Here is a 288,358-nt window from a genome sequence, read left to right on the forward strand (position 1 = left end):
GTGGAGGAAGAGGAGGTGGTTGTAGGAGGTGTAACTTTAGGTGATTTGGGTGCAGATGCAGGTACTGGAGGCTGTCGTGAGGTGGATGGATGTTCGGTGTGTGGGTGCCCGCATTTGTGTACTTTGGAAGGGGGCGTCACAGACACACTGGGAGTGGACACAGGGGACATGTAAATGGTAGTGGGGGTGGTGAGTGCAGGTGAGTGGGGTGTGGTGCTGGGTGTTCTGGTGCGAGTCCTAGTGCCTGTTGTGTCTGTATGTGGGTGATGCTTGTTTGAGTGCCTGTGGGTTGTGTGGTGCTTATGTTTGCCTGAGCTACTTTTGTGTGTTGAGGTGTATGCATGCTTGTCTGATGGTGTGCTTGGGATAGGCTGGGGTACAGGGGACTGGGTCTGGGTGGAGGAAGTTGGAGGGGGGAGGCTAGACACAGGGACAATGGCTGCCATCAGTGCTGAGGCCAGAGATTGCAGGGTTCGATGAAGGGCAGCCTGACCATAATGAATGCCCTCCAGGAATGCATTACCGTGTTGCAACTCTCGTTCTACACCCTGGATGGCATTCACAATGGTAGACTGCCCAACAGTGAGTGACCTGAGGAGGTCAATGGCCTCCTCACTGAGGGCAGCAGGGGTGACTGGGGCAGGGGCTGAGGTGCCTGGGGCGAAGGTGATGCCAACCCTCCTGGGTGAGCGGGCACGGGGCGAAGGCTGAGGGGCTGCTGGGAGGGTGGTGCTGGTAGGGGATGTGGCGTCTGTACCTGTAGAAGTGGGGGGCACAGATGGTGCCGCCACCACAAGGGAGCTCCCATCGGCGGACGAGTCCGTGTCGCTGTTTGGTGATCCGGTGGCTGACGTGAAGCTCCCCTCGCCCTCCGTCCCACTGGTGTACTCAGAGTCTGTGGTGTGGCCCTCCATGGCCATGTGGGATGCAGCTCCCTTGTGCTCCGGTGCCACTGTACCTCCGCCTGATGATGCTGATGCACACAAGAACAGGAAGAGCACAAAAAAGGGGGGGGAGACAGAAGAAAGACAGGTTGAGTGCATGGCTTACCGCTACCGTTGGCGGACAATACAGACACAGCAGCCCCATGCACTACGCCATGCTCTTGGCCTCTACAGATGCAATTCCTGGGATGTGGCCTACATGGCTATGGTGGTCATCTGCACACATAGATGACACAGGGGCATGTATACCTGTACTAGGCACTCTACAGAGGTGGGGTGGAGTGGCACATGTCCTGCATTACGGAGGGGCCTAGCCTACGGAAGTCGCCCTGGCCTAGGGAAACCCACAGCCCTCCTCCCCCACCCAGACCCCTCCACTGCGCAAAGTCCGCAGAATGAGAGTGTACTCACCCCCTTGTGTCTGCTGTGATGTCCTCAAGCGCCCATCCAACTCAGGGTAGGCCACCGCCAGGATCCTGAACATCAGGGGGGTCATGGTGCGACGGGCACCCCTCCCACGTTGGGAGGCCATCCCCAGCTGAGCCTCCGCCATCTTCTTGCTCCAGCGGCGAATGTCCTCCCATCTTTTCCGGCAGTGGGTGCCCCCAGGGTCCGGACGTCCTTGGCGATGGCACGCCAAATGTCCTTCTTCTGGTGGGTGCTGATCTACATGACTTGTACAGGGGAAGAAGAGAAGTCTTTAACAACAGCACCATCGAAATGGGTGGCCCCCATCCCTACCCTTGCCATGTGGCACATGCATTCACACTCCTTCATGTTCCCTAAACTCTGCCCCCTTCCTACTGACATCCAGCCATCTCCACCCAGGCATAGGCCATACAACGTCCTCCCTGTGTACTTACCTGTTGGTCTGGAGGACCGTAGAGTAGCGTGTACTGGGGGAGGACCCCGTCGACTAGCTTCTCCAACTCCTGAGCAGTGAAGGCAGGGGCCCTTTCCCCAGACGCAGCAGCCATTGTCTTTTCCAGACCGAGGTCACAGCAGCACTTGCAGTGTAGGTCCTCTCCTGTCGAAGATCAGGTATCGAGTGATTGAACAGATAGAAAATGGCGGTCACGTCCGCGGTGGTGACGTCCGCGGCGGTGCGTATCATCACCGCCGGCGCACTTCATCATTCGCTCCTGGGACCCATAGGGTCCAATGTTAACCAATGCAGCATTGCGCCGCGGTCTACGACCGACTACCGCGACGGTGTACAACGCCAGCGCAGACACCTCACATCCCATTGTCCCACTTTAGAGGTCAGGCAGCCGCCATTTCAGGGGCCCACATGGCTTCATTTACTACTGCGTCACACATACCTAGGCCTACACTCAACACACATACAGGAAGAGTTTTGTATTTGGTGTCGTGTTCTGTGTAGCTGTGGGTACATACCTGGGAATTTGTTGACTCTGTGGTCGCTGTTGTCCTTCCTAGGCACCGTCAGCTGGGACATGTGAGGAGATGGCGGAATCCTCTGGTGTACCGACCGCTGGTGGACCTGTTGACAATGGAGGAGCGACATTTAATCATCACCTACAGGTTTGACCGTGCCACAATCCAGGAACTGTGTACCCAGTTGGAGCCAGACCTGATGTCACCAATCCGCCATCCCACAGGAATCCCCCCTGAAGTGCAGGTGCTAGCAGTGCTCCATTTCCTTGCAAGTGGGTCATTTCAAACAACAGTGGCCATAGCATCAGGGATGTCCCACCCTATGTTTTTCAACGTGTTGTCCAGAGTGTTGTCTGCCCTGCTGAAACACGTAAGGAGCTACATCGTTTTCCCACATGTGGAGGATTTGGCTACAGTGAAAGGTGACTTCTATGCCCTTGGACATATCCCCAACATCATAGGTGCTATTGATGGGACCCATGTAGCTCTGGTCTCCCCCCCCCCACACAGGAGTGAACAGGTGTACAGGAACCGGAAGAGTTATCATTCCATGAATGTACAGATGGTATGTTTGGCAGACCAGTTCATCTCCCAGGTTAATGCTATGTTCCCTGGCTCAGTGCATGATGCCTACATACTGCGGAATAGCAGCATCCCGTATGTGATGGGTCAACTCTAGAGGCACCGTGTGTGGCTATTAGGGGACTCTGGTTACCCCAACCTGTCCTGGCTATTGACCCCAGTGAAGAATCCCAGGACCAGGGCAGAGGAATGCTACAATGAGGCCCATGGGTGGACTAGGAGGGTTATCGAACGCACCTTCGGCCTCCTGAAGGCCAGGTTCAGGTGCCTCCATATGACAGGTGGTTCCCTATTCTACTCACCAAAGAAGGTGTGCCAGATCATCATCGCCTGCTCGATGCTTCATAATCTTGCTTTGCGATGCCAGGTGCCTTTTCTGCAGCAGGATGGTCCAGATGGCGGTGTTGTGGCAGCTGTGGAGCCTGTGGACAGTGAAGAGGAGGAAGCTGAGGAAGAAACATAGACAACAGGGAGTCAGTCATACAGCAATATTTCCAGTGACACACAGGTGAGAATATTTTGTTTTACTATTACATTCACTTTCACACTTCTACCTCTATCCTGTCTGTCATTTAGTAGCAGTATATGGTAACTGAGTTGTACCTTTCCATTACGGTTTCACAGGTGTGGTTACCAACGTGTGTCATCTGCTTGCATCCTTCATGGACTTGTGATGTGTGACATAGGTATGTTGACATTACAATTGAAAATGCATTTTGACACTGTCATTGATAATACAAATTTACCAAATCACAGACTGACTCCAGATTGTTTTGGGCTTCAAGGGTGTTTATTTAAGTGCTCAAAAATGGAGGGGGGTTGTAAAATGGTGATGGTGGAGGAATGTCCATGGCAGAGTCCAGTCTATTCGTCTCACAGGTGCTTTGCCCATTTGGGCATAGGAAGTGGAGCTGGGGCAGTTCCAATATGGACAGGGTTACAAAGTGGGACAGTGGGAGGACAATCAGGGTGGTCTCATTTCCTGGTGGGGGTCTTGCCATCTTGCTCTGTCCTGTTCCTGGATCTCAGGGACCGCTTGCAGGGTGGTTGTCCGTCTGCAGGGGGTGGGGTGCTGGTGTGGTGGTCCTGGGGCGAGGCGTCCTGTCCACTAGCGCTGGCGGAGGTGGTGGGCAGTTCATCGTCCATGCTTGTGTCAGGGGCCCCTTGGAGTGCCACGGTGTCCCTCATGGTCTTTTGTATGTCCTTCAGCACCCCTACGATGGTGCCCAGGGCGGAGCTGATGGTTCTGAGCTCCTCCCTGAACCCCAAATACTGCTCCTCCTGCAGGCGCTGGGTGTCCTGAAACTTGGCCAGGACCGTCGCCATCGTCTCCTGGGAGTGGTGGTATGCTCCCATGATGGAGGAGAGGGCCTCGTGGAGAGTGGGTTCCCTTGGCCTGTCCGCCCCCTGTCGCACAGCAACCCTCCCAGTTCCCCTGGACCGTGTGCCCACTACCACTGCCCCCAGGTCCCTGTTGTTGTTGGGGTGGTGGGTTATCCTGGTTCCCTGTAGTAGTGGACACACCGCTGATTCGCGTGTCCTAGGTACGGAGGTATGGGCCCGCTGGTTGGGTGCTGTGCTGGTGTTACCAGAGGGTGGAAGGTCAGTGTTGGGCTGTGCCTGTGCAAGGGGAACCGACTGTCCCGAGGCCCACAATGGTCCGGGCTGGTCATCTGGATCCAGTTGGCCAGAACTGCTGTCGTCACTGTGGGCCTCTTCTGTGGGTGGAGTGGAGATGTCTGGACCCTCCTGTGTGGTGACGATCCGTAGTGGTCCTGCAGGGGTATAAGAGTATGATTATTGCATGTGTGTGTGTCATGGTGTGCAATGGGTGGGTGTGCGTGTACCCCAGTGCAAGCATTCCTGTGTGGGGGTTTTTGTGATGATGGTTTAGGGGGTTGTTATGGGTATGTGCAGTGAGCATGCTTTAGTGAGGGGTGATCATGCTTAGTTGTGTCATGCAGGGCTTGGTGTTGGGATGGGTGGTTTGTGTTATTAGTACATTAGTGAGGAGTTGGAGTGGTAGGGGAAGGGGGGAGGGTGGGGGTGTGTGTTGGCATGCAGGTAGGGTGGGGGATATGATAGTTAAGATTTGACTTACCAGTGTCCATTCCTCCACCGACTCTTCCGAGGCCCTCTGGATGCATGATGGTCAAGACCTTCTCCTCCCATGTTGTTAGTTGTGGGGGACGAGGTGGGGTTCCGCCGCCAGTCCACTGTACTGCGATGTTGTGCCTGGAGACCACTGAACGCACCTTCCCCCGTAGGTCGTTCCATCTCTTCCTGATGTCCTCCCAATTTCTTGGATGCTGTCCCACAGCGTTGACCCTGTCCACGATTCTGCGCCATAGCTCCATCTTCCTGGCTATGGAGGTGTGCTGCACCTGTGAGCCAAATAGCTGTGGCTCTACCGTAGGATTTCCTCCACCATGACCCTGAGCTCCTCCTCGGAAAACCTGGGGTGTCTTTGGCGTGACATGGTGTGGTGTGGGTGATGTGTGGGGTGGTGTATGTGGTGATAAGTGTGGTGATATGTAGTGGTGTGTGGTGTTTTGTGCATGGATGTTGTGTGGGTGATGGTGTTGTGTGCCTCTGTGTGGTGAGGTTGTCTATGCTGTGCTCTCTCTCTGTCGCCTTCGTCTCTAATTTTTGGTTGTAGGGGTTTGTGGGTGTGTGTTTTATTTTGTGTTGGGTGTGTGGGAGTGGTGTTTGTATGTGTATCAGGTGTGTGTATTTGGAATTGTCCAATGTGGTGGTGTTTTGGAGATGTGTGTGTATTTTGAGCGCGGCGGTGTGTACCGCCAAAGGAATACCGCGGTTGAAAGACCGCCGCGTGGATTCGTGGGTCGTGATAGCATGGGCGTGTTTCTGTTGGCGTGACGGTGGAGGAATTGTTTTCGCCAGTTTAACACTGACCTTTGGTGTGGCGGACTTGTGTGGGTGTCTGAATTTCGGCGGATTCCGAGATGTGTGTCATAATAGCTGTGGCTGCGGTGGTGTATTGGCGGTCTTCTGCACGGCGGTAAGCGCCTTTTACCGCCAATGTTGTAATGACCCCCTTAGTCTTACACAATCCTATGGGGAGAACACCTGAAGGCATACACTGACATACAGTGGGTGGGGGATCTGGCTCACCTATTAGCCACACCCTGTGCCTCTGTAGTTGGGTCATCACATTTGGTATGTTGCCATTCCTCAGGATGAAGGCGTCATGCACCAACCCAGGACACTTGGCAGTGACTTGGGAGATGTGATAATCCGCCAGGCACACCATTTGCACATTCAGTGAGTGGAAACTCGTTACCATTTCTGAACACCTGTTCATTCTGCCGGGAGGGGGGGGGAACTAATGCAATATGTGTACCATCAATCGCCCCAATTATATTGGGGATATGACCCATTATATGGAATCCGGCCTTTACAGTGGCCAAATCTTCCACCTGGGGAAAAGCAATGTAGCTGCACTTGTGTTTCAGCAGGGCAGGCAAGACCCTAGCCAGCACAATAGAAAACATAGGCTGTGACATTCCCACTGCCAAGCCCACTGTCACTTGGAAAGAACCAGTTGCCAGGAAATGAAGCACTGACAGCACTTGCACAAGAGGGGGGATACCAGTGGGGTGACGGATAGCTGATATCAGGTCAGGCTCCAATTGGGCACACAGCTCTGTGATTGTGGCCCTGTCCAGTTTATAAGTCAATATAATGTGCCTGTCCTACAGTGTAGCCAAGTCCACAAGGGGTCTGAACATGGGGGTTCGCCTTCTCCTCCCATTCATCCGCAGCGGTAGGTATGTAAGGGTCACAAGAGTGAGTAGGCTGTCACAATTTGAACAATGGAACCATAACCTCAGGGTACATGTTGCATTTATGTGATGGGACAGTGGGAATGGCAAGGTATGTGCAAATCTAAGCAGTGACGCAGTAAAAGGTTAATCTGATGGTTGTCCATCACCATGACAAGGCGGCTGCCTGTCCTGCATTTAGGGACAGGTGGAAGTGAGGTAACTCCGCTGATGTTGTGCATCATGGCGGAAGGCGGTCTTGCACCACCGTGTAATTCCTCATTGGATAATATGGGGCTCTATGGAGTACAGTCGCCAATGGGGATCTGCGCCGGGGGTGACGGTGTAGACCGCCGCGCACGTGACCGCCATTTTCTATCTGATTCCTCACTTGTTTCCTGGCCTATCTGATTCCTCACTTGTTTCCTGACAATCAACTTGTGTCAGGAACCTACCATGGCCTGTGTGACCTGGGAAAGGGCCCCTATCTTCACTTCGGAGGAGTTGGAGCGATTGGTGGATCGGGTCCTACCCCAGTACGGACTGCTGTATGAGCCTCCAGACCAACAGGTGAGTACACCTTGGGCACAATGCATGTGGGAAGGATGCATGGAGATGTGTGTGCAAGCATCGTGTCATTGGGGGGGTGATGTCATGTGGTGGTGTACATGGTGTGCGCAGGCCGATGTGTGTGCTAATGGTGAAGGAAACGGGATTGGTGGGCCATATCTGTGACGGGCTGGATTGTATGTGTAATGGTGTCCTCCCATATATATCACCTCCGCAGGTAAGTGCCCATCAAAAGAAGGGATTATGACGTGCCATCTCCAAGGACGTGCGGACCCTGGGGGTCTATGGCAGGCAGAGCACCCACTGTCGGAAACGGTGGGAGGAGCAGAGAAGCTGGATACGGAGGAACGCAGAGGCCCAGCTGGGGATGGCCTACCAACGAGGAAGGGGTGCCCGTCGGAACCTGACCCCCTGATGGCCTGCATACTGGCGGTGGCCTACCCAGAGCTGGATGGGCACTTGAGGGCATCAAAGCGGCCACAAGGGGTGAGTACAGTGGCAGTTACAACAATATTTTGTAGGTGGCATGGGATCCGGGTGGTGTGTGTCAATTAGTGGGTGCCCCTAATGCCAGGCCAGACATTGCAGCATGATTCAGCTCCAGGGTAATGTTTGAAAGGGAAAACAAGGTAACCTAGCGAGGTTGCATTCCATGTCAGACAGGGTTAGTGGGTCCCAGGAGGTGTGCAGTTGGCGGTGTTTGGCCCTCATATTGCTGTAGCATCTTGCCAAATCAATGGCAGTGCAATGCATAGTGCTCAATCTTGATGCCTGTGTGTGACAGTCCTGTGTATGCCAACTGTGGTGTTGGTGCATTAATAGACCAAGTGTTCTCTTTCTCTCTCTAACCCCCTTTATCTTCTGTCAACCTGTCCATGTGTGCATTAGCATCATCTGGCAGAGGAGCATGGGCCCCGGTGTATGAGGGAGCTGCATCCCACAGGACCCAGGAGGCAGAGTCCACCGACTCCGAGGGAACCAGTGGGACAGAGGGCGAGGGGAGCACCACGGCAGAGACCGGGGGTGACAACACAGACACCCCCTCCGATGAAAGCTCCCCGGTGGTGGTGGACACCTCTGTGACCACCCCAGCTGGAGGTACAGCCACCACCACCGTACCAGCACCGCCCTCCCAGTAGCCCCTCAGCGAGTTGCCTGTGCCCGCTCACCCAAGAGGGTGGGCATCCCCTTTGGCCCAGGCACCTCAGGCCCTGCCCCGGTGAGCCCTACTGCCCTGAGCGAGGAGGCTATTGACCTCCTGGGGTCCATCTCTGTAGGGCAGTCAACCATTGTGAATGCCATTCAGGGGCTGGCATCCCAGATGCAGCAATGCAATGCATTCCTAGAGGGCATCCACGCGGATTGGTGGCCCAACATAGATCAATTCAGGCTCTGGCCTCCTCTCTGATGGCAGCCATTGTCCCTGTCCCTACCGCCCCCCCTCCAACTACCACTTCCAAGTCCCAGTCTCCTCAACCCCAACCCATCCCATGCACACATACAGATGAGCATGCACACAAGACAACACACGAGTGGCACAGTCAAACACAGGCACCACACTTCAACCCACAAGCACTCACGCAAACACCAGACAGTTGCACACACACAACCACATCCACTGCCTCCACTGCCTCCCCTTCCTCCTCCTCCTCCACCTCCCACACAGTCACGTCCACACTCACACCTGCATGCATTGCTTCAACAGGCGCCACCAGCATCACTACACCAAACAGCACGCACACCTCACTAGCAGACACCTCCACAACATCCATGCATGCGTCCCCTTTGTCCTTTCCATCCCTGTCTGCCACCCCCAAGGGTCACAAACACAAGCACTCAGACACCCAACAGCCATCCACCTCACATCAGCACACTCTCCATGCACCTGCACCCAAGTCCAGCAGACATACTCTTACAACAACCACTCCCTCAACCTCCACTCCCATCCCTCATCCCCCATCCCGCCCCACCGTACCTAAAAAGCTTTTCCTTGCCCAACTTGACCTCTTCCCTCCCCGTCCTTCCCATAGGAGCAGGGTGCCGGCACAGCCTAGCACCTCAGCCAAACAGTCCACACGGACAGTGGAGGTACCTCCTAGTTGTGGAGGCAAGACAGTGATGGTTCCCCTCCACCAGCCAGGAAGGGTAAGGATCCCACAGCCACTGCCATGAAGGGGAAGGAGGCCGCACCTCCTGCCATGAAGGGGAAGAAGCCCTTGACTCCTGCCATGAAGGGGAAGAAGCCCTCGACTAATGCCATGAAGGGGAAGGAGGCCGCACCTCCTGCCATAAAGGGGAAGAAGTCCTCGACTTCTGCCATGAAGGGGAAGGAGGCCGCACCTCCTGCCATGAAGGGGAAGCAGCCCCCGACTTCTGCCATGAAGGGGAAGCAGCCCCCGACTACTGCCATGAAGGAGAAGATGCCCTCGACTCCAGCAGAGACTGGCAGGATGACACCACCAGTGGTCACGGAGCCCTTCCAGCTGAGGCAGTGCAGCCCACTCCTCCTGCAGAGGCTGCACCTTCACCTGCTGAGACAGAGCAGCCCTCACCTCCAGAAGAGGCTGCCCATGAGGCACCTTCACCTGCTGACACAGTGCACTCCTCACCTCCAGCAGAGGATGGCAGGGTGACACCACCACAAGTGGTCACGGAGCCGTCAACTCCAGCAGACGGCATGTAGGCTATCCTCCTGGGGCTGCTGTACAAGGAGCCCCCTCCAGAACCAGTGGGCAAGTCACCCACCTGAGAGACTGTGGCCTTGCACTCCCCAACACAGAGAAATGGGCATGGAGCCCCCCAGAACCAGTCGGAATGTCACCCACCTGAGAGACTGTGGCCTTCGACTCCCCAGCATAGAGAAATGGCCATGGAGCCCCCTCCAGAACCAGTGGGAAAGTCACCCACCTGAGAGACTGTGTCCTTGCACTCCCCAACACAGAGAAATGGGCATGGAGCCCCGTCCAGAACCAGTGGAAAAGCTTCTGAATTCGGCTGAGGTGCCCCCCACCCCTCAACCCCCTGAGATGCCTGCCCTCTTGCAAAATTATGCCTCTGCAGAGTTCTGTGCAGTTGCTGTCAGGAGACAAGTTGGGCCTTAAACTGTGCCCTGTGGCCATATGGGCCCTTTGTACTTTGGACTGGGCATTGGCCCTTTGTGGACACTTGTACATATCTGGTTCATGTGGTGGCTTTTCCCTTGCTAATACATTTTCAGTCCTTCCGAAATCTGGTGGTCCTTGTTTTATTGTGCCACGTGTTGTGTGCCATTGGTTTACGTCAGCAGCTGGTTGTGTGTTTGGTGTGTGTGTGAATGGTGTGTGTTGTGCGTGTGTGTGTGTCACTCTCCTTTAACTCCCTCCCTCCCTTGTGTGCTAGGCGGCTGTACTCACCGTCGTCATCTTCGTCGGCGTTGGTGTTCCAGGTGGAGCATGGCGTAGAAAAGCATCAGGAAGACTTGAAGTTTTGGTTCCATGGTGGCGGCAGAGTCCTCTGTATACTTGTTAGTGAGTCTTTCATTTTCTGTGTTCTGTTTCTGCCAGGCTTTTGATGGCGTTGGCACCACCCCGGAAATCCTGGTGGTTTTCTGTGTCATAATATGGTGGGCAGTACTTTGTCTTCCGCCTGGCTGTTGATGGCGACTGCCGGCGTATGTGGTGTTAACTCCCTGGCGGATGGTGTGGTACATTGGCTGTCTATGGGAGTTCTCACTGCCATGGTCATAGTTTGGCGGTAATTGCCGCCGGCCTGTTGGCGGTATTTCCACCACTTTATCACTTACCGCCAATGGCATGATGAGGGCCAAAGTATGCAAGATAAATGATGCATTAATGGAGATGCAGGCTTAAAAGAAATTGTTGCTATGGCTCTCAAGGCTGAACTTTCTGAAAGATGTGCTAAAGATGCTCTTCATTCAGCTTTTTTTCTGACAGAACTTATATTGGACTGTGGAGCTCTTTTCCTTTGTTTATTTGTAGGTGTTCTATTTGAGATTCTGTAAAGGCTACTTGGCACCAGTCTGTGGCTCCCACTGGCAACCATTTGTTCAAAATTAAGAACTGGTTGAGGATGTGTCAAAACCACACAACAGTCCCTCATACAAAAAAGGGGGTTCCTAAGATTGGAATCCTAAAATCACAAATAAACAAATGCCTCAATCCTCAGAGAGCCAAATACAATGAAATATGACAAAAAAATCACATTTTATTAATTTCATGATAAACATATTCATAAACCAAATTATAACATAGAAAACTCAGTTTCTTGATGAAGAATTATTGTTGTATCTTTTGGGAAAAATCAAAAAATATAAAAACAGTGTAGCACAATCACACCAAATCACTCATATAGAAATATAAAAAGTCTAGCAAGGACAGACCTAATCATAAATAACAAAGGAAATAGCAACACAGGAAATACAACCCCAGATCGACTGTCCGATCTCACCAGTATTACTTCAACCAGATAGTAATTGACCAGTATATCCAACTTAATAGTCCTCAGACTATCATGATTTAAAGAAGTCCTTTTGTTTCTATTTTGTTATTTATTCAATCAACATTCCTTGTATGTCCATCTCTTTCTCTTGTATGAGTCCTTCTTTGCATCCTTATGTGCAGGGGTAAAAAATAGATCCAATGCAATATCGTTATCCTGTATAGCAAGTATCAAATTATATCCAAGGTAATGTCCTTGTTTTACATAGTAGTTCTGACGTACGTTTCGGTGAGTAGTGGCCCCTCTGGATCACTCACCTTCTTCAGGGCACACAATGTTGATATAAATAAAATAATCCCAGGGACAGATATATTATTCATAAAGTATATATTTCTGAAATACAAAAAACAAATGTAATATATCTCTGGGCTTGAGACAAAAAGTAATACTATGATTAAACCAGAAAAAGAACAAGACAAAAGAAAAAAGAGAAAAAATGCCAAGAACAAAGAAAAAAGTAAAGAGAAAGAAAATGAAGCTTTCCGATGTCACCAAAAATGTGGTCCTCCTGCAGGAAAAGATAAAAGTGTATCCTAAAACACCCAAGGAGTACAGCTCAGTATCCCCAATCATGCATAGTTCCTTATTAAAAGTATTTTCTAGACACAACCCTTGTGATTTTAAAGAATAGGTTATCCAAGCGGTAATCTAGGGTGCTTTAAAGGATAGTCATTAATCACATGGATGTCTCTAAAATGAAAAATCCTGCTGAAAAATATTCCTATAATCATGCTCTATTGGAGGTGTCCCTCAATTAAAAAACACACTGTGGTAGAATTACTCCCTTACTTCAAAACTAGAAGAGCTGTTTGAATTCCTGCCACTTGCTTACAACGAGGGAGAATCCCCTCAAGCCTCTTCTTTCAATCGAGGTACCTAGATACAATAAAAGGTCATGTTTAGGTATGATGAGACTTGCACAACCGCTCGTTTTAAACTATCAGATGTACAGACCAAATCTCCGGTCTCTTAACTAAGCGTTTCTTCAAAACACTGCGGTAGTATTCAGAAATGTCTTCTACCTTACCTAATGGGTATTGATGTGCCAGCATCTGGGATGATGAATCGCTATCAAGCGTTCACTTTCTTTTTTATTTGTCCTCCAGTTGATCTCTCCACGTCTAGTGGGCCCCACACCTGGGGTGGCAGCAAAACGTCAGCACCAAAGTTGCTTGCGGTGCCTATTGTATCGGCAAAGCTAATTGGCTCTCACCCTGTGATCTCTCTTTATACTGCCGGGATGGCAATCTTCGCACATTAATAAATGTTATGGAAATATAATAACAGTGGAAATGCCAACAGCAATGCCGTGCGCGAATTCGCTCTGACTAAATAAACCATGGTTGAAGGGTAATAGAAATAGACAACAGACAACAGTAAGGGAGAAGAAAGGATATACAGAAGGCCTTTATGGTCACTATCTTAAAATGAATCCGGTCAGATTATGTGTACTGAGTAGTTGCTGGTAAATTGTAAGCTACCCTTAATATGTTAAAGAAAAATTAATGTAAAGATATCAAATATTCCTATTTAGTCAACAAAAACATGTTTTATGTAGACAACGTTTAAATAGAACTCTATAGGTTCAAACGAAGATGTAAACATTAAGAAAAGACTATTGATATAGTCTATAAAAATAATATTGATAATTTCCCCTAAGCAACGTTAGGGGAATCATAAAGCTGGACAGTGACTACTAGAGGAGTGGTATTATAAATTTGAAAAGGAAGTAGGCCCATAGTCTAACCTCATATACTCCATTATGTTATATTGGAAAGAATATTGATATGAAACAAATCCATGGGGTATAAATCTCACTACAGATGAAATGATTGATGGACAGTAATAAAGGAGAACTATAAAATTCTAAGTAAAATAGGTGTAGCCATGGACCGCTTCTAGATAAAGATTTGATTTTAAATTCCAATATCTGGGGTCACCTTTCTTCTGATAAATATGCAGTGCGAACTTCCACCCCTCACAGAAAGGAGTTTTCCCACTGTATTCTGTCATTCAATCCTTGACCTACCATATTAAAAAAATAGATCTAAAAGACTTCTCTCTTCTTCCTATATTTGTTATAATCCACATAGGATGTTACAATCTTTTCTAAAATAATCCATTGTAATTCTCCCTCATGATGTTGCTTTTCTTCGCAATGATCAACTAAAAGAGCTTGAAGGCGCTTATTTCTAATCTCTGACTTATGCTCACTGAATAGAATTCTAAACTGTTGTCCCGTTTCTCCTATATATCCCAGATGACATGGACATATGATGCAATAAATCACTTTGCCGCTTTGGCAATTGGTCATAGTCTTCAGGTGTATTGTTTTGTTGTTATAGTGGAAAGTGTCAGATACCATCGCTTGAACACAGGCATGGCAAGTTCCACATCGATGATTACCTAACACGGGCTGCGTCCCTGTAATGCTTTTCTGAATGGATGTATTCTCACTCCTGAGACGTGCTTGAACCAATTTATCTCTTAGGTTAGAGTTTCTTTTAAATGCAAACCTCGTTCTCGGGAGAGGGGTATGGTCATCATCGGTATTTAAAATATTCCAATAGATATTGATAATTCCCTGTATTTTGTTATTGATATTGGAATGTCTGATGGCACATACCATTCTAGACTGTTCCTTTTTCTTGTATGGTTCCGATAGGGTACCACAATCATAGTATTTTGCCCTTTTATAGGCATCTCTTATTATCCTGTAGGGGTATCCTCTCTGGAGAAAGTCCTCTTTCATTTTAATGGCATTCTTATCATATTCCATTATACTACTGCAGTTCCTTCGTATCCTAAGGAACTGACTAAACGGAATACTCTGTCGCTGACTGCTAGGATGATAACTCTTAAAGTGTAATAATGTGTTTTTAGCTGTGGGTTTCGATATATATAGTCACTTGAAGATATCCCCTTTCCTCAAAAATCAGGATGTCCAAAAACTCAATCCTATGATTACTAAAATTAAAAGTAAATTTGAGATTGTTATCACGTAGATTGAGCCAATCTTTAAATTCATGTAGATATTCCTGGTTGCGGATGTGTACCATGGAAGAGGGTAGTCCAAGGACAAGGATGTGTTCCAAGAGTAATTTATGTAATGCCGGATAAGTGCTTAAATATTGAGAATTCCCTGATAATTGTGGCAAGGTTTTGTACTGGGTCACATAAATACTTTGTAATATTGTCGGAGTATAATGAAATGACAAGGTTGCAGGAGGTGATATTAAGGTCTCTAGCTCCACAGTACTGCCTATGAATACAGGTTAAGTACTCAAGTGTTAGCAAAAATAAGACAGATGATGGGGGAGCCCCTGGCAGGTGCCTCTCTTTACTAAAATCAGGGGAGACAGGAGGCTGTTTAGGCTAATTCTGGTCGAGGGGCCTACATAAGGACGGTCTGAGGACAGGCTGGAATCCAGGCACTTTCTTGCCAGAAGGACTCCTTCTCCCCGAGGCTTGCAGCCAAAGACCAAGCGAGGAGGCAGGGCTGATCACACAGGCGGTCACTGATCCTCTGAATACCTGAGCGTGCTGCTGGTGGTGCTGGCTGTAGGTGTTTGGCCTGGGCCCGGTTGAATGAAATGTGCTCGCCCTAGGAGCGGATCCCCGCTTGCTGCCTGGCCTGGTTGTGTGACCTCACAGTGTCATACACTCATGATGATGTCTTGGGTCCAGTCAGACAAATTTTTTAAACCTTAGCTCAGCCCTGGGTAACTGTGGCTTCAAGCTGACTCACGTAAACAAAGGAACATTTGCAAAGCATTAAGTACAAAAACAACTGAATAAGCAAGTCATACAACATAAAAGAAATACAACACCAATGTCTGAAAATAGATCTTATTTTTAAACACCAAAATTAATGAAAGTGACTGAAGGTTTCTGGAGATATAGATTCTTAAGTTAACAGTAAATCACAGTTTTTCATTAAAAATGTAAACAAGAATTGGTAACTACAGCGGTTAGTGGGGACTTTGGAAACTTTGTCAATTTGTTATAAAATTGTGTTCTGGTACTCCAGCCCTCTTTGGGAGATGGACTTTGGCAGGGAGCAGGGGCCTAGTTAGGATTTGTAGAACAGTTACCTTGTTGTCAAAGCAGTCTCAAATCCAGTTCCAGGCTCGATGGGAAACCACCATAGGCATAAATGGAGAGGTCCTGATGCAAGGGATACAGGATGCTGAAGATGCTGTAAGATTCTGAGAATGCTATGCTGTCAATGCAGGGCTTCTAGGGGGTACTTCTCATCCACGGTCAAGGTGGGGCGACTTTGGCCACAGGGGCTGTGTACTGCGAAGTCCTGGTGGGTCCAGCAAAAGTCCAGTTGTCACTGGATTGCTGGTCTCCGGTCATAATGAAACCAGTGGTTCCATTTGGTGAAGGCTAGTGCCCTTCTTGGGTGACCAAAGTACACTTCGACAACTGACTCTTGGAGTTCACTACTTCTGTCTGGGGCGAAGTGGTTGATGTTTCCCAGAGCAGAGAACAACAGACAATCCTTTCTCTTTACTAGACCAGTAGCAGCAGGTGCAGTCCTTCTTTGGTGCAGCGTCTCTTTGCCAGGTACAAAGAACAGCAGGGTAGTCATTATTCAGTCCTCTCTCCAGTACAGTCGTGGTGCCAGGGGTTCCATATTTAAGTCCAGAAAGTGCCCTTGAGGGTATCAGCAGTTACTTGTCAATGGGTTACAAGGTCCCCTCCCTCCTGATGATGACTTCCTGTGATGTGTGGCATCTAGCTATCACAGAATGCAATATTTTGCCACCAAGATGGCAGACCTCCTCCCTCACTGTGTGAAGGTTGGTAGCCCACCCTAGAAGTGTGGCTAGCTGAGGGCTACATACCCATGGGAAAATCAGTTTGGCAACTGTCTTCCCCTTCCTGTCACCTACACCAACCTGTCTACCAGGATAAAAGAGCAGCCCCTCTCGTGCGTATCTGCCATTTGCCTTTCAAACGCAGCTTCCCCATTGAAGCTCACGTTTTAGGCTCACACCCTGTGTGGCTTCCTGCCAAGGAGAGGTAACAACTCTTCCAATGGCAGACCTCTATTGTGTCCTTACCTGGGAGTCATTCACACTTTTCCCCAGGAGGGTAGAAGGCTGTCTTGTGGCCAGTATCTGCAAATGGCCACTGGAAAACATGGGCAACACACCAGCAACTTTCTAAAACTTCCTGTTTTTTACAAAAGTTACATTAAATTCGACTTGGGCATCAAGTTTGGTTTAATGTAACAATTATTTTGATACCTTGAAGTACCAACTCTAGAGGTCCCATTCAGGAGATACAAGCCTTTGCCCAGTAAAAATGACCATTTGTGGTATTTACTGTCAAGACATTTTAAATACACCTCCTACTTTTTAATAGATAGCCCTCTGCCATAAGACTCAATAGGCCTGCTGTAGGGGAGACATATATATTATAAAGGAAGGTTTGGGCTTTGCCATTACTTTAAATGGCAACGTCACATTATCAGTTTAAAACTGCCCTATTAGTCTGCAGTGGCAGGCTGGGAGACATGTTTTACTTTGTCACACTCAGGGTGGCACAGTGAGTGCTGCAGCCACGGAGGGACACTTTAACTTACAAGACTCTGGTAGATCTGGTACAATACACTAGGGACATAACTAAGTTACATTATGTCATTTGGGTATAAGCCAGTCAAATATACATTTATAAGGGTCACAGCACTGGTACTGAGGTCTGGTTAGCAAGGTACAGTACATTCTCAGAGTAAAAAAACAACAGCATCATTCCAAACTGTTGATGATGACCATGCAAAAAGAGATATTTCCTTTTAATCTGGAAATAGTGTCTTTGGATACATGTTTGCCTACACCTATACTGCCACCAAATGTGTCAAGCAGTGGATTCTGGAACATAGAATACATGTTCTATCCAGATAAAATCTTAGAGTGAGTCTGCCATCAGCGTAATTCAACACCTCAGTTGAGGACTACATAGATTGGAAGAAAACTGTGATGAAAATCTCATTTAGGTGATATGAAGTCAGTACTTTTGGAGAAAATGATGGCTACGTTTTTAGCACCATCTTATCACTGCATAATGATTAATAGCAAATTAGGTTTAGTATCCATCAGTGGCGGCTACCGTCAATCGAAAGTGGTGGGGCGGGGGTGGTGGGTGTCGGATAGTTGATGTCAGGAGGAGGGGCATGAGGGTAAAAATAAAAATAAATTACCTGCTGCTTCTCCCAGTCCCGCCGCTGCCTGCTCCCTCTTTTCCTGGCAGTCACAAGTCACCACTAAAGCATAGGCTCCCAATCCCAGGGCTGCTCTCATGATATACCAAGCATGAGAGAAGAACCAGGATTTATCTGAGCGGGCTGGTTTGACACTCGCTCAGGCACAGGGAGCCTTGCCATTTCTCCAACCCGGCTGTGTAACACAGCCAGGTTGGAGAAATGTAAGTGTGCTTGTCAGTTTAGCCGGCCTAAGACAGCCGGCCAAACCAACATGCACATTTTACTGTGCCCACCACCCCTCCTCCCTAGGGCCCAGCCCATCCCTAGATTCACTGGCTGTCAGAGAGACAGCGACAAATAAAATTATAATAAAATAGTTTTTGTATCATTTTATGTCACTGTCTACCTGACTCTGACAGGGAGGGGGGTGATGCTCCTCCGCTATTGCGGAGGAGCTACCCCTGCTTTCCATGATATCAGTTCAAATTTATGGTTAGTCATTGTTTTGTGATAATGTGATGTGCGATTTAGAGACCCCAGTCTCATGGAAGGTCTTGATGTAAGAGGTCAGTCAGATGATGTTTGACGACAACAGTTGTCATGGAAAAGGACTCCACATGCCTCCTTCTCTAAACCCCGACGGCTGCAAAGAGGTCTTTCACATGTCTGTCTAAACACCTTACTTTGACACGTCCTACCAAACTGGTGAGAATATTGTCTACCTAGCAGGTGAGTTAATTGAGACCTTCGGTCAAGATGCAATAACAAAACTGCAACCAATTGGTCTTATATTGGGGCTTGACTGCTAAAATAATGTTAAGATAAGAGGCCTACATAAGCAATGTTAGGTCCTCTCAAACCAGGGGTTACATCTGAGCTACTGTAGGGAGAGATGAGTAACTATCTCCCTTACCCCTGGTGGAAATGTTTTTCTTTGGTGATAGATGGGTGGTCTGCTGGTGTGGAAGGTGCAGATGTCCCAGAGCCAAATATTGCAGGGCCAACCTGAGGCCACCAGAATGGCTGAGCATAGGTTGCCCATTGTATTTCTAGGAATCTCTCAAGCAGAGAGGTTGCTGGGAATTAACAGATGAACTTCTCACATTAGTCCAGCATCAGCATCCTTCTATCTTTTCTGTACTTTTGCCCATCTAAGAAACAACTTTGTTGCACTTTTTCCTCACACATGCTGGAAACATGTAAATATATGGGCAACCGCAGGCCATGAGCAAGCCACGGAGGACGGTCAGTTAATTTCCCAATCATAGTTTGAGTGGTATTGCCTTCCTAGGCTGTTTGCTGAGACTCAGAACTATTGCAGTTTAGAAGACCAAAAGGGGCATGTGCTACGAGATAGCTCATTCTCACACACGCTTGCAAGCCAACAGAGTTGGGGACAATGGGTTTCCTTTTTTCTGAAATACAAGGCTGTGGTATTTCTGTCACTGCCTTGCCAGAGCACAGGGACAAAAGCTAACAAGGCCAGGAATAAAACCATGACTTTAACATGTTTATGTGGAGGGATACATTTGATTTGTCCCATAAAACACTGATGCAGTATGCCTCATCCAGCTTCGGTTGGATGACTGAGAAAAACCGTGACGTTTAGTTACTCCTAGTAGAAAGAAAACACAAACAGCAGTTTGGGCCCTTGACAAACCATACCAAAGTGTGAAGACACAGGTGGATTATAATCAGGTTGGGTTGGCTCTTCAGAAACTGGTATCCTTGATTTGCCAGGCAAATCGCCAGGGAATTGCCTTTATAACTTGGTGAAGGTGACAACTGCTAAGTCCAACACCTGCAATCCCAGAAGTTTGGGAACCATAAAGCAACAAGCACATCCACTTCAAGGGGAGAAGACCCTCCTTCTGTCCCATCTGCGGGAAGAAGATTCTTTTCTACACCATGTGAGGGTAGAAGAGCCCCGTCTGTTCTTTAAGTGGGGACAAGAGCCAGTTCTACATTGTACCTGGGAAGAGAATAATCACTTCCCCATCAGGTGTGAAAGAAAGTCCCTTCTACTACAGGGAGTGCAGAATTATTAGGCAAATGAGTATTTTGACCACATCATCCTCTTTATGCATGTTGTCTTACTCCAAGCTGTATAGGCTCGAAAGCCTACTACCAATTAAGCATATTAGGTGATGTGCATCTCTGTAATGAGAAGGGGTGTGGTCTAATGATATCAACACCCTATATCAGGTGTGCATAATTATTAGGCAACTTCCTTTCCTTTGGCAAAATGGGTCAAAAGAAGGACTTGACAGGCTCAGAAAAGTCAAAAATAGTGAGATATCTTGCAGAGGGATGCAGCACTCTTAAAATTGCAAAGCTTCTGAAGCGTGATCATCGAACAATCAAGCGTTTCATTCAAAATAGTCAACAGGGTCGCAAGAAGCGTGTGGAAAAACCAAGGCGCAAAATAACTGCCCATGAACTGAGAAAAGTCAAGCGTGCAGCTGCCACGATGCCACTTGCCACCAGTTTGGCCATATTTCAGAGCTGCAACATCACTGGAGTGCCCAAAAGCACAAGGTGTGCAATACTCAGAGACATGGCCAAGGTAAGAAAGGCTGAAAGACGACCACCACTGAACAAGACACACAAGCTGAAACGTCAAGACTGGGCCAAGAAATATCTCAAGACTGATTTTTCTAAGGTTTTATGGACTGATGAAATGAGAGTGAGTCTTGATGGGCCAGATGGATGGGCCCGTGGCTGGATTGGTAAAGGGCAGAGAGCTCCAGTCCGACTCAGACGCCAGCAAGGTGGAGGTGGAGTACTGGTTTGGGCTGGTATCATCAAAGATGAGCTTGTGGGGCCTTTTCGGGTTGAGGATGGAGTCAAGCTCAACTCCCAGTCCTACTGCCAGTTCCTGGAAGACACCTTCTTCAAGCAGTGGTACAGGAAGAAGTCTGCATCCTTCAAGAAAAACATGATTTTCATGCAGGACAATGCTCCATCACACGCGTCCAAGTACTCCACAGCGTGGCTGGCAAGAAAGGGTATAAAAGAAGGAAATCTAATGACATGGCCTCCTTGTTCACCTGATCTGAACCCCATTGAGAACCTGTGGTCCATCATCAAATGTGAGATTTACAAGGAGGGAAAACAGTACACATCTCTGAACAGTGTCTGGGAGACTGTGGTTGCTGCTGCACGCAATGTTGATGGTGAACAGATCAAAACACTGACAGAATCCATGGATGGCAGGCTTTTGAGTGTCCTTGCAAAGAAAGGTGGCTATATTGGTCACTGATTTGTTTTTGTTTTGTTTTTGAATGTCAGAAATGTATATTTGTGAATGTTGAGATGTTATATTGGTTTCACTGGTAATGATAAATAATTGAAATGGGTATATATTTTTTTTTGTTAAGTTGCCTAATAATTATGCACAGTGATAGTCACCTGCACACACAGATATCCCCCTAACATAGCTAAAACTAAAAACAAACTAAAAACTACTTCCAAAAACATTCAGTTTTGATATTAATGAGTTTTTTGGGTTCATTGAGAACATGGTTTTTGTTCAATAATAAAATTAATCCTCAAAAATACAACTTGCCTAATAATTCTGCACTCCCTGTATATATGCGGTGAGAGTACTACGCGTGGGGAAAGAAGACCCTTTTGTACTCTATGTAGTGGAGACCAGTCCTAGGGAACTATGTATTAAGGAAAACGACAATTCTGAATTCAATAAGGGTTGAGAGTCCCTTTTCCACTAGGTGTAGGGGAATAGTGCCCCTTCTGTTTCTGGTATCAGTAAAAGAGCTGTTTCTGCTACAAGTGTAGGTAGAAGAGTATCTTATGTACTGCCCATGACAAGACAATTCCCCTCCACACCATGTGGAGCCCCCGTCTGCACCACATGGGAAAAATACTTCTGTACCGTGTGAGGGGAGCAAGACTGTTTTCTGTCGTATCTCGGTAAAAGAGTCCCCAGGCATGTGGGCAAAGTGCCGGGAAGTGGAGTTCCTTCTACTTTCTGGGTGGTGGCAGCCAATCTCCCTGAACTATGTATGGGGTGACAAGATCATTCTGTACCAGGTAAGGGGAGAAGAGTCCCTTTTCCACTGTGTACGGACGGGGTAGCTGTCCCTCCTGTTTTGTGTATGGCAGAGAAGAGCGCCTTCTGTGCAACGTTTCAGGAAAAGAGCCCCAAGTATGGGTAAAATAGTCTATTTTGCACTGTCTGTGAGGAGTTGTGGGGAGACAATCCCTCTTTGCACCATGTGAGGGAAGAAGAACCCATCAGCGTCACTAAGAAAGAACCCCTTCTGCACCAGATGAGGGGAGTAAAGTGCTTTCTGCACTTTTTGGGAAGAAGACCCCTCCCCCCCAAACATAGACAAAGTGTCCCCTCTGCACCATGTTTGGGGAGTGGAGGTCCTTTCCATGTTCTGTGTAGAATTCATTCTGCACCATGTGAGTGTAGAAGAGAGCCTTCTGCACCTGTGAGAGAAGATACTCTAAGCATGTGTGCAAAAAAGTCCCCCCCTTTTCTCCAAGTATGGGTAGAAGAGGCCCCTGATCTAAGTGAGTGCAGAACAGTACCTTCTGTACAATGTGAAAGGGGAACAGCCCCCTGTGCTACTCCTGTCAAAGAAAAATCCCTTTTGCACACTGTTAGGGGAGAAAGGTTCATTCGGATCTACATTGATAGTCATAAACACTTAAATAATTCATAGCTGCCTGCATGCGCCCCAACATCTTTCTGTATAGTTTTTCTTCTATGAAAATAACATTGCAGAATGTTTTTATCCATGAGTTCATGTACAGTCAGACACAAGAGAAGTCTATCAGAGTTATAATTTTTTTCCTGGATAGCCATAGTCTTGCTTTAGAATGTCCACATAGAGTGGAGTTGCAGCATCTCACACGCAACACCCCTTTAAAACATTGCATGTATTACAGTAAACAAATGACCTCTGGTAGGCTTGCAATACAAATAATGAAAAGGAGGCCTGTCTCTTTAGGAACTGGGAGGCTCACCTTCACAAAGTGCATAGTACTGACATTTGTCTCCCATAGGAGGTTCTTTTTTCCAACTTGTTAGAGCAACACCTCAGGACACCTCTGAAAATTGTAAACTATTCGAACGAGGAAATCATTTTAAACCTTTTGACTCAATGAATTTTAAAATCTCCGGTTGAGTGCTGTGATTTATTCCTGACTCTGACTAGTATTTCCAATCAGAATGCCATTCCTTGTGTCCAACTGCCCTTTATGTGGGAAGACAAAAGCAGTTATAGATGCCCTCAAAGCCTGTGTGGTTTGCCCCCCCCTCCTTCACTGTGTCAAAGAGTGTGACATTTGTTGGAAAACTGTAAAAGGTCTAAATGCTCAAAAACAACAGCATCCTCAGGTGCATGATGCAAGGTGTAAGGGCATAGGAAGAGAATATGCAGAAGCTAAAAGGATCAGCATCTCAGCTAGCCTCATTTGGTGCGTTACTTTATGAAAAAGACTCCCATAGAGGGAGATCTAAAGAAAGAAGGTCCAGTAGCACCACTTTCAACATCACATAACTTCAACTCCTCCAATATCTTTGCTGAGAGACTCTGCTCCACAATATTTTCGGTAAAAAGATGGCTCAGTATCTTCTTGAACTCGATAGTGACATCATTCTAGATTATTAATGATGAAATACTCAAGATCGATGGTGAGAAGAACACCTTCGCTGTTGACAGCAACACATCGTGGATGATCGACGTTAACCTCCACATACCCATGATTTAAGTTGACACATCCATTGTTGACGTTCAAGAAGCTTAAATCGACGTCCGCACACACTCCATCAACATAAAAAATGTCAGGGATTTCTTTGTCACATTCTCCAGCAACTTCAAAGGTCTGGTCACTGTCTCCATCCATCCAATCTGGTCAGTCTTTGTCACCCAACAAGGTTTCTCCTGTGGTCCAGTCACATTCTTCTCCAAATAAAATACTAAGTGAAGAGAGTACTGTTACTAACTAGTTTTGGACGCCTTACAAAGGTTGCTGATCCAGATCTGGCCTCTCCTCCACGTCGTCCAATGAGGCTTATCACACTATTTCAGGATGCGGTCCAGACACTGCCAATACCTGTGGATTTCACATCACCCAGACAGACGTCCAGATCAACATCCATGCCTCCACTGAGGAAGTGGAAGACCCACTTCTCCGACCACAGAATCTCCCCCGAAGCACGCCCGTCAGTAGAAGAAATAGATAGAACTTCTGATGGAGAGTCTTCCTACCCTGAATCATCATGTTCTTCTTACAATCCAACATCACCAGCTCATTTTTCATCTAGATTCACTCAAGTAGATGACAGTTTGATGTTCCAGGAGGTAGTTGCTAAAGTAGTGGGGAAAATCAACAAACCTTTAGGGACACCTCAGCAAGCAGTTTCAGTCATACTGGACAGCCTCCAGCCAAGGGCAGCACCCAACCCCTTTTTGCCTCTCATAACAAGTCTACAAGATATTGCAGAGGAGAAGTAAATGACTTGAGCAACCGTAAAAGCAGTAACACCTCACCTTCTAAAGAAATATACACCACCCCTGCAAGATCCAGAATTCCTCAAGTTGATCCTAAGCCAGATTCATAGCAGTCATACAAATGCATGACTATGTGCCAGAGTAATTTGTGCCACCAGAGATGGAGAGCAACCGATTAGATGTAACAGGACAGAAGATGTGTGTGGTATGACTTGCACAAACTTTAAGAATACCAGTGACTCAGCTCTCAAGGGCAGAAACCATAGAAATGTTGTCTCCAATATGCCAAAACATTGCAACAAGACATTATGGGAATGCTTAAGGAGGGATCCTTGAGATGGTTGTATCAACCTCAAAAATAACACGGGAAACCACAAAGATAACAAGACCATACATGGTATCTAAACAGAAAAACACTCTCCCTAAAACATCCCATTTAAGAGGTAGGAATTTATCTGGCAACAGACAAGGATGGCCTAACACCCCTATACAGTCACCCACTCCTGTGGGGGGAGCGGTGACATCTTATCTGGAAGAGTGGAAACTAATAACCATGAACAGATGGGCTCTGAATATCATACAAAGAGGATATCCAATTAGTTTCAGGGCACTTTCACTGCATGTGGAACCAAAACTGACATCAAAATGTCAGCTGTATTTACTGTAACACAGAATTTGTCTTCTATTACAAAAAAACAGCAACAGAAATAGTGCCAACAAACCAGAAGAGCAAAGAATTTTACTCCATGTATTTTCTGGTCCTAAAGAAAAGCTACCACCAAAAGTACTGACACATATTAGATCTTTGGCTTGTCAACAAGTTTATCACCGAAGAAGCATTCAAAATACTGGCTTTTCATCAAATCTACCTGCATATAAAGAATGACTGGCTATATGCCAAAGACCTTTAAGATGCTCATTTTCAAAGTCCTATGTCACAACATTGCAGGACATTTCAGAGAGTTCTTGAACATTATCAATATGTTGTGCTACCATTCGGCCTCAAATCGGCACCACAAACATTCACAAAACGCATGGCTGTAGTTGTAGTCCATCTAAGAAGTAAGGGGATATCTGTTTATCACTATCTTCACGGCTGCCTAATGAAAGCATACTCAGTCAAAAGCAGCACAAGACTTCCAAACCACAGCTAAGCTTCTTTCAAATAAGGGCCTTCAACATCAACAAATCAATGCTGAAGCCACTGCAATATCTCGCAAACCTAGGGTCAAATATAGACACTTTAAACAAAAGTGTGTATCCTTCAAAGGAGAGCGTATTACCCATTCACAAAATAACTCACAGAAGTGAGACACGCCAACTCTCTGAAGGCATACCAAGTTGTCTTGCTCCTAGGATCCGTGGCATCCTGCACAGGCATAGTGCTAAATGCAAAACTGTTCATCAGACCTGTACAGGAAGGCCTCAAAGACCAATGGTCTTAAAAACGAGACAATTGGGATGATACTCTTCATCTCATAACATCTGCACTAAAGTCACTGGCATGGTGGTACAAAAGTTCTAAATTTGTTAGTAAATTTTCTATTTCGAAAGAAAACTCTGACGCAATACATAGTTACAGATGTGTCTTTATGAGGGTGTGGGTGCACATATGAGACAACTCCGGTACTCTAGACAGAGAAAAGACTTATCACATCAATCTCCAAGAATGAAAGATGTGCACTTGGCACTCAAAGCTTTTATTCCCTCTCTGTCTTTAAAGGACATAATGATTCAGGCAGTACAACCACCATGCACAAGATCAAGACTGTTATCTGTGCAAGCACATACAATGAGGTATTCAGCCCTCATCACATTATTATCTCTGATGGCAACAAATATGTCAGGCATAAAAAAACAATAAAAAAACAAGAAATGGATTTCCTTAGCCTTATTCCCGATGAAAACCTCAAATGGGTTATGAATGAGAAAGTCGTAGAAGACATTTTCATAGACCTATCTGCAATAGCCCAAAGGAAAAAATACAAAAACATTGCTTCCAGGGTTCCAGAGCTGAACCCAATTCGCAATGCCCTTTTGTTCTAATGGTCAACATTTTCCTCAGTTTCCACTCTTGTGAACCGTGATTGTGAAACTATGGACATCGAACATAAAGAGGATCTTAATAGCACCATATTGTCCGAGACCATGGTGGTACCTGTGATTTCTACAACTTCCTCTCCTACATGGCAGACTATGATCATGCTGAGCTCATCTCTAGACCAGACTTCAAGGCCAGATCCACCACCAGAGCCATTTAATTTGGCTTTGTGGATCCGGAGGTCAGACAGTATGATCATTTGAATCTACCTCCTGATTTGATTGAAATACTGAAAAAGGTGAAATGCCCATTCACAAAGTCCTGTTGTGCATTAAAATGGAAGCAGTTCAGCATTTGGTGCTAAAGGAATGGTCATTACCCCATTTCGTGCCAAGAGAGTGTAATACTTCCATGTTTGCTACATCTAGCCAAATCAAAATTACAAATGTGATTAATAAGCACACTAAGTTGCCATAGCAGCATACAGAAAATCTCCATAGCAGTTGTACTTCTCTAAAATATGAGTGATTAAAGACTTTCTGGAAAGTCTGAAGAAGGTTTTCATTCCACTGAAAAGACCATCTCCTTCATGGGAGCTCAACTTCATCCAAACAATCTACTGCCATATGGAAAGTAGCGTGGATCACTTTAAGTTATCAACTATTCCACAAACTTCTCCCTGGTAGTCCTAAGGCCCATTCCATAAGAGGAAAAGCTGCAACTACATACTGCGTTAATCATGTCCCTATTGCTGACATCTGTTATGCGGCAACATGGAAATCAATGCATATCTTTATTAGACGCTACCCTCTAGAGCAAATTGGGGGGCCTTAGGTGATCGGGGGAGGAGGGCACCAGACTCTTGCCAAAAGAAGCATTATGCTGCTCACAGTGCTTTGTTTTAAGCTGTAAAAAACGAGCAGCAGTAACCCGCTCTGTAATTGGCCATCAATAAAATGTTTTGGCATTTATATCCAAGCTGGGAGTATGTATCTAAAGGGAAGGGACTCCAAATGCTCTTCAAAACTCCCACCCTCACTTCTAATATTGACACTGAGGATAATTTTACACATTAGTAAGGCCTGCTGTCCAGAATAGTATGTTTGACATCATTTTTTTGATTGCATTTTTAAAACAGTATCAGAATTTAAATGCAATGTTTAAATAAGTCTAAGCATGTTCAAACATTGGCAATTTAATATAATAATTATAAAATATTCGGAGGGGGGGCAGTGCTATTTTTTTCACTATGGGAGGCGCGAAATAAAAAGGTTTGAAGACCACTGCTCTAGAGTCAGATACTCGAACAGAAGCTAAAGTTGGACAAGAAGCACTCAAAAATCCTTGCGAATAAAGTTCTTGTCTATACTACAGATTTCTAAAGGGTTCCTTTCCTCTTACTGCCCAACAGCCTCATTCAATACTGTTAGATTTGTACTCTCTTCACGTGTTTATGCCTAGTTACAAAGATCCTATGATGCAGAAGAAAAGGGTTACATTCCTGTAGTCCTGGTTCTGCATCATAGGAATATTCATTGAAGTAATAAACAACCAGACCACCTCCCTGCTGCTTTCTTTTGAGTGGTAATTTGTATTTATGGATTTATGCACTCTGTAAAAAACAGAACTGGCTCTTGCAGGCAACTGCCGATACGATGTATGAAGGAAAACGAGAGTGTCATGGGTTCCTAAAGAGGAAGACCTTGTCTTCTCTATTCTTAATGTAAGTTTGTTAGACTACATTTTAACCTTCACGTACACAATGTTTTAAAGGGTTTTGCATAGCAGATGCTGCAACTCAACTATAAGTAGACATTCTGATGCAATATTATATACATGTATGAGAAAATGACAACTCTCATAGGCTTCCACTGTATATAATCATACATGAACTCCTAACAAGAAAACCTATAATGAAAGGTGTTATGGGGTACATGCACACAGCAGAGAATTATTCAGGCATTTCTGACTTCAGTGAAAATTCCTATTATTTAGAGCCAGGAATGCAGGTACATGACCCTTTCTTCTGCACAGTGTGATGAATGAACAGCCCCTGTTGTGTGTCTGAAAAGAGGAACTGAGATTCTTACAGGTTTACTGAACAAAGAATCAGATTTTTGTTAAAGACAAGGAGGCTAGCATCATGCATAACCTTTTATTCAGAAGTTAGTGAATAAAAGGTTATGTATAATGCTGGCCTCCTGTCTTGACATAAAATCCACTTTGCACCATGTACCAGCAGGAAAGCCTTCCGCTCCATGCATGAAGTTAAGGATCTCTCTTACTCCATGTGAGGTAAGAGCCCCTCCTGCATCAGGTGAGGAGACAAGAAATCCATCTGCACAACGTGCCTGGAGAAGTGTACCTCCTGCTCTGTGGTGGTTAAGTACCCCTTTTACACTATATGTGGGCAGAAGAGTCTCTTCTGCATAATGTAATTGTGAGAACATGTGTGGGGAGCAACTGTATGTACCATGTGAGGGGATAAGAACTCCATTAGCACAATGTAAAGGGAGCAGGATGTCTACTGCAAAATAAAATGGGAAAAGGCTTCGCTGTACAAGTGGAGAAGAGTCCCTTCTCAAATGTGTGGAGAGAATAGTTTGTTCTGCTACATGCCTCATGTCAGGATAATGGTTCCTTTGCACCATGTTTCAGAAAAACCCACCTGCTGCTCTACGTGTGGGGAAGGGCAGTCTCTTTGGACAGTCCTTGAGGAGAGAATATTCTGTTCTGTATTATGGGAGGGGAAAATTGCCCCACCTCAATCATTTATTGAGATAAGCGCCCCTTATGGACCAGAAGAGGGGAGAAGGATCTGTTCTGTACAATGTGACATGAGGACTGCTCCCTGCTGTATGTGTGGAGGGATAAGACTACCTTTGTCGCGTAGGCTCTCATTATTGCAATGAGACTACTGGATTTGAGTGGCAGAATCGCCTGCGGTGTGGGAGACTTGAGTCTTAACCCACCTCAGGTGACATGTGTCGCCCCAATCCGGATTTTGCTTCAGCTAACTAGCAGTGCCTCATATCTACCAAAGACCAGGGATGATTGGCCAGCCGAGCGCATGACACAATTTAATCCTCAGGGAAATCGTGGTCACTCAGATCCCATCCGTTTCTCTCAGTTACATTAGTCTCACATGTACAAGGACAAGCAGAGGCAGTATATATTTCAATAAGGTTTTAATGAAACAACTGCATCTTAGGCAATAAAGCATGTACTGCAATAACCAGGACGATAAAGCTTGACAGGATTAAAATTGTGACAAGGAGAGTAAAGTAGAGAAATAACGCTACCTTATTGTCACTAGAGTCAATAGACTAATTCATACCTAGGCTATATTAGAGCACAGCTTGTTAAGCTCTAGTTCATCCCTTCAGGTTCCCTGGGAAGACATCATCCCCCATACCTGAACAAAGGCCTGAAGTATGCATAAGAAGCTGTAGCAAAGCGTTCAGGAATCAGCATACAGTTGTGGTCATCTGGCCGGAATCTCCCTCTAACGTGTATGGGACAGGGAAGTGTTTTTATAATAAAACAGCTGATGTTCTGAGAAAATGTCCCTACGTAAGGATGTGTGAGTTTCTATGAATACCATCAACCTATCTTACTGCAGCCTTGAGAGAAGCACAGAGTGAAAGAAATGTCTTGTTCAAGAACACAGTGCTGGCCTAGTGTGCTAAAATAACGTGCATGGAGCTATAACTAAAATGACTACACAACACCCTCCCATTGCCGGTTCAAAGGTGGTTCAAAAGCCTAATTATATACATAAAAAATAATGACAAGTCAAAAGACACTTCATCATATATAAAAGGACAATTTAAAATGTTAACTTGTGGAGTAAAAAGGCTGAATTTCAAGAGTCATATTCATTTTGGAAGTTGCCAATCGAATCCGGGACACTTGAAGACAGGAAATCTTGCACTTCAGCAGGTGTTAAAGTAGGAAATGCATCGCCAAGAAGGACCAAGGAGCATTTGTGTTTCATAGCCTGAGCTTCAGCCAAGGCAGCAGCATTCCGTGGTGTACCCAATAATGAATTCAGAGCCGCATCCTCCAGGAAGGGCAACTCATAAGTAGCTTCCCGTAGCAAACGCACCCTCAACGCACGTGTCTGGTAATGAGCCCTCAGCGAGAACATCAACAGATCAGCATCCAATGAAAGCAAGCGCTGTGTAGAAAGACAAACCTTCAGTGCATGTTCGAATGACCCCCAGAGGCACCAAAACATGGGCTGCACACAATGCAAAACCGGTCTGAATAACAAGGACCAGTCACACTCCAATTGCTCAAGGAGTGTTGCTCCGAAGTACTGCATCATGAGTTCACAACACAGCTGCCCTGGTGGGAGGGATTTCATTCCTCCTTGTTGCGGCGGGGCAGCCATTGCACAGAAAAAGTAGCAATAGCAAAATGCCACCTATTATAGCCAAAGTTATTGGAAATCCCCCGAAAATAGTGGAGAATATTGAATGGATGGCTGATGGTATTGAACCGAATATAGAGGAGAAGGTGTGAACTAACCCAGAACCAACAGCCTTAAAGAAATTTGCAATTCCAGTAGTACTGGATGCATTAAATATTCATCCCACGAGCTCACCAAAGTGTCTCGGAAAGTTGGTACTTAAAAGGGTCTGTATCTCTGCTGATGACCTTGCCACCTGAAGTGCATAGGTCTCGGGTGCAGATGTGAGCGCCACATGTTTTTGGAACAATAAAGCCTTGAGTCGGCTCAACTTGTCTAAATTCACATTAGAAGTAGCAATATGAGGTCAAATGTCAGCTACCTCTCTTTGTCTAATGGGAGGAAAGAGTACGTTCCCGCAGCATGTAACAATCTTAGAGACCGAAACAGCATAAACTACTCCGGCTTGCATCCTACAACAGTCTTCACTATTGAGGAGAGCATAGCTGCCATTTGAAAACACCTGAAACGGGGGTCTAATCAAGGGGACTGGAACTCCCTTCAGATAAAAAGCCAAGTTTGCTGCCGTAGCGTTAGACGCCCCGTGCAAGGACAGCTGTTTACAAACCATTGAATGGCTTACAGAAGTCTCGCATTCACTAACTCTAAGAAAGACTTCTCTGATGCCACTGAGACATTTGTACGAGAAGGGCAGCTCCCACACCTCATGGATGTAACTATCTCCCAGCCTTTCATATCTGCCTACTGGATTGTGTTTTAAACAGGACGTAAATTGAAGTGTTGAAATAGGCAGATTAATGACACAGTGTGTTAACCATTCAGAAGATAGTATTTCAGCAACATTAAAAGGCAACTTTTCTAACTTTTTGATGTTTAACATGACATAAGTCGCTTCTTTCTTAGCCATTAGTTGTTGTTGTCGCGTTAAGTTAAATGTAGAAAATATGTCCCTTGCGCTAAAGTATTGCCAGGGAACGCAACCTGCCTTCAGTGTTTGAAGTGTCCAACCCAACTGCATTTTGGACCTTAGTTGACTTTGTTCATGGTGTAAAAAAGACATATCACTTTGTATTATGTCTATTGCAGAAGAAACAATGTTGTTTAAGGTGTATATCCGGTCAGACAGGGAATTAACCCCATTATCTACAGCAGCTAATGCCTTCTGTAAATGTTCTTGGTCTATTTGCCTTAACCGGGCAGCAGCTTCTTGTTGGGAAAGCTTCCAAATTTCATTATATACTGCATATAAGAAGCACTTTCTGCATTGTTTTCTGGGGCCTAACAGGAAGTCCTGTAAGTCAGTGTAATTAGACAGGAGACTGAGGTGTTTTCAAACAGCATCTAGTGAGGAACTCTTCAACCATTGCTGGCATAGTTTCCCTACACTGTATGTTGTTACTATACCCGCATGTTTGGATGATACACAGCGAGGATCCGGCCTATTAGTTCTAAAAAAAAAAACATGTAGTTTATAAAACGTTTATGACACCCATTGGTATCTATTGGCCACCATAACCACCTGCCAGGATGTGACAGTGAAGCATTAAATGTGCCATTCTGGACCCATTCATTGAGCTGATCTTCAGTTGCATTTATATATTTTTGCCATTTATGAAATTTTGCAGGGGCAGGAATACTGGCGCATTCAATTCCTTAATTTTTGTTATGCCTAAACAACTTGTTTGTTGTACAGTTTAATTTAAAAAATATCATTTGAACAGGTATCAGGCATGCTCTAAACAAAGCTTCCTTCACCCTTATTTGCCAATTTCTAGTTCCCCACACACTTTTCAAGTCAATCGACTTCAGCCAATATTCGTCACCTTCTACAGCCAACCGGCAAACAAAAGAATCCGAATAAAAGAATTTCGTATCTTTTAATAATATATGTACATTTTCCATTGCTGGCAATTTAAAATAATATGACTCAGCATTTTTAACGTTGTGCCCAATAAAATATGCAAGCTTTTCGGAATATGTTTTAGAACTCCTTTGTGGTGGAGTTGGACAATGTTCCCATTGTGTGTAATTAAAAATAGTCTTTGGGTTACTTACTCTGAGAATGAAATGGTGCCAATAATAATTATAGCAAAACATATCACCATAATTCTCTTTAGATTGATAAACATCTGCACTTTCAAATACAGAATAATACTGCCAATCCGTCATCATAGAATCAACTCTTTTCACGTCCCTGTCATCAGAAACAACTCTGGGTATTATTACATTGTTCATTGAAAGTTTAAACACATATGGTATTTGAATGACCTCTGTCAGGCCGTATATATCAAATTTTACTTTATCCCAAACAATCCCATCAGGAATTAGTATAGCTGAAATATTCACAAAAGACAAGTCTCTGCGGACCTTGTGAGAAGAAAAATGGCATTTTAGGACCTCATCCACCAGTTCAATTGTTGATTTTTCAGGAATAAAATGACCATGTATTAATAAAGATAATGTTATGACAAAACCAATCTAAAGGAGGAAAGCTAGTACAGTCAAAGAAAGCCACAGATAGTTCCATGGGAGAATAAAGAAATTTGTTTTAAGCCAGTTTTTCAGCTTACGTGTTTTTGACAGTTCAGTTGTAGAAGAGGCGAATGAGTCTGAGAAGGTGTTGTTGACGTCACCGAAGTATCCAGAAACAGTTCATGCAAAAGCTGGAGCTGTATGTGTAAGTGGAGAACCGGTGGGGGTCTCCCGCCGTGGTTCAGAATAAATGACCCCATCCGTCTGTGTTGAAGTTGTGTCAAATCGATCAGTACTTTCATTATTATTTGTTGAAACAGATGTTAGTGGAACCAATGCAAGATCATTTTCCACCCTCCCCAAGCTCGGAGAGGTGTCAGCGTTGCTGCTCACAACTTGTAGAGGGACTTCTTGACCAGTAGTGAGAGGGATTCGGGAACTACTGGCTGCTCTTCTTGGTCTGCTGTGCAGGATCGGCCACATGTTGTAACTTGGCATTGTCAATAGATACAAATTGGTTTTCTTAAGCACCAGCCAACGGTGGTAGAATGACAGTTCTGGTACTGTGTATTCCCAAGACTGAGACCAGTGCACGATAAGAAGGACCAAACTCCTTTTTCACAGCAACCTTTTCACGTACTAGATCCCCAACTTTAGGAATCCAGCTGGTGGGTGTTATTGGTACATCCTTAATTCCTGTGGAGGCAGCACTGGCAGAAGTGTTGTCGTCACTGAACTGTAGTAATTCCTGCAAGACAGTGACATGTTCATTTATGTCAAAAGGTGTTTCTGCCACCTCCACGCCAGGGCCAACAAGATCTGGAACATACATTCGAGTTCCGAACAGGCACTCAAATGACTCCCCCAGGGACCTTCTAGGCAGATTGTTAAGTGCTCTCTGGACTCCATATAGGTGATTAAGCCAACTACGACCCATACCTAAGACTCTGGCTGTTAAGGGCTGCTTTAAATCATGGTTTCGTCATTCCACGACACTATTTCCCTTGGAATGAAATGGAGATGAGTAATGAAATTGGACCCCTAACAAAGCCATGGCGTCCCTGAATGCCCTTGAGGTGAAAGCAAGGCCCTGGGCCGAGTGGAAAGCCACAACTGCATAAATACTGATAAAGACTTGCAAATCTTTAATAACAGTCCGAGCGTCAGCTGAGCATTGTGGCCACACTCATAGAAATCTGGAGCAGGAGTCAACAGCCACTAAAATTTATTTGTATGCACTATCCGGTGTTGGGGGACCACAATGGTCCAAGTACAGACATTGCAATGGTTTGTTGGAAATTAGGAGGCGTGTCTGCTGTGGGCGTTTGGCGGTGGAACCCTTAATCTGTTGGCAGATGTCACAACAAAGGACATACTACTTGGCCTGTTTGTATAGATCTGGCCACCAATAACGTGCTTGCAACAATGATATTGTAGCTGCCACACCAGCATGGGCAGATGCTACCCCCTCATGCACTGCTTTAATCAACTCTGATCTTATGTCTTTGTTGGGAATTGCTCGAACCCCCACGCCTCGTATTCTTCTACGGCGTCTAGGAAGCCTCCCATTCGGTAGGAATATTTAACGGGAAATGCTTTTGGATAGGGCATGCCTTCAGCTGTAGATTTCACTGCAGCCCATGTGTCATCGTCCGGTTTCGCTCCTGAGCGGGTCACTGCAGCAACAGTAGCCGTAGCTACAGCTAATTTTGCAGCTTCATCAGCCAGTGTATTTCCAGTAACGTGAACTCCAACGCACTGGTGTCCAAGTGTATGTACAACATGGACATTTGGTAGCTTTTCCTTCAGATCCGCTATTTTCCCCCACAGAAGTCTTTGTTAATGGTGTTGCCTTTAGAATCTCTGAACTCATTCTGGTGCCAGTAATGCAGGTATTCATTGAAGGACTGGACACAGTAGTACGAATCACAGACAATCAGTGTTAGCTGTGTCGGATCCGTGTGTTCCAGTGCCATCACCAGAGCCTCTAGCTCTGCTAATTGTGCTGTGCAATCCCCTAGGGTTTGCGTGTATGTATGCTGGGGACAAAATTTAATATCCTCCATGTAGCCACTTACTACTGCGCAAGCAGCAGAGTGCTGATGTTTTGTGCCAATTGCAGATTGTGCTGAGCCATCGGTAAACATGACTCTTTGATATTGATCAATAGGCAGTGTATTTGCTGGAACATATTGCAAAAATTCCTGAGTTTGCAATTTTGGGTCAGAAATGTAGTCTACATCAATGGCTGCCAAAGATGTTGCCCATTGAATCCAATGTGGAGGTAATGCTTTAGCGTTTGGAACGCTGGCTTTGGTAACAGCATCAAAGGTTTGGATCGGGGAGACGACAATAATGCGTTTGCCTTGGGCTAGAGGTCTTTCTTTAATGACGGCCATCTGAACAGCAGTGAGAGTTTTCTCAGTGGGAGCAGAACGTTGTTCTGCTGCTGAATATAAATGTGATTTGTATGCAATCGGGACTGTCTCACCGTCATTGAAAGTTATATAGGTGAAACCAATGGCACCAGCAATTACTCTGATGACTAGATGTGTTTTGTTGTCCCTTCTGTGTAAGTGTTGTGCTGCAAGCATGTCCGTTTGCAAAGCTCTGAGAATGTGGGTGTGTTCAACTGTCCAAAATTTACTTAAAAAGTCAGGACGTATTAAGATATATACTGGTTTTATGTGTGATGCATAATCAGGAATGTAAGTTCTGCCAAAATTTAGAAAACCCAATAGGGATTGGAGTTTTTTAATGGTATTTGGAGGTTGTAACTGCGCCTTTTTCCAAGAATTATGGCGCTATATTTTGGCAGAAGAAACCATTGGAAATGTCCAGTTTTGTTTTATATTTTTTGCGCACTATGTTGTTCATGAGTACTGTGCTATGTGAATTTTGTATAGCATATGTGCGGGTATGATTGTTTAAATGTCTGTAGTTTAAGACTATGCTGTATGAATGGTCTGGTTTAGCTACTGGGAATAATGGATTATTCATTGGTGAGACACAGGGTTAGCTTACGCCCTGGTACTCTAGTTGTGTGAGGATTTCCCTCACGAGTGCTTTTGCATTGTGTTTTATTGGGTACTGGGGTTGTGGTTGGGGTTTATTTTTAATAGGGATTACATGGTAGGGGGAATCTTTATCCCATCCTACGTGGTTGCGATATAACGCAGGTGCCGGCGCCAATGCCAAATCAATGGCATAGGATTCTGTGAGCTCTTCGGGAACAAGGGGCGAGAAAGAAGGTTTCACAACATCTTCCCCATACGGGCAAGTACGGACAAATTCAGGTGGCCAATGCTTTTCGGCCAGCAAAATATCATATATGTTTACGACGCGGTCCCAAAAGATTGCATCTATTGTTCGTTCAATGTCTCCTTCTAACTGTAACGTTACTTTGTGCACCCTATCAGGCATGGAGACACGCATGTCCGCTATTTCTACTTGTAGGAAGTCATCAGTTGCTTTCACCTCCAGATGCTCTAGAAGATTCCGGCTAACTATTGTGACCTCTGCTGCACTGTCTAATAGCGCTAGTGCCCACTTCTTGTTCTTCAAAAGAGCCCTCTTCTTGAGTGGCATGTCAAACTGCAACTGCTGCCACCTTTTTCTTTTTGAATTGTGCTTTTTTTGTTGGGGAAGTTTCTCTTCTTTTTTAACAGAAACTTCTTTTGAGCGCTGTGATTCCTGTCTCGGTTTCACGTACTCAGTTCTTCGCTCTGCCTGCCCACCTCTCTCACTGCGATTTTCCGATGAGTCCTGAAAGGAACGAGATTGGCGTGTATCCGTATATTGATATCTGTCAGGCGTTTTTATATTATCTCTATTTCTGAGAATATATCTATTTTGTGGGGTCTCCGGATGTGGAGATTCTCCCCTTTCTTTTTTGGGTGTTTATTACTTTTTATCCCAGCGTTTCTTATTACCCGCAGGAGCTTGCTTGGTAGAATCTTTATTAGATTTACCCTGAAATTGTTGCTTTGTTGTTCTGGCCCCCAGACCATCTCGACCAATACTAGAATAGGTCTCCGCGATGATCTCTGGCAGCTCACGTTCTTGATCCTGTGGAGGAACGTCCTGGAGCTGCATGCACACTGCTAGTGCGAACGCTTCCCCCTTAAGGTTACTTAATAAAATTGAGGATACTGTGGCAAAGTTGCCCATTAATTGCATCCCCAAGTCCAGGGCTGGGGCAGCCCGGTATTCATCTTGAATTTGTTTCAACACTTCCAATAAATTGGCACGTGTCGGTGTACCATGCGCAGTAGTATAGAGCGTGGAAAATACTGTGCCCCATGTATTACAATTATCTACAGTGGGAACCATCCCAAATGGCAAGCACATAGTTAGTATTCTATGTTTATCCTGTGGTCCCGTATGGGGAAATACTGCTTCCAGCGTATTTATTTTTTGAGCTACCCAAAATAGAATTTCTTCTTGTTTGGCGGGTACTTTACCCATGATCAAATGTACAGTTGCAGGATTAATACTTGGAATTACTACACGTGGTTGCGCTGGTGCAGCACGTGCTGGGTTTGTGTTTAATGTTTGCATTACAAACTGTACTAATCGTCTATATATTGCGGTCAGATCAACATATAAGTGACGGACCTCAGCTACCATTAGGTTTGCTGCAGCAGGGTGAGGTGTATAATTGGCCAATAAAGGCCAAGTAGGACCATCATTACTTAGAGGACCTAACCTAGCGTGTAAAATTGTGTGGGGGAGGGTGCCATTAGGCCAATTATTATGCTCTTGATAAGATAGAGGTATTTCTAAATATGCATATGCTCTGTATTGTGCAGGTACGTTTGCAGGTGTATAATGGTGAAATGTATTTGTGTTCCCATCAACTGCTGAAAATGTGACCCAAGAATAAAAAAATTCTGTTCTATATGCTGGATGCGCATCAACAACAAATGTGACTGGACCCCCCCCCCCCGGCTGTTAGGCTATGTGCCAGTAAATGTGCAGTAAGGGGTGGTCGCATATTGACTGCAATTGCTACCTGTTGTGGATTTGCCATAATGGATGGTAAATTTGTTCAGAGATAAGCACACCAAGTGGGAATTATCCTTTTAATGGTTCAAGCTTGAACAACCTACAGCGTTAGTTAGGTACTGCCTACTTAGCTGAGGAGGAAAATCCTCAATTCCACGGGCGTCTCCGTATATAGTACTGAGGTGTCTTTGTATATAGTGAGACGGAGATACTCAGGAGAATCTGAAAATTAGAGCCTGACCAAACGTTGGCGGCGCCATGTCGCGTAGGCTCTCATTATTCTAATGAGACTACTGGATTTGAGCGGCACAATCGCCTGCAGTGTGGGAGACTGAGTCTTAATCTACTACAGGTGACACCTGTCGCCAAAATCCGGATTGTGCTCTGGCTAACTAGCAGTGCCTCATCTCTACCCAAGAGCAGGGGTGATTGGGCAGCCGAGCGCATGACACAATTGACTCCTCAGGGAAATAGTGGTCACTCAGATCCCATCCGTTTCTCTCAGTTACATTAGTCTCACATATACAAGGACAAGCAGAGGCAGTATATGTTTCAATAATAAGGTTTTAATGAAGCAACTGCATCTTAGATAGACAATAAAGCATGTACTGCAATAACCAGGACGATAAAGCTTGACAGGATTATAATTGTGACAAGGAGAGTAAAGCACAGAAATAACACTACCATATTGTCACTAGAGTCAGTAGACTAATTCCTACCTAGGCTATATTAGAGCACAGCGTGTTTAAATTCTAGTTCATCCCTTCAGGTTCCCCTGGGAAGACATCATCACCCATACCTGAGCAAAGGCCTGAAGTCCGCATAAGCAGCTGTAGCGAAGCATTCAGCAGTCAGCATACAGTCGTGGTCATCTGACTGGAATCTCCCTCTAACGTGTATGGGACAGGGAAGTGTTTTTATAATAAAACAGCTGATGTTCTGAGAAAATGTCCCTACGTAAGGATGTGTATGTTTCTATGAATACCAGCAACTTATCTTACTGCAGCCTTGAGAGAAGCACAGAGTGAAAGAAATGTCTTGTTTAAGAACACAGTGCTGGCCTAGTGTACTAAAATAATCTGCATGGAGCTATAGCTAAAATAGCTACGCAACACCTTCAGGAGAAAAGGCCCTGGCTCTACCTGCTGACAGAGAGGATAACTGTTCCTTCTGCACCACAAGAGCCAAGAAGAGCTCCTTCTGTGCCATGCAAAGGGTGAGGAGTCCTTTCTGCGCTATTTGTAAGGAGCAGATTCCTTACTGTGCTATATGTGGGGAGGAGGGGTGAATATCCCCTTCTGAACTACATTCGGGAGAAAAGTTAATGACCCTAAATGTGTGACAAAGAGCCCCCTCTGCACCACAAGGGAAGAAGGGTCCCTTCTGCACTACGTTTGGGGGAGCAGAACAGCCCATTGCCCTATATGCGGGGAGAATCTCTTCTGCTCTGTGTGTATAGAAGACTATGGTGGTCATTATGACCCTGGTGGTCAAGTGACTGCCACACCAGTGATGGCAATAGTACCATCATCAGGCAGGCGGTAATGACCGCCAAATAATGACCATGGTGGTGATCCCTCCCATAGACAGCCAATGTACCACACCAACCGCCAGTGAGGTATGAACACTGAACACGGCAGTAGCAATCTCCCTGCAGGTGGAAGACAAGGATCTGCCCACCATATTATGACATAGCACACCGTCAGGATTTCCGGGGTGGTGGCAACGTCACCGAAAGCCTGGCGGAAACACATCATATAAAAGGAGACACTCACCTCCAGGGACACAGAGGAGTCAGCGGCCACCATGGAACCAGAACTGCAAGTCTTCCCCATGCTGTACCATGCCATGGCCGTAATGGAGCACCAACGCCGATGAAGACGACGATGGTGAGTACAGCTGCCTAGCACAGAAGGGAGGGAGGGGAGATTGACACACACATGCACAACACACACACCATACAACCAGAACAATCTGCAGAGTTAAACAACAGTAACAGAACCCAGGAGCAAAGAAAGACAGGACACATACCTATGTTCCAACCACTGTAATCCTGTTGGATGAAGAGCCCAAATCCAAAATATATACATCAATGCATATTCACATCCAGGGCCAGTGGCAAGTCCAAAGTCCGAATAAGCCCACAGTGCAAAGTCCAAGCCCCAACTTGACTCCTGACAACATCGGGACTCCACTGTGAAGGGGCATCACGTTGGAAATAGGAAGGCACTTCAGGGGGCAGGGTGGGGTGGGGAGGCTTCTTTTTGGGAGGGGGGGTCCTTGAATTTGGGAGGGGGTGGCACTTTACCCTTCCGCATTGGGACAGAGGAGTGGGCTTGGGGTGGGGGGCTGGAGTTGCACTCATGTAATTGCCCTCATTACCCTTAGTGGCAGCTGAAGTCTTTAGGGGTGGAAAAGGGTTAGACTTGGTGCTGGAGGTACTGGGCTGGGGGAGTGGGACCTTTCTCTTACGGGCAGGACGGGGGTGAGGGAAGAGGTCAAGGCCAATGGGGCAGGTTGTAGGAGGAGGGATGGCAGTGGAGGTAGAGGGAGTGGTTGTAGGAGGAGGAGGTGTGCTGGAATTGGGTGCAGGTGCATGGGCAGTGTACGTGTGTGAAGTGGATGGCTGTTGGGGGTCTGAGTGCGAGTGTCTATGTGTTTTTGGAGGGGGAGGTCAAACAGGATGTATGGATGGATGATGCGGTGGTGTCTGAAAGTGAGGTGGATGTGCCGCATGAGGTGGTGATGGTGGTGACTCCGCATGTGGTGTGTGAGGTGCATGTCTGTGGGTCTGCTGTTGTTGTAAGTGTGGGAAAGGCTGTGCAGGTGGCAGGTTCAGGGACTGTTGATGCCGTGCATGCAGGTGTGACTGCTGATGTGACGTGAGGAGGGGCGACTGTGGAGGCGGTGGATGATGTTGTGTGTGCATCTGTGTGTTTGCTCTGTGTGTGCTGAAGCGCGCTGCTTGTGTTTTTCTGTGCGAGTCTTGTCTGTTGTTTTGTAGGCATGCGTTTCAGATTGTGTGCGTGGGATGGGATTGGGGTGAGGAGACTGGGACTTCGACGATGCTAATGCACACATGGACAGGATGACAAAAGGAGAGATGGGGGGAAGAAAAGTGAGCACAAGGTCAATCACAACAACAGCACAGATGGCATACACATTCCCATCACACACAGGGACTAAGAATGGCATACCACTGACTAGGTACCACAGCAGGTAGGAGACAGACACTGCCATTTGCACATCAATTGGAACCATCTAAGCCCTGTCTGACATGGAAAGCATGCTACCTAGCCATCTAAAATATGCATTACACCCCAAATACCTAAGCTGGACCATGCTGCAATGTTTAAGCTGGCATATTGGGGCACCCACTGACTGGAACCCTGCACCAACATCCTATGCCAGGTAACATAGATAGTTGTCAAACACACTGTACTCACCCCCTTCTGGCTGCTGTGATGCCCTCAAGCGCCCATCCAGCTCGGGGCAGGCCACTGCAAGTATGCGGGCCATCAAGTGGGTCAGGTTCCGATGGGCACCCCTCCCTTGTTGGGAGGCCGTCCCCAGCTGGGTCTCCCCGGTCTTCCGTACCCAGCATCTCAGGTCCTCCCACCGTTTCACGCAGTGGGTGCTTCACCGGCTATGGATCCCCAGGGTCTGCATGTCCTTCGCAGTGGCACACCACAACCTCTTCTTCTGATGGGTGCTGAGCTGCAGAGGAAACACAGACAGAAGGACACCATTAACCATACAATCCAGCCTGTCAAAAAAATGGCTCACATACTGCATTTGCCCCTTATCAAGCACACACATGACCTGTACTACTGCACAAACACTGCCACCAGCCATACCCCTCCAAATGACACACTGCCAGCACACACACATCCCCATGCAGCCATGTCGCATGCAACGTACCCATGGTGTACTCACCTATTAGTCTGGAGGACAATACAACTGCCCATACAGGGGGAGGACCCCACCCACAAGCCTCTCCAACTCCTCCGATGTGAAGGCTGGGGCCCTTTCCTCTGTTGCACTGGCCATGGCAGGTTCCAGACACAGTAGCACACGCAGTGGAGATGTGGTCCTGTGAAAAGTCAGGAATCAAGTGTTGTGGTAGAAAGAAATGGCAGTCACTGCATTGAACATCATTGGTTCCTATACTCCATAGAGGCCCATGTTAGCCAATAAGGAATTGCACGGCGGTGCAGACCGCCTCCAGCCATGACGCCTAACGCTGGCGGACTGAGGTCACTTCCACCTGTCCCTGTATACAGGACAGGCGGTTGCCATTTTCTACTGCTAGTACATATGTACTGATTTAAAAGTGTGTTATTGTTGTCGAATGTACACACCTGGACAATTCCAGTGTCCAACAAACAAACATGCTCTGTGTACACTGATGTAGTGTCCATAGTTCCTCTTGTCACTCCCTTCTCACTTTTGGGTCCCTTAGGTACCAAACAATGTTGAGGAATAGGAGGAGGAGGCAAGCACCAGTGTACAGACCCCTAGTGGACTTGGCTACACTGGAGGACAGGCACATCATACTCACCTATCGTCTGGACAGGGCCACAATCACAGAGCTGTGTGCACAATTGGAGCCTGATCTGCTATTGGTTACACCAAAGTAATCCCCCTTCTTGTGCAGGTACTATCAGAGCTCCATTTCCTGGCAACAGGCTCTTTCCAGGTGACAGTGGACTTGGCTGCAAGAATGTCACAGCCAATGTTCTCGATTGTACTTGCAAGGGTTTTGGCAGCCTTGCTCAAACACATGTGCAGCTACATCACATTCCCCCAGGTAGATGAATTGCCCACTGTGAAGGCTGTATTCTATGCAATGGGACAAATACCACAAGTTATTGAGGCCATTGATGGGACCCATATTGCCTTAGTCCCCCCCCCCCACAGCCAATGAACAGGTATACCGGAATAGGAAGAGTTTCCACTCACTCAATGGCCAGATGGTGTGCCTTGCTTTCCAGTACATCTCCCACGTCACTGCCAAGTATCCTGGGTCGGTGCATGATGGCTTTCTTTAGAGGAATAGCAGCATCCCACAGCTGATGGCACAACTACAGAGGCACAGAGTGTGGCTTGTAGGTGAACCTGAGTCCCCACCCAATGTATGTCAGTGTATGCCTTCAGGAGTCATATACCCTGTCATGGTGCAAGGCTATTGTGTGTCCCTCACTTCTTCCAGGTGATTCCGGTTACCAAACCTGTCCTGGCTCCTGACCCCTGTGAGGAATCCGAGAACAGGTGCTGAGAATAGGTACAATGATGCTTATGGGCATGCCAAAATTGTTAAAAGGACCTTCGGTCTCCTGAAGGCCAGGTTCAGGTACCTCCATCTGACAGGTGGATCCATATGCTACTCCCCTGAGAAGGTCTGCAGTATTGTTGTTGTGTGCTGCATGTTGCACAACTTGGCCCTCAGACGCCATGTGCCCTATCTGAAGGAAGAGGGTGTAACAATGCTCCTGTGGCAGCAGTGGACACTGAGGAGGAGGAAGAGGAGGAGGATGTGGACAACAAGACACATATGATACAGCAGTACTTCCAATGGCACTCAGATAAGCCTGTTGAACTAAACATTTCTCAATTTAAATGTTGTGCTGTGTGGCTGTAGCATTATGCCAGTCACTGCCTTTGCATCCCAACGGACGGTCACCTATGGCTTCAGATGTTGGTGTGGTTACAAAAGTGTGATGCTGTGATGTGCACAGACTGCTGGGATACATATGTAGGATGGATCAACATATTACTGTACATTTACACAGGGCCATGCAGTTCTAAACAGTTAAATACGTTGTAAATTTACTTCAGATAAAGTACTATTACTCAGATTGTGTCCAAGGGTGTTTATTAAATAGTCTGGTATACAATACAAAGTGCAATAAAGTGGGGTGATGGTTGGAAAAATCCAGTGTAGTGGGCCAGTCTGTTTGTTGCACAGGTCCAGTGTCCAAGGGGCCTTAGGTAGGGGAGCAATAGCAGTTCATAGTGGACAAGGTGACACAGTGGAACACAAGGGGGACATTCAGGAGGGGCTCATTTCCTGGCAGTAGCTGTTCTTGGCAACTGTCTCTGGTGTCTGTCTGGGTCGCAGACAACGTTTGTGGAGTGGTTCACCTTCTGCAGGGGGAGGGGTGCTGGTGGCCTGTGGGTCTTGAGGCAGGGCCTCCTGTCCACTAACTGCAACAGATGTGGAGGGCAGTACAGTAGACTGGCTAGTGGAAGGGGCCCACTAGTGTGCTGAGTACTCCCTCATGATGTTGGCCATGTCACGCAGCACCCATGCAATGGAGACCATGATGGTATTCAAGGCAATTCTTGCTTGATCTCCTGGTGGTGAAGCCGCTGGTTCTCCTGCATTATGTTTAACAGCTGGCCCATCTTGTCCTGTGATTGTTGGTATGCCCTCAGGACATTAGGGAGTGCCTCCTTGGCAGTTGGTTCCCTGGGCCTGTCCTCCCCCAGGTGCACAGCAGTCCTCTGACCATCCCTGTGCCTGTGTCTCCTGAACGGTGTGCCCACTCCCACTGACCCCAGGACCCTCATTGTATTGCCTGTGAGGTGTGAACTCGGGTCCCTGTACAGGTGGGCACACTACTGATTGACGTGTCCTGGGGTCAGAGGTCTGAGGACGTTGAGTGGCTGATGTGGGTGTTGGATTCTGAGTGGGGCCCTGTGGTGGACTGGCTGTGGGATGGGGTAGCCGACTGACCAGTGGTCCCAGATGGGCCAGGGAGTTCATCCAGATCCAGAGCTCCTGAGTTGCTGTCATCACTGGGGACATCTTCTGGTGGGGGACTGGGTAGCCGTTGCACCTCCTCGCCGCTGACATTGGCTGGGGAATCTGTGGGGATGTAAGTGTGTATTATGCTACATGTCATATTCCACATGACTAGCGTCCCCAGTGTTATTGCTGTTGCCCTGCCACCTTTGGTTGTGTATGGCGATGGATTGTGGGGTTATTAGTTCTCCATGCTGTGCATGCATTGGTGGTGGGTGTACATGCAGGGCTGGAAGGTATGGCATGCAGGGAAATTGTGGTGGTGCACTGTGTGGGATGGAGTGGGGTGATGGGTGTCAGGGTAAGGGGTTGTGGTGGCATGCATGTATTGGGGGGTGATAGGTAGTAAATGTTGACTCACCACTGTCCATTCCTCCAGCTACTCCAGTGAGTCTTACAGGATGCAGGATTGCCAAGACGTGCTTCTCCCATGGTGTGAGGTGTCAGGGAGGAGGTGGGGTCCACTGCCAGTCCTCCAGATGGCAGGCTTGTGCCTTGCTGCAATGGAACGCAAGGTCGTTCCACCTCTTCCTTATGTCGTCCATTGTGCATGGATGTAGCCCCACACCGTTCACCCTGTCCACGATCCTCCTCCATAGCTCCATCTTCCTGGCAATGGAAATCTGCTGGACCTGTGCTCCAAACAGCTGTGGCTCTACCCTGACTATTTCCTCAACCATGATCCGCAACTCCTCACTGGTGGAATGGGGATGCCTTTGTGGGGACATGGGTGTTGTGTGTGTGTGTTGTGCAGAGGGTGGTGTGTGCAGTGGTGGGGTGTGTGGTGCGTGACGGATGAATAGGTAGTTGTGATATGTGTGTGCAGTTCTCTAAGATCGGCCTAGCAAAGTGTAGCCATCTTCTCATGTTTGCAAAGGATTGTGGGTGATGTGGGTGGGTGTGTGGGGTGTGTGTATTTGTGTCAGGTGTGGGTTTTTTGTTCTGGCGAATGTTGTCTTGTTAATATAATGTCTGCTATGGTGATTCGTGGGTCATTATTTGGAGGGCGTTGTATTGGTGCCGTAACGGTATGGATGGTAGTACCAACAGTTTATCACGTTCAGTGGGTCTGGCGGATTTGTGGTTGTGGCTGTTTTCTGTTGGTTTTGTGTGTATGTGTCATAATCTGGTGGACGGATGTCCACCTCCACGGCGGTATGCTGGCGGCAGTCAGCGGGGCGGCATTTGGTATTTACCGCCAATGTCATAATGAGGGCCTAATTTCTTCGTCATGTGAGGCAAGAAGGTTACTTTCAGCAGTGTTTCAAGGGCAGAAGTGCCTCTCCTCCAAGTATGGGAGTCAGATTTCTTCTGTGCCCTGCTCCAAATATCAAACTGCAGTAAATCTAAGGCTGGTCTAGTAGAACGTATGACAACTCTACTAAACCCTAAAGCAACTTTGACCTATTGGCAGAGTCCCCAAATTCTCTCAGATCACAGATTACCAAAACATGCTGGGCCCCTTTTAGTCTGGAGTGGGAGTGGCATAGTTAATCAAACCTAGATGCTACTATTTTTTCTGATAAAAAACTTAGGGGCCATTAACTTGGGTTTCATACTGACCTCCTTGTGGCAACTGCCAGTACAATGTATTGAGGAAAAGGAGAGCCACCTGGGTTCTTAAAGAGGAATACCTTGTCTTCTCTACACATTTCTACCTTCATGTACACAATGTTTTGAAGGATTTTGCATGGCAGATGCTACAATTCAACTATAAGTAGACATTCTGATGCAATATTATAGACATTCAGGAGAAAATGACAACCCTACTACTACAGAAGGAAGGAAGTGCTCATAGCAAGTTTCATAAACTAATATTCATATCCATCTTACAGACTGAAGATCCATATTGTAATCAGTCACACGCACAAGGAGGTAAAAGCACTACAGGGCATCCACTCAGCTTCTACTCAAAATCGTCTATTGTCATCCACTAAGCGGCACATACATGCTTGTCTGTATTCCTCTCTTGTCTAAGGGACCACTGCTCTCCCTTTGTCTGCCGTCTCTATCACAATCTCGTTATCTTCCTTAAATCTCAGTGCTTTGTTCTCCTAGTAGGACCTATTTTGAAAAATGTTTGTGTTTTGATCAAAGAAGATACTTCCTTAATCCCTGCCTGTTTGAAGGCCAGCATTGCACCAGGCTTGCTGATATCAGGGTTGGGGACGAAGGAGGATTTTTTCCTGAGCCCTGTGACACCCATATCAGTAATGTCATTCTTTGCACGGAAGAATGCACCTAGTCTAAACCTTCTGAAGAATTTCACAAGTTCACAGTGTAGCTTGAACTAATCCGATGTATGGGGTAGGTACAAACACAAGGCCCTTGTTCAGGACCTGTAGGTAAACCTCACTCAACTGTTTGTTTGGTAAGTAAATTATTTGACTTCACTTGTGCTGATCCATGGTATTGCCTCCTTGCTCATGTTGCTTGTCCATGCATTCTGTTGTTCACCTTCTCATGGGACTTGTGAGTCTCTTTTTCTCCCCTCTCTGTGGTTCCTGGTCTTTTCCTAAAAAAAAGGGAATTTGTTGCCTTGTTGAAAATGTGGTTGCAAGACTTGGTCATCTGGGTTACCCCAATCTGGGTTATGTGGGGGTGGAAGTGTTGGGGGTGGGGGGCGTACAGCTGAGATGAATGCAGTGAAATGGCACTGTAATTTTGCCATTGGCGTCTCCAGGGTCTTCCTCTTGATCTATCCCATCGTTTGCCTGGTATCTCTTCTCCCCCATTCCAAGTGTCTGTGTCTGAGGAGTTCCCCTCTGTGGACCTTGACTCTGAACTACCTCTTGTCTTTATTTAGGGGGGCCACATAATCTTTTCCTGAGTATGGGTTGCACTTTCATGTATAAATGTGTACCACGTGACCGTGTAATGTGACGCTGGACTGACTGTGTTACGAGGCGCTTTGATGTCCTTCCCCGGCAAGATGCAGGCAACCGAGTGAAGACTGTAGGTGAACATGCCTTTGACTAAGTAAGTGGGTCTCTTCTGCCTCTAAGAGAACAGGCAGCTGCTGCCGCCGCAAATGTCAAGAAGGGGTGGGAGACGAAGGAGGAAACAAGTTTTAAAAAAAAACACTTGCCTTTCTCAGTTGCGCAGCTTGCCGCCTCCTGCCACCTCACGCTCTTCTTTGGTGTCCCAGCATTCACTGGGACACCAGGACAGACTCCCCAGCAATTCTGGCGCTGCTTTCATGCAAAACCTAGCATGAAAGCAGCGCCAGAATTGGTCTGAGTGGCTTGGATTGCCGCTTAGACACAACCCTGGGAGCTGTGCAGTTTCTCCAGCCCGGCTGTGTACACAGCAAGACTAGAGAAACCTAAGTGCGCATTTGTACTCTCCCCTCCTCCCATGATCCAGCCCGCCACTCCCTGAACTGCTGGCTGAGCCAGAAGATGAAAAATAAAACAATAATAAACTACTGTTTTATTTTTCATCTCCAGGCCTTTGGCAGAGGGGTAAATGTACAGAAAATATAGTTGACTTAAGGTTCAATTGTCTTTCATTTTACCAATGTTTTACAGAATATCACAATAAGGCTGACCACCCCCACCCCGTATGGAGCAAATAGCAGCATAAAAATGAGTGTGTCACAATATGTGTGAAGAAACGTTACAGCAGGAAACATCACAATAAAGATACAAGCAGTGCTTGAAATTGAAAAATACATTTACCTTCTTGTTTCTGTTGAAGTGCCGGTACTCTGATTAAAAGTATTACGTTTTTCCAAAGTGCAGGTACCCTCCCTCTCAAAATAAAAAAGTGCCGGTACTAAGTACCGGCCCATATAAAGCACTGGATACTAGATAATATCACCAGAAGAATAAACAAAAAATGGCAGTAGTTTTTACCCACCATAGCACTTTCGTCACCTTACATGCACAGATTTAAAAAATGAAATTAATCTAATTAACAACAATGCAACGAACAAAGAATAGGCGTTACAATGAATGAGTATGACTAAATTTCTTGTGATATATTCTTCTCATCCACAAGTATCACACTGGGGAAATACCTCAGGAGGTTATTAGTAATGTGTGGCAAGATTGTTGTGCTAAGTGAGTCCGCAAGGTAAATGTACCATGGTTCTTTTCCCACGGTAATGGTGCCATCTATGTCTTTCGATTCTCTTCTTATTGTCTCTCTACGTGCGCACAAGTGGAGCATAAATACGATGCACTTTACTGCCTGTGTACACTCACCCCATCGACATTACGCAAGATTCTATACCTCGGCTTTACCGTCACATGCACGGTATAGATCTTTCCTTAGACCAAATTTGTATATATCTTTCTATTGATACTCGGACAAAAATATAAATTCATCGGACGGATTGTTACGGACTTTTGACAGAGCGAGAACGTGGATGGGACCTGCACCTATCTGAATGCGATTGGCTGACTTTTGAATACCTGGTCTACTACTAACGTCCGTTTATGAAATAATGGCGTGTTGCAGGGCCGTGTAGATGTGTAGCCAACACAGAGGTATAGACGACTCCCCTCAGACTTACAATTGTCTCTCTCTGCAGCAATAGTGGCACCTCCCTGTAATAAGAGAGAGATAGGGTCACTGCTTTTGTTGTCAGAGCCATGGCTGCTCCCCATGGATTTATCACAATATTAAAACTCACTAGTGGGTGCGGTGATATTATCTGAGCCCCTGTCCACAAGAATTCCCTGGCTGTTTTAGTGGAAAACTCAAGTAGATGCGATATTGTAAATAGTCTGTTCGTAAATGTAGGTCTAACTCCTGCAAAATGAATGCATACTCTTCTTGTAAGTAAACTGATTGACGCTATCAATTGTCGGACAAAAAATATGTTCACGTTCTTAATGTTTCCACTGATGATTTCAACTGTGTTTATTCAGGATCTAAGATTATGATGTTAACTTCATGGCTAGTAGTAAGGTATGGGGGCATTGACTCCTTTGTGTTTCACGACAACAAAAGCAATCCTATGAGTCAATGGCTCCTTTCTGAGCTCACATGTCTACACTTAAGATCTCAGAACAGCAGACTTTCACTGGATCAACATGCCCATTTCAGTTGTTTACTCTTACGGTTTTTGTGCTGTCCTACCCCATGGCTGGCTCACTGAACAACCACTTTTCCCGGCGACTACTTTTCTTGAAGGAAAAAGGCTGCAATAGGAAGACATGAATGTAGCACACTGCGAGTTATCAGCAACAATACTGTTAAGTGGACTTGGACAAACAGGGAAAAAATTCTGCGCTGGTCCATCAATTTTGAGGAGACCTTCACACCTGCCAACAAGCTTCTAGCTTGGGATCGACTGCGCAACTCGGTTTGCTTGCTTCTTTGTGAGAGCAACAGAATCACTTCCAATAACCATCTACTAGGAGTTATTACTAATAAACCCTATTTCAATAGCGACAGTGTTAAAACCAAGATGTTTTTTTTACCACACTTTGACCCATAGTTATACTTTTTTTTAGCACCGTCATTTTTTGACACAAACTTACAAAATACATTATATTTTGTTAGTTTGCTCCGCTTTTGCATAAAAAAATGACGCAAATGCGGCACTAAAAAAGTATAAAAATGGGCCTTTGGCTTTCCCTGACTCGACATTACAAAGCAACCACTTATTGCTGCTAGAAAGACCTATAAAGGCACTCAAACCTTTTAGAATAGCCTACAAGGAAATAAAAAACACACAAGCACTTATATATATAAGTATAAAATGTATTAAAGCTAACCGGAAATTTGGTCTCCGAGACCGAGCCAGTAAAAAAAATATATATATACCTATATTACCTACTGCCGGTTGCCAGAACGTAGTTATAGTTAGGACTTAGTTTCCCTAGAAAGTGCGTTTTTGACTTGCCTATATCTTAGGCACCATTTGATGAAACTTCATGTCATTTTCCCAAAAAAAGTGTGCAGAAGAATCCTGTTGTACAAAGTAAGTTTCAGGGTGATCCGTCAAGCGGGGACTGAGAAAAGGGGGATGCGGGGTCCAAAAATAGTGGATTTCCCATGTAAGTTCCCATAGGAGTTTTGAACACGAATATTGGACGTAATTATATCAAATTTGAAACAAAGGTAGCTTTCGGTATGCAGATTATGCTTTTTGTTATTTGGTGTAAATCCGTTCAGTAGTTTAAGGGTAATTAAAGGAAAACTAAGGGCCATATTTATACTTTTTGACGCAAAACTGCGCTAACGCAGTTTTGCGCCAAAATATTTTGCGCCGTCTAACGCCATTCTGAAGCGCCATGCGGGCGCCGTATTTATTGAATGGCGTTAGCCGGCCGGCGCTGCCTGGTGTGCGTGAAAAAAAACCACGTACACCAGGCAGCGCCGGCGTAGGGAAAAATGGCGTTTGGCCGTCCAAAAATGGAGCAAGTCAGGCTGTGGCAAAAAAATCGCCTTAACCCGATTTGCGCCATTTTTTTACGACGCCCAACCCCCATTAACATGACTCCTGTCTAAGCAAAGACAGGAGTCATGCCCCCTTGCCCAATGGCCATGCCCAGGGGACTTCTGTCCCCTGGGCATGGTCATTGGGCATAGGGGGGGCACAATTCAGGCCCCCCTATGCCACAAAAAAAAAAAAAAAATACTTACCTGAACTTACCTTAATGTCCCTGGGGTGGGTCCCTCCATCCTTGGGTGTCCTCCTGGGGTGGGCAAGGGTGGCAGGGGGTGTCCCTGGGGGCTGGGGGGAGCACCTCTGGGCTCATTCTGATCCCACAGGTCCCTTAACGCCTGCCCTGACCCAGGCGTTAAAAAGAGGCGCAAATGCGGGGTTTTTTGCCCCGCCCACTCCCGGGCGTCATTTTTGCCCGGGAGTATAAATACCACGCACATGCCTGGGAGTCATTTTTTTAGACGGGAACGCCTACCTTGCATCTCATTAACGCAAGGAAGGTGTTCACGCAAAAAAATGACGCTAACTCCATGAACTTTGGCGCTAGACGCGTCTAACGCCAAAGTATAAATATGGAGTTAGTTTTGCGTCGAAAAAAACGACGCTAATTCGGCGCAAACTGAGTATAAATATGCCCCTAAATTTGTATATCCAGAGGCGCGAAGGCTTTGAGAATACTCTTGATCTCATATTCATATCTCCATCCATCCACCCACCCACCACCAGGATCTTGCAGCAAGAAGTGAAAATGCCTGTATGCTACTATCAATAAGCTTTGTGTTGGTAGTACCCTGATAGTGGTTAATCTATTCCCTTATGACTTGTCTGAACAAATGGCTTTCAGAGATTCCTCTTCTTGTTTGGTCCCTTAAATTCTTAGCCTACTTGTCCCAATCTTCAGTTCTCATGTCTACCATTCCATTCTGGCCTCAACAGTAGAAGATTTTATTTACATAATTACATCTGTTTACAAGAAGATGCCTAGGAATGGTGCTAAAAATTGCGTTCTTTTGGTTAAAGATGATATGTTGGATATCGAAAGCAAAGTTTTTGCTAAATTTCTACTGTAGGCCATTGAGAAATGGCTTCAAAGGGAACAGATCCTGAATTGGGCCCATGTTGGCTATAAAGCCTAAAATAGCACTGGTCATTGCATCACAGCACTGAGACCCATATTTATACTTTTTTAGCCCCACAATTGCGACCTTTTTTGACTCAAAAGCGGAGCAAACTTGCAAAATACCATTGTATTTTGTAAGTTTGCGCCGTTTGTGCGTCAAAAAGCGGCGCTAAAAAAGTATAAATATGGGCCTAAATGTGGACACAGATAGAGAACTCTGAATGAATGAGGGCTAGGTTTATTGCTTTATTGACTTTAGCAATGATTCTGACTGGGTCAAAAGGAAAAAATGACTAGGATGGAGGCTCTCAACATCGACTCCAATCAATTGTATTTCATACAAAAGCAACATGAATCAACTTGGATCCAAACACGAATGGGTAACTGTTAGAAATGGGGTCTCTAGTTGGCAGTCAGTTTTTGCACCCTGTCCAAGTAGGGACCCTCACTCTAGTCAGGATAAGGGAGATACCCACTCAGATAACCCCTTCTCACCCCCTTGGTAGCTTGGCACGAGCAGCCAGGCTTATCTCAGAAGCAATGTGTAAAGCATTTGCACATAAAACACAGTAATAAGTAAAAACACTACAAAAGGACAACACACCGGTTTTAGAAAAATATCCAATATTTATCTATATAAAACAAGACCAAATACAATAAAAATCCAACATACAGTAAGAAATATATTCATTCTGAAAAATTTACTTAAGAAGACAGTTCCTTGAAGTCAATAGCTCCACCTGGGGCTATCACAGCGTTGTGATCAGCAAAACCAACAGTTCAGGCCGGCTGCGGTATCGCGGGCCAGTTATGGTGTCAGGAAGACCCGCAAACAGTACCTTTGGAATTGCAGGGCGTCGTGATCCTTACGATGAGATCCGGAGAGTGATGTCACGGTGTCAGTTCCGTAGATCGATGCAGGGGTCGTCAGGCCCTTGAAGTCATACGTGTTAGGGATCGAACTCCGGACTGATGAAGTCAGGAGCGCTGGCATAGATGGCGTCGGGGCTGCGCTGCGAAGCAGGACACTGTGACTTGCGGTGCCCACAGGTCATGGTGCAGGCAGTGGCTCGATGATGCCATCCAGCAGCGTCAGTGAGACCAGGGCTACGGTGTGAAGCTGGGCGGTGCAACGTGCAGTGTCACGAGGTCACAGTGTAGGCAGCGGCATGGTTGCTACTGAAGCGATGTCGTCGGTAGGCACAAGACGGGGTTGCAACGCAGTATGGACTCTGTGCGGCGTCCACGGGTCATGTTGCAGGAAAGGACAACTGTTGAAGTCTCCGGAGTCGATGGTGCTGGCATTGGAGGACAGGGGCTCTGGTGCGGAACGGTGCTTCGTTTACCTCACGAGTGGTGTCCACATGCCACGGTGCAGGCAGCGGCACGGGTGTCCGCAGGAGCAGCGTTTTTGGGGATGCCCAGGTTGTGGTGTGAGCAGGGCGATGCCGGAGTGCGGGGCCCAGAGGTCACGGTGCAAGCTGTGGTTCGGTGGCAGCATCAGATGGCGGCATTGGAGAGACCACGGTTGCAGTGTGAAGTGGGGCAGTGCGGCTCTGTGCGGCGTCAGCAGGTCATGGTGCAGGCCAGTGGCATTGTTGCAGATTTGCAGTAGTTTATCTTCCTGAAGAGCACAAAACACAAAGATCCCAGTGCAGATGAAACAGAAGTCTTTGGTGTCCCTGAGACTTCCAACAGGAGGCAAGCTCTACTCCAAACCCTTGGAGAACTTTCTCAAGCAGGATACACAGCAAAGTTCACCCTTTGCTCTCTTTTAAGGCATGAGCAGCAACTGCAGGCCAACCCAGCAAAGCACACACAGCAAAGGGGCAGTACTCCTCCTCCAGCTCTTCTGCTTAGCAGAGGTTCCTCTTGATCCAGAAAGAATCTAAAAGTCTGGGGTTTTGGGTCCACTACTTATACCCCTTTCTGCCTTTGAAGTAGGCAAGCATCAAGGGAAAGTCACTGTTGTTGACAAGATCCTGCCTTGCCCAGGTCTGGCCCCAGACACACATTACGGGGTCGGAGACTGCATTGTGTGACGGCAGGCACAGCCCTTTCAGGTGTATAAGTGAACACTCCTCCCTCCACTCTAGTCCAGATGGCCCATCAGGATATGCAGGCTACACCCCAGCTCCCTTTGTGTCACTGTCTAGAGGGAATGCACAACAGCCCAACTGTCAGTCTGACCCAGACATGGAATACACAAGCAGGGAGAGGCACAGAATGGTTTAAGCAAGAAAATGCCCACTTTCTAAAAGTGTCATTTTCAAACAAACAATTTAAAATCCACCTTTACCAAAAGATGTATTTTTAAATTGTGAGTTCTCTCTCGAAGAGAAACTGCACTTTAAAGATAATTAAAGGCAGCCCCCAGGTTAACCTAAGAGAGAGATAGGCCTTGCAACAGTGAAAAACAAATTTGGCAGTATTTCACTGTTAGGACATGTAAAACACATCAGGACTCGCACCCCCCTTCCCCCCCCAACAGACACTGTACCCTACCTTTGGGGCTATCTAGAGCCTACCTTAGGGGTGCCTTACATGTGGTAAAAGGGATGGTTGGGACCTGGCAAGTAGGTACACTTGCCAGGTCGAATTGGCAGAGTAAGACTGCACACACAGACACTGCAGTGGCAGGGCTGAGACACGTTTACAGAGCTACTTATGTGGGTGCACAATCAGTGCTGCAGGCCCACTAGTAAAATTTGATTTACAGGCCCTGGTCAGCGCTAGTGACCTTTACTAGGGACTTACCAGTAAATCAAATATGCCCATCATGGATAAACCAATCAACAGAACAATTTATATAGGAAGCACTTGCACTTTAGCATTGATTAGCTGTGGTAAAGTGTGCAGAGACAATAAACCATCAAAAACAGAGACCAGTATATCATAAAAATAAGAGCTCAGAAGGCAGAAAGACAGGGGAGACACGCCAAAAAGCTGCCATGTCGAACATATGTCTTCTCCGGCTGAGAATAGGGGGGGGAACTACCGAACCTCTGGGGAGTTCACCTCACTAAGGAAGAAGAACCTGGACAGACCATCAGCGTTGGCATGTTCTGGGCCAGGACGGTGTTCTACCGTAAAGTCCATCCCCTGTAGGGAAATGGACCACCTCAACACTTTTGGGTTCTCACCCCTTATCTGCATTAAACATCGAAGGGGCCTGTGGTCGGTATGAGCCTGGAAGTGAGACCCAAGCAAGTAGGGTCTTAACTTCTTCAGCACCCAGACCACAGCAAATGCTTCCCTTTCAATTGCACTCCACCTCTGTTCCCTGGGGAGTAGTCTCCTACTAAGGAAGACTACAGATTGGTCTAGGCCCTCTTCGTTCAGCTGTGAAAGTACTGCTCCCACACCATGCTCTGAAGCATCTGTCTGTACCACAAACTCCTTGGAGAAGTCAGTGACCAGCAGCACGGGTGCCGTGCACATGGCCTCCTTCAGCGTGTCAAACGCAGTTTGGCACGCCTCAGTCCAGATCACCTTTCTAGGCTGCTTCTTAGAAGTCAGCTCTGTCAAGGGGGCAACAATGGTGCCATACCACTTGACAAATTTCCTGTAGTACCCGGCCTAGCCTAAGAAGACTCTCACCTCTGGCTGGGTTTTGGGGGGGTGCCCAAGTCCGAATAGCATCCATTTTTCAGTTGTAGGGGTGCCACCCAGCCGCTTCCTACCTGGTGTCCCAAGTACACCACTGATCCCTGTCCTATCTGACACTTACTGGCCTTGCTAGTGAGGCCTGCGACTGGCAGCGCCTTCAACACTTCCCAGAGGTGGTACAAGTGGTCCTCCCAACTGGAGCTGACAACAGAAATGTTGTCAAGGTAGGTGGCACTGAAGTTTTTCAAGCTCAGCCAGGACCTGATTGACCAACCTCTGGAAGGTGGCAGGCGCGTTCTTTAACCCGAAGGGTATGACCCAGAACTGAAAAGGCCCCTCTGGCTTTGAGAACGCCGACCTCTCTTTGGCCCCGTCAGTAAGGGCAATCTGCCAGTATCAAGACATTAATTCAAATGTACTGAAAAACATCCCCCAAGCGATCAATGAGCTCATCTGCTCTGGGGATGGGGTGGGCGTCAGTCTTGGTGACGGCACTGGGCCCCCAGTAGTCCACACAGAGCCGGAGTTCGGCTATGGCACATCGTGCAGCAGCTTTGGGTACCAAAGCCAAAGGGCTGGACCAAATGGCTGCTTAAGCGCTCAATCACCCCATACGCCATCTTGGACACTTTGGGCCTGATTCTAACTTTGGAGGACGGTGTTAAACCGTCCCAAAAGTGGCGGATATACCACCTACCGTATTACGAGTTCCATAGGATATAATGGACTCGTAATACGGTAGGTGGTATATCCGCCACTTTTGGGACGGTTTAACACCGTCCTCCAAAGTTAGAATCAGGCCCTTTGTCTTTGATGCTGGCCTTCACTCTGTCAGCTAAGCTGTAAACCTTGTGTTTCACAGGCAGGCTGTCCCTGGTGTCCACATCATGCATGCATAGATGGGTGACACGTGGAGTGAGTGAACAGAGGCGCTGGCGACAGTCACTCTGCTGCTCTAGAGTCAGAGAAGGAGAGAGGACCACACCTACTACTGACCCATCCTGCTCCGTGGCAGACAGGAGATCAGAGAGAGGTTCACGCTCCTCTTCCACCCAATCATCTGTAGCCAGAAGCATGGTTTACTCAGATCACTCGAAGGGGTGTTTGAGGCGGTTCCCATGTAGGACCCTCAAAAGGTTCCTTGGAGTTTGCAAGTCCACTAAGTAAGTGATGTCACTCTTGCGCTCCTTCTCCTCCAATGGCCCTGTCCACCGGTCCTGTAGAGCACACGTCTCTTCTGTGGCCATGACCCACACTTTCTGGCCAGGTTGAAACTCAGCCAGAGTGGTATTCTGGTCATACCAGTGTTTCATGTTCTTCTGGCTTACCTCTAGGTTCTCTTTGAGCGAGCTTCCTGAAGCGGGCGGTCTGGTTTCTGAAGGCCAGCATGTAGCTAAATACATCCTGGTGTGGCTTCCTGGGAGCTTGCTCCCATCCCTCTTTCACCAGACTCAGAGGTCGTCTGACAGGGTGCCCATACAACAGCTCACAGGGGCTAAAGCCAACCCTCTTCTGTGGTACTTCCCGGTAGGCAAACCGAGGGCATGGTAAGAGGATGTCCCACTTACACCTCATGGAGTCTGACAGACACCCAATCATGCCTTTCAGGGTTCGGTTAAATCTCTCAACCAACCCATTACTTTGGGGGTGGTAAGGAGTGGTGAACTTTTGTTGATACCACACTCCTTCCACATGGCCTTTATGTACATGGAAAGAAAGTTGGTACCCCGGTCAGACACCACTTCCTTGGGGAAACCGACCCACGTAAAGATCCCCATCAGTGCCCAAGCCACAACGGACACTGTCACTGTCCTCAGAGGGATAGCTTTCGGGTACCCGGTGGCATGGTCCACCAAGACCAGGATGAACCTGTTGCCCACGGCTGTCTTGGGGTTCAGAGGCCCTACTATATTAATGCCCACCCGCTCGAAAGGGGTGCTCACGGCAGGAAAGGGTTGGAGGGAGGCTTTACATTTCCCTCAACTTTTGCCAGGAAGTTCCTACAGAACGCATCTGAAATTCTCATTTGGGGCCAGTAGAAATGAGTGACAAGCCTGTCAAATGTCTTGCCTGGCCCCAAATGACCTGCCAGAGGCACATCATGAGCCAAACCCAGAAGGAAGGCTTTGAAGCACTGAGGTACCACCAGCACTCGGGGCGCCCCAGGCTCAGCAGCCTTAGGCTGGCTATACAGCAGACCATCCTCCCAATATATCAGGTGATCCTTGGGCTCAGCGCCAGCTGCCTGGTCCTCGGCTTGCTGCCTAAGACCGACAAGAGTAGGGTTCACTTTCTACTCTGCGCAGAACTCCTCTCTGGTGGGAACGCCCCCTCCCCCCTTTTGCTGCCAATGGGTCAGCTCAGGTAGGTCTCCCAGTTCAGCCACTTCTTCCCCTGTAGGTGCCAGGGCGTCCCCCTCAAGGTAAGCCTCCTTCCGGACCGTGGAAACTTTTGGGGCGGGTTTCTTGCACCCCTCGCCCTTTCTCTTGGCAATCACCTGGGCCACTGTTTCAGGCTCCAGGTCTGTCTGATCACCCTGACTGGCTTCCATGGACCGAGTGGTCGCACATGCCCAGTCTGGCAACCCCTACATCCCCAAGTGTGACCTGAGCTCCACCTCCTTCCAGGCGGAAGTCTCTAGGTCGTTGCCCAGCAGACAGTCGACAGGCATAGTAGGACTCACAGCTACTCTCAGGAACCTGAGACCCCCCCCCCCATCCCACTCAAAGGGAACCTGCACCACCCTACACTGGCACTCTGAGTTGTCCACTGCAACTACTTGGTTGAATGCACCGGGGGGGGGACTATCTGCTCTTCAGACACCAGGTGACACCGGACCGTGGTCACACTGGCTACAGTATCTCCGAGATCCTCCACCCTCTGCCCATTGATGCCCACCCACTGCCTGTATTTCTTAGTGTTATCAGGCATTAGGTTTCGCTGGACCATCTCTCTGTTCCTTAGTGAGAAAAGGGGCATCTCGGTTGGTTCCCCACACCCACCTGGGACCAACTCCTCCCCAAGCGCTATACTGGCCAAGCCCTTGGTCTGCCCACTGATGGGTAGCTGTGTCCACTTGGGACATTTGGGTTCCCCCTTCATGTAACCCACCTGGTCACAAGCAAAGCACTTACAGGTTCCTGCCTCTGCAGGCTTTCCTGAAGAGGCCCATGGTTTCTTATCTCCTGGGGAGTAGGAATTCTTACCCGGGTTACTAGATTGGGGCCCTTTGGAGAACTCATTTTTTTTACCCTTGCCTCCCTCCCATATCCCTGAAACCACCTCTGGATGTCATCTCCGTCCTTGTACTCTCTTCCTATATTCTTGGGAATGTGAACTATTATCTGAATGCACTGAGGTATTGTTGCCACCATTGCTGCTGGATCTACTCTTTTGATCCAGCTCCTTTACTATGAGCTCATGATCCAAGAACATTTTATTTGCCTCCATTTTTAGCCCCGCCAACTATATCTGGTTGGTGCCTCCTGGCTGCTCCTCTGGAGTCAGGCCCTTAGAACCGCCACTGCTGCCTGACCCAGGGGGGTACTCCCCTCACACACCCCCCCTTCCAGCAGGTCCTGCACCTTCAGCACATCTTCCCTAGGATTTGGCTCTACGGACTCTCTAATTGGATCCTCAGAGTGCCCATTGGCAGTTCTGGCTGCTACCCAGGCCCTCACCCCCTTTGTAGCTCCACCTTCTTGGTGAGGCCTCTGACCTGGACTTTGAGGTTTTTGCAAACTGCCTTCAGTTCCTTCATAGTGTAGGTTTCCAACCTATCCTTCTAAACAAAAATAAAACAAATCCTGGGATGCTACTGATGATGCTCTTGACTGAGACATGTTATTGTTGGAGTTCACTTGAACTCAAGACCAAAAATAGACCAAAGGAGAAAAAAAAAGAAAAAAAAAAAAAAAAATCGAATCTGTATGTGGCACTAATTTGTCTGCGATACGGTAGTGGTGTACATCAATCACTGTGGGTCAAGTGCAAATGCAAGTCCTATCCTCACTGCTGACAACCAATGTTAGAAATGGGGTCTCTAGGTGGCAGTTAGTTTGCACCCTATCCAAGTAGGGACACTCACTCTAGTCAGGATAAGGGACCCCCGCTCAGATAACCCATGCTCACCCCTTTGGTAGCATGGCACGAGCAGTCAGGCTTATCTCAGAAGCAATGTATAAAGCATTTGCACATAACACACAGTAGTAAGTAAAAAAAAACCTACAAAAGGACACCCCACTGGTTTTAGAAAAATAGCCAATGTTGATCTATATAAAACAAGACCAAATACGATAAAAATCTAACATACACTAATAAATATATGAAATCTGCAAAGGTTACTTAAAAAGACAGTTCCTTGAAGTCGATAGCTCCACCTGGGGCTATCACAGCATTGTGATCAACAATACCAACAGGCCATTCCAGCAGTTGGGTCGTGGGCCAGCTACTGTGTCGGGAAGTAGCTGAAACAGCACATTTGGAATTGCAGGGCGTTGTGATCCTCACAATGAGATCCAGAGTGCAGCATCGCTGGTGTCGTCGTTGCTGAAGCGCCGTAGTTGGTAGGCCCAAGTTGGCCGTGCGGCGTCCACAGGTCACAGTGCAGACAGGGAAGCCTAGGGGCGACACTGAAGTCAATGGTGTTGGCATTGGTGGACGGGGGCGGCTGTGTGGGATGGGACGGTGCTTTGTGTACCTCACGAGCGGTGTCCACAGGCAGCAGTACTCGTGTCAGCTGGAGCGTCGTCGTCAGGGGTGCCAAGGCTGCGGTGTGAGCAAGATGATGCCGGAGCTCTGTGCCCACAGGTCAAGGTGCAAGCAGCAGCTCAGTGGAAGAGTGAGTTGGCAGCATCGGTGAGACCAGGGTTGCAGTGTGAAGCGAGGCAGTGCAGGCCAGTGTCACCGCTGCAGTGGTTTTTCTTCCTGAGCAGTACAAAACACACAGTTCCCAGTGCTGTAGGCAGATGATAATGAAGTCTTGGGTGTCCCCGAGATTTCCAACAGGAGGCAAACTCTACTCCAAGCCCTTGGGGAACTTGCTCAAGCAGGATACACAGAAAAGTTCACGCTTTGCTCTCTTAACCCAGAAGCAGCAACTGCAGGCCAACCCAGCAAAGCGCACACACAGCAAAAGGGCAGTACTCCTCCTCCAGCTCTTCTCTTTGGCAGAGGTTCCTTTTGATACAGAAAGATTATAAAGTCTGGGGTTTTGGGTCCACTACTTATACCCCTTTCTGCCTTTTAAGTAGGCAAATTTAAAAGGAAAGTCTCTGTTGTTGGCCCAGGCCTAGCCCCAGATACACATCAGGGGGTCGGAGACTGCATTGTTCTGGCAGGCACAGCCCTTTCAGGTGTAAGTGACCACTCCTCCCTCCACTCTAGCCTAGATAGCCCATCAGGATATTCAGGCTACACCCCAGCTTCCTTTGTGTCACTGTCTAGAGGGAATTCACAACAGCCCAACTGTCAGTCTGACCCAGACATGGAATACGCAAGCAGGCAGAGGCACAGAATGATTTAAGCAAGAAAATGCGAACTTTCTAAAAGTGGCATTTTCAAACAAACAATTTAAAAACCACCTGTACCAAAAGATGTATTTTTAAATTGTGAGTTCAGAGACCCCAAACTCCATATCTTTAGCTGCTCTCAAACAGAAACTCGACACTTAAAGATAATTAAAGGCAGCCCCCAGGTTAACCTAAGAGAGAGATAGGCCTTGCAACAGTGAAAAACAAATTTGGCAGTATTTCACTGTTAGGACATGTAAAACAAATCAGGACATGCTGCCCCCCACTTTTAACATACACTGCACCCTGACCTTGGGGCTACCTAGGGCCTACCTTAGGGGTGCCTTACATGTAGTAAATGGGAAGGTTGGGGCCTGGCAAGTGGATACACTTGCCAGGTCGAACTGGCAGTGCAAGACTGCACACAGACACTGCAGTGGTCAGTCTGAGACATGTTTACAGGGCTACTTTCGTGGGTGGCACAATCAGTGCTGCAGGCCCACTAGTAGCATTTGATTTACAGGCCCTGGGCACCTCTAATGCACTTTACTAAGGACTTACCGTTAAATCAAATATGCCTATCATGGATAAAGCAATCAACAGTACAATTTATATAGGGAGCACTTGCACTTTAGCACTGATTAGCAGTGGTAAAGTGCACAGAGACAAACCACCAAAAACAGAGACCAGTATATCATAAAAATAAGAGGTCAGAAAGCAAAAAGACAGGAGAGACATGCCAAAAAGCTGCCAGGTCTAACAGTAACTATTCCAAATATACAAACTGGACTGGAGCTAAACAGTGTTGCACCTTAGCCCCTAATATTCCTACCTATATCTGACTAATGGTCTTTAGTTGATGAGGTCAGCTGCTACTCTCCAAAACTGAGCCATGAAAAAGTACTACTGTGGCATATGCTGATGATGTATTAATGGAGAATACCCTATTTGGGTGCAGATGTCCTTGGACTTTATTTTACAGAAAATGGCATTAGAATGAACTGGACTAAAACCAAATGAATTACTTTTGATGTGTTGATTCAAGGGTTCACTTGGAATGCCATAGATAGATGTTTGGCGACCTACCAAACTTGTAACTATTGAGGCATTATTATTATCACTATGCCCTCTCATTTAGGGCCACCATAAGTGGGTTCACAAAAAGAAAAGCTTTATTCAGGGTCAAACGTTTCTTCTTGAAACAGAATGTATTTCTTTCCACAATAGTCCTGAAGGCTTTTAATGCCAAGATCATTTCCGTAGTTTGTTATTGCTCTGTTATATACAACAATAAAAGTAATTCCAAACTTCAAGATACTGAGGTAACCTATTTCGGGAGCATTTTTAGGATCAGAGAGTACACCATGTGAAATCACACAATTTGATTTGGGTTAACTGTCATTGATAAACTATGTGACAAGTCAGCTCTTTTTTGTTCTCTTTTAAATATATGCAGTGCTGGTCACAGCCGTTCTCTATCAGTCCGTTAACTACTTAGAGCAGAGTGTGAAAGTAATCATAAATGTAGTTTAAGGGGTTTACTTCTTACGTTTGAGCTGCATGAGTCACGGTCATGTCATGATATCTCCTTAAAATAATTTAAACTCAAGAACAAGAAAAAGATAGTAAGGGCCATAATTTTAAACAAAATTTAAAGCTCCTATCGCAACTAAATGAGGAAATTAAATTGACACCTATTTTTCTCTCCCTGACCCGCTCAAAGTTACTTAATGGTACCAAAGTTTCAGAATATTTTATGCCAGTATCTATGGTATTGCTTCCATTACTCAGAACCACATCTGAACAAAGCTTGGAGCATGGAAACATTAAAGAACAACTGCCATATCTGCGGTTGGGGACCACACTTTTTACCTCACTTTTTGAATATCTGTCCCATATATCGCGTGAACGTAGAAAATATGGTAAACTATGTTTAACCTTTATTCAATATGAACAATAGTCTGCTCACCTCTTATGGTTCCAATGTTATACTAACCAGGATTATACTTGTATTGTGAGATTCATTAGCTGGCTGCTTCGTACTCTTCAACTGTGGAACAAAGACGTTATTTGGTTAAATAAATTCTATATGATTTCAGCTATAGCAAACTTATTTTATCAATTATGTAACGAGATCTGGCACCAGGCATAATAGGCTAGGAAATGCCCATTGTGCATTATAAGGGGAGAACTATCCTTACCGATGTGATGTGAAAGGGTAATGGGCTCCTTGGCACCATGCATTATGTGGAGAGACCAGCCCCGAAACGTAAGAGTGCATTGAAGAGCCCCTTCTGTACAATTTATGGGAGAAGAGTACATTCTGCTCTGTGTGTAGTTTAAAACAGCTCCTCCGATTAATTCGTGGGGAGGAGCATCTCGTCTGCACAAAGTGATGGGAGCAGAATCCTTCTTCACCATGTGTGGGGTAGAAGAGCCTGCCTCTGCACTAAATGTGGAAAGAACCGTTTTTGCTTCCCGTTATGGAAGAACAGGCCCCGGTTTTTGGTGTGGGGAGAAGAGTCCCCTTTTCACTAGTATCAGTGAAGAGATCCCTTCCGTGCTGTGTGGAGAATGGAAAAGAGACCACACTGAGCAATGCACCTCGCATGGAGAGCATGTACTACTCTCCCACCATCTCAACAGAAAGAAAAGCAAGATACATCTAACACTTATTACTGGAGACCTTAAGATGGACCTGGAAACCATTCTTACTCAAGTAGGAAGGACATCAAAGTGCCATCCGCCAGAAATTAAAGACTGTGTCACAAAAACAAGTCCTCTTTATCGAAACCACTGTACTAACCCATTGTGCTTATAACACAATACCAATTTAACATGGATTCCAGAGATGCCAAAAGTTTAATATTTGGAAGCCCATTTTGTCAAATGAATGTGCCACAGTGTGGTCCTAGAGTTTAGGAATAGAGAGGGGACTAACTAAAGGATCTTTATTTCTGTGCACTGCCAAAACAGCAATACCCAATACCTGTTCTACCTCTAGCCTGTTTATCTTAACCAGTTCCCAGTAACCACCTACGCTCCAGGTCTGGTCGTACAAAGCAAACATCCCATCGGCAGCTAAGGCCCCTTTATCCCACCAGACCTGTTTAAATCAAATTACCACTGCACCTCCTACATCTCAGGAAATCTTATATTTATATATATATATATATATATATATATATATATCAAATAACTCCGCAAAAATCACTTACACCTTGGACATTTTTCTCTTAAAAGTCTCTAAAAATTAAAACTTCCTAACAACATTTCAATATGTTAACTCAAAGGATTCCCTATAAAATGCCATAACGCGCTTGTCCAGATTACGGATAGTGAGACCACTGAATACACTACACGAGCGAGGGATTAAAGTAAACCAACTGGTACGCGCAAGCAGCAAGTTGAGATAGCGGTTAAAAGTACATGTAAGAGTACCTTCCAGAGTGATTATTTGTTTTTTTATATTTGGGATTTCCTCCACATTTTTTTCGGTAAGCTGTAGGTCCATGGTCTGTTCATGTGCTGGGGATTTCTGTACCCAACTCCCCGCTGTTATGCTTGTCAGCATGTGTGTTTGTAAGGCAAGGGGTTATTGCTGTGGCCTGCATCAGTGTTTCTATGGAGAGGTGGCATTAGAGAACGTTTGTTTAGCTCATTAGCTGATGCAATATAGATTTCAGTAAAATGGGTTTTTGTATTTTACCATTTCAGTGGCTCAGATGGTGGCGCCATCTTGCAGCAGATGCTGGTTTTATGGAGCAGTTACTGAATAAACAATGTTTACCAACACACTCTTTTTTTGGATGCAAAGGTGCGCCTAAAACAAACCTTCATCACACAGCTCAAACCAGTTAATTTAAATCAAAGCAACCCCACCAACTTCCACCACCGATCAAAAATTACAAATACCCACCCAATACCTCTGCCAGGCCTGTTTACCCAATCTAAGCAGCTGTCAAAACCATTTATGTAAAATCAAAATTTTTCTCGGCAAACCAGGGGGCACGCCTGGATAAAATCAAAGCCTTCTTCCACCATTACCATAGAAGTGGCCGGTTTATTACACATTCCCCAATGAAATATGCCAGCATATCCGGGCGCCTAAATGAAAGGATTTACCAATAAAACCAGACATTATGCCACCACCAAAAACAATCTGTGCTAAATCCTGACAACTAAATCCAAGCACTCCCTAATCACACCCTACAATTCAGGCACTTGAGTCTGAAACGTAGTTTTCCAAAGCTACGTCATGCATAATGCATCCCATGCTCTGTCATATCATTTAAACATTTCTCCAAAAGTAGTAAAACACCAAAATGTATGAGCAACAAAATAACGTACTACAACTCGGGGCATATCCTGTATCGAATCGCATCATAAACTACAGCTCAGACCCAGACATTGCGTGACCAGGAAACTAAACTAATCACACCATCACTATAAAGCCCAGGCAACTAAACCAAAGTATTGCTAATTATCCCCAAAACCGCCGCTACAGAATACTAGGCACCTTGAACCCCGGCCTGGTCCATTCCCATCAGGAACACCAATTCAAAACTCATCTTTGTAACGTCTGTCGTCGCCCAGTATATATTGCAGGCATTGTGGTCATGGCACCGTATAGAGTGGTTTTGTTGTTGTAATTTACAGTGGGTAAACGTCTGCTACATTGTGGGTAGAACCAACAAACGGCCACTAGAGCAGATATAGTCGAACATTCTCAAGACCCAGATGCCGCCACACAAGAATCTTCGCCAGACACAATAGAGAACAAGTGGTTTAATGTCTTCTCTGAAAGCAACACAGGCAACAGATCAGTATTTATCTAAAGTACACTGACTGGCAGATGAAGTACCCTCGATTGATAGCACTTTGAAACATGTATTGCACCCGGGAACATACGTCAAAAAGCACTTTAGCTATTTCACCTTCACCCTCCTTCCCCCGGGCAGTCTTTAATTTCTAAATTACCTTGCTGATTAATAATGGGGACCCTGTATTGCGCCATCACTGCAATAGTGCCGACTGTAGTGCTTTCACTGTTATGTTTTAATAGAACCACTGTTGTTGTTTTCCTGCAATAAGGGAACCCAACGCAAGTGTTCCAGTTACTAAAAGAATCATAGAACATACAAATGCTTAAGAAAAAGGAGCCAGTCACTTTAAATAATTTGACGTGTTCTGTATACAACAAAAATTACCTTTATTTCAGAAACATTGTACGCTAGTTAGTGTTATTCAGTGCTGTTTTTTTCACGAGTAATTACTCAAGACTTGGCGAGAAATTTGAAATTTGAAACTATAGCCTCAAGGCCAACTTTTTTTCATCCAGGATGCCTTTCAAAGCGCTGAATTCTCGGGTTTGTTTAAAGGGCATTTAGAAAGGGCCCCATTCCATTCACCTTTGATTTTTAAGAGAAGATGTAATCGGACAAACACGCTACATTCAAATCATTTGCGAAACAATCCGCAGAATTATGTTTGCCTACATTCTATTTTGCCAAATACAAAAAAAACACATTGCAGTATTCAAAATTTGGCTTAATATCCAACCTTAAAAAAATATATTCACTTCAAAAAAATACAAACTAAAGAAATCACTATAAACTGTAAGCAACCTCGCAAATCAACTAGTGTGTGTTTGAAACTGGAGGCACGTTTGGGCCTTTCTTCAATTACTATATTCTAGACGTACCACTCCTTTCGAGAAATGACAGAACCGTCTAAATGTGAAACAAAGTCATCGTCTTCGTAAGGGTCTTCGTGGTAGGGGTCAGTGGTCATGGGCGTTTTCGAGCCATCGTAGTAGTCCAGCGGCCGTTCAAATCGTTCTTGGTACCTGTTGTAAGCGTCCACACTGTTCCAGTTGGGTTTCTGAATGTTTCCCATGTGTTCGCTCAAAACGATATTGTTCATCGGATGCTGGTCTTTAGTGGAGGTGGCCGTGTAGGGATCTAAATTACCAGACTGCATGCCCTCCATCCGTGACTCCTTCTGCATACCAGACGGCGGGATGTAGTTTTTAGTGAAGTAGTCGCCGCGGAATGTCTGTCTTCTGCGATAGAAGGTAACTCCAGCCACAACGATAACAAGGATCACCAAGAGAGCCCCACCCACTGCACATCCAATGATGGTGCCCAGATTGTCCCCGGAACTCATGTCCAAGGTCGAATCAGGGACAAGTCCTATCTTGGATAAAGTCGTAGCCCTGGTGCCAGTAGTTGCATGAAGATAGGGCACTGTGGGCTCCAGGGTGGGTGTTGTAGGGGGGTCTAGTATGCGGATGCTCTTCAGACCGCTTCGCTCACCAAGTGCATTGGCCACCCTACAGACATATATCCCAGAATGATTGTGAGTCAGAGAACTACTGAAGAGTAACGTATTGTTCAGGGATATTAGCCCTTCAGGCCATTCCCCATCTAACCTACTCCAGGTAAACTCACTCGGCGGAGGGTTAGAATCTGCGTTACATCTGAGATGTACATTTTCACTGCCAACAAACCACTTTCCATCATGCCCAGTCACTGAAACCTCAGGGGCGTACAGAATGTCCAAAACGTACGGCAGGCGAACAGTTTTCTCCAAAGCTGGGTGAGTGATCACGCAAGTAATGGTCCGACCTTGAGCAAATCTAGTTGGGATCACCAGGTACTCGCTCACAACAGTAACTGTATGGTTGGAAGAGGCGGCAGATTTTTCGTCAGCTTGACCCAGATCACCTTCCCAACGAACAGTGGCAGCAGGTTTCCCGTGTGCGGCCGTACAAGTGGCTGCTACAGTCATGTTCCCTTCATCTATCAGAGGATAAGGCCCTTTGGTTAAACTTATATTGGGTTCCACTATCACAGTAACTTTTGTTGTCGACTGCGCGTTCCCGAGTGGGAAAGTGGCTGCTTTGCAGACGTACTGTCCTGAATCAGAAAACTGAACATTGTAAAGTATAAGTGACGCGTCGTGAAGAGACTGGCTCTTAAAAGCAGCTCTCCCACCGGGGATATTGCTCCCGTACTCCGGGTGGTTAACAGCCACAGTCACTGGGCCTGTGGCATTCGTCTTTTCCCAAGTGATCTGGGTGATGTTCTCGTTGGCTTCGAAGATGCACCTCAGAGTGACGTTCTTTCCCCACACGGCGGTTACGTGGGGGTCACCCACGATACGCCCTGCTACAGCACCACATGCCTTGCACAGCAGCAGCGTCAATGCCAGCAGAGACGCAGAGAGCGGCCGCTTGGGCCGCACCAGATGGGCAGAAGGATGCTTTGCTAGGCTTGCCTTGGCAGACATCGGAATGCCGCTCCCTGTGAATGTCCTGGAGTCCTCCAGTAGGCGCCGTTGGGGAGTGTGGAGTTCTTGTCTGGTGGCCACTGCTGCCCCTCGGCCACTGGACTCGACCAGGGCATGCCGCGGCTGTAAGACAGGCCCTGTGCTTTGTGTTACGTGAGCCGGCAGCGTGCAGTCCGCAGCCAGGGCCGGGCCCCTCGGTCTGTATGTTGGGTGGGTAGACAGGTGGTCGCTGTTCGCCATGTCAGCTCTTTCCAAGCTTCCCTCTAGTGGGACCACTCCGACCAGACCCGATCCCGTGTGTACGCGCTGAAAGGAGGTAGAAAGTTCCTCTCCAAACACCACTGATTCCCTTGGAACATGCTGGGGATGGTCGACAGTGCCTTCATTATATCTCATATCGTAGGTCTGGATTTTAAGCAAGAACCTGCAGGTCCTGGAGTCATTGGACTCAGGCTGAGGGGACACGGCGGGCGCCTCGCCTTGTTCGAGGGTGACCGTCGGCTGTTTTTTCATCATGAGGGTTCTTTCAAGTACCCCTGGCTCCGCCCGTGCGGGGCCCAGATGGGAGACTGGTTCTTTTGTGTTGCCATGGGCCGCCTCGGTAGCCACCTGTCAAGATTTTCCTTGAACAGTCCGCTAAGACTGCGACCCGTTCTCCGATCTGGCTGCTGTAACGGACGTCTTGTGTCCCATAATTACTGCGAGCAGCACCGGGGCTTGAGGCATCAAGTACTCATAACCAATCAGGTACCTGGAAACATTATCTTATTTTCCGTGGAAAAAAATGTGATGGTCTTTGATTGGATATGATAATCTTTGTCTTGTGATTGGCTACAGGAATTCTTGGCAGTAGTTTATTTGCTGTGCGGCGTCGGAATTCGGTTGGTGGTTTCAGATTGGCTGTGCAAACTCTCGTCTGCCGGCAGTTGGCTGTAGAAGTGAATGAGCCGCTGGCGCTGCATTTAGCTGCTGCACGATCGCCCACCCATTAGCGGACTAGGTTGCAGTCCTCATAGAAACGGCGCCCGGGCCAGCGGTAGCTCGAATGCACTGGCGATCCACGTGAGTAGGATCGGTGCGGGTGAGTAGATTGTCCCAATGCATTTCAGCCAGCGTCAACCTCGGCTTCACTTAAGCATGGACTATTAGGACACAACAGGCTGCCGAGAGTCATCCGGCCCGTTCCTAACTCGTGAATACGTCATCTCCTGCAAGCCCCCCTCAAGTCCTCTTTCCCGTTGCTCTTGAGCGCCGCTGCTTCCCAACCGTGTCCAGGCCCCACCCTTCGCCACGGCAGCAAAAAGTCCCCTAGGTTTCAGGCCGACCTCTGGTGCAAGCCTGGATAGACGGTTTCCTGCTCCAAGAAACTCCGCCTCTTACTGTTGAGGGTCAGCTGAGCGTCCGGTGAGTGACGTGTAGAACTTGCTTCTCTTTTCTGCACCCACCCGCCCGGCTTTGGCATGGCATATAGTGCTTGTGGTGTGAGCCCGCGTAGAGGCAAAGGAGAGGCGCGTAAGCGTTAACTGCCGAGTTTCTGTACAGCCCAGGAAATGTATTGCAAGTGAGGGGACGTTTACACACTGGGATCCAAGTGGTTTGGTTCCTGTTGCAGAAGTGTTCGCGTATCTTCTCCAGCCCTGATCATTCTTGGAAGCAAAACATCACTAGGTAGTTTTTCCTATTTTCTGTCCAATGGACCTTGTGTTGTGCGCTCTCTCAATGCAGTCCTGTCGATCTAATCAATTATTTCTTTGGAGAGTAGCAGATAAGGAAACGGGTGGATGTCAAGAATGCACATCTCGGTGCTGGAGAAGAGTGTAGAGTTGAAAGAGAAGTTATGAGGAAAACGCGTTGCTGACATTCTGGATGAGTATCTGGCGTATAAGCAGTTGGAGATTTTGGAAAGTGAAACTTGAATAAGGGCCCAGTCAGGCTGGACCTGCCCTTCGCGAATATTCAAATCCGCAGTTTTCTTTAAAGCTTGGTAAGCATTTGAAGGGGAGAAGGTTAACATATTGGGCACCAGGTGGAGATTTAATACACGAATGCCAGAGGTAAAAGTACCTGCGTCAAAAAGTGACGCAGTTGTATTTGAACTTGATATATGAAAGACAGTGCTTCACGTTGGACCGAACAAGTTGATTTTTAAAGTAAAGAAGAAGGACAATCTGAAAAGTATTATTCAGAATTCCTGAGTGTGTTTAAGGAAATTCTTAATTTCTAGAATTTATTTTAAGGTCAAGGACCAATTACGTGGTCGGATTAACCACTGTTAAGACACCTTTGAATATGAAGTCAGAATTTAAGACGCTGTTTCTCCACTGGTTGTAGGGATGTCGCTTTAATACTGTGCTTTGACATGCGTGGCGGGTTCGGTAACAGTGTCCTTGTGTATATATATGCCTTGCCAAACATTAGTGACATTGTTGAGATGTTGGTGCTCTCGACGTATCTACTTTGTTTGTAACATCCGATAGAGCTGCATCCAGAGTGGAAGCGGGTTTGTACCAATTTTGCAATAACTCAGTTGAGTTTGTTTTAGCTACTCCAGTTGTTCAAAATACCTGGTTAGCTTAATCAAATATATTGTGGATACAGTTATGTGCTTCCAGTATGCCATTTCGATCCACTCATAGGACATTGGGTCGAATGGAAAAGTTCTGTTTGAGGTGTAACAACGGCTGCAGGATAATGTACTTATTCTAAAACTGGAAAATGTCGAATTCTTTAAGAAAAAAAAGTGCAACACAATGGCCATGGTCTTTTATGGGCAGGAAACTGGAAGTTTCAAAAGGATGTGTAGTACTTTGGCATCAGACTTAATTACAACAGACCCCTTTTTATTTTGGGTTAATGGAAAGGCATCTTTAGCCATGAACAGGAACAGTTTATCTTTCACTATGCAAAAGCTTAACATTTACATTACTTTTTTACAAACAAAATTGAACCCTTTGTGAGAAATGCTGAAGAAAGGAGCTTTTGTTTGGACTAACAAAATGTATGTGAGAACAATAAACTGAAATTTGACAGGCTCTTGCGTCGCAACACAATAATGTGACTAAGAAATGTCTTTTGGCTAAAGAACCAAGAGCATATGTGGTGGTATTGGTGGGTGCCAGCTCAGTATTGTTAGAGTAACTTGTTATTGTTTTGGTTGTCACATTTTATGCATTGTCTCGGGGGCTAAACCATTAGTGCACTAGGTGTAGTGAGTATAATATATGTAGACAGTGACAGGGAGGAGGGCTTGTTTGACTCTTTTGTCATGTTTGCCAGCTGAAAGTGGGGATAATTTTGAAGTTGAAAATGGGACGGCATGGTGTCTGATAATGGATTACTGCTTTTTGAGTGCACTTCGGAGGCAGAATGAAGAGCTGCAGAATAGTATGACCAGAACCATTGAAGTAAGTTATAGAGGAGGTTTATGTTAATTGATCTTTAATGAAGGACGTTGAGGTAGGACATTTTTCCCTCCGATTTCTGAAGTGTTGGGTGTGTGTGGTAAATTATTGACGAGCAATTATGAATGGTATCAGAGGCTTCTGCTTTTAGTGTCACATGCTTGTTAGGGATACATGAGTATATGAATGAGGCTTCTGAGAGACTATTTTTGGTGACTGACTATGGACATGCAGCTGAACAGAATTACCAGAGAGGTAGGTGCATATGCTGGGAATGATAAGATGTTGAAGACTTCAATGTTACACAGGGGTGTTGCCTACTACAGCATGAAGGAAAGTGGAGTTTGACTTTGTTGGCCCAATTAGATGTTTGTCACCAGGTTTCTGATTTGCGTTATTAGTAGTTCACTATTATAATTGGGTATGTGTGTTCAACTATCATTTCAACCTGGCAAAATAAACCTCATTTGCTAGGCCTCAACCTCCCACTCCTAGTGTAGGTCCTAAACAGCCCATGGGGCAGGGTTCATTGTATTTATAAGGTAGGGCCTATGGTTTTAAGTCTTCCATGCCCTGGTAGTGAAAAATTAATACATTCATTTTTCACTTTGCCTCAGGATAACATTGGGTTACCTTATTACACTTAATAAGCACTAACCTTTGATTGGTAAAGTCTGATTTTTAAATCACATGTCTGGAAATGTGACTTTTAGCAAGTTGGCATTTTCTTGTCCTAACCATTTAGTGCCTGGATCATATGACTGTGAATAGTTAGCAGTTGGCCATCTTTCATTCCTCCCAGCCAGTGAGACAAAGGTGGGGTAGATGTTGGCAGGATGGGCCGACCTGCAAAGATGGGTGGGGTGGAGCTGTTTTCTTCCCCAGTTAAATTTCAAATGGCTACCTCTGGCACAACTCACAGAGAACTTGACACCTGTCCTTTGACACCCTAGCTGTCCTGTATCCTGGGCAGGGGAAGGGATTTATTTCCAGAACCAGAGGTAGAAAGGCCTACTTTAAAGGCTGGCACCAGGTATAAATATTGAACCCTAGGACCAATTCTTTACTTCACTCCTGGACCTGCGGGAAAACTCTGAGAGCTGCTTGAGGCCTGCCCTGCATTCCAGAGTATTGCCCTACTGCATGAGGCCTGCCTTGTACCCCAGAGGAATGGCCTAGTTCTACCAGAGGGCTATCTGGCTTCTTGAGACCTGTCTTGCTGCTCGGAGGACTGCCCTGCTGCTTTAGGACTGGTTTTCTGCTTGAAGGAGAGAGAGGACCTTCTCCTTCATCCTCTGCTACCTGAGTGACTCCAAGGATCAGGTGGATGACCTTCGGTACTGAGCAACATGGACACCGCAAGCTACAGATCGGCGGCTCCATCATACCTCATGGTGTGCAATGCATTTTGTTGCAGGCTTCTTCTCACAGCTCCTGATCGGTGGCTTCGCTATCGTCAACCCAGCGTGGTGCACCTGGATGCAAGTCTTCGCAGCACAGCCCCAAATCGGTGACTTCATTAGGCAGATGATGCATGTCTCATCTTGACCCCAGATCTTGCAGCACAGCTCCTGATCGGTGCCTTCTGTCTTGATGCAGGGTCTTGCATCACAGCTCCTGCTCAACTGCTACACCAGTACAGCACAGGCTGAAGCGGACATCTCATCTCAACTGCAAGAGCAAAGGGTACCATCCCCTGTGGACTGAACTCTGTCTCAGTATCCATCCTGTGCTGCTTTGTGGTCGGTCTAAACTTGGTGTAAAGTTTATCAACTTTTGCTCTATTTTTAAGTCGAGGCCAGGCAGCACATGCACTGTCTCTGCGGGAAGTGCTGTGTTGAGTATATGGCCAACCACTCCCACTCTTGCCATTCGTTCTTTGTTGTGCTTGTCCTAAATGCTTCACTTTTATTGGTGCATTGTGCTAAATGTCCCTCCTTTGCGTGCTAAGTTCCTCCTCATTGAGCTTTCTCTAAGAGAACATTTTTGTTGGCCATCGCACTACATCATGCTTCCTCCTGTTTCAGCGAGTGATGGCCCCACCTCCCTCCTCCTGTCTGGTTTCGGTTTTGCCTTTCATCCCAGCCATGATCCTTTCATCTTGCGGCTGTTTTTTCTTTTTCAGCCAGCTCTGGCTCCATTAAAGCTATTCCTCTTCCACTCCCTCACTTAAACCGTACAGTGTCTAAGAAAGGGTACAGGGGCAGTGGATTTATCCCCCCCACCCCCATTCAACACACATGCACAGACACCCACCCGCTCACGCCCTCTCTCGCCTCCTGCCCCTCATGCACAAGTTGTTGAGATTCTGTGTCACCAGAGCCCTTTGGCTGTCAGACTGTCTGAATTCCCCCATGGCAAAAAAAAATAACATTGACACCGAAAGGCTAGATTGATCCCACAAGTCTGGCAGTGAGTTGCAGTCACTGCTGTGGGAGAGTCAGTGCATTGGCATAGCTAGTAAGTCTCACCTTTGGGACCTTACAGGTGTTTAACACTGCACCTTGTGCTGCATGGTTAAACACTTATAAGTTCCCAAAGGCGAGACCTATTGTCTATACCAGTGCTTGTTCTAGATTGATGTGGGCTTTTTGTTGTGTTGTTCACACTTTATTACTGCTTGTGTGCAACATGAATAACTTACACATTGCATCTAAGTTAAGCTTGACTGTTTTGTATGTTAAGCTACGATAAGGTTAAGCTCCGGTTGCATTAGGGACTTTTTGTGGCTCACCATGACTGGGATTGTGGTTGTTGCTCAAAAAGGCTCTTCACACCCCTCTACCAAAAACTCAATTTCCTACATTTACTTTATCTGGTTGTGCAGATATTCAATAATGGAATTGGATTGATTTCTCTTTAAGAAGTTGATAACAGAATATAGTGTGAAATAGATTTGTTTGACACCTGTCTCTGCTCCCAAAAAATTGGTCTGGTAGAAAGATTATCATATTTTAAAGCAAATTCCTATGCCGTTCCAAACTATAGAGGTGTGGACTAATTTGACACATTGTGTACAGAAATATACAATATCTCCACATGTGATGGGTGTGAGGCAATGTAAGCATTAGAACAGATGTAAAGCCTTATCTGGGTCATGGCCTTTGAGGATGTATAAAAGGGTTGTAAGATTAACTGGCTTGGCCAACGTTCCGGCAGCTGCAGAGGGTAAGTAGGGAGCGGTATGGTAGATGCAGAATGGGATAGAAGTGAAAGCTTGGGTTTGGTCACAGGGCTTGGATACCTGTGTTGGAATTTCTCACAGTGCAACACATTTATTTAAATTACCATTGACAGTACATGGTTCTAGTAGGTACAGTGAGATTACACAAGATGTTAGAACATGAGTGTTATAGTGTCTGCTTCTGAAATAGCAATGGAAAGAAAGTAAAATTTTTGGCTTATGATGAAAGGGATTTGCATCCATGCATGGGCACTATGTGAATTGTTTGGCACTGTGGAAGAAAGAGTTTGTAATATATTGGCTGGTAGTGAACTAGTTTGCCAATGTATTGTGGTGGTGTAGCTGAGCAAGTTGGGAGGCTGGTTCTAGCATTCTCTCGACCCTCTAAACCACCCCTCTGCTTGGTTCTCGTGGCCTTGTATTTTCAGGCCTGCCACTGATACTGTTTGCCATTTGGGTCAGCAGTCCGAGTTTAAGAAATTGGGCATCACATGCCTGGCCAGCCACTTTAACGTCAAATCGGTGTGCTTGAAAGGTTGCCTTTTTCAGCTTAAAACCAGGCCAAATAATTGCTGATTTCAAGTGATCCATTGTTTTTATCACAAATAATGACAACTTTCTGACAACAGCCACTAGGACATTGCTAAGATGAATGAAACATTTGAGCTCAACCAACTTTGCATTATCGAAGGACTTAACATGTTTTGGTAGTTTGAAAGCTTATTCGTTCAACACCTCTGGCATTCAGTGGGTATAATTTAAGGCATTTCTTGCATGCCACACAACCATTTCAATGTAGGCAGACCTTCACTATTTGTTTCTGAGCTCTCATTGATATGTTAATAATTAGGCGTTCAGGAATTTTGTTTACGTAGAGTGGGCTTACACCCCACCTATAGTTGAACATTGGTTAGCTTCAGTGTTGCTCTCATTCTCTTTGTTCCCGTTTGTCATGGCATGTGTGCATTATATCCTCTTCTTGTATTTGGCCCTATCCTGGAGCATGGACCAAGAACTTGTGTGCTTCCAATGCTCCCATTATTGGAGCTAGTTTTTGTCTGGTCCAAGCACTCCATATGAGTGCTTGTGTTTCCAATCCGCGGGGCTCTGTTTTAAAACTTGATGGGCTATTTATTTATTTTTGTATGTCCTTTTTGTTTGGTCTTATCGAAGTCCAGTGGAATTCATGGTCACACTCACAACTCTTGTTTTTCCGAAATGTACTCTTGTAATCCCTTTTATTTAACCCCAAAAACCTAATTTTACTTGATTTAATGTATTTCTTATTGAACAATGGTATTCTGCATTAAAGTGCATGCATTTATCTATCAGTTTTTTTTTTTGTATTACGTTGTTGCCCTTTTGTGTAGATGCATATCTCATAATTCTATCCTTTCGCACAGTAGAGCATAGTTTCTTATTGAGTCAGTTTGAGTTGTTTTGAGTCTGTTTTACTTCTGTTTCAGAAGCTGACAATGTGTGAGACTAGATGATTTCGTTAACGCACTGCTTTATATGATACTCTAGAGTCCCCCCCCCTCCCCTCCCCCCACACGTTCCCACGTTTTTTTTTTTTTTTTGGAAGCTGGACATAAAAATCAAGCCCTGGCATCACGAGAACAATTCCACCGAGGTAAGTTGGTCTTCTGGCCATGTGGCCAATCACATTTTATTGGCCGAGTATACTGACAATTTTTCTTATTTGCACCTTAATATAATTTATACGTTAGACATAGCCTGGACACCTGACTTTCTCTTTTCTTTTTTCTCTTCTCTTCTCTATCCATACAACTTTGAAAGTGTTCACTCCATCGCCCAGACTCTGTTTTGTTGTATTTTTTTCTAAAGAAAGGATTTTTATTTTATGGAGGAAACTCCTTTTGTTCTCCTTAGTAACTCAAAAAGACACACCCAGTGTGCTTAACTCAGGTCTGGAAGACGGTCCTCCCGATTGTTTGTTGAATTTAGTTATTTCTGATATCGTGTGGCGCAGGCATGACTACCTTTTGGTCCAAAAAAAAAAAATACTTGATTTGGCTCGCCAGATCACATCTGTACATCATGCTGTTCACATTGCTTCCCTTATCCTGACATGTGGAAGCCTGCTCATGCAGCATCGATTGTTCTATACCTTCTGTGGATTATTTAGAATCTGTACTCCTTCCTGGAGAAAACTGAGTGAAATTATGTTGTGGTATTTGTATACAGGCATCTAACTTTTGTACAGCAAACTGTTGTGGGAAATATTTACGCTTACTTCTAGGCTTCTGTACAACCTGAACCAACATTTGCTGTGAGTTTCCACCATTTCTAGAGCCAGGTTGGCAGAACCATCCTGTGCAACACCATTGTATTGTATTGCAACATTTATATAGTACTTGGTGTCTTACCTGGGCACTAAAGCGCTCGCCTACATGGATAGTACGCTGCACTGTGTACAACTTTCAGCCTGCTATTACTGTGCAAAAGTTTAACAAGAGGCCACAGCACCTTTTGGTCTTGATCTGATCTGACCTAATGAAGAAGATCATAACCGATCAGGCTGCAATGTTGAGTGTTAGTGGAGACCGAGTTGTGTAAGATTTGCTTTGAAACAGGTTCTGCATTCTTGGTTGCCAGTTTTGTAAGTTGGCACTTGCACTCTGATGACGAGGTTGTTGAAGTCTATACAGAATTCTTTGAACAGCCTGTAGTTCATAAACATATTTTTTTGTGGCCCAGTTAACACACAGGATTTCTTTAGTTGATAATGCTTCAAGTTGGGCTCCTTTACATACGGCATGACAGCTTCCTTTTGATTAGGGGGATCTTCTGTTTTTTTTATTTTTTTTTTGGTGGGGGGGGGAAGAATACCTATGTTTAGGGTATCATTAAGATTTGGATGATCCCAACTCTCATACCAAAGTCTCAATCGTTGTTAGTGGCATGTGCTACTTAAGTGGCCCATTTTGGGGCGAGAATACACTTATTAATAAGTACATCCTTTCCTCGTGCACCAAGGCGCACAACTTTTTGTATTAATTTGACACTGATGCATGACGTGTTGCATGGAGCATTTATTTGTGCCTTGTCTGTATGTGGGCACTTAGATGCCAGTGTTTTTTCTTTTGTTAGTTCTGGATTTGGAACAACCACTGATCTGTGCCTTTGTTTCTATGTGACTTCATTACAAACCTCTTCAGTACTGACTACTCATTGTGTGCCTAAGTGGATCCTGCTAGATCAGAACATCCCTCCTGTTAATAGCACTTCGGCCCTATTTGTTCTTTCTACATTGGCCACTTGGCATGCACATCGAATGATTGCTGGAATATTTGTGAACGCTTCCGGATCCTGCCTCCAACTATGTTCAGGACTATTTGGCTTATCACTGAACCACACACCAGAACCTAGGGTTAGCAGAGTGGCCTTTTATTTTAGGCCTATTACATACATATCTTCAGCCTCATAAGATTTGCATTTGCTCCTTTCAGAGTATTGCCAGACTTGTCCTTTTAACATATTTGCAGTACTTTTTTATTTTTTCATGAGCAACAGAAAACAATGTATTTTTTGTTTGTTTTTTCAGTCATTAGTTGGTGTTGATCAACTGCATCTAGATGAAGAATCAAGAGATGGAAATGACGGCAGACCTGTCATCAAGTGAAATCAGCCTTGCAGGCACCGCATGTCTGCCAGATGGGGATGAGACTTTGCACCGGTCTGGTGGTGGCCCTGCACAGAGGCCTGGGAGCCCAAGGATAGAGTCGTCTCTTGATTGCACAGGTGGTCCATTATTGATTTTAACTGGTGGGGGATTTATTAAGATATGGCATTGAAAGGAGTAGTAATTTTAGCACTGTGGGCAAATGACCAGATCAAACTAGTTAATGGTAAAATAATTTGTATTGTATGCCTTTTTAAAGGCAGGACTTTTCGAGCCATAACTAAAACTGACAGAGAGGGCCTCCGATGGTTTGATTAGGGAAGGCGGTTAGAGCATACATTTGTTTGCATGACCTAATTAGACTGAAAAGAAATCTCGATGTTGTGACCATTAGGCAAGTTCTATTTGGTAAATCTGACAAACATTATTTTAAGTCCAAAAAACGTGAACTTAATCCACCTGGCTTTGTGTATTGTCTGATGATGATAATAACCACGAATATCTCTACTTTGCATTGCAGCAGTGATTTTTAATAAAACCTGGTTTAAACACGTAGCAGTTTCAATAATTGGCTATTACCGGTAATGAGCAAAACATGGTTTCTTATTCACCACCACAGATTTAAATGAATCCACTGTGGTGCAGATGTAATGGAGTCAAATTATCTGAAGGCTACACGATCAGTGGGTGGGGTAAATTTATGATATTAACTCTGACTAGTAGTTGCTGTTGATATTGGCCGTTCTTTAGTGTTAAAACAAGTAAAGTTCATAATGTATTGAAAGAAAGAAGCATTGTTATCGCTATGCATATGAATGTTCATTTTAAAAATTATTACCAGGGATCTGAAACCTCATCTGCTGGAATAGATGAACAGCTGCAGTAGAATTCCTATGGTGGAAGTAGGTTTCTATTTGGGGATGGTCACAATGTACCATAGTGTGGCTCTATATCTTGTGGTTGAGAAGAACATTTATCGTAATGCGCCATGGTGCTCGAAGGGGAGGGACTCACTTAAAAAAAAAAAAAAAAAAAAAAAAATCTCAAAATATCTTTGTTGGTTTTTCAGTTATAAACAGCGGAAATTGCACACAGTTATCCATATTTTTCAGATTAACCAAGTGGATCAACCTAACATTTAAACTATTCCATCCTCTGTTCTGGTGGCTCTTGGATAAACATCACGTTCACCTTGTGTTACCGAATAAAAGAAGCAGGCAATCTTTTCTACAAGACACAGTTAGTTATTTTACAGTTCAAGCAGTGATTGCCTCAGAAATCTATATCGCTCCATCTTGAGATGGGGTTGTTGTTAAAACTAAAAGCATTGCTGCCCAGCCTCTCAGATCCTCTTCCAGTTTTTCATCTGTTTTTTGTTTGTTTCATACAGGTCTCTTCAGCTGTCGCCCATTCCATAATACTGGATTGACACTTAGCAATAAGATGGTTATCTGCCTTTTCGCTAGCATTAGGCTTCAGCAAGACAAACCTCCTACTAATTTTATTTCTGGGGGGAGCAGGAATGAGACCCAAAAGTATCTGTTTGGGTTCCAATGAGAGCGCCCAACTTGATTCCCTATTCAGGTTAGGACCTGTTGCCAGAAGGAGGAAATCTTTGTACACGTCCACCCTATATGCGCAAAGTCTGCTTTGGGGGCCATGCATCTCAGGCACCTACCTAAGAGTGTGAGGGTAAATCCTGCTTAAAATGACTTGGGAGAAACATGCTTGGTGTATGAAATTATAATTTGTTAGTTTAAATCATGCATTGGAAGTGCTCAAATGTACCCTTTTGTGAATGTGTTCCAGTTTCCCGTGGAGTCAACTGGCCCGGAAGCACCTCTCCCCACCTACCCTGGATGGTGAGAGTTTGTTGGGGAAAGACTCTATGTAATGCTCTATGGAGATGGGATATCAAACAACGGCCGGCGGCCATGTCTAATAGAGTGGCAAGGACGGAAGAATGTGGCGGGGCATCCGGTTAGGTCCCACTTTTTGCCTGATATTTGATGTGGTCTCAAAGCTGTTAATGCCCAGGGCCCCTGCTAACCAGGTTCACTGAGCCAGATCTCTTTCCCGAACCCGTTGTAAACCATTGGCAACACCTTTAGCTACCACTATTAGTCCCTAGTAAATTGTACTTGGGTACCCAGGCCATGGGGCACGAAGCTAGCCCCCTGAGGACAGCACCACAGATTATGCCAACCCTCTAGGACCATGCATCCAGATGCACCCAGCGCTAACATTGCAGGCTTAGTGTCCTGGGGCAATCTTAAAATTTAAACTTGACTTGGCGCACAACCTGTGTGTCCTGTCTAATATACACTGCATGCAATATAGGTGTCACCTCTCTGGCAAGCCTTCCCACCGCAAGGCAGGGTGCACTATACTGTGTGTGGGCATAGATGCATGAGCAATATGCCCCTACTGTGTCCTCGCCAAACCTAGGACATAGTAAGTGAACAGAGCAGCCATTTTAAGTGCATGTGCTGGACACTGGTCAGTATGAGTTTCACAGCTACACGATGGCCACTCTGAACCCCGGGTTGTTTGGTACTGGTACCAGTATTGGATTTATACCAAAATGTACCCAGAGGTCACCTTAGAGGTGCCCCTTGCAAACGCTAACTACCCTGGCATGGTTGCTGGCCGGTCACAGCCAGCCTGCCACCAACAGCCAAGATTCTGGAACCCGGAGGTGAGAACTCCTAGTCTCTGGGTCCCAGAACAAAGACCTCCCTCCTCAAGAATGCGCCCTGCTAGCGAGCTTGAAAGGGCCTACTGCCCTTGAAACTTGACCCCATTTCCACCCCCCCCCCCCCAAAAAAAAAAGAAACCTGATAGGAGCAGGTGACTGCCCCCATTGCAAACCCCCACTTTTGGTGGGCGCAGCGGTGGGAAAACACAAAGAACAAGAGGAGTGGTGAGCTCCATCTTGCACCCTAAGGTGTTGCATACAAGTTGATTCCTCCATTTCAATTTCCTGCATGTTGCATGGAAGGAAAATAGCCAATCAGATGTAGGAAAGTGACCTCTGCTCACAGGAAGTGGTCACTGAGTGGGTGTAGCCACTTTAAGGTAGATGACCCAATGGTCACTACTAGGTATTTAGTGGGCACCCCTAGACCAAAGATTCAGATTTCAAGGACACAAGAAGACCAGCAACAAAGAAGACCCAAGACTTGTGAAATGAAGTCCTGCTGCACCAAGAAAAAGGTGCCAAAACCTGTCTGTTGTCCCCAGGACTCGCAGTTGCCACTGAGGGGTTGGTCAGACATCGGATGGACTCTACAAACCCCCAGAGGACCTCCAGTCTTCTTAAAATCGCCAAAGATCTCCCTTCAGAGTGAAGGCATCACTCTCTTGTAACAAGGACCAAAAGACCAGTGAAGTCCAGTTCACTGACCGGCTGCTGACCAAGGAACCGAATGCCGCATCCAGAACAAAGTTCACCAGACGGACCGTGAGGACAAAACCTACCAGTGTGCCAAGTTTGGTGGCCCTGTGACTTCCAGTGGCCAAACTGTGCAATAGCCCCAGATACTGGTCTCTCAATATCAGACACCCAGAAGGACAATCCAAGGAAGTCCAATTCGAGGGACTTGAGAAAACACCAGGACCTCCCTCCAGAGTGCCCCTGCTGTCCTCCTGTTTCCAAGGGCACCTTTGCGCACAGCTCCTGGCTCAGCAATTCACTCTACACCTGGCTTCCTTGTGCCCTGCACCGAAGATCCAGCTGTGTTCTAAGCGTCCCCCACCCCTTGCGACCTCAACACTCCAAGGGACCCGCCGGACTCAACTTGAAGACCACCTGTGCACTGCTTTTCCAAGTGGTTCCCTGCAGTGGCCTTTCACCAGATCTGACTTTCTGCAGCTGGTCCCACCGAAACCTGGAGCCGCCCGGACTTCTCCAACTGGTCCACAGGGCCCACCAACGACCTCTACCTATCTGCAAAAGGAGACAATGGGAAACAAATTGCCTGATTTATAAGCATTTTTAAGGTATTTCTACATTGATTCCTATGATGCGTAATTACGCACAGAACTGAGACACTTTCTAAACTTTCCCCATTCATAACTTAAAAAGTACTTGCCCGATTTTGATGATCTTGGTCTTAAAAGTTTTTTATAAAAATCTGAATCATTTTTGTAAATTGGTCTTGAGGTATTCTTTAGAGTGTGTGGTCTGCTTTATTGATACTGGGAGTACAACAAATGCTTTACGCTTATCCAAGATTAGCCTAACTGCTTGACCAAGCTACCATAACAATTATAGCAGTAGGTGGTCTAGTTTTTACCTCTCTAAATCAATGTGTGGTTGCCCTGACACTCTACACAGTGTGTCTGGTTTTGTACACTACATAGAGGGCAAGCCTCCTACACCAATGACAGCAAGGGATTTTTGAAAGGCAGGCCTGGGAACGAATTGAATGAAAGTGATGGGTGTGGTTAAAAAAACAAAGAATAGATTACAACAGATTGAGCATAGCTGCAGGCAATTGCCGCTTTTCAACCTAAAAATACGGCTCAGCAGTTGTGCGAAGTTTTCTATAAGAGTCATGCAGCGTGCCATAGAAGAAAAAAAAAGAAAGAGATGACCTGATCTTCGATCGAGGATCAAAGAAAAAGTGGCGAGGCAATTAAGTGTGGCACATAAGATAGGCAGTGGACTCTCTGTTCATCTGCCACCCACTCTGTTTGAAGAGTTGAGTCCACCATTCAGTTCATTTGATTTTATAGCGCATAATGGGACTTGTAGTGCTACTGATATGATCTTAAATGCATAGAGGAATACATAAACATTTGATACCACTATCATTTTTTTAAAGATTTTATTTTAAATGATTTACTAATTAGGCCTAAATATAAATCAAAAATTGAGTCCATATTTCAACAGACAAATCTACCATCACAGGGTGGGCAAGAGAGAGAAGGAAGGTAAGATTCTGTCAGAATATTTCTTTCTCGCTCGTGGTCTGCTGAAGAACCCGAGGAGCATGCTACTCCAGAAATGTCCAAAAACCAGCTGCGAGGCACAGGCATGTTTATAGATTGATTATCCAGGGGCATCATGCTCAAATTAGGGCATGTTCTGCAATTGTTCCTTCCGATGCTAGTCTACCAAGTGCTTTGGTTTTTGGTGGCATTGAGGCTTCTATGTTAATCCTAAAACCGTGAAAGGAGTTTGTAAATCATTAGATGGCATTGAACAAACCATTCAATTTGGCTACCAAAAATGATGGTTATTGAAGAGGGCCAAAAATCACTGGGTGGCAAACTGGACCTTATAACAGAGGTTGTCTGTAATCTGTGTGGTGTGATTCAGCATATAACTGGACCTCATAACATAGGTGGTCTCTAATCTGTGATGTGATTTAGAATGAAAGCGCCAGTTTATATCACCTAGATGGGGTTGGAAGGTCAGTGAACTGCGTTGCCCCAAGCCACTGCATCATTTTCTAGGTGCACTATGACCGTACAAGTTATGACTGGGCATTTTAGTGGGGATGTTGCCTTTGGCCTTTTGCAGGCCACTGAATCCTTAGAAAACTTGCAGACAAGGCAAAGAGTGGGTTCGAACTGGGGATGAGGAGATAAAGGAGGCTTCAAGCACTAGTAGTTTATCAGTTGTTTTGCCATGTACTCACTGCTTTGGTCATAATTGTAGTGCAGGTGGGTATGGGTCAGGAGCTGCTGGCTGAGCATCTACTGAAACGGCCAGTGTCAGTCAAGGAAAAAGTAAACACTGAATACGTTTTTTGTTTTCCTTGTACTATTGTTTATATTATTAACATTTACAGTGTGTAAGCAACATTTTTAAAACAAAAAAAGTTTGTCATAATGTACGGTTTTTAGTGATATGAATTTCTGACATTATAGCTTATTTTTTGTGATCATCAGTTGTGTTGGAAATGGCCGTTTTTTGCAGGGTTATCCCCAAACTTTTTGCCTTCTTCCCCCTATTTTTTTTCAGGTCTGTTTTTGCTGGGGTATTGTCTCTGCACACTTTAACACTGCTATTCAGTGGTAAAGTGCAAGTGCTCCCTAGGTACATTGTACGGTTGATTGGTTTATCCATGATTGGCATATTTGATTTACTGGTAAGTCCCTAATAAAGTGCACCAGAGGTGCCAAGGGCCTGTAAATCAAATGCTACTAGTGGGCATGCAGCACTGATTGTGCCACTCACATGAGTAGCCCTGTAAACATGCCTCCAGACCTGCCACTGCAGTGCCTCTGTGTGCAGTTTTAAACTGCCAACTCTACCTGGCAAGTATACCCACTTAAGCAGCACAAAAGGATGATGGGCGGAGTGCTGACAATGCAAACACTCACCCCCAGTCACAGATCTGGGTTTAATCCATCGTTCTTTTGCTCACCATGCCACCCCAGTTTGGATCCAGCCATAAGCAAATCAGTCTTGACCCTGTTCCTCATGGGAACAGTCCAGCCCGAACTACCAGGCCAGGTCCAGGGGGAAACAAACATCCTGGGACCGGTTTCAGAGTATTACCCTTCTTCAGCCAGGCTAGCTTGATTCCAGTGGCACAGTGAGCAAGGGACTCACATCTGGGCATACCCTTCTCACTTGGGGCAACTTGAGCAACACAAAAGGATGATGGACGGAGTGCTGACAATTCAAACACTCACCCCCAGTCACAGATCTGGGTTTAATCCATCGTTCTTTTGCTCACCATGCCACCCCAGTTTGGACCCAGCCACATGCAAATCAGTCTTGACCCTGTTCCTCATGGGAACAGTCCAGCCAGAACAGCCAGGCCAGGTCCTCCCTGGACCGGAAACAAGCATCCTGGGACCAGTTTCAGGGTATTACCCTTCTTCAACCAGGCTAGCTTGATTCCAGTGGCACAGTGAGCAAGGGACCCACGCCTGGGCTGGACATTTTTGAAGAATGGGCTTTTGCACATTGGGGAAAAAAGCCCATTTTAGTGGTCCCTAACGAGTTTGCTATTAATTACTGATTCACTATTCTTTCTTACATCTGGCCCTAAATTCTTATCTTTATGGACCAGGAAGTCCAGGAACTGTTGTCCTCTGGGCAGAAGCAAATTTGGAACAGCTACAAACTGTAGGTATCTAAGTCACCAAGCATGTTTGGTTTTGGAGACATATCTTCTAAGAAGCTTGCTGAGGCTGGTAGCCTTTTCCATATACTAATTGTGAGCATGTTGATTCTTCCATGTTGTATGGCATTCGAGAAAGGTTGTAAAGCTGAAACGCTGCCAGTTCTAATTTGAGACTATCTGACTGGAACTGAAAGTCAGACTGGGGCCTTTCTCTAGCTGTTTTCTTAATTGGCCATACTTAGCTTCTTTATAAACACCAGACAACTTATTTTTTCCATAATACAGCTCTCTAAGGAGAAGCATGTAAAGTGACAACTAGATTTAGGATTACTACATAATGAACTAAATTGCATATATTGGATTTACTGTGTTCCACTGCTAAACCCGACAGCCTCTTTATTATTTGGCATGTAAATGTTGTCACTGTATGCCTATCGCTTTAAAGCTCTGTATACACAGCAATGTCTTCAGTAAGGGCTATCCTTGATTATTTGACTATTTATGATATTCACCATGGATGTATTTCATATTTGGATATGTCGGAAACACGATGTAAAATATCAAGGGGAAGCTAGGTTTTTCCACAACGTGGGGCTGTAATATAGACTGCACAGCATATTACTTAATGTCTGTACCTTGATAAAATGCACTGTGTGTATATGTAGCCTCCCCACTAGCTTCATTTGCTACTGAAATTTAGGGGTACATGACGTGTTATATTTAAGGCATTGTCTAGTTTGGTAATTAACCAAGAGTGCTGTACAGTTGGTAAGTATTTGATCCATACTTACTGGTTTTGTCATTCAAGCTACCATTAATCGAGTAGTGAAGAGGGACAAATGAAGTTGTACCTTTTGGAATCTGCCGTTATTATGGAACGTGTCATGACTTGTTTAATATGTGTTTATTAGAGTGCTTTGTAAACTAATTACACCATGTCTTGTGGCCCATTTGCAGCACTTGGTTCACCAAACTTAAGACTTTTTCTTTTTTGAGTTTGTTGTGACAGAACAATAATAAATGATTGACCATTCAGGTGGCAATTTCAGTGACATTACTTAAACCTGAGGGACGGCTAGTTTGTTACTTCAGGGACCTGGGCTCTGGGGTGAGGAATTCCTATAGCTAGTCGCCAGGACATACTGTTAGGGGTCAAGGACAACCCGTTTTTAATGTTTATGTTGTGCTTGGGACAAGTAGGCCTAAATCCCCCGCAGCACAAACTCTTAGGCTGCCAGTTTACAAGGACGGGAACTGTCTGCAGCTGAGGTAATGTTTGTGTCCACATGTTAATGCTGTTTTAACTTTTTTATTTTTGGTTCATGAACGCACAGCCTGTATTATTAGGGTGAATGCTGTAAATAAATGTTGTAAGCTCACACTGCACTACTGATAGTGGTTCCATTAAAAAAATTTGTACACACTTTTAAAAAGTTGAACAATATGAGTTTACGTTTAATGCTGCCAGAATGCTCTGGTTAGATTCAGATGTTTGCAGTAGCCTGTAAGCAAGGTTGATGATTCTTTGCCTTCAAAATAACATGTTCAGGAAAAAAATGCTAGTAGAAAAATGTTTTGGTACATCACTGTGAAATTGTAGGTATTATTTCTTGGTAGCATCATTTAGTAAAATTTGTTGATGTAGTCTACTATTTCCCCCAAAAATATTGATAATGGAAAATCAGTGTAACCAGTTTCAACAAGATTATGGGAAACATGACAATAAACAAGCATTAGCAAAGCCAACCGGTCAGACATTGGTGGACAATCTTTTGGATTTGTCAACTTGTGTCTTGTTTTGACATGGATTTTGTAAAACTTTATTGTTGTGGGAGCTGCCAGGCCCTCACCACTGAAACAAACCTTGTCAAAAAGCACAAAAAAAAAAAATGGTGTCAAAAAAGCAAACCTTGCCACAGTAGTTCCTGGCACTGAACAATACTACTTTGTGTGCCAATATGCTCCTTGAGGAAGAGCAGAATGCTGTTGCTCACAGTAAAGCCAACCGATAGATGGGTAGAGAGAAAAATAGAATTATACTAATAACCAAAGGTCTTGCTTAACACCAGACCTAATTAGTGGTCCAATTCTTAAAAGTTTTTTTTACATAAATATATAATATATATATTTGCTAATGACCTACCTTGAGGGAGGTGGCACAGCTACAGGTCAAAGCGGCGTTCTTCTCACTGTTTGGCTAGGCATGACGACTTGTGTTTATAGAAGAGGAGAGCAGGACATGTGTGAATGAGATATAAGGTCTTCCTTTATTCCCTTATACAGTACCGCAATCATCAGAGGAGAGACCTTGTGACATCCAGCCCCTTCCTTGTGATGTTTCTGAAGAGCTCAGCAGGCAGCTAGAAGATATATTAAACACATATTGCATTGATGATGGCCAGGAAGCCCCTCCAGAGCCTGACGAGGTAGAAAAGGGTCTCGCAGAACCTGTGAGAAATGGAGAGCCAGGCATCCCGGAGATCAATGGCGAGAAGGAGGCGATAAAGATTGAGACTGAAGAGATTCGGGTGAATGATGAGTTTGCAGACCGTGATCAGAAACGCACCCAGGAGAAGAAGAAAGCCAGAGGTCTTGGTACGTCTTCAGAGAATTCTCTGGCACTCGGAGCTCTGGAGCCGTAATATGAAAGGATCTTTTCTTTGTTTTTAGTGTCTGCTCCAGTGCTTCATTTGTTAATAAAAATGTGCTGGTGCCCAAAGTGGTCCTCTGAAACACACGGCTACTGCAATTAAATGTGTGAGCACAGAATAGTGAGGCAGCGTAAACCTAAAGCCATCTCAGGCCTCTTTAATCCATTTACAGCCACTCCCCGCCTCTTCAGCTCACTTTTGCAGCTTTCTGCTTTCTCCCTTTGTGGCGCTTTTCATTTTTCTCTTCCTTAGTCTTCCTCATATGTGCCTTTTGCATGCAGTAAATGCCTGATGCAGAACAATAAGTGCCAGCCCTAAAAAAAAAAAAAAGTGCTGGTGCCCTGCACCAGTGGATTGGGGATTGGTACAGTCACTTGTGGCATACACTACGTTCAGTGTGAAGTAGTTCATGTTTTCAGTGTGTTCACTCTGGGTGCCTTCCTGATCCTGTTCATTTATTCCATTATAATTCTCCTTTTAAGAGTTTAGGCATTCCTGCAGGTTTTATCCATGCCTAAATTTCTGTTTGTGGTGTGTGTTCTTAGGTATGCCCTTCAGCAGACCTTAAGTCTATTCTTATATTACACATTTGCTCTGTGCTTTTGTGGTCTGCTGTGCTTTTTATTTATTTATTTACTTCTGTTTTTCCAGGAAAGGAGATCACATTGTTAATGCAGACACTCAACACACTGAGCACTTCTGAGGAGAAACTTGCTGCGCTGTGCAAGAAATATGCTGAACTGGTAAGCTTCCCTGCCTATTGTGTGTGTGTGGTGGATTTTTTTAATTCAAATTTTTATTAATATTTTCACCTAAAGCAACACACGCAACTACCCTTATGTCAGTTATATACTTTTAGTGCTTCCATCACATCAGTGACGTCAAGTGTGACATAAGTATAATAGCGGTAGAGGTTTGGGATTAATTAGTGCAATTGGGAGTGTAACACGTGAAAAATAAAATACCCCCGAAACCGCTTATTACAGTTAAATGTGGTGACCGTGCTCAGTCACTAAGAATGTGAACTTTTTTTTTTTTTTTTTTTTTTTTTAATTATTATTATTTTTTTGCTGTTCATCCTTGTCATGGCAGATCAGTTTATACCCAGGGAATCTTTATAGAAGACCAATACAGGTTTCACTAGGTTCTACAATACATGTAGAATGGTATTTGGAGATAAAACAGTGTTGGTATAACAAATTTGCATACATTGACAATAGTAGAGTGGCTGTAAGGAAATGCCTCCTTGGCATGGTTACCCCCTGACTTTTTGCCTTTGCTGATGCTATGTTTTGAATTGAAAGTGTGCTGAGGCCTGCTAACCAGGCCCCAGCACCAGTGTTCTTTCCCTAACCTGTACTTTTGATTCCACAATTGGCACACCCTGGCATCCAGGTAAGTCCCTTGTAACTGGTACCCCTGGTACCAAGGGCCCTGATGCCAGGGAAGGTCTCTAAGGGCTGCAGCATATCTTATGCCACCCTGGGGACCCCTCACTCAGCACAGACACACTGCTTGCCAGCTTGTGTGTGCTGGTGAGAACAAAACGAGTAAGTCGACATGGTACTCCCCTCAGGGTGCCATGCCAACCTCACACTGCCTATGCAGTATAGAAAAGTCACCCCTCTAGTAGGCCTTACAGCCCTAAGGCAGGGTGCACTATACCATAGGTGAGGGCACCAGTGCATGAGCACTGTGCCCCTACAGTGTCTAAGCCAAACATAAGTGCAGGGTAGCCATAAGAGTATATGGTCTGGGAGTCTGTCAAACACGGACTCCACAGCACCATAATGGCTACACTGAAAACTGGGAAGTTTGGTATCAAACTTCTCAGCACAATAAATGCACACTGATGCCAGTGTACATTTTATTGTGAAATACACCCCAGAGGGCACCTTAGAGGTGCCCCCTGAAACCTTAACCGACTATCTGTGTAGGCTGATTGGTTCCAGCAGCCTGCCACAACCGAGACATGTTGCTGGCCCCATGGGGAGAGTGCCTTTGTCACTCTGAGGCCAGTAACAAAGCCTGCACTGGGTGGAGATGCTAACACCTCCCCCAGGCAGGAGCTGTAACACCTGGCGGTGAGCCTCAAATGCTCACCCCTTTGTGCCAGCACCGCAGGACACTCCAGCTAGTGGAGTTGCCCGCCCCCTCCGGTCACGGCCCCCACTTTTGGCGGCAAGGCCGTAGGAAATAATGAGAATAACAAGGAGTCGTCACTGGCCAGTCAGGACAGCCCCTAAGGTGTCCTGAACTGAAGTGACTCTAACTTTTAGTAATCCTCCATCTTGCAGATGGAGGATTCCCCAATAGGATTAGGGATGTGACCCCCTCCCTCTGGGAGGAGGCACAAAGAGGGTGTACCCACCCTCAGGGCTAGTAGCCATTGGCTACTAACCCCCCAGACCTAAACACGCCCTTAAATTTAGTATTTAAGGGCTCCCCTGAACCTAAAGATTTAGATTCCTGCAACTTACAAGAAGAAGAGGACTGCTGAGCTGAAAGACCCCTGCAGAGGAAGAAAAGAAGACACCAACTGCTTTGGCCCCAGACCTACTGGCCTGTCTCCTGCCTTCCAAAGAAACCTGCTCCAGCGACGCTTTCCCAAGGACCAGTGACCTCTGAATCCTCAGAGGACTGCCCTGCTTCAAGAAAGACTAGAAACTCCCGAGGACAGCGGCACTGCTCCAAAAGAACTGCAACTTTGTTACAGAGGAGCAGATTTAAAGACCCCTGCAAATCCCCGCAAGAAGCGGAGACTTGCAACACTGCACCCGGCGACCCCGACTCGACTGGTGGAGAACCAACACCTCAGGGAGGACCCTCCGGCGACTCTGAGACCGTGAGTAACCAAAGTTGTCCCCCCTGAGCCCCCACAGCGACACCTGCAGAGGGAATCCCGAGGCTCCCCCTAACCGCGACTGCCTGAACCTAAAGTCCCGACGGCTGGAAAAGACCCTGCACCCGCAGCCCCCAGCACCTGAAGGAACGGAACTTCTCTGCAGGAGTGACCCCCAGGAGGCCCTCTCCCTTGCCCAGGTGGTGGCTACCCCGAGGAGCCCCCCCCCCTTACCTGCCTGCACCGCTGAAGAGACCCCTTGGTCTCCCATTGAAACCTACAGAGAACCCGACGCTTGTTTACACACTGCACCCGGCCGCCCCGCGCTGCTGAGGGTGTACTTTTTGTGCTGACTTGTGTCCCCCCCCCGGAGCCCTACAAAACCCCCCTGGTCTGCCCTCCGAAGACGCGGGTACTTACCTGCTGGCAGACCGGAACCGGGGCACCCCCTTCTCTCCATTGAAGCCTATGTGTTTTGGGCACCTCTTTGACCTCTGCACCTGACCGGCCCTGAGCTGCTGGTGTGGTAACTTTGGGGTTGCTCTGAACCCCCAACGGTGGGCTACCTTGGACCCAAACCTGAGACTTGTAAGTGATTTACTTACCTGCTAAAACTAACAATAACTTACCTCCCCCAGGAACTGTGAAAATTGCACTGTGTCCACTTTTAAAACAGCTATTTGTGTTTTATGTGAAAAGTATATATGCTACTGTAATTATTCAAAGTTCCTAAAGTACTTACCTGCAATACCTTTCAAATGAGATATTACATGTAGAATTTGAACCTGTGGTTCTTAAAATAAACTAAGAAAATATATTTTTCTATAACAAAACCTATTGGCTGGATTTGTCTCTGAGTGTGTGTTCCTCATTTATTGCCTGTGTGTATGTACAACAAATGCTTAACACTACTCCTTGGATAAGCCTACTGCTCGACCACACTACCACAAAATAGAGCATTAGTATTATCTCTTTTTGCCACTATCTTACCTCTAAGGGGAACCCTTGGACTCTGTGCATACTATTCCTTACTTTGAAATAGTGCATACAGAGCCAACTTCCTACAGTGGCACATATCGGCATAAGAGATAAGAGTTCAGTGTGAATGGGAGCACAGCCTCCAGCATGGTAGATCCGATAATGCGCACAACAACTAATGGGTAGTGGAACTCTAGGCAACTAGACATTCGCTGTATGCATGTAAATCAGACTGTAGCATTTCCCAGTCAGCTGCAACCAGGTATTTACGCATGCTGTGAATTTCTTTGCGCCTGAGTGACGCCACTTCTTCTTTACCCCATTTGAGCCTTGCCCTAAACCAGTGTCATAGCGCCCGTAGAACCTCTTCCTGCCAATGTATGGCAATAAGTCGACAATAGACGGTGCCAAATCAATGAACTGGGTACTCTCTTTTCGCTGTTGAGGTAATTTGAATAGGCCTATCGTCCCATGGTCTGAACGGCCTGTCGCTACTCTCAAGGATTCCAAAACCACCTCCCATAGGTATGCTACTGCCGGACAAGTCCAGAACGTAAATGTGGTCTGTTAACTGTTGGGGACATCTGGGACACTTCGAGGAGGAACCAAACATCCAATGCAGATCCGGTGGGTGTTTGGTGGGTCCTGTGAAGTAAATTATTTTGGATGGATTGAAACTTTGCGTTCAATGATACTTTCCTAGGGTATTGTAACGTTTTCTCCCGTTCTAAGTGAACACCCTGTCCACGTCTGCCTCCCAACAATACCTGGTCGCTTCCAATGTGTCTTGCGTGGTGTAGGCCAATGCACTGTAAGCCATGTGACAAGCTTAGGTCCACATCCCATAATGTATAGAGTGTGTATTAATGGATGTGGGAAAGCTTCAGTGTCTGCAATACCCTAGTGTCATTACAGTATTGCCATGAGACCATATGCCAGAAAGTGTCCCGCCGGGAGATCACTTCGCTCTTTAAGCTGCTTGTCGTGTACAAGAGCGCCATCATTGAACAAGTGACTTAAAGTGTGCTCTTCTGCTGCCTCACAGGTTTCCATCCCCACCCTACCTGGCATGCTCACAAAGGGTTCCAAGGAGCTTATTAGGATCTTGGGAATATCTGCGAGTGCGCGGCATAAGTCATACTCTCTAGAAGAAAAAGATCTAGAACAAATTGTTCACCCTGTGTGGAAGGTGCGCGATGCACCAGATTCCGGGCGGGAGAGTCATCCGGAAGACCCAGCTCCTCCATTAGACGACCCGCCAGCCAACGAGTGGGCTACTGTATCTGGGCCACAAGGTAATACAACTCAAAGTCAGGGACGCCCATTCCCTGGTCAATTGTGGTTTGCGGAGCTCCACACGTCTCATCTCCTTATTCCAGGTAAACTGCTTATGTCTGCAATCAACATCCGAAAGGTAGATTTAGGGATATGAACCAGAAGGTTATGGAAAAAAAATGAGTCTTGGCACTTTACCATTTTAGGTAATGCAACGTGACCTTGTACGGTCAGGAATTGGCCTCTGAAAGATTGCCATCAATGTCACCTTGTGTCTCATGATACATGTGTATCCCTAGGTAACGGAATGAACAAGCTTCCCAGCAGACTGGGCAGCCTTTGACTATTTAGAGCTGTTGTGGGCAGTCAGGGTGAAGGGGAAATAGGTTTTAGCCCAATTCACTGCCAAACCTGAATCTCTGAATTCACACAACACTGTCTGTATGCCGGTGATACCCTCCCATATGTCCCATTATGTACATTAAGACGTCCTCTGCGTTTAGCAAGGCGATGCAAGAAACCATGAAGCGGGATACCCGAATCTTGACCCTGTTGCCTTAGTCGCTGATCTAGGGGCTCCATAGTCAAGGCAAAAAGGAGAGGCGACAGAACGCATCCTTGTCTTGCCCTTCTACTCATTAAAAAGGAATGTCAAATTTATTTGCCAATTTTTACTCTGGTGGCAGCCCCGGTGTAAAGAAGGCTTATGAGGCCCAGTAATTGTCCTGTAATGTCAAATGCAGTCAGGGTTGAGAATAAATATTCCCAATTCACTGTGTCGAAAGCCTTTTCCAGATCCATTACCAAGCAGGCTGCATAAAGCCAGTAGACCCGGGATAGTTTCAACATGTGATGTAAATGACGGATATTAATGGTTATGGAGTGTTGAGGCACAAACCCATTCTGGTCTGGGTACACCAGATGTGGTAGACGCTCATATAAACAGCAGGCTATGATCTTGGTCAGCACCATAAAATCAGGTCCCAGCATGGATAGGGGGCGATATGAGGCAAGCTCCAACGGGTCCTTTCCTGGCTTTGGTAAAGAGATAAAAAGTGACTCTGTCATCATAGATGAGAGGCACCCATCTTCATGGACAATCTGAAACACCTCTGTAGGAAGTTGACTCTGTATATAATATCTCAAAGTGAGAGATAGTGTGCACAGAGTCCAAGGGTTCCCCATAGAGGCTGATGGTGACAAAATTAGATAATACTAATGCTCTATTTTGTGGTAGTGTGGTTGAGCAGTAGGCTTATCAGATGGTAGTGTTAAGCATTTGTTGTACACACAGGCAATAGATGAGGGACACACACTCAGAGACTTAACTCCAGACCAATGGGTTTCATATAGAAAAATATATTTTCCTAATTTAGTTTAGAACCACAAGATTCAAGATTTGAGGTAAGTACATAAAATGCAAGGTACTTCACACAGGTAAGGCCATAAGCTATTTTAAAAGTGGACACTTAGTGCAAAAATCAACAGTTCCTGGGGGAGATAAGTTTGGTTAGGTTTCTCAGGTAAGTAAAGCACTTACACAGTCAGTCTCCTGGGCATAGGCAGTCCACCGTTGGGGGTACAAGGCAACCCCATAGCCACAGCACCAGCAACACAGGGCTGGTCAGGCGCAGAGGCCCAAAACACATAGGCGCCTATGAAGAACAGGGGTGCTCTGGTCCTAGTCTGCTTACCGGTAAGTACCCGTGTCCTCGCGGAGCAGACCGGGGTGGGGGGGGCAGGTGACAGGTGGCTGTAGAGCACAAGCCCACAAAACACACCCTCTGCGGCACAGGGGTGGCTGGGTGCTGTAGGCAAAGTAGGTGGCGGGTTTACTATAGAAAGCAATGAAGGGTCCCAGGTGTCACTTAGGTGATGCAGACAGGGCAGCTTCTTGGGCCAGCCACCGATTGGGCTAGGATGAGGGCCGCCTGCTGGCCACTTCTGCACTGGTAGGTGGTTCCTCTCGGTCCTGGGGGTTGCAGGTGCAGTGCTTGGTCCAGGAGTTGGGTTCCTTTGTTACCAGGCAGTCACGGTCAAGGGGAGCCTCTGGATCCTTTCTGCAGGCGTCGCTTTGGGGTGCGGGGGGTTGACTCCGGGTGTCCACATCGTTGGAGTCGCCTGGGAGTTCTCTCTGCGGTGTTTGTTGTCCTGAACTCGAGCTGGGGATGTCTGGTGAAGAGTGTGAAGATTCACACTTGTGGCGGGAAGTGAGAGTCTTTTTAAAGTTGTTGCAGTTTCTGAACAGTGCCGCTGTTCTCAGGAGTTTCTTGGTCCTTTAGGTGCAGGGCAGTCCTCGGAGTCCTCCGAGGTCGATGGTTCCGCTAGATGCGTCGCTGTGCAGGTTCTTTGAGTCTAGAGACCGGCGGGTAGGGCTGGGGCCAAGTCAGTTGACTGTTCCGTCATCTCTGCGGGGCTTTCAGGTCAGCAGTCCTTCTTATTTCTTCAAGTTACAGGAATCTGATTTCCTGGATTCAGGGTCGCCCCTAAATACTACATTTAGGGGCGTGTTTAGGTCAGGGCGGCAGTAGCCTATTGCTACATTCCTTGAGGGTGGCTACACCCTCTCTGTGCCCCCTCCCTGAGGGGAGGGGGCACATCCCTATTCCTATTGGGGGAATCCTCCAAACTCAAGATGGAGGATTTCTAAAGGCCGGGGTCACCTCAGCTCAGGGCACCTTAGGGGCTGTCCTGACTGGTAGGTGACCCCCTCGTTTTTCTCATTATCTCCTCCAGACTTGCCACCAAAAGTGGGGGCTGTGTCCGGAGGGGCGGGCATCTCCACTGAGATGTCCTTGGGTGCTGTAACAACAGGAAGGAGCCATTGAGGCTCACCACCAGGTGTTACAGTTCCTGCAGGGGGAGGTGAGAAGCACCTCCACCCAGTGCAGGCTTTGTTCCTGGCCACAGAGTGACAAAGGCACTCGCCCCATGTGGCCAGAAACTTGTCTGGTTGTGTCAGGCTGGCTGAAACTGGTCAGCCTAGCACTAGGAGTTGGACTTGTATTTAGGGGGTATCTCTAAGAAGCCCTCTGGGTGTATTTTACAATAAATTACACACTGACATCAGTGTGCATTTATTGTGCTGAGAAGTTTGATATCAGACTTCCCAGATTTCAGTGTAGCCATTATGGGACTGTGGAGTTCGTAAGGACAAACTTCCAGACCATATACTCTTTATGGCTACCCTACACTTACAATGTCTAAGGGTTGGCTTGGACACTGTAGGCGATGGTGCTCATGCACATATGCCCTCACCTGTGGTATAGTGCACTCTGCCTTAGGGTCTGTAATGCCTGCTAGAGGGGTGACTTACCTATGCCACAGGCAGTGGGTTGGGGGCATGGCACTCTGAGGGGAGTGCCATGTCGACTTTGTCATTTTCTCTCCACCAGCACACACAAGCTGTGAGGCAGTGTGCATGTGCTGAGTGAGGGGTCCCCAGGGTGGCATAATACTTGCTACAGCCCTTAGAGACCTTCCCTGGCCACAGGGCCCTTGGTACCAGGGGTACCATTTACAAGGGACTTATCTGTGTGCCAGGGCTGTGCCAATTGTGGGAACGAAGTTACATTTTAGGGAAAGAACACTGGTGCTGGGGCCTGGTTAGCAGGGTCCCAGCACACTTCATAACTGGCATCAACAAAAGGCAAAAAGTTAGGGGGTAACCATGCTAAGGAAGGCATTTCCTTCCAACCTCATTTCTCTCCCAGTCATTTGGGAGCGAGTTGGGCCATGTATGTCTTGTAAATTTCTATAGGAAATCCGTTGAGAGCTGGGGTCTTACATGTTGCCGCCCGTGAATAGCTCCCTGCAGCTCCTGCAGGGTAAGAGCAGCATTCATATTGTTTCTTTCCAGGGGATCATTTGTAGGGAGAATCCCTGTTGCCACAGCCTGTAGCCTCCAGTTGGTTTACTTGAGGGGTGGTCATACAATGTGTGGAGAACGCGTCATGTATTCCCACTTGATGTACTCCGACCAGACCTTCTCGGTTTCTAGCCCTTGTGATTGGTGTAATTGGGGTGGTGCAATGCTGTAGTCATGTTACTAGCCATATTTATTCCCTTCGGAGTGCATCTTCGCCTGATAACGTGGGAAAATCTACGCAACACAACTGCTTGAAGAGTTGAGCATGAAGTTCTAAGGCTTCAGTAAGTGCCCGTATGTTCGCTCGGTCAGCACAGGCCATAACCTCCAAACCACTAGGGGACTCCTCGATCTGTGTCAGGTCCTTCTATTTCCCTGCCCAGTGTTGCCTTAAGATCTTGCAGCTAACACCTTTTACATATACACATTGAGCAGGCTATAAAACTGTGTTATCACTTCTGTTTCTACACTGCAAGATGCGTAAAGATCAAATGTGACCCCTCTGCTGCTTAGGGAAAATACCACACTTTTAAACTTGTAGCATGTTTGGGTTATAAGACCTGTAAGACATGTATTCTTTCTTTATGTTGTATGCGAATAATGTACTCTCATGAGAAAACCGTATTTCTGCACTTTACTAGATATCCAGGGAAAACATAATCAAATAGGAGGAAGCATCCTTCAATCTTGTGTGATGGGCAAGTTTCCTAATGCATCCCACTTACCCCAAGCCAGGGGATTCATCCAAAATTAGAAATTGAAACCTTGTTCGCTAGGTAATTGTTTGGGGTTTGCACTTGTGTGGATTATTTAAAAAGATAATCTTTCAGTGTGTGTTATCCTTCGGCATATTTAGTGTGCTTACTTGTGTAATTCAAACAAGTTGAGAGAACGGTAATTATTCTACTGTGCAAGTTATACATAAAATTACAGACGCCAGTTCAGTTTTTGCTTAAGTAATCTTAAATATTGTACATGAGTTTCAGAATGCATGTTTGTGTTATTACCACTGTATAAATGGTCAGTTAGCAAAGGTATGTTGTCTCAGTTATTTATACTAGTGTTGCCTGCCTGACATGTAAGGGTAATTGAGGGGAAATTAATAATTCATTGTTTTAGGTATTGTTGAGTAGAGAGAGAGCTTGAGAGAGATTTTTTTTATTATTATTATTATTTTTTTTTTTATTCAGGCAACACCGAGGGAGAGAGGGATTGTGGGCAGGCAAACCACACCAGTGGAGCGGGAGGTGGGCAGGCAACACTGCAGGAGAGGGAGGGAGGTGGGCAAGCAAGACTGCAGGAGAGGGCGGGAGCTGGGCAGACTACGCAGGAGAGGGCGCTAGCTGGGCAGGCAACAACGCGGGAGAGGGCAGGAGCTGGGCAGGCAACAAAGCGGGAGGAAGGCAAGCAGCAACGAGGAACTGGGTGCGTGGCGGGAAAACAGCAATGAGGGATGGGGCAGGAGAATGCAAGCAACAGGACGGAGCAAGATGGGAGGGGAAAAGCAACAACATGGAGTGGGGCTTAATGGGGGCAGGCAACAAAGCGAGCGAAAGCAGCAACATCTAGAGGGATGGAAGTTGGAAGGAGTCATGCAACAGCAAGCAACAACAGAGTTGAGGGATGGGCAGTGAAACTTGCAAAGTCCTTGGCAAAATAATTCAGATTTGAAAAGGAACCTCAAGTTCTGCAAGGCTGTGAACAGGTGACTATATTCTGTTTGGAGTTGTGGCCTGCTTTCGGCCCTTAGAAGGCCTGGTGTGAATACTGCACTTAATAATTGATGTTTGATATAACCTCAAAATAAGATTTTACTCTTTTTCACTTCATTTTTGGAAAGGTTGATTCAGTTATGTGATCTGTCTGATTTTTATTTATTTTATTTTAATTTTTTTATTGACGTTTGTTTGCTGCGTGTTTGACCCCTAAAATACCCAGGTGTCGGTAGCTTGCATGATATTTTTAGATATAGCTTAATAGACAACTTTCTGGTTGTAAAAGACCAAGTTGCGACTTACTAAGAATTTAGTCAACTTAAAACCCGTCCATTGCTTACTATTGGTTGGTTCTGTTGTTAGTGTCATTATCTTGCTTTTTATTCAGTGGATTGTCTGTGTCGTCTTTCTCTACCATGGGTCATACGGTCTTTACTTGCTAACTTTTAGGGAACTAATTTTGTTTTTCGCTTAGACATTCCATTAGAGTGCAAGTGTTGCAGCAATTTGCCTGATGTGCCTTTCTCCCATGCACTCTGTGCTGCACTTTCATCCATGTGCTTCTCTCTCCCTCCCTTAATTTATCAGTCATTGTAATTAATTTAACATTACAATTTGAATATTCATCAATAATATTCAGTAGCTGTCCCAGTTAAGTCATTAAAATGATTAGATTTCGCCTTCGAAGCACATATAAACATACATTTTTTTCAAAGTGAATATAGCAAGGCATTATAGTTAGCCTCACATTTTTAAAGTACAAAACCATAGAAATGTAACCTGTTATAGTTAGTTATTTCAAGTAACTATAAGTTGTTCCCTAAGGTAACTAACTCGTTCCTCTGCCATGTACAGTTTTCTCCTCAATAACTTTATTTCAAATATTACATTGATATTATCACTAATGGTATCAAAGATGTTCTGAGTGTTGCAATATGTGAAATAATTAGCAGTGCTCGGCGGGAGCACGAGTTGTTGTTGTTACCTTAAGTCACAAGTTACAGTGTAAAATGTGACCCTAACTATAACGTCCCTGTGTGTTTTTTTTTTTTTTTTTTAATTCTGTTTCCAAACTATAACGTCCCTGTAATCTTTGTGTTTTTTTTCCCCAGTGAATTACTATGTTTTTTTTTGTTTTTAAGTAATTTTAATTACTCTATGTTAATTTGCCCAACACCGTGTGCGGCGGGGTGTGGCCAGCAGCCAATCCCCTATAACCATCCAACCCCTCTCCATGCATGGCCTTCGGCTGTGCGTGGTAGGGATTGACCGCTGGGCCTGGCCCAGCGGCCAAGCCCTTGTAATTGCATAAACCTCTCGCCATGCATGGCCTGCTGCCTACCCCACAGCACTCATGAAGTGCTTCTTTGTTTGGCGGGGATGTGATCACATTCCTGTTCATCAAGAATGGATCTCCAAAATCGATGGGGGGTTTGGTGGAGGGATGAGTCATTTTAGTAAGCTGTTTATCTTCCTTGGAAAAGTGATAACGCCATATCTGGTCTCACCAGCAGATGACAAGAAAGAACCCACTCATCGCAGTCAGTACATGAGATATTGCACTCAGGAAAAGCAAGGATGCAAACCCTTCCTTTCAAAATTTACCAATAACTTTTCATGGTGGAAATGCAGAAAAACACACTTGCTTTACCTTGGCTATGCGTACTAAGTTAGGGTGATTAGTTCTTTACAGAAGTGGAGCTTCAACTTGGGCGTCTGCTTTGTTTATATCTGTAAATGGTTCCTGTTGAGGTTTACTTTCTGTGAAACGAGCATAGTGCCACAAGGAATCCTGCCATGCATATTTATCCAAGAAGAGGCCAGCATTTTCTACATAATGTCTAGCCAACTGGAGTACTTTCTACTGACTAATTAGTAAGTGATATCTCGTTGGGTAAATGTATAGTGCGTCTCCTACACTACAGCTGTGTAAAGGATGCCGAGATAATGTCTACAGTTTCCTTGTGTGTCTACAACATTGTCAATGTGACTGTTCCTCAAGCGTCTCCATCAGATAACTAATCAAGGTGAAAATACTTGGATGATTTGTAATTTACAGATGTAAGTGCTTCTTTCTGTGGTGATAATGGAAGGGACCACTGGTGAAGCCTCAAGGCCCACACAGTCCCTGTGAGGAGCTGTGATTGGAGTTGGGTCTGCGGGGGCCACTCTGTTTATTTTTAAAATGTGTCCCCTTGTTTATTTATGTGGTGCAAATGCCCCCAGGACCTGGCCCACTTGGGGGCAAAATGAATGAAAGTGAGGATGACTGCGTTTTTTTTTTTTTTGTGTAATTTTTGGCAAAATCCACGAATCCACCTGCGATTTTTGCAGAAAATGTAAAAAAAAAAAACAACATACTTTTTAGTCCTGGTGGGGTCCCAGAGGGAACCGGGACCCAGGCAAGGGTTTAGAGTATTCCTAACCTGCCCCCTTTTTGTTTTGTTTTTTGGGTGTTCATGCAGAGCTGGAATGCAACTTTTCCCAATCATAATATTCTGGTTACGATATTCAGTATAACAAAAATTCATCAAGCCGCTGCTTATACAGTCTGTGTTTTGGATATGCATATATTTATTTAATACTGTATTCAATTCATTTCCTGGTCTCGTACTATCATACATCATTTTACACTACCTCAGTGAATAATTTTTACATCCAATCACGATGTGCAAACTCAGAGCTCCATGTCAAACTAAAACGCAACCTTGCGTATACACAATATCCTTGTTGCGATATTTACCATTGCAAGCATTCATAAAGCCTCCACTTACATATTCTAAAGGTTGTGCTTGCAATAATACAACACTATTAAATTCATTACCATGTTTCTTTAAAACATCCTACTCTCCGTCATTATACACTACTACAGAGAATAATCTCTACGACCTTTTGCTTGATACAGCCCACGTAGGCAAACAATCACTCTCCTTAGAACACATGATAAAAATCCAAGAATAAAACCGTAATCCCCAAACATACTCTCTGAAGTTATATATCATGTTATTTCTAATATCTTTATTTTATTCAGCCTCAGTGGGCAATATACTTTTCTGTGCTGTACGCATATACAACTGAAAACTGAAAAATCTGCAAAAAAAGGAAGAAGTGTGTGTATGTATATATATATTTTGTGTGTGTCTGTGTGTGTGTTTGTATATATCTCCACAAAAGCACTTTTGCACACTAACACTTCGGTTTTATTTTTTTGTGATGTATCTAATTGTTGCCCACTTCATTTTGTAGGCATGCATATGCTTGTGCACAATTACAGAATGACTCCACCAACAGCTGCCGCAGCATTATGTTTTTTTTTTTTTTTTTTTTTTTTTAAACTATATCAAACAGCACCGAGAAAACGATGGCTTTTTACCATTGCTATCCAGCATTGCCAAAAAGCATTAGCAAAGTCAGTAGGTCCCAAAAGTGAGACCTGTTGGCTCTGGCATTGCTCTTTTTTATGCTGGTTACATGCTGAACTTCTATTCTTTCAAATCAGATCAAACTTGCCTTATTTTCCTATATTTTAACTCCTAAGAAATTATTAATTTGATATGAATTGTAGTCATCTGTTTTCTCTATTGTATAATAAACCATTGTTTTAGCCTATGTGGCCTCCCTGTTTATATCATGTTCCCTTAGAGCTTTGTTGTTGGTTAGAAGTTGGTAAATGGGGAGCGCTGGTCTTGTTTGGAAAGTTGTAACATTAGTTTGTTAGGTTATAGGTTGTACATTTTAAATAATGTCATCTACCCTAAACACACACACTGCATAAATAGTGACATGATTGCACCTAAAAAAATGCTGTAAATGCAGACCCATTTTAGTTTGATACTTAATTGGATTCATGTAATGAAATCCTGAGTCTTGGTCTACCTATTTAAGATACTTAGTAATGTTTAATATACATCCAGTGGGTTCAATGACACAAAAAAAAGTTTTTGACAGAACAGGATGAAGCAGTAAGTATTTATGAATTTGTATTTAATAGTCTGGTTTTTACTCTTTCTAAAATGCAGATCATTTGATTCTGCTTTTAAGGCTTCAGACAAGAAGTTCCACATTTTCCTTCTATGCACCCTGCAAACTCTGCTCACCATCTGTCTAATCTAACCTGCAGACTTTGCTTGATGGTTAATACATAGTTTGAATGAAAGTTAGGCTTAGAAGTATAATATATAACAAATAGATTAGTTGCCGATGATTTGGAAACAAAAATCAAATTATGTTGGCTAAGCCCCATCTGTCATTTGGATATGCTGTAACCTGTGTTAAAGTCCAGACATGCACAAACACATACAGTGCTAACATTTTGTGTGAAAAACTGGAACAGGGAAGTGTTCTGCATGAAGAGCACAGATCAAACAAACCACCAATTCAAAACAGCTGCAGTGTTGGCTTGACAAGGGATAATTAGCCTCACTTTTTTTTTTCTTTTTTTTTTTTGCAGATTCCTCCCTGCCATAGCTGGTGGTTAAGGACATGTTCAAATGCAGCTTTGTTAGAGACATCATACCAGTTGTTTAGGGCATTTTGAGTAATCTAGATTTCTAATTTGGTGTTTGGCTTCAGACAATTGATCTTACGCTGCTTTTCACTGTGGTTGATATTTAATCCGTTTCACTATAATTTTGCATTTCCCACTTCAGCTGGAGGAACACCGAACCTCACAAAAGCAGATGAAGATCATGCAGAAAAAGCAGTCTCAGCTAATCCAAGAGAAGGATCACCTCCGAAGTGAGCATAGCAAGGCCATCCTGGCCCGCAGCAAATTAGAGAGTTTGTGCCGTGAACTGCAGAGACACAATCGAATGCTCAAGGTGAGAGAGTGTTTGTGTGTGGGGGGGGGGGCAGGGAGAGTTGTGGGAGGATGATGAAGGTAAAGTTCACCTTTGTCTTTGTTGAAGACCTCATCCAGACTTTTTCCATCATCCACTGAGTGCTGGGACAGCCACTTCTATGCTCCAAAAGGTACTTCTGCCTACCTCTTTTCTCCTGTCCTGATTCTCCTGTAACCATTCCTATATGTGTTCAGTGCATCTTGGCTGGGATATGCACTTTTATTTCCTTTAGGTATGGGCGGACACTTTTCTTTCTTGATGTGTCCTTGAGAACTGGCTTTCTACTCCTCAGGTATGTTCTTGTGTTGAGGGTGACTAGATCTAGTGAGGCATGATTGGATCAAGAAATATGCCTCGTGTCTTTCTGAAGAGGATGAGGGCAATCAGGAGCACTGTAATATGAATGAGTTTTCAATGACAAGCTCAAAAATTGCGAATGCAAAACCTCCATAGTCCTTGATCCTTGGTGTAGGAAGCTGGCTCTTGTATATACTATCTCAAAGTGAGAGATAGTGTGCACAGAGTCCAGGGGTTCCCCAAGAGGCTTGACAGAGGCAAAAAGTGATAATTCTAATGCTCTATTTGTGGTAGTGTGGTCGAGTAGTTAGGCTTATCAGAGGGTAGTGTTAAGCATTTGTTGTACACACACAGGCAATAAATGGGAACACACACTCAGGGGGGTCCTCAGGATTCCCTCTGCAGGCGTCGTCGTGGGGATGCAGAGAGGTTGGCTCAGGGTGGACACGTTGTTGGAGTCGCCTGGAGGGTCCTCTCTGCGGTGTCGGTTTCTCTGGACCAGGGCCAGGGGCATCAGGTGCAGAGTGGTGGGGATCCGCGCTTCTGGAGTGAGGTGAGAGTCCCTTTGAAGATGGTTTCTTCTTGTTGCTTTAGACAGGGCCACTGTCCGCTGGAGTTTCTTGGTCCTTTGTAGTTGCAGGGCAGTCCTCTGAGTCGGCAGAGGTCGCTGGGCCCGCAGGATGTGCCGCTGGTTCAGGTTCTTTAAATCCGGAGACAGGCCGGTAGGGCTGGGGCCAAAGCAGTTGTCTTCCTTCTTCTCGGCTGGGTTTTCAGGTCAGCAGTCCTTCTTTGTAGGTCGTCTGGAATCTGATTTCCTGGGTTCAGGGTCACCCCTAATTACTAAATTTAGGGGTGTGTTTAGGGCTGGAGGGCAGTGACCAATGGCTACTGTCCTTGAGGGTGGCTACACCCTCCCTGTGCCTCTTCCCCTTTGGGGAGGGGGCACATCCCTAATCCTATTGGCCTAAATTCTCCAAAGCAAGATGGAGTATTTTCTATGGAGGGGGTCACATCAGATCTGGTCACCTTAGGGGTGGACCTGGCTGAGCGGGTGGTGACTCCTTGTTTTTCTCATTATCGCCGCAGGCTTGCTGCCAAAAGTGGGGGCTGTGTCTGGGGGGAGGTGGGGTACGAGGGGGGGGGGGGGTGCATCTCCACTAGCTGGAGTGCCCTGGGCCGTTGCAACACCAGGCTTGAGCCTTTAAGGCTCACTGCCAGGTGTTAGTTCCTGCAGGGGGAGGTGTGAAGCACCTCCACCCTGGACAGGCTTTGTTCCTGGCCACAGAGTGCACAAAGGCACTCACCCCATGTGGCCAGAAACTAGTCTGGAAGTGGTTAGGCTGGCAGAGACTGGTCAGCCTAGCAGTTGGGCTGGCATGCAGGGGCTATCTCTAAGATGCCCTCTGAGTGCATTTCTCAATAAATCTCACACTGGCACCAGTGTGGATTTATTGTGCTGAGAAGTTTGATACCAAACTTCCCAGTATTCAGTGTAGCCATTATGGAACTTTGGAGTTTCTGTTTGAGAAACTCCCAGGCCATATACTCTTTGTGGCTACCCTGCACTTACAATGTCTAAGAATTGGCTTAGACACTGTACGGGCATGGTGCTCATGCAACTATGCCCTCACCTATGGTATAGTGCACCCTGCCTTCGGGCTGTAAGGGCTGCTAGAGGGGTGACTTACCTATGCCACAGGCAGTGGGTTGTGGACATGGCATCCTGAGGGGGATACCATGTTGACTTTGCCTTTTTCTACCCACCAGCACAACAAGCTGCGAGGCAGTGTGCATGTGCTGAGTGAGGGGTCCCAAGGGTGGCATAATACATGCTGCAGCCCTTGGAGACCTTCCCTGGCCACATGGCCTTTAGTACCAGGGGTCAGTTTTACAAGGGACTTATCTGTGTGCCAGGGATGTGCCAAATTTGGAGACCAGGGTACAGTTTTAGGGAAAGAACACTGGTGCTGGGGCCTGGTTAGCAGGGTCCCAGCACATTTTCAATAAAAGCTGGCATCAACAAAAGGCAAACAGTTAGGGGGAAACCATGCCAACAGTGGCATTTTCCTACACTTGGGGTGTTATACTTTACATTTGCGTATAGCGGTCCAGAAAATCAGGGTATTTTCCCCTAGGTCAGTCCAAGTCAGCCAATGACTTTGTAAACACTATCTAGGTTTAATATTGTGTGTTCCCTTTGGGTGGGTTGAAAGGAAGTGTGATTTCTCAACTTCTGTTCCCCTTGCTCAGAGTGCGACTTTATTTTTTGTTTTTTTGTTTTTAAATCAAAGCTTTTCCTGTCATTTTGAAGTACATGCAGCCGTCCATGGTGATCTTTTAAGAGTTGTTGATTGAATGTAAATCATTTAGTGTGCTGATGTCCAAATGAGAGCCAGTGGTGAGCATCTGCTCCACCAGTCAGGGGCTTGAAGTCTGCATGGAAATTTATTGTTTTTACTCTTCGCTGTCAGTGTGCATGCTTACATTGTAATAAGATGTTATAGATTCCTCCCGGTCCTTAGTCTCCATACCTTTTAGGTAGAATAATAGGATGAACAATTTTGTCTCATTTTGTACACTTTATTCTCTGTGATTCAGGATGAGGGGGTGCAAAGGGCCCGGGAGGAAGAGGAAAAACGCAAAGAGGTGACATCTCACTTCCAGGTCACTCTAAACGACATCCAAGTGCAGATGGAACAACACAACGAGCGCAACTCCAAACTACGGCAGGAGAATGTGGAGCTGGCTGAACGCCTGAAAAAACTGATTGAGCAGTATGAGCTTCGAGAGGAGGTAAGAAAGTGAGTGCTTTCTCGAAGGGTAGAGGGAAGAGACTCTAAAGGCAAACAGAGGTCTGCAGGTGTGGTTATTAGGATAAAATGACCAGTAGTAGAGTTTCAAAAGGAAGGGCAGGGGAGCATGTGCTTATGGCAGTGGAAATGAAGTGACTACATAGGAGGTTCTGGAAACCTATTGAGCCACGAGGTCTTCAAAATGTTGTTACAGGGAAAACAGGAAGCACAATAAAAAATGCTGTGGCTGTGGTGAGGAGGGAGTGGATCTCAGGAGAGTGACTTAAGAAGACTCAATGACAAAGGTTATTGGGCATTGTGGGTTCAGAGAGATGTGAGGTCCTTGCCTAGAGTGGAAACTCCTACAGGATAAAAAGGAGATTAGAGAGAAGAATCTGAAAGACTGGAATGGATTAGGGGAGGCTGCGAAATGAAGATTTTTTTTATTTTTATTTTTTTTGTTTACATGAAACAAACGACTTACACATTAGTACAATAGATAACAGTAGTTTCTGTTCTCCGCATGAAGTGGGTCCTCTGCCAGCATTTGAGGGTCATTGTCACCCTTACATCCTCCCCACCCTCTCTTTACAACAGCTTCAGGGATCACGATCTTTGGCAGGTTTAAGAGTCTCCTTGCTCCTCCTTGTTTATAAATCCTTCCGTATATCCAGGGTAATGCACAGTGATAGCTACCTCTCCCATATAAACCCATAGTAAGCTTTCCATTGTATCAGATTTTTGTCAAACGTCTGTGGGCACCACTTCCCAACATAGGTCACTCTTCCCACTTTCATGTATACGTTCATAGAGGTAATCCGTAGCTGTTTATTTCTTTACACTAGCATACAAGGCTCCCTTCAACCTAGGGCTATCCTCCATCAACCATCGACTGAGCATCTGTGTACTAGGAAGACAACGACACTCTGTCTCGCCGAACCTTGCACATACAGTGGAGGCCGCTCCTTCTCCTACACAGAAGCCAAGTCCTGGAACAGACTGCCCCTCCACCTCCGAACAACTCCGTCTCTGGCGAATTTCAGAAAAAGACTCCAGACATGGCTTTTTGATTGAGACACAGCAGCCAGATACTCTTAGGGGTGATAGTGCTCTGATTTACAAATGCAATGATTGATTGATTGATTGATTTGGGGCCTGGTGCCTTCACCCACAGCTTGGGAATATTCCTTTTGGCTACCATAAAACACAGATGACAAAATAGCAGTTGAGTCTGCATAAGACAGCCTCAACTTGGTATACCTAGAATAAGGTATTTAGATGTGAGAGCAAGATGTGCTTCTAATATTGCTTTTAGCTCCCTGGTAATAGTGGTCTGGTACCTTCCAATAACAGAGCATTGCCAGAGAACGTGTAGGAAAATGCATTCAACTGTATTACGTGTAAGACCAGTGATTCTGGGGCCCTACCCATCCAAGAGAGCCTAGTACTATTATAATAAATTCTAAGCAGGATTTTTAATTGGATTAATTTCAGTCTGAACTTGATTGCTACATCTCTAGGGTGTATTGGTGCAGCCTCCTAATCTAAATAATGTCTTTTTCTCAAGTTTGTCAAAGTTTTTTTAAGTGTATCTGGCTTGTTTCTAAATATGGTGCAGCATATTTGTGAAACTACCTTACTCCAGTATTGGAACTTTCATAGATTCACATGCTTGAATCATTCCCCGTCGTCGTGATGGGAGTCCCCAGTACCTTAGAAAAGACAAAGTCCCCAAAGACATAACAGCAATAATTTACTGCTCTGCTTTTAAGTAATTTTATCCAAGTCCTTATGTAAAAAAGGACCAAACTGCAGCATTAACCAGTCAGACGACCCCACCCTCTAGAACCCTCCTGAGAGAAGCTCCAGCAACTCAGATTTTCTACCACACCTCGTGCTAGGGAGTCCCCACTGAGCTCTGCTATTTTTTTTCTTCCTGCTGATGTAGATTTTACCACTACGTCTGGGATTATTCTCTATTATAGAGTGTTTCTTGTTCACACTCCGAATATCTGGAGCCAACATTATCAGCATAATGTCTAACAGAGAGAGGAAAAGTCTCTTCAGAGCCTGCAGTACATGTGGAAAGAAAAGGCTACACTGAGGATCCACACAGAGACTGTATATATTGCCTCGATGCTGAACGTTCTGCTGCTGAATGCAAGGTATGTCGTACCTTTTCCTCAAAAACTCTAAGGGATAGAGAGGGAAGCCTGCTCATATGGAAGAACCCTGTCTCTGATTCGGACAGTGAGGAATCTTCCTGGTCTTCTAAAAAGTCCCAAAAGAGACAACGATCGCCTCACTCCTAAAAGTGTTCAGGGCAACCCTGAAAAGCTTTTAAAAAGACCTCACGGGGGTCTGGTGAAGGCTGCAGTCTATCGACATCACCTCACGAGAGAAAATCTTCATCAAAGTCTAAACACTGACCTTCAACTTCAAAGGAGGTGTCTAAACCTTCTTCAAAGATTTCCACACCTCCACCGAAAATTATCACTGCCTTTAAAAAGCCTTCTTTAGCCCCGGATCACAGACCATCGTCGACGACCCTACCATCGACAAAGTCATCGTCCGTGTCGACGACAATAGCATATACGGTGGCTGTATCAGTGACTACAACGTCTACGGTTACCAGCCTATTGACTATTGCTTCCTGCTCGTCTACATCGACGGTAACTAAGTCCAGACCGTCGACAATGAAGTTAAGTATGTCATTGATGCCGCCATCGATGATTCCGGTGACGACGTCATAGTTGACAATACCTTCGACGGAAACCAGAGGCGGACCTCTGTCGTTGATGAGGAGAAAAATTCAGGCCTTGACTGGAAAAGGGGGATGAAGCGCCGCATGCCACATCTCCAAGTAAGTTCACACCTTTACTTCCGGCCCATCTACTGGAGGTTGATTCGGATGATGATGGGACATTGGGTGCAGCTCATAGTCCTTCCCAGCTCCATGTTAAGAGTCAAGATGATGAAGAGGAATATTATTCCTCAGAGAGACTAACAAGGTGTGCCAGGGGATATGGTCTGTATCCCAAGTTACCTTATCTCTGATCTCCAGCTTATGTTGTCAGGCTACAAAAAAAGGTTTCCTTCAGCCCCACGGTCAGAGGAAATCCCAACGGAACCCTCACTGTCGATACCTTTTATTCCAGTACCACAACCTATGTTGTCCCCTAGATCGGTGAGGAGTACCCCACAGAGAACCTTTATGCAAGTTACAGACTCCTCGGATGAGGAGAGAGAGGAAGGGGAGCTCCAAGACAGGATCTGATTGGGGCAGCTATATATTACCAACCCCATCATCTCAATTGCCTACTCCTGTGGACTCGGGAGACATTGGGGGTTTCCATAATCTGTTCGGAAGAGCAGCTAAGACATTTGCGCTGCCCATGCCATCTAAGCAAATGGACTGCTTCCTATACGATTTTAAGGAGCCCTTTCAAAAGAATATACGCTCCATACCCAAAGTAAGTTATATCTGGGAGGAAGGTCTGAAAGTAATGAAAAACCCAGCTACTGTGACGGTGGTCTTACCAAGGTTAGACAAAAAGTATAATTCTTCAGATGACGCTCCAACTTGTCTCATTGATCACCTGAAGCCAGACTTTGTCATAACCCAGTCAGCGCAGAGGCGCTCAAAGAATCCATCAACACCAATTTCAGCACCCCAGACAAGGAAGGTAGAAGGCTTGACAACATTGGGAAGCGGTTTTCCTCTACGTCAAGACTTAGTGAGAGGAGCGAACTCTTTGGCAATTAAGGGCAGATACGGCAGGCAATTAAGGGCGGATATTGCTCCATATCTGGACCGCCTTCTGGAGGATTTAAATGTGGAAGTAAAGAAGATCCTATTGGAGGGGGAGCTCACCTCAGCTGAGGTTATTGATTGCACAATGGATATTGCTACCACTGCTTTTAGCCAGCTAGCAGGTGGGGCGGTGCGCCGATGGCAAGGCTGGCTTAAGGCAACTTCCTTTCGACCAGATGTACAAAATAAAGTATTGGATCTCCTGTTTGATGGGGAGGCTCTTTTTAGGGAAACATGTGGATGACGCTTTGCAAGCGATAGACAGATCATTGGGTACCCTACAGTTCAAGAAGTTGCCCTTTTGAGCCTTCAGAGGTCGAGGAATCCCATCATATAGATGGAGTTTTCAAAACTTTTGTTATCCCTCCTATACGACTCAGCAGTTTCAACCACAATATTCACAGACCACCACCGCAGGTGTCCTGTGCCAGACCTCTTCCTAGGGGTAGAGCGTGTCAGAGCAAAGACTCAGTTCGACGCCAGTGACAGCTTTCAGGCTCCGGCTACATCCCCACCACCAATTCACAGAATAGGGGGAAGAGTATCCCACTTTTTTCCAAAAATGGCAAGAAATAATGTTGGACCAGTGGTTATTAAAGAGAGTTCAATTTGGCCACACTTTGGAGTTCATCGAAATCCCACCATCACACCCTCCACATACTTTCATTCAAATGCATGTAAAGCAACTCTGGCAGGAGGTTGTGGCCATGCTAAGGAAGGGAGCTATAGAGAGAGTCCCTTCTTCAGAGAGGGCAGAGGTTTTTACTCCCATTTCTTTCTAGTACGCAAGAACTGCGAGGGGCGATGTCCCATTCTCAACCTCTGGGACTTAAACAAATTAGTCAAACCTTTCACATGGTCACGTTGCAGAACATTCTCCTCCGCATGAATCACGGAGACTTTGTGACAACCCTGGATCTACAGGATGCATACTTTAATATCCCGATTTCACCTGCCAAAAGAAAATTTCTTCATTTCACAGTACCAGCAGACAATTCCAGTTCAGAGTTCTTCTATTTGGCCTGAAATCTGCCCCCAGAATCTTCAGAGTGTCTGGCTCCGGTAGCAGCTTTGCTGAGAAGGAAAAAACATCAGATTTTTCCATATTTGGACGATTGGCTAATAAAAGTGTGGTCGTATCGAGTGGCTCACGACTCAACAAGGGCTTGCATAGAATTATTCGATGAACTGGGTCTCACCCTGAATTGGAACAAATCACAAGATCTTGCCAACAAGAGTAACAACCTTTTTAGGGGCAACAATTGACCCAATCAGGGACAAGCCCTTCCCTACATTGGAGAGACAAACCAAGCTTATATCTCTAACAAACAGAGTTAAAAGAAAAGTCTCTTTCAGTACGCAGTTACAAATCACTACTGGGAATGATGTCATCTTGCATTCAACTAATTCCATTTTGTCGCCTGAGAATGTGCTCCCTACAAGAGGAATTGGATCTCCAATGGATTAAAAAAAAGAGGGCTCATTCAATGACTCCATCACAGTGACTCCTTGCATGATCGAGGCACTCCACTGGTCGTCAGAACAATTGAACATCGCAGTAGGTCTTTCCTTTCTGCCCCATCGACCCCTGTTGGTCATTTCCATGGATGCCTCTCTGGAGGGATGGGCGGACATACCTTCAAGATCTGCAGGTCAGCAGAAGGTGGAACAGCTCCTTTTGAAAATATCACATCAATTCCCTAGAGTTGAGAGCGGTTTTTCTGGCTCTGCAGGCTCTCCTCCACAGAATAAAACAATATGAGGTTCTCATAAGAACGGACAATACAACAAAAATGCATTGCCTGAACAAGCAGAGAGGAACTAAGTCTCTTCTCCTATCTCTAGAATCTCAAAATATTTGGAATTGGGCTATTCATAATGGGGTCCGTTTACGAGCCGAACACCTGCCAGGCCGACAGAACGAGACAGCAGACTAACATCCTCCTGTCACGAATGGGAGCTGAACCAAGAGGTGCTCGACCAGGTCTTCAAGAAATGGGGAAAGCCCAACCTAGATCTCTTTGCAACAAGGCAGAACACCAAATGCCGCTTTTATGCAAGCTGGGATCACCATCCGGGCTTATAGGGGTATTCTTTTTCGATGGCCTGGTACGGAATATTTGCCTACACTTTTCCACCCATTCCCCTGATTTAAGGAGTGCTCACAAAAATCGAGAGAGAACGTTGCAGACTAATCCTGATAGCTCCGTGTTGGTCTCGCCAACATTGGTTTTCGGAACTGGTCCTGTTCTCAGAGAAAAGACCACATTCCACTGAAAGTCTCACCACAGCTCCTGACAAGGAACGAGGGTCAAGTCTTGCATCCGGACTCCAAATCACTAAAGTTATCAGCTTGGCTCCTGAACACAATGAGTTTGCCCATTTAAACATTCAGTAGGAGAATGCTTTTCAAAGGTCTGAGCGGATAGCAGAAACAAATCATACTCTCTAAAATGGAAAAGGTTTTGTTTATGGTGTCAGAAAGAACAGATTAATCCACTATTGTTGCCTCCAGAGGAGATATTGCCCTATCTCCTCCATCTGGCATCAACGGGATTAGCTCATGCATCTATCGGAGTGCACTAAGCAGCCATATCTTGTTTCAGACGTCACCCGACATCTCCGTCTTTATGGTTCTCCAGGTTGATAAAACAGTTTCTACAAGGACTTCTTTAGAGTATTTTTCTGCTAGTAAGACCTCCTCCACACTCCTGGCAACTCAACAGGGTTCTATCTCCGCTTATGAGACATCCATTTGAACCCATTCACAAAGCGGAATTCAAGTACTTATTGTGAAAAGTAGCTCTTCTGGTGGCCCTTACTTCTACTAGACGCATCAGCGAAATCCAGGCTCTAACCATTCAAGAGCCTTTCCTTCAATTTAAGCATTATAGTGATACTTCGCACAAACCCAAAATTTGTTCCAAAAGTTCCATCAGACTTTCACATTAACGAGACTTCGATCTTGAAGTCTTTCTTCCTAAATCCGTCATCTCCTGCAGAAAGGGCTCTTCATCCGTTAGACATCAAAAGGAATATTACGTTTTTTATTTGGAGAAAACCAAACATTTTCGCAAGTCAAAACAGTTATTTGTCGCTTATAGCGCCCGGCGAAAGGGCCGAGCCCTTTCGAAACAAGGAATAGCAAGATGAATAGTAGCTGCTATAAAGTGTGTTTTTTTTTTTTTTTTTTTTTTTTTTTTTTTGGGGGGTCACCAAGCAGCTGGTAAGCTTTTACAATCCTCAGTAAGGGCACATTCTACGAGATCTGTCTCAACATCGATGGCACTGTTCGCAGCTGTGCCCCTATAAGACCTTTGCAGAGCAGCCACCTGGAAAAGTACACACAGGTTTACAAGACACTACCTACTGTCTGAATGCCATACCTCAAGGAGATGTAGCGGTAGGTAGGTTAAAATAGCTATCTGTCAGTAATTCTAACGATTTATTGTGAATTCAATGTGCTGTAAATAATGCTTTATAGTCTGATTCAAACGTGAATCTATGAAAGATTCCAATACTGGAGAACTATAGTTACAGGTAAGTAACTTATTTCTTTATCCTTACTATCTTCCTCAAGTAATGAGATTTTCTCTGGTTGCTGAAATCCATAACATCTTCCCTCAGCCTGATCCAGCCGCTAAGGGCTCTACGCATAATGTGAAGTGAATGGGAGAAAGCGGGCATTTCCACCTAGTTTCCCTTCCCACTGGGAATGACATCAACACACTCCCCCTGCCCCCCCCCCCCCCCAATATACCTTCAAGGTGGCTGTTTGGTGCCCTGTACAGTAGCAATGGCCTTTTACAAAAGTGTGGACCAAAACTAAATGCTTTCAGCAGTTTTTAGTAGATACACCCAGTCTATGGAGTCAAACACTTTTTCTCAGACTAGTGACAGTGTAGTCAGTGGCTCCCGTGTTTGCCTCATCTGTGCTAGTCAGTTATGCAGTCTTTTGACGTTTAATCTAGTTGCCCTCCCTGGCATACACCCCCTTTGGTCTCTGAGCACCAGGATGCCAATTACCCTGCAAGGTGGATTGCCAAGATTTTGGCCAGGAAACTTTTGTTTGTTGAAGTGAGATGGGTCTATAAGCAGTACAGATACTTCTGGGTTTGCCTGGTTTAAGTATGACTACTGTTCTTGCTTGTCAAAGGTTATTTTTGGGGGGTATGTGGGAAGTGAGGGGGTTGGTCCCATCTTCCCCAGCATCCTGGGACATACTTAACATATGTGTCCCTAAGACAGGAGACCGTTTCTCATATTTTCACTGAAAAACCCTGGTGTCCTAGTGTTTTGCCATTAGGCCTACACTTAAGGGCTTCCGTAAGCTCCCCCTGAGAGACACCCCCCTCCAGTGTTGCTCTATCCTTCCTAGACAGCTGTAAGAACTCCAGTAGTATACCTCTAGTCATATATAGCAATTGGTAGTAGCATGCAAATTATCACACTGTGGCTCAGTCAGTGTGAACTACACCTTGGCCCTCACAATTGGAGTTTTCCTGCCCACTTGGAAGCTTTCTCTCTTTTCCCCAACGAAGCCAACAGCCAGCCTGATTTATCACCTACTTCATATACTCCTTTTTTTTTTTTTTCTGTGTCCCAGATAATACTGAGTTTGATGGGATGTGTGGCTGTAGATACACATGCTTTGCAAAAGTCCGCCATCTAGTGTTGGGCTCGAGTGTTCCAAGTTGTTTTTCTTCAAGGATTCTTTTCAAGTCACAAGATCAAGTGACTTCTCCTTTCGGTGATAGTGCACATGGGCATCGACTCCCTTGTTAGATTGTTTTCTCTTCGCCGTCTGGTTCGGAGGTGTTACTTCTTGCTCTGGTGGATCTCGGTTAGGTATCTTTCGAACTTTTATTTTCCATCTTTCTATCAACGTTGGTATAGTTTTCAATTGCGTATTTCACACTTTTATGATTTGAGCCGATCTTTATCGTCTGGGTCGACCTAATGCCCTTAGGGGTGTCTACGCCCTTCTTGGGCCTACTTCGACAACTGTGGCCGGATAGGCTGATGGAATGTACTCCGTTTAGATTCTGCCCTAGATGTCACTCTTAAGTTTTTGTGTATGGATGAACACTTAGTGTGTAATTTGTCTCTCTCCCCGTAACACAAAGTGGAGACCTGCGACACCTGTAGGTCTTCATCTTTTCAATCCAAAAAGACCCTTCGGGATGAAGAGTGTGTTGATTAGAAATGGCGTCGAAGAAAACAGACTATACCCCCACCATCTTCAAGGATCACTCACAGGAACAAGTCGGACACCAGGCAGCCCTTTTGATTAAAAATTCCGATTTGTACCAAGATTCAAACGAGAGTCAATCCATTCCAGCAGTGCAGTACTTGAGTACACCAGCACCATCTCACCAAGTAAAGACATTCAGAAAGACTTCCAAATTGGTTATTGGCCCTCCACTGCCCTTGGGCCATGGTAGGATCCGAAAAATACATTTGAATGCCCCACCCTCCGGTTCGGCACTGTAATTTACAAAGACCAAAATGCCTTCAGCACCGATCAAAGAGACAATCACATCCCTATCTGTTTCGGCATTGAATCGAACAGTCGAATCGACCACTTCGGTGCCGAAGAAACAGACATTGCCATCTACTTCGGAGCCAACACTTTCAGCTTGAAAAAAGCAATCCGGGCAGAAGATTTTGAAACCGAAAAGTATGGTAGGCAAAGACTCTATTGTTTACCCTGAGGACACTTATTATGTAGAGCCTATTTTGGAAGTGATGGATGCTAGACAGCGAAACATTCACATACAAAAGGGAACAGGATGAATCATGGCTTCTCTTTTTCCAATCAAAAGGAGACTGACATTTCAAGAGACAGTGGTCACTGCGCCTCCCCCTAAAAAAAAGTCTCCAAAGAAAAAGACAAGGCTCTCAAACAACCTCCACCACCTCACTTTCCAGTGCTTCCATCTACACCACCACCACAATCACCTTCACCCTTTGTTCACCCACAATTTACTCCACAAGCATCATTGTCATCAACTCATAGAGATGTGATAGGTGATGTACCACAAGATCTGGATCCATGGATCTAATCAATCCAAATCCTATTCTCCTTAATGACCCTGACCTTTATCCAGCAATGCCTTCTCCCCCTGAGGGTGCAACTGCGTACAACCAAGTTATTGCAAGGGCAGCAGCGTTTCATGATGTGCAGATGCATACACACCCAATCGAAGAGGATTTCCTCTGTCAGTCTCAGTTTCTACCCATGCTACCAGACATGCCACTGACATATTCAACGAACCTGTTAAGGTAAGAATAATTACACCAAGGGTAGATGAGAAATATAAAGCTGCACCCTCAGATCCAACTGCCCTAAAAACACAACTACAGGGCTTGAAAAATCCACTCGGCCACTCGCATTGGTGAAATGTAATTGATCAGGTCGAGCTTTTTTTACTTGTCCTTTCTGCCGAGTTGACACTGAACAGGTGTTCTGTTCAGTTGAAAAGTGAAGGGGCAATAAAAGATGCCTTTAACCTTGTTCATATGTCACATTTGCTCTGTGTTCAGAGGTCAAATCAAAAGTCATTTTTTCATACAATAAATTTTCCTTCTAACTGCAGAGTTCCAGGCCTTTGTAAGGTGAACTGTGCGACCTGCTGCTTTGAATGTAAAATAAAAGGATATAGGGTGTCAGGTTTTTCCTAACACACAACATTTAAATGACTAAGTCAACTGTGCAAACATTTCAAAACATATTTCAGTAGTTGTGAAAGCCCTTTTTTTTAATATTCGTGTGATGAAAAAATATTTGAATAGGATGAAAACAAATCTGAATACTTTACATGTTAATGTGCAAAGGATATGTTTTCTGAATCAGTTTTTACTGATTGTTAATACACTATATAGTTTTATCAGTAAAGCTGCAAGTTAGTGGAGAGGTTTTTGGACATTTCTTGGAAAGTTACTATGTGTAGATGACAATGTGTTACCACATCATGGTTTAGTAATATATATTTTTTTAATTGAGTGTTTAAATAAACTGAGAAACACTCCTGCACTGATGGCAAACTTATTAGTAAACTAAGGAGTCTTAGGTTATATGCTTTAGATTCTTGTGATGCATGCAGCAAACTTTAGTCTACTTAATCAAACAAAAGAGGTTTTTTTTGTACTGCAGAAATGCTGAGCTCACATATTTGAAGGTGCGATCAAACGTGTCAATTAAGAAAAAGGCGACTCTGTAAACTATTTGCCTAGGATCACAGAATTTGAGATCCGTTTACAGGTCAAGTACATTACAGTTAGGTCGAGTAGATTATTTAAGTTACTCGACCTGCAGGTTGTAGGAAGTTGGATCTGTATATACTATCTCAAAGTGAGAGATAGCGTGCACAGAGTCCAAGGGCCCCCCTTAGAGGGGAGATAGTGGCAAAATTAGATAATTCTGATGCTCTATTTTGTGGTAGTGTGGTCGAGCAGTTGGTTTATCAGAGGGTAGTGTTAAGCATTTGTTCTACACACAAAGGCAATAAATGAGGAGCACACACTCAAAGACTTAACTGTAGGCCAATAGGTTTTATATAGAAAAATATATTTTCTTAATTTATTTTAGAACCACAAGATTCAAGATTTGAGGTAAGTACATGAAATGCAAGGTACTTCACACAGGTAAGTATAGAACTTTTAAACAGTAGTACACACAGTTTTGGTTAAAATGGCAATAAGCTATTTTAAAAGTGGACACCGTGCAGAAATCAACAGTTTCCTGGGGGAGGTAAGTTTCGTTAAGTTTCTCAGGTAAGTAAAGTACTTACACAGTCAGTCTACTGGGCATAGGCAGCCCACCGTTGGGGGTTCAAGGCACCCCCAAAGCCACAACAGGGCTGGTCAGGTGCAGAGGTCAAAGGAGGGCCCAAAACACATAGGCACCTATGAAGAACAGGGGTGCTCCGGTCCTAGTCTGCTTACAGGTAAGTAGTTGCGTCCTCGGGGAGCAGACCAGGGGGGTTTTGTAGAGCACTGGACACACAGACTTTCCCCCCCCCCCCCCCCCCCCCCCCCCCCCCCCCGGTGCAGTAGACAAAGTAGGTGTCTGGTTTGCTATTGAAAGCAATGGAGGGACCCGGGGATCACTTAGGCGATGCAGGCAGGGCACTGGGGGGGGCTTCTCAGGCCAGCCACTGACTGGGCTAGGATGAGGGCCGCCTGCTGGTCACTCCTGCACTGGTAGGTGGTTCCTCTCGGTCCTGGGGGCTGCGGGTGCAGTGCTTGGTCCAGGCGTCGGGTTTCTTTGTTACCCTGCAGTCACGGTCAGGGGGAGCCTCTGGATCCTCAATGCAGGTGTCGCTTTGGGGGTGCAGGGAGGTCGACTCAGGGTGTCCACGTCATTGGAGTCGCCTGGGAGTCCTCTCTACAGTGTTGGTTCTCCTGAACTTGAACCGGGGGCGTCTGGTGCAGTGTGTGGAGTCTCACGCTACCGGCAGGAAGGGAGAGTGTCTTTAAAAGTTGCTTCTTTGTTGCAAAGTTGTTGCAGGTTCTGAACAGTGCCGCTGTTCTAGAGAGTTTCTTGGTCCTTTAGGTTCAGGGCAGTCATAGGAGTCCTCCAAGGTCACTGGTCCCCGTCGGATGCGTCGCTGTGCAGGTTCTTTGAGACTGGAGATAGGCCAGTAGGACTACGACCAAGTCAGTTGGTGTCTCTGCGGGGCTTTCAGGTCAGCAGTCCTTCTTCTTTCTTCAGGTTGCAGGAATCTGATTTCCTGGGTTCAGGGTCTCCCCTAAATACTGAATTTAGGGGTGTGTTTAGGTCTGGGGGGCAGTAGCCAATAGCTACTGTCCTTAAGGGGGACTACACCCTTGTGCCTCCTCCCCGAGGGGAGGGGGGCATATCCCTATTCCTATTGGGGGGGAATCCTCCAAAACCAAGATGGAGGATTTCTAAAGGCAGGGGTTACCTCAGCTCAGGGCACCTTAGGGGATGTCCTGACTGGTAGTTGACTCCTCCTTGTTTTTCTCATGATCTCCTCTGGACTTGCCTCCAAAAGTGGGGGCTGTGTCTAGGGGGCGGGCATCTCCACTAGCTGGAGTGCCCTGGGGCATTGTAACACGAAGCCTGAGCCTTTGAGGCACACTGCTAGGTGTTACAGTTCCTGCAGGGGGGAGGTGTTAAGCACCTCCACCCAGTGCAGGCTTTGTTTCTAGCCTCAGAGAGCACAATGGCTCCAGGGGTCAGAAACTCGTCTCCGTGGCAGGCTGGCACAGACCAGTCAGTCCAGCACTGAAGGATTGGGTAAAATACAGGGGGCATCTCTAAGATGCCCTCTTTGTGCATTTTTTAATAAATCCGGCACTGGGATCAGTGTGGGTTTATTATTCTGAGAAGTGTGATACCAAACTTCCCAGTATTCAGTGTAGCCATTATGGAGCTGTGGAGTTCATTTTGACAAACTCCCTGCCCATATACTTAATATTGCCACACTGTACTTATAATGTCTAAGAATGGACTTAGACACTGTAGGGGCATGTTGCTCATGTAGCTCTGCCCTCCCCTGTGGTATTGTGCACCCTGCCTTAGGGCTGTAAGGCCTGCTAGAGGGGTGACTTACCTATGCCACAGGCAGTGTTTTGTTTGCATGGCATCCTGAGTGGGATGCTATGTCGACTTTGTGTGTGTTGGTGGGGAGAAAAAGGCAATCTGCAATGGCAGTGTGCATGTGTTAGGTGAGGCACAACACATGCTGCAGCCCTTGGGTTCTTCCCTGGTCACAGGGCCTTTGGTACCACTGGTACCTTTTACAAGGGACTTACCTGTGTGCCAGGGGTGTGCCAATTGTGGAAACAATGGTACATTTTGAGTGAAAGAAAACTGGTGCTGGGGCCTGATTAGCAGGGTCTCAGCACACTTCTCAGTCAAGTCAGCCTCAATATCGGGCAAAAAGTGGTGGGTAACTGCAACAGGGAGCCCTTTTCCTACACAGGTATAGTAACATTTTTATGATTTTTCGAGCCCTGAACTACCACCGGACTCTACTGTGGTAAGTGTGGCATGAAAATGTGCTGTCAGTCCACAGGGGACGCTCCTCCTCCAGACAAGGAGAGCAAAAAACTGGGTGCAGCAGGTGAAAGAGTGGCTGTTCAGGCTGCAAATCATTGGAGGAATGCAAATTCTCAAGCACTTCTGGGAGGTGTGACAGCGCCCACTAAGACAAAATGGAAGTTATTACAGTATCTTCCACAGGAACACCCCCAAAAAAAGCGGACAGGAGATAGTTGCAGAAGGGCAGGCCATCTCCAATATCTCAATCAGATGGGCCATTGATGCGGCTGACACAGCTGAACGTGGTGTGCACGCTAGTGTCCTCATAAGAAGGCATACCTGGTTGAGGTGTTAATGATTTAAGCCACAAATACAACAGACAGTCCTGAACATGCCTTTTGACAAGGAACTTTTACTTGGCCCATAGGTAGATACCACTATAGACAAATTAAAAAAAGGACACTGAAACAGCTAAAGCCATGGTGGCATTATTAACTACACCCACCAGGGGTAATTGTCGTAGGCACAATTTTGGGGTGGCTTCAAAACCTTCCACCTCACAAAATAAACGAGAAACACATTTTTACGACATGAGTTCCTTCAGTGGATCTTACAGAGGTGCAAATAATAGAGGGATAGGTAAAACATCCACCTATAGAGGATCTCCCTCTAATACAAAACTGTGACTTTAGTAAAAAAATAATTTCCACAGCACATCTATCCCCAGTGGTCCAATATCACTACAGACCAATGGTTCTATCAATTATCCAACGTGGTTATTGTCTAGAACTCATTTCCACTCCTCATTCTCTTTAAACGTAGTAGTAAAGTCCCTTCTCAAATGGGCTATAGAACCATTTCCCCATTCAAACCAAGGAAAAATCAATTCTCGATCTCTGGCCTCTCAACCTATACATACTTTCAGAGTATTTCCATATGGTCACTCTTATTCCGCTACTACAGCAAGGAGATTACATGACAGCATTAGATCTAAAGGATGCTTATTACCACATTCCCATAAACCGGCACATTGCAAATATCTACGATTTGTCATTGCAGGAAAACATTATCAATTCGAAGTTCTACCGCTCGAGGTAACAACTGTCCTGAGGTAACAACTGTAGTAGCTGCATTTCTCAGAAAGCAACACATCCACGTTTTCCCATACTTGGACGATTGGCACATAAAAGCCAATACCATCCAAAAATGCCAGCAGCACACTTTGGGATTTACAATAAACGATCTCAAATCCCATCTTCAACCATCACGGGTGCAGCCTTATCGGGGAGCAATTCTGAATACTCATTCAGCATTAGCATATCCAGACCCAGTAAGGAGTCAAGCTTTTCAAAATCTCCTGGCTCAATTACAGGAGAATCATACTTACACAGTAAAACTAGTGAATCACTATTGGGGATGATGGCCTCTTGTATTGCCATCGTTCCCCATGCAAGACTACACATACGTCCACTACAACAGTACCTCTCTCGTCAATGGTTTCAGTCACAGGGTCATCTTCATCATTGTAGGAAGTTGGCTCTGTATGTGCTATTTCAAAGTAAGGACTAGCATGCACAGAGTCCAAGGGTTCCCCTTAGAGGTAAAATAGTGGTAAAAAGAGATAATACTAATGCTCTATTTTGTGGTAGTGTGGTCGAGCAGTAGGCTTATCCAAGGAGTAGTGTTAAGCATTTGTTGTACATACACATAGACAATAAATGAGGTACACACACTCGGAGACAAATCCAGCCAATAGGTTTTGTTATAGAAAAATATCTTTTCTTAGTTTATTTTAAGAACCACAGGTTCAAATTTAACATGTAATATCTTGTTTGAAAGGTATTGCAGGTAAGGAACTTTGAATCATTTCAATTGCATGTATACTTTTCAAGTTATTCACAAATAGCTACTTTAAAAGTGGACACAGTGCAATTTTCACAGTTCCTGGGGGAGGTAAGTTTTTGTTAGTTTTACCAGGTAAGTAAGACACTTACAGGGTTCAGTTCTTGGTCCAAGGTAGCCCACCGTTGGGGGTTCAGAGCAACCCCAAAGTCACCACACCAGCAGCTCAGGGCCGGTCAGGTGCAGAGTTCAAAGTGGTGCCCAAAACGCATAGGCTATAATGGAGAGAAGGGGGTGCCCCGGTTCCGGTCTGCTTGCAGGTAAGTACCCGCGTCTTCGGAGGGCAGACCAGGGGGGTTTTGTAGGGCACCGGGGGGGACACAAGCCCACACAGAAATTTCACCCTCAGCGGCGCGGGGGCGGCCGGGTGCAGTGTTAGAACAAGCGTCGGGTTCGCAATGGAAGTCAATGAGAGATCAAGGGATCTCTTCAGCGCTGCAGGCAGGCAAGGGGGGGGCTTCCTCGGGGAAACCTCCACTTGGGCAAGGGAGAGGGACTCCTGGGGGTCACTTCTGCAGTGAAAGTCCGGTCCTTCAGGTCCTGGGGGCTGCGGGTGCAGGGTCTTTTCCAGGCGTCGGGACTTAGGTTTCAGAGAGTCGCGGTCAGGGGAAGCCTCGGGATTCCCTCTGCAGGCGGCGCTGTGGGGGCTCAGGGGGGACAGGTTTTGGTACTCACAGTCGTAGAGTAGTCCGGGGGTCCTCCCTGAGGTGTTGGTTCTCCACCAGCCGAGTCGGGGTCGCCGGGTGTAGTGTTGCAAGTCTCCCGCTTCTTGCGGGGAGTTGCAGGGTTCTTTAAAGCTGCTTCTTGAAACAAAGTTGCAGTCTTTTTGGAGCAGGTCCGCTGTCCTCGGGAGTTTCTTGTCGTCGTCGAAGCAGGGCAGTCCTCAGAGGATGCAGAGGTCGCTGGTCCCTTTGGAAGGCGTCGCTGGAGCAGAGTTCTTTGGAAGGCAGGAGACAGGCCGGTGAGTTTCTGGAGCCAAGGCAGTTGTTGTCTTCTGGTCTTCCTCTGCAGGGGTTTTCAGCTAGGCAGTCCTTCTTCTTGTTGTTGCAGGAATCTAATTTTCTAGGGTTCAGGGTAGCCCTTAAATACTAAATTTAAGGGCGTGTTTAGGTCTGGGGGGTTAGTAGCCAATGGCTACTAGCCCTGAGGGTGGGTACACCCTCTTTGTGCCTCCTCCCAAGGGGAGGGGGTCACAATCCTAACCCTATTGGGGGAATCCTCCATCTGCAAGATGGAGGATTTCTAGAAGTTAGTCACCTCAGCTCAGGACACCTTAGGGGCTGTCCTGACTGGCCAGTGACTCCTCCTTGTTGCTTTCTTTGTTCCCTCCAGCCTTGCCGCCAAAAGTGGGGGCCGTGGCCGGAGGGGGCGGGCAACTCCACTAAGCTGGAGTGCCCTGCTGGGCTGTGACAAAGGGGTGAGCCTTTGAGGCTCACCGCCAGGTGTCACAGCTCCTGCCTGGGGGAGGTGTTAGCATCTCCACCCAGTGCAGGCTTTGTTACTGGCCTCAGAGTGACAAAGGCACTCTCCCCATGGGGCCAGCAACATGTCTCTAGTGTGGCAGGCTGCTGGAACTAGTCAGCCTACACAGACAGTCGGTTAAGTTTCAGGGGGCACCTCTAAGGTGCCCTCTGGGGTGTATTTTGCAATAAAATGTACACTGGCATCAGTGTGCATTTATTGTGCTGAGAAGTTTGATACCAAACTTCCCAGTTTTCAGTGTAGCCATTATGGTGCTGTGGAGTTCGTGTTTGACAAACTCCCAGACCATATACTCTTATGGCTACCCTGCACTTACAATGTCTAAGGTTTTGTTTAGACACTGTAGGGGCACCATGCTCATGCACTGGTACCCTCACCTATGGTATAGTGCACCCTGCCTTAGGGCTGTAAGGCCTGCTAGAGGGGTGACTGACCTATACTTGCATAGGCAGTGAGAGGCTGGCATGGCACCCTGAGGGGAGTGCCATGTCGACTTACTCGTTTTGTTCTCACTAGCACACACAAGCTGGCAAGCAGTGTGTCTGTGCTGAGTGAGAGGTCTCCAGGGTGGCATAAGACATGCTGCAGCCCTTAGAGACCTTCCTTGGCATCAGGGCCCTTGGTACTAGAAGTACCAGTTACAAGGGACTTATCTGGATGCCAGGGTCTGCCAATTGTGGATACAAAAGTACAGGTTAGGGAAAGAACACTGGTGCTGGGGCCTGGTTAGCAGGCCTCAGCACACTTTCAATTGTAAACATAGCATCAGCAAAGGCAAAAAGTCAGGGGGCAACCACGCCAAGGAGGCATTTCCTTACAATCATCAAGTGTTGTGGACCGCCAGACTCGCTGCTCTCTGCAATGGTGGTATCCGACCAACCTTTCAAAAGGGTGGCCCTTTCAGAACCCTGTGTTTCAGATCATTCACACAACCGATGCATCACAGATGGGTTGGGGTGCTCACCTCAACAACCTTACAATACAAGGGAAATGGGATTCCATTCAACAGACTTATCACAACAACTAGTGTTCTTAGCGCTGAAAGCATTTCTGACACACATCTCACAAAGTGGTATTGGTCCGTACAGACAAGATGACAACTATGTATTATGGCAAGGGACAAAGTCATCTCAATTATCCATTGTAGCTCAGACAATTTGGAAGTGGGTGATTCACAATCCCATTCAACTACTGGCAGAATATCTCCCAGGAATGGACAGTCAGTTTGAGGACCTATTAAGCAGGATGCAGCAACAAGTCCCTGAATGGGAAATTCAGCCACAAGTACTTGACCAATACTTTCGCCTTTGGGGAACACCAGCAATAGATCTCTTTGCAACCGTAGAAAACTCAAAATGCAAAAACTTTGCGTCTAGGTACCCACACCCTCAGTCCAAAGGCAATGCTCTGTTGATCAATTGGTCAGGGATATTTGCTTACGCTTTTCTGCCTCTCCACTCATCCATTTCTGGTACACAAATTGAAACAAACGTCACTCACCATGATCCTTGTAGCCCCCACATGGGCACGTCAACCTTAGTACGCAACACTATTGGATCTGTCTGTGGTTTCACATCACAAACGTCCCAACAGGCAATGCTTTTTGACTCAAAAGAAAGGTCAAACCAGACATCCAGACCCCAAAACACTCAATCTTGCGATATGGCTCCTGAAGTCATAGTTTGCATATTTACAATTTCCTTTTGAATATATGGACATTCTTAAAGCGGCATGCAGACCTTCAACTAGACAGTGTTATGCTGCAAAATGGAAAAGTTTTATACATTACTGTCAACCTAAACGTATTGATCCACTCAAATCGTCCGTACAAGACACTGTTATTTGCTACATTTACAAAAGGCAAATTTAGCCTACTCCCCTGTTAGACTTCATTAAGCGGCTGTAGCTGCTTGCCTTCAGAACAGACATCATGTTTTTTTGTTCAGAATTCCTATTAAGGCATTTATGGAAGGATTTAAGAATTTTTTAGTAGCTATGACTTCACCAAGGCGTTTAAATGAAATACAAGCATGTACTTTAGAGTAACCTTTTTTCCAAGTACATGAAGATGAAGTAGTTCTTACGACAAACCCTACATTTCTACCTAAAGTAGTTTCATGATTTCACATTAATCAACCAGTTGTTACTTTAAAAAAAAAAAAAAATCCATCGCCAGACTCCGTCGCTGAAAGAGTTCTACATACACTAGATTATAAAAGAGCTGGTATTTATTACATTGACAGGACAAAACGTTTTAGAAAAACAGAACAACTTTTTGTAGCTTTTTCAGTGCCTCACAGAGGTAATCCAGTTTCAAAGAATGGATTATCTAGATGGATAGTTAAGTGTATTCAAACTTGTTATCTCAAAGCTAATATCAATTACCAACAACTCCTAAAGCACACACTACTAGGTAAAAATGTCTCTGTGACCTTTTTAGGAAACATTCCAATAGCAGATGCCTGAAAATCTGCTACGTGGTCTACATCACACACATTTGCTAAACCTTATTGTGTAGATGTTTTAACTCGCCAACAGGCAAATGTTGGTCAGGCAGTCCTCAGGACACTTTTTCAAGCTACTCCTACTGGCTGGTTAGCCACTGCTTGTTGCAGGGGACTGCTCTACAGTCTATGCAAAGCATGTGTATCTACAGCCACACATGCCATTGAACGGAAAATGTTACTTACCCAGTAGACATCTGTTCGTGGCATGTGCTGTAAATTCACATGCGTCCTCCCTGGAAGCCTGTAGTTGTCGTAGTATGAGATATTGTAAATATGTGTTTGATTGAATGTGTAGCTGCCGATACACACGCTATGCATATCTCTTCTGACATCTAGTGTTGGGCTCAGAGTCTTACAAGTTGTTTTTGTTCGAAGAAGTATTTTCGGAGTCACTGGATCGAGTGACTCCTTTCGGTTACAGTGCGCATGGTCATAGACTCCATTGTTAGATTATTTTCTTTCCGCTGTCGGGTTCGAACATGTTTCCTCTCGCTCCCAGATTTAGAATCTGAAAACCATAGAAAAGCTAGTTAATCGTCTGTATTGTTTCGATGGCGTTTTCCATCTAGCAGCGAACCGGTAGTACCGTCTGAATCTTCATTTCACCCTTCGGGGCGCGTGCGCCCAACTCAAGCCTGTTCGGGCCTACCGCTTGAAACCCTGATGGATCGGACTCCATTTCAATTTTGCCCTCAGTGCCCGCAAAGTTCCCATATACAGATCAACATCTGGTTTGTAATTTGTGCCTTCTCCAGACCATCGAGAAGAAGATTGCAAAGCCTGTAGATCGTTTCGATCGAAGATCGCAGGGCACGAAGACTAGAAATTGTGTCAAAAAGCACTAAACATCTGAACGTCATGGAGGAAGAGCAGGGGCAGACAGCAGTCTCCATCCGAGAAACCAACTCCGAGCAAGAATCTGAAGATGATAGACCCATCACTGCTGGCCAGCACGTGAGTACGCCTGCCCATACGCCCATATATAAAAAAACAACAATTAAAGGCCTTGGGTACACCACTGCCGGAAGGCCATGGTTCGGACCGAAAAAACACTGTCGGCGACTGACATTTGTGATCGGTGCCGAAAAAGGCCACTTCCCCCGTCCACTTCGGAGTTGAGCAAGTTGGTTAAAACTTCCACCTTGGACTCCGGTGAGCATCCTCACTCTTTGAATTTGAAAATTCGACGTCCTGCTTCAGAGCCGAAGCAGCCAATTTCATTTTCGGGACGGAAAAAGATTAAAACGTCGGAACCGAAAAATCCTCATACCCAGAGGAACAAAGACTTTTGAGTAAACTTAAGTAAATCTCGAAACCCATGCAAGAACATCACAAACCTTCTGAAGAAGAGACTGAGACTGAACTAATATGAGAGGTTATGGATGAAAGACAATCAAGAATCCATATACATATGGAGACTGGCAGAATTCTAACAGCACCTCCTTTAAAGATTAAAAGAAAGCTGGCCTTTCAAGAGGAATTAGACACTGTCCAACCACCAGCAAAGGTTCAGAGACTAAAGGAGAAACCACCACCTCTCCCGGTCTTTCCTCCTCACTCTCTCCACAGCTTTCTTTTTCACCTCCTCAAAATAGTCCACCATCACTGCCTCCTCCAACACACTCACTATACTCGCATGGGGCTACAGTGGACCCTTGGGATCTGTATGATCCTTATTCCCATTACAGACAATGATCCTGATCTATACCCATCCAAGCCTTCTCCACCAGAAGACACTACTGCCTACTCTCAAGTAGTTTCTAGAACAGCTGCTTATCATGGGGTGCTTATGCACTCTGAGCCCCTGGAAGAAGATTTTCTTATTCAACACTGTCTTCCACTCATTCTAGATACCAGTGTCTCCCAATGTTGCCTGGAATGGTCAAACATGCGGACCACATTTTTAATGAGCCTGTCAAAGCTAGAGTGATTACCCCTAGAACTGACAAAAAATACAAGCCTGCCCATAACGAACCAGACTACATCACACATCAGGTCCCTCTGGATTCAATAGTAGTCAGTGCGGCTAGAAAAAGAGCTAACAGCCGGTCATCAGGAGATGCTCCTCCTTTTGATAAAGAAAGTAGAAAGTTTGATGCTGCTGGCAAGAGAGTAGCTATACAGTCGGCCACCAATGGCGAATTGCGAATTCGCAAGCACTTCTTGCCAGGTATGATAGAGCCTATTGGGGTGAGATGCAAGAATTCATACAGCACCTCCCAAAAGAGCATAAAAAAAGGGCACAACAGGTTGTAGAAGAGGGACAGGCTATAAGTAATAATCAAGTAAGTTCTGCCCTCGATGCTGCTGATACAGCTGCAAGGAGTGTTAATACTACCATTACAGTTAGTTGGCATGCATGGCCACGCTCCTCTGGTTTTAAACCAGAAATTCAACAGGCAGTACTTAACATGCCTTTTGATTAAAAAAAAAATAATAATAATTTATTTGGGCCTGTAGTGGACACTACTATAGAAAAAAAGAGAAAAGACTCAGATACTGCAAAGGCAATGGGGGCACTATATACCACACCATATAGAGGCTCCTTTCACAGGCCACAGTTTAGAGGAGGATTTAAGCCACAATCCTCTGAAGCTTCTACCTCCCAGGCAAATCGGGAACAACGAACACAATATCAAAGAGGGGGATTTAAAGGGTCCTACAGAGGAAATCTTTTTAGAAACTGAGGCAAGTTCCAAGCCTCAAAGCAAGCCACAACACCCTCCAAGCGGTGACTTCCTCCCCAAGGTTCACCACCACCACCGCCGCCGCCGCCTGGCACTCTCGGACCCATCCTAGACCTTAGATCCCTAAATCTATATATCCTGTCAGAACACTTTCACATGGTAGCTCTGCAGGATGTCATTCCACTACTATAAAAACAAGATTACATGACTGCATTAGATCTCAAGGATGCGTAGTTCCATATACCCATCCATCCAGCTCACAGAAGCTCTCTCAGATTTGTAATAGCAGGGAAGCATTACCAATTCAAAGTTCTGCCATTCAGCAAAACAGCTCCAAGAGTATTTACAAAATGTCTAGCGGTAGTAGCAGCTTACCTAAGAAGACAACACATACAGGTCTTCCCTTATCTAGACGATTGTCTAATAAAATCAAGCAATTTTATACAAGTTCAACAACACACTCAATACACAATAGAAACCCTACATACATTCGGGTTCACTCAACTACCAAAAATTCCGTCTTCAGCCAGCACAGGTACAACCTTACCTAGGTGCTATTCTCAATACACAAAAAGCTTTGGCCTATCTAAATACACAAAGGATACAAGCTTTCCAAAATCTCATAACACAAATGCAGCCAAATCAACAATACACTTTAAGATTTATCATGAAACTATTGGGAATGATGGCATCCTGCATAGCAATAGTACTGCATGCAAGACTAAACATGAGGACACTACAACAGTGCCTCTCACAGCAATGGTCTCGAGCACAGGGTCAGTTGCAAGATCTAGTGTTGTTAGACTGCCAAACACACAGGTCCCTTCAATGGTGGAGTCTTAGCAATTAAATGAAGGGGTGGTCATTTTAAGACCCTGTGCCTCAGACCACATTAAAAACAGATGCATCTATGATAGGTTGGGGAGCTCATCTCAACACCCTTACCATTCAAGGGTAATGGGATTAAAAGCAGCTAAATTATCACATAAACCATTTAGAATTATTAGCTTTGTTCCTTGCCCTAAAAGCGTTTCAACCACTTCTCAAACACAAGACTGTCTTGATAAAGACAGACAATATGATGACCATGTATTACCTAAAGAAACAAGGCGGGACACATTCATCTCAACTGTTCCTTCTGGCCCAAACAATATGGAAATGGGCAGTTCGGTCCCATTTACCTACTAGCAGAATACATCCCAGGAATACAGCTAGCGGATCTCCTAAGCAGAACCCACCAACTGATAGACGAATGGGAGATTCATTCTCTGGTACGTCATCCGGATTTTCAAAAGTGGGGAACACCACAAATAGACCTATTCGCAACAAACGAAAATGCAAAATGCCAAAGCTTTGCATCCAGACACCCACACCCTCTCTCTAAGGGCAATGCTCTATGGATCAACTGGTCAGGGATATTTGCTTATGCTCCCACCTGCCCAAACCACCCCCACCTCCCCACTACTTCCATTTCTGGTCAACAAACTACGTCAGACCTCTCTCACCATGATACTCATAGCCCACACGTGGGCACAACAACATTGGTACACAACACTCCTAGATCTGTCAGTAGTACCTCACTACAAACTTCCAAACAGACTGGATTTGTTAACACAAAACAATAGGGCGGCTGGGTTTACCAAGTAATCCCATACTAAATTTGCACGTGCATGACTGTGTAGTGCATGTAGAAGTTGTGGCAAGTAAGAGTCAACATTTCCCAACATTACCCACTCCCTCTCCAACATTTCCTTTTTGTGAGTTTCGAATTACCCACTTCGCAAACTTCGTAAAGGTCTGTGTCCTACATGTCTCCCACCCCCTTTATTTTTGCCTTCTGATAGTCACAAAGCCATAAAAAATTAGGACCAGATATACTAACCTTAGGAATACTGATTACCTAATAGCAATTCTCTTCTAATCGCAATTAGGAGATTGGTGTTCTTAATGTATGAAACGCTTGAGTTTCATTAGTGATTCCTAGCGGGTTACTGTAGGCTCTGTATACTATCTCAAAGTGAGAGATAGTGTGCACAGAGTCCAGGGGTTCCCCTTAGAGGTTGATAGTGGCAATAATCGATAATACTAATGCTCCATATATGGTAGTGTGGTCGGGCAGTTAGGCTTATCAGAGGGTAGTGTTAAGCATTTGTTGTACACACATAGGCAATAAATGAGAACACACACTAAATGACTTCACTCCAAGCCAATAGGTTTTTATATAGAAAAATATTATTTTCTTAATTTATCTTAGAACCACAAGATTCAGATTTCAAGTAAGTACATAAATTGTAAGGTACTTGGCATAGGTAAAGATAGAACTTTGAATGAAAATAGTAATGTATACAGTTTGGCATACAATGGCAAGCTATTTTAAAAGTAGACACTGCAAAGTTCAGCAGTTCCTGGGGGAGGTAAGTATTGGTTAGTTTGTCAGGTAAATAAAGCACTTACAAGTTCAGTCTCCGGGGCATAAGCAGCCCACCGTTTGTGGTTCAAGTCAACCCCAAATACCCAGCACCAGCAACACAGGCCACTTAGGTGCAGAGGTCAAAGAGGGGCCCAAAGAACATAGATGGCTATGGAGACTAGGGGTGCTCCGGTTCCTGTCTGCTAGCAGGTAAGTACCTGCGTCCTCTGGGGGCAGACCAGGAGAGTTTTGTAAAGCACTGGGGAGCTGTACGGGGTTCCAAACAGGTACACAAAATAAACCCTCAGCGGCACAGGGGCGGTTGGGTGCAGTGTGCTAACAATGTGTCGGGTTTTGTATTGGAATCATTGGAGGGACCGGGGGGGTCACTCTGGCAATGCAGGCAGGGCACGGGGGGGGCTTCTCAGGCCAGTCACCTACTGGGCAAAGATGAGGGCCACCTGCTGGTCACTCCTGCACCAGTAGTTGGTTCCTCTCAGGCGTGGGGGCTGCGGGTGCAGTGCTTCTTCCAGGCGATGGGTTCTTTGTTACCGGGCAGCCGCGGTCAGGGGGATCCACTGGATTCTCTCTGCAGGCGTCGTCGTGGGGGTGCAGGGAGGTCACCTCAGGGTGGACACTTCGTGGGAGTCACCTGGGGGTCCTCTCTCGACGGGTTGTTTTCTCTGGACACAGGCCGGGGGCGTCTGGTGCAGTGTGGTGGGGACTCACGCTTCAGGAGTGAGGTGAGAGTCCATTTAAAGATGGTTTCTTCTTTGTTGCTTTGGATAGAGCCACTGTCTACGGGAGTTCCTTGGTCCTTTGGGTTTGCAGGGGAGTCCTCGGAGTCGGCCGAGGTCGCTGGGCCCGCTGGATGTGGCTCTGTTGCAGGTTTTTTTAATCTGGAGACAGGCCAGTAGGGCTAGGGCCAAAGCAGTTTTCGTATCCCCCTCTGCAGGGTTTTCAGGTCAGCAGTCCTTATTCTTGTTAGGTCATCAGGAATCTGATTTCCTGGGGTCAGGGTCGCCCCTAAATACCAGAATTTAGGGTGTGTTTAGGGCTGGAGGGCAGTAGCCAATGGCTACTGTCCCAGAGGGTGGCTACACCCCCCTTGTGCCTCCTCCCTTTGGGGAGGGGGGCACATCCCCAATCCTATTGGGCTAAATCAGGCTGGCAGAGACTGGTCAGCCTAGCAGTAGGGCTGGCATGCAGGGGCTATATACTAAGATGCCCTCTGAGAGCATTTCTCAATAAATATCACATTGGCACCAGTGTGGATTTATTATGCTTAGACGTTTGATACCAAACTTCCCAGTATTTAGTGTAGCCATTATGGAAATGTGGAGTTTGTGTTTGACAAACTTGCAGACCATATACTCTTTATAGCTACTGTGCACTTACAATGTCCAAGAATTGGCTTACACTGTAGGGGCATAGTGCTCATTCAGCTGTGCCCTCACCTATGGTATAGTGCACCATGTCCTAGGGCTGAAAAGCCTGCCAGAGGGGTGACTTACCTATGCTACAGGTAATGGGTTGTGGGCATGGCACTCTGAGGGGAGTGCCGTGTCGACTTAGTCTTTTTCTCCCCACCAGCACAAGAAGCTGTGAGGCAGTGTGCATGTGCCGAGTGAGGGGTCCCCAAGGTGGTATAATACATACTGCAGCCCTTAGAGACCTTCCCTGGCCACAGGGCGCTTGGTACCAAGGGTACCATTTACAAGGGACTTATCTGTGTGCCAGAGCTTTGCCAATTGTGGAGACAAAGGTAGAGTTTTAGGGAAAGAAAACTGGTGCTGTGACCTGGTTAGCAGGGTCTTAGCACACTTTCAATCAAAGCTGGCATCAACAAAAGGCAAAAAGTTAGGGGTTAACCATGACAACAGTGGCTGTAAAGAAATGGCTCCCTGTTGCAGTTACCCCCCACTTTTTGCCTGATACTGATGCTGACTTGACTGAGAAGTGTGCTGGGACCCTGCTAACCAGGCCCCAGCACCAGTGTTCTTTCACCTAAAATGTACCATTGTTTCCACAATTGGCACACCCTGGCATCCAGATAAGTCCCTTGTAACTGGTACCTCTGGTACCAAGGGCCCTGATGCCAGGGAAGGTCTCTAAGGGCTGCAGCATGTATTATGCCACCCTAGAGACCCCTCACTCAGCACAGACACACTGCTTACAAGCCTGTGTGTGCTAGTGAGAACAAAATGAGTAAGTCGACATGGCACTCCCCTCAGGGTGCCATGCCAGCCTCTCACTGCCTATGCAAGTATAGGTCAGTCACCCCTCTAGCAGGCCTTACAGCCCTAAGGCAGGGTGCACTATACCATAGGTGAGGGTACCAGTGCATGAGCATGGTACCCCTACAGTGTCTAAACAAAACCTTAGACATTGTAAGTGCAGGGTAGCCATAAGAGTATATGGTCTGGGAGTTTGTCAAACACGAACTCCACAGCACCATAATGGCTACACTGAAAACTGGGAAGTTTGGTATCAAACTTCTCAGCACAATAAATGCACACTGATGCCAGTGTACATTTTATTGCAAAATACACCCCAGAGGGCACCTTAGAGGTGCCCCCTGAAACTTAACCGACTGTCTGTGTAGGCTGACTAGTTCCAGCAGCCTGCCACACTAGAGACATGTTGCTGGCCCCATGGGGAGAGTGCCTTTGTCACTCTGAGGCCAGTAACAAAGCCTGCACTGGGTGGAGATGCTAACACCTCCCCCAGGCAGGAGCTGTAACACCTGGCGGTGAGCCTCAAAGGCTCACCCCTTTGTCACAGCCCAGCAGGGCACTCCAGCTTAGTGGAGTTGCCCGCCCCCTCCGGCCACGGCCCCCACTTTTGGCGGCAAGGCTGGAGGGAACAAAGAAAGCAACGAGGAGGAGTCACTGGCCAGTCAGGACAGCCCCTAAGGTGTCCTGAGCTGAGGTGACTCTAACTTTTAGAAATCCTCCATCTTGCAGATGGAGGATTCCCCCAATAGGGTTAGGATTGTGACCCCCTCCCCTTGGGAGGAGGCACAAAGAGGGTGTACCCACCCTCAGGGCTAGTAGCCATTGGCTACTAACCCCCCAGACCTAAACACGCCCTTAAATTTAGTATTTAAGGGCTACCCTGAACCCTAGAAAATGAGATTCCTGCAAACTACAAGAAGAAGGACTGCCTAGCTGAAAACCCCTGCAGAGGAAGACCAGAAGACGACAACTGCCTTGGCTCCAGAAACTCACCGGCCTGTCTCCTGCCTTCCAAAGAACTCTGCTCCAGCGACGCCTTCCAAGGGACCAGCGACCTCTGAATCCTCTGAGGACTGCCCTGCTTCGAAAAAGACAAGAAACTCCTGAGGACAGCGGACCTGCTCCAAAAAGACTGCAACTTTGTTTCAAGGAGCAGCTTTAAAGACCCTGCAATCTCCCCGCAAGAAGCGTGAGACTTGCAACACTGCACCCGGCGACCCCGACTCGGCTGGTGGAGAACCAACACCTCAGGGAGGACCCCCGGACTACTCTACGACTGTGAGTACCAAAACCTGTCCCCCCTGAGCCCCCACAGCGCCGCCTGCAGAGGGAATCCCGAGGCTTCCCCTGACCGCGACTCTCTGAAACCTAAGTCCCGACGCCTGGAAAAGACCCTGCACCCGCAGCCCCCAGGACCTGAAGGACCGGACTTTCACTGCAGAAGTGACCCCCAGGAGTCCCTCTCCCTTGCCCAAGTGGAGGTTTCCCCGAGGAAGCCCCCCCCCTTGCCTGCCTGCAGCGCTGAAGAGATCCCTTGATCTCTCATTGACTTCCATTGCGAACCCGACGCTTGTTCTAACACTGCACCCGGCCGCCCCCGCGCCGCTGAGGGTGAAATTTCTGTGTGGGCTTGTGTCCCCCCCGGTGCCCTACAAAACCCCCGTGGTCTGCCCTCCGAAGACGCGGGTACTTACCTGCTGGCAGACTGGAACCGGGGCACCCCCTTCTCTCCATTGAAGCCTATGCGTTTTGGGCACCACTTTGAACTCTGCACCTGACCGGCCCTGAGCTGCTGGTGTGGTAACTTTGGGGTTGATCTGAACCCCCAACGGTGGGCTACCTTGGACCAAGAACTGAACCCTGTAAGTGCCTTACTTACCTGGTAAAACTAACAAAAACTTACCTCCCCCAGGAACTGTGAAAATTGCACTGTGTCCACTTTTAAAATAGCTATTTGTGAATAACTTGAAAAGTATACATGCAATTGAAATGATTCAAAGTTCCTAATGTACTTACCTGCAATACCTTTCAAACAAGATATTACATGTTAAATTTGAACCTGTGGTTCTTAAAATAAACTAAGAAAAGATATTTTTCTATACAAAACCTATTGGCTGGATTTGTCTCTGAGTGTGTGTACCTCATTTATTGTCTATGTGTATGTACAACAAATGCTTAACACTACTCCTTGGATAAGCCTACTGCTCGACCACACTACCACAAAATAGAGCATTAGTATTATCTCTTTTTACCACTATTTTACCTCTAAGGGGAACCCTTGGACTCTGTGCATGCTATTCCTTACTTTGAAATAGCACATACAGAGCCAACTTCCTACAGTGGCATTTTCCTACAGTCACAAAAAGACCTACCTCATGCATGTTAATGAGGAAGGTCACAGTTTGCAACCGGTCAACAGATCACCACATCTGTGATTGCTTCTTAATAAAAAATCTTTTTTTTTTTTTTTTTTTTTTTTTTTTTATAACAGCAACCAGTTTTCGGGATACATTCAAACAATAAAAATGAACCTTTGCGATTTCAATTCTTTTTTTCAAGAGTAGGCAGTGGTCCTTGGGATCATTGCCTGCGCTAAAAAAAATATTATTTACATTTCTCTATGGGGAAGGGGTTCATTGGGGACCTCTCCCCCTTTGCATATTGTTTACTACCAGTTTTAAACTGGTGGTAAAGTATTACTGTTTTGCGACAAGAATTCAGTTGCAAAACAGTAATACATACCATACTGATTTGATATTTGGAAGGGATGCCTTAAACACAACCCTTCCAAATACCGAATCGCAAATGGAAAATGCAATTCAGTACCAAGTTAACAAATCACGTTTTGCCTTTTGTACATTAGAAAAAGCATTTTGCCGATTGAGACTGGAAAAATGCTTTGTGCATCTGGCCCTAAGTGTCATATAACCAATTGCCACAGCGCCCAGTTCTCAATTCCTTGGACCATGGCATCACCTGTTGTTTTAAGGCTCTCCCGTTCATGTTTGCCCTTTTCTCTTTCTATCTGCTGCAGATTTGTGTCTTGCATCCCTATGTACACTCTTCCTTCATCACCCAGCCTGGCTCCCACCCGCTGCCCCATAACCTATCCCTTGTCCCTGGTCTCGTTTAGACATTGAGTGAACTGAAGCGCAGTCCCCATTATTGTTATTAAGAAGAGTGGTTTTCCACTGACCCATTTCCACGTCTCTTGTATAATATGTTCACCACTCTGTTTTATGTTTTACATCCTCATAGGAACGCATTTTCTGATTCACTCTCCTTGGATTGTTAGGAATTAACACTATTTTCAGACATTCAGAAGCAACTTTCTTCTGTTCCTGCCATTTTAAAGACAACATCTCTGTCCCAGTAATTAAAGAACCTAGCTGTGGACAGTCTTACCTGGGCCGAAGGTGGAGGTCTTGGAGTCGATGACTTGTGTGCTCTCTCTATTACAAAAAAAAAAAAAAAAAGAAATGTAAATCTTAAGTAATTTCTGTTGATTACTCTCTAATCCCTGTGGCAGGCCAGCAGTGTGTAGGTGGTTCCTTTTTGCATGTCCTTCTGCATCTTCTACTCTCCCTTCCATTACTAATGAGTATCATAGTCATGCTAGGGAAGCCCATATCTATGGCGCTTTGTCCTCTAGATCTAACACCTTCTGTTGACCTTCTGCCACTCTATCCACCATTTTACAGGCCACATCACCTCCAACCTAATATATGGGATTCGCTAATCAAGCTTGCAAAATACGGATGGGGGGTTGGGGGTGGATAATGTGCTCATCAGCCGATTTTCCCCCTCCAGTCCTCTCCAGGCCTGGCATAGGCACCCCTTGAGTGAGCGGCTCCCTCGTATGCCGACCAATGGAGGAGCTGGGGGCCAGTCTCAGGGGCTACGTGGACACACTGCTTTTTTTTTTCTTTTTTTTTCTTTTTTACCAGGGCACACTGCTCGTCCCTTTTCAATGTTTTTCCTGTGGCTGAGTTCCAGTAAATCTCCAAGATGGGGAGCTGCCTATCTAAAGGCCCCCGTACACCACTAACAAGCCTCACGTCTCACTCAACCTGCCTGGCCCCACTCTTCCCCCACATATTGCAGATCCGCCATTGGTTTCAAATGGGGGCCTGGGGCACTGGGACCTTTAGTGAATTACAATTCATAGTAAGCATTATGTAGGATTTTTCTGGATTCTTGGGGTTGTACACAGAGAGCTAAGGTACTCTGACCAACCCCTCATTCATTTAAAACATCCCTCCTTAGTACTTTAATCCCCAGCCTCTGTGGCAGTGCTTTTGGCCATGTCGGGAGCTTCATGGTTGTAAGCATCGAACACATCACCATATGTATCAACGAAATCAAAATATTCAGCAAGGCTTCCGAGGTTAATACTTAGGTGGGCAGCCTTATCAAGACTAAAATATGCAAAATTTGAGAGATGTGGGTACAAAGATAGACATTACAACCTAAACGCTTGAAATAATACAGATGTGCGAACAATAATCATCTGACCCATAACCCAAAATGCCCTGCAAGGTAAGTAATATGTGGGAATTGCAATAAAAGGGACCATTTCACTAAAGCTTAAAGAGAACCTGATAATAAAAACATACGTTATAAGGCCTAAAGAAGAAATGAAAGGGAAGGATATGGTCGAACTGATTTTCTAAGTGGACTCTGTTGACCATGCAACCAAGTGCCCTACTCTGCATGTGATATCACCAGGGATGGAGTCACTAAGTGTATATGGTGACTACTGCTCCACATTAATTATTAACAAAACATCTAACAGGAAGTTGGCAGAGAAAGCATGCGATCTAGGGCCTCCTGACATTAGCCTAGGAGGGTACAATAAGGACCTTGGAAGGAATGTTGAAGATGTGCATCACCTTTAAGGATGGGTCCACAGTGGGAAAGGTTTATGTGACCAAACCAGCGTCGTTCGAAACATCAAAAAGATCTGGGTATCAAACTAAACCCTAACAATGAAGAACGGGTATTATTAATTGATAAATCCATTATGGGTGTTCTGTTTTGCATCAAACTAAGAGGGGAAAATGATGCAAAGGAATGCAGCACTCCTAGTTTGAGTAATGAATTTATTAAGGCACTTCCCAGATACCAAATGAAGCACAAGAAAATATTAACATGAGCATTAAATTTGAATGCAGTAAAACACATTTAACATGCTAAAATACTCACAGCAGTTAAACAATGTCAGGCATAAAAAGTACAATCCATCAAGAATGAATATGTATGTAATGAATATATATATGAATATATATATATATATATATATATATATATATATATATTCCAAACAAAATTGGCAAAGTTTCAGAAACATCCGAGCATTTATTCTCAGTTGAAATGTCAGCAAGCTTAAAATCCTGACGTGTTTCGGCTGAATGCCTTGATCACAGGTGAGTGGTTCAAAGTGCACACAACACAGGTGTTTATCAATCAAATGTCACGTGACCCTGTAGTAGTAAAATACATCTCCCATAATGCACTGATAATGTTTCAGTAATGATGCAATGCACTGTGGCTTAGTATATAATCCTGCTTCATAGCGTCCAAAAGCCACAGTCATATTTCACAGTTGTAACAGTGCATACAGTTTGTAAACAGTAAATGAAATGGCCACAAGCTTAATAGTTTTCATTTGTTCATGTGAATCACTTAAAAATATCACTCGTTGCTGCTGCCAAAAATTATATTTGTAATGCAAGGAAGTCTATAAACTGCTGAAAGAGGTAAAACCTCTCCCTCATCCCTTTCTCACCTCTGTGTTAAAATTATTCCGGTAAAATACCTTGTGTTGAACGGAGACAAGCAGGTCATGCCCCCCCATTATGATTCCAACAACGACCTCCAGACAGGGAGTGCACTTTGAACCACTCACCTGTGATCAAGGCATTCAGCCGAAACGTGTCAGGATTTTAAGCTTGCTGCCATTTCAACTGAGAATAAATGCTCTGATGTTTGTGAAACTGAGGCTTTGGCAATTTTGTTTGGACTTTAAATATGGGTTTCTCCGCCCTTGAAAGCTGAAGCTGCCCTGCAGGGTTGGGAGATGGATATCACACACACGGATATCACACACACGGATATCACACACACGGATATCACACACACACACACAGACGCACACACACACGCACACACACACACACGCACACACGCACACGCACACGCACACACACACACACACAGACGCACACACACACACACACAGACGCACACACACACACACAGACGCACACACACACACACAGACGCACACACACACACACAGACGCACACACACACACACAGACGCACACACACACACACAGACGCACACACACACACACAGACGCACACACACACACAGACGCACACACACGCACACACACACACACAGACGCACACACACAGACACACAGACACACACACAGACACACACACACAGACACACACACACAGACACACACACACAGACACACACACAGACACACACACAGACACACACACAGACACACACAGACACACACAGACACACACAGACACACACAGACACACACAGACACACACAGACACACACAGACACACACAGACACACACAGACACACAGACACACACAGACACACACACACAGACAGACACACACACACAGACAGACACACAGACAGACACACACACACAGACAGACACACACACACAGACAGACACACACACACAGACAGACACACACACACAGACAGACACACACACACAGACAGACACACACACACAGACAGACACACACACACAGACAGACACACACACACAGACAGACACACACACTCAGACACACACACTCAGACACACACACTCAGACACACACACTCAGACACACACACTCAGACACACACACACAGACACACACACACAGACACACACACAGACACACACAGACACACACAGACACACACAGACACACACAGACACACACAGACACACACAGACACACACAGACACACACAGACACACACACACACACACACACACAGACACACACACACACAGACACACACACACACAGACACACACACACACAGACACACACACACACAGACACACACACAGACACACACACAGACACACACACAGAGAGACACACACACACCTCTTCAACAATGGGATTTTGTTCTGGGCAGTACGTCCACCCCCAAAATGAGTTCCTTCTACCTCAGCACCAAGCTTGACCACCTTGTATACCTTAAACAAACCCAAGCGGAAGGTTCTGGCAACCTCCCCCCTCCCTTTGCGTAAGTTATGAAATCCAAGCCCTGGCTGTACTCTGTCTGCGTCAAACACTCAAAGGAACAGACCCTGCTACAATGATCATTCCAGAGGCAGAGGAGTGGTACTTTTCCATACTGAAAACGCTGAAACCATTCCCAAGCTGAGGCTCTCATGTCTATGTCCACATCCCCCATGTAATGTTCCTGCACAGTGCAACCCGGTGCTTGTGAGAAGAAGCGAAAACCCGTTCAGTGGAAAAATGCCTGCACTACTGATGTGACGGCATCTGAAGCTAAGTTAAGCACAACATGGAGTCAGTGGTCAAGATGGAGCCGGTGGTTAAATACAGATAGCATTACAACAGGTATGAATGTCTGCGATGAATTCCCTTAAGTGTTTACTGAAAAATTGAGGTTGCTTACATTTTTTGTACATGGGATTTAATTGAAATCCCTTGCTATACCAGTAGTGCACAAAACCCACCTGCTGTCCCCCTACTAATTGTAGGTATGATATCGGACAGAGATAGTTTTAGTCTGATGCCTACCACTCTAGGATTTCTGAGGTAACTTGTGCGCAATTCAAAATCAATAAGATTGGTCACTAACAACTTGTCAGTAATAAAAATAGAGATAAAATCATAGTTTGACCCTTGCTGGCTGTCTTTCAGCTTCTACAATATCTGCTCTAATGACAGCAAGGCATTTACGCTGAACTCTCAGCCAGTAGATAACCTTACGTATTAGGGGATCATGGGTTTCCATAGACCCTAGTGGTGCCCTAACCATAATGATAGTGCCTCCTGACCTCCACACACCCTGTGCCTGCTTCTTAGATGTTAGTGATCTTACATCAGACAGTTGTGAAGTGCAGCTTAAAGACCTGGTCTTTTGTACTCTAGAAGTAACTTCTCCAGCAGACACATGAATACCAACCTCCCCACTAGGGCCCCCTATGTAAGCAGCAGGTTGGACTTAGACAGAGCAGCCTAATTCAGCAAAATTACTCCCCTTAACATCGATACTGGGCTTAAGCCTGCTGGCCTCGAGAGGCCTGTATTCCCTTACCATGAGAAGTGAGTTGATTAATAGGAGGCACATTAGTGGCAAGCCTTGAGGGCTGATCACTTAATAATAACCTAGGTTCTGAACAAACAGTACCGATGAACCCTTCCCCCTGAAATAGGCATAGTTCCACCTGTACTTGACCTAGGGCACCTGCACCTACAAAACTGTCCAGATTTCCCTGTTACTTTGCCCAACAACAGCAGCGCCAAGCTCTTAACTTGTCCAGTTTCTGGTGCACGGATACCAAATCGGGGTTACTACCCAACCTCGGCGGGCTTCCCAGGCCCAAAGATATATTGGCCAAGGGATTGTCTCCAGCAGGCACCCTAGTGCATGCTTGGGTAGCAGTATCACAAGGCCCCCCTGTTCTCCGCCCAGAGGCCCATACCGGCTGCAGCACAAGATATTCAAAACCAAATCGACCTCAGGACTTAGGGGAGGGCAGGAGGGGGCCTCTTGTGCCACTGCGGAACAACAATTATCACACTGCGACGCAGCCGAGCCAGTGCGCTGAATAGTAGTCACCACAGAGGATGAAACTCACCCGGCCTCTTCCAGGCAATGACGGGCCACTTTTGGCCCTGGCACACGGGAACAAGTTGCGCTTTTATAGCTGGTCAGCAGGCACAAGTAGTCAACACAGAGGATAGTTGGATCGCGTTCTTCTGTCCAATCTCTCTTAGGGTTTTAGATGGCTGCAGCCTTTTCTTGAACATATCAGTCATTTTGTTGGCTTGGCTGCCACAGTTTGCGGGGTATATAGTTACATTGCTTCTCAGAATGGCCTCCACTTCCTCTATTGGGGTTTCCATACGCTCTAGAGTGTTATTCTCCTTATTACCCAAAGAGCTGGTTCTATTATTGGGGCGCTTCTTAGGACCACACATACGTTCAGGAGCATCCACAGCTTTACGCTTTCCCAAGACCCTGATATAATTCTGAAAGGGTGACTATCAAAAAACTGATGGCGTGGCCCAGGTTCTGTAATGACCAACTTCCAATCAAAAATTTACTTCTAAACAAACGAAGGAGATGCATCACCCGGCCTCTTCCAGGCAATGACGGGCCACTTTTGGCCCTGGCACACGGGAACAAGTTGCGCTTTTATAGCTGGTCAGCAGGCACAAGTGTACAGTCCTGAGAGCAGTGCAGGCTGGGGGATGGAGTCCCACCCCAGTCGATACCGTGGCCAAAGAATTCCCCTAATAACAAGCTCGTGAAAATGTTTATTTTTGGGTGATATCTATGTGGCATATAAAATATACCATGTGTTTATGAAATGTGTGGTTCTTGTGATAGGCATAGGATTTCAAACAAGGAACACACGTGGCTGTTGCTGAACTGGAAATCTCCGTAGACTCAGAGGTTGGTTTGCCAAGGCTCCTTCATTCTGGCATCAGTTTGTGAGGTGGTCTCTGCTCTGGTGGGGTTAACAAGGGCTCTTGAGCCGTTCTCCTACATCTGGACATCTGCTCCAGTGCCGCACGGGTTGTCTGCAGTGTCTGTTCTCAAGCTGTCCAACAAAAACAACCCTTTGCAGCCTTGCTCTGACTAACTGTTTCAGCTGCGAGGTCTTGTCTTCAGTCTTAGCTGCCAATTAAATGTTGAAGCTCACTGCTATGATCCCGTATCTCCTACTATTTTTATGCTTGGACCAGCACACAGCTTTAGTTTGTTTCTCCCCAGTCTTTTGGTCACCTCATAGAAGTTACTTGAAAGCAGTACATTGTTACACTTAGCCTAAAAGAGCTAAAAAACATTCACACCAGTATCTTATCTACATGTTTAAAAAAACAGCCAAACTCCAGCCAGTCAGGCACACTGCAGAGCACTTCCCTCAGAGGCTTCCTTCTGTCAAATTTTCTAACACGTGATGGGAGTCTCCCTCAGCTCTGCTAATTTTTAGATTTCACTCCTTCACTATGTCTTCTTCTAATAAATATATATATATATATATATGTTCAATGGCATGTGTAGCTGCAGATACACATGCTGTGCACATCCCGCCATCTAGTGTTGGGCTCGGAGTGTTACAAGTTGTTTTTCTTCGAAGAAGTCTTTTTGAGTCACGAGATCGAGGGACTCCTCCCATTTGGGCTCCATTGCGCGCGGGCGTCGACTCAGTCTTAGATATTTTTTTTTTTTCCGCCATCGGGTTCGGACGTGTTCCTTTTCGCTCCGGGTCGGAAAGTTAGTTAGAATCTCGGAAAAATCATCGGTATTGTTTGCGTTCGGTATCGGGTTAGTTATAACAGATCGACACAGCGACTAATGCCACGAACAGATGTACACTGGGTAAGTGACATTTTCTCTCTCGTTATATATATATATATATATATATATATATATATATATATATATATATATATATATGTATGTATATGTTCGACGGCATGTGTAGCTGCAGATACACATGCTGTGCACATCCCGCCATCTGGTGTTGGGCTCTGAGTGTTACAAGTTGTTTTTCTTCGAAGAAGTCTTTTTGAGTCACGAGATCGAGGGACTCCTCCCATTTCAGCTCCATTGCGCATGGGCGTCGACTCCATCTTAGATTGTTTTTTTTACGCCATCGGGTTCGGATGTGTTCCTTTTTCGCTCGGTGTTTCGGGTCGGAAAGTTAGTTAGAAGCTCGGAAAAATCGTCGGTGTTGTTTGCACTCGGTATCTGGTTAGTTACAACAGATCGACACCGACTTTTGAAGAGCTCTGGTGGCCCTTTGTTTTTTGTTTTTTTGATTTCTCCGTCGGGGCCTGGTCGGCCTGGCCACGTGTCTCTTCAAGGCTGATGGAACGGACCCCATTCCGCTTCTGCCCAAAATGTCATAACAAGTATCCGTATACAGATCAGCATCTGGTATGTAACTTGTCTGTCTCCAGAGCACAAGGAGGATACCTGTGAAGCCTGTCGAGCGTTTCGGTCGAGGAAGACATTAAGAGACCGAAGAGCGAGAAGACTGCAGATGGTGTCGGCGCCGACAGGACAAGGGCGTTTCGAGGAGGAAGAAGAAACCTTCTCCTACCAGGAATTGGACTTGGACGAGCTCGATCCCGAAGAAACGCCGAAAACCGTGAGTAAGACGTCGAAACATAAAACTCACGAGAAGACAACAAAAGCCCAGGGGACGCCACCGCCAACAGGCCATGGCTTAACCCAAAAAATAGGTGACCGATCACCGGCACCGCAAAAGGGCACGCTTGTGGCGAAGTCATCCGACTCCGGTCGAGATACCGCCACACAGCAATCTCGGGCCCGAGACAGCAGCTCCGAGCAGATTCGCCACCGAAATGGTTCGGCACCGAGACACCACGACGCCGAAAATAAAAAAGGTTTCCTCTGAGCCCAGAAAGGCGACCGGAAAGGTTTCGATTCCGAAACATCCAGCCTCGTAACTGAAAACGGGTTCCTACACAGAGGAACAGGGATTGTCCTCCCAGATGCAAGGACATAAGTTCGGAGAAGAACTTGAATCAGTAGAGCCAGATTACACTCAAAGAAGGCTCCACATTCAAAAAGACACAGGGAAGATAAGCACTCTTCCCCCAATTAAGATGAAAAGAAGACTTGCCTTTCAAGAAAAGGACCAGCAGCCACAGGCAAAGGTGGCAAGACAAACAACTCACCACCATCTCCACCACCATCAATGCACACATCACCGGTAGCCACTCCACCACTGATGCAATCCCCGACTCATACTGCAATGAGTCAAGATGATCCCGACGCATGGGACCTTTATGATGCTCCGGTATCAGATAACAGCCCAGACTGTTACCCTGCGAGGCCGTTGCCACCTGAAGACAGTACATCCTACACGCAGGTGGTCTCAAGGGCAGCTGCTTTTCATAACGTCACCTTGCATGCAGAACCAATTGAGGATGACTTTTTGTTTAATACACTATCCTCCACTCATAGCCAATACCAAAGCTTACCTATGCTCCCGGGAATGCTAAAACATTCCAAACAAATATTTCAGGATCCTGTAAAAGGCAGAGCCATAACTCCAAGGGTGGAGAAGAAGTACAAGCCACCGCCAACAGACCCTGTTTATATTACGCAGCAATTAACACCAGACTCTGTGGTTGTCGGGGCAGCTCGCAAGAGAGTAAACTCTCATACCTCGGGAGACGCACCACCTCCAGACAAGGAGAGTCGCAAATTTGATGCTGCGGGTAAAAGGGTTGCAGCACAAGCAGCAAACCAATGGCGCATTGCCAACTCACAAGCACTTTTGGCAAGATACGATAGAGCTCATTGGGACGAAATGCAGCATTTCATAGAACATTTACCAAAAGAGTTCCAGAAAAGGGCACAACAAGTGGTGGAAGAAGGACAAAGTATCTCCAACAATCAGATACGGTCAGCAATGGATGCAGCAGATACGGCTGCAAGGACAGTAAATACTGCAATAACGATAAGGAGACACGCATGGTTGCGTACGTCAGGATTCAAGCCGGAAATACAACAAGCTGTGCTGAATATGGCCTTTAATGAACAGCAGTTGTTTGGGCCGGAAGTCTACACTGTTATTGAGAAACTCAAAAAAGATACTGATAACGGCAAAAGCCATGGGCGCACTCTACTCCCCACAGAGCAGAGGCACATTTCGCAAAACACAATTTAGGGCAGGGTTTTGAGGTCAACCTACAGAGGCCACAACCTCACAAGCAAGGCCCACTTATCAAAGCCAATATCAGCGGGGAAGTTTTCGGGGGCAATATAGAGGGGGACCATTCCAAAAGAATAGAGGGAAGTTCCAAAGCCCCTAAACTCCTAAAAACAAACCGTGACTTCCAAGTCACACATCCCCAACACATAACACCTGTGGGGGGGAGACTAAGCAAATTTTACAAACATTGGGAGGAGATAACAACAGACACTTGGGTACTGGCAATTATCCAGCATGGTTATTGCATAGAATTTCTCAAATTCCCTCCAAACGTCCCACCGAAAACACACAATATGTCAAAACAACATATAGATCTTCTAGGACTAGAAGTTCAGGCATTGCTACAGAAAGAAGCAATAGAATTAGTACCAAACCAACAGAAAGGAACAGGAGTGTACTTTCTCATACCCAAAAAAGACAAGAGTCTGAGACCTATATTAGATCTCAGAACATTAAAAACCTACATCAAATCAGATCACTTTCACATGGTGACATTACAGGACGTAATCCCACAACTCAAACAACAAGAATACATGACAACACTAGAGCTAAAGGATGCATATTTCCATATACCGATACATCCTTCACACAGAAAGTACTTAAGGTTTGTATTCCAAGGGATCCATTACCAATTCAAGGTGTTGCCATTCGGAATAACAACTGCGCCAAGAGTTTTTACAAAATGCCTGGCAGTCGTACCTGCACATATCAGAAGGCAACAAATACATGTGTTCCCGTACCTAGACGATTGGTTAATCAAAACCAACACGCTAGAACGGTGTTCACAACACACAAAGTACGTCATAGAAACCCTCCACAAACTAGGTTTCTCAATCAACTACACAAAGTCACACCTTCTGCCGTGTCAAACACAGCAATACTTAGGGGCGACAATCAACACAGCAAAAGGGATTGCCACTCCAAGCCCACAAAGGGTTCAGGCATTTCACAATGTAATACAGGCCATGTATCCAAAACAAAAAATACAAGTCAAAATGGTGATGAAACTCCTAGGCATGATGTCCTCATGCATAGCCATTGTCCCAAACGCAAGGTTGCACATGCGTCCCTTACAACAGTGCCTAGCATCACAATGGTTACAGCCACAGGGTCAACTTCTAGATCTGGTGTTGGTAGACCACCGAACATACACCTCGCTTCAATGGTGGAACAGTATAAATTTAAACCAAGGGCGGTCTTTCCAAGACCCAGTGCCACAATATGTAATAACAACAGATGCCTCCTTGATAGGGTGGGGAGCACACCTCAATCAACACAGCATCCAAGGACAATGGGACACTCAGCAAAAACAGTTTCACATAAATCACTTAGAACTATTGGCAGTATTTCTAGCGCTGAAAGCATTTCAACCCATAATAAGCCACAAGCACATTCTTGTCAAAACAGACAACATGACGATGTATTACCTAAACAAACAAGGAGGGACACACTCGACACAGTTGTGTCTCCTGGCACAGAGAATATGGCATTGGGCGATTCACAACCCCATTCGCCTAATAGCACAATTTATTCCAGGAATTCAGAATCAGTTAGCAGACAATCTCTCTCGGGATCACCAACAGATCCACGAATGGGAGATTCACCCCCAAATACTGAACACTTACTTCCAGAGTTGGGGAACACCACAAATAGATCTATTTGCAACAAAGGAAACTTCGCATCCAGGTACCCACAAGATCAGTCTCAGGGCAATGCGTTATGGATGAGTTGGTCAGGGATATTTGCTTACGCTTTTCCCCCTCTCCCACTCCTTCCATATCTGGTAAACAAGTTGAGTCAAAACAAACTCAGACTCATACTAATAGCGCCAACATGGGCAAGACAACCTTGGTACACAACACTACTAGACCTCTCAGTAGTGCCTCATGTCAAACTACCAAACAGACCAGATCTGTTAACGCAACACAAACAACAGATCAGACACCCAAATCCAGCATCGCTGAATCTAGCAATTTGGCTCCTGAAGTCCTAGAGTTCGGACACTTGGACCTTACACAGGAATGTATGGAGGTCATAAAACAAGCTAGAAAACCTACCACTAGACATTGCTATGCAAATAAGTGGAAAAGATTTGTTTATTACTGCCATAATAATCAAATTCAACCTTTACACGAATCTGCCAAAGACATCGTAAGATACTTACTACATTTGCAAAAGTCAAAGCTAGCTTTTTCTTCCATTAAGATACATCTTACCGCAATTTCAGGTTACCTGCAAATTACGCACTCTACTTCACTATTTAGGATACCAGTCATAAAAGTGTTTATGGAAGGCCTAAAGAGAATTATTCCACCAAGAACACCACCAGTTCCTTCATGGAACCTCAACATTGTCTTAACACGACTCATGGGTCCACCTTTTGAGCCCATGCACTCTTGTGAAATGCAATACTTAACATGGAAAGTTGCATTTTTAATTGCCATCACATCTCTAAGAAGAGTAAGTGAGATTCAAGCATTTACCATACAAGAACCATTTATTCAAATACACAAGCATAAAGTAGTTCTACGGACAAATCCTAAATTTTTACCAAAAGTCATATCACCGTTCCACTTGAATCAAACAGTAGAATTACCAGTGTTCTTCCCACAGCCAGATTCTGTAGCTGAAAGAGCTCTGCATACATTAGACATCAAAAGAGCGTTCATGTACTACATTGACAGAATAAAACTAATTCAAAAAACAAAACAATTATTTATTGCTTTCCAAAAACCTCATACAGGAAATCCTATTTCTAAACAAGGCATTGCTAGATGGATAGTTAAGTGTATTCAAACCTGCTATCTTAAAGCAAAAAGAGAACTGCCTATTGCACCAAAGGCACACTCCACTAGAAAGAAGGGTGCTACCATGGCCTTTCTAGGAGATATTCCAATGACCGAAATATGTAAGGCAGATATATGGTCTACGCCTCATACATTTACCAAACACTACTGTGTAGATGTGTTAACGGCACAACAAACCACAGTAGGTCAAGCAGTACTACGGACATTGTTTCAGACTACTTCCACTCCTACAGGCTGAACCACCGCTTTTTGGGAGATAACTGCTTACTAGTCTATGCACAGCATGTGTATCTGCAGCTACACATGCCATCGAACGGAAAATGTCACTTACCCAGTGTACATCTGTTCGTGGCATTAGTCGCTTCAGATTCACATGCGCCCACCCGCCTCCCCGGGAGCCTGTTGCTGTTTCGAAGTTGATCTTGAAAATTTGTAAATATATTACTTTAAACTACATTATGTACATACTTATTCACTCCATTGCATGAGCACTATTACTAGCATACACACAACTCCTACCTCACCCTCTGCGGGGAAAACAATCTAAGATGGAGTCGACGCCCATGCGCAATGGAGCCGAAATGGGAGGAGTCCCTCGATCTTGTGACTCGAAAAGACTTCTTAGAAGAAAAACAACTCGTAACACTCCGAGCCCAACACCAGATGGCGGGATGTGCACAGCATGTGAATCTGCAGCGACTAATGCCACGAACAGATGCACACTGGGTAAGTGACATTTTCCATATATATATGTTAGTCTGCAGGAAAGGGACTATTCAGACCTTGTGTAATATGTGGTAAGAAGAGGCTTCATTAATAAGATCCTCTCAAGAAACGTATCTACTGCCTTCACTCCTCCCATAATGTAAATGCATGCAAAATCTATTCTACCTTTTCTTCTAATGCCTTGAAAGATAGAGGAGGCTTACCACTATGACCTCAGAAGCTTAAAGCCAAAGATAACCCAGTGTTCGATGGCATCTGTCGCTGTAGATACGCATGTTCTGCAATAGCTCGCCATCTGGTGTTGGGCCGGAGTGTTACAAGTTGTTTTTCTTCGAAGAAGTCTTTCGAGTCACGGGACCGAGTGACTCCTCCTTTTGTCTCCATTGCGCATGGGCGTCGACTCCATCTTCGATTGTTTTTTTTCCGCCATCGGGTTCGGACGTGTTCCTGTCGCTCCGAGTTTCGGAACGGAAAAAATAGTTAATTTCGGAAGATTTTCATCGGTATTGTTGCATTCGGGATCGGCGTACTTAGATTCCACACCGCATCGAAGATCGAAGAGCTCCGGTGCCCTTCGGGGTAGTTTTTCGATCCTCCGTCGGGGCCTGGTCGGCCCGACCGCGTGCTGAAGAACGCCGATGGAACGGACCCCGTTCCGTTTCTGCCCCAAATGCCACAATAAATACCCCTACACAGACCAACACTTGGTCTGCAACCTGTGCCTGTCACCTGAGCACAGCGAAGACACCTGCGAAGCCTGTCGTGCGTTCCGGTCCCGAAAAACACTCCGAGACCGTCGAGCCAGAAGACTTCAAATGGCGTCCGCACCGACAGCCCAACGGGAGTTCGAGGAACAAGAAGAGGAAGGTACCTTCTCGATCCAAGACTCAGACTCCGAAGGATTCGACGATACACAAACCGTGAGTAAGATGTCGAAAACCACACAAAGAAACATTTACAAGGCCCAGGGGACGCCACTGCCACCAGGCCATGGCTCGACCCATAAATTCGGTGACCGACCGTCGGCACCGAAAAAGGCCCAAACAGTGCTGAGATCGTCCGACTCCGGTCGAGACACCGGCACGCAGCCTTCTCGGGACCGAGAAAGTGCTGGAGACAAGCCTCGACACCGAGATGCCGGTGTGGACACGGCTCGACGCCGAGACAGCGGCACCGAAACAGATCGACGCCGAGAGGTTTCGGCCCCGAAAAGGAAAAAAGTCACCTCGGAGACGAAAAAACACGCAGACAAAGTTTCGATGCCGAAACAAACTGCAAGCGACCCGGCTTCAGGCTCTTATACAGAAGAGCACTCGCTAACCTCCCAAATGCAAAAGCATAGGTTTGAGGAAGAGCTACAAGCAACTGATGTGGACCATACGCAAAAGCGTATCTTCATTCAGCAGGGGACAGGAAAAATAAGCACCCTTCCCCCCATTAGGAGAAAGAGAAGGTTGGAGTTCCAGACGGAACAAGCACCACAACCAAAAGTGGTGAAAAGAGTTACACCACCACCCTCTCCTCCGCCCGTGATTAACGTTTCACCAGCACAAACGCCATCACACTCCCCAGCTCACACCACCATGAGCCAGGGTGACCAAGATCAGGACGCATGGGACCTATACGACGCCCCAGTGTCAGATAACAGCCCGGAGGCATACCCTACAAAACCATCTCCACCAGAAGACAGCACCGCGTACTCTCAGGTGGTGGCTAGAGCAGCACAATTTCACAACGTAAGCCTCCACTCAGAACAGGTCGAGGATGATTTCTTGTTCAACACACTCTCCTCCACCCACAGCTCCTACCAAAGCCTGCCTATGCTCCCTGGTATGCTCCGGCACGCAAAAGACATATTTAAGGACCCGGTCAAAAGTAGGGCAATCACACCAAGGGTGGAAAAAAAGTATAAACTGCCTCCTACGGACCCGGTTTTCATCACAACACAGCTGCCACCAGACTCTGTTGTTGTAGGAGCAGCTAGGAAAAGGGCCAACTCTCACACATCTGGAGATGCACCACCCCCAGATAAAGAAAGCCGCAAGTTCGATGCAGCTGGTAAGAGAGTCGCAGCACAAGCTGCAAACCAGTGGCGCATCGCGAACTCCCAGGCACTACTTGCGCGCTATGACAGAGCCCACTGGGACGAGATGCAACATCTCATTGAACATCTGCCCAAAGACTTCCAAAATAGGGCAAAACAAGTGGTTGAGGAGGGACAGACCATCTCCAACAACCAGATACGTTCCTCCATGGACGCTGCAGATACAGCTGCACGGACAATTAATACATCTGTAACTATCAGAAGGCATGCATGGCTCCGAACGTCTGGATTTAAACCAGAGATTCAACAAGCAGTTCTCAATATGCCTTTTAATGAAAAAGAACTGTTCGGTCCAGAAGTGGACACAGCGATTGAGAAACTCAAAAAAGATACGGACACTGCCAAAGCCATGGGCGCACTCTACTCCCCGCAGAGCAGAGGGAATTACAGCACATTCCGTAAAACGCCCTTTCGAGGGGGGTTTCGGGGTCAAAGCACACAAGCCAGCACCTCACAAGCAACACCGTCCACTTACCAGGGACAGTATAGAGGAGGTTTTCGGGGACAATATAGAGGAGGGCAATTCCCTAGAAATAGAGGGAGATTTCAAAGCCCCAAAACCCCTACTACTAAACAATGACTCACATGTCACTCACCCCCTCCACACAACACCAGTGGGGGGAAGAATAGGTAATTATTACAAAGCATGGGAGGAAATCACTACAGACACTTGGGTTCTAGCAATTATCCAACATGGTTATTGCATAGAATTTCTACAATTCCCTCCAAACATACCACCAAAAGCACAAAATTTAACAACACACCATTCCAATCTCCTGGAGATAGAAGTGCAGGCACTATTGCAAAAGAATGCAATCGAATTAGTGCCAAACACACAAATAAACACAGGAGTTTACTCACTGTACTTTCTGATACCAAAGAAGGACAAAACGCTGAGACCAATCCTAGACCTCAGAGTAGTGAACACTTTCATCAAATCAGACCACTTCCACATGGTCACACTACAAGAAGTATTGCCATTGCTAAAACTGCACGACTACATGGCAACTTTAGACCTCAAGGATGCTTATTTCCATATACCAATACACCCATCGCACAGGAAATACCTAAGGTTTGTATTCAAAGGAATACATTACCAATTCAAGGTACTGCCTTTCGGATTAACAACCGCACGAAGAGTCTTTACCAAATGTCTAGCAGTAGTCGCAGCACACATAAGAAGGCAGCAAATACATGTGTTCCCATATCTAGACGACTGGCTAATCAAAGCCCATTCGTTAATAGAGTGCTCAAATCACACAAATCATATCATACAAACCCTCTTCAAACTAGGGTTCACCGTCAATTTCACAAAATCCAAAATTCTGCCACGCAAGGTACAACAATACCTGGGAGCCATAATAGACACATCAAAAGGAGTAGCCACTCCAAGTCCACAAAGAATTCAAAATTTCAACACCATCATACAACGCATGTATCCAACACAAAAGATACAGGCAAAGATGGTATTACAACTCCTAGGCATGATGTCATCATGCATAGCCATTGTCCCAAACGCAAGACTGCACATGAGGCCCTTACAACAATGCCTAGCATCACAGTGGTCTCAAGCACAGGGTCACCTCCTAGATCTGGTGTTAATAGACCGCCAAACTTACCTCTCGCTTCTGTGGTGGAACAACATAAATTTAAACAAGGGGCGGCCTTTCCAAGACCCAGTGCCACAATACGTAATAACAACAGATGCTTCCATGACAGGGTGGGGAGCACACCTCAATCAACACAGCATACAAGGACAATGGAACGTACATCAAACAAAACTGCATATCAATCACCTAGAACTTCTAGCAGTTTTTCAAGCACTAAAAGCTTTCCAACCAATAATAGTTCACAAATACATTCTCGTCAAAACAGACAACATGACAACAATGTATTATCTAAACAAGCAGGGAGGGACGCACTCCACGCAGTTAAGCCTGCTAGCACAAAAAATTTGGCATTGGGCAATTCACAACCAAATTCGCCTAATTGCACAGTTTATACCAGGGATACAAAATCAACTCGCAGACAATCTCTCTCGAGATCACCAACAGGTCCACGAATGGGAAATTCACCCCCAAATACTGAACACTTATTTCAAACTCTGGGGAACACCTCAGATAGACTTGTTTGCAACAAGGGAGAACGCAAAATGCCAAAACTTCGCATCCAGATACCCACACAAACAATCCCAAGGCAATGCCCTATGGATGAACTGGTCAGGGATATTTGCTTACGCTTTTCCTCCTCTCCCTCTCCTTCCTTACCTGGTAAACAAACTCAGTCAAAGCAAACTCAAACTCATATTGATAGCACCAACTTGGGCAAGGCAACCCTGGTACACAACGCTGCTAGACCTATCCGTGGTACCCTGCATCAAATTGCCCAACAGGCCAGATCTGTTGACACAGCACAACCAAAAGATCAGACACCCAGATCCAGCATCGCTGAATCTAGCAATCTGGCTCCTGAAATCCTAGAATTCGGGCACTTACAACTTACCCAAGAATGTATGGAAGTCATAAAACAAGCAAGAAGGCCATCCACCAGGCACTGCTATGCAAGTAAATGGAAGAGGTTTGTTTGCTACTGCCATATTAATCAAATACAACCATTACACACAACTCCAGAACATGTAGTGGGTTACTTGTTTCACTTACAAAAATCTAACCTAGCTTTCTCTTCCATTAAGATTCACCTTGCAGCAATATCTGCATACCTGCAAACTACCTATTCAACTTCCCTATATAAAATACCAGTCATTAAAGCATTCATGGAGGGCCTTAGGAGAATTATACCACCAAGAACACTACCTGTTCCTTCATGGAACCTAAATGTTGTCCTAACTAGACTTATGGGTCCACCTTTTGAACCCATGCACTCCTGCGACATACAGTTCCTAACCTGGAAGGTGGCATTTCTCATCGCCATTACTTCCCTGAGAAGAGTAAGCGAGATTCAGGCGTTTACTATACAGGAACCTTTTATACAACTACACAAAAATAAAGTCGTCCTAAGGACCAATCCTAAATTTTTGCCGAAGGTTATTTCACCGTTCCATCTAAATCAAACAGTGGAACTTCCAGTGTTCTTTCCACAGCCAGATACCGTAGCTGAAAGGGCACTACATACATTAGATGTCAAAAGAGCATTAATGTATTACATTGACAGAACAAAGAACATCAGAAAGACTAAACAACTCTTTATTGCATTTCAAAAACCTCATGCAGGAAACCCAATTTCAAAACAAGGTATAGCCAGATGGATAGTTAAATGCATCCAAATCTGCTACCTTAAACCTAAACGACAGCTGCCCATTACACCAAGGGCACACTCAACCAGAAAGAAAGGTGCTACCATGGCCTTTCTAGGAAACATCCCAATGCAAGAAATATGTAAGGCAGCCACATGGTCTACGCCTCACACATTCACCAAGCACTACTGTGTAGACGTGTTATCCGCACAACAAGCCACAGTAGGTCAAGCTGTATTAAGGACATTATTTCAGACTACTTCCACTCCTACAGGCTGATCCACCGCTTTTGGGGAAATAACTGCTTACTAGTCTATTGCAGAACATGCGTATCTACAGCGACAGATGCCATCGAACTGAAAATGTCACTTACCCAGTGTACATCTGTTCGTGGCATCAGTCGCAGTAGATTCGCATGTGCCCACCCGCCTCCCCGGGAGCCTGTAGCAGTTTGGAAGTTACCTTCAATTATTTATATATGTATCATCTCAACCTTAAATAGGTGCATACTTAGTCACTCCATTGCATGGGCACTATTACTACAATTCAACTCCTACCTCACCCTCTGCGGGGAAAAACAATCGAAGATGGAGTCGACGCCCATGCGCAATGGAGACAAAAGGAGGAGTCACTCGGTCCCGTGACTCGAAAGACTTCTTCGAAGAAAAACAACTTGTAACACTCCGGCCCAACACCAGATGGCGAGCTATTGCAGAACATGCGAATCTACTGCGACTGATGCCACGAACAGATGTACACTGGGTAAGTGACATTTTCATTCTGATGATTCTTAAAAAGCCTCATAATAGGAACAGGTCATAAAGTCAGTTAACTTAGGAACCAGCTAAAAAGTGTTTTTTCAAAAGCGTAATTTACCAAGGGAGCATAGCCCATCAGCTGTACACTCTCATGAACATAAAAAGAGTATGCATTCTCAAAAAAGCCAAAATCTCAGTCTGCAGCACCTTCTACCTAGTTGATTTTACAATTCAGAAGCCCAACCCCCCGCCCCCCCCCCCCCCCCCCCCCCCCTTCTGTGCCATTGATGGAGAAATCCATCATTAATACAGACTATGAAGAGTCCATATACTAAAACATCATCAACTTGGTCATTGACATTAACTTTAGTGACAACCTCGACTCAAACAATATAATTGACTGCAAGTTTGAAGATGACACTGCTGAAGAGGAAACCTTGATGACCTTCTAGCTGACGAGAGCTATACAGTTGATGGTGAAACTGCAGATAATGTGATAATGTAATTGTAGGAAGTTGGCTCTGTATGTGCTATTTCAAAGTAAGGAATAGCATGCACAGAGTCCAAGGGTTCCCCTTCGAGGTAAAATAGTGGTAAAAAGAGATAATACTAATGCTCTATTTTGTGGTAGTGTGGTCGAGCAGTAGGCTTATCCAAGGAGTAGTGTTAAGCATTTGTTGTACATACACATAGACAATAAATGAGGTACACACACTCAGAGACAAATCCAGCCAATAGGTTTTGTATAGAAAAATATCTTTTCTTAGTTTATTTTAAGAACCACAGGTTAAAATTTAACATGTAATATATTGTTTGAAAGGTATTGCAGGTAAGTACATTAGGAACTTTGAATCATTTCAATTGCATGTATACTTTTCAAGTTATTCACAAATAGCTATTTTAAAAGTGGACACAGTGCAATTTTCACAGTTCCTGGGGGAGGTAAGTTTTTGTTAGTTTTACCAGGTAAGTAAGACACTTACAGGGTTCAGTTCTTGGTCCAAGGTAGCCCACCGTTGGGGGTTCAGAGCAACCCCAAAGTTACCACACCAGCAGCTCGGGGCCGGTCAGGTGCAGAGTTCAAAGTGGTGCCCAAAACGCATAGGCTTCAATGGAGAGAAGGGGGTGCCCCGGTTCCGGTCTGCTTGCAGGTAAGTACTCGCGTCTTCGGAGGGCAGACCAGGGGGGGTTTTGTAGGGCACCGGGGGGGACACAAGCCCACACAGAAATTTCACCCTCAGCAGCGCGGGGGCGGCCGGGTGCAGTGTTAGAACAAGCGTCGGGTTCGCAATGTAAGTCAATGAGAGATCAAGGGATCTCTTCAGCGCTGCAGGCAGGCAAGGGGGGGCTTCCTCGGGGAAACCTCCACTTGGGCAAGGGAGAGGGACTCCTGGGGGTCACTTCTGCAGTGAAAGTCCGGTCCTTCAGGTCCTGGGGGCTGCGGGTGCAGGGTCTTTTCCAGGCGTCGGGACTTAGGTTTCAGAGAGTCGCGGTCAGGGGAAGCCTCGGGATTCCCTCTGCAGGCGGCGCTGTGGGGGCTCAGGGGGGACAGGTTTTGGTACTCACAGTCGTAGAGTAGTCCGGGGGTCCTCCCTGAGGTGTTGGTTCTCCACCAGCCGAGTCGGGGTCGCCGGGTGTAGTGTTGCAAGTCTCCCGCTTCTTGCAGGGAGTTGCAGGGTTCTTTAAAGCTGCTTCTTGAAACAAAGTTGCAGTCTTTTTGGAGCAGGTCCGCTGTCCTCGGGAGTTTCTTGTCGTCGTCGAAGCAGGGCAGTCCTCAGAGGATGCAGAGGTCGCTGGTCCCTTTGGAAGGCGTCGCTGGAGCAGAGTTCTTTGGAAGGCAGGAGACAGGCCGGTGAGTTTCTGGAGCCAAGGCAGTTGTTGTCTTCTGGTCTTCCTCTGCAGGGGTTTTCAGCTAGGCAGTCCTTCTTCTTGTTGTTGCAGGAATCTAATTTTCTAGGGTTCAGGGTAGCCCTTAAATACTAAATTTAAGGGCGTGTTTAGGTCTGGGGGGTTAGTAGCCAATGGCTACTAGCCCTGAGGGTGGGTACACCCTCTTTGTGCCTCCTCCCAAGGGGAGGGGGGTCACAATCCTAACCCTATTGGGGGAATCCTCCATCTGCAAGATGGAGGATTTCTAAAAGTTAGAGTCACCTCAGCTCAGGACACCTTAGGGGCTGTCCTGACTGGCCAGTGACTCCTCCTTGTTATTCTCATTATTTTCTCCGGCCTTGCCGCCAAAAGTGGGGGCCGGGGCCGGAGGGGGCGGGCAACTCCACTAGCTGGAGTGTCCTGCGGTGCTGTGACAAAGGGGTGAGCCTTTGAGGCTCACCGCCAGGTGTTACAGCTCCTGCCTGGGGGAGGTGTTAGCATCTCCACCCAGTGCAGGCTTTGTTACTGGCCTCAGAGTGACAAAGGCACTCTCCCCATGGGGCCAGCAACATGTCTCGGTTGTGGCAGGCTGCTGGAACCAATCAGCCTACACAGATAGTCGGTTAAGTTTCAGGGGGCACCTCTAAGGTGCCCTCTGGGGTGTATTTTGCAATAAAATGTACACTGGCATCAGTGTGCATTTATTGTGCTGAGAAGTTTGATACCAAACTTCCCAGTTTTCAGTGTAGCCATTATGGTGCTGTGGAGTTCGTGTTTGACAAACTCCCAGACCATATACTCTTATGGCTACCCTGCACTTACAATGTCTAAGGTTTTGTTTAGACACTGTAGGGGTACCATGCTCATGCACTGGTACCCTCACCTATGGTATAGTGCACCCTGCCTTAGGGCTGTAAGGCCTGCTAGAGGGGTGACTGACCTATACTTGCATAGGCAGTGAGAGGCTGGCATAGCACCCTGAGGGGAGTGCCATGTCGACTTACTCGTTTTGTTCTCACTAGCACACACAAGCTGGCAAGCAGTGTGTCTGTGCCGAGTGAGAGGTCTCCAGGGTGGCATAAGACATGCTGCAGCCCTTAGAGACCTTCCTTGGCATCAGGGCCCTTGGTACTAGAAGTACCAGTTACAAGGGACTTATCTGGATGCCAGGGTCTGCCAATTGTGGATACAAAAGTACAGGTTAGGGAAAGAACACTGGTGCTGGGGCCTGGTTAGCAGGCCCCAGCACACTTTCAATTGTAAACATAGGATCAGCAAAGGCAAAAAGTCAGGGGGCAACCATGCCAAGGAGGCATTTCCTTACAGTAATCAATTACATTATCGACTGCTTTGTCAACGAGGAATAAAATACATTCAGAAACACTCTTATACCTGAACATACCTTCCCTACTAAGGTGTCACTGCTTTCATAAATAGAAAGCAAATAAAAAGCCTCATAAAAGGGGGATGTCAGATGGTCAGCTAACTTAGGAACCAACTAAAAATGCTTTAAAAAAGATCCATCATAGGTCGCCATAGGAGCATAGCCCATCTGCTGAGCGCTCTTACAAACATTTTAAAAGAGGATGTTGTCTCAAGAAAGCCAAAATCTGAGCCTGCAGCACCTTCTCTCAATTTGTTTTTACAATTCAGAAAGTTCTCCTCAGTCCTATTGATGGACAAATCCATCACTAACACACCAAAGTAAGTATTAGAAAGAAAGTAAGATTCTGGATACACCATATGACAGAGAAGCATTAGTTGGCAAACATGTTGATGAATCTCTACAGTGGATCAAGACATGCAGTGCAAGATTGCTAGGTAATGCAAGTGAAGTGAATGCCCTTTCGTGGAGCAAGGGTTAGAGGTCTACTCTCTTACAGAGGAGGATATCAACCCTGTCTGTCACCAATATCAACCCATTTATCAGCAATTCCGACCACTACCGGCAGCCTATACTAAAAACACTGAAGAGGAAGCAAGGTACCCAAGGAAGGAACACTGGTTTAAGGCAGTCACAAATTTAAAGTGCTGGTAATCCCTTCATATTCCCCAGTTTCTTAAAACAGTAGAGATCAGTAACAACAGATGGGTGGGTTTTGGACCTAGTCATCTACAGTCATACTTTGGAATTCAACCAAAAATACCCCCTATTCCTTCTTGAAAAACATCCCTACCTCATTTCCATCTCTTTCAATTGCAAATACAAACCATGCTCAGCAAAGGAGACATAGTGAAAGTACCTCACAGCCAGAAAAGAATGGGGTTTTTATACTTGTTTCTTCCTAATAAAGAAGACGATTGGAGAATGGAGACCTATTTTGGATCTGCAAAAGTTAAACAAGTACCTAAGAAACAATCATTTTGTATGGTTATTCTTCAAGACATCCTCCAGCTTCTAAACCACAGAGACTATATGACATTAGAGCTCTACCTACTTTCATATTCCAGTTCACCCAGTGCACTACAAATTCTTAAGATTTGAGGTGGCTTACACTCGCTGTCATTTCTAAGTTCTCCCATTTTTGGCTGAAATTGGTCTCCAGGATTTAAAAACAAATGTTTGTCTCCTGTGGCTGCCCATTTAGGACATAGAGGTTGTCCGGTATTCTCCTGCCTCGACGACTGGTTGATAAAGGGACCTTCTCATTAGGCAGCAACATCCGTGCTAATCTGCACACACAATACCACCACAATGCACTACATCAGCACACTCGGTTGTACAAGGTTTTAAACCTTGTCTCAAGAAGCCCAACAAATTTAGAAATTGCCACTTTAATGTGGGATAAAGCTCCGAGCGTAACATGTTCCTGGAATGCGCAGTGTTTCAGTGGATACATTCAGCAGAATGAAAAGCTGTTGCCACAAGTGAGAGCTCAACCAGGAAACACTAGACAGCATCTTTGCTTAATGGGGCAAGTCGAATCCAGACCTATTTGCAACTCCACAAAAACGAAAATGCCAGTTCCATGCAAGTAGGCATCCACAACCTGGGTCATGGATAATGCATTTTCAGTAGCATGATCAGGAGTCTTTGCTTACTTTTTTTTCCCCCTGATTCCTTCAGTCCTTAAACTTCACAACAAACTGAAGAGAGAACAATGCCAGATAAATATAATAGTCCTGAAATGGCCAGTTCAGCATTGGTTCACCGAACTCCTTCTCCTGTTGGGGAAACGGTTTCAGTTTCAACTGAAACCATCTTCCAACTTGTTGGAAATGAGCCACAACCAGATACTTCATCTGGGTCCAAATTCCTACACTGGTCAGTCTGGCTCCCAAACACACTGAGTTTGAGCACTTGCCGATTCTTAGAATGTAAATAAATTATTGTCCAGGCCAGAGCTGAATCTGCCAACAAAACTTATCAACTTAAATGGAAGTGGTTTTTCCTTATGGTGCAAGATGTTGAAGGTCCACCCTATAACAGCACCACTGGAACAGATATTACCTTATCTGTTATATTAAGCTAAAACATGTTTTGTTCATATTTCTTTAAAAATACACTTGGCAGTGCTATCACGCTTTAGGAGATCTAATTCACCAGCTTTATGGTAGACGTAGGTTCTCAGAATTTCTTAAAGGACGCTTTTAGAGTTAGTTTCCTCCTTGACAACTTATTACAGTACTCTCAATTGTTGAAGTCTCCATCTGAACCCATTCCCAAGGCTGAAATGAAATTTCTGTCATGGAAAGTGGCCCTATTATTAGTCTTGGCATCAGCAAGGAGAGTTAGTGAAATACAGGCTTTTACTTTTAATGAGACATTTATGCAGTTCAGGAGTGATAGAGTAATTTTGAGAACGAGCCCCCGATTCAATCCAAATGTTCCACCAGAATGTCATCTAAATCAGCCAGTTGTCTTAAAAACAGTCTTTCTGAACCCAAAAGATATAGCAGAGAGGTCATTTTACACATGAGATGTTAAAAGATGTCTAAAACTTTACTTAGACAAAACAGTTTAGAAAACCAGGTCAGTTGTTGGTCGCATATGGTAGTCCTTGGAAAGGCTTTCAATTTTCCAAGCAAATTATAGCATGCTGGATTTCATCAGCCTTCAAATTCTGTCATCAGAGAGCCAAAAGGCCTTTACTGACCAAAATATCAGTGCGTTCCACAAGAAGTGTCTGTACTTCCACTGCTGTATTTGCTGGTGTGTCTATTCAGGGCATTTATAGAGCAGCAACATGGAAAAACAGAGACTAATTCATGTAGCACTACTACTTCAGTCAACAGTGCAGAGTGATGCAGCAGTGGGACAAGCAGCGTCACACCAAATAATCAAATAAAGCGAGTTCTTGCTTCATTTATTATCCTAGTTTCCACCATTATGTAAATATCATGTTGTTTTCATATTTACCTTGTAGCTATGCTAAATTTGGTTCTTTTTGGATGATGTGGATAAGATAATGAAATTAAAGTGTTTTTTTTTTTTTTTTTTTAAGCTATTCTAGCCTATGTGTAACACCGTACTACTTTCTAATTATCCTGGAGGACTCCCAGTTTGATGACAGGGAATGATTCAAGCATGTGAATCTATGAAAGATGCCAATAGTGGTGAACTATAGTTACAGGTACATGGTACAAATTAGCACTTCACATTACGTTTTAGCAGCTTACGTGAAATCCACAACAAGTATATCTTTGTGTTAATAGATTATAATTCTCAGATGGTTACAATCTAGTTTATGTACCACATCTACACTGTCCCTTATAGACGTCCTTTCACCTTTTCCAGTGAAGGGATTTGCTGTATTCCTTTCAGAGACAATAGTGTCCAGTTTATATCAGAGGAGATAAAAAAAATGTTATAAGGAATCTATCCATTCATCATATCAAGACGCCCCTCTATTTCCCCAAGGCCAACGATCTTGTAGGAAGGACAAATAGAATGATAGAGAAGTTTTTTACAACTAGCTGATGCTGCCAGATATTCTGTTGTCCACACTTTCATACCATTCAACGCCTACTTCTGTCGTGGGTAGGTCACCATTTGTATTGCTTAAAGCAGTGGTTCCCAACCTATGGTCAGTCACTGCTTAGAAAATGTAATAATAATAACAGATTAGGTCACCGGCTTTCGGTAATGACTCATTGAGGGGATCCCGGATTCTAATAATTATTCAGTGGGTGTCCCCAAGTTCCAATACTGATAAAGTTGGGTTCCACAAAAGTCAAAAGGTTGGGAACCATGGGCTTAAAGGGAAGAAATCAGGTTCCAAACTCATGTCTCGCTGGTTAAATAGTGGATGACAGAGAAGCAGTGAGTGAGAAAGTATGCTCCAACTAGAGAAGAATAAGACTTGGTATGACAGTGTGGTGCAATAAACAGAAAATGGAATATAGGTCAGTGGGTGTTAGTAAGAAAACTCACCACTATTAGGAATATTCAGTGTATTTTCCAAACCGATTAAAATCAAAAAAGTAAAGTGCCAATCCTTGAGGGTGGGTGAACCTGAAGCATTGGCTCTGTGCCGGGACAGTCACTCCCCAACAATAGGTCCCCATCCTAAGGAAGTGCACATAGTAGAAAAACTACTGTTGGAAGAAAGGGCAAAAGGATGTTTTCCCCCTATTAATGGCATACAAATTTTAAAATGTATTGACTCTGCATTGTATACTATTGTATTGAACCTGTATTTTCCCCTTGCTTCTTTTATGTTTTATTCACTATGCCTTGGCTTTTCCTTGCTTCCCCGAACAAGCTGTTTTGTGGTATTCTGCCAGACTGGTATTCCTACCTTCCATTCCTTTTCCTGTGGCAGGGAGATGTTATATTTAATATCCATTGGTTCCCCACCCTTCCCTCTTACCTCATCCACCCCTCCTCTCTTGATAGTATTGGAACATTCCATGTGATCCTTGTTTAGAATGTTGTGCCTCACCTGTCCCTCAGGCGCGACTGAAGACACCTCTGTATTATTTAAAACAGAACTTACCCCATCTCTTAGTGAACTACTTCACTGTTTTCTTGCTGTCGGCCCCTTCTTCACCAATGCCTAGCTGCTAATGGTAAAACCAGTCCTAGGCCACAGAAGAAAGGATTTCCAGGTTCTGTAGCACCCTTAAAATATCTGTACAGCATTCTTATCCATACAAACTATCTTAAGAGACCTAGACAATTCTCAGCCTTTCTGTGAGCATCTACTAAATGGAAGATCATTCCGCAGTCAGCAGGACCCGAACAATGAACTTCTGCACACCCCACGATCTGCAACAGCAAGCATCCAGACACACTGTTCCTGCATAAGCTACCAAAAAGCCTCCTTTCATCTGGTTTGAGCTCACAAGTGATCCATGTTACCGCTCGCAGCAGTTGCAGAATTCGGTTTCTCTTTCCCTTTTACCATTATCTGAATTAATATTTGTCTTTAGTGTTTCCATTCGGCATTTGTGGCTCAACACTGTCAGCTGGAAGCAAAGCAATTCCTCCCTGTCCTGTACGTTGACATGCACATATAATGCGCCAATTAACAGGGGCTTATGAGTATATGAAGCACTACTCTTGTAATCCTTTATGTAAACTTGTTTGCCTTTATACATTTGCTTCAAAAAAATCCAAAATAGTAATAATCATTTACAGTTAACACTGATAAAAAGGACCGTGACTTTGTACTTTTGGGGCCAATCTGAATAGATATTTTAAATAACATGAAGTAGTACCCCTGTAGTGCATGAGCACCTTTGGATGTTGGTACCTTGATGTTCATGGATCTTGTTGACTCCCGATCCTCCTATAGGACAACGTCTGTGAAACACTGCTTGTGGAAGTGGATACTAAGCAGAAGCAAAGCTTCCGCATAGTACAAACAAAGTATTGTTATACTGTCAACCATTTTTTTTTAAAAAATCCTATAGTGCTTATGCTGCTTGTCGATCAGTTGTGAGAGCTGGGGAATAAGGGGAGTAAATTGTATGGGTGAGAGGGATAGAATAAGCAAGATTATAAAAACTGTTACTTGTGGCCTAGAGCGTATGTGGGAGGGGCATGTAATTTATGAAGGCCAGAATCCAAGCCAGATTTTCAAAATATCCTATCCACAACTAAGTAACATGTATTAAACCTAAGTGAAACCTGTAAACATTGTCAGTGGTAATACAGAGAATGTGTCATTGCTTATCCTGGATCCATACTATAGACTTGCTGGAAATGGGGTTGTTTCAGGCCTATCTGATACTTTCCCATGTTTTCCTGAAAACGGAGAATTTTTTTATAAAAACAGCCTTTCATGTGACGTAACCTTCCTCCAAAATGTTTGTATTGCACTGTGCATGGAGAAAGCCTGCTCTGGGAAGCCGACCTTTGGTATGTACTGAAGCTCAGCTTCAATGGACAGTTGACTGGTTTGTAGCGTTGTGTATGAGACATGGTGTTTTAAATTCGACCCTCTGCTGACAGGAAGCCAGTTGAATGACTGCAAAGCAGACCGGTTATGATCCGTTACGTTCAAGTCCACTTTGTGCCCTTGACCTAATGTGGTGGGATAAGTTGAACATATAAGAGAAGATTAGTATAAAGCCAACATATTCCATTGGGGGCGCAGGAGTAAGATCGAATGGAAATGGTGAAAATGAAAGAATGCAGTTTTTGCTATCCAGTCACATGTTCGATAAATGGAATTTCATCTGTAAAGGGAAATCCAAGGCTACAACGCAGGTATGCGAGTAAGATTTACATTTACTCTGGCCTTTACCGGCCTCCATAAGACTACATCTCTAGGTAACCTTAATTTAAAACTATCATATGCTTCCCCTACCTTTCCTACTTTTGAATGATCCCTCTTCTTATCGAGCATCCTTTGCATGCCCTTCTCTTCCTGTTCATAGCTTGCTCAGTTAAATGTCTGTTTGCTTTACTTGTATTCAGTTCTTCTGCAGTTGCTCACAATTTTATTCATAGATCTTTACTGTCTTCTGAAACAGTATAGCTATATCCCTGCAACCTGATGGCACCTAATCTTTTGTACGCCATCTGTTCATTTCAACCATGATTTGCCAGAACTCAGCCCATATTAAAGATTATATAAAACTGCTGTTAATTTACCACTAAGCAACTAAACTAAATACATGGAATGGCTACTGGAGAAAGATTAAACCCAATAACCACTGGACCAACTAGTAACAGTGGGTTCTAAAATAGCGTTCTACTCCCAGTAAAGTGCTTAAACGCCTCTTCAGGAGTAGTAAGCGTTCTATAAATATCATTACAGAGGAATACAATACATGTAAGAAAAATAGTAAAACAATTATGAATCACAGGCATCAGATTGATACAATGGAAATGAGTATGTACAGCCCAAAGGCAGTCATGAGGTTTTTCATTAAGAACATCCTGGCAAAAACTAGCTTCAAAACATGGTCCTGATTTGATTTCAAGGGCTGACATACTACTGCTGCTCCACTCCAATGTACTTCCTCCTCAGCTGCAGCTATGTGTTCCTTTATTTTATCATTCTCGCTACAAAGCAGAGAAAATAATTTAACTATGTACATTATGATGTAGAAGATACAAATGCAACCTCTTGCGTTTGACTAAGAGTGATTTCAAAATAAATCATTTGCAATTTTTTTTAAATGAAAAGATGCAAAACGGCCAAATTGAAAGGTGATATTAAACCATGTACTTGTCTAATCTTGTGCACGTTTCCTCTGTGCAACTTTGGTGCTCTATTTGGCTTATAATTCCACGAGAAGCCCAGAGATCCCTGTGAAGTGAAATCAGATACTTTCAGTTGTGTTTACAACATCTACAGAAGAACATAATTACTGCTGCTTACCAAAAGGGCCTCAAAGATGTCTTGTTGGGCTGTACGAGTATCAGTGCTTGTAAGGAAATGCCTCCGTGGCATGGTTACCCCCTGACTTTTTGCCTTTGCTGATGCTATGTTTTGAATTGAAAGTGTGCTGAGGCCTGCTAACCAGGCCCCAGCACCAGTGTTCTTTCCCTAACCTGTACTTTTGATTCCACAATTGGCACACCCTGGCATCCAGGTAAGTCCCTTGTAACTGGTACCCCTGGTACCAAGGGCCCTGATGCCAGGGAAGGTCTCTAAGGGCTGCAGCATATCTTATGCCACCCTGGGGACCCCTCGCTCAGCACAGACACACTGCTTACCAGCTTGTGTGTGCTGGTGAGAACAAAACGAGTAAGTCGACATGGCACTCCCCGCAGGGTGCCATGCCAACCTCACACTGCCTATGCAGTATAGATAAGTCACCCCTCTAGTAGGCCTTACAGCCCTAAGGCAGGGTGCACTATACCATAGGTGAGGGCACCAGTACATGAGTACTGTGCCCCTACAGTGTCTAAGCCAAACCTTAGACATTGTAAGTGCAGGGTAGCCATAAGCGTATATGGTCTGGGAGTCTGTCAAACACGGACTCCACAGCACCATAATGGCTACACTGAAAACTGGGAAGTTTGGTATCAAACTTCTCAGCACAATAAATGCACACTGATGCCAGTGTACATTTTATTGTAAAATACACCCCAGAGGGCACCTTAGAGGTGCCCCCTGAAACCTTAACCGACTATCTGTGTAGGCTGACTAGTTCCAGCAGCCTGCCACAACCGAGACATGTTGCTGGCCCCATGGGGAGAGTGCCTTTGTCACTCTGAGGCCAGTAACAAAGCCTGCACTGGGTGGAGATGCTAACACCTCCCCCAGGCAGGAGCTGTCACACCTGGCGGTGAGCCTCAAAGGCTCACCCCTTTGTGCCAGCACCGCAGGACACTCCAGCTAGTGGAGTTGCCCGCCCCCTCCGGCCACGGCCCCCACTTTTGGCGGCAAGGCCGGAGAAAATAATGAGAATAACAAGGAGGAGTTACTGGCCAGTCAGGACAGCCCCTAAGGTGTCCTGAGCTGAAGTGACTCTAACTTTTAGAAATCCTCCATCTTGCAGATGGAGGATTCCCCAATAGGATTAGGGATGTGACCCCCTCCCCTTGGGAGGAGGCACAAAGAGGGTGTACCCACCCTCAGGGCTAGTAGCCATTGGCTACTAACCCCCCAGACCTAAACACGCCCTTAAATTTAGACTTAAAGACCCCTGCAACTCCCCGCAAGAAGCGTGAGACTTGCAACACTGCACCCGGCGACCCCGACTCGACTGGTGGAGAACCAACACCTCAGGGAGGACCCTCCGGCGACTCCGAGACCGTGAGTAACCAAAGTTGTCCCCCCTGAGCCCCCACAGCGTCGCCTGCAGAGGGAATCCCGAGGCTCCCCCTGACCGCGACTGCCTGAACTCCATTTCCCGACGGCTAGAAAAGACTCTACACCCCCAGCACCGAAAGGAACGGAACTCCTGTGCAGGAGTGACCCCCAGGAGGCCCTCTCCCTTGCCCAGGTGGTGTCTACCCCGAGGAGCCCCCCCTTGCCTGCCTGCACCGCTGAAGAGATCCCTTGGTCTCTCATTGAAAACCATTGAAAACCCGACGCTTGTTTGCACACTGCACCCGGCCGCCCCCGCGCTGCTGAGGGTGTACTTTTTGTGTGGACTTGTGTCCCCCCCGGTGCCCTACAAAACCCCCCTGGTCTGCCCTCCGAAGACGCGGGTACTTACCTGCTGGCAGACCGGAACCGGGGCACCCCCTTCTCTCCATTGAAGCCTATGCGTTTTGGGCACCTCTTTGACCTCTGCACCTGACCGGCCCTGAGCTGCTGGTGTGGTAACTTTGGGGTTGCTCTGAACCCCCAACGGTGGGCTACCTTGGACCCAAACCTGAGACTTGTAAGTGATTTACTTACCTGACAAAACTAACAAAAACTTACCTCCCCCAGGAACTGTGAAAATTGCACTGTGTCCACTTTTAAAACAGCTTACTGTGTTTTATGTGAAAAGTATACATGCTAATGTAATGATTCAAAGTTCCTAAAGTACTTACCTGCAATACCTTTCAAATGAGATATTACATGTAGAATTTGAACCTGTGGTTCTTAAAATAAACTAAGAAAATATATTTTTCTATAACAAAACCTATTGGCTGGATTTGTCTCTGAGTGTGTGTTCCTCATTTATTGCCTGTGTGTATGTACAACAAATGCTTAACACTACTCCTTTGATAAGCCTACTGCTCGACCACACTACCACAAAATAGAGCATTAGTATTATCTCTTTTTGCCACTATCTTACCTCTAAGGGGAACCCTTGGACTCTGTGCACACTATTCCTTACTTTGAAATAGTGCATACAGAGCCAACTTCCTACATTGGTGGATCAGCGGTGGGGTACAAGACTTTGCATTTGCTGGACTACTCAGCCAATACCTGATCCCACGACAAATTCCAAAAATTGTCATTAGAACTTGATTTTTTGCAATTTGAAATTTTTCTAAATTCTTAAAAGACCTGCTAGGGCCTTGTGTTAGATCCTGTTTAGCATTTCTTTTAGAGTTTAAAAGTTTGAATTAGATCCTAGAACTAGTTTTAGTTTCTTAAAAAGTATTCCAACTTTTAGAAGCATAATGTCTAATACAGATGTGAATGTGGTGGAACTCGACACCACACCTTACCTCCATCTACAGATGAGAGAGCTAAGGTCACTCTGTAAACTAAAGAAAATAGCAATGGGCTCCAGACCTTCCAAACTACAGCTCCAGGAGCTGTTGGCAGAGTTTGAAAGAGCCAACCCCTCTGAGGATGGCAACACAGAGGATGATGATAGTGACTTGGAGGGTGATTCCCCCCCACCAGTCCTATCTAGGGAGGACAGGGCCTCTCAAGCCCTGACTCCACAAATCATAGTCAGAGATGCTGGTTCCCTCACAGGAGGGACCAACCTCTCTGAAATCACTGAGGATAACTCCAGTGAAGAGGACATCCAGTTAGCCAGGATGGCCAAAAGATTGGCTTTGGAAAGACAGATCCTAGCCCTAGAAAGGGAAAGACAAGAGATGGGCCTAGGACCCACCAATGGTGGCAGCAACATAAATAGGGTCAGAGATTCTCCTGACATGTTGAAAATCCCTAAAGGGATTGTAACTACATATGAAGATGGTGATGACATCACCAAATGGTTCACAGCTTTTGAGAGGGCTTGTTTAACCAGAAAAGTGAACAAATCTCACTGGGGTGCTCTCCTTTGGGAAATGTTCACAGGAAAGTGTAGGGATAGACTCCTCACACTCTCTGGAAAAGATGCAGAATCTTATGACCTCATGAAGGGTACCCTGATTGAGGGCTTTGGATTCTCCACTGAGGAGTATAGGATTAGATTCAGGGGGGCTCAAAAATCCTCGAACCAGACCTGGGTTGACTTTGTAGACTACTCAGTAAAAACACTAGATGGTTGGATTCAAGGCAGTGGTGTAGGTAATTATGATGGGCTGTACAATTTATTTGTGAAAGAACACCTATTAAGTAATTGTTTCAATGATAAACTGCATCAGCATCTGGTAGACCTAGGACCAATTTCTCCCCAAGAATTGGGAAAGAAGGCGGACCATTGGGTCAAGACTAGGGTGTCCAAAACTTCCACAGGGGGTGACCAAAAGAAAGGGGTCACAAAACCTCCCCAGGGGAAAGGTGGTGAGACAGCCAAAAACAAAAATAGTAAAGAGTCTTCTACAGGCCCCCAAAAACCTGCACAGGAGGGTGGGCCCAGAGCCTCTTCACAAAACAATTCTGGGTACAAGGGTAAAAACTTTGATCCCAAAAAGGCCTGGTGTCGTAGCTGTAGTCAGCCTGGACACCAAACTGGAGACAAGGCCTGTCCCAAGAAAGATACCACTTCTAACTCCACTCCAGCTAAAACTGGAATGGCCAGTCTCCAAGTGGGATCAACAGTATGCCCAGAGCAAATCAGGTGTCACACTGAAGCTACATTAGTCTCTGAGGGTGGGGTGGATTTAGCCACACTGGCTGCCTGCCCCCCTAACATGCAAAAATACAGGCAGCAGCTCTTAATTAATGGGACAAGTGTAGAGGGCCTGAGGGATACAGGTGCCAGTGTCACTATGGTGACAGAGAAACTGGTTTCCCCTGGCCAATACCTGACTGGACAAACCTATCCAGTCACCAATGCTGACAATCAAACTAAGGTACATCCCATGGCTATGGTAACTTTAGAGTGGGGAGGGGTCAATGGCCTGAAACAGGTGGTGGTCTCCTCAAATATCCCAGTAGACTGTTTGCTCGGAAATGACCTGGAGTCCTCAGCATGGGCTGAGGTAGAACTGAAAAGCCATGCTGGGTATCCCTGAACTGGTGTGTGTCAAAAGAAGGGCACAGTGCAAGGCACAGGGTGAAAAAGTAGAGCTGGAGTCTGGAAGAAAGGCCCAGCCTACCAAGAGAAAAGGAAAGTCAGCTGGGAAACCAGCTGCAACACAACAAGAAAAAGAGAGCCTCTCTTCTCAGGAAGAAGTTCTGCCCTCTGAGGGAACTGAGCCTATGGAGCTGGAACCTTATCAGGTTGAGCTCTTGGGCCCAAGGGGACCCTCAAGGGAAGAGTTGTGTAAGGGACAAGAAACCTGTCCCTCTCTTGAAGGCCTTAGGCAGCAAGCTGCTGAAGAGTCCAAAGGCAAGAAAAATGGAACACATAGGGTCTATTGGGAAGATGGACTCCTCTACACTGAGGCGAGAGATCCCAAACCTGGTGCCACTAGGAGAGTGGTAGTGCCTCAGGGGTTCAGAGAGTTTATTCTGACCTTAGCCCATGATATTCCCCTTGCTGGGCATTTGAGACAAACCAAGACGTGGGAGAGGTTAGTCAACCACTTCTACTGGCCCAACATGTCCCAGAAGGTTAAGGAGTTTTGCACCTCCTGTCCCACCTGTCAAGCCAGTGGTAAGACAGGTGGACATCCAAAGGCCCCCCTCATTCCACTTCCAGTGGTGGGGGTCCCATTTGAAAGAGTGGGTGTGGACATAGTGGGTCCACTGGAACCTCCCACAGCCTCAGGAAATATGTACATCCTAGTAGTAGTGGATCATGCTACTAGGTATCCTGAAGCTATTCCCCTTAGGTCGACTACTGCCCCTGCAGTAGCCAAGGCCCTCATTGGTATTTTTACCAGAGTGGGCTTCCCTAAGGAGGTGGTGTCTGACAGAGGTACCAACTTCATGTCAGCATACCTAAAACACATGTGGAATGAATGTGGAGTGACTTATAAATTAACTACACCATATCATCCACAAACTAATGGCCTTGTTGAGAGATTCAACAAGACATTAAAGGGCATGATCATGGGGCTCCCAGAAAAACTCAAAAGGAGATGGGATGTCCTCCTGCCATGTCTGCTTTTCGCTTACAGAGAGGTGCCTCAGAAGGGAGTAGGGTTCTCACCCTTTGAACTTCTGTTTGGCCACCCTGTAAGGGGACCACTAGCTCTTGTGAAAGAAGGCTGGGAGAGACCTCTCCATGAGCCTAAACAAGACATAGTGGACTATGTACTTGGCCTTCGCTCAAGGATGGCAGAGTACATGGAAAAGGCAAACAAAAACCTTGAGGCCAGCCAACAGCTCCAGAAGTGTTGGTATGACCAAAAGGCTGCACTGGTTGAATTTCAACCAGGGCAGAAAGTCTGGGTTTTGGAGCCTGTGGCTCCCAGGGCACTTCAGGACAAATGGAGTGGCCCTTACCCAGTGCTAGAGAGGAAGAGTCAGGTCACCTATCTGGTAGACCTGGGCACAAGCAGGAGCCCCAAGAGGGTGATCCATGTGAACCGCCTTAAGCTCTTCCATGACAGGGCTGATGTAAATCTGTTAATGGTAACAGATGAGGATCAGGAAGCTGAGAGTGAGCCTCTCCCTGATCTTCTGTCATCAGACCCTAAAGATGGCTCAGTAGATGGAGTGATCTATTCAGACACCCTCTCTGGTCAACAGCAAGCTGACTGTAGGAAGGTCCTGCAACAGTTTGCTGAGCTCTTTTCCCTAACCCCTGGTCAGACACACCTGTGTACCCATGATGTGGACACAGGAGACAGCATGCCTGTCAAAAACAAAATCTTCCGACAGTCTGATCAAGTTAAGGAAAGCATCCAGGTGGAAGTCCACAAGATGCTGGAATTGGGAGTAATTGAGTACTCTGACAGCCCCTGGGCTAGCCCAATGGTCTTAGTCCCCAAACCTCACACCAAAGAAGGAAAGAGAGAGATGAGGTTTTGTGTGGACTACAGAGGACTTAATTCTGTCACCAAGACAGATGCCCATCCCATTCCTAGAGCTGATGAGCTGATTGATAAATTAGGGGCTGCCAAATTCTTAAGTACCTTTGACTTAACAGCAGGGTACTGGCAAATCAAAATGGCCCCTGGAGCAAAAGAAAAGACAGCATTCTCCACACCTGATGGGCATTATCAGTTCACTGTTATGCCCTTTGGTTTAAAGAATGCCCCTGCCACCTTCCAAAGGTTGGTGAATCAAGTCCTTGCTGGCTTGGAGTCCTTCAGTGCAGCTTATCTTGACGATATTGCTGTCTTTAGCTCCAACTGGCAGGATCACCTGGTCCACCTGAAGAAGGTTTTGAAGGCTCTGCAATCTGCAGGCCTCTCTATCAAGGCATCCAAATGCCAGATAGGGCAGGGAACTGTGGTTTACTTGGGACACCTTGTAGGTGGAGGCCAAGTTCAGCCACTCCAGCCTAAGATCCAGACTATTCTGGACTGGGCAGCTCCAAAAACCCAGACCCAAGTCAGGGCATTCCTTGGCTTGACTGGGTACTATAGGAGGTTTGTGAAGGGATATGGATCCATTGTGACAGCCCTCACAGAACTCACCTCCAAGAAAATGCCCAAGAAAGTAAACTGGACGGTAGAATGCCAACAGGCCTTTGACACCCTGAAACAAGCTATGTGCACAGCACCAGTTCTAAAAGCTCCAGATTACTCCAAGCAGTTCATTGTGCAAACAGATGCCTCTGAACATGGGATAGGGGCAGTTTTGTCTCAAACAAATGATGATGGCCTTGACCAGCCTGTTGCTTTCATTAGCAGAAGGTTACTCCCCAGGGAGCAGCGTTGGAGTGCCATTGAGAGGGAGGCCTTTGCTGTGGTTTGGTCCCTGAAGAAGCTGAGACCATACCTCTTTGGTACTCACTTCCTAGTTCAGACTGACCACAGACCTCTCAGATGGCTGATGCAAATGAAAGGTGAAAATCCAAAACTGTTGAGGTGGTCCATCTCCCTACAGGGAATGGACTTTATAGTGGAACACAGACCTGGGACTGCCCATGCCAATGCAGATGGCCTTTCCAGGTTCTTTCACTTAGAAAATGAAGACTCTCTTGGGAAAGGTTAGTCTCATCCTCTTTCGTTTGGGGGGGGGGGGAGGATTGTGTAAGGAAATGCCTCCTTGGCATGGTTACCCCCTGACTTTTTGCCTTTGCTGATGCTATGTTTTGAATTGAAAGTGTGCTGAGGCCTGCTAACCAGGCCCCAGCACCAGTGTTCTTTTCCTAAACTGTACTTTTGATTCCACAATTGGCACACTCTGGCATCCAGGTAAGTCCCTTGTAACTGGTACCCCTGGTACCAAGGGCCCTGATGCCAGGGAAGGTCTCTAAGGGCTGCAGCATATCTTATGCCACCCTGGGGACCCCTCACTCAGCACAGACACACTGCTTACCAGCTTGTGTGTGCTGGTGAGAACAAAACGAGTAAGTCGACATGGCACTCCCCTCAGGGTGCCATGCTAACCTCGCACTGCCTATGCAGTATAGATAAGTCACCCCTCTAGTAGGCCTTACAGCCCTAAGGCAGGGTGCACTATACCATAGGTGAGGGCACCAGTACATGAGTACTGTGCCCCTACAGTGTCTAAGCCAAACCTTAGACATTGTAAGTGCAGGGTAGCCATAAGAGTATATGGTCTGGGAGTCTGTCAAACACGGACTCCACAGCACCATAATGGCTACACTGAAAACTGGGAAGTTTGGTATCAAACTTCTCAGCACAATAAATGCACACTGATGCCAGTGTACATTTTATTGTAAAATACACCCCAGAGGGCACCTTAGAGGTGCCCCCTGAAACCTTAACCGACTATCTGTGTAGGCTGACTAGTTCCAGCTGCCTGCCACAACCGAGACATGTTGCTGGCCCCATGGGGAGAGTGCCTTTGTCACTCTGAGGCCAGTAACAAAGCCTGCACTGGGTGGAGATGCTAACACCTCCCCCAGGCAGGAGCTGTCACACCTGGCGGTGAGCCTCAAAGGCTCACCCCTTTGTGCCAGCACCGCAGGACACTCCAGCTAGTGGAGTTGCCCGCCCCCTCCGGCCATGGCCCCCACTTTTGGCGGCAAGGCCGGAGAAAATAATGAGAATAACAAGGAGGAGTCACTGGCCAGTCAGGACAGCCCCTAAGGTGTCCTGAGCTGAAGTGACTCTAACTTTTAGAAATCCTCCATCTTGCAGATGGAGGATTCCCCAATAGGATTAGGGATGTGACCCCCTCCCCTTGGGAGGAGGCACAAAGAGGGTGTACCCACCCTCAGGGCTAGTAGCCATTGGCTACTAACCCCCCAGACCTAAACACGCCCTTAAATTTAGACTTAAAGACCCCTGCAACTCCCCGCAAGAAGCGTGAGACTTGCAACACTGCACCCGGCGACCCCGACTCGACTGGTGGAGAACCAACACCTCAGGGAGGACCCTCCGGCGACTCCGAGACCGTGAGTAACCAAAGTTGTCCCCCCTGATCCCCCACAGCGACGCCTGCAGAGGGAATCCCGAGGCTCCCCCTGACCGCGACTGCCTGAACTCCATTTCCCGACGGCTGGAAAAGACTCTGCACCCGCAGCCCCCAGCACCGAAAGGAACGGAACTCCTGTGCAGGAGTGACCCCCAGGAGGCCCTCTCCCTTGCCCAGGTGGTGGCTACCCCGAGGAGCCCCCCCTTGCCTGCCTGCACCGCTGAAGAGATCCCTTGGTCTCTCATTGAAAACCATTGAAAACCCGACGCTTGTTTGCACACTGCACCCGGCCGCCCCCGCGCTGCTGAGGGTGTACTTTTTGTGTGGACTCGTGTCCCCCCCGGTGCCCTACAAAACCCCCCTGGTCTGCCCTCCGAAGACGCGGGTACTTACCTGCTGGCAGACCGGAACCGGGGCACCCCCTTCTCTCCATTGAAGCCTATGCGTTTTGGGCACCTCTTTGACCTCTGCACCTGACCGGCCCTGAGCTGCTGGTGTGGTAACTTTGGGGTTGCTCTGAACCCCCCCAACGGTGGGCTACCTTGGACCCAAACCTGAGACTTGTAAGTGATTTACTTACCTGACAAAACTAACAAAAACTTACCTCCCCCAGGAACTGTGAAAATTGCACTGTGTCCACTTTTAAAACAGCTTATTGTGTTTTATGTGAAAAGTATACATGCTAATGTAATGATTCAAAGTTCCTAAAGTACTTACCTGCAATACCTTTCAAATGAGATATTACATGTAGAATTTGAACCTGTGGTTCTTAAAATAAACTAAGAAAATATATTTTTCTATAACAAAACCTATTGGCTGGATTTGTCTCTGAGTGTGTGTTCCTCATTTATTGCCTGTGTGTATGTACAACAAATGCTTAACACTACTCCTTTGATAAGCCTACTGCTCGACCACACTACCACAAAATAGAGCATTAGAATTATCTCTTTTTGCCACTATCTTACCTCTAAGGGGAACCCTTGGACTCTGTGCATACTATTCCTTACTTTGAAATAGTGCATACAGAGGCAACTTCCTACAGTGCTTTTTTTTTTTTCTTTTTTTTTTTTTACCCAGGAGGATCTCTGCAGTGCTAATGTGCATTTTATGTGTGCTTCCCAGAGATGCTTGGTTCATAAGGATGTATTTGCCTCTAAAGCTCCCACTGGTGGACTCCTGTTTCAACATTTATTTTGTTCTCTTCCAGCACATTGAAAAGGTCTTTAAGCATAAGGACCTTCAGCAGCAGCTGGTGGATACCAAGCTGCAGCAGACACAGGAAATGCTGAAGGAGGCAGAAGAGAGGCATCAGCGGGAGAAGGACTTTGTAAGTCTCAAAAAGTACCACCTTGTTTTCTCCATTTTTTTTATTTATTTTTATTCCATTGTCAGTCAAGCTTATCTATGCACTGTGTAGACCTGAAAGCTGCATAATTTGTATATTGTTTCTAACAAAACCCGCTTGTATATTGTAGACACACTCTAGAGGGATTTCTGATGGTGTTGAAGGGAATATATTTTTTCATAAAGGATATGATGGAGGAAATTGCAAACTGTTTCATATGAAGTTTTCCATTTTTCAGACATGTTACCCGTGTGGTAGTGATATCTTGTCCATATTATTTGATTCCAAGTTTTCTGTTCCTTTACTTTTTAAATCTTCTCACTTCTTCTTGACTTCCATTTCTACACCACTCTGTCAAGTATTTCTGTTTTTCCTTCCATCCTTGTCACATGTTATATCATCCTCCTTTCCTCATTAGCTATCTGTTGTTACCCTCTGTTTGCCCACTCACACTTTTACTTTTGGTTGCACTAGTGCCTGCAAATATTTTTCTGGTTGTGTGTAATGTGATGTTACATCACTGTTTGAGATAATGTGTGCCGATACCCCTGGGTTAGGTGCGCACAAGAACAGAATTGATAAATAAAATAACTCTAAATAGTTATGACAGGCTTGGATCAAGTGACTACACTATACCCATCTTGCTTGTGTATTTACAAAATGTTATTCTCTCCTTAAAATACAGATGAGTGAAGTGAGGGTGCTTTTTAGGGTCGAGCGCACAAGTGCTCCGTCCCTGTTGTAATCTCTTTAGGCTTTGAACCACGCCCATGCTACGTCTGTCAGTTTCATTGGTCCGTGGGCTTCCCTTTTTAAAAACCGCTTGATTTCATTAGTGAAAGGCATGCATACGTCATGCCTTTTCCGGTGTTTACCCCTCCTCGAGCGCACCTGCCAACTACTGAAAACATACGAGGCTCCATGTTTTCGACCTAATGTCTGCACTTCTTTTTATTTTCCACGCAACATGATCACGCTTGTTTTTTTTTGTTTTCAATTTCAGCCCAACCGCTCTGGGTTTTATATAGCGCAATTGCGTTGTTTTTTTTTCTTTCAGTTTATGTGGCAAGAAAAGTCCAGTTAGGAGTTTACAACGCTAATAGCTCTAACTTGAGCAAATGCAAGACCTGTTGCATGGCAAATACTTGTTAATGTTTTGGAGGCAATAGGTATTTGTTGCTTAGATAGTTGATCTGAAACGCAGCTCTTAAAGTAATAATTATTTGTGCATTATGTTTGTATTGTGTGTGTGTGTCCCTGTCCCTGCCCCCCGCCCCAAAAAGACTGAGGATCTACCTATTGGTGACTCCCAATAGATGGCCAGGTTCCATAGGAAATGTGTTTTGCTAATAACTTTGGTGTCATTTGACGAGTATTCACTAAAATTTCAAAATTAGTTTGCTACTCAGTTCAGCTGCTGTCTTAAACATTTGGGGGTGGTTCGTCCAGTGGGGGGGGGGGGGGTCAAGAAAAGGAGGGGGTACTATAACGTGTTTTCCCCAGGAAATTTCCAGTGGGGATTTTGAACATGACTACTGCCTGAACCAATGAACGGAATTACACCAAATGTTTCAGGGTATTAAATCTGGGTCCAGAAAGAGTTTCTTTTTAGGTATTAAAGGAAAATGAAATATAGATCTCTAGCAATGGGGATCTGCTGATCCAAGCGCCAAAGCAAGGCACAGTTTGGCTGGCCCCATTCTAAGAGGAGAGCCAAATGGAAAAAAAAAAAACTACACTTAATCTAACTCACTCACCAACCCCACTAAGGGTTGGACGCAGGCCGGGCCCTGCGGAGATCCGCCCACTGCTCATGTGCTGCTTTGGGTTGGCTGCATGCAGGGTGTTGACTTCATGTCCTCTGACCAAACCCTCGCTGTGTATAAAAAAAAAAAAAAAAAACATAGAAATTCACTGAAAAACCTAAAGGTTACAGGGACATTATAGTTAAGAAATATCATTTTTTTTTTTTTTTTTTTTAATGTAGAAATTTACAAAACAAACTAAGTTTACACTGACGTTCTGGTTAGGATCAGAATTATCACACAAAACCATAGTAATTCAGTAGTTCTAGTTATCTCAAGTAACTATAAATCGTACTCTAGGGTAACTATAACTCACGCCATTGCCATGCAATGCTAATTACATCACATGTCACAGAAGATGTTTTGAGTGATGTAATATCACTGTAACATTGCCAGTGAAATTATTGAGCAGGAAACTGCATGGTGGGGGTGCGGGTTCGGGTTATAGTTACTTGAGATAACTGTAACTGCTGACGTTTTATGGTTTTGTGTGTGTAAATTCTGTTTCTAACTATAATGTCCCTGTAGCCTTTAGTTTTTTTTGTGTGATAATACACAAGCTTGGCCATCAAAGTCGTTTCACTGAAATCTGGTGTTGGTGCACTTACTATGAAATGACTGGACCTCACTTGCTCTGTCTCAGTCCTCCACTGAAACTAGGAACAGAAAGTGTGGTGTTCAGCCTCCTCAGTGAAGGGGGTTGGGATTGCTTTACATAAGCAAGATGGGTGATGAATATCCTACAGGAATTGGGCAGGGGGGTATGATCGTCCTCCAGCGATTCCAGCCAAGATCACACATGCACTGGCTCTGTTGTTGATGAGTGAATACATGCTTGTACTCCATGACCGAAGGCGCTATTTGTGCTTAATACATGGCACTTTACTGATAGCTTTTGATGACCTTTATGTGTTGCTTTTCAAACTACAGTTAAGGTTTTTGTTCCATAAGACATGGTATGGTCTTTGTGGCGTTCAAGAAAGGTGGTTTGCTTGCATTTTGGGAGAACTAATAACAGTTTAGATGTGATATAATCCAGACACAGGCTTGTGTTAGTATTATGAGGCTGAGCATTCTGTATCTTGTGTGAAGATTGCTTGGACTTGTGGATTCAGCATTATAATTCAAGTTGTTTTTTATTGGCTGACTTAGAAGACATTAGAAAAGAGATCTGTTGTGTGCAGTTGTCTTGGAATTTGAAGGTCATGTAGGAGCAAGCTTAGGTTTATGATGGGATCCCAGCACAGTGTTTTGCAGTGAATCTGTCTTATCCCGGCAGGAGCTTTTTGATTATTTTAATTCAAGGCACTTACATGATACAAATACCCGTGGCAGCCGGTGATCTCCAAAAGGGGTGGGGCGTAATGCTTGTCAGTAATTCCAGTACATAAGTAAACAAAGCAAGCCAAACTTCATTTTGAAGGGCATCAAGGGGTTTTCACCCTGAGAAACGTTTGAGAAAATGTGGTCAAATAGTGCATTTCAAACCCTAATTTTCGCATAAAAAAGCCATGGCCGCTAAAAGGACACTTATCATTGGTGGCTTGTCGGGCAGAGGCCTCCCGCTTTTGTGCTGCCACATAATGCCGCTAGCGTCTGTTCACATTCAGTCAAATCAATAAAGAGGCATTTGTAAAGCGCACGGCTGCTTCAGCCAGACATCCCAATGCTCAAAGCGAAAAGACTGATACCAAGCCAAGCGACCCTAAATGTTGATCAGTTAAACAGCAAGGTTTTTAGGTCTCTTTTAAAAAATAGCAACTGAAAGTGCCCTGTGGAGATTAAGCGGCAGAGCGTTCCTTACCTTGGCTGTAAGTACCATAAAGAGCTACCTCCACGCAAGCCTTAGAGTTTTGGGTCCTGCATGAAGCAGAGATTATTCGGCCTAAGTGCTCTGTTGTTTGGACAGACCCAGTCTATTTCTCAGATACAGAGTGCCTTTCCCTGTGAGCCAACGCAAGGGCTTTGAATTTAAAGCGTTTCACAACTGGGATCTTGTGTAAATGGTTCAGATGGGGGAAGATGTCCTTTCAGACAGAGACTAGGCGGATAAGTCTAGCCACAGCATTTTGAATAATCTGAATTCTAGGAGTCAGAAAAGCAGGAAGACTCAGGTAAAGGCTGTTTGTATAGTCCAAGCAAGATGTTATCAGTGTATGAACAACTATTTTACGGATATCCTCCGGGACCAAGTGTTGCAACTTCCTTAAGGCTTTAAGTCTGAGGAAGCAAGCTGAGGAACATTGGCTGATTGGGCAAAAAAGGCAAAGGCAGAAACAAAAATAAAATCCAAATTCCTGGCAGAAGTTGTAGGAATCGGGGGAGACTTGAGATCTTTAGGCCACCAAAGATTCAAAAGGGGTGGGAGGTGGCTGGTGCTGGGGCCAAAAAAAATGAATCAGTTTTGTCAGAGTTCAGCTTAAGAAAGCTAGCTTTCATCCAGACAGCTACTCCTTTAAGGCACTTTCTTAAATTTATAGAGTTCAACCTCCGAATATTCCCGGTGTCATCCACATAAGAGACCACCTTCACACCCTAAAGATTGAATCAGGCCCGCTAAGGGAGCAAGATACAAATTAAACAGCAACAAGGCTCAAGGCTGATCCCTGGGTCACCCCATATAGGAGTGGTTTGGGGGAGGATGAAAAGGGATGCATTCATTGGGATCTGCCTTCCAAGAAAGATTTAAGCCAATTGAAAACCTTGCCAATAAAAGCCATTCTGACCTAATCTGTTCAGAAGAGTGGTGTGACCTGGAGAGCCAGACTCTTATTTCACAAGTTCAAATAAAGATTCCTCCTCAGAGATAGTACAAAAATTGGCAAGGCTCTAACTTGCAGTTAGTTGGAGGAATTACCAGTGTACCTACAGTAGGTGAGGTCAAAGTTGATAATCCATTACAGAGTTCCGGAGAAGGACTGAAAGTACTTTTAATGGCATCAGGGGAAAGAAAAGATTTAACAATATTTGAGACTTCGCAAGAGGTATTTGAGGCAGCCTTCATACAAGACAAAAAGTGCGCTCTCACTGTTTTGTGGGAAAGCTTGCAGAACTTGCTGAGTGCCGCTTTATATAAAATCTTGGCCTCAAGATCGTAGAACCTTCTCCACTTGCTTTCCAATTTTGAACACAGGCTTTTCTCTGTTCTCAAAGTGAGGGAAAACCAAGGAGCCGAGGGATTAGTTCTTTTTGCCATATGGACTTTCAAAAGTGCCACATTACGATTTATTTATATTTAGCAGTTTTCGTGAAAACACAACATTCGTGTTGCCATCAACATTTAGTGTGGGCACACTTCTGATAACAGGATGAGGACGCTTGCCACAAGTTCACACCATGTTTTTTCAAATTTACTTTGGGTGCTCGCTATATGCTAAGAATTACTTTCAGTGTGGCAATGCCAGCTTTTGTAATGGGTACTTGTGCCAAGGATGGCATACAATATGCCACTACCAGAGATTTCCCATCCCAGAGGTGAACCATATGTCAAAAATAACCTCGGTCACAGCCAGCATTTTCTCATGGTTTGCTTCCCTCAACCTGACCCTCGCATCCCCAATATGCCATGGGTGCCCTCTCTTAGGTCAAGAGTTACCTCCAGTATTTCAACGACGATGCATGATTACCTTGGGTGCCCCCATAAGCCAAGAATTACCTCAAGCATGTCAACACCAGATTCACAAGCAAAATGCATACTAACGAAACCCGCTCATTTGCGAGCACTGTCTCCCACGCACTCACTGTAGGAAGCTGGCTCTTTATATAGAATACCAAAAAGAGATATGCTGTGTAGAGTGTCCAGGTTATTTGTGATAGGGTGGACAAGCAGCTTAGGGTAATCAAAGGGGAGTGTTAGACCTCCATACACCCAATCAATAAATGACAGGCGCACACTCAATAAGGAGATCCACACCAATTTAGAAAAAATAACACATTTTATATATATATTTTTTTGAAGGAGACAACAAATACACTTGCATTGACTTTATTACAGAAATGTTATCCTATGTGAAAAGTCATTTACTACATTCGGGTACTTTGCAACGACTTAAAGGACTGTTCTTCTGGAGTTAATGGAAGTATGGGGCAAGGTCCAAGGCAGCATCATTAAGTCACCTCAGTTGGCTTTGGGGCATCCGGATGCAGAGGGGCTTCACAGCATTAGGTGTCCCATTCACTTTAATGGGAAATGGTCCTGAGGAATTGAGGATGCATGTAGGAACTTGGTGACTGGTCTGGCTGACCCCAGTGGGAGGCTCAGCTCTCAAGGGTTGTGGGACCTTGTTGGCACAGTTGGCCCACTTTGACTGGGGCTGGGAGGCTCGGGTGCAGTGGTGCTTTCAGATATCTAGTATTCACGGGCCAGTGCTCTTGTGGATTTGATTTCCTGCACAGAGGCTGCAGGCAGGGGCTGGGAGGTCCGGTCTGAGGGGGGCTCAGCCCACTAGGGTCTCTGGCTCTCTTGGGCACCACTGGTTCCCTCCTCCTCAGCTGTGGGGTTCGGGTAAAGTGTTGCTTGGTCCAGCGGTGTCACTTTGGCAGAGACTCATGTGTCCGCTTTGGTGCCTGCAAACGTGCAAGGAAGCAGTTCCTGTGCTCCAGAAGAGATGCTGATTGGCTCTTGAAGTGTTGGCAGCCTTCTAAGGCTTTCGGAGGCTGATCAGCTGCAGGATGATTAGTCGTTGGCGCAGTTGTCAAGGACAGCAAGCAGTCCGGCAGGGTTGGAGCGAAGTCGGTTCGTACTCCTCAGTTCTTGCTTCTTGCAGCTCTTCGGTGCTCTTCTTTTGTCCAGCAAATCTGAGTTCTTGGTGTCAGAGAACAACTTAAAAATACAGAATTTAGGGGCGTGAAGGGCAGTAGCCTGCTTACCCTTGGAGTCACGAAACCCCCTATCTGACCACTTCCCGTGGGAAGTGGGCATAACCATGTCCTAGAGTGCCCAATTCTACCACACACAAGATGGTGGAATTCCTATTTTCGTGTTCACTACAGGTAGCCCACGCTAGGGGTGTGACTAGCCTGGGAGTGAAACACGTCTTCTGGCCAGTTAATTTTCTGCCTGTCCTGGTGCCAAATGGGCCGTAAGGCAGGGGGTGGCATCTCCCAAAGACTGGTGGAAGCTAGGGTCGCATACCAAAGGCAGCAAGAACTTTGAAGTCCCTGGCCTTGGTATGCTAAATCACTGGCCATCTTGCTGGAGGAGGTGTGAACACCTTGCTCCGGAGCAGACGTTGTTTGTGGCCTCCAAAGAGTGTGGGCTTTCACCTGCAAGTGGGGTCACAAAACTGTCTGTGGTGGCAGACTGGACTGTACCAGTCAGCCAGCATACTAGAGGACTAGTAGGTTTCAGAGAGGGTACCTCCAAAGTACCCTCTGTGCGCAAGTTTTAAACCCATCACTGGAATCAGTGTTTATTAATATGAGGTGTTTGCTACCAAACACCATAGGTTTCAGTGAATCTGTTATGTAGCTGGGAAACTTATTATGACCAGTACATACCTTAAGATGGCTTTCTTGTTTATTTGTAATGTCTAAGAATTGACTTGAACATCACAAGGACATACCTGCTTGTAGGAAGTTGGCTCTGTATGTGCTATTTCAAAGTAAGGAATAGCATGCACAGAGTCCAAGGGTTCCCCTTAGAGGTAAAATAGTGGTAAAAATAGATAATACTAATGCTCTATTTTGTGGTAGTGTGGTCGAGCAGTAGGCTTATCCAGGGAGTAGTGTTAAGCATTTGTTGTACATACACATAGACAATAAATGAGGTACACACACTCAGAGACAAATCCAGCCAATAGGTTTTGTTATAGAAAAAATATATTTTCTTAGTTTATTTTAAGAACCACAGGTTCAAATTTAACATGTAATATCTTGTTTGAAAGGTATTGCAGGTAAGTACATTAGGAACTTTGAATCATTTCAATTGCATGTATACTTTTCAAGTTATTGGCAAATAGCTACTTTAAAAGTGGACACTTAGTGCAATTTTCACAGTTCCTGGGGGAGGTAAGTTTTTGTTAGTTTTACCAGGTAAGTAAGACACTTACAGGGTTCAGTTCTTGGTCCAAGGTAGCCCACCGTTGGGGGTTCAGAGCAACCCCAAAGTCACCACACCAGCAGCTCAGGGCCGGTCAGGTGCAGAGTTCAAAGTGGTGCCCAGAACACATAGGCTAGAATGGAGAGAAGGGGGTGCCCCGGTTCCGGTCTGCTTGCAGGTAAGTACCCGCGTCTTCGGAGGGCAGACCAGGGGGGGTTTTGTAGGGCACCGGGGGGGACACAAGCCCACACAGAAATTTCACCCTCAGCAGCGCGGGGGCGGCCGGGTGCAGTGTAGAAACAAGCGTCGGGTTTTCAATGTTAGTCTATGAGAGATCTCGGGATCTCTTCAGCGCTGCAGGCAGGCAAGGGGGGGGTTCCTCGGGGAAACCTCCACTTGGGCAAGGGAGAGGGACTCCTGGGGATCACTTCTCCAGTGAAAGTTCGGTCCTTCCGGTCCTGGGGGCTGCGGGTGCAGGGTCTCTCCCAGGTGTCGGGACTTAGGATTCAAAGAGTCGCGGTCAGGGGAAGCCTCGGGATTCCCTCTGCAGGCGGCGCTGTGGGGGCTCAGGGGGGACAGGTTTTTGTACTCACAGTCTTAGAGTAGTCCTGGGGTCCCTCCTGAGGTGTTGGATCTCCACCAGCCGAGTCGGGGTCGCCGGGTGCAGTGTTGCAAGTCTCACGCTTCTTGCGGGGAGCTTGCAGGGTTCTTTAAAGCTGCTGGAAACAAAGTTGCAGCTTTTCTTGGAGCAGGTCCGCTGTCCTCGGGAGTTTCTTGTCTTTTCGAAGCAGGGGCAGTCCTCCGAGGATGTCGAGGTCGCTGGTCCCTTTGGAAGGCGTCGCTGGAGCAGGATCTTTGGAAGGCAGGAGACAGGCCGGTGAGTTTCTGGAGCCAAGGCAGTTGTCGTCTTCTGGTCTTCCTCTGCAGGGGTTTTCAGCTAGGCAGTCCTTCTTCTTGTAGTTGCAGGAATCTAATTTTCTAGGGTTCAGGGTAGCCCTTAAATACTAAATTTAAGGGCGTGTTTAGGTCTGGGGGGTTAGTAGCCAATGGCTACTAGCCCTGAGGGTGGGTACACCCTCTTTGTGCCTCCTCCCAAGGGGAGGGGGTCACAATCCTAACCCTATTGGGGGAATCCTCCATCTGCAAGATGGAGGATTTCTAAAAGTCAGAGTCACCTCAGCTCAGGACACCTTAGGGGCTGTCCTGACTGGCCAGTGACTCCTCCTTGTTGCTTTCTTTGTTCCCTCCAGCCTTGCCGCCAAAAGTGGGGGCCGTGGCCGGAGGGGGCGGGCAACTCCACTAAGCTGGAGTGCCCTGCTGGGCTGTGACAAAGGGGTGAGCCTTTGAGGCTCACCGCCAGGTGTCACAGCTCCTGCCTGGGGGAGGTGTTAGCATCTCCACCCAGTGCAGGCTTTGTTACTGGCCTCAGAGTGACAAAGGCACTCTCCCCATGGGGCCAGCAACATGTCTCTGGTGTGGCAGGCTGCTGGAACTAGTCAGCCTACACAGACAGTCGGTTAAGTTTCAGGGGGCACCTCTAAGGTGCCCTCTGGGGTGTGTTTTGCAATAAAATGTACACTGGCATCAGTGTGCATTTATTGTGCTGAGAAGTTTGATACCAAACTTCCCAGTTTTCAGTGTAGCCATTATGGTGCTGTGGAGTTCGTGTAAAACAGACTCCCAGACCATATACTCTTATGGCTACCCTGCACTTACAATGTCTAAGGTTTTGTTTAGACACTGTAGGGGCACAGTGCTCATGCACTGGTACCCTCACCTATGGTATAGTGCACCCTGCCTTAGGGCTGTAAGGCCTGCTAGAGGGGTGTCTTACCTATACTGCATAGGCAGTGAGAGGCTGGCATGGCACCCTGAGGGGAGTGCCATGTCGACTTACTCATTTTGTTCTCACTAGCACACACAGGCTTGTAAGCAGTGTGTCTGTGCTGAGTGAGGGGTCTCTAGGGTGGCATAAGACATGCTGCAGCCCTTAGAGACCTTTCTTGGCATCAGGGCCCTTGGTACTAGAAGTACCAGTTACAAGGGACTTATCTGAATGCCAGGGTGTGCCAATTGTGGATACAATGGTACATTTTAGGTGAAGGAACACTGGTGCTGGGGCCTGGTTAGCAGGGTCCCAGCACACTTCTCAGTCAAGTCAGCATCAGTATCAGGCAAAAAGTGGGGGGTATCTGCAACAGGGAGCCATTTCTTTACACTGCTCATGAAGATATTTCCACACATGTAGCACAATACGCCCTGCCTTATGACTCCAAGCCCTGCTGTAGGGGTGACTTACATATAGCCCATGCAGTGTTTTTGGCATGGCACACTGGAGTGTGCCATCTCATGTTCAAATATAGTTGGCACCAAGTCACATAGCCTGCGATGGCAGTCTGTGTGTAATTTTGTGTGAGTCCCTTCAGGTGGCTTAAGACATGCCTCAGTCCTTAAGGACCCTCTTTAGTACCCACACCTTAAGTACCAGAGGTACCATTTACTAGGACCTTAGAGAGATGCTAAAGTCCATGCCAGTTGGTTAACACTTAGACTTTACTTGTTTTAGGGGGAAGAGCACTGTTCGAAATTGTGTCTCTAGTTGGCAATCAATCAGCAGATTGGTAAAACACGAGTAGTCACCCGCTAGGGTCTCAAGGCGCTGATGGGGGGGGGGGTGCAGTAAAGGAACACTTGTCGAGGATCAGTTAGGGATCGATTGAAGAGCCATGTTTTGAGGTCTTTTCTGAATTGCAATAGGGCGGGATATCTTCTGAGGTGGATGGGGAGGGAGTTCCAGGTCTTGGCGGCAAGGTGTGAGAAGGATCTTCCTCCGGCTGTGGTCTTCCGGATGCGTGGGATGAGGGCGAGGTCAGCGGAGCGGTCTGGTGGGCATGTAGAAGTGGAGTCTGCAGTTGAGGTATTCAGGTCCGACGTTGTGAAGGGCTTTGTAAGTGTGCATGAGAAGCTTGAATGTTATTCTCTTGTGTATTGGGAGCCAGTGCAGGTCTCTCAGTAGGGTGGAAGTGTGGCTGTGTCTGGGGGCGTTCTCCATGAGCCGGGAAGATGCGTTGCAGTCTTTTCTGTACCTTGGCGGTGGTTCTGGTGTAGAGTGCGTTGCCGTAGTCTACGCCGGCTGCTGAAGAGGGCCTGGGTGACTGTTCTTCCGGATTCAATTGGGATTCATTTGAAGATTTTCCAGAGCATGCACATGGTGTGGAAGCAGGCAAAGGTGACTGCACTGACTTGATGGTTCATTGAGAGTGCTGTGTCCAGGATGAAGCCAAGGTTGCGGGCGTGGGCGGTAGGGGCTGGAGTGCTTCCTAGGGCAGTGGGCCACTGTTGGAGTGTTTGCTGATGGGGGCTAAGGTGTTGGTGCAGTCTGAGATCCAGTTGTTGAGGTCTAGGGCAGCAGCGTTCACATCAAGGTCGTCTTGGGTGGTGGGGGGTGAATTATTGAGGCTGGAGGATAGCTGGTCTGTGGTGATCTTGTTCCAGTTCCTGCCGGGGGGTGTGGGGGGGCGGGGAGCAGTGAGCAAGGTGTTGGTCGACAGAAATGGGGTTGCTGGTGGTGAAGATGGGGGTCGAGTGTGTGTTCGGCGGAGTGGGTGGGTGAAGTGATGAGTTGCTTGAGTCCAAGGTTGGCAAGGTTTTCGAGCAGCGTGGTGGAGTTGTCGTTGGGGTTCTCCAGGTGGAAGTTGAGGTCCCCGAGGAGGATGTAGTTCTTGGAAGCGAGCACGTGTGTGGTGGCAAGGTCGGCGATTGGTGTTGCAGAACGGGGGCAGAGGCCAGGCGGCCTGTAGATGAGGGTGTCTCGCAGTGTGGTGTTTGGGTTAGTTCCAGTCTGGAAGTGGAGGAGTTCCATGTTGGTCGTGGTGTCTTCGGTGTTGTTGTAGAGGCGCAGGGACTCTTTATGGACGATGGCGATGCCTCCCCCAGGTCGGTTCATGCAGTCTTTGCGGATGATCTTGTAGCCGTCAGGGATGGTGATGTCCGGTGCCGAGGAGGGTTTAGCCAGGTTTCCATGAGGAAGGGGACGTCCGGGAATGTTGTATCGATTGTGTGAGAAGTTCCAGGGCTCGATGGCATGCCTGTGGATGGAGCGTGTGTTGATCAGGATGCAGCTGAGGTTGTGTTCTGCTTCGTGGGTCCTCAGGGGTGGATTAGAGTTGCTGAGGCTGGTGAATCTGCAGTGGTGACGGGTGAAGGGTCCCTTGATGTCTTTTGGTGATGCGTGGTGGCAGGCGGGGGATCGTCCGATGTTGAGTGCGTGGAGGGTGTTGTGGTTGTAGCAGTGAATGGTGCGGGGGCCAGGGTTCTTGGCGCTGGGCGCGGTCTAGGCGCAGATGGGCTTGCCTTTGGTGCGCCAGCAGCATGGCCTCGCAGCGTGCTCCATTTAAGAACAGGGAGGGGGCTGGGCTGAGGGCGGCAGCAGGAGAAATGGCAGGAAGGGCCTCGCTGGGCTGGAGAGGTCCTGATTGGCTTCTGTGCTGGTGCTGCTGTGGCTGGTCCTGGCTTGGCAGAGGCATACACTGTTGCCCAAGTAGGGACCACAATCCTTGTCAGGGTAAGTTACAACCTAAATTATTATCCTGTGCTGACCCTCTGGTAATTTGTCATAGAGCAGGCAGGCTTAATTTAGAAGGCAATGTATAAAGTATTTGTGCAATAACTCGCACAGTAACACAGTAAAAACACCACAAAAATACACCACACCGGTTGAGAGAAATAGATTATATTTATCCTAATAAAATAAGATCAAAAGGATGAAAATCCAATGTACATTAGCAAAGTTATGAATTTATAAAGATTAAGTCCCAGTTAAGCCCTTAGAAACACAATAGCTCCTACTGGGGCTATCACAGCGTCATTGATGGAGTTGTTCCCAGTAATCCTGATGCCACAGGCACCTGTCAGAGTCGCACGGACCCCCAGATACAGTAACTTTTGCGAACAAAGGCAAAGACGTTGCACGGAGTCATAGAGATGAGGTATCGCTGGGGCCGGTAGGGCATCAGTCCCTTACAGCGTCCAGAAATGAGGTGACTGTTTCGCACTGCGAGGCATCGGTTCTCTCCGTTTGCAGGGGGAACTGGTGCTGCGTCGGTGGCAATGCATCAGTCACTTGTGACCCGGCAGGGTTGATGGGTCCAGTTGGCCAAGACATGATGTGTCGACTTCGCACTGTCGTGATGTTGCACTATCGCGATGACCCAGCGTGACATCCGCAGTGTCGCGGCAACATCGGGCTTGCGTGCAGTGATGTCTGGACCGGCGTTGCTAAACTCATTCCTGGCGTTGCTGGTCAGAAAACCAGCTAAAAGCTAGTTGGTGAAGTGAGACTTCAAACCAGGAGACCAGCTCAATCCAAGACCTTGGAGAGCACTTCTGGGGAGGAGTCCTTCCAGCAGTCAGAGGCCAGCAGAGCAGTAGTCCTTCTAAGCAAAGCAGTCCAGATCACTTCTTAGGGGCAGCCAGCAGCTCCTCTGACAGAGTTCAGATGTAGATCCAGAATTGTCTGATCTGATGGGGTCAGAGACCCAGTTTATTTACCCAAAAATGCCTTTGAAGTGGGGGAAACATAAATGAGTGGTTTTAAAGTGCACATGTTCCCCTTTCAACCCAGTCCTGTCTGCCAGGATCCATTTGGGCGGTTATCAGTCCTTTGTGTGAGGGCCGGCCACCGGCCTTTAAAATGTTAGAGAACCCCCTCCACCCTTCCTGCCCAGGTAGACCCATTCAGTATGCAGATGAGACTGAGTGCCCTGTCTTTATGGTTGTCTAGGTGGAATACACAAGATGGACTGTCAACCAGCACAGACCAGACATGGATTGGAGACAGGGCTGTAAGGCATAGATGGCAGTAAGTGCTGAGAAATGCCCACTCTCTAAAAGTGGCCGTGGCATTTCTAAAATAGTAATATTAAATCCAACTTCACGAGTAAGAAGGATTTTCTATTTTCATCTGATAATACTAAGTATGACATGGCTAGCCCTTACAGATCAGAATCTACCCCTGAAAAGTATATGAGGGCAGTTCTAATGCTAGTCTGAGAGGAGCAGGCCACACAGTAGTGGAAAACGAATTTGTGAGTTTTTCACTACCAGAACATGTAAAACACATAAGTACATGTCCTGCCTTTTCTTTACACAGCTGCCTGCCTTATGGGTTACCTAGGGCCTGCCTTAGGTGTGACTTACATGTAGACAAAAGGGAGTTCAAGTCTTGGCAAGTAGTTTTAAATGCCAAGTCGAGGTGGCAGTGGAACTGCACCCACAGGCCTTGCAATGGCAGGCCTGAGACATGGTTAAGGGCTACTTATGTAGTGGCACAATTAGTGCTGCAGGCCCAGTAGTAGCGTTTAATTTACAGGCCCTGGGCACATGTAGTACAACTTACTAGGGACTTACTAGTAAATTAACTATGCCAATTGGGTAGGAACCAATGTTACCATGTTTAGGGGAGAGAGCACATGCACTTTAGCACTGGTTAGAGTGGTAAAGTGCGCAGAGCCCTACAACTAGCAAAAATAGGGTCGGAAAAATGGAGGGAGGCAGACAAAAATTTGCGGGTTGACCACCCTAAGGCTGTCAGGTCTAACCAGCACTGTCTCTGAGGTCTAATTAGCAGACCCTGGTGCACTGTCAGTGTCGAAAACCAGCATCTATTAGTTCTAAAGAGGACAAAAGTTGGGGGGGGGGAATTGCAAAGAAGTCCAGTTTCCTAAGCTCACTCTCTCCCACTCACTCTAACTCATTCATACAGTCACTCATATTCAGTCCCGTTAACTGTCACATTCAAATGCAGAAGCTCTAGCACTATGCGGCGGCTCATTAGTGGCACGTTTGCTCCCGGACGCCCCTGTTGAAGAGCTACAACAAATGCAAACCTTTAGTAAAAGATAATTGCATTTTATAGTGGTGTCATAAAAGAACAGGAGTGTACTTAACAAGTGTACAAAGGTGATGGTACGTTTTCTTTACAGATAAGAGTAAGGAGAATGTGGAGGAGGTGAGAGGTAAAAGAAGGTATTGTGAAGTTTTGAGGCTGGAGAGAAAAGTTGATGAGTTTTTAAAAGATCGTGGCCTCTTATGTTTGGTGTTATGATAGCAGCAGGTCAAGTCTCTTGACATTCTGTAAGTAACCTTTGCTTCCATCTTGTAGTTGCTGAAAGAAGCAGTTGAGTCGCAGCGAATGTGTGATCTCATGAAACAGCAGGAATCGCATTTGAAGCAGCAGGTAATTTTCAAAGACTGCAGGATGGCAAATCAACGTGTGGCTTGTTGTACGTTAATCCAGAAGTGTAGTGAAACACACAGCAATCCTTCCTAAGTGCCTGAAAGGACAGCCACTTAGGTGGGTGAATGAGTATACCATCACTTTTTAATGTCCAGGAAGAAGAGATTTCCTTTAATATGGATAGATTGATGCCAGCCTGATATTTAAAATATCAGTCTTGTTCATAGTTGTACACATCCACTCATTTGGAAAGGGTAACCAGCTGCATAGCACAGTCTTTAATGCAAACTATCCATTTTGGAGAACTTAAAGAATGCAATGTGTTATCTTTGGTTTGGGAGAGGAGGGGTGGGGGGGGTAGGCCTGCCTGGATACCCCAGAGCCACACTTGAAATCATTCATTGGCTTTCTGATAACGTCTTGTGTGTGTCAAAATCAAACCATTGTTGTCACAGTATCAGAATCCCTCGTGTTTGAGGGATGAGATGGAGAAACATGATGACACTCCGAGGCAGTAGGTGGACGCCTGGTGCCAGCTGAGTGATACTTTAGCAGTACCTGTATGCTCAGCTCATCCTTGAAGTCATTACCACATTATCGATCTCATAGAGTGTACGAGATGAAAAGATAAAATATTTGTTAAAGTTGTGCTCCAGAGTGGTGCAGTAAAAAATGTATATGTTCAATTCGACCATTGTGGGGGCAGTGAGGGCTAAACGTTTTGCCATTGTACTATGATTGTCCCTTTTAAGTTGCTAGGTTTTGTGACTTTTAGTGAGTCAGTGCTTTCCAGATAAAGGAATGGACAACAAAATGCTACCCCTGTAATAGTAAATCTCTCCTTTTGTCACTAGCTGGCTCTCTACACAGAAAAGTTTGAAGAGTTTCAAAGTACACTATCCAAAAGCAACGAAGTTTTCGCAACATTCAAACAGGAAATGGAAAAGGTGATTATTTTTGCAGGTCAACAATTTCTCATCATCTCAATGCCATTTTATTTTTATTTAGCTTTAATGTTCTCAAAGCTGGCAATTACTTGGATTTTCAGTGGCTCATTTACTAAAATAGTTTAGCCCAAGGCAGGGGTTGAAGTTTGAATAAAAGTATATTAAATAGGATTTAAAATGTAAAGAAATGCTGTGTTTCAAAAAACAGGTTTAGTAAGAATTCTTATTTTGGGCAGAGTGGACCGAGATCTTTTTTCTTAAATAGTGCTTGTGGGTGGGATGGTTAAAGAAGATGATTGCACATGCCAGCCAGAAGTTAGGGGTGTGAGATGTGGGGGGTGGTGGGTATCATCTGGAGGATTTATTTCCAAGACCTAAACAGAAGCAGTTCAGATAGCAAAAGGCTGATTCATGCTGTCATAAAATTGTTCTTTTGCCTAATTGCAGTCATAGGGAAGAGACCTAGACTTTCAAAGTGTTGTGAGGCTAATGGGTGGTGCAGTATTATGAGGGACTGCTGCTGAATCTATGCTATCAGTAGCTACTCAGAGGTAATAAGTACAATAAAGCAAGCAACAGTAGCAATGAGAGCAAATGGGTAAAATTAACATTTCTCACCTCTGCCCCCCCCCCCCCCCCCCCCCCCCAGCCCATAACTAATACAACTGTTCCCACGTTATTTTACTGTGTGCTACAGATGACTAAGAAGATCAAGAAATTGGAAAAAGAGACTACTATGTACCGCTCTCGCTGGGAGAGCAGCAATAAGGCCCTTCTGGAGATGGCAGAGGAGGTGAGTCTCTTATGCTCTGTCCTCTTTTCTTGCAGATGGAGGCTGTGGCCATTAAGCAATGAAGGACCTAAGAGAGGACGGGTTTAGTCATGATTTATGGCAGTTAGTTTTATCCAGCGCCTTTCATTAAGAAAGCTGTCCTATTTAGACTTTTTTATAAGTATATTTTGAATATTCTGTCAGACCGAAATACTATACAGATGTTACACAGAATGGTACTTAAGGCTTGCAGCTCCTGAACCTCTTCGCAGAGGCATTGGGGCTGGTGATCAATCCAAGCAAATCAATCCTGGTCCCACTATACCAGGCAAGGGACAACTTCGACTGGCAGCACAACATCCCCATCCGTGCCTTAGCTTTCGCTACCTTGGCATCACTGTCGTCTTAGACTCCGAATTGGCGTGATCCCTTAACATTACACCTCTGACTTGCAAGATTAAGGAGGACCTCTGCAGGCGGCAGACGCCTTCTTTTAATGTCATAGGTAGGATCATCCTATACGAAATGATGATATTGCCACAATTTCTATACTTCCTCCAAAACTACCCCTACATGACTTCAAGACATTAGTTCAATGAGATGGAATCGGTGGCAAAGCGATTGTTATGGCATAACACGCGTGCCCAGTTGGCCTTTTTCACCTGCCAGCGAGGCATCTATGAGGTGGGGCTGGGAATGTCAAACCTGTATCTCTATCACATAGCCTCCCAGCTGTTTGTGAATCATGACTAGTTTGAGCGTGGGTGGTCAGACCCTGCATACCAACTTGAACTCCTCACCCTAGGGTTCCCCTGCATTCTGGCGTTATTGTACAGGGCATCAATTTATAATAACATCCCAGTGATGACCCGATCGGTTTTTAGATGATGGAGGGCTGCTCAACGCTGCAGAGGCTGGTGGTCTAAACGAACCCAACAGGTCCTTTTGTGGACGGCTGCCCTGGAAGGATTTGGAAAATAGGACACCATTGGCATCACACTTCTGGGTGACATCTGGAGCGGGTCACCTGTGCTTTCGTTGACCTGTGACCTCTGACAGCAGTATTCCCTTTCAAATACCCAATTTCACAAATACAATTACGACATGTGCGGAGAGCTCATAACCCCTAGGACATAGCACTACCTGAGTTCAGCCTGATAGAATCAAAGGTTATGATGGGAATGCTGCGAAAGGGCAGTGACTTCCAAATGTATCGTAACGAAAGACAAGGGGGGCAGGGAGATTGAACAAGTTCCAGTCTACAGCCTCCCTAAACACTAAATAAATCAAGAGTAAAAGGAAAAAGAAAGGAAAAGGCACAGGTTCAAAAAGACACTTCTAAGGTTGGAACTAAGGGCCCTCACACATCCGGCAGATGTCATGCTTCATCCTAGGGCCAGCTCCTCGTCAGACTGGCACTGCAATGTCTGACGGGCCCCACCAGGGGGCTCTTTGCCGAGGATCTTGGTAAGAAGTGTGTGCCATAATGGAGGTTGGGATAAATTTAAAAATATTCTCAAAAAGGAGCAGGAGAAAAGAGGGTTAAAATTGGCTCAAGGGCCTTGGAACAGTAAGTTTTTTAATTAGCGGTGAGGCTCTTGGTCAGTATTAAAAACACAAGGGAGTGGAGGAGGAATAAAGTTCCACCACTCTTCATACACAAACATTCTAATAAGGACAATCTCCCGTTACCTATTGTTCGGTGGCATGTGTAGCTGCAGATACACATGCTGTGCACAGTCCGCCGTCTGGTGTTGGGCTCGGAGTGTTACAAGTTGTTTTTCTTAGAAGAAGTGTTTTCGAGTCACGAGACCGAGGGACTCCTCCCACTTCGGTTCCATTGCGCATGGGCGTCGACTCCATCTTAGATTGTTTTTTTTTCCGCCATCGGGTTCGGACGTGTTCCTTTTCGCTCCGTGTTTCGGGTCGGAAAGTTAGTCAGAATCTCGGAAAAATTCGTCTGTATTGTTTCGTTCGGTATCGGGTTAGTTGGAACAAATCGACATCGAATCTTGAAGAGCTCCGGTAGCCCTTCGGGGTAATTTCGATCCCCCGTCGGGGCCTGGTCGGCCCGACCGCGTGCGACTTCAAGACTGATGGAACGGACCCCGTTCCGATTCTGTCCTAAATGCCATAATAAATATCCTTATACGGATCAACATTTGGTCTGTAACTTGTGCCTGTCCCCCGAGCACAAGGAGGATACGTGCGAAGCCTGTCGCGCATTTCGGTCGAGGAAAACGCTCAGAGACCGAAGAGCCAGGAGATTGCAGATGGCGTCCACGCCGACAGGACAACAACGGTTCGAGGAGGAGGAGGAAGAAGAAGAAACTTTCTCCATCCACGAGTCGGATTCCGAAGAACTCGATGCTGAAGAAACGTCAACCGTGAGTAAGACGTAGAAATAAAAAGCTCACGAAAAGACTGACAAAGCCCAGGGGACGCCACCGCCAACAGGCCATGGCTTAACCCGAAAAGTAGTTGACCGTCCATCGGCACCGAAAAAGGGCGAGCTGGTGTCGAAGTCATCCGACTCCGGTCGAGATACAGGCACGCAGCAATCTCGGGCCCGAGAGAGTGGCGCAGAAAAGATTCGGCACTGAGACAGCGGCACCGAAGTTGGTCGGCACCGAGAGGGCACGACGCAGAAAAGAAAAAAGATTTTGTCGGAGCCGAAAAAATCAATAGAAACGGTTTCGGTGCCGAAACATCCGGCATCCGAACCGAGAATTAGTTCCTACTCAGAGGAACAAGGACTGTCCTCTCAAATGAAAAAACACAGATTTGAAGAGGAATTACAAACAATAGAGCCAGATCACACGCAAAGGCGGCTCTTTATTCAAAAAGATACAGGGAAGATCAGCACTCTTCCCCCAATCAAGATGAAAAGGAAACTTGCCTTCCAACAAGGAGACAAGCAACCACAAGCAAAGGTGGTAAAGAAAGTAACTCCACCACCTTCTCCACCACCATCAACTCATGCATCACCGGCGCAAACTCCACCATTAACACCCTCACCAGCTCATACCACAATGAGCCAAGATGATCCAGATGCATGGGACCTCTACGACGCTCCAGTATCGGACAATAGCCCAGAGTCGTACCCAACTAAACCGTCACCACCTGAGGACAGTACATCTTATGCACAGGTGGTGGCTAGGGCAGCCGAATTCCACAATGTATCACTACATTCGGAACCTATTGAGGATGACTTCCTCTTTAACACCCTGTCCTCCACCCATAGCCATTATCAAAGCCTTCCCATGCTCCCAGGAATGCTAAGGCACTTGAAACAAATATTTCAGGAGCCAGTTAAAGGCAGAGCCATAACTCCAAGGGCGGAGAAAAAATATAAGGCACCACCCACAGACCCTATATTTATTACAACACAACTGACACCGGACTCAGTAGTTGTGGGGGCAGCTCGTAAGAGAGCCAACTCGCATACATCAGGCGACGCACCACCTCCGGACAAGGAGAGCCGCAAATTTGATGCAGCGGGAAAAAGGGTTGCAGCACAAGCAGCAAATCGGTGGCGTATCGCCAACTCGCAAGCACTCTTGGCGAGATACGACAGGGCTCATTGGGATGAAATGCAACATTTAATCGAACACCTACCCAAAGAGTTCCAAAAAAGAGCGCAACAGGTGGTGGAAGAGGGACAAAGTATCTCGAACAATCAGATACGGTCTTCCATGGATGCAGCGGATACAGCTGCAAGGACAATAAACACTGCAGTCACAATAAGGAGGCACGCATGGCTGCGCACATCTGGGTTCAAACCTGAAATACAACAGGCTGTGCTCAATATGCCGTTTGATGAACAGCAATTGTTTGGGCCGGAGGTGGACACTGCCATTGAAAAACTAAAAAAGGACACCGATACAGCCAAAGCCATGGGCGCACTGTACTCCCCGCAGAGCAGAGGCACATTTCGGAAGACACCTTTTAGGGGAGGGTTTCGAGGTCAACCCACAGAAACCAACACCTCACAGACCAGACCAACTACCTACCAGGGACAATATCAAAGGGGAGGTTTTTGGGGACAATACAGAGGAGGCCAATTCCCAAGAAATCGGGGAAAATTTCAAGGTCCCAAAACCCCTCAAAATAAACAGTGACTCACAAGTCACACAACCCCTTCACACAACACCAGTGGGGGGAAGACTAAGCCAGTTCTACAAATCTTGGGAGGAAATAACAACAGACACTTGGGTCTTAGCAATTATCCAACATGGTTATTGCATAGAATTTCTCCAATTCCCTCCAAACGTCCCACCGAAAACACACAATATGTCAAAACAGCATATAGATCTTCTAGGACTAAAAGTTCAAGCATTACTTCAAAAGGACGCAATAGAATTAGTACCAAGTCTACAGAAAAACACAGGAGTTTACTCACTGTACTTTCTAATACCAAAAAAGGACAAAACTCTGAGACCAATACTAGATCTCAGAACACTAAATACCTACATCAAATCAGACCACTTTCACATGGTCACATTACAAGACGTAATCCCACTGCTCAAACAGCAAGACTACATGACAACATTAGACCTAAAAGATGCGTATTTCCATATACCGATACATCCTTCACACAGGAAATACCTAAGGTTCGTATTCAAAGGAATACATTACCAATTCAAAGTGTTGCCATTCGGAATAACAACTGCGCCAAGAGTCTTTACAAAATGCCTAGCAGTAGTAGCTGCACATATCAGGAGGCAGCAAATACACGTGTTCCCTTACTTAGACGACTGGTTAATCAAAACCAACACGCTAACAAAGTGTTCATATCATACAAAGTATGTCGTACAGACCCTTCACAAGCTGGGTTTCTCCATCAACTATGCAAAGTCACACCTTTTGCCGTGCCAAACACAGCAATACTTAGGAGTGACAATCAACACAACAGAAGGGATAGCCACTCCAAGTCCACAAAGGGTTCAAACATTTCACAAGGTAATACAGGCCATGTATCCAACACAAAAGATACAAGCAAAAATGGTATTAAAACTCCTAGGCATGATGTCTTCATGCATAGCCATTGTCCCAAACGCAAGGTTACACATGCGGCCCTTACAACCGTTCCTAGCATCACAGTGGTGACATGCACAGGGTCAACTTCTAGATCTTGTGTTGATAGACCGCCAAACATACATCTCGCTTCTATGGTGGAACAGTACAAATTTAAACAAAGGGCGGCCTTTCCAAGACCCAGTGCCACAATACGTCATAACAACAGATGCTTCCATGACAGGGTGGGGAGCACACCTCAATCAACACAGCATCCAAGGACAATGGGACATACATCAAAGGCAGTTTCACATAAATCACCTAGAACTGTTAGCAGTATTTCTAGCGCTGAAAGCATTTCAGCCCATGATAACCCACAAATATATTCTTGTCAAAACAGACAACATGACCACAATGTATTATTTAAACAAACCGGGGGGGGGGACACACTCGACACAGTTGTGTCTCCTAACACAAAAAATATGGCATTGGGCGATTCACAACCACATTCGCCTAATAGCACAATTTATTCCAGGGATCCAAAACCAGCTAGCAGACAATCTCTCTCGGGATCACCAACAAATCCACGAATGGGAAATTCACCCCCAAATACTGAACACTTACTTTCAAATTTGGGGAACACCCCAAATAGACCTATTTGCAACAAAAGAAAACTCAAAATGCCAAAACTTCGCATCCAGGTACCCACACCACCAATCCCAAGGCAATGCTCTATGGATGAATTGGTCAGGGATATTTGCGTACGCTTTTCCCCCTCTCCCTCTCCTTCCATATCTAGTAAACAGATTGAGTCAAAACAAACTCAAACTCATACTAATAGCACCAACATGGGCAAGACAACCTTGGTACACAACACTACTAGACCTGTCAGTAGTACCTCATGTCAAGCTACCCAACAGACCAGATCTGTTAACACAACACAAACAACAGATCAGGCATCCAAACCCAGCATCGCTGTATCTAGCAATTTGGCTCCTGAAATCCTAGAATTCGGACACTTAGACCTCACACAGGAATGTATGGAGGTCATAAAACAAGCTAGAAGACCTTTCACTAGACACTGCTATGCAAATAAATGGAAAAGATGTGTTTGTTACTGCCATAACAATCAAATTCAACCATTACACGCATCTCCAAAAGATGTAGTAGGATATTTACTACATTTGCAAAAATCTAATCTAGCTTTTTCTTCCATAAAGATACATCTCACCGCAATATCTGCTTACCTGCAGATTACTCACTCAACATCACTATTCAGAATACCAGTCATTAAAGCGTTTATGGAAGGCCTAAAGAGAATTATACCACCAAGGACACCACCTGTTCCTTAATGGAACCTCAACATTGTCTTAACAAGACTCATGGGTCCACCTTTCGAGCCCATGCATTCTTGTGAAATGCAATACTTAACATGGAAAGTTGCATTTCTCATTGCCATCACATCTCTAAGAAGAGTGAGTGAGATTCAGGCATTTACCATACAAGAACCATTTATTCAAATACATAAAAATAAAATAGTTTTAAGAACAAATCCAAAGGTTGTCTCACCGTTCCACTTAAATCAAACAGTAGAATTACCAGTGTTCTTCCCACAGCCAGATTCCGTAGCTGAAAGAGCACTACATACATTAGACATCAAAAGAGCACTAATGTACTACATTGACAGAACAAAACTAATTAGAAAGACAAAACAACTATTTATTGCCTTTCAAAAACCTCATACAGGAAATCCTATTTCAAAACAAGGCATTGCTAGATGGATAGTTAGGTGCATTCAAACCTGCTATCTTAAAGCAAAGAGAGAGCTGCCTATTACACCAAAGGCACACTCAACCAGAAAGAAAGGTGCTACTATGGCCTTTCTAGGAAATATTCCAATGAACGAAATATGTAAGGCAGCAACATGGTCTACGCCTCATACATTTACTAAGCACTACTGTGTAGATGTGTTATCTGCACAACAAGCCACAGTAGGTTAAGCTGTACTAAGAACTTTATTTCAAACTACTTCAACTCCTACAGGCTGAACCACCGCTTTTGGGGAGATAACTGCTTACTAGTCTATGCACAGCATGTGTATCTGCAGCTACACATGCCACCGAACGGAAAATGTCACTTACCCAGTGTACATCTGTTCGTGGCATTAGTCGCTGCAGATTCACATGCGCCCACCCGCCTCCCCGGGAGCCTGTAGCCGTTTACAAGTAGATCTTCAACATTTGTACATTTGTAAATATATTACTTTAACCTTCATTTTGTACATACGTATTCATTCCATTGCGTGGGCACTATTACTAGCATACACAACTCCTACCTCACCCTCTGCGGGGAAAACAATCTAAGAGGGAGTCGACGCCCATGCGCAATGGAACCGAAGTGGGAGGAGTCCCTCGGTCTCGTGACTCGAAAACACTTCTTCTAAGAAAAACAACTTGTAACACTCCGAGCCCAACACCAGACGGCGGACTGTGCACACCATGTGAATCTGCAGCGACTAATGCCACGAACAGATGTACACTGGGTAAGTGACATTTTCCATATGAGGTCAACATGTTTTGCGCCCTAAGGGTCCATACGGATCGCGCAGCGCTTCATCGGGACCAAAAGAAAAAACTCCTAAGTGGCACTACATACCCTAGTTGGGTCTAAAGAGAAAAACAAATCTATAAGTAACTTGCATGAAATGCTACACTACTCATAGCCCAAATAGGTGAAAACCCTCCCATATTAAAGATATGGGAGGAACTTCCGGGATGGCGGCTATAGGACGTTGGTTCTGTATGTGCTATTTCAAAGTAAGGAATAGCATGCACAGAGTCCAAGGGTTCCCCTTAGAGGTAAGATAGTTGCAAAAAGAGATAATACTAATGCTCTGTTTTGTGGTAGTGTGGTCGAGCAGTAGGCTTATCCAAGGAGTAGTTGTAGGAAGTTGGCTCTGTATGTGCTATTTCAAAGCAAGGAATAGCATGCACAGAGTCCAAGGGTTCCCCTTAGAGGTAAAATAGTGGTAAAAAGAGATAATACTAATGCTCTATTTTGTGGTAGTGTGGTCGAGCAGTAGGCTTATCCAAGGAGTAGTGTTAAGCATTTGTTGTACATACACATAGACAATAAATGAGGTACACCCACTCAGAGACAAATCCAGCCAATAGGTTTTGTATAGAAAAATATCTTTTCTTAGTTTATTTTAAGAACCACAGGTTCAAATTTAACATGTAATATCTTGTTTGAAAGGTATTGCAGGTAAGTACATTAGGAACTTTGAATCATTTCAATTGCATGTATACTTTTCAAGTTATTCACAAATAGCTATTTCAAAAGTGGACACTTAGTGCAATTTTCACAGTTCATGGGGGAGGTAAGTTTTTGTTAGTTTTACCGGGTAAGTAAGACACTTACAGGGTTCAGTTCTTGGTCCAAGGTAGCCCACCGTTGGGGGTTCAGAGCAACCCCAAAGTCACCACACCAGCAGCTCAGGGCCGGTCAGGTGCAGAGTTCAAAGTGGTGCCCAAAACGCATAGGCTTCAATGGAGAGAAGGGGGTGCCCCGGTTCCGGTCTGCTTGCAGGTAAGTACCCGCGTCTTCGGAGGGCAGACCAGGGGGGTTTTGTAGGGCACCGGGGGGGACACAAGCCCACACAGAAATTTCACCCTCAGCGGCGCGGGGGCAGCCGGGTGCAGTGTTAGAACAAGCGTCGGGTTCGCAATGTAAGTCAATGAGAGATCAAGGGATCTCTTCAGCGCTGAAGGCAGGCAAGGGGGGGCTTCCTCGGGGAAACCTCCACTTGGGCAAGGGAGAGGGACTCCTGGGGGTCACTTCTGCAGTGAAAGTCCGGTCCTTCAGGTCCTGGGGGCTGCGGGTGCAGGGTCTTTTCCAGGCGTCGGGACTTAGGTTTCAGAGAGTCGCGGTCAGGGGAAGCCTCGGGATTCCCTCTGCAGGCGGCGCTGTGGGGGCTCAGGGGGGACAGGTTTTGGTACTCAGTCGTAGAGTAGTCCGGGGGTCCTCCCTGAGGTGTTGGTTCTCCACCAGCCGAGTCGGGGTCGCCGGGTGCAGTGTTGCAAGTCTCACGCTTCTTGCGGGGAGTTGCAGGGTTCTTTAAAGCTGCTTCTTGAAACAAAGTTGCAGTCTTTTTGGAGCAGGTCCGCTGTCCTCTGGAGTTTCTTGTCGTCGAAGCAGGGCAGTCCTCAGAGGATTCAGAGGTCGCTGGTCCCTTTGGAAGGCGTCGCTGGAGCAGAGTTCTTTGGAAGGCAGGAGACAGGCCTGTGAGTTTCTGGAGCCAAGGCAGTTGTTGTCTTCTGGTCTTCCTCTGCAGGGGTTTTCAGCTAGGCAGTCCTTCTTCTTGTTGTTGCAGGAATCTAATTTTCTAGGGTTCAGGGTAGCCCTTAAATACTAAATTTAAGGGCGTGTTTAGGTCTGGGGGGTTAGTAGCCAATGGCTACTAGCCCTGAGGGTGGGTACACCCTCTTTGTGCCTCCTCCCAAGGGGAGGGGGTCACAATCCTAACCCTATTGGGGGAATCCTCCATCTGCAAGATGGAGGATCTCTAAAAGTTAGTCACCTCAGCTCAGGACACTTTAGGGGCTGTCCTGACTGGTCAGTGACTCCTCCTTGTCGTTTGCTTTGTTCCCTCCAGCCTTGCCGCCAAAAGTGGGGGCCGTGGCCGGAGGGGGCGGGCAACTCCACTAAGCAGGAGTGCCCTGCTGGGCTGTGACAAAGGGGTGAGCCTTTGAGGCTCACCGCCAGGTGTTACAGCTCCTGCCTGGGGGAGGTGTTAGCATCTCCACCCAGTGCAGGCTTTGTTACTGGCCTCAGAGTGACAAAGGCACTCTCCCCATGGGGCCAGCAACATGTCTCTAGTGTGGCAGGCTGCTGGAACTAGTCAGCCTACACAGACAGTCGGTTAAGTTTCAGGGGGCACCTCCAAGGTGCCCTCTGTGGTGTATTTTACAATAAAATGTACACTGGCATCCGTGTGCATTTATTGTGCTGAGAAGTTTGATACCAAACTTCCCAGTTTTCAGTGTAGCCATTATGGTGCTGTGGAGTTCGTGTTTGACAGACTCCCAGACCATATACTCTTATGGCTACCCTGCACTTACAATGTCTAAGGTTTGGCTTAGACACTGTAGGGGCACAGTGCTCATGCACTGGTGCCCTCACCTATGGTATAGTGCACCCTGCCTTAGGGCTGTAAGGCCTGCTAGAGGGGTGGCTGACCTATACTTGCATAGGCAGTGAGAGGCTGGCATGGCACCCTGAGGGGAGTGCCATGTCGACTTACTCGTTTTGTTCTCACTAGCACACACAAGCTGGCAAGCAGTGTGTCTGTGCTGAGTGAGAGGTCTCCAGGGTGGCATAAGACATGCTGCAGCCCTTATAGACCTTCCTTGGCATCAGGGCCCTTGGTACTAGAAGTACCAGTTACAAGGGACTTATCTGGATGCCAGGGTCTGCCAATTGTGGATACAAAAGTACAGGTTTAGGGAAAGAACACTGGTGCTGGGGCCTGGTTAGCAGGCCTCAGCACACTTTCAATTGTAAACATAGCATCAGCAAAGGCAAAAAGTCAGGGGGCAACCATGCCAAGGAGGCATTTCCTTACAGTAGTGTTAAGCATTTGTTGTACATACACACAGGCAATAAATGAGGAACACACACTCAGAGACAAATCCAGCCAGTAGGTTTTGTTATAGAAAAATATATTTTCTTAGTTTATTTTAAGAACCACAGGTTCAAATTCTACATGTAATATCTCATTTGAAAGGTATTGCAGGTAAGTACTTTAGGAACTTTGGATCATTTCATTAGCATGTATACTTTTTACATAAAACACAATAAGCTGTTTTAAAAGTGGACACTTAGTGCAATTTTCACAGTTCCTGGGGGAGGTAAAGTAATGTTAGTTTTAACAGGTAAGTAAGTCACTTACAGGTTTCAGTTTTGGGTCCAAGGTAGCCCACCGTTGGGGGTTCAGAGCAAACCCAAAGTTATCACACCAGCAGCTCAGGGCCGGTCAGGTGCAAAGGTCAAAGAGGTGCCCAAACCACATAGGCTATAATGGAGAGAAGGGGGTGCCCCGGTTCCAGTCTGCCAGCATGTAAGTACCCGCGTCTTCGGAGGGCAGACCAGGGGGGTTTTGTAGGGCACCGGGGGGGACACGAGTCAGCACAAAAAGTACACCCTCAGCAGCGCAGGGGCGGCCGGGTGCAGTGTGGGAACACGCGTCGGGTTTCCAATAGTTTCCTATGGGAGACCAAGGGGTCTCTTTAGCGATGCAGGCAAGGGGGGGGCTCCTCGGGGTAGCCACCACCTGGGCAAGGGAGAGGGCCTCCTGGGGGTCACTCCTGCACAGGAGTTCCGTTCCTTCAGGTGCTGGGGGCTGCGGGTGCAGGGTCTTTTCCAGCCGTCGGGAAATGGAGTTCAGGGAGTCGCGGTCAGGGTGAGCCTCAGGATTCCCTCTGCAGGCGTCGCTGTGGGGGCTCAGGGGGGACAACTTTGGTTACTTACAGTCTTGGAGTCGCCGGAGGGTCCTCCCTGAGGGGTTGGTTCTCCACCAGTCGAGTCGGGGTCGCCGGGTGCAGTGTTGCAAGTCTCACGCTTCTTGCGGGGAGTTGCAGGGGTCATTAAATCTGCTCCTTGAAACAGAGTTGCAGTTCTTTTGGAGCAGTGCCGCTGTCCTCGGGAGTTTCTTGTCTTTCTTGAAGCAGGGCAGTCCTCAGAGGATTCAGAGGTCGCTGGTCCCTTGGAAAGCGTCGCTGGAGCAGGTTTCTTTGGAAGGCAGGAGACAGGCCGGTAAGTCTGGGGCCAAAGCAGTTGGTGTCTTCTGTTCTTCCTCTGCAGGGGTTTTTCAGCTCAGCAGTCTTCTTCTTCTTGTAGTTTCAGGAATCTATTTTCCTAGGTTCAGGGAATCCCTTAAATACTAAATTTAAGGGCGTGTTTAGGTCTGGGGGGTTAGTAGCCAATGGCTAGTAGCCCTGAGGGTGGGTACACCCTCTTTGTGCCTCCTCCCAAGGGGAGGGGGGCACATCCCTAATCCTATTGGGGGAATCCTCCATCTGCAAGATGGAGGATTTCTAAAAGTTAGTCACTTCAGCTCAGGACACCTTAGGGGCTGTCCTGACTGGCCAGTGACTCCTCCTTGTTGTTCTCATTATTTTCTCCGGCCTTGCCGCCAAAAGTGGGGGCAGTGGCCGGAGGGGGCGGGCAACTCCACTAGCTGGAGTGTCCTGCGGTGCTGGAACAAAGGGGTGAGCCTTTGAGGCTCACCGCCAGGTGTTACAGCTCCTGCCTGGGGGAGGTGTTAGCATCTCCACCCAGTGCAGGCTTTGTTACTGGCCTCAGAGTGACAAAGGCACTCTGTAGGAAGTTGGCTCTGTATGTGCTATTTCAAAGTAAGGAATAGCATGCACAGAGTCCAAGGGTTCCCCTTAGAGGTAAAATAGTGGTAAAAAGAGATAATACTAATGCTCTATTTTGTGGTAGTGTGGTCGAGCAGTAGGCTTATCCAAGGAGTAGTGTTAAGCATTTGTTGTACATACACATAGACAATAAATGAGGTACACACACTCAGGGACAAATCCAGCCAATAGGTTTTGTTATAGAAAAATATCTTTTCTTAGTTTATTTTAAGAACCACAGGTTCAAATGTAACATGTAATATCTTGTTTGAAAGGTATTGCAGGTAAGTACATTAGGAACTTTGAATCATTTCAATTGCATGTATACTTTTCAAGTTATTGACAAATAGCTACTTTAAAAGTGGAGACTTAGTGCAATTTTCACAGTTCCTGGGGGAGGTAAGTTTTCGTTAGTTTTACCAGGTAAGTAAGACACTTACAGGGTTCAGTTCTTGGTCCAAGGTAGCCCACCGTTGGGGGTTCAGAGCAACCCCAAAGTCACCACACCAGCAGCTCAGGGCCGGTCAGGTGCAGAGTTCAAAGTGGTGCCCAAAACACATAGGCTAGAATGGAGAGAAGGGGGTGCCCCGGTTCCGGTCTGCTTGCAGGTAAGTACCCGCGTCTTCGGAGGGCAGACCAGGGGGGTTTTGTAGGGCACCGGGGGGGACACAAGCCCACACAGAAATTTCACCCTCAGCAGCGCGGGGGCGGCCGGGTGCAGTGTAGAAACAAGCGTCGGGTTTGTAATGGAAGTCAATGGGAGATCTAGGGATCTCTTCAGCGCTGCAGGCAGGCAAGGGGGGGGTTCCTCGGGGAAACCTCCACTTGGGCAAGGGAGAGGGACTCCTGGGGGTCACTTCTCCAGTGAAAGTTCGGTCCTTCAGGTCCTGGGGGCTGCGGGTGCAGGGTCTCTCCCAGGCGTCGGGACTTAGGATTCAAAGAGTCGCGGTCAGGGGAAGCCTCGGGATTCCCTCTGCAGGCGGCGCTGTGGGAGCTCAGGGGGGACAGGTTTTGGTACTCACAGTCTTAGAGTAGTCCTGGGGTCCCTCCTGAGGTGTTGGATCTCCACCAGCCGAGTCGGGGTCGCCGGGTGCAGTGTTGCAAGTCTCACGCTTCTTGCGGGGAGCTTGCAGGGTTCTTTCAAAGCTGCTGGAAACAAAGTTGCAGCCTTTCTTGGAGCAGGTCCGCTGTCCTCGGGAGTTTCTTGTCTTTTCGAAGCAGGGGCAGTCCTCAGAGGATGTCGAGGTCGCTGGTCCCTTTGGAAGGCGTCGCTGGAGCAGGATCTTTGGAAGGCAGGAGACAGGCCGGTGAGTTTCTGGAGCCAAGGCAGTTGTCGTCTTCTGGTCTTCCTCTGCAGGGGTTTTCAGCTAGGCAGTCCTTCTTCTTGTAGTTGCAGGAATCTAATTTTCTAGGGTTCAGGGTAGCCCTTAAATACTAAATTTAAGGGCGTGTTTAGGTCTGGGGGGTTAGTAGCCAATGGCTACTAGCCCTGAGGGTGGGTACACCCTCTTTGTGCCTCCTCCCAAGGGGAGGGGGTCACAATCCTAACCCTATTGGGGGAATCCTCCATCTGCAAGATGGAGGATTTCTAAAAGTTAGAGTCACTTCAGCTCAGGACACCTTAGGGGCTGTCCTGACTGGCCAGTGACTCCTCCTTGTTGCTTTCTTTGTTCCCTCCAGCCTTGCCGCCAAAAGTGGGGGCCGTGGCCGGAGGGGGCGGGCAACTCCACTAAGCTGGAGTGCCCTGCTGGGCTGTGACAAAGGGGTGAGCCTTTGAGGCTCACCGCCAGGTGTTACAGCTCCTGCCTGGGGGAGGTGTTAGCATCTCCACCCAGTGCAGGCTTTGTTACTGGCCTCAGAGTGACAAAGGCACTCTCCCCATGGGGCCAGCAACATGTCTCTAGTGTGGCAGGCTGCTGGAACTAGTCAGCCTACACAGACAGTCGGTTAAGTTTCAGGGGGCACCTCTAAGGTGCCCTCTGGGGTGTATTTTACAATAAAATGTACACTGGCATCAGTGTGCATTTATTGTGCTGAGAAGTTTGATACCAAACTTCCCAGTTTTCAGTGTAGCCATTATGGTGCTGTGGAGTTCGTGTTTGACAGACTCCCAGACCATATACTCTTATGGCTACCCTGCACTTACAATGTCTAAGGTTTTGTTTAGACACTGTAGGGGTACCATGCTCATGCACTGGTACCCTCACCTATGGTATAGTGCACCCTGCCTTAGGGCTGTAAGGCCTGCTAGAGGGGTGACTGACCTATACTTGCATAGGCAGTGAGAGGCTGGCATGGCACCCTGAGGGGAGTGCCATGTCGACTTACTCGTTTTGTTCTCACTAGCACACACAAGCTGGCAAGCAGTGTGTCTGTGCTGAGTGAGAGGTCTCCAGGGTGGCATAAGACATGCTGCAGCCCTTAGAGACCTTCCTTGGCATCAGGGCCCTTGGTACTAGAAGTACCAGTTACAAGGGACTTATCTGGATGCCAGGGTCTGCCAATTGTGGATACAAAAGTACAGGTTAGGGAAAGAACACTGGTGCTGGGGCCTGGTTAGCAGGGTCCCAGCACACTTCTCAGTCAAGTCAGCATCAGTATCAGGCAAAAAGTGGGGGGTAACTGCAACAGGGAGCCATTTCTTTACACACTCTCCCCATGGGGCCAGCAACATGTCTCTAGTGTGGCAGGCTGCTGGAACCAGTCAGCCTACACAGATAGTTGGATACAGTTTCAGGGGGCACCTCTAAGGTGCCCTCTGGGGTGTGTTTTACAATAAAATGTACACTGGCATCAGTGTGCATTTATTGTGCTGAGAAGTTTGATACCAAACTTCCCAGTTTTCAGTGTAGCCATTATGGTGCTGTGGAGTTCGTGTTTGACAGACTCCCAGACCATATACTCTTATGGCTACCCTGCACTTACAATGTCTAAGGTTTGGCTTAGACACTGTAGGGGCACAGTGCTCATGCACTGGTGCCCTCACCTATGGTATAGTGCACCCTGCCTTAGGGCTGTAAGACCTGCTAGAGGGGTGTCTTACCTATACTGCATAGGCAGTGAGAGGCTGGCATGGCACCCTGAGGGGAGTGCCATGTCGACTTACTCATTTTGTTCTCACTAGCACACACAAGCTGGTAAGCAGTGTGTCTGTGCTGAGTGATGGGTCTCCAGGGTGTCATAAGACATGCTGCAGCCCTTAGAGACCTTCCCTGGCATCAGGGCCCTTGGTACCAGAGGTACCAGTTACAAGGGACTTACCTGGATGCCAGGGTGTGCCAATTGTGGATACAAAAGTACAGGTTAGGGAAAGAACACTGGTGCTGGGGCCTGGTTAGCAGGCCTCAGCACACTTTCAATTCAAAACATAGCATCAGCAAAGGCAAAAAGTCAGGGGGTAACCATGCCAAGGAGGCATTTCCTTACACAACCCCCCCCCCCCCCCCAAACGAAAGAGGATGAGACTAACCTTTCCCAAGAGAGTCTTCATTTTCTAAGTGGAAGAACCTGGAAAGGCCATCTGCATTGGCATGGGCAGTCCCAGGTCTGTGTTCCACTATAAAGTCCATTCCCTGTAGGGAGATGGACCACCTCAACAGTTTAGGATTTTCACCTTTCATTTGCATCAGCCATTTGAGAGGTCTGTGGTCAGTTTGAACTAGGAAGTGAGTCCCAAAGAGGTATGGTCTCAGCTTCTTCAGGGACCAAACCACAGCAAAGGCCTCCCTCTCAATGGCACTCCAACGCTGCTCCCTGGGGAGTAACCTCCTGCTAATGAAAGCAACAGGCTGGTCAAGGCCATCATTTGTTTGGGACAAAACTGCCCCTATCCCATGTTCAGAGGCATCTGTCTGCACAATGAACTGCTTAGAATAATCTGGAGCTTTTAGAACTGGTGCTGAGCACATTGCTTGTTTCAGGGTGTCAAAGGCCTGTTGCCATTCCACAGTCCAGTTCACTTTCTTGGGCATTTTCTTGGAGGTGAGTTCAGTGAGGGCTGTCACAATGGATCCATATCCCCTCACAAACCTCCTGTAATACCCAGTCAAGCCAAGGAATGCCCTGACTTGAGTCTGGGTTTTTGGAGCTACCCAGTCCAGAATAGTCTGGATCTTGGGTTGGAGTGGCTGAACTTGGCCTCCACCTACAAGATGGCCCAAGTAAACCACAGTTCCCTGCCCTATCTGGCATTTGGATGCCTTGATAGAGAGGCCTGCAGATTGCAGAGCCTTCAAAACCTTCTTCAGGTGGACCAGGTGATCCTGCCAGGTGGAGCTAAAGACAGCAATATCATCAAGATAAGCTGTGCTAAAGGACTCCAAACCAACAAGGACTTGATTCACCAACCTTTGGAAGGTGGCAGGGGCATTCTTTAAACCAAAGGGCATAACAGTGAACTGATAATGCCCATCAGGTGTGGAGAATGCTGTTTTCTCTTTTGCTCCAGGTGCCATTTTTATTTGCCAGTACCCTGCTGTCAAGTCAAAGGTACTTAAGAATTTGGCAGCACCTAATTTGTCTATGAGCTCATCAGCTCTAGGAATTGGATGGGCGTCTGTCTTGGTGACAGAATTGAGCCCTCTGTAGTCCACACAAAACCTCATCTCTTTCTTTCCATCTTTGGTGTGAGGTTTGGGGACTAAGACCACTGGGCTAGCCCAGGGGCTGTCAGAGCGCTCAATTACTCCCAATTCCAGCATCTTGTGGACTTCCACCTTGATGCTTTCCTTAACATGGTCAGACTGTCTAAAGATTTTGTTTTTGACAGGCATGCTGTCTCCTGTGTCCACATCATGGGTACACAGGTGTGTCTGACCAGGGGTTAGGGAGAAGAGTTCAGGAAACTGTTGTAGGACTCTCCTACAATCAGCTTGCTGTTGGCCAGAGAGGGTGTCTGAGTAGATCACTCCATCTACTGTGCCATCTTTTGGGTCTGATGACAGAAGATCAGGGAGAGGTTCACTCTCTGCCTCCTGATCCTCATCTGTTACCATCAACAGATTTACATCAGCCCTGTCATGGAAGAGCTTAAGGCGGTTCACATGGATCACCCTCTTGGGGCTCCTGCTTGTGCCCAGGTCCACCAGGTAGGTGACCTGACTCTTCCTTTCTAGCACTGGGTAAGGGCCACTCCATTTGTCCTGAAGTGCCCTGGGAGCCACAGGCTCCAGAACCCAGACTTTCTGCCCTGGTTGGAACTCAACCATTGCAGCCTTTTGGTCATACCAAAACTTCTGGAGCTGTTGGCTGGCCTCAAGGTTTTTGCTTGCCTTTTCCATGTACTCTGCCATTCTAGAGCGAAGGCCAAGTACATAGTCCACTATGTCCTGTTTAGGCTCATGAAGAGGTCTCTCCCAGCCTTCTTTAACAAGAGCAAGTGGTCCCCTTACAGGGTGACCAAACAGAAGTTCAAAGGGTGAGAATCCTACTCCCTTCTGTGGCACCTCTCTGTAAGCGAAAAGCAGACATGGCAAGAGGACATCCCATCTCCTTTTGAGCTTTTCTGGGAGTCCCATGATCATGCCTTTTAATGTCTTGTTGAATCTCTCAACTAAGCCATTAGTTTGTGGATGGTATGGTGTAGTGAATTTGTAAGTCACTCCACACTCATTCCACATGTGTTTTAGGTATGCTGACATGAAGTTGGTACCTCTGTCAGACACCACCTCCTTAGGGAAACCCACTCTGGTAAAGATACCAATGAGGGCCTTGGCTACTGCAGGGGCAGTAGTCGACCTAAGGGGAATAGCTTCAGGGTACCTAGTAGCATGATCCACTACTACTAGGATATACATATTTCCTGAGGCTGTGGGAGGTTCTAGTGGACCAACTATGTCCACACCCACTCTTTCAAAGGGGACCCCCACCACTGGAAGTGGAATGAGGGGGGCCTTTGGATGCCCACCTGTCTTACCACTGGCTTGACAGGTGGGGCAGGAGAGGCAAAACTCCTTAACCTTGTGGGACATATTGGGCCAGTAGAAGTGGTTGACTAACCTCTCCCACGTCTTGGTTTGTCCCAAATGCCCAGCAAGGGGAATATCATGGGCTAAGGTCAGAATAAACTCTCTGAACGACTGAGGCACTACCACTCTCCTAGTGGCACCAGGTTTGGGGTCTCTGGCCTCAGTGTACAGGAGTCCATCTTCCCAATAGACCCTATGTGTTCCATTTTTCTTGCCCTTGGACTCTTCAGCAGCTTGCTGCCTAAGGCCTTCAAGAGAGGGACAGGTTTCTTGTCCCTTACACAGCTCCTCCCTTGAGGGTCCCCCTGGGCCTAAGAGCTCAACCTGATAAGGTTCAAGTTCCAAAGGCTCAGTTCCCTCAGAGGGCAGAACTTCTTCCTGAGAAGAGAGGTTCTCTTTTTCTGACTGTGTTGCAGTTGGTTTCCCAACTGACTTTCCTTTTCTCTTGGTAGGCTGGGCCATTTTTCCAGACTCCAGCTCTACTTTTTCACCCTGTGCCTTGCATTGTGCTCTTGTTTTTACACACACCAGTTCAGGGATACCCAGCATGGCTGCATGGGTTTTTAGTTCTACCTCAGCCCATGCTGAGGACTCCAGGTCATTTCCAAGCAGACAGTCTACTGGGATGTTTGAGGAGACCACCACCTGTTTCAGGCCATTGACCCCTCCCCATTCTAAAGTTACCATTGCCATGGGATGTGCTTTAGTCTGATTGTCAGCGTTGGTGACTGTATAGGTTTTTCCAGTCAGGTATTGGCCAGGGGAAACCAGTTTCTCTGTCACCATGGTGACACTGGCACCTGTATCCCTCAGGCCCTCTACACTTGTCCCATTAATAAAGAGCTGCTGCCTGTATTTTTGCATGTTAGGCGGCCAGGCAGCTAGTGTGGCTAAATCCACCCCACCCTCAGAGACTAGAGTAGCTTCAGTGTGGACCCTGATTTGCTCTGGGCACACTGTTGATCCCACTTGGAGACTAGCCATTCCAGTGTTACCTGGATTGGAGTTTGGAGTGGAACCTTTCTTCGGACAGGCCTTGTCTCCAGTTTGATATCCAGGCTGATTACAGCTACGACACCAGGCCTTTTTGGGATCAAAGTTTTTACCCTTGTACCCAGGATTGTTTTGTGAAGAGGCTCTGGGCCCACCCTCCTGTGCAGGTTTTTGGGGGCCTGTAGAAGACTCTTTACTATTTTTATTTTTGGTTGTCTCACCACCTTTCCCCTGGGGAGGTTTTGTGACCCCTTTCTTTTGGTCACCCCCTGTGGAAGTTTTGGACACCCTAGTCTTGACCCAATGGTCCGCCTTCTTTCCCAATTCTTGGGGAGAAATTGGTCCTAGGTCTACCAGATGCTGATGCAGTTTATCATTGAAACAATTACTTAACAGGTGTTCTTTCACAAATAAATTGTACAGCCCATCATAATTACTTACACCACTGCCTTGCATCCAACCATCTAGTGTTTTTACTGAGTAGTCTACAAAGTCAACCCAGGTCTGGCTCGAGGTTTTTTGAGCCCCCCTGAATCTAATCCTATACTCCTCAGTGGAGAATCCAAAGCCCTCAATCAGGGTACCCTTCATGAGGTCATAAGATTCTGCATCTTTTCCAGAGAGTGTGAGGAGTCTATCCCTACACTTTCCTGTGAACATTTCCCAAAGGAGAGCACCCCAGTGAGATTTGTTCACTTTTCTGGTTACACTAGCCCTCTCAAAAGCTGTGAACCTTTTGGTGATGTCATCACCATCTTCATATTTAGTTACAATCCCTTTAGGGATTTTCAACATGTCAGGAGAATCTCTGACCCTATTTATGTTGCTGCCACCATTGATGGGTCCTAGGCCCATCTCTTGTCTTTCCCTTTCTATGGCTAGGATCTGTCTTTCCAAAGCCAATCTTTTGGCCATCCTGGCTAACTGGATGTCCTCTTCACTGGAGTTATCTTCAGTGATTTCAGAGTTGTTGGTCCCTCCTGTGAGGGAACCAGCATCTCTGACTATTATTTGTGGAGTCAGGGCTTGAGAAGCCCTGCTCTCCCTAAGTAGGACTGGAGGGGGGGAATTTTCCTCCAAGTCACTATCTTCATCCTCTGTGTTGCCATCCTCAGAGGGGTTGGCTTTTTCAAACTCTGCCAAAAGCTCCTGGAGCTGTACTTTGGTAGGTTTGGAGCCCATTGCTATGTTCTTTAGTTTACAGAGTGACCTTAGCTCTCTCATCTGTAGATGGAGGTAAGGTGTGGTGTCGAGTTCCACCAAATTCACATCTGTGCTAGACATTTTGCTTCTAAAAGTTGGAATACTTTTTAAGAATCTAAAACTGGTTCTAGAATCTAATTCAAACTTTTACAAACTTTTAAACTCTAAAAGAAATGCTAAACAGGATCTAACACAAGGCCCTAGCAGGTCTTTTAAGAATTTAGAAAACTTTTCAAATTGCAAAAAATCAATTTCTAATGACAATTTTGGAATTTGTCGTGTGATCAGGTATTGGCTGAGTAGTCCAGCAAATGCAAAGTCTTGTACCCCACCGCTGATCCACCAATGTAGGAAGTTGGCTCTGTATGTGCTATTTCAAAGTAAGGAATAGCATGCACAGAGTCCAAGGGTTCCCCTTAGAGGTAAAATAGTGGTAAAAAGAGATAATACTAATGCTCTATTTTGTGGTAGTGTGGTCGAGCAGTAGGCTTATCCAAGGAGTAGTGTTAAGCATTTGTTGTACATACACATAGACAATAAATGAGGTACACACACTCAGAGACAAATCCAGCCAATAGGTTTTGTTATAGAAAAATATCTTTTCTTAGTTTATTTTAAGAACCACAGGTTCAAATTTAACATGTAATATCTTGTTTGAAAGGTATTGCATGTAAGTACATTAGGAACTTTGAATCATTTCAATTGCATGTATACTTTTCAAGTTATTCACAAATAGCTACTTTAAAAGTGGACACTTAGTGCAATTTTCACAGTTCCTGGGGGAGGTAAGTTTTTTTGTTAGTTTTACCAGGTAAGTAAGACACTTACAGGGTTCAGTTCTTGGTCCAAGGTAGCCCACCGTTGGGGGTTCAGAGCAACCCCAAAGTTACCACACCAGCAGCTCAGGGCCGGTCAGGTGCAGAGTTCAAAGTGGTGCCCAAAACGCATAGGCTTCAATGGAGAGAAGGGGGTGCCCCGGTTCCGGTCTGCTTGAAGGTAAGTACCCGCGTCTTCGGAGGGCAGACCAGGGGGGTTTTGTAGGGCACCGGGGGGGACACAAGCCCACACAGAAATTTCACCCTCAGCGGCGCGGGGGCGGCCGGGTGCAGTGTTAGAACAAGCGTCGGGTTCGCAATGGAAGTCAATGAGAGATCAAGGGATCTCTTCAGCGCTGCAGGCAGGCAAGGGGGGGCTTCCTCGGGGAAACCTCCACTTGGGCAAGGGAGAGGGACTCCTGGGGGTCACTTCTGCAGTGAAAGTCCGGTCCCTCAGGTCCTGGGGGCTGCGGGTTCAGGGTCTTTTCCAGGCGTCGGGACTTAGGTTTCAGAGAGTCGCGGTCAGGGGAAGCCTCGGGATTCCCTCTGCAGGCGGCGCTGTGGGGGCTCAGGGGGGACAGGTTTTGGTACTCACAGTCGTAGAGTAGTCCGGGGGTCCTCCCTGAGGTGTTGGTTCTCCACCAGCCGAGTCGGGGTCGCCGGGTGCAGTGTTGCAAGTCTCACGCTTCTTGCGGGGAGATTGCAGGGTTCTTTAAAGCTGCTCCTTTGGATAAAGTTGCAGTCTTTTTGGAGCAGGTCCGCTGTCCTCGGGAGTTTCTTGTCGTCGTCGAAGCAGGGCAGTCCTCAGAGGATTCAGAGGTCGCTGGTCCCTTTGGAAGGCGTCGCTGGAGCAGAGTTCTTTGGAAGGCAGGAGACAGGCTGGTGAGTTTCTGGAGCCAAGGCAGTTGTTGTCTTCTGGTCTTCCTCTGCAGGGGTTTTCAGCTAGGCAGTCCTTCTTCTTGTTGTTGCAGGAATCTAATTTTCTAGGGTTCAGGGTAGCCCTTAAATACTAAATTTAAGGGCGTGTTTAGGTCTGGGGGGTTAGTAGCCAATGGCTACTAGCCCTGAGGGTGGGTACACCCTCTTTGTGCCTCCTCCCAAGGGGAGGGGGTCACAATCCTAACCCTATTGGGGGAATCCTCCATCTGCAAGATGGAGGATCTCTCAAAGTTAGAGTCACCTCAGCTCAGGACACCTTAGGGGCTGTCCTGACTGGCCAGTGACTCCTCCTTGTTGCTTTCTTTGTTCCCTCCAGCCTTGCCGCCAAAAGTGGGGGCCGTGGCCGGAGGGGGCGGGCAACTCCACTAAGCTGGAGTGCCCTGCTGGGCTGTGACAAAGGGGTGAGCCTTTGAGGCTCACCGCCAGGTTTTACAGCTCCTGCCTGGGGGAGGTGTTAGCATCTCCACCCAGTGCAGGCTTTGTTACTGGCCTCAGAGTGACAAAGGCACTCTCCCCATGGGGCCAGCAACATGTCTCTAGTGTGGCAGGCTGCTGGAACTAGTCAGCCTACACAGACAGTCGGTTAAGTTTCAGGGGGCACCTCTAAGGTGCCCTCTGGGGTGTATTTTGCAATAAAATGTACACTGGCATCAGTGTGCATTTATTGTGCTGAGAAGTTTGATACCAAACTTCCCAGTTTTCAGTGTAGCCATTATGGTGCTGTGGAGTTCGTGTTTGACAAACTCCCAGACCATATACTCTTATGGCTACCCTGCACTTACAATGTCTAAGGTTTTGTTTAGACACTGTAGGGGCATAGTGCTCATGCACTTATGCCCTCACCTATGGTATAGTGCACCCTGCCTTAGGGCTGTAAGGCCTACTAGAGGGGTGACTTATCTATGCCATAGGCAGTGTGAGGTTGGCATGGCACCCTGAGGGGAGTGCCATGTCGACTTACTCGTTTTGTTCTCACTAGCACACACAAGCTGGCAAGCAGGGTGTCTGTGCTGAGTGAGAGGTCTCCAGGGTGGCATAAGACATGCTGCAACCCTTAGAGACCTTCCTTGGCATCAGGGCCCTTGGTACTAGAAGTACCAGTTACAAGGGACTTATCTGGATGCCAGGGTCTGCCAATTGTGGATACAAAAGTACAGGTTAGGGAAAGAACACTGGTGCTGGGGCCTGGTTAGCAGGCCTCAGCACACTTTCAATTGTAAACATAGCATCAGCAAAGGCAAAAAGTCAGGGGGCAACCATGCCAAGGAGGCATTTCCTTACAATAGTCCACTATGTCTTGTTTAGGCTCATGAAGAGGTCTCTCCCAGCCTTCTTTAACAAGAGCAAGTGGTCCCCTTACAGGGTGGCCAAACAGAAGTTCAAATGGGGAGAACCCTACTCCCTTCTGAGGCACCTCTCTGTAAGCGAAAAGCAGACATGGCAGGAGGACATCCCATCTCCTTTTGAGTTTTTCTGGGAGCCCCATGATCATGCCCTTTAATGTCTTGTTGAATCTCTCAACAAGGCCATTAGTTTGTGGATGATATGGTGTAGTGAATTTATAAGTCACTCCACACTCATTCCACATGTGTTTCAGGTATGCTGACATGAAGTTGGTACCTCTGTCAGACACCACCTCCTTAGGGAAGCCCACTCTGGTAAAGATACCAATGAGGGCCTTGGCTACTGCAGGGGCAGTAGTCGACCTAAGGGGAATAGCTTCAGGATACCTAGTAGCATGGTCCACTACTACTAGGATGTACATATTTCCTGAGGCTGTGGGAGGTTCAAGTGGACCCACAGGTGAGGGCATATGTGCATGAGCACTATGCCCCTACAGTGTCTAAGCAAAACCTTAGACATTGTAAGTGCAGGGTAGCCATAAGAATATATGGGCTGGGAGTCTGTCAAAAACGAACTCCACAGCTCCATAATGGCTACACTGAATACTGGGAAGTTTGGTATCAAACTTCTCAGAATAATAAACCCACACTGATGCCAGTGTTGGATTTATTAAAAAATGCACACAGAGGGCCTCTTAGAGATGCCCCCTGTATTTTACCCAATTGTTCAGTGCAGGACTGACTGGTCTGTGCCAGCCTGCTGCTGAGAGACGAGTTTCTGACCTCATGCGGTGAGAGCCTTTGTGCTCTCTGAGGACAGAAACAAAGCCTGCTCTGGGTGGAGGTGCTTCACACCTCCCCCCTGCAGGAACTGTAACACCTAGCAGTGAGCTTCAAAGGCTCAAGCTTCGTGTTACAATGCCCCAGGGCACTCCAGCTAGTGGAGATGCCCGCCCCCTGGACCCAGCCCCCACTTTTGGCGGCAAGTCCAGGAGAGATAATGAGAAAAACAAGGAGGAGTCACTGGCCAGTCAGGACAGCCCCTAAGGTGTCCTGAGCTGAGGTGACTCTGACTTTTAGAAATCCTCCATCTTGTAGAAGGAGGATTCCCCCAATAGGGATAGGAATGTGACCCCCTCCCCTTGGGAGGAGGCACAAAGAGGGTGTACCCACCCTCAGGGCTAGTAGCCATTGGCTACTAACCCCCCAGACCTAAACACGCCCTTAAATTCAGTATTTAAGGGCTTCCCTGAACCTAAGAATTTAGATTCCTGAAACTACAAGAAGAAGAGGACTGCTGAGCTGAAAAACCCCTGCAGAGGAAGAACAGAAGACACCAACTGCTTTGGCCCCAGACTTACCGGCCTGTCTCCTGCCTTCCAAAGAAACCTGCTCCAGCGACGCTTTCCGAGGGACCAGCGACCTCTGAATCCTCAGAGGACTGCCCTGCTTCAAGAAAGACGAGAAACTCCCGAGGACAGCGGCACTGCTCCAAAAGAACTGCAACTTTGTTTCAAGGAGCAGATTTAAAGACCCCTGCAACTCCCCGCAAGAAGCGTGAGACTTGCAACACTGCACCCGACGACCCCGACTCGACTGGTGGAGAACCAACACCTCAGGGAGGACCCTCCGGCGACTCCGAGTCCGTGAGTAACCAAAGTTGTCCCCCCTGAACCCCCACAGCGACGCCTGCAGAGGGAATCCCAAGGCTCCCCCTGACCGCGACTGCCTGAACTCCATTTCCCGACGGCTGGAAAAGACCCTGCACCCGCAGCCCCCAGCACCTAAAGGAACGGAACTCCTGTGCAGGAGTGACCCCCAGGAGGCCCTCTCCCTTGCCCAGGTGGTGGCTACCCCGAGGAGCCCCCCCCCCCCCCCCCTTGCCTGCCTGCAACGCTGAAGAGATCCCTTGATCTCTCATTGAAAACCCGACGCGTGTTTGCACACTGCACCCGGCCGCCCCCGCGCTGCTGAGGGTGTACTTTTTGTGCTGACTTGTGTCCCCCCCCGGTGCCCTACAAAACCCCCCTGGTCTGCCCTCCGAAGACGCGGGTACTTACCTGCTGGCCGACTGGAACCGGGGCACCCCCTTCTCTCCATTGAAGCCTATGTGTTTTGGGCACCTCTTTGACCTCTGCACCTGACCGGCCTTGAGCTGCTGGTGTGGTAACTTTGGGGTTGCTCTGAACCCCCAACGGTGGGCTACCTTGGACCAAAAACTGAAACCTGTAAGTGACTTACTTACCTGTGAAACCTAACAATACTTTACCTCCCCCAGGAACTGTGAAAATTGCACTAAGTGTCCACTTTTAAAACAGCTTATTGTGTTTTATGTAAAAAGTATACATGCTAATGTAATGATTCAAAGTTCCTAAAGTACTTACCTGCAATACCTTTCAAATAAGATATTACATGTAGAATTTGAACCTGTGGTTCTTAAAATAAACTAAGAAAATATATTTGTTCGATGGCATCTGTCGCTGTAGATACACATGTTCTGCATAGCTCGCCATCTGGTGTTGGGTCGGAGTGTTACAAGTTGTTTTTCTTCGAAGAAGTCTTTCGAGTCACGGGACCGAGTGACTCCTCCTTCTGTCTCCATTGCGCATGGGCGTCGACTCCATCTTCGATTGTTTTCTTTCTGCCATCGGGTTCGGACGTGTTCCTGTCGCTCCGAGTTTCGGAACGGAAAGTTAGTAGATTTCGGAAGATTTTCGTCGGTATTGTTGCGTTCGGGATCGGCGTAGTTAGATTTAACACCGCATCGAAGATCGACGCGCTCCGGTGCCCTTCGGGGTACTTTTCGATCCCCCGTCGGGGCCTGGTCGGCCCGACCGCGTGTCCAACACCGCCGATGGAACGGACCCCGTTCCGTTTTTGTCCCAAATGCCACAACAAATACCCGTATACAGACCAACATTTGGTCTGTAACCTGTGCCTGTCACCTGAGCACAGTGAGGAGACTTGCGAAGCCTGTCGCGCGTTCCGGTCCCGAAAGACACTCCGTGACCGTCGAGCCAGGAGACTTCAGATGGCGTCCACGCCGACAGCGCACCGAGAGTTCGAGGAACAAGAGGAAGTAGAAACCTTTTCGATCCACGAATCGGACTCCGAGGAATTCGACGATCAAAGAACCATGAGTAAGACGTCGAAAACAACACATAAGAAAAGTGACAAGGCCCAGGGGACGCCACTGCCACCAGGCCATGGCTCCACCCATAAGTTCGGTGACCGACCATCGGCACCGAAAAAGGCCCAAACAGTGCCGAGATCGTCCGACTCCGGTCGAGACACCGGCACGCAGCCTTCTCGGGATCGAGAAAGTGCTGGAGAGAAGCAACGACACCGAGATAGCGGTGTAGAAACGGCTCGACGCCGAGACAGCGGCACCGACGAAGATCGACGCCGAGAGGTTTCGACTCTAAAAAAGAAAAAAGCCACCTCGGAGCCGAAAAAAGATACATGCAGGGTTTCGGTGCCGAAACAACCCGTAACCGACCCAGGTCCAGGCTCTTATACAGAGGAGCAATCACTGTCCTCTCAGATGCGAAAGCATAGGTTTGAGGAAGAGCTGCAATCCACCGAAGTGGACCATACGCAAAAACGTATTTTCATACAGCAGGGAACAGGAAAAATAAGTACCCTTCCCCCTATTAGGAGAAAAAGGAGACTGGAGTTTCAAACAGACCAGGCGCCACAAACAAAGATGGTGAAAAAGGTGACTCCGCCACCCTCTCCTCCACCTGTAATTAACGTCTCACCGACGCAAACTCCGTCACATTCCCCGGCTCACACCACCATGAGCCAAGGTGACCAAGATCAAGACGCTTGGGACTTATATGACGCCCCAGTGTCGGACAACAGTCCGGAGGCATATCCAACAAAGCCCTCACCACCTGAAGACAGCACAGCATATTCTCAAGTGGTGGCTAGAGCAGCACAATTCCACAACGTAAACCTCCACTCAGAACAAGTCGAGGATGACTTTTTATTCAACACCCTCTCCTCCACCCACAGCTCCTACCAAAGCCTGCCTATGCTGCCAGGTATGCTTCGGCACGCAAAGGAAATCTTCAAGGAGCCGGTCAAAAGTAGGGCAATAACGCCAAGGGTGGAAAAGAAATATAAAGCAGCTCGGAAAAGAGCCAACTCCCACACATCTGGGGACGCACCACCCCCAGATAAAGAGAGCCGCAAGTTCGATGCAGCTGGGAAAAGGGTCGCAGTACAAGCTGCAAACCAGTGGCGCATCGCTAACTCTCAAGCACTACTTGCGCGCTATGACAGAGCCCATTGGGATGAGATGCAACACCTCATCGAGCATCTACCCAAGGAACTTCAAAAAAGGGCAAAGCAGGTGGTTGAGGAAGGACAGAACATATCAAATAACCAGATACGATCTTCTATGGACGCAGCAGACACAGCTGCAAGAACAATTAATACATCTGTGACCATTAGAAGGCACGCATGGCTAAGAACGTCTGGGTTCAAACCAGAGATACAGCAGGCAGTGCTCAATATGCCATTCAACGAAAAACAACTGTTCGGACCAGAAGTGGACACGGCAATCGGAAAACTTAAAAAAGACACTGACACTGCTATAGCCATGGGTGCACTCTACTCCCCGCAGAGCAGAGGAACCTACAGCACCTTCCGCAAGACACCCTTTAGAGGGGGGTTTCGGGGTCAGGCCACACAAGCCAGCACCTCGCAGGCAACACCGTCCAGCTACCAGGGACAGTACAGGGGAGGCTTTCGGGGCCAATACAGAGGAGGGCAATTCCCTAGGAATAGAGGAAAATTTCAAAGCCCCAAAAACCCCTACAACCAAGCAGTGACTCAGATGTCACTCACCCCCTCCACACAACACCAGTGGGGGGAAGAATAGGTCATTATTACAAAGCATGGGAGGAAATAACTACAGACACTTGGGTCTTAGCAATTATCCAACATGGTTATTGCATAGAATTCCTACAATTCCCTCCAAACATACCACCAAAAGCACAAAAATTGTTAAAACAACATTCCGACCTTCTGGAAATAGAAGTTCAAGCACTATTGCAAAAGAATGCAATCGAATTAGTACCAAACACACAAACAAACACAGGAGTCTATTCACTGTACTTCTTAATACCAAAAAAGGACAAAACACTGAGACCAATCCTAGACCTCAGAATACTAAACACCTACATCAAATCAGACCACTTTCACATGGTCACGCTACAAGAGGTGTTACCATTGCTAAAACTACAGGACTACATGACAACCTTAGACCTCAAAGACGCGTATTTCCATATACCAATACATCCATCTCACAGAAAATACCTACGGTTCGTATTCAAAGGAATACATTACCAATTCAAAGTATTGCCTTTTGGTTTAACAACCGCACCAAGAGTCTTTACAAAATGTCTAGCAGTAGTGGCTGCACACATCAGAAGGCAGCAAATACATGTATTCCCGTATCTAGACGATTGGCTAATCAAAACCAATTCACTAACAAAGTGCTTACAACACACAAATCAAATCATACAAACCCTCTACAAACTAGGTTTCACCGTCAACTTTGCAAAATCCAACATTTTGCCGTGCAATATACAACAATACCTGGGAGCCATAATAGACACAACAAAAGGAGTAGCCACTCCAAGTCCACAAAGAATTCAAAATTTCAACAAGATCATACAACGCATGTATCCAACACAAACAATACAAGCAAAGATGATATTACAACTCCTAGGCATGATGTCTTCATGCATAGCCATTGTCCCGAACGCAAGACTACACATGAGGCCCTTACAACAGTGCCTAGCATCACAATGGTCACAAGCACAGGGTCACCTTCTAGATCTGGTGTTGATAGACCGCCAAACTTACCTCTCGCTTCTATGGTGGAACAGTATAAATTTAAACAAAGGGCGGCCATTCCAAGACCCAGTGCCACAATACGTAATAACAACGGATGCTTCCATGACAGGGTGGGGAGCACACCTCGATCAACACAGCATACAAGGACAATGGAACGTACATCAAACAAAACTGCATATAAATCACCTAGAAATGCTAGCAGTTTTTCACGCATTGCGGGCTTTCCAACCAATTATAACTCACAAATACATTCTTGTCAAAACAGACATCATGACAACTATGTATTATCTAAACAAACAGGGGGGGACACACTCAACGCAGTTGAGTCTTCTAGCACAGAAAATATGGCGATGGGCAATTCACAACCACATTCGCCTAATAGCGCAGTTTATTCCAGGGATCCAGAATCAACTTGCAGACAATCTCTCTCGAGATCACCAACAAGTCCACGAATGGGAAATTCACCCCCAAGTTCTAAACACTTACTTCAGACTCTGGGGAACACCTCAAATAGACTTGTTTGCAACAAGAGAGAACGCAAAATGCCAAAACTTCGCATCCAGATACCCACACAGGCAGTCCCAAGGCAATGCCCTATGGATGAACTGGTCAGGGATATTTGCCTACGCTTTTCCTCCTCTCCCTCTCCTTCCTTATCTGGTAAACAAATTGAGTCAAAACAAACTCAAACTCATTTTAATAGCACCAACTTGGGCAAGGCAACCCTGGTACACAACACTGCTAGACCTATCAGTAGTACCCCACATCAAATTGCCCAACAGGCCGAATCTGTTAACACAACACAACCAACAGATCAGACATCCAGATCCAGCATCGCTGAATCTAGCAATCTGGCTCCTGAAATCCTAGAATTCGGACACTTACAACTTACCCAAGAATGTATGGAAGTCATAAAGCAAGCCAGAAGGCCGTCCACTAGGCACTGCTATGCAAGTAAATGGAAGAGGTTTGTCTGCTACTGCCATCATAATCAGATCCAACCTATACACGCAACTCCAAAGGATGTAGTGGGTTACTTGCTTCACTTACAGAAATGTAGCCTAGCCTTCTCTTCCATTAAAATACACCTTGCGGCAATATCTGCATACCTGCAGACTACCTATTCAACTTCCCTATATAGGATACCAGTCATTAAAGCATTCATGGAAGGGCTTAAAAGAATTATACCACCAAGAACACCACCTGTTCCTTCATGGAACTTAAATGTTGTATTAACAAGACTCATGGGTCCACCTTTTGAACCCATGCACTCTTGCGAAATACAGTTCCTCACCTGGAAGGTTGCATTTCTCATCGCCATTGCATCTCTAAGAAGAGTAAGCGAAATTCAGGCGTTTACAATACAAGAACCTTTTATACAACTACACAAAAATAAAGTCGTCCTAAGGACTAATCCTAAATTTTTACCAAAGGTTATTTCACCGTTCCACCTAAATCAAACAGTGGAACTACCAGTGTTCTTCCCACAGCCAGATTCCGTAGCTGAGAGGGCACTACATACATTAGATGTCAAAAGAGCATTAATGTACTACATTGACAGAACGAAAAACATCAGAAAGGATAAACAACTATTTATTGCATTCCAAAAACCTCATGCAGGAAACCCAATATCAAAACAAGGTATAGCCAGATGGATAGTTAAATGCATCCAAATCTGCTACCTTAAAGCAAAACGACAACTGCCCATTACACCAAGGGCACACTCAACCAGAAAAAAAGGTGCTACCATGGCCTTTCTAGGAAACATCCCAATGCAAGAAATATGTAAGGCAGCCACATGGTCTACGCCACACGCGTTCACCAAGCACTACTGTGTAGACGTGCTATCCGCACAGCAAGCCACAGTAGGTCAAGCCGTGTTAAGAACGTTATTTCAAACCACTTCCATTCCTACAGGCTGAACCACCGCTTTTGGGGAGATAACTGCTTACTAGTCTATGCAGAACATGTGTATCTACAGCGACAGATGCCATCGAACTGAAAATGTCACTTACCCAGTGTACATCTGTTCGTGGCATCAGTCGCTGGAGATTCTCATGTGCCCACCCACCTCCCCGGGAGCCTGTAGCAATTCGGAAGTTAGCTTCAACTTTGTATATTTGTATATATATTATTTTAGCCTTAAGTAGGTACATACTTAGTCACTCCATTGCATGGGCACTATTACTACAACACAACCCCTACCTCACCCTCTGCGGGGAAAACAATCAAAGATGGAGTCGACGCCCATGCGCAATGGAGACAGAAGGAGGAGTCACTCGGTCCCGTGACTCGAAAGACTTCTTCGAAGAAAAACAACTTGTAACACTCCAACCCAACACCAGATGGCGAGCTATACAGAACATGTGAATCTCCAGCGACTGATGCCACGAACAGATGTACACTGGGTAAGTGACATTTTCATTCTATAGCAAAACCTATTGGCTGGATTTGTCTCTGAGTGTGTGTTCCTCATTTATTGCCTGTGTGTATGTACAACAAATGCTTAACACTACTCCTTTGATAAGCCTACTGCTCGACCACACTACCACAAAATAGAGCATTAGTATTATCTCTTTTTGCCACTATCTTCCCTCTAAGGGGAACCCTTGGACTCTGTGCATACTATTCCTTACTTTGAAATAGTGCATACAGAGCCAACTTCCTACAACTAACCTCTCCCACATCTTGGTTTGTCCCAAATGCCCAACAAGGGGAATATCATGGGCTAAGGTCAGAATAAACTCTCTGAACGCCTGAGGCACTACCACTCTCCTAGTGGCACCAGGTTTGGGATCTCTTGCCTCAGTGTACAGGAGTCCATCTTCCCAATCAACTCTATATGTTCCATTTTTCTTGCCTTTGGACTCTTCAGCAGCGTGCTGCCTAAGGCCTTCAAGAGAGGGACAGGTTTCTTGCCCCTTTACACAACTCTTCCCTTGAGGGTCCACCTGGGCCCAAGAGCTCAACCTGGTAAGGTTCCAGCTCCATAGGCTCAGTTCCTTCAGAGGGCAGAACTTCTTCCTGAGAAGAGAGGCTCTCTTTTTCTTGTTGTGTTGCAGCTGGTTTCCCAGCTGACTTTCCTTTTCTCTTGGTAGGCTGGGCCTTTCTTCCAGACTCCAGCTCTACTTTTTCACCCTGTGCCTTGCACTGTGCCCTTGTTTTGACACACACCAGTTCAGGGATACCCAGCATGGCTGCATGGGTTTTCAGTTCTACCTCAGCCCATGCTGAGGACTCCAGGTAATTTCCAAGCAAACAGTCGACTGGGATATTTGAAGAGACCACCACCTGTTTCAGGCCATTGACCCCTCCCCACTCTAAAGTTACCATTGCCATGGGATGTACTTTAGTTTGATTGTCAGCATTGGTGACTGGATAGGTTTGTCCAGTCAGGTATTGGCCAGGGGAAACCAGTTTCTCTGTCACCATAGTGACACTGGCACCTGTATCCCTAAGGCCCTCTACACTTGTCCCATTAATTAAGAGCTGCTGCCTGTATTTTTGCATGTTAGGGGGCCAGGCAGCCAGTGTGGCTAAATCCACCCCACCCTCAGAGACTAATGTAACTTCAGTGTGACACCTGATTTGCTCTGGGCACACTGTTGATCCCACTTGGAGACTAGCCATTCCAGTGTTAGCTGGAGTGGAGTTTGAAGTGGTATCTTTCTTGGGACAGGCCTTGTCTCCAGTTTGGTGTCCAGACTGACTACAGCTACGACACCAGGCCTTTTTGGGATCAAAGTTTTTACCCTTGTACCCAGAATTGTTTTGTGAAGAGGCTCTGGGCCCACCCTCCTGTGTAGGTTTTTGGGGGCCTGTAGAAGACTCTTTACTATTTTTGTTTTTGGCTGTCTCACCACCCTTCCCCTGGGGAGGTTTTGTGACCCCTTTCTTTTGGTCACCCCCTGTGGAAGTTTTGGACACCCTAGTCTTGACCCAATGGTCCGCCTTCTTTGCCAATTCTTGGGGAGAAATTGGTCCTAGGTTTACCAGATGCTGATGCAGTTTATCATTGAAACAATCACTTAATAGGTGTTCTTTCGCAAATAAATTGTACAGCCCATCATAATTACTTACACCACTGCCTTGAATCCAACCATCTAGTGTTTTTACTGAGTAGTCTACAAAGTCAACCCAGGTCTGGCTCGAGGATTTTTGAGCCCCCCTGAATCTAATCCTATACTCCTCAGTGGAGAATCCAAAGCCCTCAATCAGGGTACCCTTCATGAGGTCATAAGATTCTGCATCTTTTCCAGAGAGTGTGAGGAGTCTATCCCTACACTTTCCTGTGAACATTTCCCAAAGGAGAGCACCCCAGTGAGATTTGTTCACTTTTCTGGTTACACAAGCCCTCTCAAAAGCTGTGAACCATTTGGTGATGTCATCACCATCTTCATATTTAGTTACAATCCCTTTAGGGATTTTCAACATGTCAGGAGAATCTCTGACCCTATTTATGTTGCTGCCACCATTGATGGGTCCTAGGCCCATCTCTTGTCTTTCCCTTTCTATGGCTAGGATCTGTCTTTTCAAAGCCAATCTTTTGGCCATCCTGGCTAACTGGATGTCCTCTTCACTGGAGTTATCCTCGGTGATTTCAGAGAGGTTGGTCCCTCCTGTGAGGGAGCCAGCATCTCTGACTATTATGCTTGGAGTCAGGGCTTGATAGGCCCTGTCCTCCCTAGATAGGACTGGTAGGGGGGAAATCACCCTCCAAGTCACTATCCTCATCCTCTGTGTTGCCATCCTCAGAGGGGTTGGCCTTTTCAAACTCTGCCAACAGCTCCTGGAGCTGTAGTTTGGAAGGTCTGGGGCCCATTACTATTTTCTTTATTTTACAGAGTGACCTTAGCTCCCTCATCTTAAGATGGAGGTAAGGTGTGGTGTCGAGTTCCACCACATTCACATCTGTACTGGACATTATGCTTCTAAAAGTTGGAATACTTTTTAAGAATCTAAAACTAGTTCTAGAATCTAATTCAAACTTTTACCAAACTTTTAAACTCTAAAAGCAATGCTAACAGGGACTAACACAAGGCCCTAGCAGGACTTTAAAGAATTTAGAAAAATAGCTCAAATTGCAAAAATCAATTTCTAATGACAATTTTTGGAATTTGTCGTGTGATCAGGTATTGGCTGAGTAGTCCAGCAAATGCAAAGTCTTGTACCCCACCGCTGATCTTCCAATGTAGGAAGTTGGCTCTGTGTGCACTATTTCAAAGTAAGGAATAGTATGCACAGAGTCCAAGGGTTCCCCTTAGAGGTAAGATAGTGGCAAAAAGAGATAATACTAATGCTCTATTTTGTGGTAGTGTGGTCGAGCAGTAGGCTTATCAAAGGAGTAGTGTTAAGCATTTGTTGTACATACACACAGGCAATAAATGAGGAACACACACTCCGAGACAAATCCAGCCAATAGGTTTTGTTATAGAAAAATATCTTTTCTTAGTTTATTTTAAGAACCACAGGTTCAAATTCTACATGTAATATCTCATTTGAAAGGTATTGCAGGTAAGTACTTTAGGAACTTTGAATAATTACAGTAGCATATATACTTTTCACATAAAACACAAATAGCTGTTTTAAAAGTGGACACAATGCAATTTTCACAGTTCCTGGGGGAGGTAAAGTATTGTTATTTTTAGCAGGTAAGTAAATCACTTACAGGTCACAGTTTTGGGTCCAAGGTAGCCCACCGTTGGGGGTTCAGAGCAACCCCAAAGTTACCACACCAGCAGCTCAGGGCCGGTCAGGTGCAGAGGTCAAAGAGGTGCCCAAAACACATAGGCTTCAATGGAGAGAAGGGGGTGCCCCCGTTCCAGTCTGCCAGCAGGTAAGTACCCGCGTCTTCGGAGGGCAGACCAGGGGGGTTTTGTAGGGCACCGGGGGGACACAAGTCAGCACAAAAAGTACACCCTCAGCAGTGCGGGGGCAGCTGGGTGCAGTGTGTAAACAAGCGTCGGGTTCTCTGTAGGTTTCAATGGGAGACCAAGGGGTCTCTTCAGCGGTGCAGGCAGGCAAGGGGGGGGCTCCTCGGGGTAGCCACCACCTGGGCACGGGAGAGGGCCTCCTGGGGGTCACTCCTGCCCAGAAGTTCCGTTCCTTCAGGTGCTGGGGGCTGCGGGTGCAGGGTCTTTTCCAGCCGTCGGGACTTTAGGTTCAGGCAGTCGCGGTCAGGGGGAGCCTCGGGATTCCCTCTGCAGGCGTCGCTGTGGGGGCTCAGGGGGGACAACTTTGGTTACTCACGGTCTCGGAGTCGCCGGAGGGTCCTCCCTGAGGTGTTGGTTCTCCACCAGTCGAGTCGGGGTCGCCGGGTGCAGTGTTGCAAGTCTCACGCTTCTTGCGGGGATTTGCAGGGGTCTTTAAATCTGCTGCTCTGTAACAAAGTTGCAGTTCTTTTGGAGCAGTGCCCCTGTCCTCGGGAGTTTCGTGTCTTTCTTGAAGCAGGGCAGTCCTCTGAGGATTCGGAGGTCGCTGGTCCTTTTGGAAAGCGTCGCTGGAGCAGGTTTCTTTGGAAGGCAGGAGACAGGCCGGTAAGACTGGGGCCAAAGCAGTTGGTGTCTTCTGTTCTTCTTCTGCAGGGGTTTTTCAGTTCAGCAGTCCTCTTCTTCTTGTAGTTTCAGGAATCTAAAATCTTAGGTTCAGGGGAGCCCTTAAATACTAAATTTAAGGGCGTGTTTAGATATTGGGGGTTAGTAGCCAATGGCTACTAGCCCTGAGGGTGGGTACACCCTCTTTGTGCCTCCTCCCCAGGGGAGGGGGGTCACATCCCAAATCCTATTGGGGGAATCCTCCATCTGCAAGATGGAGGATTTCTAAAAGTTAGTCACTTCAGCTCAGGACACCTTAGGGGCTGTCCTGACTGGCCAGTGACTCCTCCTTGTTATTCTCATTATTTCCTCCGGCCTTGCCGCCAAAAGTGGGGGCCGTGGCCGGAGGGGGCGGCCAACTCCACTAGCTGGAGTGTCCTGCGGTGCTGGAACAAAGGGGTGAGCCTTTGAGGCTCACCGCCAGGTGTTACAGCTCCTGCCTGGGGGAGGTGTTAGCATCTCCACCCAGTGCAGGCTTTGTTACTGGCCTCAGAGTGACAAAGGAACTCTCCCCATGGGGCCAGCAACATGTCTCTAGTGTGGCAGGCTGCTGGAACCAGTCAGCCTACACAGATAGTTGGATACAGTTTCAGGGGGCACCTCTAAGGTGCCCTCTGGGGTGTGTTTCACAATAAAATGTACACTGGCATCAGTGTGCATTTATTGTGCTGAGAAGTTTGATACCAAACTTCTCAGTTTTCAGTGTAGCCATTATGGTGCTGTGGAGTTTGTGTTTGACAAACTCCCAGACCATATACTCTTATGGCTACCCTGCACTTACAATGTCTTAAGGTTTGGCTTAGACACTGTAGGGGCACAGTGCTCATGCACTGGTGCCCTCACCTATGGTATAGTGCACCCTGCCTTAGGGCTGTAAGGCCTGCTAGAGGGGTGACTTATCTATACTTGCATAGGCAGTTCGAGGCTGGCATGGCACCCTGAGGGGAGTGCCATGTCGACTTACCCATTTTGTTCTCACCAGCACACACAAGCTGGCAAGCAGTGTGTCTGTGCTGGGTGAGGGGTCTCCAGGGTGGCATAAGTCATGCTGCAGCCCTTAGAGACCTTCCCTGGCATCAGGGCCCTTGGTACCAGAGGTACCAGTTACAAGGGACTTACCTGGATGCCAGGGTGTGCCAATTGTGGATACAAAAGTACAGGTTAGGGAAAGAACACTGGTGCTGGGGCCTGGTTAGCAGGCCTCAGCACACTTTCAATTCAAAACATAGCATCAGCAAAGGCAAAAAGTCAGGGGGTAACCATGCCAAGGAGGCATTTCCTTACAGATATCCTCAAGGGAATCAATTTGGAAGGGGGCACATATTAGTCACAGCAGACTTAAAAGCCAAAGAGGTTGAAAGAAGAATTGGGAATCAGACATACACATTTCCTGGAACCCTCTCCGAGCCTTTTACTATGCTTCTGCGCTCATTGTTCTAGCTATGAGCAACTTCTGAGTTGCATGTCGAGTTCCTTCTGAAAGGTGTTTGCTTCTTGTTTTTCTGCAGAAGACACTTCGGGATAAGGAGTTGGAAGGACTGCAAGTGAAGATCCAGCGGCTGGAGAAGCTGTGCAGAGCTCTGCAGACTGAACGCAATGACTTGAACAAGAAGGTGCTGGATCTCAGTGTGCCTGTTCCACTTGCCAACCACGTGGACTCTCCTCCTGAGACCATTGCTGGGGAGTCACCCACAGACTCGCACACGATGGATAACAACATTCTGTGCCCTGAGGGATGTTTGCATTCCATGCCTCCGGTGGTGATGGAGAGCACAGGTGTTTGTGGCAATGCTGCATGTGAGAACTGTGCTGCTGCTGAGTGACACATTAACAAGTGTGGGGGCAAGGCAGGAACTCTGATACTTCTGTGGTCTGGAAAACAAAATGCATTGTTTCCCCCCCACTCCAAAAAACAGATTTCAGTGTCTGTCGCCCCTGCCTACAACTTCTCACTTTGCCTGATTGAAAAAGTTCTTGGAGTGGAAACCTGGAGTGGTTGCACAGGAGGTGACTCCACCAGAACATATTTTTGTTCATGCCCTTGAGGGCGAATGTGGAACTCTGTTGTATGTGCTAATTTGTATACACTGCATCAAATTCTTACTCTGTGGTCTGCAGAAGCTCTCAGGACTGTGTGGTCTGCTGGATGTACAGCCGCATGGGGTTCACACATGTCCATTGTGTTGAGATTGTGTGTGTTTCTTTATTTAATTGTACAGTTCCGACTGTTAGAAAAGGGGTGATGGTTCGAGTCCTTTTAAGCAAAATATAAAACCTTGCATCTTGTGAATGAGGTGCAGCTGAGCATCCATTATAGGACCCCTAACCCCAAGGTGTGATGATTTTAATTAAGATGGATTTTTCCCAAAGTCCTTTTTTCTGGAGACAGGCAGTAATGGGCCTTCTCTTGCCGATTGCTCCAATTGGAATGTAGGTCTTGTTGCTTGGCTCTAGTCTTTAATTGCTAGTGCCTTAAGTATCGCAGCTCAGACACCCTGCAGCCTTATGCTGGGCCTAAGACAACACTAAGGGAAAAGTGGTGTCCACACCACTTTCAAGAGTTTTCTTAAAGCCTTATTATCTGTGCCTGGGGTAAGCTTTTTGAACTTGCCTTAGAAATGTTTCATTAACAGTGTGATATTGTTCCAGCCATTAAATGCACAGACCAACCTGTAATGTACATTATTCTGCTAAGCATTTTTCTCCATACTCACTGATAGCATGGTATTCCATTATATGTCAATGGCTTTATGTTCTTTTACAAACCGGCAATGGTATTCCATGCACGTACTAACACCATGACATTGCTTGGCATTCGTTTCCCCATTTATAACATTCCTCTTTATATGCTGACAGTACAGCATTCCTTATTGCCACCATAGCATTGCATTCCTTCATCTATCACGAGCCCCAGTAAAGCTATGTCACCGCACTATGCAGACAGAATAAGATTTGTGCCTAAAAACTGATGTGGCATGACTTACCAAGCATTTTCACTTACACGCAGCACACATGCAGTACGCTCAGCATTGTCCCACTTTATAGTGACAGCAGAGCGTGCCTTTATCAACTTTGTACCCCCATTAATCATTGGTGTGACTGCCATCACTGTCCTACCCATCACATGGCAAGAGATGCCTAGATTTGTCGATCTACTGATCAAATGCTTGGCGTTGCCTGTCCTTTTTGTTTCCTTACAAATTGATAGAATGACTGGCGTGACTTGCCCAATGCTGTGCACGTGTGACTGCATTGACCTGGCCATCATTGTCTCTTGCCCTGGCCCCGTCTCAGTTCTAATCTTACAGACATTGGAACACCGACCTTTCGAAATGACCTCCAATTTCACTTATGCACTTTACATTCTCATGTGCAATAGTGCAGTTGAACATTTGCACATGGTGGAAGCCTTGTCCTCTTATGTGTCCGTTACAGTATTTTACATAAGCAGTGGACTGTATCTGGGGGAGTGAATTACGAATACCAGGTCTCACAGGTAACAGTGATGTGAGATTTCCGTCTGCGTGAACACTGTGCATGAACATTTTTTTTAAAGTTTGTTCTGCTGATATTGCTTTCTTGTTTTTCCATGGTTTCTTTCTCCTCTTACTTTCGAAACCTATTTACATATAAATATTTCTCTAAATGGCTTTTCTCCTGCTACCCATATGCCCCGTGGGCTGCCATTCCTGACTGGCAATTTTTTGTGGTGTCACCATAGTCAAAGATTTAGATGCCCAAAGTTGAAGCCGCAGGAGCAAATTGTAAAGAATTGAAGCATTTGTTTCTATTATGGTTCATCTGTCTGTGGCGCTAATGCAAAAAAAAAAAATATAGATAATTTTGGCCAACTGTCTAGATGTAATTTATTTGGGAAGTGACAGGGGTGCAGGGTTCTTGGTACTCCATCTTGAGTACCTTAAAATGTATCTGATGTGGACATTTCTCATTATCAAGCTATTGTAAAGAAAAGGGACACATGAGGAATGAGTACAACTTTGTTTGCTATGTGTGGCCTCCTTCATGTATTGGCACTGTATAGTTTCTTTTGAAATATTTCAAGCAGAGTGTTAGTTGTAGCCTTACTGGCTTCTTGAAGATAATTTTGATGGTGGAGGGAGCCAAAGGACTGTAGGAAAAGTGTTTTTTTGTATTTTGTTTTTTTTTAACAACCCTGAGAAGTCTTACAATGTGTAGCTGCCTTCTTAATGAAAGAATGATATATTGTTTTTTTTGTACCACACCAGGATATTCTACAGTTGTACATGCTGTACCGCCATGTGTTGGGTCGAGCATCATTCAACACTTCGTTAAGCGTTTTACTTTATTGGTGGGATGAGAGGGTGGGTATATCCTTTTCCATTGAAGGGTTGTATCAGCTCTTAACCTGGAGAGGCTAGTGCTCACAGACCACAACTAACAATTTCCCACCTGTTGTACTTTTACCACTTCTTACCTCATTCATCTTCTTTCCTTTGCTTGAAACAGCAGAGACCGCTACAGTAGATGTTGTTAGCAGGCAGAAACCGTTTCAACAGTCCTCCAAACTGAATTTGTGTTTTAACAGAAATATGCTTTTTAGTATTCAAATGTTGAAATGGTCCTGAAACTAGTATAATGATAAGTTTGCAGTGCTCTTCTGCTCTACCCTATGAACTAAGGTAAAAAAAAAACGAATCACTCTGACATTCAAATCTCTGATTTTCTTTCTTTCTTCTTTTGGTTACTAAGCCTTACCCAGTACTTAACCTATCACCTGTCTTTAAACCATTTCATACACCCTGACCTTGCTCTCTAATTCATCTAACACTGAACTTAGCCCACCCCACCCTTAATTAAACTAACCTTTATTCTAACCCCAAACCTACCTTCCATTCATATACCAAATTCTAACGAATACACTAACTTTAGCCCTAGACTTAAACCTGTCCTTTCCCTTACTGTCAATACAAACCTAACCCACACCCTAAAATAGTCATATTCTCCCATGATTTTCTTTCTTTTATCCCTTATCTGTTAGACTTTTAGCCACAGATTCCTTACCTTAGAATAATCCCCAAGCATCAGACTGGATTTGGATAATTTTTGTGTGCAGTACCCTTGCGTGTTAGTAGATTGCGATGTCCATGCCGAAAGTGACATGCGTGGTGCCTATATAGGTCCGTTTCCCCCTCCCCCCACAGCTTGGTGCGGTACGATCGTTTCTTTTCATGCCAGCCAGCGCAAATCAGGAATAGATACCCCAGTATTTTTTTACTGATCTTTTCGAGACTTTGTCTCTTGGTGTGTCAGGATGCCAGCTAGAAAAGCTGGTTTCAAGCCCTGTGGTGCCTGTTACTGACAGATGTCAGAGATGACCCACATTTGGTGTGCCTGTGGTGCTTGGAACTCGACCACTATGCTAAGACCTCCGTTGATTGCCTTGCCATGCACCCAAGGCCTTGAGGGATCCGTTCCTTAAGCTCTGCGTCATGTGAAGCTTGCGATCTGTCGAGAGGAAGGTACAGATATTGGTCATGGAGCCACTCCAGACACTCGTCACGGTCATTGGGAAATTATGGTATGTCCTATTGGCTCAAAAAAAGAAAGAAGTCGAAGAAATCTTCGTCTTTGCTATGTCTGTCGAAGTTATCTGAAAAGGTGAGGTAGCGCTGAGCTTGACGCTCAGCATTTTGGTAGAGCCTGGGCAGTCTCCGTATTTCCCAGAGTTTCTGGAAGGCAGAGTGATCACCGCCCAGTTATGCAAATATTGAGTGCTTTGAGGCCCCTACTGTTCTCCTGTCGGCAGGTTCACCATAGCTCCAGTTGGGCCCCTTGGATCTGTTGATGGATCTGTGAGGGCCCCGATCGAGCCACCTGGACCTTCCCTGGTGCCTGCTCCAGTGCCAATGCTCCATGGCGGTGCCATCCCCATCGTCATCCTTGACAGTCAGGTGGGCATCATGTGACGCAGGCACCAACAGGGAGCAGACTCCCCATGATGGAGCCAGTGCCTTATTCGTATGACAGTCCTGGATTGGAGGAAGAATGGGATGGGTCTGCGGACTTCTATGGATGCTAGTAAGGAAATCCTGAGGATAACAGGTATGAGGATTTGGTAGATGTCCCCAGCTACTGGCCTGGTTTCTACCCCCCTACCATGGCTACGGAGGAGGGTGCTTCATTTACACTGGTGGTGTAGAGGGTAGCTGGGATCTAGGACCTTATGCAGCCCTTTTGGGGCATTCAAGACAAAGCTCTTCACAGAGGTGCTTACACTGGGATTTTCTCCCACCGAACCATTACTCTCATTCAATGAAGTCCTTACTGATGTCCTATTCAGGGCATGGTCCAAGCCCTGCATAGGACAATGTCCATAGTACAGTTGCTTGCTGCCATCGCTCCGCCCCAGGAGAACCCAGTTTCCTTACCCAGCACCCCACCCTGGAGAGCTTGGTGGTCCAGGTCTTCGCCTCCAAAGTTAACCCTGGAGCATTCGCTACCACTCCACTGTATAGGGCATCCAAAAGGCTGGTTGCCTTCGGGAAGAGGATGTTCTCTTCTGCCAGCCTGGCACTGTGTTTGAGCACTGCATTCCTCTTGGGCCTATACTTCCATACCATCTGGGACACTGTAGCGCAAGTACTGCCCATCGCCCCGGAGGAGGTTTGAGCCAAACTCTCAAATAATTGCTGATGGAAGAGACGCGGCCAGGTTCACCATATGATGTGTGCTGAAACGACCAACTCGCCTAGGCAGAGCAATTTCATCCTCTGTGGCTCTTCAGTGCCACACCCGGCTGAGAACCACTGGCATTTTGGGGGGCTGTCCAAGCCTTGCTCATGGCCATGGCCTTTGATAGATAGATAGTTCTTGGTTGTTTGGAGAGAAGACGGATTCTGTACTGAAGCATTTTAAGGACAGCAGAGCTACGACCAGGACCCAAGTTATTTCCATGATGCCTTGCCAAACCCTGTGCCTTCTGCCCCCTTCGTGACCATGAGAGGTGCTTCCAACCACATCTGTACATGCACAGCCACCCGGCCAGCAAGCTACATGATCTTATTGTGGCTGAGGATGTGGTTCCAACAGACCACGTGGGACAGACAGCCAGAGGTCTAGCCGGTCCACCCCAAGAGAAGCTGCAGCCTCCAAACCCCTTTAGAATGCCTCTGACAGTCATGGGCATCCAGTGGGGGGCAGGATACACCATCAGCCTCAGCACTGCAGGTCCATAACACCTGACAGTTGGGTTTTGTACCTAGTTCAGAAGGGCTACTCCCTCCTCTTTGTGGCCACCTATGCCACCTATTTGCGACAAGCTGACGGAAGACCGCCTCCCCTTGCTTCATCAGGAGGTGTTTGCTCTTTTTGGTCAGTGGGGCTATTTTGGTCAGTGGGGCTATAGAGAAGCTGCTGGCATCGGAAGTAGGTCGTGGTTCCTATTCCTGCTATTTTCTAGTGCCCAAGAAGGACAGAGGCCTTGGTTCTATTTTATACCTGTGCCTTCTCAGTCTGTTCCTGACGAAGGAGAAATTCAAAAAGTTCACACAAGTCCTGACTGCCCTGGACCCAGGAGACAGAATGGTATCAATGGACTTACAGGATGCTTATTTTCACATCTCTGTCCTGGCTGCCCTCTGGTTCACAGTTGGCCAAGAGCACTTTCAGTTTGCCATACTCACTTTCGGCCTTACTAGTGCCCCTCAGGTGTTCACGAATGCTCTGGTGGTGGTTCAGCTCATCTTTGAATGTCAGGGATTCCAATCTTTCCCTACCTCTACGATCGGCTTTTGAAGACTGGCTTGCCCCAGGCAGTTGTCTCCCACCTTCATATTACGGGGAACCTACAATCACTAGGGTTCACAATCTGGGTGCTGAAGTCACACCTGACTCCTTCTCGGACCCTCCCTTTCATCTTAGCTGTTCTGGACATAGTGCATTTTTCTGGCCTATCCTCTTGAGTGACAAGTCTAGGATATTCAGGCTATGATACCGATGTTGCAGCCTCTATCCTGAATTTTGGTGATTCTGACTCTGAGGCTGTTGGGCCTCCTGGCCGCCTGCATCCTTCTTGTGATAACAAGCCTGTTGGCATATTAGGGCTCTGCAGTGGGACCTGAAGTTCCAGTGGCAACAGCATCAGGGTAATCTCTCAGACATGGTCCAGATTGCGAAAGGAAACTGCAAAAGACTTGCAGTGGTGGCTTATGAACCATGATTGGAACAGTGGCATCGCCCTTGCCCTACCAGAGCTGACTGTAGTGACACGTGCGCATGCGTCACCCCTTGGATGGTGGCGGCCATCTGGGAGAGGTGGAGATCAGAGGTCTCTGGTCTCAGGTGGAATCCAGACTCCACATCAACCAATTGGAACTCCAAGCGATCAGGCAGGCATTGAATGCCTTTCTTCCCTCAGTCAGGAAAAGGCAGGTTAGGTATTAAAAACAACCATGTGGTGTTCAATGGGTGGAGTGGGGTGGGGTCATGGACCCTTTGTTAAAAGGCACTGCGCCTTTGGACAGGGCGTATCCCTGATGCTTCAACACCTGTTGGTCTCTCTTAACACCAGCACGGAGGAAGTGTAAATGACTAGCTGATCACGAATGACATCATCTGGAGGAGGTGCAAAGGTCTCTTTCAGGAGTGGGCAGAATCTTGGTTAGATCTATTTGCCTTTGCTGTGAACATGCAGTGACAGCAGTTCTGTGCGCTGGAGTTTTAAAGGCGGCTCTCTCTCAAAGATGCTTTTTGTCTCAAGTAGAGCTCAGGCCTACTGTAAGGAATTCTAGGTAGAAGTGGTAATGGCAGAAAGCCAAAGGTCAGGAATGACTGGGCCAATGTCATTCTTGTGACTCTGGATTGGGCATGTAGAGTCTGGCATCCTACGCTCTTGAGCATGGGCCCTCTGATGAGGCTGCCTCTTCGGGAGGATCTTTTGTCGCATCAGCAGGGGTGGGTTCTGCATCCAAACCAGCGAACCCTCTGCCTTCTTGCAAGAAGATTGAGTGGCTACAGTTGATAGCTTTTAATCCTCCTTCTGAAGTCTGCGATGTTATTCTGGCAGCCAGGTGTACCTCTATTAAGAGAGTCTGCGCCTGCCGCTGGGACAGATTTGTGGAATGGTGTGCATCCAGGAACATTGACCCTCTCTCTGCATCCTTTCCCAAATGTTACTATTTGTTCTTTGTTTGGCCCAGCAGGGCTCTACTCAGGGCCATTTGGACTGTTTTTGCAGTTGCGGGATCAACCTTCTGTGTTCAAGTCACCTCTTGTGACTAGGTTCCTCCAAGGTCTTCAACATTTGTTTACTCCCACACTATTTATCATGTCCCAGTGGGACTTAACTTTGGTCCTCACTTTCCTCGTGTGCACCTTTTGAGCTGTTGCACAACTGCCCACTACTTTTGTTAACTCTCAAGGCAGCTTTCTTAGTGGCTGTTACATCGGCCATGAGGGTCAGTGAAACGCAGGCACTTCGTGCACCCTCCTTATAGCACCTTTTACGCGGACAAGGTGTTTCTCAGGACTCAACTTGTTTCTGTAAAAGGGTGTATTACCCTTTTATCTAGGCCAGACCATCACCTTGCCTATCTTCTTTGCTCTGTCTCATCCTTCTAAGGAAGGGGAGAGACTCCACCACCTGGACCTAAAAAGAGCGTTGTTGTACATGATCAATCAAAATAGTTTGGGTGGATGGTCCACCATTTTTAGATTGTGTTGTAGCTAAGAAAGGGAAGGTAGCTCAGAAATGGATCATCTCATGATGGATACTGCTCTGCATAAAGATCTGCTACATACTGGACAAAAAGTAACCCTGAGATGTTGTGTGCTCACTGAACCATAGCCAAGGCTGACACCACCTCATTAGCTCTTGGATCCCCTGTCCAGGACATCTGTCGGGCACCAGCTTGGGGGTCACTACATACTTTAACCAAACATTACTATACGGAGAGTCAGGTCTGTTGGGATGGGCATTTTGCCCGTTTGTTTCTGCAGGACTCCTTGGTCTAATCTCTTCACAGATTCACCTCTGGGGAGGTGTTGCTTTAAGGTAAGGAATCTACGGCTAGAAGTCTCTGTCAGATAAACAAGTTACTTACCTTCAGTAATGCTTTATTTGGTAAAGACTTTATTTAGCTACTGATTAATTACCGATCCTTGCCGCTCTATGATCCAATTATAGGGCCTTAGAATTTTATACCAGTTGTTAATGTTCCTTGTGGCTTCGGCCTCTTGGTGTGGAAAGTCGTGAAAAGAAACAGATGTCAGTACAATGGGGTGGCACCTATAAAGGCACTGTGCACATCACTTCTTGGGCTGACACTGAGCTCAATGGTGCCACCTACTGTTTTGCACCTGGGAAACAGTCTGTTGTAAGTAATCTACAGCTAGATAGTCTTTACCAGATAAGGTATTAACAAAGGTATGTTACTTTACCCCATTATTTACAGCATATATTTAACTTTTTTTTTTTATATAACTCGCATTGAGTCCAAGGTAAGAGAACAGGGCCACAATACCTCCCTTTCGTATATTGCTGGGTACGAGGCATGGTTGTCTCGTCTCCTAATCGCTTTATTGATGGAACCCTATGCAGAATGGATACGGACTGATGCCCTGATTTGGGGGATATGTGGGTTTCAGGATCAGGAAAATAGGATTGAATTGTATGCTAGTGTTGTGTCTTTGGAAATCTGAAGCGCCCTAGGAGACAAGTGGACACTAAAATGTTCCTCCACCTTTGAAATTCTCCTCCACTTTTAAATATCTGGGAATTTAGGTCACAATCAACTCAAAAAGATGCCGGGAGCTAAGCATTGACCCCCCTCCTGTTCATTCATCTGAAATAGCAATTGGATAAATGGGGAAAATTGGTGCTTTCATTGATGAGCATTTAAGATGATCGCTTTACCCCAACTTTTACATAGACATAGAAATTATCCCCATGATCTATCCACAAAAAGGGGGTGTTAGGAGTGTGTGTGTGAATATATGTTCGATGGCATGTGTAGCTGCAGATACACATGCTGTGCACTGTTCCTGCCATCTAGTGTTGGGCTCGGAGTGTTAGAAGTTGTTTTTCTTCAAAGAAGTCTTTTCAAGTCACGGGACCGAGTGACTCCTCCCTTTCGGCTCCATTGCGTATGGGCATCGACTCCATCTTAGATTGTTTTCTTTCCGCCATCGGGTTCGGATGTGTTCCTCTTCGCTCAGTTATTCAAATCGGAAAAAGACTAAAATTCACCAAAAAGCGTCTGTATTGTTTTCGATTGGGAAACATCTTGCATTGACACCGGCGAAACACAGCTTTGGTGGCCCTTTGGGGCTTCCTCGCCCAGCCAGGGCCTGGTCGGCCCGACCACAGAAAACGTCAAAGCCTAATGGACCGGTCCCCTTTACGTTTCTGCCCACAGTGCCACGCCAAGTATCCCTACACAGACCAACATCGGGTCTGTAATCTGTGTTTGCCACCTTTCGATCGAAGAAGACCTTGAGGGATTGGAGGGCGAGGCGGATGCAAATGGCGTCAAAGTTCAGAGCACCTAGACGTCGAAGAACAGAACAGGAGATGGCTATCTCCATTCAAGGTTCGGACTTGGACGACTCAGACCGACCACCTACAGCAGGCCAACACGTGAGTACACCTGCCCTGACCCAAGCCCACAGTCAGTCGAAGAAACATAAGGCCTCGGGGACGCCACTGCCAGAAGGCCATGGCTCGACCCATAAAAAAATTCAGCAGTGACCAAGCAAAACCTTCGGCACTGAAAAAGGCTAAAATCGTGCTGAAGTCTTTGGACTCGAGCCGAGATCCCGCCACCGAGAAAACTCGACATCAACTCGTCGAGTCGGCGAAGCCTTGAAAGAGTCTTTCAGAGCCGAGGCCTACCATCAGCATGGGCATTTCGGTGCTGAAAAAAAACTGCTTAGGAGCTGAAAAAAGCCTTGTACACCGAGGAACATGGACTCTCAAAGCAACTAAAAGAGAGGCACAGATTTGAGGAGGAACTTCAAATGGAGGAGTTTGATGAAACAGGCAAGGATACAGATCCATAAGGATACTGGGAAGATCCAAACTGCACCTCCTCTAAAATTCAAAAAGAAACTAGCTTTCCAAGGGCGGGCAGACACTGAACAGCCAAGGGCTAAAGTACCCAGAGAAAGATCGCAGTCACGCCATTTTTCACCAGAAGATTCTCCGCCACATTCTCCGCAAAGAACAATGTCACCTATTGCAACGCCCACTGCATAGTCACCCACACACAATGTGCAGTCACAAGAGGATACAGACCCCTGGGACCTCTACGATCCCCCTGTGTCAGACAATAGCCCAGTGTGCTATCCTTCGAAACCCTCTCCACCCGAAGATAGCACCTCATATACTCTAGTCTTAGCTAGGGCAGCCGCATTCCACAATGTGAGCATGCATACAGAGCCATTGGAGGACGATTTTCTATTTAATACTTTGTCCACAAAGCATGCTTCCTATCAGAGTCTTTCTATGCTCCCTGGCATGCTTAAACATGCCCAACAGGTTTTTCTGGAGCCCGTGAAAGGGAGAGCCATTACACCGCGGGTGGAAAAAAAATACAAACCACCACCGTTGGACCCAGTGTTCATCACATAACAGTTGCCCCGGACTCTGCAGTGGTGGGAGCTGCGAGAAAGAGAGCCAACTCGCAGTCCTCTGGAGATGCACCACCTCCAGATAAGGAGAGTAGAAAGTTTGACGTGGCAGGAAAGAGAGTAGCGTCACAAGCTGCCAATCAGTGGCGCATTGCAAACTCTCAGGCCCTTAGTAGGAAGTTGGCTCTTTGTGCACACTATTTCTTACTTTGAAATAGTATATAGAGTCCAAGGGTTCCCCTTAGAGGTAAGATAGTGGCAAAAAGAGATAATTCTAATGCTCTATTTTTTGGTAGTGTGGTCGAGCAGTAGGCTTATCAGAGGGTAGTGTTACGCATTTGTTGTACACTGAGGCAATAAATGAGGAACACACACTCAAAGACAAATTCTAGGCCTATAGGTTTTTATATAGAAAAATATATTTTCTTTATTTTAAGAACCACAGGTTCAAGATTTACAAGTAATACTTCAAATGAAAGGTATTTCACTCGGGTATTCTAGGAACTTTGAATAATCACAATAGCATTACAGTTTTGGCAAAAATGACAATGAGCTATTTTAAAAGTGGACACTGTGTGGAAAAATCAACAGTTCCTGGGGGAGGTAAGTAAATGTTAAGTTCACAGGTAAGTAAAACACTTACAGGGTTCAAAGTTGGGTCCAAGGTAGCCCACCGTTGGGGGTTCAAGGTAACCCCAAAGTTACCACACCAACAGCTCAGGAAGTACACCCTCGGCAGCACAGGGGCGGCCGGGTGCAGAGTGCAGAGTGCAAACAGGAGTCTGGTTTCACATAGGAATCAATGGGGAGACCCAGGGGTCTTTTCAACGATGCAGGCAGGCACGGGGGGGGGCTCCTCGGGGTAGCCACCACCTGGGCTAGGCAGAGGGTCACCTGGGGGTCGCTCCTGCACTGGAGTTCGGTTCCTTCAGGTCCTGGGGGCTGCGGGTGCAGTGCTGGTTCCAGGTGTCGGGTTCCTTGTTACAGGCAGTCGCGGTCAGGGGGAGCCTCTGGAGTTCCTCTGCAGGCGTCGCTGTGGGGCTCAGGGGGGTCAACTGTAGCAACTTACGGGCTCGCAGTCGCCGGGGAGTCCTCCCTGTAGTGTTAGTTTTCCGCAGGTCGAGCCGGGGGCGTCGAGTGCAGAGTGGAAAGTCTCATGCTTCCGGCGGGAAACGTGTGATCTTTAAAAGTTGCTTCTTTGTTCCAGAAAGTTGAAGTTTGTTGAACAGGGCCGCTGTTCTCGGGAGCTTCTTGGTCCTTTAGATGCAGGGTAGTCCTCTGAGGCTTCAGAGGTCGCTGGACCCTGTTGGATGCATCGCTGTTGCAGTTTTCTTCGAAGTAGGGAGACAGGCAGGTGGGGGTGGAGCCAAGTCAGTTGTCATCTCCCACTTCACTGTAGGGCTTCAGCTCAGCAGTCCTTCTTTAGGTTGCAGGAATCTATCTTCCTCGGTTCTGGGAGCCCCTAAATACTGAATTTAGGGGTGTGTTTAGGTCTGGGAGGGAAGTAGCCAATGGCTACTGCCTTGAGGGTGGCTACACCCTCTCTGTGCCTCCTCCCTGTGGGGAGGGGGGTACATCCCTAATCCTATTGGGGGAATCCTCCTTCTACAAGATGGAGGATTTCTAAAAGTAAGAGTCACCTCAGCTCAGGACACCTTAGGGGCTGTCCTGACTTGGGGTGGGGGGGGGTGACTCCTCCTTGTTTTTCTCATTATCTCCTCCAGCCTTGCCACCAAAAGTGGGGGGGCAGTGGCCGGAGGGACGGGCCTCTCCACTAGCTGGAATGCCCTGTGGCGCTGTAACAAAGGGGGTGAGCCTTTGAGGCTCACCGCCAGGTGTTACAGTTCCTGCAGGGGGACGTGAGAAGCACCTCCACCCAGTACAGGCTTTGTTCCTGGCCACAGAGTGACAAAGGCACTCTCCCCATGTGGCCAGCAACATGTCTGGTGTGTGGCAGGCTGGCAAAAACTAGTCAGCCTACACTGGTGGTCGGGTATGTTTTCAGGGGGCATCTCTAAGATGCCCTCTGGGTATATTTTTTACAATAAAGAGCACACTGGCATCAGTGTGAATTTATTGTGCTGAGAAGATGCCCTCTGGGTATATTTTTTACAATAAAGAGCACACTGGCATCAGTGTGAATTTATTGTGCTGAGAAGTTTGATACCAAACTTCCCCGTTTTCAGTGTAGCCATTATGGTGCTGTCGAGTTCGTGCATGACAGACTCCCAGACCATATACTCTTATGGCTACCCTGCACTTACAATGTCTAAGGTTCTGCTTAGACACTCTAGGGGCATAGTGCTCATGCACATATGCCCTCACCTGTGGTATAGTGCACCCTGCCTTAGGGCTGTAAGGCCTGCTAGAGGGGTGACTTACCTATGCCACAGGCAGTGTGATTTTGGCATGGCACTCTGAGGGGAGTGCCATGTCGACTTAGTCATTTTCTCCCCACCAGCACACACAAGCAGGCACGCAGTGTGTATGTGCTTAGTGAGGGGTCCCTAGGGTGGCATAAGGCATGCTGCAGCCCTTAAGGACCTTCCCTGGCATCTGGGCCCTTGGTACCAGGGGTACCAGTTACAAGGGATTTACCTGGGTGCCAGGGTTGTGCCAATTGTGGAGACAAAGGCACAGTTTAGGGAAAGAACACTGGTGCTGGGGCCTGGTTAGCAGGGTCCCAGCACACTTTCAAATAATAACTTTGCATCAGCAAAGGCAAAAAGTCAGCGGGTAACCATGCCAAGGAGGCATTTCCTTACACCCTTCTCGCACGTTATGACCGAGCTCATTGGGACGAGATGAGCGATATCATCCAACATCTCCCCAAGTAATATCAGAAAAGAGCTCAGCAAGTGGTAGAGGAGGGACAAGCAATATCTAAAAATCAGATACGATCTGCATTAGATTCTGCTGACACTGCTGCAAGAACAGTGAACATTGCTGTGACAATTAGATGCCATGCTTGGTTGAGATCCTCAGGCTTCAAACCAGAGATTCAACAGGCGGTCCTAAACATGCCATTTAATCAACAATTGTTTGGACCACAAGTGGACACATCCATCGAAAAAATGAAGGACACTGATACGGCCAAAGCCATGTGAGCCCTCTACTCGTCCCAATATAGAGGGACATTCAGAAAACAGCAATATAGGAGAGGTTTCAGACAACAGCCTTCAGAAACATCCACCTCTCAAACAAAACCCACCTACCAATCACAATATCGGAGAGGGGGGGGTTTTGAGGGTCCTTCAGGGGACAATTCCCAAGGTCAAGATGGAAATTTCTCCTGTGGGAGGAAGACTGAGATGTAACCACAAACACTGGTCAGACATAACCACAGACACATGGGTCTTATCAGTTATCCAACATGGTTACTGTATAGAATTCATACATTTTCCTCCAGATATTCCCCCAAGAGCACACGAACTGTAATCGCAACATCTAGCAATGTTACAAACAGAGATGCAGGCACTATTAACAAAACAAGCCATAGAACTAGTACCTCACCAAGAAAAAGGAACAGGGGTTTATTCCCTATATTTCCTTATTCCCAAAAAGGACAAAACACTAAGACCAATTTTAGATCTCAGGACTCCCAACCTATTCATCAAATCAGAACACTTTCACATGGTGACACTACAAGATGTAGTCCCCTTACTAAAACAGGGAGAATACATGTCAACACTGGATTTAAAAGCTGCGTATTTTCATATACCCATCCATCCATCTCACAGAAAATACCTCAGGTTTGTTGTACAAGGAAAACATTACCAATTCAAAGTATTACCCTTCCGGATAACAACAGCCCCCAGAGTATTTACAAAATGCTTCGCAGTAGTAGCAGCAGCCCATATAAGGAGACAACACATGCACGTATTCCCATATCTCGACGATTGGCTAATAAAAGCCAACACTCACCAGCAGTGTCAGAACCACACACGGTACGTAATAGGTACCCTACACACACTAGGGATTTCTATAAATTACCAAAAATCACACTTGCAACCATCCCAACTACAACAATACTTGGGAGCAACACTCAAAAAGCGATTGCCTGTCCAAGCCCACAAAGGGTACAATCATTCCACACCATGGTACCAAAGATACAACCAAATCAGCACTACAGAGTCAGATTTGTCATGAAACTCCTAGGCATAATGGCATCATGCATCGCAATCGTCCCAAACGTGCGGCTACACATGCGCCCCTTACAGCAGTGCCTTTCAAAACAAAGGACGCAGGCACAAGGTCAACTCCAAGATCTAGTGTTGATAGACCGCCAAACACACTATTCGCTTCAATGGTGGAACACTGTAAATTTAAACAAAGGGTGGCCTTTTCAAGACCTTGTGCCTCACGCCATTCTCACAACAGATGCATCAATGATGGGGTGGGGTGCACACCTCAACAATCACAATATACAAGAACAATGGGACAGTCAACAGAAACAACTACACATAAATCACTTGGAGCTGCTAGCAGTCTTCCTAGCACTAAAAGCATTTCAACCTCTTCTAGCTCACAAACACATTCTTGTCAAAACAGACAATATGACAACAATGTACTACCTGAACAAACAAGGGGGAACACACTCCTCACAACTATGCCTCCTAGCACAAAAAAATTGGCATTGGCCATTTCACAACATTCGCCTAATAGCGCAATATATTCCAGGCATTCACAATCAATTAGCGGACAATCTCAGTCGAGATCACCAGCAAACTCACGAGTGGGAAATACATCCTCACATACTACAAGAATACTTTTGCCAGTGGGGGACACCAGACATAGATCTGTTCACCACAAAACAAAACTTTGAGTCCAGGTACCCACACTCTCAGTCCAAGGGCAATGCTCCTTGGATCAATTGGTCAGGGATATTTGCTTACGCTTTTCCCCCTCTCCCACTCATTCCTTTTCTAGTCAACAAACTGAGTCAAAACAAACTCAAACAAATACTCATAGCGCCAACTGTGGTACACCACACTGTTGGACCTCTCTGTAGTACCTCACATCAAACTTCCAAACAGACCAGATCTGTTAACACAACACAAACAACAGATCAGGAACTCCGCACCTGGCTCCTGAGGTCTTAGAATTTGGCTATCTAAACCTTTCAAATGAGTGTATGGAAGTCATTAAACAGGCAAGGAAACCTACCACCAGGCATTTTTATGCTAATAAATGGAAAAGGTTTGTTTTCTACTGCCAAGCAAATCAAATCACGCCGTTAGAGGCCTCCATACAAAACATTGTAGGTTATTTACTACACCTACAAAAAGCAAATCTCGCTTTTTCTTCCATCAAAATACATCTCACTGCAATCTCTGCTTACTTGCAGATTAAACACACAAATCACTATTTAGAATACCAGTTATTAAAGCCTTTATGGAAGGACTAAAAAGGATCATACCTCCAAGAACCCCACCAGTACCCTCGTGGAACCTTAATATTGTACTTACACGACTCGTGGGTCCACCTTTTGAACCCATGCATTCTTGCCAAATCGAATTCTTAACTTGGAAGGTGGCATTTCTAGTAGCGATCACTTCACTACGAAGAGTTAGTGAAATACAAGCGTTCACTATCGAAGAACCCTTCATACAAGTACACAAACATAAAATAGTTCTCCGCAAAAATCCAAACTTTCTGCTAAAAGTCATCTCACCGTTTCATTTATACCAAACTGTAGAGCTCCCAGTCTTCTTCCCACAGCCAGTCTCAGTAGCAGAAAGAGCACTGCATACATTAGACATAAAAAGAGCACTAATGTACTATATAGATCGAACAAAACCATTTCGTAAAACTAAACAATTGTTCGTCGCTTTCCAAAAACCCCATGCTGGTAACCCTATATCCAAACAGGGCATAGCCAAATGGATAATCAAATGCATACAAACTTGTTACCTAAAAGCGAGCTACTCATTACACCAAAGGCACACTCCATTAGAAAGAAAGGAGCAACAATGGCCTTTCTAGGTAACATACCAATGACAGAGATTTGTAAGGCAGCCACTTGGTCCACACCTTACACGTTTACCAAACACTACTGTGTAGATGTGTTAGCAACACAACAAGCCACTGTAGGACAGGCTGTACTAAGAACATTATTTCAAACAACTTCAACTCCTACAGGCTGCCCACCGCTTTTGGGAGGATTACTGCTTTGTAGTCTATGCACAGCATGTGTATCTGCAGCTACACATGCCATTGAACGGAAAATGGCACTTACCCAGTGTACATCTGTTCGTGGCATGTTCCGCTGCAGATTCACATGTGCCCTCCCACCTCCCCGGGAGCCTGTAGCCGTTTAAGTTGCAATTAGAAATTGTATATATGTAAATAAACATTCCTTTAGCACAAACTATGTACATACATATCTATCCCATGGCATGGACATCTTTACTATTCTCATTCTACCACTCCTACCTCACCCTATGCGGGAAAAAAATCAAAGATGGAGTCGATGCCCATGCGCAATGGAGCCGAAAGGGAGGAGTCACTCGGTCCCGTGACTCCAAAAGACTTCTTCGAAGAAAAACAACTTGTAACACTCCGAGCCCAACACTAGATGGCAGGAACAGTGCACAGCATATGAATCTGCAGCAGAGCATGCCACGAACAGATGTACACTGGTTAAGTGCCATTTTCCATATATATATATATATATATATAGATAGATATATATATATATATATGTTCGGTGGCATGCGTAGCTGCAGATACACATGCTGTGGATTATCCTGCCATTGTAATTGTAATCGTATTTATATAGCGCTTACTACCCCTGACGAGGCGTCGAAGCGCTTTTCGATGAGTAGCACGCTACTCCGGTACCCAACAAGAATTAGTGATGGATTAGTATAATTTAATAAGGAGTACAGTTTTAGTATTATTATGAGTTAATTTGAGTTGCGGATATGAGAGTTTGTTAGTTAGATTGACTGGAGTAATGGAGGGGTGGAGGAGGAAAGAAATCCAGAAGTGTTAATTGGGAGTTTATCCTTCATTTACTTAATCCAAAGGCTTGAGATGAATAAAAGGGGAGCGGAGGGGAAAGAGGATGTGGAAGGGTTAGGGAGAGCATAGTAGCAGGGTGAGATGAATGCAGGAAAATGTAGTAGGGTTGTGTGGGGGGTCACGGAGGTAGAGTGAGGTTTGGTGAGTTAGATGTGGTGGTGGAGGGAAGAGCTTAGGCAGAGATATTTAGGAGATGAAAGTGGTCGAAGGGATTTGGGATGAGTCCGAGTGAGAATAGAGGATAGTTTGATAGAGACATGACATAAGAGTGATGAGTAGATAAGTGTGATAAAAGAGAGCAGAAATTCATAGATATCTAGTATAACAACCCAAAAAACCAGGAGCCATACAATGATCCACAAACATGCCAGGCACAGAAACAACATATATACATACATACACATATATATATTTATACACACACACACATGAATACACACACATATGCACATACAATACATAATTAGAATCATGGGTAAAAAATACTTAGTCAGACAGGTTTAAAAGAGTGTGTGTGTATTTTATTGTTATTGGTTTAGTTTCTGTAAAATGAGCATTGTGGCCTACCCAACCGGAGTATTTTCTACGAGTATGTCAGTAAGCGTTACCTAGCATGTTTTATACGCCCCGTTTATATTGTACACTAAGGGTACGTGATGGGCCACGGGGTAAACGTCTCCAGCAACCTTGTGTGCCTTTGGCAATGTGATTGTTACTAGTGCGTCTTTGTGGAGATGTCCTTGTGCTTCTGAGCATCAACAACGCACCACCGGAATCGGCGGTAAACGCATTGGGGTCGTTTTGGAAAGCTGTCCATCATCCTGGTAAAAGGCGGGAAATTCCTTTACCTACTTCGAGGGTGGACGGGGCGTAGCTCAGCGGGTGTTGGGCTACTAGTCTAGTGTTGGGCTCGGAGTGTTACAAGTTGTTTTTCTTCGAAGAAGTCTTTTCGAGTCACGAGACTGAGTGACTCCTCCCTTTCGGCTCCATTGCGCATGGGCGCGGTCTCCATCTTAGATTGTTTTCATTCCACCATCGGGTTCGGACGCGTTCCTCTTCGCTCCGTATTTCGATTTGGGAAAGTTAGCTAAATTATCGAAAATTCAACGGTATTGTTCTAGTTCGGTACCGGGTTAGTGTTATTGTATCGGCACCGACAGTAAGAGAGCTACGGCGGCTCTTCGGGGCTTCCGTTCTTCACCGGGGTCTGGTCGGACCAACTCCACCCTTCGTCGAAGACTAATGGACCGGACCCCCTTCCGCTTCTGTCCGAAGTGTCATTCGAAGTATCCCTATACAGACCAGCACCTGGTCTGTAATCTGTGTTTATCATCGGAACTTAGGGAGGATACTTGCGAGGCTTGTTGAGCGTTTCGATCAAAAAAGAGCCTACGAGATCGACGAGCAAGAAGACTACAAATGGCGTTGACACCGAGAGAGCAACTCAATGTCGGAGAGGAGGAAAGCATTTCCATCCAGGGATCGGACTCGGACGAATCTGAAAGTGACCGAACCTCGACGGTGCAGCGAACAGTGAGTAAACCTGCCCCGTCCAAAACTCACACAAAGATCTTTAAGGCCAAGGGGACGCCACCGCCAACAGGCCATGGCTTAACCCATTGAAAAGAAGGTGACATCGGCACTGAAAAAGGCCAGGGATTTGCCAAAGACTTCCAACTCCAGTCGAGATTCCGGCACCGAACGCTCTCGACACCGAGAGTTCGACTCACCCAAAGTGAGAAAAATATCATCGGAACCGAAAGACTATATCTGAAACCTCGGTACCGAAAAAAGCGGCTTCAGAGCCAAAAAGCTCTTACACAGAAGAGCAAGGACTTTCCAGCCAAATGAAGGAAAGACATAGATTTGAGCAGGAATTAAGTATGGACGAACCAGACCATACATAAAGGAGGTTGCATATTCAGAAAGAGACTGGAAAAATACAAACTCTCCCTCCAATCAAGTCTAAAAGGAAACTGGCATTTCAGGAGACAGAAATGCAGCCTAAGGCAAAGGTGGTTAGAGACAAAATCCCCACCACCAAGGTTTTCACCACAACTGTCCCCACCGCACTCACCACAACTGTCTCCAGTGGGAACACCTCCAATGCAGTCACCCACACATACACGGATGACACAGTGTGATGCTGATGCATGGGACTTATATGATGCACCAGTATAGGATAACAGTCCGGATTGTTATCCAACAAAGCTGTCCCCTCCAGAGGACAGTACTGCATATACGCAGGTACTATCCAGGGCAACTACGTTCCACAACGTAGCAATGCACTCAGAGCTAATAGAGGATGATTTTCTGTTTAACACCTTAGCATCCACCTACGCTTCCTATCAGAGTCTGCCAATGCTCCCGGGTATGCTCAAACACGCAAAACAAGTATTCCAGGAGCCAATTAAAGGAAGGGCTATCACGCCTAGGGTTGAGAAGAAGTACAAGCCTCCCCCAACGGATCCTGTGTTCATAACACAACAACTTACACCGGACTCAGTGGTTGTAGGAGCAGCAAGAAAGAGAGCAAACTCTCAGTTGTCAGGAGACGCTCCACCGCCTGACAAAGAGAACAGAAAGTTTGACGCAGCGGGCAAACGAGTGGCAGCACAAGCAGCCAATCAATGGCGGATTGCTAATTCGCAAGCCCTACTTGCTTGCTACGACAGGGCACACTGGGACGAGATGCAACACATCATACAGTACTTGCCCAAAGAACACCAGAAACGAGCCCAGCAGGTTGTGGAAGAAGGACAGGCCATATCCAACAACCAGATAAGGTCCGCACTAGACTCGGCAGACACGGCAGCACAAACACTCAACACGGCGGTAACCATTCGCAGGCATGCATGGTTAAAAAGTTCTGGATTCAAGCCAGAGATCCAACAAGCGGTGTTGAACATGCCATTTAACCAAGAACAGTTGTTTGGGCCGGAAGTGGACACAGCAATTGAAAAGTAAAAAAAAAAGACACAGCCAAAGCCATGGGCGCGCTCTACTCCCCACAAGTCCGAGGCACCTTTAGGAAACCACAATTCAGAGGAGGTTTTCGACAGCAAACACCAGAGCCTTCCACCTCTCAAACTAGACCCACCTATCAGGCACAATATCAAAGGGGAGGGTTTCGTGGTTCCTATAGAGGACAATTCCCAAGAGGAAGGGGAAAGTTCCAGGCAACCAAAACAAGCCAGACCAAACAGTGACTTCTGTGTCACAAAACCCCAACACTTATCACCAGTGGGGGGGAGGCTAACCGCATATTATCAAAACTGGACACATATTACCACAGACGCATGGGTCCTATCAATGAGCCAACATGGTTATTGCATAGAATTCACAAATTTCCCGCCAGATGTGCCACCAAGAGCACACCTTATGTCCAAACAACACTTGGACCTATTACAAATAGAAGTGCAAGCACTATTACAAAAACAAACAATAGAGCTAGTACCCAACCATCGGAAAGGAACAGGCGTCTACTCATTATATATCCTAATTCCAAAAAAGGACAAAACATTAAGACCCATCTTAGATCTCAGAACACTGAATCTCTTCATCAAATCAGACCACTTCCACATGGTAACACACTCAAGACGTGGTTCCCTTACTAAAAAAGGGGGACTACATGTCAACATTAGATCTCAAGGATGCGTATTTCCACATACCCATCCATCCATCCATCTCACAGAAAATACTTAAGGTTTGTAATAAAAGGTGTACACTATCAATTCAAAGTGCTACCTTCGGGATAACAACGGCCCCAAGAGTATTCACCAAATGCCTAACCGTAGTAGCCGCTCACATAAGGAGACAGCACATGCACGTATTCCCATATTTGGACGACAGGCTAATAAAAACAAATACTCAACAACAATGTCTTCTTCACACGCAATACGTCATAGAAACTCTACACAAACTAGGGTTTTCTATAAATTACCAGAAATCAAATCTGCAACCATCCCAAATACAATACTTGGGAGCAACACTCAACACACAAAGAGCAATTGCCACTCCAAGTCCACAAAGGGTTCAAGCGTTCCAAAATGTAACATCAAGCATACAGTCAAACCAACACTACCCAGTAAGGTTTATAATGAAACCTCTAGGCATGATGTCTTCATGCATAGCCAGTGTCCCAAATGCAAGATTACACATGAGGCCCTTGCAACAGTGCCTAGCAGAACAATGGACACAAGCAAAGGGTCAACTTCAAGATCTAGTGTTGATAGACCGCCAAACACACTTCTCGCTTCAATGGTGGAACCCTATAAATTTAAACAAAGGGTGGCCATTCCAAGACCCAGTGCTTCAAGCTGTTGTCACAACAGATGCTTCCATGATAGGGTGGGGAGCACACCTCAACAAGCACAGCATACAGGGCTAATGGGACAATCAGCAAAAGCAATTTCACATAAATCATTTGGAACTGCTAGCGGTGTTTCTAACATTAAAAGCATTTCAACCACTGGTAGCCCACAGACACAACCTTGTCAAAACCGACAACATGACAACAATGTATTATCTCAACAAACAAGGGGGGGACACACTCGTCACAACTGTGTCTCTTAGCACAAAGAATTTGGCACTGGGCAATTCACAATCACATTCGCCTGATAACACAATACATACCAGGCATTCAGAATCAGTTAGCTGACAATCTCAGTTGAGACCACCAGCAAACTCATGAATGGGAAATTCATCCCCAGATCCTACAGGATCACTTCCACCGGTGGGGAACACCAAACATAGACCTATTCGCAACAAAAGAAAACGCCATATGCCAAAACTTCGCGTCCAGGTACCCACACCCTCAATCCAAGGGCAATGCACTATGGATGAGTTGGTCAGGGATATTTGCTTACGCTTTTCCCCCCCCCCTCCCACTCATTCCTTATCTGGAAAACAAACTAAGTCAAAACAAACTCAAACTAATACTCATTGCACCAACCTGGCTCGCCAACCGTGGTACACAACACTGTTGGACTTATTGGTTGTACCCCACAACAAACTACCAAACATGCCAAATCTGTTAACACAACACAAACAACAGATCAGACACCCAAATCCAGCATCGCTCAATCTAGCGATCTGGCTGCTGAAGTCTTAGAATTCAGACATTTAAATCTTACACAAGAGTGTATGGAGGTCATTAAACAAGCAAGAAAACCAACAACAAGGCATTGTTACGCAAACAAATGGAAAAGATTTGTTTGCTACTGCCACACTAACCAGATCCAACCACTACATGCCTCCACAAAGGACATTGTAAGTTACTTATTACACTTACAAAAGTCTAATCTAGCATTCTCTTCCATTAAAAAAACATCTCACTGCAATATCTGCCTATCTGCAGACTACTCATACAACATCGCTTTTTAGAATCCCAGTCATTAAAGCCTTTATGGAGGGATTAAAAAGAATCATATACCCAAGGACACCACCAGTACCTTCGTGGAATGTTACTATTGTATTAACACAACTCATGGGCCCACTATTCGAACCCATGCATTCTTGTGAAATGCAATATCTGACTTGGAAAGTAGCCTTTCTAATAGCTATCACATCACTTAGAAGAGTAAGTGAGATACAAGCATTTACTATTCAAGAACCCTTTATACAAATACATAAACATAAAGTGGTTCTCCGTACAAATCCGAAATTCTTACCAAAAGTCATATCATCATTCCACCTAAACCAAACTCTGGAACTCCCAGTCTTCTTTCCGCAACCAGACTCAGTAGCCGAAAGAACATTACATACTTTAGACATAAAAAGAGCACTAATGTATTACATTGACAGAACAAAACAATTTTGTAAAACAAAATTGTTTGTAGCCTTCCAAAAACCTCATGCAGGTAATCCTATATCCAAACAAGGCATCGACAGATGGATAGTTAAATGTATTCAAACTTGCTATATTAAGGCAAAAGGAGATTTACCTATTACACCAAGAGCACATTCCACGAGGAAAAAAGGCGCCACAATGGCTTTTCTTGGGAATATAACTATGACAGAAATTTGTAAGGCAGCCACATGGTCTATGCCTCATACAGTTATTAAGCATTACTGTGTAGATGTGTTAGCAACGCAACAAGCCACAGTAGGACAGGCTGTAATAAGAACATTATTTCAGACAACTTCAACTCCTACAGGCTAAACCACCGCTTTTTGGGGGGAGATTACTGCTTGTTAGTCTATGCACAGCATGTGTATCTGCAGCTACACATGCCACGAAACGGAAAATGTCACTTACCCAGTGTACATCTGTTCGTGGCTTGAGACGCTGCAGATTCACATGTGCCCTCCCACCTCCCCAGTAGCCTGTAGCCTTTCTTAGGTGAATGAAAATTGTAAATATGTAAATTAATCTTCTTTTGATACACATTAAGTACATACATAACTACTCCATTGCATGGGCACCTCTAGTATACTCATAACTCCTACCTCACCCTCTGCGGGGAAAACAATCTAAGATGGAGTCGACACCCATGCGCAATGGAGCTGAAAGGGAGGAGTCACTCGGTCTTGTGACTCGAAAAGACTTCTTCGAAGAAAAACAACTTGTAACACTCCGAGCCCAACACTAGATGGCAGGATAATGCACAGCATGTGAATCTGTAGCGTCTCATGCCACGAACAGATGTACACTGGGTAAGTGACATTTTCCATATATATATATATATATATTTATTTATTTTTTGTCCATCTCTGCGAGAGTAGCCTTTTATAAATGCATATAATCCTCTTATGGCTGTGAATTGGGATTTGCAGTCAGACAATGCTACCAAGTAGCATATCACTCCTTATAAATGACTGTTTGCTGACAGAGCAGACCCAGTGGTCAAATTAGAAAGAGTTCATGCGATTACCATAGCTAACTGTTCTAGGTTTAAGGATATAAGGTATCCAGAGATCTGATGCACTCAATAGGTTACTTTCCAAATTCTGGCACCAAGCCTATAGAGAAATAAAATTACATAGTAAGATTACTAGGGAGACTTCATTGTGGCATGGAAAGTGACTCCTGGTGCTACCCTGATTGACTGGCTTCTCCAGGTGGGGCACCATTACAATATCCACAATTGGGAGAGCTGTATCAAAACATTCAGCCAATTACAGGAGGAATGTAAATTCCATAAATCCCAATTATTTAGGTATTTACAGATCAGACATGCACTGAAACTCTCAATCACAGCTGTCCTGGAATTAAAGCAGCTAGAGTCAAAACTGGTTGTCGAACACACAGGAAGCAAAGCCATATCTTAATTATACAGAGCTCTAGTGGTAAATACGCCTAACCCTTGCAATCACTTGGGGAACAAGCATTGGCAAAGCCAATAGGTCTTGCCTACGCAATTCTGTTTTAGCCATGTTGTACACCATTGTGGCTGCTCTTCAGTGTGGCTAAAAGGTAGGGACATGGGGGAGTAGATTGGAGTGGGGTAGACTGGAATAGGGTGGAGTGGGATAGAGTGGAGTCGAGTAGAATGGGGTGGATAGGAGTGCAGGAGTTGGGTAGATTAGCATGGTAAATTGGAATCGGGTGGTTTGGGAGTACAGTGGGGGGCATAGGGGTGGAGTGGGTTGATTGGATTGGGATCTATTGGAGTAGAGTACAATGGGGATAAGTGCAGTGGATTTGGTTAGATTGGAGTAGGGTATATTAAAGTGGATTGGGATACATTAGAGTGGAATGGGGAAGAGTAGATTTGGGTAGATTGGAGAGGAGAGGAGTGGGGTGGCTTGGAGTGGAGTTGGATAGAGTAGAGGGTAGCTTGCAGTGGGGTAGATTGGGTTATGGTTGGGTGGAGTGAAGTAGATTGGATGGTGTAGACTTTATGGGGAAAATTGCTGTAGGCTCGTTTGGGGGTGGAGTTGGGGTAAATTAGATTAGAGTGGGGCTGGATTTAGGTGTAATGGATTAGGCTGGAGTGGGGTAGATTTGAGTGGCAAGTGGTAGTGTGGAGTACATTGGATAGAGTAGAATGGAGTGTGATAGATTGGGGTAGAGTGGAGTTGGACAGAATGCAGAGGCGGCTGTCGAAAATCTCAAGGGGAGGGGGGAGAGACTGGGAATAGTAAAAAGAATAATATAACAAAAATGTTTTTTACTTGTCCTGTCACCGCCGGCCGCCTCGCTTCTCTTCTCTGATGGTGTCCCAGCAGTCCCTGGGACACCAGCAAGAACTCTTCCCCCACGCAATCCTGGCACTGCTTTCAGGCTATAACTAGCTTGAGAGCAGTGTCATGATTGGTCTGAGCGGCTTGGTCTGCCACTCAGACAACGTATGGGAGCCTGTGCCGTTTCTCCAAACCGGCTGTGCAACACATCCGGGTTGAGAAACCTAAGTGCGCATGTCAGTTTGACTGGCCTAAGACGGCAGGCCAAGCTGACATGTGCACTTTGTGCACTCACTCCACTTCTCCTCCTTTCCCCTCCCATGGCCCGGCCCCGGATGAGTCAGCGGCTGAAAAATAAAACTACAACAAATTATTGTTTTATTTTTCAGCCGATGGCTCTTAGCCAGTGTGGCAACGCTCTTTTGCCATTACAAAGGAGCTGCCCCTGATAGATTGGAATAGAGGCAAGAGTGGAATGAGATAGATTGGGGAAGAGTGTAGTGGTAGATTAGGGTGGATTAGAATAAATTGGAATTGGGGTAGACTGAAGAGGGCTGATCGAAGAGGGGTAGATTGGGGTGGAGTGTGGTTGATTGCAGAGACAGACTGGGGGAGTGGGGTAGATTGGAGTAGTGGGGGTTAGATTGGGCTAGATTTGGGTGGAGTATATTGGAGTCTGAGTGGATTGGAGTAGGGTGGAGTAGATGGGTATATTGGAGTGAGCTAGGAGTGCGATAGTTTGAAGCAGGGTAGATTGGAGTGGGATGGATTGGAGTTGGGTAGTTTATGGGGTGTGTTGGGGTGGAGTGGGTTAAATTGTACTTGAGTGGGGTAGATCAGATTAGACTTGGTAGAGTGGAAAGGAGAGTGGTAGATTGGGGTAAAGTGTAATAGAGAGTGGTAGATTGGGGGGTAAAGTGGAATGGAATGTGATAGGTTGGGGTAGAGTCGAGTGGGGTCAGATTGAAGTGGTGCAGAGAGGAGTTGGATAGATTGGAGTGAAGAGTAGTGTATTGAGGTAGAGGATTCTAGTGTAGTGGGATAGATTAGGGTGTGGATAGGTGTGGTGACTTAGAGTAAGGTACATCGGAATGGAGTTGGGGTAGTCTGGAGTGAGGTGGTATAAATTGGAGTGAGGCGGGATGATTGGATTGGTGTGGGGTAGGTTTTGGTAGAGTGGATTGTGGTAGATTTGAGTGAGGTACATTGTGGTGGATTGTAGTAGAGTGGGGTGGAATAAAGTGGAAAGGAGTTAGATAGATTGATTTACTCCATTCCAGTCTCCACTGCAGAGTGGAGTAGATTGGAGTGGGTTCGGGTAGAGTGGAATAGGTTGGCTTGGGGTACATTGGGGTAGAGTGGTGTACACTGGAATAGATAGGAGCAGTGTAGGGTAGATTTGAGTAGAGTGCAGTAGATTGGGGTGGAGTGGGGTAGATTGAAATGGGGTGGGGTTGATTGGGTTAGATTGAGATGAGTGGCGTAGTGTGCAGCATACATGGTGTGGTAGTGCACTGCCATTACTGAAACACATTTCAGTTGAAATGACCATTACATTTGCACTGATATGCGGTTTTACTGCGCACAAACGATAGTGTGCAGTTGTCATCACCTAGTGTATTGATGTGTTTTGATTGTATTCAATTATTTGTTTCCACCACACTTAAAAGAAAATGTACTTCATTTGTAGTAATTCTGATATTTCTGAAACAGCACAGATAATTTTTAGGTTGAACCTAGACAGCATTTGCACTGTCTCATAGCGACCTGTCGTGTATGCTTTGTGGGGTTCAACTCCGCCTATTGATTTTTATTTATCTATGTAAATGTCCTTTAAGAATCCTTGCTTGCTGATGGGCAATCCTTCCTCTTTGTCCCTTCTTTTTCTTTTTTGTTTGCGCCCAAGTACTATATAACTATACCGGTCCCCATTTTAAGATCTGTTCAGGGACTACTACTATCTTTCATCTGGAGAAGAGTGCTTGTGGTTTACCGAGCTGTGTTGTAAACATGGCTGTACAGACTGCGATAGGGTTGATTGTTTTACATTCAGAACAAGCACTTCCCACTTAGAGTGGCACCCGTTTCACGCCTGCTGCTCTTGAGTGTAATCAAGCACTTACTTCCAGTGTTTGTTGTGGCACACACTTCATGGATGACACACACTGTGCAATCTTCTTTTAAGTTATGCACACACTTATGCTTTTTTTTTTTAGGTACACCGCACTTTGCACAATGATCTTTTAATATATGCATTCGAAGACCATGATTGTGCTGCTTGTTTTATATCCAGAACAAGCACTTCCCACCTACTGCAGCACCCGATTCATGGCTACCACATTGCAATGTAATCAAGCACTTCCCTCAATTGTTTGTTGTGGCACACGCTTCACAGACGACGCCTTTCGTGCAGTGTTAATTTAATTTATGCACATGCACATGCTTATGCTTTTCGGAGGTATGCTGTATTTCGCTCCATGGTTTTTTATTTATGCTTTTTGGGGTCCAAGTGCTTCCCACTTAGCGCGGCACCCGATTAATTTTTAGTATTTACATCAAGCATTTCATAGAAATACCTGCACATTTAAATCCTAGCTTCAGCACGCCACCAGCTTTCCACGCAGCCCCTTTAGTTTACGGCTGGGCTTGGATGCGCTGCTATCTTCCCCTGGTGACTCGTTTTTTTTCTTGTTACATTTCGATTTCCTTAATTACTTTCCTCGAAATGTATTAAGATGCAGCTTTGTTTATTTAATTCATTTCCTTTCCCGAGTCTAGCAGCTTGTTTGCGCCTCAGCATACGCTCGAGTCATGTGTCCTACACGCTTTCGCTAAATAGCAAACGTGCACTATACATTGAAATGCCAATGGAAAGCAACATTAGTTTCCTATGTAAAGTGCTTCACAGCACATGCGCAGTCCTGTGGTAGCCAGGTCTAACAGGACACCTGAACTTACTCAATTGGTCTAATGTGCTGCATGGCTAAATACTTATAAGGTCCCCAATGCAAGACCTATGCCATTGCTTGTTTTTTGGTGTGTGCTAGGTAAAAAAGAACAAACCTTCTTGTCCTACATGGGTACTCAGCAGGTTTGTCCCATTCTCTCTCTTACGTCAGAAGAGAAAAAAAACACTAAGCTCTCTGGAAGGGAGAGCCTGACATTTGATCACTGTCCTTGAATGCTCAGCTTTTGTGACACGATATGAACAAGGGTTAAATGCCTGATACAGAAAGTGAGTTCGTGGAAGGATACAGCAAACATTGCATAGTTCAGGCAATGGGAGGGACAAACTGAAACTGGAGAGCCTAAAGCATAGAAAGCCAGCAAATAGAAAGCCAGAAGTATGAATTTCAAACCACAAAGCCAATGGTAGTGACCAAATGGAATGCATTCCTAGGTCAACTATTCTGAAAGTCAGCCTACTGTGCTGTCTTGTAGGCTGCTGCCTAAAAAATGAAAACAATAATTTGGTCCCCCTTGAGGAGGAATGAGTGGAGGCAAAGATGGCTGCATAGAATTTGATAATTTGCATAGAAATTGTCATACCAGAATGTCTCCACGTATTGCACAGAAGAATGCAACTGTCATGCATCCAATGTAAGGTCAAGAGCTGTACATTCCTTCGTGTGCTGTGGGATTGCCCAGTACTCAACATGTACTGGTTTAGAATCCACAATATCGTTGTGCAAGTGACCGGGTGTAGCCTGCCAAAGGAACCAAAGCGGGCAGTCTTGGAGAAAGTGTCCAGGAAGGAAGGGGCTAGAGTGAAACACAAACTGGTGACAGTGGCCTTAATGATCTACAAAAGGGAAATAACTCTAACATGGAGGGCAACCTCTGTCCCTGCAGTATAGAACCATTTATATATATAATATATTTTCTTTTTTTTTTGTGCATTTATCAAGCTAGGGGCTTACCAAAATGTGCAGTCAATGATGGGCAGCAGGAGTAGCCCCAATCACAGATTGAAGGAGAGTCACAATTCAACAAGATACTTACCTTCAGTAATGCCTTATCTGGTAGAGACAATATCTAGCCGCTGATTCCTTAATTTGAGTTTCTCCAGGTGTCTGATTGGATCCGGAAGATTTTTAGTGAGCAGTACCTCTGTGTGCTGAAAAGTTGCCTTGATTGGCTCCGCTCTGCAGTGTCTCAGTCTGAAGTGGCCTCTGCATCACGTATATAAGCGCCACCTCGGCGCCCTGACGTCAGTTACTTTTCATGACTTTCCATGCCAGGAGCGTGGAGCCGTGAAGTGCACTGACACTAGTGTGTCAAAACTAGGGCCCTGAAAGGGATCATCCCTAATTCTAGAAATCTGTCCACAGAGAGGGGAGGATGAGTGAGTCCGTAAGGAATCTGCAACTAGATATCGTCTCTACCAGATAAGGCATTACCAAAGGGAAGTAAGTTGTTCATCTGATGGAGACTTCTAGCTACAGATTCCTTACCTATGAATAGATGCCACAGCAATACCGTCCCCGTGATGGTACTGTGGACAAATTTAAACTAGAAAGTCCTGCAGGACTGAATGGGCAAAATGCTTGTTTCTGCATACCTGACTGTCCAGGCAGTAATGTTTTGGTAAACGTGTGCAGGGAAGTCCACATTGCTGCCTGGCAGATGTCCAGCACTGTGACTCCACCTGCTAATTCAATTGTCGCAGCTTTTGCTCTGGGGGAATGAGTCAGTAAGCCCTCAGAAGGCTGCTTCTTTGCCAGTTGTAGGAAGTTGGCTCTGTATGTACTATTTCAAAGTAAGAAATAGCATGCACAGAGTCCAAGGGTTCCCCTTAGAGGTAAGGTAGTGGCAAAAAGAGATAATTCTAATGCTCTATTTTGTGGTGGTGTGGTCGAGCAGTAGGCTTATCAGAGGGTAGTGTTAAGCATATGTTGTACACACACACAGGCAATAAATGAGGAACACACGCTCAAAGACAATTCCAGGCCAATAGGTTTTTATATAGAAAAATATATTTTCTTAGTTTATTTTAAGAACCACAGGTTCAAGATTTACAAACAATACTTTAAATGAAAGGTATTTCACTCAGGTATCTTAGGAACTTTGAATCATCACAATAGCATGTACAGTTTTGGCAAAACCGGCAATAAGCTATTTTAAAATTGGACACTGTGCAAAATTCAGCACTTCCTGGGGGAGGTAAGTATTTGTCAGTTTCACAGCTAAGTAACGCACTTACAGGGTTCAAAGTTGGGTCCAAGATACCGCACTGTAGGGGGTTCAGGGCAACCCCAAAGTTACAACACCAGCAGCTCAGGGCCGGTCAGGTGCAGAGGTCAAAGTGGTGCCCAAAACGCTTAGGCTTCAATGGAAATAGGGGTGCCCCGGTTCCAGTCTGCCAGCAGGTAAGTACCCGTGACTTCGGAGGGCAGACCAGGGGGGTTTGGTAGGGCACCGTGGGGGACACAAGTCAGCACAGAAAGTACACCCTCAGCGGCACGGTGGCGGCCGGGTCCAGTGTGCAAACAGGCATCAGGTTTGCAATCGGTTTCAATGGGAGACCCAGGGGTCTCTCCAGCGATGCAGGCAAGGGGGGGGCTCCTCGGGGTAGCCACCACCTGGGCTAGGGAGAGGGCCTCCTGGGGGTCATTCCTGCCCTGGAAGTCTGGTCCTTCAGGTCCTGGGGGCTGCGGGTGCAGTGTGTTTCCCAGGCGTCGGGTTCTTTGAAGCAGGCAGTCATGGTCAGGGGGAGCCTCTGGATTCCCTCTGCAGGCGTCACTGTGGGGGCTCAACTCTGGCTACTCATGGGCTCGCAGTCGCCGGGGAGTCCTCCCTGTGGTGTTAGTTTTCTGCAGGTCGAGCCGGGGGCGTCGGGTGCAGAGTGGAAAGTCTCACGCTTCCGGCGGGAAACGTGTGGTCTTTAAAAGTTGCTTCTTTGTTGCAAAGTTGCAGTTTCTTTGGAACAGGGCCGCTGTTCTCGGGAGTTCTTGGTCCTTTTAGATGCAGGGTAGTCCTCTGAGGCTTCAGAGGTCGCTGGACCCTGGGGGATGCGTCGCTGTTGCAGTTTTTCTCGAAGTGGTGTGACGGGCCGGTAGGTCTGGGGCCAAAGCAGTTGGTGTCTCCATCTTCTCTGCAGGGCTTCAGGTCAGCAGTCCTTCTTCGTCTTCAGGTTGCAGGAATCTAGTTTCCTAGGTTCTGGGGAGCCCCTAAATACTGAATTTAGGGGTGTGTTTAGGTCTGGGAGGGCAGTTGCCAATGGCTACTGTCCTTGAGGGTGGCTACACCCTCTTTGTGCCTCCTCCCTGAGGGGAGGGGGGCACATCCCTATTCCTATTGGGGGGAATCCTCCAAAACCAAGATGGAGGATTTCTAAAGGCAGGGGTCACCTCAGCTCAGGACACGTTAGATGCTGTCCTGACTGGTGGGTGACTCCTTGTTTTTCTCATTATCTCCCCTGGACTTGCTGCCAAAAGTGGGGGCTGTGTCCAGGGGGCAGGCATCTCCACTAGCTGGAGTTCCCTGGGGCATTGTAACACGAAGCCTGAGCCTTTGAGGCTCACTGCTAGGTGTTACAGTTCTTGCAGGGGGAGGTGTGAAGCACCTCCACCCAGAGCAGGCTTTTGTTTCTGTCCTCAGAGAGCACAAAGGCCCTCACCACATGGGGTAAGAAACTCGTCTCTCAGCAGCAGGCTGGCACAGACCAGTCAGTCCTGCACTGAACAATTGGGTAAAATACAGGGGGCATCTTGATGCCCTCTGTGTGCATTTTTAAATAAATCCAACACTGGCATCAGTGTGGGTTTATTATTCTGAGAAGTTTGATACCAAACTTCCCAGTATTCAGTGTAGCCATTTTGGAGCTGTGAAGTTAGTTTTTGACAAACTCCCAGACCATATACTTAATATGGCCACACTGTACTTACAATGTCTAAGAATAGACGTAGGCACTGTAGGGGCATATTGCTCATGCAGCTATGCCCTCACCTGTGGGATAGTGCACCCTGCTTTAGGGCTGTAACGCCTACTAGAGGGGTGACTTACCTATGCCACAGGTAGCATTGTGTGTGCATGGCATCCTGAGGGGGATGCAATGTCAACTTTGCCTTTTTCTCCCCACCAACACACACAATCTGCAATGGCAGTGTGCATGTGTTAGGTGAGGGGTCCTTTAGGGTGGCACAACATATGCTGCAGCCCTTAGGGACCTTCCCTGGTCACAGGGCCCTTGGTACCACTGGTACCTTTTACAAGGGACTTACCTGTGTGCCAGGGGTGTGCCAATTGTGGAAACAATGGTACATTTTAGGTGAAAGAACCTTGGTGCTGGGGCCTGGTTAGCAGGGTCCGAGCACACTTCTCAGTCAAGTCAGCATCAGTATCAGGCAAAAAGTGGGGGGTAACTGCAACAGGGAGCCATTTCCTTACACCAGTGCATAGCAGATTTTGATGCGGAGAATGACCTATCGAGAGATGGTCTGTTTCTGCACTGTCCAACCTTTCTTCGCCCCAGCACACCCCAGGAGGCATTGGTCATCCACATGGAACTATTGTATTCAGTCAGGGTAGAACAACAACACTCTTTTTGGGTCCAGACGGTGGAGTTGCTCCTCTTCTATGGAGAGGTGGCGGAGTGTAGAAAGTGGGCATAGTAACAGATTGCCCCACATGAAGTGGTGTGACCACTTTTGGGTGGAAAGAATCTCTAGTGCAAAGCACCAGTTTCTTGGATAGTAAAGCCTGCAGCTCACTCACCCCCCGGGCAGAGGTAATCCCATAAGAATTGCTGTTTTGATTGTGAGCAACCAGTAGGGACAATTATGAAAAGGCACAAAAGGAGCACACATCAAGAATGTGAGGACCAAATTAAGGTCCCACTGAGGCATAACAAAAAGGAGAAGGGGGATACATATATAGAAATCTATTTACAGTGGAGAATTTAAATAAAGTGGGTCGGTCAGGCAGCTGCAAGAAGGCGGACATAGCAGAAAGATTACCCATCAAGGTACACAAAAGAGAACCCTGCTGGGCAAGTGTAAGAATCAAAAGAAGGACATCTGACGGAGAAGCAACGATCGGGTCATTAGATACAACATAATACAATTTTTTTTTTCTATTAGCAGGCTTATATCTTCTTGGTGGAATGACGCCTGGCTGCCAGAATAACATTGCAGACTTTGGGAGGAAGGGCGAAAGCTGTCACTCATACTGCTCAATCTCCACGCAAGAAGGCGGAAAGTTGACAGGTTCATTAGAAGACTCTCCACTGCTGTTGTGATTGAAGATCCTCCCAATGGGGCAGCCTGATCGGAGCATCAATGCTCATGTTCAAAAGCTCAGGATACCAGACTATTTGTGCCCAGTCAGGAGCCACAAGGATGACTTGGGCCAAGTCATTCCTGATTTTCTTGAGAACTCTGAGCAGGAGTGGTGTTTGGAAGGTGTGTAGGAGGCTTGAACTCCACTCAAGACGAAAATAGACTGCAAGCGATAGCCCCCTTGGAAAGTCCAGCATGCTAAACTGCTGAAGTATGCGTTCTCTACAGAGACAGATCTAAGTAAGGTTCTCCCCACTGCTGAAAGATACTTTGCACCACCTCCGTATGGATATGCCACTCGTGATCCGCTAGGCATCGGCAGGTGAGTTCATTTGCAGAGAACCTGACAGATGTTGAACCACTAGGGATATATGCTGCTGTTCCAGCATGTCCTGAGGTGCAGGGCCTCTTGACAAAGGGTCCACGACCCCACTCTTCCCTGTTTGTGGCAGTACCACGTTGCAGTGGTGGTGTCCGTAAACACCTGCACTAGTCTTCTCTTTATGGAGGGTAGAAAGGCTTTCAGTGCCAGTCAGATCGTGCAGAGCTCCAGCAAGTTGGTGTGGAGTCTGGATTCCTCTGGAGACCAGTCAGTCAAAAGCTGTTTTTGTACACAAATTGCCAGTGGGAACAAAAGGGAGCCTAAGATTTTTTAAAGAGCCCAACTGTAGTGCTTTCCTCTTATCTAGTTTCTAAGCACTAACATAACACAACAGAAATGCACTTGTGAGGTCAAAGAAGACTTTTATTGTTATTTTATGTATGACGAATTAGTAGCTTTCAAGTCCGCGTTAATCAAACAAAATATATCAGTTTGCAATATACACAGCAGGTTATATTTATAAGATATTGAATGCAAAGCAAAACAAATACTTCACCGTGTAGGAACTATTTACAGCTACATCTTTCTAAGGTCTGCAAGCTGATGACCCCTGTCAGCCGCGAGAAAGAGTTTCATCTACCCACACGGGATGCTGGCACCTGGCGCCAAGCTCCAGCACGAGGTCCGGCAGATTCGAATCTGACTCTCTGCAGCCTGTTACATTCGTTACAAAGGTGTGCCCCCTCCTCTCAGACCTGGGAAACTGAGCAAGCCTTTTGGAGACTGGCCAGGTCTCCAAGACTACTCCTGTTCCCAAGCTCAAGCGAAGAGAAAAACAACACCCATGTACTCTCTCTTATCATGTCTAGTCTACTGTGAGAAAAACATCTTGGTTCTCTTGTGCAAAAACACAGCTTGGAAAAATACAGCTTGGATTCTCAACTGCAATGTCTAACTCCACGTTAAAGGCAATAGGCAGCTAACCTAAGTATCAAATGCAATGTCATGTTAAAGGCAATAGGCAGCTAACCTAAATATCAAATGCAATGTCTAGTGTCATGTCAAAGCCAATAGGCAGCTGAGCTGAATACAAAATGCAATGTCTTATATCATGTCAAAGCCCATAGGCAGCTGAGCTGAATACAAAATGCAATGTATAATATCATGTCAAAGCCAATAGGCAGCGGAGCTGAATACAAAATGCAATGTATAATATCATGTCAAAGCCAATAGGCAGCTGAGCTGAATATAAAATGCAATGTATAATATCATGTCAAAGCCAATAGGCAGAATATCTAATAGCATGTCAAAGTCAATAGGCAGCTAAACTGAATACATCATGTCAAAGCCAATAGGAATGCAATGTCAAAGCCAATAGGCGGCTAGACTGGATACAGCATGTCAAAGCCAATAGGCAGAATACAGAATGTAATGACTAATGCAATGTCAAAGCCCATAGGCGGCTAAACTGAATACAGAAAGTAATGGCTAATGCCATGTCAAAGCCAATAGGCGGCTCAACTGAACAAAACATACCATGTGCTACTGGTGAACATTGAGCAACTAATATGCGCAGTGGTGAAACACAAAGTCATTGGTCAAAACAAAACTTATCAAATAGCAGGACATTCCGCCCTTTGACCAATGAATTTTTGTTTCACATATCTCATATTTCAAACAAACAAAAAAAAAAAACATCAGCACAAAAAAAAACATTATGATCAAAGCAATCCCTGTAAAGCAATAGAAGTGAATTAACACATTGATCTCATAACCTTTCACATCAGATACATCTACATAGAAAAGACTGGGCAATTTTTATACTCTGAATGAGTCTCTAATTCAACAGTGTTAGCAATTTGATGTGGCATGAGTTCTGCTCATGTAAAGGTGCACGGTCCACCTGAAAGGTTTGCTGGAAGATAAGCAAAAGTCAGAGTTCCATACGAGAGGGAAAAAAAAAAAAAACGCAGCTTAGTTCCATTGGAAGAATGCAATCAAACAAGTTGAACTTGAACTGAAGGCGCAGTTTGCGCAAAATGGATCCATGGTGCTGGCACTTTACTCAGCCAGGTTCAGGTTGGGGATTCGGTCCCTTCCCCGACCCCACACGCACACACCGGAAGGGGGACCACACAGCACACTCAGGGACAGTGGCGAAACGTGGTAGGATCTGCAAAAGAAACAAGTATGACTTTTCTTGCAAATAACATTTTTCATTTAAACTGCACCCTTCCTCTTTCTTTCCCTGTATTATAATCAGCAGGACGTTTTTGGGGCCCTTTGTTATATTCTCTGCAGGTTCTGGAGGGTCACTTGGGGCTTCAGCCCACACACCAGCACTGAGGTTTTTATCTGCTGCACCACAGCTTCCCTTTTCTTGCACTGTCAGAAGGGCTGGGGCAGACTCATTCTTTACCAAACCTCCATTCACTGCATTTTTGTCAAGTTGGGCCATTCTGTCTCCAATTTGTATGAATGAATCAGATTCTTTTCTAGGTATCAGCATAATTTCGATTTTTCCTTGGTAATCTGCAGCAATCACTCTCCCTAAAACCTGATCAATTTGCCATTTCTGTTCTGGTAACTTTCCTCTCCCCAACTGCTCTGTGACTACTTGCATGACAGATTGCTTTTGTGCGTGCTGCACAGTTTTTATCAAATCTAGGGGAATGTGCATCTCTCTCATCTCTGCCCACCTGTAAGTGGCTTTTTCTCTCAGCTGTTCACATTTCTGGGGCACCCACTTAGCCATCCCCACTAAGGCAGAATTCTGGGTGTACACTTCTCTCTCTGAATTTTTCTCATTAACATCTGCAAGGTAATTGAACCAGTTAGGTACAAGCCATGTGGCTAAAACATTATCAAAGAACCAAAAATCAGCATAAAAATTACACATCTCACGTAGCTCTTGCTTTAAAATCTGACACACATTATACAACTCCATTCCTTCTACTGTGCCAGAAAGCAACATTTCAGTCAATGAATCATTAGTAAAACAAACATGCTTTTTTATCTTCAGTGGACACGAATTCAAATGGTGCATTCAACTTCATTGGTAATTCTTTTATCTGTGGTACTCTAGCCCTGTCTTGCAAGTACCAGATCCATTGTATGATTCTAGCTAGGGGCACTATTTTCTTTCCTTGTTCTTGAATTACATGTACATAAGTATTTCCTTCTTGCACTGCGCAGAAACCTAAAGTCTGCATTATTTCATTTGCCAAATCACAAGCGCGCAGCTGCATATAATTTTTCACAGTGACCATATACAAAAGTGTTAGGATTTCTCTCAAATGAGGGCTATTCTTTTTCCAAAAATCAAACAAGCTAATGAAAGTCGGCTCTTGCTCTAAAATCTTTCGTTTTATTTGTGCATTTTGCAACGGTAACTCGTAAATCACATTCTGGTCTCTCTCGTCCGTGTTATCAGTTAAGGAATGCATTTTGTCTGCCAAAAACCCTGGCTCACACGAAAACTCAGTGCAGCTCGGAGCTGTCTTAACCCCCTCATTACTGGAATGGGACAAGAAAGATTCTTCAAAAACAGCCCTTTTATAACTTTCAGTCGGGCTAATTTGCTCACGTAAATTCCTATTTTCATGTTCCAACTTCCTACATTTCTCCTGCATTTCTCTGTAAGCAGATAAAGGTATCCAGACCTTTCTGTCATCATTACTTCCAAAAGACACGTTTTCTACATATATACAACGGGAATTATTTCTCAAAGCATTATCAGGCATTTTAGCTACACATGCATTTTCTTCTGTAATTCCCCAAACAGAAAACAATTCACAGTTTTTCTTAGCACCATCAGGCAGTTCATCAACACATGTATTCTCAGACATGGTCTGCCGTGCTACTGTGATTCCCCAAACAGAAAACAATTTCTGTAATTCTCCAAACAACAAAAAACAATTACACTTTTAAAGTGTGCACTTAGAAATCTACTAACTCGTCAAACCCCTTCTTAATCACCTCTTAATGACCGACCCCACGACTCCAGGTACCAATTGTAGTGCTTTCCTCTTATCTAGTTTCTAAGCACTAACATAACACAACAGAAATGCACTTGTGAGGTCAAAGAAGACTTTTATTGTTATTTTATGTATGACGAATTAGTAGCTTTCAAGTCCGCGTTAATCAAACAAAATATATCAGTTTGCAATATACACAGCAGGTTATATTTATAAGATATTGAATGCAAAGCAAAACAAATACTTCACCGTGTAGGAACTATTTACAGCTACATCTTTCTAAGGTCTGCAAGCTGATGACCCCTGTCAGCCGCGAGAAAGAGTTTCATCTACCCACACGGGATGCTGGCAGCTGGCGCCAAGCTCCAGCACGAGGTCCGGCAGATTCGAATCTGACTCTCTGCAGCCTGTTACATTTGTTACAAAGGTGTGCCCCCTCCTCTCAGACCTGGGAAACTGAGCAAGCCTTTTGGAGACTGGCCAGGTCTCCAAGACTACTCCTGTTCCCAAGCTCAAGCGAAGAGAAAAACAACACCCATGTACTCTCTTATCATGTCTAGTCTACTGTGAGAAAAACATCTTGGTTCTCTTGTGCAAAAACACAGCTTGGAAAAATACAGCTTGGATTCTCAACTGCAATGTCTAACTCCACGTTAAAGGCAATAGGCAGCTAACCTAAGTATCAAATGCAATGTCATGTTAAAGGCAATAGGCAGCTAACCTAAATATCAAATGCAATGTCTAGTGTCATGTCAAAGCCAATAGGCAGCTGAGCTGAATACAAAATGCAATGTCTTATATCATGTCAAAGCCCATAGGCAGCTGAGCTGAATACAAAATGCAATGTATAATATCATGTCAAAGCCAATAGGCAGCGGAGCTGAATACAAAATGCTATGTATAATATCATGTCAAAGCCAATAGGCAGCTGAGCTGAATATAAAATGCAATGTATAATATCATGTCAAAGCCAATAGGCAGAATATCTAATAGCATGTCAAAGTCAATAGGCAGCTAAACTGAATACATCATGTCAAAGCCAATAGGAATGCAATGTCAAAGCCAATAGGCGGCTAGACTGGATACAGCATGTCAAAGCCAATAGGCAGAATACAGAATGTAATGACTAATGCAATGTCAAAGCCCATAGGCGGCTAAACTGAATACAGAAAGTAATGGCTAATGCCATGTCAAAGCCAATAGGCGGCTCAACTGAACAAAACATACCATGTGCTACTGGTGAACATTGAGCAACTAATATGCGCAGTGGTGAAACACAAAGTCATTGGTCAAAACAAAACTTATCAAATAGCAGGACACCAACTATGAAGCATCCTGCACGCTTCTCCATTGTAGGTAGCTGGCCTGGTGTGTGGTGAATATCTATGGTGTTATCACCTTATTCCAGGTATTAGTGAGGTGTAGGCAGTGTCTAGCAGCCAGGCTCTCTAGAGGTAGCTGTGGATGAGCAGCCAAGACTTATCTAGGAGACATGCAAAGCTTATTCAAAACCGCTGTAGTCACACAGCACTCACACATGAAAGAACCACACACACAGTGTTACAAAATAAAGGTACTTTATTTTAGTAACGCAAATACTAAAATATTAGATGGGCAACTTTCCAATAGGCGGTTAATAAACACACTATTGTATTTACAGTAGCAATTGGAAATTGGAATAAAAAGCAATAGAAAACAGTGAAAAGCAATAGGCAATACTGAAGGCCTAGGGGGAGACCAAACCATATACTAAAAAATAAAAAAATGAAGTGCCAAGGTGGGGACCCCACCCAAGGAAGTGGCATCGGTAGCGGAAAGCTGAAGGTACTAGGAAACCCGAAAGGTAAGTACTAGAGTGCCCCCCCCCCAGCGACCAGGAGAAGAGAGGTAATTTACTGGTTCTACCCAAACCAACCAAAAGGACTTCATAGAAGGATATTACAAGACTTCAAGAAACCAAAGGTGGGTCCTAGAAGAGGAATACCTGGAAAAGAAGGGGACCACATCCAGTTCACGTTGCAGTGTCCGGTGGTGGCAGGAGCCGCTACCCACCCATCTTTAGATGCAGGAGTTGGTTGACGGTGAGACGAAGACTGTCCGCAATGGAGGAGATGAAGAGTTCCTGGGTGAAGCAGTTGATGTCCCACGCCGGATGAAGGATTGGAGTCAGTCTGTGGTGTGGAAAAAACATCAACAGGCCTTGGCAAAAGCAAATGTCGCGGTCATGCCATTGCTCTTGTAGCTCCTGGCTGGCCTGAAGGTTTTTAGTGGCCTTCATGTACTCAGCCATCCTTGATCTGAGGCCAAGTACATAGTCCACTATGGCTTGCTTGGAGGGCTTGAGAGGTTGCCCCCAGCCTTCTGTAATAAGTGCAAGAGGACCCTTAACATGGTGCACAAACAGAAATTCAAATGGGCTGTAGCCCCCTCCCTTCTGAGGGATCTCCCTATAGGCAAAGAGGAGGCATGGCAATAGGACATCCCATCTCCTTCTGAGCTTTTCAGAGTCCCATGATCATACCTTTGAGAGGTTTTTTTAACCTCTCTACCAAACCATTGGTTTGGGGGTGGTAAGGGGTGGTGAACCTTTAAGTAAAACCACATTCCTTCCAAATTGCTTTCAGGTATGCAGAAATGAGGTTTTCACCTCTGTCTGATTCCACTTCTTTAGGAAAACCCACTTTTGAAAAGATGCCAAGAAGGGCTTTGGCTACTGCAAGATGCTGTAGTGGTCCTTAGAGGAATAGCTTCTGTGTACCTGGTGGCATGGTCCACCACCACCAGAATGAATGTGTTTACATACTTTATCGCTTTTAATAGACAACCATCGGAATAGTATATTTGACATGATGAATATCTCCGTACATTATCTTCTCATTTTGAACCTACATGTGCTAATAGACTACAGCACTCCAAACTCCCCTTCAAGCCCACTCCCCCTTATCTCCCACCCCTTCCCTCTACTGTCCCCCCCCCCCCCCTCAAACTGTGCAGTGCCTTGTAATCAATGGTCTACAGCTGTGAGCCTAGCCCCATATTGTATCCATTTGATGCAACCTTTGTACTTTCCTTGCCCCAGTTCCCTATTCAATTCACCTCTCATTACCTTCTTATGGGGTGCCAGTCGGCGAAATGGTCGCTGGCGTAATAAATTGTCTGAGCTCTTCCACTAGGATCGTTCACCCTCTGACCCTCTCTGAAGGACAACCTTGCTTCTGCGCCTCCTTTGTCAATACTGCCCCTTCATAGTCCACCCATCTTAAGAGTTCTTTCTGCCAAGCTAGCGCCTGCGGTCCCCAAGAAGCTTTCCAGTTGTGGGCTATTTCCTGCTTGGCTACTATAAATCCCAAGTCTAGAAAGTTGCTGGTAACTAGTCTTGGCGGTATGCGGGAAGTCACTCAACAGGCAGTAAGTGGGGTCCCTGAGTACGTCTCTTTCAACTAGTCTGAAGAGAGAGTCTACTACCTATTGCCACTATTGAGAGAGCAGCGAACAACTCCAGAATATATGCAGAAACCCAGCCTTCTCCTCCTCACATCTGAGACATTTGCTTTTCGACATCTGGAACATCTTATTCAGCCTACGGTGGGGTTAGATAAGCTCTGTGGAAGATGTAGAAATGTATTAATTTAAACCTGGCATTGTGGGAAATTTTGCGCACTCGCTCCAGTAATTCCTCCCAACCCTCATCTGTAAAGGGTTTACCAACATCTATTTCATCTATTTTACCTCAACAGACGCCTCAGCTTCTACGTCCCCACCCGCCCCCTCCGCTCCGCTGGCCTCGCATTTGCTGCCGTCCCTCGCACCCGCCGCTCCACGGCGGGTGGGAGATCTTTCTCCTTCCTGGCGGCCAAGACCTGGAACTCCCTCCCCACCAGCCTCAGGACCACCCAGGACCACTCCGCTTTCCGGAGACTCCTAAAGACTTGGCTGTTCGAGCAGCGATAACCCCCCCTTTCCCCCCTAGCGCCTTGAGACCCGCACGGGTGAGTAGCGCGCTTTATAAATGTTAATGATTTGATTTGATTTGATTTCCCATTTCTGACGCAGGCAGGTCAAGGGTGGTAGCAGGTCACAACGTACCTTCTGATACAGGCAAGTGACTGCCTTCAATGTGCCCGCTGCTGTCGCAACATATGTGCAGCCCAGATGCAAGGGAGGCCCTGCACCTCCCGATCCCCAGTGTTGCCGTATGATGGTCATCAGGGCCCCGTGTACCAAGAAATATTGCGGACGGAGTTCAAACTCTGTCCGCAGTTCGGTATAGTGGAGCAATGTCTCATCTCTGTACAGGTCTCCTATTTGATGCACCCCTGCTTCTTCGAGTTGTTGCAGCCCCAGTCTATGATCCTTGTGAAGAAGAGTTGTTGAGTATTCAATTGGAAGTTCTGCAGAATAAGGGCGCTTAGTCCCTATCTTTTGGAGGCACCTATGCCAGCAGTATGCCATTGCCTCCTGCTCCCCCATCTCCCATGGTCCCGGGTTTTTCAACCCTAGGAGGGGTCGAGCAAGTCTGGAACCCATCAGCGTTCCGAGTCGTGGTTTACCTGAAGGGCACTGCTGGCTCCTCATCCACTGCGCAAAGTATTGCAGCTGCGCCGTCATGTAATAGTCTTAGAAATTCGGTGCTGCAAGCCCTCCAGCTGACGTGGGTCGCTGTAAGGTAGACAGAGCCACCCTCTTGCGCCCTGTGCCCCTTAGGAACGATAGGGTCATGGAGTCCAACTCCTTAAAAACAGCACAATGGATTTTAATGGGTAAAGTGGTAAAGTAATAAAGTAGATGTGGTAAAGCAACCATCTTCAACAGTGCCACTCTCCTCATCACAGGCAATGGGAGGATTCCCCAGACATCCATAGCCAGCTTCAGGGAGCTTATAGGTCTCCTGACCGTTACCTTGTATCACGTCAGAGCGGTCATGATAAACTCATTCCCAAGTAGGTAATACAGTGCAGTTCCCAGCGGACTGTTCCCTGCTCCACTGGAGGGGGGGGGGGGATGTCACGGCAGACCGGAAATAGGCTAGTTTTCTCTCAATTGACACAAAGGCCCGATATATCTCCAAATGTGCTCAACAATTGCAGTGCCCCTGCTAAGTACCTCTCCTTGTCTTGTAGAAACAACGTTGCACGCATATAGTGCAATATGCTGACATCCATTAATATCCTAGGGCCCCTATAATTGGTTCCCAGGCAAGCGCAGAGTGTGATGGGCTCCATTGCCAGGACAAACAGCAGTAAAGATAGGGGGCATACTTGATGAGTGCCCCTTTCCATCCCATAACTCAGTGAAATATATGCACCAGTTTTTACTCTGGTCTGTGCTGTAGAAGTTGGACCCATCGCAAGAATCCATTACCAAATCCAAAACTAGTGAGTACCGCTTCTAGGAAATTCCATTCTAGGCTGTCAAATGCTTTTTCAATATCTACTGACAAGATTGCAGCCTGCGGAGCCGTGGCTTTCTCCAGTTTCAACAACAGCTGACGGATGTTGCGACTTGGGATAAAGCCTGCTTGCGCTTTGTGGATCAGCTGAAGCATATGGTTTAGTAACCGGGCTGCTAGTATTCTACTGAGGATTTTGTAATCTATGTTGAGGATGGATAGCGGGCGATAGGCCTTCATGTCATGGGATAGCTTCCCAGGTTTTAACAGTGGGACCATCAGTGCTTCTCTGGTCGTTGACGGGAAGGACCTGTATTTGCTTAGCCTCATTGTACATCGCTACCAATTAAGACACCACCTGCTCTGTAAAAGCTGTGTAGAACTCAACCAGGAGCCCGTTTGTTCCTGGAGTCTTCTCTCATGCCATGTGTTTTATGGTTGCCCTCACCTCTGGGAGCGTAACGTCCCCTTCTAATAAATCTGCCTCCTCATGTGATATTCCAGGAAGCGTGAGCAGTTCTAGAAATACTTTAATTTCAGCTGGGGAGACCAGAGATTTACTCTTATATAGCTCCTCATAGCAGTCACGGAAGACCCCATTAATCTCAGCTTGTGTGGTCAGAGTTAACCCAGACTCCGCCTGAATCTCTACTATCGGGGACCCTCAGACATTTGGTGATGCCAACCAGGCCAATAGTCTCTCTGCCTTATCCCCAGTCACATGGGTTTTTATCATATAGTTTCGGTAGTCATGACAGCAGACACGTTCCACCGGAATTGCTACTTTCTCTTTGACCTGTAGTAGAGCCTCCCTATCAGCTCGTCCCTCCACTGTTTCAACCTCAACCGGTTTCATCATTGCTTCTGCAGTTTGAATTTCTTGTAGAAGAGTTTGTCGCACCCCCACTGATTCTGGTATGCAATGACCCCTGAGGACTGTCTTAAAGGCATCCCATTGCAAGCCTCTGGAGTCAGTAGACTCTTCGTTCTCTTGGAAGTATTGTGTAATACATGTACCTATTTGTCCCCTAAATGGGGGATCTAACAGTGCCTCTGGCCTAAGCTTCCATGTGGGTATGGGAGGAGGGTCTATCCCCCAGTACAAATATAGTAGTACTGGGTTATGATCTGATATGGTTCTAGTAAGATGCTCTACGTTGTGTATTTTCTGGTGTAGTGGTGGCGGCAAACTTAGAAATGTATCTAACCTTACATGCAAATTGTACACGGGAAAAAATATGAATAGTCCTGTCCTTGGGGCTATAACACACGCCATGTATCAATCAGATTCCAATTCTCCCCCCAGTCCTTAAATGTTTGTGCAAGCTTAGGGGGCGTGGCCAAGCCACTCAACATGGCGGACGCGGGCTTGTAGAGCTCCGCGCCGCATCGGATTAACCTGCTCAATTGGAGAGGAACGGGGTGCAATCTGCTCCCCAACAAGCTGAATCTGGACCTGGGGCTCGTGTGAGCCGCGGGCGGAGTCCCGGTGCCCGGCAGCAGCGAAGCGGTGCCGCGGCCAGACGAAACCAGCTGGTGTCCCGGGCCGCAAGGCGGAGCGGCTGAGAGGAGGTAGGCGGCCCCGCAGGAAGGCCGAAGCCACGGTCGCGTGAGCTGCACCCAGGGACTGCTACACTGAGCGGCACGACCTGGGGAGACGCAGCAGTGAGGCAGGGGCGTGGCCACTCGGGCCGCACCTAGGGACTGGGCCGTGAGGTTGGGCGGCCTGAACAGAGGAGGCGGCGGCGGCTCAGGCACCTGAGGCCGCGTGCTTGATCTGGAGCCCTCCGGGATCACCCCCTCGGTTACTGGCCACATCGGAGGATTGGGCCATGAGGTGGGACGATGCGGGGGGTAAGGAAAGGCGGAAGAAAGGGGAAAAAAAATAATATAATAAAAATAATAATAATAATAAACGAAAAAGAAGAGGGCTGCGGCGGATGAGCCAAGCTGTGGCTGAATCGGGGTGTGGAGCTACGATGTGGTGAAGCTGAAAAGGCAGTAACAACCGGTGAGGCCTGGGCCGAGTGGAGGATCTAAGACCTGTTGGATTCCTCCCCCCGACTGCTGATGAATACGATCCGGGGAGCAGAGATGGTGCCCCCCGGAGGTGATCAACAGGTGAGACCGCGGCACACACCGGCCCCACACTGAGACTGGGTGCGAGCCTGAGCAGTGCCTGCAGACCTCCTCGGAAATCAGGGGAGCCGGGTGTCCCCTTCCTCCACCTCTGACCGCAGTCACGGACCGGAGGGGGTTCCCCCCTTGTTATCTGGGACCCTGGGTTGAGAGGCCCAGGAGGTGCCCTTAAATGGAAGGGAGCTGGACCCCCGCTGAATCTGTGGGGATACCCTAATCCACACCTGCGTCGACACCGAGCACTCCTACTCTATTGGGCACAACCATCACCATAAAGAACCTCAGCGGCGGAGAAAATTAGGTGCTGGAGAACCGATTCGGGGGGAACCGTTCGGCAGGGCTGCTCGTGCTGTTACGGGGGGACTGCCATCGACCCTCAGACAAGCGGGACCGGCCCCGCTCCAATCATCTAGAGCGCCCAGACAAGCAAAGACTGCACTGAAGATTACAAAACACGCTAGAAACCGGAGGCACACGGCACATCACATAAGAGTCGACACCAGGTGCAACCTTCCACTGGACCGGCTATTGAGGGAAACATACAGCGTAGACCCCAAGGTGCCTTTTGAAAGTGTGTCCTAGCGCCGAACCGCGCAGACCTGGCTGCAGGCTGCCCGCTGCTCCAACTGTGACCAGATCGAAGTACGGAACACGAGCAGTTTCCAACAAAACGGAGATTGATGATCTGAGACTGAGCAGAGACCCCTCAAGAACTAGAACATGGCTGGGACGGGACGGTTACGCTCCGGCGCTGGAATTGGGAAACCACAAGACTCGTCAATCCAAGACAGCCAAAAACTAGACACAGTACTCGCTGCAGTAGAGGGCATTGGAGACTCGCTGGAACATGCCTGCACGTCGCTGGAAGCCAAGATAGACAAGGTGGCAAGTGACCTTGTTCTACTCCACGCGGACCACCGCAAGTTAACAGAAAAAAACAATGAGATTGAGGCCACAGTAAACGAACTAACGCCTGTGACCACCAAACTGAAATAGAGGATATACAAGCCAGGGTGATGGAGCTGGAGCGCAGAGTCGAGGATGCAGATGGCCGCTCCAGAAGAAACAACATTCGGGTAGTAAACTTACCGGAGGGCATCGAAAATCAAGATCCGGTAGCCTACTCGGAGAACTGGTTGTGAGGGCTGGTGCCTGAGGGCGAGCTTACCCCCTTCTTCTCTGTTGAGCGAGCACACCGTATTCCGACACGACTGAGACCACTAGGTAGTGCCCCGCGCCCATTCATCATCCGGCTTCTCCACTACGCAGATAGAGACATTATATTACGAACAGTGAGAGCCAGTCCACCCCCCCAGGTAGACAATGCGCAGATCTTGCTGTTCCCAGACTACACCCTAACGGTACAAAGAGATAGAGCCTCCTATTTGCCCCTGAAACGTAAGCTACGATCCCTAGACTTAACCTACTCTTTGCTATTTCCAGCTAGATGGTGAAAGACAAAATACAGTTCTTCCCCACCCCGAGGCGGCATGGGAATGGCTTGAATCGTCGGGACTATCCTCTGGAGGCGCACCTGAACAAACTGGACCGACGCCCCAGCCCAGGCGCAGCAGAACCAGACGAGACCGAAAAAGGAACGCAGTTCACACTGGACCAACGAAATGCGCTCCAGAGCTGGAACAGCTAATCCAGGAGAGGAGGGAGGCGATACACACTGCCGCGACGATAAGTGCATCACCTCTGCCCTAGGGATCGGACACGGAACTCTCCCAGCCAGCCAGTGACCGTACTCTCACGCCGGACCGCCTGTCTGAGTCAGACCTCACTGGAGGGCCCCCTGTGACACCGGCCACTGCAGACAAACTTTTTTAAAGGAAATCTTGAACAATATTGAGGGTTCACACACAGCGAGAACTACCCAGCCAATGGTATTTGCATGGATGTGACTTGAGAGATGAGCAGGCCACAGCTCTAACCGCAGAATGCATGCATTGACCCATAAGCAATTATATGCGTACCTGACTACCCGACACCTTGCACTGAGCGCTGTACTCTCTTAAGACAGGGAGATGCGGGGCTCCCCCCTATGTTCCCCTTTATTCCTTCTGTTATCCGTCACAACCGTATAAGCGGCCCTCGGCTGACTCACTCCCTTTTGTAACCTCGGCCTCCCCCCAAGCTCCTATCAGCGGAGACACACAATGTATGGATGTGTGACAACACTTTGTTGGTTTTGTTGTTGTGTTTGGGCGGTGACCTGTTGTTTGTCTGCTCTGATGGTATTAGTTAAGTTTTATTATTGCCGGTCGACACTTACTGAATCCTTAGTTGCCAGATGGGAAGTGGGGGGAAAAAGAGAAGAGACATTATACAGGGGGGCGGGAAGGGGAGGCACGAAAGGAAACCCAATGCCTATAATATGGCCACATACACAGTAATCACCTGGAATGTAAGAGGCATTCACACACCCAAACGGCGGTATGCCATCTACTCCTACCTCAAACGTCACTCAGTCCACATAGCGATCTTACAGGAGACACACCTAACAAGCCCCGAGATTCCCCGATTGCGCCAGCGCTGGAGAGGGCAATTATATGCGACGGGACACTTGGCATATGCCAAGGGTGCACTTATTTGGATTGGAGCTTGCACTCCCTTTGTAGCGGAAGAGCAGATCGTGGACCCACAGGGTAGATTTGTACTAGTTAAGGGAAGCCTCGCAGGACACACAGTTGTACTGGGCTCTATATATGCTCCAAACACAGACCAAACCGCTTTTCTACATAAACTATCACACCAATTGGTGGGCTGGAGCGGCCTCCCATGGCTACTGGGGGGGGGACTACAACAGTGTGCTTGATGTGGAATTAGACCGCTCCTTTCCCCCACTGCCCACATCGCCAGTGGCAGCTGCTTCGCGGGGTCTGGTGGACTGGACCCAGCAATGGCAATTAGTAGACGTGTGGAGACAGCGACACAGGGCGGACAGGACTTACTCCTTCTACTCTGCCCCGCACTCCCTACATGTGTGTCTAGATAGAATACTTTGCAACACGAGACTCGCCCCGGTGGTGAACATGGAATATCTGGGGCGTACACACTCCGACCACAACCCCCTGATTGCGCGCCTATGCTGGGGATCCCCACGTCCAGCCATTCCCACATGGAGACTAAGACCGGAGCTACTGGAAGACGCTGCTTTCAGGGCGTCACTGAGTGCCGTAATCCCAGAATTCTTTGAACAAAACAACGGCACGGCCTCGTCGGGTTTAGTGGAGTGGTATGCATTTAAGGTCTTCGTGCATGGGCACTGTTTGGGAGCCCAGTGTAGCCTCCGCCACTCCGTTGAACGTGAGCTGACCCGAGTGGAGCAGGTCCTGTTACAGTCAGAGAGGGAAGCAGCCAATAATCAAACTAATGACTTGAAACTGCCAGCAGTACGCGCCGAACACTTGTTATTGGAGCGTTTACGATGTCTAAATTACACTGCGCACTCTGCGAGAACCCATGCATTAGCCGACAAAGCAGGCAAGCTTTTAGCCTGGTTAGTCAGACGGGACTGTGAGAGGAAACCGATAGTGGAAATTCGCTCACAGACCGGGGAACTACTGTTTGCACCCGGGGAGATACAAGCCGAATTTACAAGACATTACGAAGCACTCTATGCCTCAAGGGCTCCTCCTGGAGGCGATACCGGCGCAGAATTTCTTGCCAGAGTGGAGCTCCCACAATTAGAAGACGATCAGTCTGAGGCACTTGAAACACCCCTCAACCTGGAAGAGATTAGATCTAGCATCCGCGAACTTGCGTCCGGCAAACCACCGGGCCCAGACGGGATCCTGGTTGACTTTTATAAGCCCTTTGCGTGGTAGTTGGTACCTAGGTTGCTCCGTGTGTATGAGACAGCAGAACAGGAGGGCCATTTATCGACCACTCAAAGAGAGGCACTGCTGGTCTCTCTTCCCAAACCCGGGAGTGACCCAGTGGACTTGGGGTCGTACAGACCATTGGCGATGCTGAACACGGATTATAACATTTTAGCCAAACTGCTGGCGACACGCCTCGCACTGCCAGTGCCGGGCCTAATACACCCGGACCAAAACGGGTTTGTCCCAGCCAGAGACACCTCCCACAACATCCAAAGGTTATTCAGAGTCATGCAATATGTGAAACGTGACTGGCCCCGAGCGGGCTGCCTTGTCCTAGACCTGGAAAAGGCTTTCGACTCCCTGGAGTGGCCCTACTTGCTCAAAGTGTTGCAGCAGAGATATCGGAGCCGATCCAGGCTCGCAGGGGTACGAGACAGGGCTGCCCTCTTTCACCACTTCTATTCTCACTCGCTATGGAACCCTTAGCGGCGGCCCTGCGTGAAGAGGGGAGTAACTGGGGAATCCCATTAGGGGATGGCCTCCACATAGTGTCGTTATACGCCGACGACCTTCTCCTATACTTCCGAGATATCACGCGGATCCCTCCCGAGGCCGGCTTACTCCTACAACAATTTGCGTCAATATCTGGCCTTAGAGTAAACTGGGCTAAATCCTGTCTCTTTCCCTTTGACCCGGGACTCACAGACCCAGGACTTATATTGGCCGAGAGCCCTGTCCCATGGCAACCTCATACGTTTAGTTTCCTAGGTATTTGTATCTACCACAGCGAGGAAGATATATTTGAGGGTAACCTTGCGAGGGCGGCATCCTCGGTCAAATCCCAAATGATATTTTGGAGGACACTACCGCTGTCAGTAGCAGGTACGATAGCACTTCTGACAAATGGTGGTTTTCCCCTGGTTCTTGTACTTTTTCTCTAACCTCCCGCACTATGTTCCTTCCGGCTTCTTCAGAGCACTGGAAACGGGACTGAGAGAATTTATCTGGAATGGCGGCCGTTGTAGAGTTGCTCTTAAAAAACTGTACCTATCGCTAGATAAGGGCGGACTAGCAGTCCCTAACCTGGAACATTACTACCTAGCGGCCCAGCTTCAGTGGATATCCAGATGGCTAGCTGATGCTCAACACGCAGACACAGCTTCAGAGAGTAGGCCATTGTCACTCCAATACATACAACACCTATTTCACCCACTCACACAAGCGCAGACCCCACACCAACTCTTTCTTAGGGTAGCCCACAGATGCTTCCGCAGATCGCTCTGCCTCACAAACTCGATAATTCCTTTTGCACCAGTGTAGGAAGTTGGCTCTGTATGTACTATTTCAAAGTAAGAAATAGCATGCACAGAGTCCAAGGGTTCCCCTTAGAGGTACGATAGTGGAAAAAAGAGATAATTCTAATGTTCTATTTTGTGGTAGTGTGGTCGAGCAGTAGGCTTATCAGAGGGTAGTGTTAAGCATTTGTTGTACACACACAGGCAATAAATGAGGAACACACACTCAAAGACAATTCCAGGCCAATAGGTTTTTATATAGAACAATATATTTTCTTAGTTTATTTTAAGAACCACAGGTTCAAGATTTACAATCAATACTTTAAATGAAAGGGCACTTCACTCAGGTATCATAGGAACTTTGAATCAGCAAAATAGCATGTACAGTTTTGGCAAAAATGGCAATAAGCTATTTTAAAACTAGACACTGTGCAAATTTCAACAGTTCCTGGGGGAGGTAAGTATTTGTTAGTTTTGCAGGTAAGTAAATCACCTACAAAGTTCAAAGTTGGGTCCAAGGTAGCCCACCGTTGGGGGTTCAGGGCAACCCCAAAGTTACCACACCAGAAGCTCGGGCCGGTCAGGTGCAGAGGTCAAAGTGGTGCCCAAAACGCATAGGCTTCAATGGAGAAGGGGGTGCCCCGGTTCTAGTCTACCAGCAGGTAAGTACCCGCGACTTCGGAGGGCAGACCAGGGGGGTTTTGTAGGGCACCGGGGGGGGACACAAGTCAGCACAAAAAGTACACCCTCAGCGGCACAGGGGCGGCCAGGTGCAGAGTGCAAACAGGCATCGGGTTTGCAATTGGATTCAATGGGAGACCTAGGGGTCTCTTCAGCGAAGCAGGCAGGCAAGGGGGGGGGGGCTCCTCTGGGTAGCCACCACCTGGGCAAGGGAGAGGGCCACGTGGGGGTCGCTCCTGCACTGGAGGTCAGACCCTTCATGTCCTGGGGTCTGCGGGTGCAGTGTCTTTACCAGGAGTCGGGTTCTTTATAGCAGGCAGTCGCGGTCAGGGGGAGCCTCTGGATTCCCTCTGCAGGCGTCGCTGTGGGGGCTCAGGGGGGTCAACTCTGGCTACTCACAGGCTCGCAGTCGCTGGGGAGTCCTCCCTGTAGTGTTGTTTCTCTGCAGGTTGAGCCAGGGGCGTCGGGTGCAGAGTGGAAAGTCTCACGCTTCCGGCGGGAAACGTGGACTCCTTTTAACGTTGTTTCTTTGTTGCAGGTTTTGGTTTCTTTGGAACAGGGCCGCTGTCCTCAGGAGTTCTTGGTCCTTTTAGATGCAGGGTAGTCCTCTGAGGCTTCAGAGGTCGCTGGACCCTGGGGAACGCGTCGCTGTTGCAGTTTTTCTCGAAGTGGGGAGACAGGCCGGTAGAGCTGGGGCCAAAGCAGTTGGTGTCTCCATCTTGTCTACAGGGCTTCAGGTCAGCAGTCCTTCTTCGTCTTAGGTTGCAGGAATCTGTTTTCCTAGGATCTGGGGGCCCCTAAATACTCAATTTAGGGGGGTGTTTAGGTCTGGGGGGGTTAGTAGCCAATGGCTACTAGCCCTGAGGGTGGCTACACCCTCTTTGTGCCTCCTCCCTTTGGGGAGGGGGGCACATCCCTAATCCTATTGAGGAAATCCTCCATCTGCAAGATGCAGGATTTCTAAAAGTCAGAGTCACCTCAGCTCAGGACACCTTAGGGGTTGTCCTGACTGGCCAGTGACTCCTTGTTTTTCTCATTATCTCCTCTGGCCTTGCCACCAAAAGTGGGGCCGTGGCCGGAGGGGGAGGGCATCTCCACTAGCTGGGATGCCCTGTGGCGCTGTATCAAAGGGGGTGAGCCTTTGAGGCTCATCGCCAGGTGTTACAGTTCCTGCAGGGGGAGGTGAGAAGCACCTCCACCCAGTACAGGCTTTGTTACTAGCCACAGAGTGACAAAGGCACTCTCCCCATGTGGCCAGCAACATGTCTGGTGTGTGGCAGGCTGGCAAAACTAGTCAGCTCACACTGGAAGACGGTTATGTTTTCAGGGGGCATCTCTAAAATGCCCTCTGGGGTGTATTTCACAATAAAATGTACACTGGCATCAGTGTGCATTTATTGTGCTGAGAAGTTTGATACCAAACTTCCCGGTTTTCAGTGTAGCCATTATGGTGCTGTGGAGTTCGTGTATGACAGACTCCCAGACCATATACTCTTATGGCTACCCTGCACTTACAATGTCTAAGGTTTTGCTTAGACACTGTAGGGGCATAGTGCTCATGCACTTATGCCCTCACCTATGGTATAGTGCACCCTGCCTTAGGGCTGTAAGGCCTGCTAGAGGGGTGACTTATCTATGCCATGGGCAGTGTGAGGTTGGCATGGCACCCTGAGGGGAGTAACATGTCGCTTAGTCATTTTCTCCCCACCAGCACACACAAGCTGGCAAGCAGTGTGTCTGTGCTAAGTGAGGGGTCCCCATGGTGGCATAAAACATGCTGCAGCCCTTAGAGACCTTCCCTGGCATCAGGGCCCTAGGTACCAGGGGTACCAGTTACAAGGGACTTACCTGGATGCCAGGGTGTGCCAATTCTGGAGACAAAGGTACAGGTTTAGGGAAAGAACACTGGTGCTGGGGCCTGGTTAGCAGGCCAGAGCACACTTTCAAATCATAACTTGGCATCAGCAAAGGCAAAAAGTCAGGGGGTAACCATGCCAAGGAGGCATTTCCTTACACAACCCCGTCCCTCAAACGAAAGAGGATGAGACTAACCTTTCCCAAGAGAGTCTTCATTTTCTAAGTGGAAGAACCTGGAAAGGCCATCTGCATTGGTATGGGCAGTCCCAGGTCTGTGTTCCACTATAAAGTCCATTCCCTGTAGGGAGATGGACCACCTCAACAGTTTTGGATTTTCACCTTTCATTTGTATTAGACATCTGAGAGGTCTGTGGTCAGTTTGAACTACAAAGTGAGTACCAAAGAGGTATGGTCTCAGCTTCTTCAGGGACCAAACCACAGCAAAGGCCTCCCTCTCAATGACACTCCAACGCTGCTCCCTGGGGAGTAACCTCCAGCTAATGAAAGCAACAGGCTGATCAAGGCCATCATCATTTGTTTGGGACAAAACTGCCCCTATCCCATGTTCAGAGGCATCAGTCTGCACAATGAACTGATTGGAGTAATCTGGAGCTTTTAGAACTGGTGCTGTGCACATAGCTTGTTTCAGGGTGTCAAAGGCCTCTCGGCATTCTACAGTCCAGTTTACTTTCTTGGGCATTTTCTTGGAGGTAAGTTCCGTGAGGGGTATCGCTATTGATCCATATCCCTTCACAAACCTCCTGTAGTACCCAGTCAAGCCAAGGAATGCCCTGACTTGAGTCTGGGTTTTTGGAGCTACCCAGTCCAGAATAGTCTGGATCTTGGGTTGGAGTGGCTGAACTTGGCCTCCACCTACAAGGTGTCCCAAGTAAACCACAGTTCCCTGCCCTATCTGACATTTGGATGCCTTGATAGAGAGGCCTGCTGCTTGCAGGGCCTTCAAAACCTTCTTCAGGTGGACCAGGTGATCCTGCCAGCTGAGGCTAAAGACAGCAATATCGTCAAGATAAGCTGCACTAAAGTACTCCAAGCCAGGAAGGACTTGATTCACCAACCTTTGGAAGGTGGCAGGGGCATTCTTTAAGCCAAAGGGCATAACAGTAAACTGATAATGCCCATCAGGTGTGGAGAAGGCTGTCTTTTCTTTTGCTCCTGTGCCATTTTGATTTGCCAGTACCCTGCTGTCAAGTCAAAGGTACTTAAGTATCTGGCAGCACCTAGTTTGTCAATTAATTCATCTGCCCTTGGAATGGGATGGGCATCTGTCTTGGTGACAGAATTAGGCCCTCTGTAATCCACAGAAAACCTCATCTCTCTCTTACCATCCTTGGTGTGAGGTTTGGGGACTAAGACCACTGGGCTAGCCCAGGGACTGTCAGAGTGCTCAATGACTCCCAATTCCAGCATCTTGTGGACTTCCACTTTGATGCTTTCCTTAACTTGGTCAGACTGTCTGAAAACTTTGTTTTTGACAGGCATGCTGTCACCTGTGTCCACATAATGGGTACACAGGAGTGTCTGACCAGGGGTTAGGGAAAAGCAAACT

At 46.4% G+C, this 288,358-nt stretch overlaps 2 protein-coding genes across 9 annotated transcripts; one reads left to right on the top strand and one right to left on the bottom strand.

The window, feature by feature from the left end:
• Nucleotides 1-67,059: 67,059 nt before the first annotated feature.
• Nucleotides 67,060-69,692, bottom strand: NECTIN3 (nectin cell adhesion molecule 3). The gene has a single exon (XM_069223333.1). It carries the CDS (start codon nt 69,690-69,692, stop codon nt 67,578-67,580), a length of 2,115 nt encoding a protein of 704 aa, XP_069079434.1. The 3' UTR covers nt 67,060-67,577.
• Nucleotides 69,693-70,101: 409 nt separating this feature from the next.
• On the top strand, nt 70,102-235,112 carry TXLNA (taxilin alpha). Of its 8 annotated transcripts, XM_069223337.1 has the most exons (13): nt 70,623-70,844; nt 70,939-71,160; nt 77,347-77,394; nt 79,330-79,526; nt 88,779-89,090; nt 89,798-89,889; nt 104,474-104,644; nt 107,561-107,755; nt 178,168-178,287; nt 193,313-193,387; nt 194,242-194,334; nt 195,032-195,127; nt 232,769-235,112. In XM_069223337.1, exons 4-13 carry the CDS (start codon nt 79,361-79,363, stop codon nt 233,081-233,083), a joined length of 1,635 nt encoding a protein of 544 aa, XP_069079438.1. In that variant the 5' UTR covers nt 70,623-70,844; nt 70,939-71,160; nt 77,347-77,394; nt 79,330-79,360; the 3' UTR covers nt 233,084-235,112. The 8 variants fall into 8 exon arrangements, with proteins under 8 accessions (XP_069079440.1, XP_069079442.1, XP_069079436.1 ...); XM_069223341.1 differs by lacking the exons at nt 70,623-70,844; nt 70,939-71,160 and adding an exon at nt 70,121-70,257; XM_069223336.1 differs by lacking the exon at nt 77,347-77,394.
• The last annotated feature ends 53,246 nt before the right edge of the window (nt 235,113-288,358 follow it).

Source organism: Pleurodeles waltl, chromosome 3_1, assembly GCF_031143425.1.
Source record: "Pleurodeles waltl isolate 20211129_DDA chromosome 3_1, aPleWal1.hap1.20221129, whole genome shotgun sequence".
Taxonomy (NCBI): domain Eukaryota; kingdom Metazoa; phylum Chordata; class Amphibia; order Caudata; family Salamandridae; genus Pleurodeles; species Pleurodeles waltl.

Excerpts from the sequence above, each read along its gene's own strand:
- NECTIN3 (XM_069223333.1), bottom strand. The coding sequence starts at position 69,692 with ATGATGAAAAAACAGCCGACGGTCACCCTCGAACAAGGCGAGGCGCCC.
- TXLNA (XM_069223339.1), top strand. The coding sequence starts at position 79,361 with ATGAAGAATCAAGAGATGGAAATGACGGCAGACCTGTCATCAAGTGAA. Across the intron at positions 79,527-88,778 it reads GTCGTCTCTTGATTGCACAG|TACCGCAATCATCAGAGGAG; the intron begins GTGGTCCATTAT and ends TCCCTTATACAG. Across the intron at positions 107,756-178,167 it reads AGTATGAGCTTCGAGAGGAG|CACATTGAAAAGGTCTTTAA; the intron begins GTAAGAAAGTGA and ends GTTCTCTTCCAG.